General features: G+C 38.9%; 1 protein-coding gene across 3 annotated transcripts; it reads left to right on the top strand.

The window, feature by feature from the left end:
• Nucleotides 1-28033: 28033 nt before the first annotated feature.
• LOC150083773 (uncharacterized) lies at nt 28034-186165 on the top strand. Of its 3 annotated transcripts, none has more exons than XM_090377479.1 (14): nt 28034-28316; nt 38555-38678; nt 49477-49575; nt 49820-49885; nt 57798-57863; nt 74777-74868; nt 82470-82567; nt 98694-98821; nt 110725-110784; nt 122175-122249; nt 142300-142434; nt 151630-151764; nt 170903-171033; nt 185594-186165. In XM_090377479.1, the coding sequence occupies exons 1-14, from the start codon at nt 28204-28206 to the stop codon at nt 185703-185705; spliced, it is 1434 nt and encodes a 477-aa protein (XP_090233605.1). In that variant the 5' UTR covers nt 28034-28203; the 3' UTR covers nt 185706-186165. The 3 variants fall into 3 exon arrangements, with proteins under 3 accessions (XP_090233605.1, XP_090233606.1, XP_090233607.1); XM_090377480.1 differs by having other exon boundaries at nt 185599-185728; XM_090377481.1 differs by lacking the exon at nt 38555-38678 and having other exon boundaries at nt 28209-28316.
• The last annotated feature ends 23260 nt before the right edge of the window (nt 186166-209425 follow it).

Here is a 209425-nt window from a genome sequence, read left to right as displayed (position 1 = left end):
CTAAGTCAGTCAGTCAGTCGGTCTCAGACGAGGACGGCATGATTTTTTTCTCTCCCGGAAACGGATTTTCGACCACAAAACAGAAAATCGACCATAGAACACGCTCAGTTTATAGACATGTATATGGTACAATATGGCCTTAGTTGTTGATGCGCTTAAAATTACAACAACAAAAAGCCCTCCCGACATAATGTATGCAAGGTAGGAATTGGTTAAAATTAGATTTCAGCAGAGATATCACAAATTTTGATATGATTTATGATAACAGTCTCTCTAGAATGATTCAAGCAATGAACCGAATGGCAGCTCCTAAACGTTGCAAAAAGTGGCCAGAAAGATTTGTGAGGTTTCTTCTATACGTGCGCTCTTTCGCTAGCACTCCGAACAGAATCTGTAAAAGTCGAGTAAGAACAGCTTCATTATCCATTTTGGAGAAGTATGTCGATTATTTAACTGTCTGTCATTCCAATTCAACATGAATTTCCATTAAATTTTAAATGAGCAAACCACATTATGTTTTCAAGATATCATGGCCCTGTAGTGTGGTTACTGTTGGGGGAATCTTGTTATACCCAAACATTCTCTGTCTACTTTATCAGAAACAATGAGATAATAGTGTGTTGAACTACCATTGGTCGGGATCACTGCTATGACACGACATGCTATGCAGTCAAAAAGGACTTGAAAAGTGATACGAGGGATGCTGGGCCATTTGCGTAACAAAAATGGCCACGCTTCTTGCAGGGTTAGGTAGCTGTATGGTGAATGGAAGTCCTGGACTTTTGCTGCATTTCCCAAAAATAAATAATAATAATAATAAACCATCTATTTAAGCTCTGAATTCTCCAATTTATCAACTCAAACTAGATTTTTAACAGGCTTAGATTAGAAAAATTTTTTTCTTGTAAAAACGGTCGGCATTCTGCTCTCTTGCCAAAACTATTGGCCGTGGAAGGCAAACTATTCCAACGATCCATAGCAGGCTGCCTGAAAGTAAATTTATGAGATCCAGCCCTCCTTATTTCCTAAAATTTTTATTTGTGAACCCTAGTTCTTATTTTCGATACCAGCGTGGGGTAGAGAAAATAAGAACCATCTTTGAACATCAGACGTAAAAAGCTCGTTCCACTTCAATCACGTTCCACTTCATTCTTAAACTTCAATCACGTCCAGGACATCCCATTTGGAAAGTATTCCACAGAAAAAATTTGTATAATGCACAGCCAAACAGCAAACAGGTCCCTAGGCATTCAACTTGGAAAATATTTAGAAGACAGTGTTGACTTATGAACAAATTTAGTTAGCACCAAAACACTTTTTAATACCGTGGATTATACATGATCTTTGCTTTCTCAAATGCAACAAAATCATGCTATCTGCCTTAGCCATTAAATACATGCTGTCCATCACTTCCAATTTTCAGATTTTATTCCAACGGAAAGTCACGTAAGCTGGCAACAGATTTTCCTGAAGTAAAAAGTTCACATCAGATTTCCGTGGAATGTAAATATTTCCAAAATCGACTATATATTCTCGTCTCCCCACAAATAATTTGTCTAGTTTTTCATTGAATTTATTCACACTACCCACTTCCACGACAACAGATGGAAATTTGTTCCAAAAATCAACCACTAGCTGGCTGAAGGCAAATTTCTGCACATCTGTCCTGCAACAGCCCTCCTCAATGTGAATTTATGCCCCCTCATGTGTAGTCTCTGCAAGAGAAAAAATGCCATCAGCATTGAAATGCTGAATTGAGTTATTTCATTTATAACTATCCAGAGTGTAGCACCACACTGTTGGGTACGTTACTCTGGTTACGGCTATCCATATGCAGTACCTTGCATTTGTCAATGTTAAACTTCAAATAACATTTCTCAGCTCATCTTCCTAATTTTTCAAGATCCAGCAGCTTACCTTCAGCTACCGTCATTACCCACACATCCAATCTTTGTGTCATCTGCAAACTTTGCCATTAAGCATGATATACCTTCAATATCATTAATAAACATAAGCAACAACAACGGGACCACCACTAAAAGTTTGGAGACTCCACTAATAACATTAGTGCAAGAAGAGCAGTGTCCATTAATAACCACGCTCTTTATTCTCCCACTCAACCATCCCTTTATCCATAGCAATAACTTGCCCTTAATGCCATACTGCTTTAAATTCTATAGCAGTTTTTTATGTACATCAGTATCAAAAGCATTCCCGAAATCCAAGTATGGATATTATGAAAATCATTTTTTGCATGCAGTTTCTCGATGACTGCATCATAATAACCTTTCTGCTGGGTTAGACAAGACCGCCTGTTAACAAATCCATGCAGTGAATGAGGTGTAACTGCACTCTTGTCTAGGTGGCCCTTCATTACTTATTCAACCAGTGACTTCATTATTTTCACTAGAACTGAAATTGCGCTTACAAGTCTGCAATTACTCATGACACCTTTTGATCCCCTTTGTCAATTGGGGATCACCTGGCTACAGTTACCTCCTCTGAATCCAAATTTGCCTTTATAATTATGGTGAAGGGTTTGCTTATCTCCTTTGATGCCTTCATTAATATAATTGGATAAATCCCATCCACCACAAGCGCTGTTTTTACGTTTACCTTCAATAACTTCTCTTCCACTTTCCTCTACTTTAATACAAAATCATTCAGCTCCTTGTTACAGTTTTATAAATTTCTGGCATAAACTTTCCTACAGAGTTTCTCATATGTAAATGGAGACGCAAAATACCTTTTCAGTTTGTCAGCAACATGTTCAAATATTATATTAGTGTCACCCGTAAATGATTACATCTACCCATATATTTTTATTTTGTTTGTAAAGTGCGTCTGTTTTCTGGTCCTGTTTTGCTAGACGAAAAATCCCCAGTTTCTGGGGAGAAAACCTTGCTATCTACGCCTGAGACCGACTAACTCAGCCACGGAGTGAAAAAAGTTGCTAGCGTTAATGATGGGATTCGAACCCAGGCCTTTTCCACCCGGTGTGAGGAGGACGTTGACGATACCAGTGCGCTTCACGGACAGACACCAACTTGATCAGGGTCATCAACAATTGTTGTTTTGGTTTTTAGGAGCATTAGCAACTAAGGCCATATTGCTCCGGGAATATGCGGTGGTCATTCCCTGACCTTTCCGCATCCTCCGTATTTGGTGGTGACGGGCTCGAACTCCGGTCTAATCAAGAAGCGTGTGCTACGCACTGTTGCTCCTTCCCACCTGGCTACGGAAGTGCTAATCAACAATTAAACCATCGTTATTAAGTAGAGCTATGTGAGTCAGCCTCTTCCTTCTGCTCTAAATATAAGCAAAATTGCTGCTGATAAAAAGAGTCCTTTATCAGCAGCGAGAAGACTTTTAGGAGTCGTCTCATAATCTGCCTTAGCTTAGCTTGCAGAGTAATTTATATGTACCATACGCTTCTCTGCGCGGTAGCACAGTGGTATCTTCACCGTCCTCCCCACACTGGGTAGAAAAGGCCAGGGTTCGAATCCCGTCGATGACGCGAGAAACTTTAATGGGCATTTTTCACTCCGTGGCTGAATTAGTCGGTCTCAGGCTTAGATATCACAGTTTTTCATCCAGCTAAAGAAGCAAATCGACCAGAGAACACGCGAAGTTTACAGACACAAACACGGTTTTATACAATGAATTACGGGTAGCCTTAATATAATAATTTGTACCGTAGGCTTCTGGAACCAACTGATTATATTGATAACATTATTATTGCTCTTATATTATTTCTCCCTGATTGGGGGTTCCACCTCGTGACTGGTATTGCTACCAAGTACACAGGGTGGTTGTTGTTATGTCGGGTGTTAGAACTCTCTGACTAGCCTACAGGTGTTCATGATTGCGACTTTCTGGAGTTCCTTGTAAGTGTTCGCTGGGAGACCTATTGCTGCTAGGCTACTATGTAGGGTCTTTGGCACCATACCGGTGGTTGACACGATGATCGGAATGGTCATTACTTCTTGCTTATGCCACATCTTGACCTCATGTCTCAGGTTTGTGTACTTCCTAATTTTTTCCTCATGGGTTTTCTGGACATTGCTAGTGTTGGGCACCGCTATGTAAATCAGGTAGGTAGCTTTTTCCATCTTGTCCACAAGGGTTATGTCCGGTTTGTTGTGCGCGATGGTCTTATCCGCTATTATGGCGCGGTCCCAGTACAGCTTGTGGGTTGGGGTCTCTAGTACTGCCGGGGGTTCGTACTTGTAGTATGGTCCACTTTCTTTGGTCAATTGGTATTTCCTCGCTAGCTTCTAATATATTATCCTGACTAACTGGTCGTGTCTATGAGTGTACTCACTCTGGGTGAACACCTTGCACCCTGCAGTGATCTGTTGGGTTTCTGAGCCCAAGCGGCATCGCCGAAATGTGTCATCTGACATTCAGGGCTCCTTTGCGATGTATTTTCGATAGTTTCTGGTGTTGATTACCTGGTTTTGGATAGCCAGCATGAATCCTTCAGTCTCGGGGAAGAGTGTCCCGCTTGTGAGCCATGGAATTGGAAGCAATGTTATCGGTGTGATCTTAATGGAGATCGTTGAGTGTCTGCCTTGGAGTGTCTTCTTTACCCATCTTTCTAGCTTCGTTTCTTGTGCTGTCTGGGTGGGAGGGGGCTCCTCGCTTAGACTGAGTGGTGTATACCACTTATCTATCTTCCTGGTGGGGTGGTGCTGTGTTGTTTTCGAAGTAATCCTTCAGATTAACTATCGCTGTTTTCTGTTACTCTATCAGGCTCCTTCCTCCTTCTTTCCGAGCTATTGTTAGTCTCTCCACTGCTGACTTCCGGTGATGTTGGCAGTTCTTGGTTATCATTGTCCTTGCCTTTCGCATGATATCCTCCAGCTCGGTGTTAGTCCAGTCTATGACCCCAAAGGAGTATATTGGTACTGGAGCTGATAGGTGTTTATGGCTTTAACTGTGTTCCCTCCGTTCAATTTTGCTTTCAGCAGACTTCTGAGTCTCTGACGATATTTTTCGGTCAAGCAATTCTTGACTTCCTTTTGCTCTAACTGCTGAGCCTGCATCAACCCTAGGTATTTGTAGGTCTCTCCTTCTGTCATAGCTTCGATCTCTTTACCAGTCAGCAGCTGGTAGTTTCGGCCGACTAATTTTCCCTGGTGCAGTGTGTGGGTCTTGCATTTGTCTAGAACAAATTCCATCCTGATGTCCTTGCTGAATTCTTCGGTGATCCGGAGTAGTTGCTGGAGTACATAAGGTGGGTGAGGGTGTACAGGTTATATCCATACTTGCTGCCGTTAAGCATGGTGGATAGCGGGTTGACTGCTAGACAGAACCACAGTGGACTCAGAGCATCTCCCTGAAAGGTTCCTCTTCTGATGGGGATTGGTCTGGTTATGATGTTCTTGACCTTAATGGTGGTACTCCATTTCGCCATTGTTGCTCCTAAGTTTGTCACTATCGGATTGACCTGGTAGATCTTCAGGGTCTCTATTAACCAGCTATGAGGTACGGAGTCGAAGGCCTTGCAGTAATCGATGTAGGCCGTGTATAGGTTGCGGTGCTTCTTGTATGCTTGCTCCATAACTGCGACATCTATGGTTAATTGCTCCTTGCATTCTTTGCTCCTCCGCTTGCATCCTTTCTGCTGTTCGGCCATTATGTTCTGACTCTCTAAGTGGTCTGATCTCTTCTTGGTTATGCAGCTGGTCAGGATCTTTTACATCGTTGGGAGGCAGGTGATTGGCCTGTATTTCGCAGGGGTTTCTTCTATCTTCTTCTTTAGGCTTCAGATATGTGACTCCAGTGATAAACTTCGGGATTGTCTCCGGGTGCCTTATCATTCGAGTGAACTGCTCTGCTAGGTGCTTGTGTGTGCAGGTGACCTTATACTAGGAGTTGTGGATGTTATCAATTCCTGGCGTTCGCCAGTTGTGGGTGTTCCTGATCGACTTTTACTTCTTCTCTAATCTCCCACTCTCTCATTATCTTGTACGTCCTTTCTTCCGTTCTACTTCTATCCAGGGGGAATCGGCTGTTATGTCTTACTCCACTGCACCAGATATTTCCCCAGAACTCCTCGATTGTCTTCTTTTGGGGTGGTCCGTTTCCTGCTTTCTCATCTCCCAGTTTCCTCTAGAAGGCTCTTAGATCCTCATCGAAGATTCGGTTGTTTATTTTCCTCTGGGAGCTCTCTTTGTATCGACGTAGTCTGTTTCTGAGTGCGAGGAGGTTCTGCCTCAGTATGTCCAAGTATTCTCCTATTCTCTGATTTCTGGCCTCATGTTTGCTGTGGACACTGTCTCTGTTGAACATGCTCTTCACTTTTCCAATTAATTTCTTACTTCTATTACCCTGTTGGTACTGGGTCAACTGACCTATCTTGACTCTTAATTCTTCTATCTTCTGCTGAAGTCTTCTTTCCCAAGCTGGTGGTTCCTTCTGTTTTCGATTCTTCTGCTGCTGGTCTCTCGTTTATTTTCAATTAATCCTTGTGGCCGCTATGGCAGCACAATATATGGCTGTGCAAATACCCTCCAGCGTTGCACCATTGTTGTCAAGGTAATGTGGCATTATTTGCCGATTAAGGTGATCTGTTACTCTCCACAGGATTTTATTTGGCCTCTGCTTAGATATCACATGGGTTCTTATGGGGTCCATTCTTTCGAATTCTGTTAGGGCCTTATTCCACTGGTTTTCTATTCTGGATATCATTACTTCGTCTCTTTCCACTTCAGCTACTCTGGGTTGTATTTCTTCTTGCTGTTCCTCCTCTGGTTCCATATTGACTATATTCTTTGTTCTTTGTAGGTGATCGCTCACATCCTGCTTGATTTTTTCCAAGATGGCAGGAGCTATTAGGTTCTTCGTCGTGACGGTGGCCCTTCTTTGGTCCGCTAATCGCTATTCGGTGACCTGAATATCCGGGAATCGTTCCAACCACTTGGTATGTAGTCGCGACGTTTACATTGTCATATCGGTCTCTACCCTGGTTATTTCATAGTATGCTCGCATGATTATTATTATTAGCCATAGGGTGAAAGGAAGCCTCAGGCTTATGCTGCACCAGCCAAAAAAAAAAAAAAAAAAGAAATTTCTGAATTACCCCGAGAGAGAGAAAGAGAGAGAGAGAATCACCAAGAAAAAGAAGAATGGAGATATCCAGCTCAGAACCTTGGGTTTGCCAAGACCATACTGACCAGATGTGACCACCTTAGTTCCCCTGCACAGAATTTAAAAACTGTTTGAGACCACTGTTGTCATCCGTAAGAAAGGAAAACCCTTTCCCTTTGCCTTGAGAGTGGTTACATCTTTAAGTAAATATGGCCTCATTACAATGTGATCACTGCCACCCAAAATCATTTAACTCCCTGTTACAGTAGGTGTTCTACCTGCAGATTCTTAATGCATGAAGAATCGCTGCTGATAATCAGATCAGGATTATCACTGTCTCTTGTTGCCTTTGTAACATGCTGTAGAAAACAGTCATCTAATAAATTAAGAAAAAGTCTTACTAGTGTGTGTGTGTGAGAGACCAACCACAAGTTCCAGTTAATATCTGGAAAGTTAAAATCCCCATTATAAGACTTTCTGGTTTACCGACCGGCTTCATTTCTATATAGTTATTTGTACTGAATATAGACAAGGACACCCCATTGGTTGTGTAATTTCTCCTTTAACGCGCAAACATTGCACAAGTAGCACATTTTGTAAGGTCGTTATTCATAGGAGAAAAGCTCCCTTCAACTCTCCTATGAGGCACAGCATACCGCTTTGGATCCCTTGCTTTGCTGCTCTACTCTAACATACGATTTTCTTTAAATTCCATCAAATTTTAGAATCCTACGATGAACTAATAGATACCTAAATGCAATAATGCGTATTATGCTATTAAGTTTACGTTATATGTATTACGCTCTAATGTTAGGTGTGTAGAGTATTAAATTAGTTAACAGCCTTAATAGAAATAAAATTTCTTAAATTAAAAAACAAAAAAAAAAAAAAAAGAAAAATTCCAACTCATCGAGTTATTTATTTACCACAATTCCAAGTTTATAATTTCATTACTGCGTACTGCAAAACTAGTTATGTTTCCTGCTTTGCTTTCTGAAGGTTTGAAATAATTCTTTGGTGACCACAACAGTCGTATTAAAAAAAAACAAAACAAAAAAAAAAAAAAAACAGTAGACAAAAGCAATATAAAGACTGAAATCTGTATTCCAACAAACATACCAATCATAGAGTGCCACAAACGATCATTTGTACAATCAATAAAATGTAGAAATCAAACAATGAACCAAAGGCCCCCGTAACCTAGTGGTCACGCACGCGGGTGCATAAGTACACGTGCTTTGAGTGACGGGTTTCAAACCCGTGACTGCTGAATACGGTGCTGTTTCTTGTATTCTGTCTATTTTATGAACTCCTCTGACCGTTTGGTCGTCCCGGAGTATAAACAGAAAATTTATTTATTAAATACACAGATTTATATAGAACTTCCTTGCATAAAACTTTTCATGTGTGATATGAGACAGCCGCTTGAACCTTAAGAGAAAGGAGTCCCTCAAGGTTCAGTTTTGAGCGCAATACTCTTTTCCGTCATAGTGAATAATAATGTAACCAAAGCCATTCCTTTAACTATTGAGGTACTATATGCATATGATGACCTATACATTTTATATCAAACACAAAATCTGAATATTGCTGAGAGACGATTCAACTAAAATTGAGACGAATGAACTGCAATCGATTTGAGACAGCCAACTAAAAGTAATCGTATCCTTTTCTGTAAGCTACGAACTATGCATATGGATACCTGTATAACTATGCAAACCTTTTATTTGAAAAATATCCCGCTTCTATTTGTCAAAAGTGTTATTTTTCTTAGGTTTGTTACCTAAGAAAAATAACACTTATCTGTTATCTTATTAGCTTAAAATTATCTTAAAGCTGTTATCTTATCTCACAACCGTTCAACATGAGTTATAAAATTCAGTTTATCATCTAGGACAACCTCCGGATATTTCAAACTTCTAACATACGCCACCTGTTTATTATAAATTAAAATTTTGGGTGGTCGACCGTAACTGAATGTGCCTCTAAAAGTCATCATTTTAGTTTTATCAATTTAGATTTTTAATTTATTCACTGTTACCCATTCAATTAAATCTTGTAATACCAAATTAGTTCTATCCTCTAATATTACCGGAGAGTTACCCGTTATACAAATTGCAAGTCGTTGGCATATCCAAATTTATGATGGTGTTCAAAGCATATAAAGGTGTGGCCAAACTTTCTGGTGTGAAGTGGTTTCTCCATCAAGAAAATGCCTGGACCCATTCGGCTAATATTGTTCAGGCAGTGATCACTGCCATAGGTGCTGAGGTTCTTTCCACATCCCGCTTATTCACTGGACTTAGCCCCCTGTGATTTCTGGCTGTTTCCACGTCTGAAGAAATCTCTGATAGGCAAGCATCAGACACAACGATTCTCTCAGAGCTGCAATGGAAGCACTTTGCAGTCTTTCGAAAAATGGCTTGCAAAAAGGATTTAATGTGTATGTAGGACGGTGGCTAAAGTGTGTAAGGTTCAAGGGCGAGTATTTCAAGAAGGAGGAATCCAGATTATGATTCAGACAATGACAATTAAGATAAGATCTTGCACCAGTCCGCGAATTAAATGATCATGATCGTATATACAAGAGCTTGTTGAAGTAAGTGGAAGTAAAATAAAATTATTGTCTAGGGAGAAGTCCTTTTATAGTGCAAGACAGTCATCTGAGTAGCACAGAAAGGTTGGAACACTGGAGTGATGGATCCATGACGTCGATGGAAAGGTCTTCGGGTGCGTGTTCTAATACCCCTTGACAGTTTGTACTGGCTACACGGTGAATGCATCGGCAGTGAGCTAAGGACAACTATAGTGGGCAACATGTATTCACAAAACTTCCGTTTATATTTATTTCATACTTTATCCAATTTCCTTAACCGAACTCTACACAAGTGGACATGGACAGATTGTCCATGTCCACTTGTGCCAGTGGTTCCAGTGGTTCCCCCCCACAACTTCACTTAGTGGCACTGCGAAGTGCCAACGTGTGTTGTTCCCCTCACTACTTTGTTACTGGGCACGATCTACGAGGACGGCACCTCCCAGCATTTGTCCACGGAATGAAGAGCCGAGCCACGAGCAGATAGAAACGTCTGACGAGGCTTTTCCCTAGCAGAGCCCAGGGAAAGCCCAAATGAGAAGAAGGAGATTGAAAATAGAGGAAGGAGGAATCAAAGGTGAAGGCGAAAGAGGGGGACAAAGAGTTAAATGCCCCGAGGCCAGTAGACGCTAGGGGATACCTATAGTGGATGAGATGCCCTCTAGTACGGTTTGGAGGATGGGTGGAGTAGTAAGAGAGCAAAAATGTCTAAGCCTGAAAACTAAATAGACTTCCAAAGAGTAACTTTGAGGCAGCAACATGCTGGGCATCACTTTGTCACTCACAGGTTTCCGCCGCGGTTGAAGAAAAGGTCGGCGATGTTTCTTCCACGAGTAGGTCTCAGAAGCCAATCTGTAGGAAAAAAGCGATGCTGAGTATTGCCCAGTACAACTAAGAAATTTTAGAATCCTACTCAGCAAATTGAACTCCAAAGACATCCATTGGCTCCCTGTAAAAAAAATCTCGCATGGCAGGATCTACCCTCCGTTTTTTCATCCCGCCTGACATACTAGGCTGTTGTTTTATTAGTAGTAGGGTTTTAGGAGCATCAGCAACTAAGGCAATATTTTTCCGTGTATACTGTCTGTAAATTGAGTGTGTAGTCGATTTTCTGTTGATTGGAGAAAAGATCACGCCTGAGACCAACTAACTCAGCACGTTATGAAAAAAGCCCCCATAAAAATTCCTCGCGTCATTGACAGTACACGAACTCAGGTCTTTTCCACCCTGTGTGGGGAGGATGGCAATTCTACCAACTGTGATACCCACGAGGGCCACATACCAAACCATCAAGTAGATATTCTACCCCCTACCCCAAATCGGGTTAGCAGGGGTGCAAGTCACCGACTTGGCATTTCATTAATTTAATTTATTTACACACACACACACAAAAATGTTATGTACAATTCCAAGATAAATATACAATTAATTTATATACATGATTTATATACAAGAGTTATATGCATTCTCAATATATATCCTAAGGGTGTACATGTGTGTGTGTGTGTGTGTGTGTGTGTGTGTGTGTGTGTTCCGGTATCTGGGTGGTCCTAGGCAGATGCCCATCTCCACCTTTGTCCTCTGTGATGGCACAGAAACTCTATATAGCGAGCCTGAGAAAGTGTTAGGAGTAGTAAGTTCTGTTGTTATCATCTGTATGTGCTTTTTGTTTTGCACAGATCCCGCACCCACTGGAGGCAGTGCAATACCGATGGGTGCCAGCAATCGCGCTCCCAGGTTGCCCTACCTGAGAGCGGGATTTCTCCCAGGTATGGGCGCAATCCCGCTCCCAGAAAAAATTAAAAAAATATATAAATAATTTTTAAAAAAATGAATCATATGGGATCGTTTTTTTTTCATTTCCTTTCCCTTTTTTTTTTTTTTTTTAAGTTCCCTGAGCAGCTGAGGCCCTCAGCTGAAGCCGCTTTTTAAAGACATTAGAATCGAAGTCTTGCAAAGCTCTGAAATTGCCAGCATTATCCACAAGAACATTGATATTCTCTTCCGATAATTCTGGAACCAGACTCAATAGTGTGTGCCTGAATTGTACATACTCAGGGCAATGCAGGAGAACATGTTCCCAGGTCTCAAAACCACGACAAGTACAAAACGGGTACGGCTCTAAACCACGCTCAAAAAGCTTAGCCCTCAAGGAGCTATGCCCCGTTAACAAATAGGAAGTATACATTTTAGGCGTGAACCATAAATTTATACCTAGAGAAGCTAAGTAATCAGCTTGTTGAATGCATCTCTTTGTGGTTAGGCCATATTGACTCTCATTCCATCTCTGTTGCCATATTCCGTTTAGCTCTCTCCAAATTCTAACCTTTTCCTGTTTTATATCATTTGCAGGATCAGATGTTATGTCCAGCATAGTAATCCATAGACCCTTCTTTAGTTTGTACAGCATTCCACGATATATGTAATGTATAGATCTAAGGGCATCACTCCTCCTAAGACTTGTAGAGCATTGTTTGAAGTGGTTTTAGGAATATTAATCCCACTCAGGGGGCTCTAGAATTGCCACCTCCCATCTTCTCCGAACGTGAGCCTTCGTGGGTAGGATCGCCGTCCTCCCCACACTGGGTTGAACAGGCTTGAGTTCGAGTCCCGTTGATTACGGGAGGAATTTTTATGGGCCTTTTTCACAGCGTGGATGAGTTAGTCGGTCTCAGGCGAAAATACAGTAGACTTTCGGAATAATCGGGGATTCAAGGTGCCGTCATTTCGATTTTTCCGTTATTTAGAGAGTTTTATTTTTAATATATTTAATGCAGAAATAATAAGGCCAAATAAGAAATAGAGAGATTAAGAATGCAATTTTATTGTCTGTACATAAAAAACATAAACATGTTGACGACCTAATGTTATATTCTGCCATTAATACACTCCTGCTTACGCCCCGTTCTATTTTCTTTATTATATCAAGTTTAGTCTGCGCGCGTAGCACAGTGGTATCGTCACCATTCTCCCCACACCGGGTGGAAAAGGCCCGGGTTCGAAACCCGTCGATGATGCGAAGAACTTTAGTGGCCGTTTTTCACTCCGTGGCTAAGTTAGTCGGTCTCAGGCGTAAATAGCAAGGTTTTTTCCCCAGAAACGTGGGTTTTTCGTCAGGCAAAACAGGCAAATCGAGCAGAGAACATGCGCAATTTACAGACACAATACACAGGGGTATATGAATTAACTTTCCGGGTGACCCTAATCTAATAGTTTGGATTATATCGAGTTTTTGCCACTAAGCTTTAAATGTTCTTCTTTTCTTCTCTGTATGAGGTTTATTAACTTTAGGAGCCATAGTGAGGGGTTTTTAATTTAAAATAAATGTAACACAGCAGTATAAGTCGTGATATCAGTACAGAATTCACTTTGAAAATGGCGAAGTAAACGAATACAGTAATCACGTGACTTGCCGTTTTCTTTTTTAAATACTGCAAGACATTAGGCTGTATGTATATATCCGATTTCAATGTGCCGTTATTTCGACAGTCTACTGTAAGAGTTTTTTCTCTGGGAAACTCGGGTTTTTCGCACAGCAAACAGAAAATCGGTCTCAGAACACAAGCAATTTATAGGGAGTGAGCCAGGCTGCCCATTATACTCTGGCTGACCTTCTGCCAGGGTCGGATAAGCTCCTGATGAAGACCAAAAATAAAAATAAAAATGTCTGAAAGGTGCGATGTAGTTAAATAAGAGTAGGCCACGGAGAAGGGGCCTACTAGAAATGGAAACAGGGAGGAGTGGGGAAGAATACCGGTCCCTGGGGAAAAATTCTTGGGAGACAGATGCTTCCATGAGAGCACCATATGAAGCGCGTATAGCAGGTACCAATCTTACCCCCCCCACCAGAAGAGGTTAGCATGACAGCACATAAATACCACACAAGAGAGATCGTCGTCACCAGATCCTACTAGGTAGAGAGGGCCCGAGTTTGCATCGTGAAAAGGTTTGCACTTAAATCCCACGTGGATGAGAAAGGTCTATCCAAGTCTGCATGAAGAAGAAAAGTTGTAGGGCGCAGTGAAGGAAAGGTGCAGCGGCAAAGGAGAAAGTACCATATTGAAGAGCAGAAATCCCAGAACAGGGAAGGAACCATCGTCAGCACGATCCTATTTATAATTCATTTAGCTCTGTAGAAGCACACAACTGGTACAGCTAAGAAAAGCGAGAATCCAGTGTTGAAGAAATGACCCTAGAATGGGAACACATCGAATAATGACTTAGAGAAGCAGGCTAAAACATTATAGGTGACTAGAAGCTGGTTGTGGGATGCTTTTGTGGAGGAGTTGATGCCAGAATGTGGCGTCTTCGCTTGAAGAGAGAAGTAGCAAATATGGGAAAAGCTGTGAAAGTATATTTGGAACTGATTAGTGCATTAACAGGTTGAAAAGTAGTAAGGTAAAGATCTGTTAGTAGTGGTTGCTAGTGTCAAGATAGATGGTGCAAGAAGAGATTAAGTGTTCTCAGCCTTCAGTTTTCCACACAGGAACAGATATTATCTTCAGAAATACCCAGGTCATGCCCCGTTTTCTTGATGGAGCCATGTCCTGTTAAGAGATATGATGTCTCTAGGTTTCGTGTAAACCACAAAAGGCACTTCTTATCAATGGAGGAAATCAAGAGAAAAAACTTCCTGATTATAAGATCCTTGTCCCCGGTTGACCAATCAGTCTGCCAGATGGAGACGAGTTTTACCAAAATGCGTTTTTCTGTCTCCTTTGAGGCCTGGGAAATGGCATGAAGATCTAAGGTACGATTACCAGTGAGCACTTGGAGAGCTGCAGTAGAGATTGTTTTGTAAGGATGGTTCTCCGAGTAGGATGATTCTCTGTGTCTTTTCGAAATGGGCATGGATGAATCGCTTGTTGGTCTGGTGGTACCATACTTCTGAACCATGGAGAACAATTGGAGTAAAGATGGTGGAGTACATGAGCTGAAGGGATCTGCCGTTTAACTTCCAGTCTCCCCTCATGGTACGCGACAGCATTGCGGTGAACTGCCTTGTCTTGTCTCTGAGATTTAAAGGACCAGCGGTCCTTTATCCCTCACCTTAAGGTTATTGAGGGTGACACCAAGAAATTTCACCGAACAGCAGTTGGTGAACAACTGCTGGCTGATCCTTAGAGTTGGAGGATGACGGGTGTCGAGGTTGCCTTTCAGCATGTGCTAGATGTGCGATTAAACCCATGATAGGAAACTCCAAGAACTGGGTGGTGGAACTTAGCCCCGCTGCATGGCAAGTGCTTGTAAGCAAACAAGGATCTTTGAAAACTGGAGCAGCCACAGATTTCACGAACACATCGTGGTCTCCAAGTGTTATTGGTGCTGCGAGTTTGGCCACACCACCCACACTTGCAGCCAAACAACCAGACCTGTGGCCACTGTGCCGAAAAAGGCCACGACTACAATGACTGCCCTGAGAAAGATGAACAACCATTATGCGCCAACTGCAAAGGCCAAAAACTCGACGCAGCGCACTCAGTAAGAGATAACAAATGTCCCGTATACATAAAAATCAAGAGTTTGAACCAATCCAGATTCGACTGTGACAGCTCACCCTAAGCAATACAACGCCACGATTGTCAAATTCTTCCAAACAATGCACAAAGGGCAAGGGCCGTAACAGACCAAATCAGTCTGATAGCTGATGAAGTAAATGCTGACATCGTCATCCTATAGGAACCATATACCCATTTCAAACTGGTCAGGGGATATCCCCTAAAATACAAAATAATACAGACAGAGGAAACAACTCCATGGGCTGCAATTCTCGATTAAGAAACCCGGATATTATTATTATTATAATTAGCCATATGGTGCAAGGAAGCTTGAGAGAAAGAGAGAGAGAGAGAGAGAGAGAGAGAAGTAGAAAGGAATCACCAAGCAAGAGAAGAATGATGATTTCCAGCTCAGAACCCTGGGTGTGCCGAGCCCATACTCACCAGCTGTGAGCCCCTGGGGATGATGTATAACAGCCATAAAAGTCTTCCATCTATGCACAGCCTGGGCGGCCTGAGCCCAAGTTATAATCGCAATCGGCGCCTTCTACATAATCTCACTGCACTGCAGGCCTGTAGAAGACATCACTACAGCCACTAGTTACCTGGACCACGTCACCAACACGCTCCTAGGAGAAAAAATTATGCTAATTGCAGATCCCCGGCCTGGTATAGCCGCACACCTGACAGGCAGGGCACCAGTAATGGAGAGCGACTGGAGGAGTTCATTTCGAGAGCTTCCATTGCCGTACAAAACAGACCAAACCAGATGCCAACATTTTGTAATCTGAGATGGGAAGCGACCATCGATGTTTCCCTCGCCACTCGAAATATAGCGGGTAATATTTCTGATTGGATGGTGCAGAATGCCTGGACCACGTCCGACAACAGGATCCTCACCTTCCAACTCAATAGGAACTTCCACAGGCAGCCAACAGCTGGACGGATGCTCCACCGCTACGCGCTCCATGCTAGAAACTGGGATCTATTTAAGGAGACCCTAACTGTTAACAAAAACAGAAGAACAATGGAGATAGAAAACGCAAGAAGCTCAGACGAATTGCAAAGGACAATCACCGATGTCATCACCGACGCTGCCAACACTGCAATAAAAAGAAAACGACCTACACCTGGCGCTATGCCGTGGTGGACCCATGAGTTGCAACGACTCCGGAAAGAAGTCCAAAACAGAAGGAAAAACTTCCCAAGAGCCAGACGGACGTGGCCCGCACAGGAAGTGGAGACACTCAGGAAACTCTATAGAGAGGCACAGAACTCATACACTGCTCTCATACGGAAAAACAAACAAGAATCATGGGAACGACTTGTGACTAACACGGGGAACACTTACCCCCTGCGGCACCGTTCATAAAATCGTCGCGAACAAACTCCCCAGGGGGGAGGTAATAACAACCACAATCACACCAGAAGGTGTTGCAACGTGTTCCTGGGACGCATCAACAAATAACATCCTAGATACTGCCTTCCGCCCTCATGTGGACCCACAAACAGAGGAAAAGATTACGACATGTTGGGAAAACGAAGCTTATCAAACTGACGATGTGGAGCCACAATTTTCTAAAGAGGAGCTCTTGTAGACTGCATCACATATAACTGCTAGAAAATGCCCGGGCCTGGACCTCCTGGAGTCGGAGATCTTTAAGAAATTCACTGAAATTGACCCTGATCTATTGTTCCAACTGTTCAACCGATGCATGCTAGACAGATCTTTCCCGCTCGACTGGAAAATAGCCAATGTAAAACTAATAATCAAAAATCCGAACAAACCACCTGAACAACCATCTTCACAGAACAATTGTGCTTCTCACCATCAGCAGTAAACTTTTTGAAAGATTACTACTAGCAAGAATCCAACACTACTACCAACTAGGAAACCTCCCTTCACCCAAACAATATGGATTCCGACAAGGTCACTCCAATGTTGATGCCCTCCAAAGCCTAAGCACAGAAGCAAAGGAGACGGATAAAAAAAATACCTACTGGCTATTTCCATTGATTTTGCCAGGGCATTCGACACCCTATGGTGGCCGAGAATCCTGGGCCGGCTGTGGGAGACCAGGGTCACCGGCAACCTGTACAACGTTATCCGGAGCTACCTCAGCAACAGAATGATCATCATCAACACCCCTTACAAGGCAATACAGAGACAAATCCATAGAGGCTGCCCACAAGTCTCAGTGCTGGGACCAACTAGGTGGAACTTGCTGATGGACGATTTCCTGAACAAGGATCTGGAGGAATAAATTACTATATTAGGGTTACCCGTAAATGATTACATTAACCCGTATTCGTGTCTGTAAATTGCGTATGTTCTCTGGTCGATTTGCCTGTTTTGCTGGGCGAAAAAAACCTCAGTTTCTGAGGGAAAAAACCTTGTATCTACGCCTGAGACCGACTAACTCAGCCACGGAGTGAAAAAAGCCGACTAAAGTTCCTCGCGTCATCGACGGGATTCGAACCCGCGCCTTTCCACCCGGTGTGGGGAGGACGGCGACGATACCACTGTTCTACCCACGCAGACAGGATCTGGAGGAAGTTCGTTTGCAGGCTTTTGCGGACGACCTTGTCTTGACAATTGCAGCCAACTCCAGACTACAGCTGGAGACCCAAGCAAACCCCACCATACAAACTCTCCAAAACTGGGTTGGACTTCACTTGCTCCAAATCTCACGGACTAAAACTAACTCCATACTCCTCAAGGGAACGCTGGATATACGCAGACCTCCCCAGATAAAAATAACCCATACAACCATCCGATTCAGCAAAGAACTCAAATATGTGGGAGTCATACTCGACATGCAACTGTCATTCAAACTACACCTCAACCAATTGAGAAGAAAGATACACTTCTGCACTGCCCTGATTAAAAGAATCGCCCGGCGAGACTGGGGATTAAACCAACAAACAATGAAGCTGCACTTCTGCCAATAGCAACATATGCAGCAGGAGCATAGTATAAAAAAGCCGTCTGCGCGAGTAGCACAGTAGTATCGTCACCGTCCTCCTCACACCAGGTGAAAAGGCCCGGGTTCGAATCCCGTCGATGACGCGAGGAACTTTAATGTGCTTTTTTCACTCCGTGGCTGAGTTAGGTCTCAGGCGTAGATAGCAAGGTTTTTTTCTCCAGAAACTGGGGTTTTTCGTTCAGCAAACAGACAAATCGACCATAGAACACACGCAATTAACAAAAATAAGACACAGCATGGCAGATGAATTTAATTATTCGGGTGGCCTAAATATAATAGTTTGGTTTTTTTTTTTTGTGGTATAAAAAAGTTGGAACTGCTGTCAACCTAAGGATCCTAGATTCCACCCACAGAACTATGCTATTGTCTGCTACTCGTGCCTGCAGCACTGTGAGCACACACGCACTACAGATTATCACAGGAGCACTCCCCCTCGATCTTGAGGTAGTCAAAAGAGGCATGCACTATGAGCTCACCAGGGGTACAGACTGCACACACCAGGATTTCAATGCAAACCCCGCAAACAACCACGCTGCAGAAAAAAAAAAGAACGCTCCAGACTCATCTGTTGCAGGTGTGGCAGGTGCGCGCTGGGATGCCTCCACAAAGGGACAAATCACAAAAAAATTCCTCTCCAAAGTTGACAAATTTCAGCCGAAGACGCCGACATGATATTCACCAGGCTTATTCACAACCTACGTATTAACAGGGCATGGTTCCATCAAGGCCAAGTTGATTTCACTCGGAATTATAGACAATCCCAACTGTGCCTGCGGCGAGCAAGAAACCTGGCAGCACTTTATGTATGGCTGCCACCAATATGATGACCTCCGCTGCCAAATGGTCACAAGAATACAATACTGTCCCAAAGACCAAGAACAACATCTCTTAGAAGGCAAGGAGACATACATCGCCCTTTCTGAATATTCACAGGAACTATTCGCGAGACGCCGAACCCTGTAACCCCAACAAGCGAACCAAACAACCTAACCAAGAGGAACAGGAGAAACCCAACACGGGGATTTGGACAACAAAAAATCTGAGGCAGTGAACAACCACAAACAAAAAAGCTCAACTGATCTATCTACAAAATATGGCAGGTGGACTAAGACTCACCCTTTCGGAAAACAGAATCCCAACCACAAGAAGAGACTGACTAACTGGACACTCTAAAACGACGCACAACTCTATACTTAACTGAAGACAACATGGATGTGGAACCATGCCACATATATGACTATAATCCTAGGACCGGACTGCTACACACTAAGCCCGGACTACGCAGCTTGCTACTAATAGCCTTATTGGCGACCTGAATCGAGCACTGTAGCCCGTTTCACTTTAAACCACATTTCCCGGCGGGGAGGGAGAAGACAGCCTCCTGGCTCCCCCTTCTCCCGCCGATCCTCTCTTCTCCTGGTGGGGCATGGGCATGCTCTACTGATCATCTGGAGACATCTTCTCTATTATCCCCATTATTCTGCCTTTACCTCCCAGTCTTAAACCTCCCCTACCCCCACTCTATCTGCACACAAGCGAATGCCCCACACATCAAAGTGGCGCACTATGGCCATAGTTGCCGATTCGTCTAATAAATCTCTAAACAAACAAACAACACACATCAAATCTAATCTCGCCCAAATTTACAGTTTCGCCTAATCTCAGCCTATTCATTTCAAGCGACATCCCAACGCAATCGACAATTTATTTATTTATTTTTATTTAATAATTTTTATTTTTATTTATTTATTTTTATTTAATAATTTTTATTTTTATTTATTTATTTTTTAATATATTTTTTTTTAGGTCCTAGCCTCTGAAATCTCAGGAAAGTAGACAGCAGGACCTGCCAGAGTACCTACTTAAAATACTGGTGTACCTGGTCTGTCTCCAGGGAGTGAAGTGCGTGCAACGTTGGGCCTCAGTAGGGGTCTAGCGGCTAAATGACCAGAGGAACAACGGTACAATATCTATACACTTTTAAATCTCTGGCCTTCCCAGTGAACTGGTTCACATGACAATGAAAGCAACGCGGAGATGGGGGAAACCCCTGGTGCCGTTTGATATCAACATACTTTATACTTTACTTTACTTTGGCATGTTTTTTTGCATATCTGATCACGTCATGGTTGGTTCCCTGGATATAAGAATTGTGTTTTGCAAGGTTGAAGGATGTCAAAGATCGTAAGTAGCAGCATATTCGTGGATTCGCTAATGGAAATAATATCACTGTGGGAAGGTGTGACGAGGATAGCATCAATTTTCGTCTCACTGGTGGTAGAGCAATAAAAAAAAAACTATTATATTTAGGCCACCCGAATAATTAAATTCAGGTGGCCTAAATATAATAAAAGAATATTAATTGCGTGTTTTCTATTATCGATTTGTCTGTGTGCTGGACTCGAAAAACCCCACTTTCTGGTGGGGGAACCTTGCTATTTACGCCTGAGAACGCCTAACTCAGCCACGGAGTGAAAAAAGCCCATTAATGTTCCTCGCGTCATCGATGGGATTCGAACCCCCGGGCCTTATCCACCTGGTGTGGGGAGGACGGTGATGATACCACTGTGCTACACATGTAGACTGGTGATAGAACAGTAGGAGCCCAATCCTTGAGCTATTTTCTACAATGTATCCTGCATGGAATGACCAGGAAGCAAGGGTTCCAGGGTGTGTTGAAGGTGGCCAGACCGCAGATGGCAAGTCATTGCACTTTACTTGATTCTTTGAGATGGAGAGTCTTTGGACGACTTGAAGCCGTGCAGTCGCAGGTGGGGATGGCACGTTAGTTTAATGTGCTAAGCACTATTCGCCTTTTTTTAGTATTTGTCGTCTAGGCACTATGAAAGCAGCTTCAGGAGACAGGAACCATTACAAGAAGAGCTGGCTAAGGTTGCCTGAGGGCTAAATCAACCAGAACAGACTGCTATCTGAATCTATTAGCCAAACGGAACAATACAGTGCCCTGTCCTCAACTGTCTCTTGAAATTGCTGCAGGCACAAGTGAAAGTATTTCCAACGGGGCTGTATTACTTAACTCATCTGGACTCGACGCAAGAAAGCCAGTGGTTTGCGCACCATTAATCTCAAACCACTGCAGATCTCGTCGAAACTGGTACCATGAACACTTGACTTGGAGCCCTGACCAATGGTGTACAGTTCTGTTCTCTGATGAGTCGCGTTTCAGCCTTCGAACAGATTCTAGACGTTATTTCATCTGGAGACAACGAGAAATGCAGCACCGTCCCTCAGACATCAAAGAAACAGAGACCTAAGGTAGAGGCTGTATTCTTGTATGAGGTGGAATAATGATCCACGGCCGCATCCCTCTTCATATTTTTGATAGGGATGCCGAAACCGTGCAGAGGTACCGAGAACGGTTTCCTCGAAACTTAAGTGAGACGTTTAAGGGGTGCGATTGGCCCAGATTTTATTTTCATGCAAGACAGCAGCATTGCTCTTGAAACTGAAAATATCCAACGATCACCATAGTTAGGCGCATTATGGCTTTACTGTCCTTGCGCCGTAAAGCCCTTAAACAAACAAACAATATCCAACGACTGCCATAGTCAGCACGATCACCAGACTTAAATTCGATCGAATATGTGTGGGGTGACCTTGGGCGTCGCATTACACACCAAGAGCCAACTCCTCGATTGCTGGTGAATAAGGTCTGCACTAGCGGATCCATGGGATTTATTGCCACACAATCTTATAGACACCCATATATCGAGCATAGTTCACCGCTGTCAACTGTTGTCATGTGACCATATTTTCAAGCATCTTGTATTGACTTCTGTAATGCGAACTTTTTGGTAATTCTTATACTTTGTACAGCAGGACTAGACCAAGGTATTTCGGCGCTTCGGGCAGGAAGATTTTTTCGGTGCCATTTTATTAAGAATTTTCGAGCGTGATGGCTAAAATGAAGGATTTATCGGATTTTGATAAAGGACAGATTGTCGGTGCTCGACGAGCTGGTTCCTCGATTTCCCAAACGGCCAAACTGGTGGGGTGTTCGAGAGCCGCCGTAGTTCAGGTGTACCACAACTGGCGTCAAAATGGTCGAACAACGACCCGGTGCAAAACTGCAAAGGTCAGCGAAAGATTGATGAGCACCGGGTCCGACGAGTCGTATAGGCGAACAGGCGCAGCACAGTTGAAGAGTTGACTACCCAATACAACATGGGCTAACCTGGAACAATATCTGGCTTGATCAGTCACACACTCACAGATATGGGCTATACCAGCAGACGATCATTACGGCATCCACTCCTAAACAAGATTCATCAACGTAAAAGACTCGCCTGGTGCAAAGAGCATGCAAGTTGAACATTAGAAGACTGGAAGATGTGCTGATCAGATGAGTCGTAAAGTCGATACTACATCATTTTGAAATTCATGGGCTTTTTCCATGATCCAACGGATGTTTCCATGTGATCACGAATGCCTCTTCCTTTGCGGAAACCAGCTTGAACATCAGGCAGCCTGATTCTGTACAATCGTACTTGAATGATTTTCAATAGAATCTTGCTTGCATATGATATCGAGGCTATTATGCGGCAGTTCCAGCAAGTTCAGGTGTCTCTCTTCTTCGGGATTGGAATAAACACTGACCGCTTCCAGTATTTTGGCCACATGTATATTTTACCCAAGGGACTCACATCTGGTGAGTATGGGCTTGGCAAACCCGAGGTCCTGAGGTAGTTATCTTCATTCTTCTCTTTCTTGCTTTCTTGGTGATTCCCTACTTCTGACTCTCTCTCAGTGTAACGCGGGATTTTTTTTTTTTTTTTTAGCTGATGCAGCCTAAGCCTCAGGCTTTCTTGCACCATATGGCTAATAATAATAATAATAATATTGCTTTTCCAGATCACCTAGCATAAAGCTGTGATAACTGTAATTGGCAAAAAGTGTTCACAATTCCGTTGGTATGCTATCAATTCCAGAGCTGTTCTCCTTGGTAGTTATTGCAGCGCCCATACTACCTTTCCTATCAGAAGGTTGCGTGTTCGAGTCACATCCGGCTCACCAAGTAAGCAATCCGTTAGCATAATTATGAGAGTTTCCTTGGACTCAGGGGAGGTACTCCCAGACTGGAGATATGCAAATGTAACCGCAATTCACAAAGGAGGATGAAAGGCTGACACAAGTAATTATAGACCTGTGAGTTTAACTTCTGTTCCAGGAAAATTATTGGAAGCACTGGTTAAAGAAGCATGCAGGATCAGCTTGACAAGAATTCAGTTATAGCTCAGACACAGCATGGTTTTGTTAAGGAAGGTCTTGCCTGACCAATTTGATTGGATACTATGATGTAGTCACAAAAGAATTGGATGCAGGGAATAATTTTGATATTATACAGGGTGTTTCAGTTAAACGTTTCAGAACTTCTAAGAGGGGTAGGGTACATCCTGACAACTCGAAATCATATAGCAATGTGGGGTCGGAAATGCTTTCCTGAAGCGGTGTTGTACACAGAAGCACCATAAAGAAAAGAGACCGTAAGTGAGAAATCGTTTTAATAATACATGAAAAGAAGCAAAAGGTACATGGATTAAAGTAAGTGTTCGAAGTTTCTTCCACGGGCTACAATGCACGCCTCACATCTCCGATGCATGGACATCCGAACATTCTGGAATACTCCAGGCGAATTTCGAATTTCTTCGGCAGCTACTGCGATTCTTGCAACCAGCTCCTCAGCATTGTCAACAGGGGTGTCATAAACTAGCGATTTCATATGACCCCAGAAATAAAAATCAAGACATGATAGGTCGGGTGACCGAGCAGGCCAACGCACGGGACCACCACGTCCGATCCACTGTGACATCCAGGTAGTTACGAACATCTCCGCTATAATGGGCAGGGGCTCCATCGTGTTGGAACCACATTGTCTGTTGCGTCGATGCAGAAATCTGTTCATCTCTCAAAAGTTGTGGCAATACTTGCTGCAGAAAGATCAAGTAGATAGGTCCGGTTAGACGACACGGTAACAGGTAAGGTCCGATGAGGTGATCTTCCATAATACCGGCCCATACATTGACCGAAAATCGAATCTGTGCTGCACGACGTCGTATTGCATGCGGGTTCTCGACCGCCCAGATATGGTCGTTATGCCTGTTGAAAATTCCTTCCCTTGTGAAGGATGCCTCATCGGAAAACAACACTTCAGCAGGAAAAAGGGGATTTGTAGCACATTTTCCAAGGTACCACTGTGCGAAAGCAATACGAGGTGCATAATCCTCCGGTTGCTGTGTCTGGACACGCTGCACGTGAAACGGATGCATGTCTTGTTCTCGGAGAATCCTCCAGACGCTGCAATGGGAAACCCCGACTGCGTTTGCTAGACTTCGTGTACTCGTTCTTGGATTCCCCTGTACATGCTGCAGCACATTCTGTTCGACGGCTGGAGTCCGTGCTGTTCTTACCCTGTCCCTGTCAGCTCTTTCAAATGAACCTCTCTCAGCTAACCTCTGATGCAGTCTTGCAAAGAAATTATGACTGGGAATACGCCTCGTCGGATATCGTTCCGCGTACAAACGCTGTGCGGCTGGCCCACTACAATTTGCAGCCCCGTACGCCAAATGCATATCGGCTAACTCTGCGTTCGTGTAATCATCCATCCTACTAACTTGGCGTTCTTGTTCAAGAAATTCCAAATTCGCCTGGAGTATTCCAGAATGTTCGGATGTCCATGCGTCGGAGATGTGAGGCGTGCATTGTAGCCCGTGGAAGAAACTTCGAACACTTACTTTAATCCATGTACCTTTTGCTTCTTTTCATGTATTATTAAAACGATTTCTCACTTACGGTCTCTTTTCTTTATGGTGCTTCTGTGTACAACACCGCTTCAGGAAAGCATTTCCGACCCCACATTGCTATATGATTTCGAGTTGTCAGGATGTACCCTACCCCTCTTAGAAGTTCTGAAACGTTTAACTGAAACACCCTGTATATTTGGATCTTAGAAAGGCTTTTGATACTGTTGCACATGAAAGACTGCTGCACAAATTGGAGCAGTGTGGCATTGGTGGCAAATTGTTGCTATGGATAAAGGGATGGTTGAGGGGCAGAAGACAGAGAGTAGTAATTAATGGACACTGCTCATCGTGGACTAATGTTATTAGTGGAGTCCCTCAGGGTTCACTGTTGAGTCCATTGTTGTTTTCTATATTTATAAATAATATTGATGATGGTATATCAAGCTTAATGTACAAGTTTGCAGACGATACAAAGATTGGCAGGGTTGTTAAGGAGGCTACTGACGCTGTGCTGCTGCAACAGGATCTGGAAAGGTTGAGCAGATGGGCTGAGAGGTGGCAAATGAAGGTTAACATTGAAAAATGTAAAGTACTACATATGGGAAACAGCAACCCCAGAGCAACGTATCAACTCTGTGGTACTACACTGACAGTGGTAGAGAATGAAAAGGACCTGGGGGTAATTATGCAGGCAGATATGAAGTTCTCTAAGCAGTGCAGACGGGCTGCAAGAGTAGCTCATGGTGTCTTATCAATGATATACAGGAATTTTTCTAGCAAGGTTAGGGAGGTGATTATTCCCTTGTATAAGGCAATGGTCAGGCCGCACCTTGAGTACTGTATACAGGTCTGGAGGCCTCATTTCAAGAAGGATGTAGTGCTGCTGGAACGAGTATAGAGAAGGGCAACAAGGTTAGTGAACGGAACAAAGGGTTGCTCTTACGAAGAAAGGCTTAAGTTTTTGGAGACTAGCCACCGGCGAGGTGATCTGATAGAGGTGTACAAAGCCTTGAATGATTTGTGCATGCTCAATGCTGATGGGATACTGCCTCTTACTCAGAATAATCACCTGAGAGGGCATAAATTCAAATTGAGCAGAGACGGATGTAGGATAGATGTGTGGAAATTTGCCTTTAGCCAGTGGGTAGTTTGTTGGTGGAACAGACTTCCATCCCTTGTTGTGGAAGTTGACAGCCTAAATAAATTTAAGGCTCAACTGGACAGGTATTTCGAACGAACGGGGTGAAGCGGAAGTTTTATTATTTTTTTTTCCTGGCTGATGCTGCATAAGCTTGCTTTCTTGCATCATATGCCTTTACTAATGCTGAACGGTTCTAGTTCACCCTGCCCTTTAGCTTCAATCTGTTGATGTTTGCTTTTATTTGCATACAGTTCTTCCACGTATTTCTGCCATCTTTTCCTAATTCCTTGTTGATCATTCTGTTCATTTCCTTCTTTGTCTTTTTTTTAACCCTTACAAGCAGTGAAGGGTGTCCGGATCTTCTTTATTTGTTCGAAGAGATCTCTGATGCGCCCTTTTTTGTAATTATATTCCGTTTTTTTTCAACGTTCGTTCCAGTATTTTTCCTTTTCTTTTCTGGCTGCCCTTTGGAACTGTGCATTAAGCCTTCTTGTCTCGTCTCTATCTCCAGCAGCTTTAGCTTTTCTTCTTTCAGCAATTTTGATGGCTGCGTTTGACAACCACTTACTCCATTTTGCACGTTTTTGTATGGGATGTTTTGCTATTCTGTTTCAGTGATGATGTTTCTTATTTCCTCCTAAAGTGCGTCTGGTTGCCTTTCCATGTAGTTAAACAAGTCGAATCTGTTTTTTTTTTTTTTTTTTCATTATCTCGACTGCACACAATGGCCAAATTTTATGTATGTCATATTTCCGTGGTACAGCATTCGTTTTGATGTTATAGAATTTGAGTCTGACTTTAGCTACTAACGATTGGTGGTCCGAGCTGCAGTCTGCACCAGGTAATGTTTTCACTGAAAAAACAGAGCTTTTCCATCTTTGACTGCACATGATGTAATCAATTTGATTGCGATGCAGTCCATTTGAGGATGTCCATGTATACAAACGTCGCTTAGGATGGATAACCCATGTGTTTGTAATTTCTTAACCGATTTTCTTGATAGAACTGCACCAGGCAGTTTCCTGCCTTGCTCCTATCCACCAGACCAAATCGGCCAAACCCCATCTTCTTCTCTGTGTCCTATTTTTGCATTGAAATCTCCAAAAACATACAAAATTCCCTTTTTTCTTTTTCTTTTTTTTAGTGTTTGACTCAGAGAATTTTGAGCTTTGGCGTAAAACTGTTCAATTTCGTTTTCAGTTGCATCTTTTGTAGGTGCATAGACTTGAATAAATGTGACTTTTAGCGGTTTTCCATTAATGCGGATGTCCATCACTCTATCACTTACTGTTCTATACTTTCAACTGATTTGGCAATTCTCTTGTTTACTATAAATGCCACACCATTCCTCCTGATTTTTTTGATTCTCAGAGTAGTAAGTGTTATAATTACTCTTATTTTTACTAATTAATTTTAAAAAATTTAAAATTGCGATGTTGAGAATAGAGGGCGCTTGAATTTCTTGGAGTGACGAGCATTAAAAAGACGAGTTCAGTTTTACGAATTAATTGCGGTTAGGTTAAGTAAGGTAGTTGAATGGCAAATTATTGCGAAAAGAATATATTAATTTTTGATGAAATTCATGACATCAGTTTTGAACGTTATGAAATACAACACGAATACAATAGGAGGCTGGATTTGTGAAAGTTATTCATTTGTAAAATGAACTGTTCCCTGCCATTCTGAAATATATGCATGAAGCTATAATTTGATTCTTTAAATTTTCTTTTGTTTTTCTCTCGCTTCAAATATCCTTAAGGGTTTTTCAAATATTTATTTTATTCGGGTGTCCTAAAATACTTTCGGTAGCGGAGATAGCATCAGCGATATAATAAGTTGTGTAATGGTGTTTTTAGTTATTTACTTTTGTCACTTCTCATTAATATGAATTATTCCATTACAGTCTTTCAAAATGAACGATTTAAGTAAACGGGGTGTGCTTGCTTTGTGTTCATTAATATGGAGTTTTGTCACTTTTGCTGTTCATGTGACTTATCACCATCGAAGATTTATTCACTACATGTACATGGCTGCGCTGCCCACTTTGTTGATATTTTGCAACAGGCTAGAATGAGTTCAAGATAATCTCGGCAGTTAAAGGCATATTTTCTCTTCTGATCTGAAAATGGATGTATCTGTCCGGACAGTGAATTTGGAAGGTTATACATTGAAACTCCCTGTGATACGAGGTTCGCCTGAAGTGTTTTCGTGTTTTTCGTTTTATATAGCAAAACCAAGGTAAAGAAAAAGAAGTCAATATGTTGTAATTTTAAGCGTAGTCAAGATGTTTGTTCAAGTCTTCGTATTTATATAAGATTATTTTACACCATGAATTTAATGTTTGCCAGCCAAATAGAACTTTATATGAAAAATGTGAGTTCGTACGATCAGTTTTTAGCCTTTTAACTTTAATTCTCAGCCTGCTTTTAGTTTGTATTTCGATGATTGTTGTTCTTATAGGCTGTACGGCGCAAGAGCAACTAAAGGCCATAATGCATCAGGGTATTTCGATGCTGCGCCGGAACTAAATATGGTTTCGATTTACAAAAAAGAAAATATTGATTTCCTGTTCAGTTAACTTATAATTAAAGGTGATTGTGTATTCAGGAATTATTTAATTTTTCATGAAAAATTGAATACTTTCTGAAAATGATATTGTTTCTATTCGTAGTATTCAGAAAGAATGTACAGATTCTCAAAAGAAACAAAAAAAACCGGAAATTGTAATTTAGATTTCTCTGAAAGGGTGAAACTTTTACTTTGTGAATATTGGGCATATTTACCCCAGGGGCCCACATCTGATGAGTATGGGTTTGGCAAACCCAGGGTCCTGAGCTGGATATCATCATTCTTCTCCTTCTTGCTTTCTTGGTGATTCACTCCTGCTTCTCCCTCTCTCTCAGGGTAATGCAAGATTTTTTTTTTTTTTTTTTTGGCTGGTGCAGCATAAGCATCAGGCTTCCTTGCACCATATGGCTAATAATAATAATACTCTAAGTGTTGTGGTGTGTGTGAGTTTTATTAAGGTTATGTCAAATGGGGTGGACCTTTGGGTGTCATTCAAAATTATATATAGTGAAATCCTATTTAAATTTAAAAAGCCTTTTGTCAGGCACCACCGTTTGTTAAATAGCAGAATTTTATCAATCCCTTGCTAGATCTCCCTCTTATGTATAATTTTAGTCCAAAAATTATACAATTTTTGCACTAAAATAAACTTTTGGGACTGTAAATTTCTGAGTTTTGAAAAGAGCAAACATGCATGTTTCCAGTTGAAGTATGCTTTTCTTTATTGTTTGCCAATTTTGAGTACAGTTCCTGTTATAGTAACTGGCAGCACTATGTGTAACATCAGTTAGTCCCAAATTCAGTCCTACACTGGGCATGGATGTGAAAATTAACATTAGAGAAAAGGACAGCAAGAAGTTACTATAACATGCTTAATGCTTTGCAGTTTAGTACTGTAATAAAATAACTAAAATAAAAAATAAAAAAATGTAACAGCATAAAGTTTTAACTTTATCATCATCATGATTAACTTGATAGGAAAGAATAAATGCAGTTTAATTTAAACAATTCCAGTAGTTTAATTATTAAGTAAAGATGCAACTACTAAAAATATTGAGCTAAAATCTGAAGCTGGCAGAACTCAAATACAAAAAATAGTCTTCAAAGAATGCCATGCTCAAAGATTATAAGAAAAATTTTACCTGGAATAGAAAAGGCAAATACAAATCAACAGGTATTGAAGAAACTGATGAATTACGTTACAAATTTTTTTGTGATCATCGTGCAAGAAACACCTATAATTGGCCCACTAATCCAAGAAAATGCTTTAAATTTCACTAAGGACTTTAAAATAAATTAAGGCTTCTGATCATTTTTAAAATGGCATAATATTGTTTTTGGTTGTGACAGTGAAAGTGACCAAGTAAGTTTGGCAACTTTTCATAAATGGAAAACAGAATTGGAGGGCATCTGATCTTGATCATGTGGTATCAGTCTGAAGATATTTATAATTTAGAAGAAATCCAGATTTTCCGGAAAATAAAATTCAGTGTAGTAAAAAGTGGCTTTACAATATATGAAAAAATTAAAAGAATTTACTGCTCTTGAAATTTTGAAAAATAATTGTTAAATGATAAGAAAAAAATGTTAGCCAAATAAAAAAAAAGAAAATTATGATATTAAGAGTTATTTTATTTTGCTGAGACCTGTTTGCTTTTAATGTAAGAAAATATTAGAGTTAACAAAATTTTGCGTGCACCTTCTATTAACCCATAATTGGTTGTGCCAGTGTTTTTTGAAGATGATACATGCACTTGGAAAAGTTCCACATTTATAACTTTAAAAATTGTCAAGAAATAGTTCAGGATGGTTCACTTTTTTGATGCTATTTTTATTTTCAATCCATTTTGAATACAACTGGGGAAAAATCAATTTTTTTCATATCAGAAGATAATTTTATTTAAAAATAAAACCTGCTTTGTAGTGCTTCGGACATGAGTGCTTTGATGTTTTTTTATTCTTCTCCATTATTAGTATTATTAATGGCCATATGATGCATGGAAGCCTAAGGCTTCTGCTGCACCAGCCGAAAAAAAAAAAAAAAAATTAAGAGTAAAATAATAATAATAAATAAATAAGAGAAAAGGAAATAGACAACCTGTGCGTTTCCGACCTCCCATAGGTAACTATCCAGCTGACCTTTGAATTTCCCCAACCTGTCAGCCTCTACCACACATGTAGGTAACTTATTCCAATAATTTATAACTTGCTGACTAAAATAAAACTTTCTGCAATTCAGTCTTAAACATCTACTTGTCATAACTTAAATTTATGGTCCCTAGTTCTAGAATCTTTTATAACCGTAAAAATTTCACCCTCATTCGTTTTACTTTTGCCTCTCAGAGACTTAAACACCTCAATAAGGTCTCCTCTAAGGGGCCTAGTTTCCAAGCTGTGCAACCTACCACATATTCAAAGTCTTTCCTCATATAGATAGCCTTTTGCTGATCTCGCCAGATGAATTACCATCTTTGAACTCTTTCAAGAAGCTCGATTTCTTTTGTTAGGTGCGGATTCCATACTTGAACAATGTATTCCAAGTGTAGTTTAACAATAGCCTTATATCTCCTTACAAATATTCGATAAATCATTGATAGGACACCATGAGCCTTCCTTGCAACCTTTCATCTACAATGCTTTGAGAATTTCATCTGATCGTATCATAACTCTCAAGTCCCTTTCTTCCACTAAAATAAAGCAAACGAGGAGGAAATTTTTACAGTTATAAATGATTCTAGAACTAGGGGCCATAAATTCAAATTGGGGTGGTTAGAATGGATTGCAAGAAGTTTTATTTTAGTCAGCCAGTTATAAATTACTGGAATAAGTTACCTACATGGGTGGTAGAGGCTCACAGTTTGGGAAAATTCAAAGGTCAGCTGGATAGCTACCTATGTGAGGAGGTGTTATATATAAATAATTTATTTTATTATTTTACTCTTTTTTTTTTTTCTTTTTTTTTTTCTTTTTTTTTTTCTTTTTTTTTTTTCTTTTTTTTTTTGCTATTGCAGCGTAAGCCTTAGTAAGGTGTTGCACTTTGTTGGATTAAAGCAAAGCTGCCACTTTTCTGACGACCTCTGAAATCTGTCTAGGACACTCTGAAGAAACTCGGAGGCAATCATTAACTACTCTCATCATCATCCATTTTCAATCCACTGCAGGATGAAGGCCTCTCCAGCAACTTTCCAGCTCCTTCTGTTTTGTGCAATGGCCATCCAATTACTACTCACAAACTCATAAATTCCATCTGCCCATTTCCGTTGTTGTCTTCCAGTTTTTCTTCTAGCTCCTCTTGGGTACCATTCTGTTATTTTCTTAGTCCATCTGTCATTGTGTCTTCGAGCTATGTGTCCTGCCAAAGACCATTTTAGTTCTTTAGTTTTGATAAGAATGTACTTTACTTGAGTTTGCTGTCTAATCCATGTGTTTCTCTTCTTATCTAACAGTTTGATTCCCAATATGATTTGTTCCATTCTTCACTGCATAGTTCTCAGCTTCTCTTCCATTCTTTTGATGAGTGCCCAAGTTTCACTTCCATAAGTAACTTCCTTTCACTTCCTTAACTACTCTACCAATCTTTAAATCATCTGAAATTTTAGACACATTTAGCAAATTTATTTGACTGTGAGCAGCATGTTAATTGATAAACCTGTATACTACAACAATTGTATGCCAGCCAGACTTTTTGTTTGCTGTTGTCAATCAAACTCATACTGTGATGTGATTGAGCTGTTTGCTGTTAAACATTCACCTAGGATGTAATGCTGATAATTGTTTCAGTAACTCTGTTTCCATTACGTTTCTCAGTTGCAAGCTTTGCATATATCAGAACTTATCTCTTACCTCAAAAAATGATCCTATGCCTATCAGATCAGTGACCAAGATAAGGCTTAGAATGTGTCACTCAGGAAGTTTCCTGAATGACACATTCTAAGCCTCATCTTCCTCACCTTAAAATTTATATGGCATATAGTTTCAATGTTAACATCTGTCAGGTGCGATTTGGAATAATAACAAGGCAAGGCAGAATCACAAAGTTGTATTACTGAATTGTCAGTTTCCAAATATAATATTTACAAATAATTTACACAATATACACTTAATATTTACAATTACATTAATTTATAGCTTTTCAAAGTAATAATCTTGGTTATTTACACTTTTTTTCTATTGCTTGTATAACTGCAAAAAAATAAAATAAATAAAATAATAATAATAAATAAATAAATATTCTTCAAAGTCTTGTTTTTAAATTGCTTGATTATGTTTATTATAATTGCATTAATTAAGACCTGTTAGTTTAACTTCTGTTCCAGGGAAAATAATGGAGTCACTGGTTAAAGCAGCATTGCAGAATCAACTAGGCAAGACTGCAGTAATAATTTAGACACAGCATGGGTTTGTTAAGAGGGAGACTTGTCTAACCAATTTGAATGGATACTATGATGTAGTCACAAAGGAACTGGATACAAAAAATAATTTTGATATCATATACTTGGATTTCAGGAGAGCCTTTGATACTGTTGCACGTGGAAGGCTACTGTACAAATTGAAGTAGTATGCCATTAAAGGCAAGTTGCTACAATGGATAAAAGGATAGTTGGATGGGAGAAGACAGTGATAATCAATGGACTCTGCTCTTTGCGGACTAATGTTATCAGTGGAGACCCCCAGGGATCGGTGCTGGGCCCATTGTTGTTTTGTATATTTATCAATGATATTGATAAAGGCATATCAGGCTTGATGTCCATGTTTTCAGATGATGCAAAGGTTGGCAGAATTGTTAATGACAGTCAAGTCAAGTGCAGCCATTATCAACCCACTGCAGCATGGAAGCCTCCTCAACAATTCATGCTGAGGGAAATGGACCATAATCTGCCACGCTGGTCCAGTGCGGGTTGGCAGATCTACCGTATTCAGCAGTCAGGGGCTTGAACCCCGGTCTACTCAAGGAGCGTGTGCTACTGCACTCCCGCTCCTGCCCACTCGGCTACGGAGGCCTTAGTAATGACAGTATGCTACTGTAACAGGATATAGAAAATTTGGGCAGATGGGCTGAGAAGTAGCAACAGAAGTTTAACAATGACAAATGCAAAGTACTGCATATGGGTAGCAGCAACCCCAGAGAAATGTACCGACTGTGTGGTGCTACACTGTAGTGCAGCACCACACAGGGCTGTAGTGGGGGAGTATATGCCGTATACCCTCTGGAAGTTTTTAGGTGAATAGCATATACCTTCTGGTTTTTGAAAAATTTGAAAAAACAAGTATTATTAAAATATTTTCAGAAAATTAAAAAATACATTTATTATAATTTGATTCTTTATAGTTATTATTTTTAATATATATGCATATATATAAAAGTAAATATAAGTAAATATGCCATGTGTGTATATACAGGTATACACAGTATACCTTCTTGAATTTTATTAATACAGGTATACATATATATACAGGTATACACAGTATACCTTCTTGAATTTTATTAATAAGCACAGTATACTCTCTGCACATGTAACATTCACAGAGTATACCTTCTGCTAATTTTACGACTATAGGACTGCACTCAGGGTAATGGAAAATGAAAAAGACCTGGAGTTAATTGTGCAGTCAGATATGGGTGCCTCTGTAACCGGGTGGGCAGGAGCAGCAGTGCATAGCACACGCTTCTTGATTAGACCAGGGTTCGAGCCCATGACCACCAAATACGGGGGATGCGGAAAGGTCAGGGAACGACCACCGCATATCCCCGGAGCAATATGGCCTTAGTTGCTAATGCTCCTAAAAACCAAATAACAACAACAGTCAGGTATGAAGGTTTCTGAGCAGTGCAGACTGGTTGCCCAAGCAAGTCATGGGGGATCTTGTCAATGATTTACAGGAATTTTTCTAACAGTATTAAGGAGGTAATTATCCCTTTATATAAGACAGTGGTCAGGTCACACCTTCAGCAGTGTGTACAGTTCAGGAGGCCTCATTTTAGGAAGGTTGTAGAGTTGCTAGAATGAGTACAGAGAAGGGGAACAAAGGGGGAGCTCTTACCAAGAAATGCTTTTGTTGTGCAAATTGTAGAATCTGCAGACTTAGATGCCTGTGAGGTGATCTGATTGAGGTGTATAAGGCCTTGAATGGTTTGAGCAGCCTCAATGCTGATGGGATACTTCCTCTTGCTCAGATTACAAACCTGAGGGGGCCATAAAGTTTGCTTGCTTCCTTTGCCACCTCCTTCAATATAACTGGATAGATTCCATCCACCCCAGGTGCCTTTTTTTATGTTTAACTTCAGCAGTTTCTCCTCTACTTTGCTCTCAGTTATTAAAAAATCACTTAGCTCCCTGTTAGAGTTTGATAAACTTCATCTGCCGTAGGCTTCTGTATCGCCTGCTAATTTATGTGCATCCCATGCATTTTTATTCTCTGCCACCAGCCTTATTTATTAATTCATCTGACATCCATTTAGACCTGAACCTTGAACAGTATTTCTTACTTGGTATAAAAAGCCTAGTAGCCTCCAAGATTAAGTCCCTGAAGGCTTTCCATTTAGAATTCACCGTTGGTAACATCATCAGTTGATTCCACTGTATAGAATTTAAAAACTGTCTGAGACCACTGTAGACGCCTTTACGAAAGCAAAAACCTTGATGGTAGTTACACCTTTACCCTTGATGGTAGTTACCTTTACCTTTTCCCTTTACCCTTGATGGTAGTTACCTTTACCTTTTCCCTTTACCCTTGATGGTAGTTACACCTTTAAGTAAATCCCACATCAGTACACTGTGATCACTGTCTCCTATTCCTTTATCTGCAAATTCTTAATGCATGAATAATCACTGTTGATAATCAGATCAAGAGTATTATTCCCTCTGTTTACTCCTCAAACATGTTTCTGTAGAAAACAGTTCTCCAATAAATCCACAAAAGCATTGCTGTCATGCGAGTGACCAACCCATAAGTTCCAGTCAATATCTGGAAAGTTAAAATCCCCCATTACAAGATATTCTGATTTACTGGCTCTATTTCTCTGCACAACTGTTCCTTGTACTCATCAGAGTCATTAGGCCTATAACACACTCCTATTCTCATTTTCCCTTTCTCAATATTTATAATACACCAAATAGATTCAACATTGCACTGTCCACCATGTCAACTGTGGACGCACTTCCTTAGAGTTTGTGTTTTTTAACTAACAGCATAACCCCTCTTCCCTTCGTACCCTGTCTATCCTTTCTGTACACATTGTCCTCCCCAAATTCGAATTCTGCACTGCTTATTTCTTGTGAATTTTCACCTGAATAAAAACAAATGAATTTTTTTTTTATTCAGGTGATGGGAACTGTACATTGTTAATTTTATTTTTTAGGTCTCTAGCAAACTTTAGATAACATAGTTAATGTTATCTGCTACTATTCCCAAACGTTGTTATAATTTGACTGCTTAGAAGAGAACTCTGCAGTAAAAGCAGCGCCTGCCACTGCTTCAGAACACTCCTAAAATTTCAACATGATATCTCATGCTCAACTGTTGTACTGCATAAATTCTTTTCAAAGTGGTGAAGCTATAGTTATGTCTCATTGAAACGAAAAAATTTTATCTGTTAACCTGCAGTAGTATTGCCCTGTTTTGTAACACTAGTAATAGGATAGTGTAGCCTGAAAGGACCCAGATTTTAACATTTATTAAAAGTATTTGGGTTTTAAAATATCTTGGCCTTTTACCAGGTGATTGTAATACATATTAATTTAATTTTTTAATTTTTTTAAATAATAATTGAAAATTTTGTAAATGTTGTCTATGGCCACTAGAAATACTCTAGTTTTAATTAAAAAAGGTTTATTAATTATACTTAGATTTTCAGAAAAATATTGGTAACATAAAATATAAACAATTAATCTATGCCAAATTTTAGTTTAAGGAGGCATTAATTGTCCAAAACTTCGGCATTGCATCAATAAAACACATTAAGCAAAAATTTATATTAACACTTTGAAATAATTTTAAATAAATGGGCTGAGAAGTGGCAACTGAAGTTGAACATTGACAAATGTAAAGTACTACATATGGGTAGCAATAATCGAAGAGAACGTACCAACTGTGTGGTATTACGCTTAGGGAAGTGGAAAGTGAAAAAGACCTGGTAATTGGGCAGTCAAATATGAAGTTTGCTGAGCATTGCAGACGGGCTGCCATAGCAGGTCATGGAGTCTTGTCAGTGATATATAGGAATTTTGCTATCAGGGACAGGGAGGTGATTATCCCGTTATACAACGCAGTGGTCATGCCACACCAAGAGTACTGTGTACAGGTCTGGAGGCCTCATTTTAGGAAGGATGTAGAATGAGTACAAAGAAGGGCAACAAGATTGGTGAGGGGAACAAAGGGGTGCTCTTACCTAGAAAGGCTTAAGTTCTGCAAATTGCAGTGCCTGGAGAGAGTAGGCATCTGTGAGGTGATCTGATTGAGGTGTATAAGGCCTTGAATGGGTTGAGCAAGCTGAATGCTGATGGGATTCTTCCTCTTGCTCAGATTAAAAACCTGAAGGGGGGGGAGCGCAGTTTCAAATTGAGGAAAGACAGTTGTAGAAAGATGCACGGAAATTTGCCTTTAGCTAGTGGGTAGTTGATTGCCGGAACTGACTTCTATCTGTTGTGGAAGTTGACAGTTTGAATAAATTTAAGGGTGAACTAGATAAACATTTGGGGTGACTGGATGGGTGAAATGGGCAAGTTTTTTTTTTTGGCTGATGCTTGCATAAGCTTGCTTTCTTGCATCGTATGCCTCTTCTAATGCTAAAATTAACATATATGAACGAAAAAAAAATAGTAATAAATTTTTATTAATTCTGCCTCTGTATGTAATGAATATTAAAACGTGAAATCATTCATATCCTTTGTATCCAAAGTTCTTTGTTGCATTCACTATATAAATTCTGCCTAACTGAAATATAAAAATACTGGCACATGTCCATCTCTTATCACAATCATTTTTATTTTTCTTATGAATAGTCTTCTTTGCATTTTACCACTTGCCGCATGTGTTGTTATGAAGAAATGTCACTTGTAAACTGATGCCTGCTGAATTATTAGGGAAGGAAAAATCACCACGAACCAGTGTGTAGTATTCCAGCTGATATAACACACAATTTATCCAACTTTGTTAACCCTCTCTACACCTTTCTCGTGTAATTGTAAAATGTGACAATCTATGACTTTTTTTCCTCTCCTGTCAAAGCATCAGTTTTACCACCATGATGCATGCTACCTGTCAGAATAATGTCAACATGGGGTAGTACTCTCACACTTTTGTTGGAATGCATGGGAATATTCACACAGGCAAATGCTGAACTTTCAGAAGCTTTTGGATGGCAGAAAACATGCCATTGTGATGAAAAGTAGTAGTGTTCACTACATGATGAACTCTTCTCAGTTGAATATAATTATTATTATTATCAGCCATATGGTACAAGGAAGCCTGAGGCTTATGCTGCACCAGCCAAAAAAAAAAAAAAATTCCCGAGTTACCCTGAGAGAGAGAGAGAAGTAGAAAGGAATCACCAAGAAAGAGAAGAATGATGATATCCAGCTCGGGACCCTGGGTTTACCAAGCCCATACTCACCAGATGTGAGCCCCTGGGGTTGTATGGAGTAATATTAAGGAATATTGCAGCCTCACAGACTCCCTCAGCTTACACAAAGTGAACAATATAAATGGATAAAAAAAAAAAAAAAAAAAAGCAGCACATACAAGACTAAAGAGATTATTAAGAAGATACAAAAAGTAATTACTAATCCCAAACCCAGCATTAAATATTTTCTCATAGGACCTGTCAAGTGATGCAATATTTCTACTGTGTTCATACCAGCACATTAATTAATGTTAGAACTGTATTAATTGAATAATTTTAATTTTAGCTGGGTGCCAGATGAAGAAGCAACAACTTGTATGATATGCAGGTCAAGATTTAACCACATCAGAAGGAAGCATCACTGCCGGCATTGTGGAAATATATTTTGCAGTAAATGCTGTAGTGATAAAGTAAGTAAAGTTTTTGTTTTGGACAAACTTATTTTTATATGCTGCTCTATGTATATATTGATCACCATATAAAAACAGTATTAGTATTCATATCTGTTGTTAGACTTGGAAAAAATGAATAAAACACTATATATTAATTGAGTGATTTCCAGTATTTTTGGCTTCATAGTTCACTTTTTTGACAAAATGCTGGTGGTCCATATGCCAGTAAACTGCAAATTAACTGCAATAACTTCAACTGAAATTAAGAAAGTGTTGAATGTCTTTTAGTCTCAGTTTTTCAGTTAAAAGGCTGAGTATTTCAGTTTAGCTGAACTGTTATTTCCTCAGTTAAAATGTGCATTTTAAAGTATGAGATTTAAAAAAACTTTTAAATGAAATCCCCAAATGGATTAATATGAAATATATATCACATTAATTAAAGAATAACATTCATTATTCAATGATATAGACACAGTACTGAAGCATTATAGGCACTTCTTAGTCTATACAATAGATTTTACTTAAAAGACACATTCTCTAAATCAGCATTTCCCTAACTTTTTTTTAGTCACAGAACACTTATGAAACAAGTTTAGTGGAAGCCAAAGAACTATTTGCTAATATTTTATTACATATGACACACTGTGCATCATGAGCATATTTATTTCCAACACATGTAAAGTCGAAATTCAAATAACTGTCATCATACTTTCATTTTGGTCTTTTATAAGTTGGTTCCTGTTTTTTCACTTCAGGTTTTTGGGGAACAAAAAGCTGCAACTGTTCATCCTCACTTTGAAATGTGACAATATTGTGTTCGTTTTCATTGAGCACAGTTGCAATGCTAGAATTACTTGCTTCTAGTTTTAAAGTTTCTTTTTTCAACCACAAATCCACGGTCATTTATTGTAATAATAATATTTCGAAATACTGATAATTATCAAAAAAAAAAATTTATTCAAGGAAGCGAGTTCAGTTATGATATCGGTTGACCTTGAATTTATTCAAACCAGCCATTTCCACAACAACAGATGGAAGCCTGTTCCAACAATCAACCAACCACTGGCTGAAGACTGTCTGCACATCTATCCTGCAACCAACCAAAAAGTGTGTCCAACCCACTTTTTCCTTTCTTTGTTTAGCCATATATCCCAGGAAATGAATTAGCTGACAATGCTGCAAAATCAGCTATCTTACCACCAGATCATAAATTGAAAGTTAAACAACAAGACTGTACACCAATAATCTGGGATTGCATGTCTTGGTGGCAATTAATCTGGCAGAGTAGGGCAAAACAACAAACCTTGAAGTAGGAAACTAACCTTCAAGCTTCAGACTAAATTAACAAAAGGAGATAATAGTAGATCATCTGTAAATAGGCAACACAAATATTCCTCATGCTTATCTTTTAGGAGCAGAGAATCCTCCTTTATATCATCACCGGAACCCTTTTCTTACTATCAGATGTATCTTTATCAAATGCACAAAATATGCAAGGCAATGCCAGAATCTCTCCATTCGAGCTCCAGAGAAGTCTCACTTACATCACTTTTGAATAATGAGATAAATGTTTCATGTTTTCACTTTTCTAAAAATCATTTATGTAATACCACATCCTTTAGTTAGTGGGGGAATTGTGTTTCTGATAACAGTTTTGTAAATTTATCTATCTCTATAAACAAATTACCTACCACTTACCATATGCAGAAGTGCCAAAGAAAGTAAGAAGCAAACAGCTTTTGCTTAAACTAAAGATGCTGATTTTTGAAAGGTTTGTGTTTGGAAAAAAAAATAATGATTAAGAATAGAAGTTTTCATTTAGTTTGGTGGTAGTAGTAGTTGAGGCATGTGATTGCAAGAAAGCAAGCGTATGAGCTTATGTAGCATCAGTGGGGAAAAAAAAAAAACAATTTCACACATCCATTCCCTCTAAAAGTTTGTCCAGTTCCTCCTTGAATTTATTTAAGCTATCAACTCTCACAATGACAGATGGAAGTTTGTTCTAGCAATCAACTACTTGCTGGCTAAAGGCAAATTTCTGCATATCTATTCTGCAACCATCCTTCCTCAGTTTGAATTTATGACCCCTCAGGCGATTAATCTGGGCAAGAGGAAGAATCCCATCAGCACTGAGCTTGCTCAAACCATTCAAGGCTTTGTACACCTCAGTCAAATCACCTTGCAGGTGCTTAGTCTCCAGATGCTGCAATTTGAAAAACTTAAGCCTTTCTTGGTGGGAGGACCCTTCATTCCCCTCACCAATCTTGTTGCCCTTCTCTTTACTTGCTCAAGCAACTCTATATCCTTCCTAAAATGAGGCCTCCAGACCTGTATGCAGTACTCAAGGGTGGCCTTACCATTGCCTTATACAAAGGGATAATCACTTCTTTTTCCCTACTAGCAAAATTCCTGTATATCATTGACAATACCCCATGACCTGCTCTGGCAGCCTGTCTGCATTGCTCAGAAAACTTCATACCTGACTGCACAATTACTCCCAGGTCACAATTACTTCTACCCATATGCAGTACTTTGCATTTGTCATTGTTAAACTTCATTTGCCACTTCTCAGCCCATCTGCCCAGCTTTTCTAGATCCTGTTGCAGTAGCACCTTGCCATTACTGTCATTAACATTTAGTCTGATGTACTTCATCAATATAATTGATAGCGGGCCGGACACTGAACCCTAGGGGAACTCCACTAATAACATTAGTCCACGAAGAGCAACATCCATTGATTATCACTCTCTATCATCTCCCACTCAACCACCTTTTTATCCATTGTAGCAACTTCCCCTTGATACCATACTCTTCCATAATAATACCATGTTTAGGCTTACTTTCTTTGCCATTCCATGTATATCCAAATGAAAAATAATTTTTTATCAAACCTTGTTGCTGTAATGTTTCACCATTTTTGGTATTCATCAGCCAAAAAAGCACCCATCTCATAAGAATTTCCAATATGGGTTGCTTCTGATATATCTTCATTTGTTGTAAGTGACATTTTACTCTCTTAATGAGCTTGCAATTGTGATTTTAGTCACTTATCCATTTGAAGGATTCTTTTTCTTCTTCACATTCTCTTCCCTCAGCCAGGTTTAGGGCTCCATTGACAGCATGCCTCTCTGTCTTGTGCTTTCCTTTTAATTCCTACATAATTTTCTCTTCCCACACATATTCCCCTCAATCACTTTCCTTAATAAATATGCTTTCTTTTCACAAAACATGTCCTATAAATTTCTTGTCTTCTTGGTTCTTTTACTAACATTCTCTTTCCTCAATACCTCCTGTCCACCCATTTCACTCATTTCATTCTCTTCCACACCCACATCTCGAAAGCTTCTAGCCATCTGATCTCCTCTCTTTCCAGTATCTATATCTTTGAGCCATATACACCGATGAGCCAAAACATTATGACCAGCGAGTTGTTATGGAAATTGAAGCAACTGCAGGTGAACTATGGCACGCGTGCGGGTCAGGACATGGTATAAAAAACACCTGATACTGAGCTCCGTTAATAAGTTGTTGTTATTTGGTTTTTAGGAGCATTAGCAACTAAGGCCATATTGCTCCGGGGATATACGGTGGTCATTTCCTGACCTTTCCACATCCTCCGTATTTGGTGGTCACTGGCTCGAACCCCAGTCTAATCAAGAAGCATGTGCTATGCACTGCTGCTCCTGCCCACCTGGCTATGGAAGTGCCCGTTAATAAGTGTTACTCTTTTTCTTCAAATAGGAAACGCAGCGAACTTAAGCGAGTTTGACAAAGGCCAAATTGTAATGGCCAGACAACTGGGTCAGAGCATATCCGAAATGGCATGGCTGGTGGGGTGCTCATGGTCAGCCGTGGTTAGTTCCTACCAAAAGTGGTCCGAGGAGAGGAAAACCCATGAACTGCTGGCGAGGTGTTGGACGACCACGGCTCATTGATGCTTGAGGTGAGCGAAGGCTTTCCTGGATGCTACGGGCAACAGAAGGGTGACTGTGGCACAACTAGCCAGTAATTGGAATGCTGGTGATGGGAGTAATGTGTCACAACACACAGTACATTACATCGAACCCTGCTGAAAATGGGACTGAGTAGCTGCAGGCCGCTCCGAGTGCCCATGCTAACCACAGTTCACCGGTGACAGTGCCTACAGTGGGTACACGAGCATCGAAACTGGACCTTGAGTGACTGGAAGAATGTCGCCTGGTCCGATGAATCATGGCACCTGGATGCACCATGACAAAAACAAGCCGGTGGTGGCGGTGTCATGCTTTGGGCAGTGTTCTTCTGGGATATCCTGGGTCCAGTTATCTGTGTGCCGGGCACTCTGACATCTTTACGTCTGCCACCTACCTAAACATCATTGCTGACCAGGTATACCCTTTCATGGCAATGGTCTTCCTATCTGGCAGTGCCGTCTGTCAGTAGGATAATGCGGCATGCCACACCGCCCAGATTGTTCGAGACTAGTTTGCAGAACATGAGGAAGACTTCCAGTTATTGCCTTGGCCTCCAAATTTCCCAGACATCAATCCCATCGAGCATCTGTGGTTTGTGTTGGAACAGCAACTCCGATCTGTGGCATCTCAACTACGGAGCTTACAGGAGTTAAAGGATCTGCTGGTTATGTATTGGTACCCAGATACCACAAGACACATTTAGAAATCTTGTAGTGCCCATGCCTTGTTGGGTATGAGCTATTTTGGCTGCACGTGGAAGGCCAGCATCATATTAGGTTGGTGGTCATAATGTTTTGGCTCATTGGTGTAGTACAACAGTGTTTATATTAATGTTTTCACCATTTTCTTTCTTAATTGCTTCCTGACATTTCTTCTCAATAGTTCTTTTCTATTACTAAATGCCTCTTTGCCCATTGCAATTCTTGTTTTTATTTCTTCTAGGCTTTCCCATTTTCTCTCTTTCTGCTTCCCAAGTATCTAATGTTACATTGATTCTTTTTCCTGGCCACTTTGAAATTAACATTACCTTGGTTTTCTTTGGCTGTTAATCTTCATATTGTACTCCTTTACTTTGTTGTTCAAGATGTCCAAGGAGCTCTATAATTCCACCTTGTACAATCAATACCTGGTTATCTGCAAATCTTTGTCTTTATCTTCTCCCCCTCCTTTCTTCTCTTCTTTGTACTCTTTCATCAGTGCTTCTATATATATATATATTAAAAAGTAAAGGAACGTTCTTGCCGTACACCCCTACCAATGGCTACTTCTGATTCCTCTCCGTTAATCCAAACCACAGCTGTCTGTCCCATGTAAAGTTCCCAAATTAGTTTTAAATCTCTTTTATCTAGGCCAATCTTTCCTAGGACTTCTATCAGCTTAACTCAATTCATTTTGTCATAAGTCTTTTTATGATCAACAAAACCAATTGCTAGATCTTTTCCTACTTCCATGCTTCTTTCTGCTAGTGTTCTTAATATTCCTATTGCATCTCTGGTCCTGCATCCTCTGAATCCGAACTGATCTTCCTGTATTTAATCCTGAGAGAATTTTTAGTAATTTTTTGAGGAATGGGAAATTAAACTCATTTATCCTATAGTTGGTACAATTTATTGCATTCTTCTTCTTTTTTAATGGAATAATTATGGATTTTAGGGAGTCTTTGGGCTAACTTACACATTCATAGATTTTCTTGCAAATCCTGAACAATTCTTTCTTTGCCTCCTTTCCAAGTCCTTTTATAATTTCTGCTGGTAATTCATCCAGTCTAGCCGCCTCCCCTCTTTTTTACAAGGCCACTTCCTTTTCAAATTCTTCTCTTATTAATTTCAGTCCATTGTCTCACTTTCTGTTTATTTCTTTTGTTTTGTGTCCTGTGGCACAATTTTGACGATCAGACACCTCTTAATTGACTGTCCAGATTTTAGCAGCACCCATTTTACCGCTTTTAATCATCTGACTGAGCCTTATACACTCAGCCAGATTTTATCCGACAATGAGAACATGTCTGCTGTTTTTAACTATTTTAAATCAATAAAAGTTTTTAATTGTATTTAAAATTTATGTTATTGTTATCTCTTTATTGGTTTATTTTTTATATGTCTGTTATTATATATCTGGACATGGTGGCCTAACTACTTAGGTCACTGAATGTTTTAACTTTTTACATATGACTGGTATTTGGCGCATTATAGCCTCAGTTGCTGATGCGCCAATAAAACCCAAACCAAACCAATCTTTTGTGTTTATTTTCTGTTTATTTGTTTTATCATATAGCTCTTCTATGTATTCCTTCCATCTTCTCCGGGCCCCTCCTTAGCCAGGTGGGAAGGAGCAGCAGTGCGTAGCACATGCTTTCTTGATTAGACCGGTGTTCGAGCCCGTCACCACCAAATATGGGGGTGCGGAAAGGTCAGGGAATGACCACCCACATATTCCCGGAGCAATATGGCCTTTATTGCTAATGCTCCTAAAAAAAAACCAAACCAAATAAAATCCATCTTCTCCTTATGTGTTCTTTGTCATAAAGAATTTTTCCATTCTTGTCTTTTATTTTTCCACTAGTCTTATTCTTCTTGTTTGTTAACTCTTGACTTTTTCATACATTAGATCACTTCTTCTTGCCATTTCCTTTAGTTCTCTGCACTGTTCTTCACACCATTTTCTCTTGTTTCATCTGTTGCCCTTCTACATTCATTATTTAAACTCCTATATTTAATCCTTCCCTCTTCTGAACTTTGGTGCTTCCATTTTCTTCTTTTCTCCATTTTATCCATCATTTCTTCTGTGATCCATGGTTTCCTTATCTGATTCACTGTACCTAATTTTCTTTCTCCTACTCCTACTACAATTTTTTAAAACCTTTTTCCATCTTTTCTCAACTTCTATTTCCCCCCCCCCCCTCCACTATCTCCCTGTCAATTACCTCTCTGAAATCTCCAGTCTTCACTACATTTAAATTCCATTTCCTTCTTTTTCTTGAACCCCTTATTCTCTTGAGTGTAATCTTCATTTCCATCGCTACCAAATTGTGGTCAGAATCTGCAGCTCCACCCAGATAGCTATGTGAATTCTTCATAGCATTCCTATACCTTTTGTTGACTAAAATATGGTCAGTTTGGTACCTGGAGGAATGTTAGAATTTGCAAAATTCTAACATTCCTCCTTCTCATTCCTTGTCCCAAGTCCATTGTCCCCAACCTTGTCTTCTTCTCTTCCTTCACCAAAGACAGCATTCCAATCTCTCATCACAGTGATCATACATCTGTCACTCCCCAGTTCTTCTTCCATTATTTCCTCTATCTGTTCATATACCTCATCTACTTCATCCTCAATATGGCTGCTTGTTGGTAGATAGACTTGCATAATCAATAAGTCTATTGGCTCTGCCTTTAATCTTACAGCTATAATCCTGTCACTGACTTGCATCACTTTCTTGAAGCTTTTCTTAGGGATTTTAAGGATTATTTATTATAAAATAAATATTTCATATAGCACTGTCTCCAACAGTACATTTTTCACTATGAAAAATATATTCATAATTGTAATATAAACCACAAATATAGATGCAAAGCCATCAGACAACTGAATGAAGCCAAAAGCTGATTAGTCATATTGACTACTCAGTTGGAAATGTATCACATGCACCTTTATGAGATCAACTTTTATGAACCTTTATGAGATTAACAATTGACAAGAATGTCAACAGTTGCCAAATTTCCAAAAATTAAGTGACCATACATTATACCCTCTCTATTTGTTTATACTCACTCTGCTGAAATAACTGAAACAGCAGCAGATGAGGAAGTGTTTACAATTCAAAAATTCTATGAAAGGCTCTGAGGTACAGAATTTTATTTACATTTCAAGGTTTGATTTAGCCTGGATTTCCTGGTATTTTTTCTCATGTGGTGAAGGCTGTCCTCAGTAATTCTTTCAGCATTGACCAAGGGCACACTCAATACTACACCCATCCATTCTTGAGAACAAGAACAATTTTTTTTTTTTTTTTTTTTTTTATGGAAAGAATACTGCTGATTTGACTTTTACATCAGGTTTAGCAATTTAGAAAATAAATTGAGGCTACTTATGTCAATGTTTTATTTAATTGTAATTAGTTTTCATTTTTTTTTTTTTTTTGTGGGTTTGCATGCCATCTGGCACAGGTGTACCACCAGAGTGGTATACATACTACAGGTTGAGAGCCCGTGCCTTTTATAAAGATCTCATGCTGCATGGACCTTAAGTTAATTTTAGGTGATCAGTAAATATAGCTAATATCTATCTCTTTTCACATTTGATAACCTGTACAACTAAATACAGTAGAATCCCCTAAATCTTGGTATCCTTGGGATCAAGCATATTCTGGATTTTGTTTTAAAATTCAAGTTTCTTGAAGGTTTATGTATAACCTAGTATTTGGGGTTATTTTTTATTTTTATTAAATAATTACATAGTTCCAATCACTATAATCACCACAGAATATTTGCCAGATTAAGCCAAAATTAACCCATTCTGCCAGATTAATCCAGTGAATAACATACTTGCCTAAGAAATAAAGGTCACAATTCGAATGTCCCTCTGGTATAGGCATTACATTTGTCAAGTATATATTTTTTTAGTGTGAGGTATAATTAGTGGGATAAAATTTCAACAATTGAATTACCAAAAAAACTAAATACATACTAATGTACACTGGTATTGAATGTCTTACACAATGAATGATTATGTATTGCAAATACATAATAACAATGGCATGCAGTCTAGGAAATATGTAAAACACAAAGAAATCGGTGTTTGGAAATTATAAATGGAACATAAAGCATAAATCCAGAATTTGCAATGCTTTTTTCTAAATCCAGCTAACCTGTTTATCCCTCTGTCATTGTACAGTCAAAGAAACATTCATAAAAGATAAATATCTTTTATCACATAACAAATTTTATAGTCTGATATGAAGTTCTTGGTGCAGACAGGCTGCCAGGACAGTTCATGAAGTTTTGTCAGTGATATACAGGAATTTTGTTAGCAGGATTAAGGAAGTGATATCCTATTGTTGTAAGTCAAAGACTTTAATAATAAGGTCTGGAGACTTTGGCGCCTCCGTAGCCAGGTGGGAAGGAGCAGCAGTGCGTAACACACGCTTCTTGATTAGACTGGGGTTCGATCCCGTCACCACCAAATACGGAGGATGCGGAAAGGTCAGGGAATGACCACCGCATATTCCCGGAGCAATATGGCCTTAGTTGCTAATGCTCCTAAAAACCGAACAACAAACTGGAAACTTTATTTTAGGAACGATGTGAAGCTGCTGGAACAGGTACAAAGAATGATGCAATGAAATTGGTGAGGGGAACAAAAGGGTGCTCTTACCAAGAAAGGCTTCAGTTCTGCAAATTGCTCAGACTGCACGCCTGAAGGAGCATAAATTCAAATTGAGGAAGGATGGTTGCAGTGAAGATTGCAAAAGTTTGCCTTCAGAAAGTGAGTAGTTGATTATTGGAACAAACTCCCATCTGTTTTTATGAAAGTAGGTAGTTTGAATAAATTCAAACTAGACAAACAATCGGATGGGATTTATAGGTGATGTGGAAATATTTTTTTTACCAGTGCTGTATAAGCTTGCTTTATTGTATCATTTGCTACTATTAATACTAATATTTATATTTATACTCAGAGAAATATTCATATAGTACTAGATTTTTGAATTCTATCTTTTTTGAAGTTCTATTTTATAATGATGAGCACACCCAGAAGGAATGCACAGAGGATTTCTTGATGAGTTGTTGTGCGAATGCTGCCAGGAATATAATTAACCATAACAGGCTTCAATATTTAAACATATAAGGGCACAGTATAGCTCAGCAGCTTTTGTGCCATCAAACCCCTAAATAACAGCAACATGAAGTATAGTATTTCTTTTAATGAGTGTAGCTTTTTTGTTCCTTTCATCAGCATGGCACCCCCCCCATAAGAGGGATATCAAAAAGTTCGTACTCTTACCTAGAGATAATAGCCCTAGAAAGGGGAAACTTCACAGGAACTTTAATCCTTTTCTATGCACTCTCCATGTATAGTAACACATTTGTCCCATCTCTGGAACTGTTGTATAATGCCTTGATCATAGAAGTCTGCACTTCTTGCCTGAAACCACAATTCCACTTCATTGATGACTTCCTGAGATGAATCAAATCGATGTCCATGCAATGGTTTCTTCATTTTTCGAAACAAGTCTGACAGTGCTATCTCAGGAGACTGGGATAGGTGCTGCAGTATTTCGAAGCATTACACAAATCCAGCAGTTGGCGAGAACATTGCATTCAATATTGCTTCTGCAAAGGCATCAGTAATCTTGGAACCCATCATGCAGAGACCTTAGGCATATGCAGATGGTCATGAAAATGCTATGGGCAGACCCATAACTAATTCTCACTGCTTTTGAAATGAAATGAAATGAATTGAATTGTCATGCGTCTGTCACTCAGCACCATCTGCTCAACTTTTGCAACCGTATCACTGTCTGTGGATGACTGCACTGGAACTCCCGTTTCCACTTTTTTACAGTGTCATAGAATGGACAATTCTGCCCATACACAGATTTCATTACTTCATCAATTTCCTGTGCTTTTCTTGTCCTGCAAATGCAGGAACTTGATTACTGCTCGATATTCTGCTTTGTCAACCATAGCATCCTTCCTCGGGTGTATCGCCTACAGGAATGAAATTTCACATGTTAGTTATTGAATATGTAGACAACTTATATTAAAAATGGCATCTTCACATTTAGGTCATGGTACGAACTTATTGATACCCACTTCTATTTGTTTCTTTAAATATGTGTTTAATAAGTTTGTTCTTAAATTCAGGTTCCTATGCCACAATTTGGATCATGTGAGCCTCAAAGAATTTGCACCAACTGTTGTCATCTTGCACTGCTGATATCAAAATCCTATTCAGATAACATGGTAATTATTTTAGTACTATTTCAGTATATATAATTTCTTTGTACCTTTCAGTTTTAAAATAAATATTCATTTTAAAAGGAAATTATCTTAATGTGTCGAGAGCTGCATATCTGTTAGAAATTGAAATTTTTCAGAAAGTAAGGGAGCTCTTCTGAGGAGAGAGTGCAATATATCAAATATTATTGATAACAGATTCATATTCTGTAATTATGCACTTTTTAACTGAGATACTTTTTTTGGTTAGAGTCAAGTGCAAGATGCAGCTGATGGGCTTTCTAAAATGGCAGATAATGTGGGATCACTTGTAAAGGTAAGTCAGATACAAATTTTGAAATTTATTATGTTCGCAGAGTTTTAAAATTTCACTTAAAGCTGCTTGTAATGATTATTAGCTATTTTTAAGGGTTGACTGTGGTCTGGGGTAATGTATATGGATGCAGACATGCACATTTGCAAGAATGAACCTTTCACACTGCTATAAGAATGAGTAGTTCATTGTTAACAGTTACATTAGTTTATATCCTGTAATAAGACAACAACAAAGTTTTAAACTTCTCTAATCACTGTGACTATACAGAGGATGGATGAAAATTTAATTATCATTTTAAGAACTTCACTGTGTGGAAGTACTGAGCCAAATTATCACTTTTGTTTTCAAGTAAACAGATTAAATGTCTCACATCTAGTGAGTATGGGCTTGGCAGAGCCGAGCCAGGATCCTGAGCTGGATATCATCATTCTTCTCTTTCTTGATGATTGCTTTCTACTTCTCACTCTCTCAGGGTATCTCGGGATTTGGCTGATGCAGCATAAGCCTCAGGCTTCCTTGCACCACATGGCTAATAATAATAAAAAATAAATAAATTACAATGTATCTTATAACTTGATAAACTAGCACAACATTTCATAATGTTTCAGAATTCCATTTTCAAGTCTATGTTTCAAAGCTCAATAATACTGTGTTATGTGAGGTTAGTTGCAATTCTCTAATTCTGTTAGGGTGAAACCATGTTATATAAGTACCGTGTTGTGCAAGGATTGCTGCAGTTTATCAATCATGTTAGAGCAAAGCTGTGTTGTAGAAGTACCGTGTTATATGAGGGGGGTGCCTGTATACTGTTAAATACTATAATTTAGTGTATCAGAACAGTATATACCAAAAATAAGTGAAATATATTAATATTTTGGACTTTTTACAAAAACACTTTGACAAAAGCCCAAAATTTGGACTGTTACCAAGGCAAATTGGTAAATCCTAGACTTTTTTATCAGATTTTATGCTTTTTCAGTAACATATATAAGGAAATATTTAATAATGTAATTAAATGCCATTAAGATATTGGAGAGATTTTCTGAATGCTTGTTTACCTGTAAGATGGGAACAATGTGGAGTGGGTATCCATTCAGATCCCTCATCCTCACACCACTAGACTTTTTACTTGTAGAGAACTCTAAAGAATTGGTCCCACAGGAACTAGTAGTTGTTGGTGACTCTATTGTCAGGGAAACAGGGAACATGGTGTGGAACAGGACCAGGGTATGTCTACCAGGGGCAAAGATTGATTACGTTGTAGAGCGGATATCATCTTTTAAGGGCACAAAAGGTGATATTGTTGTACACATTGTCACTAATGATATTAAAAGTAGGAGACGGGTGGAATTCCTTAACAAGTACATGTCACTATTGAAAAAAAGGCGTGAGTTCGGGTTGAATTTGAAAGTGTCTGCAATTCTGCCCAGACATGATAGGAGGGAGTATATGATGAGAGCCTTATCGATCAATTTGGCCCAGGAAGGATTGTGCAAGACTCAAGGGGTAGAATTTTTTTCAACCTGTTCTGTACTTGTTAACAGGAGAGACTGCTTCTACAGGGATGGGATACACTTAAATGGAAAGAGTGCAAGAATATTTGCTGATGCTATCGAGGCAGTGTTCGGTGGATTGGAAAACTGCAAGCTTGGAGGGATACAAGTACTAATAGATTAACAGTAACCACCGACAGAGGTGAAAGTGAATCTTGCACTGCTTCTATTGAAATGAGCAGCAGCCTGGAAAACAAAATGCAGGGTATTTCAGAGACTGCTAGGAGTCATTGCGGTACAAGTAAACACAAGGGTTGTGTTAGGGTAGCTAAGAATAGGAACAGGTGCATGTATACTTGCGTATACACTAATACTAGGAGTTTGGTAATAAATTTGAGGTATTGCTCAAAACATCAAAGGCAGATATTGTTGGGATATTAGAGACTTGGAGTCACACAGATATAGGGAATGCAGAAGTGGAATTTGGGGAGTACAATGTGTACAGAAAGGATAGACAGGACAGGAAGGGAGGAGAGGTTATGCTATTAGTTAAGAAACACATAAAATCCAAGGAAGTGAAGCCAGTCAACATCGCCGGACAGTGCACTGTCGAGTCAGTTTGGTGTGACATAAGCATTGGGAGATCAAAATTGAGAGTAGGAGTGTGCTATAGGCCTAATGACTCTGAGTCTTATAATGGGGGATTTTCCCAGATATTGACTGGAATTTCGGGGCTGGTCACTCACACACTAGCAAGGCTTTTGTGGATTTATTGGATGATTGTTTTCTACATCAGCATGTTTGGGAGGCAACTAGAGGGAGTAATATTCTTGATTTGATTATCAGTAGTGATTCTTCATGCATTAAGAATCTGCAGGTAAAGGAACCACTAGGTGGCAGTGATCACAGTGCACTGAAGTGGGATTTACTCAAAGAGGTAACTACCATCAGGGGTAAAGGGAAGGGTTTTTGCTTTCGTAAAGGCGACTACGATGGACTGAGACAGTATTTAAATTCTATACGGTGGGACCAACTGATGATGTTACCAAGAGCAAATTCAAAATGGGAAGCATTCAAAGAATTAATCTTGGAAGCTACTAGACTTTACATACCAACTAAGAAATATATTGTTCAAGGTTTAAGCCTAAATGGATGTCAGATGAACTAATGAAACATGTGGCAGAGAAGAAAAATGCATGGGATACATATAAATTAATGGGTGACATGCAAACTTATAATACATATAAGCTGGTCTGTAACCAAGTCACAAAGGAGATTAGGCAGGCAAAGGCAGATTATGAGAAATCTTTGGAAAAGGATGCAAAGGAAAACAACAAAGAGTTCTTACCTATGTAAACTTTAGAAGGAAAGGGATGAATCAGATTGGTCCACTGGATATTGATGGTTCAACTGTTGATGATCATGCTCAGTTAGCTAACAAACTAAATGAGTATTTTGCATCTACATTCACAAATGAGAGGTTATTTAGGGAGGGGAATACCAGAGGTGAATTGAACTCTGGCAGTGAGCTAGATGATTTTGTAATAACTGAGAGGAAAGTGGAGGAGAAATTGTTGAAGATAAACATAAAAAAGGCACCTGGGGTGGATTGGATTTATCCAGTTATATTAAAGGAGGCAGCAAAGGAAGTAAGCAAACCCTTAGCCATAATTATGAGAGCTTCGTTGGACTCAGGGGAGGTACCCATGGACTGGAGATATGCAGATGTGACACAAATTCACAAAGGAGGATCAAAGGGTGACACAAGTAATTATAGAATTAAAGACCTCTTAGCTTAACTTCTGTTCCAGGAAAATTAATGTAGGCACTGGTAAAAGAAGGTTCATATAGACGAGACTTCAGTTATAGCTCGGACACAGCATGGTTTTGTTAAGGGAAAGTCTTGCCTGACCAATTTCATTGGATATGATGATGTGGTCACAAAGGAACTGGATGCAGGGAATAACTTTGATATCATATATTTGGATCTTAGAAAGGCTTTTGATGCTGTTGCACATGGAAGACTGCTGAACAAACTGGAGCAGTGTGGCATTGGAGGCAAATTGCTGCTATGGATAAAGGGATGGTTGAGTGGGAGAAGACAGTGATAATCAGTGGTCACTGCTCATCGTGGACTAATGTTATTAGCGGAGTCCCACAGGGTTTATGCGCCTCCGTAGCCAGGTGGGAAGGAGCAGCAGTGCGTAGCACACGCTTCTTGATTAGACCGGGGTTCGAGCCTGTCACCACCAAATACGGAGGATGCGGAAAGTTCATTTAGGGAATGAATACCGCATATCCCGGAGCAATATGGCCTTAGTTGCTAATGCCCCTAAAAATAACCAAACAAACAACAACAACAACAACACAGGGTTTCTAAATGATATTGATGATGGTATATCAAGCTTAATGTCCAAGTTTGCAGACGATACAAAAGTTGGCAGGGTTGTTAAAGACACTAATGACAGTACGCTGCTGCAACAGGATCTAGAAAAGTTGAGCAAATGGGCTGAGAGGTAGCAAATGAAGTTTAACATTGACAGATATAAAGTACTACATATGGGAAGCAGTAATCCCAGAGTAATGTATCAACTGTGTGGTACTACACTGGCAGTGGTAAAGAATGAAAAGGACCTGGGGGTAATTGTGCAGACAGATATAAATTTTTCTGAGCAGTGTAGACTGCTTTTTTTAATTTTTAATTTTTTTTTTTTACTTTATTATTATTTTTTTTTGGCTGATGCTGCATAAGCTTGCTTTCTTGCATCAAATGCCTCTACTAATGCTATTGACTGTCTGCAAGTGTAGCTCATGGTGTCTTGTCAATGATATACAGGAAATGTTCTAGCAGGGATAAGGGAGTGATTATCATTGCCTTGTATAAGGCAATGGTCAGGCCACTCCTTGAGTGGAGGTCTGAAGGCCTCATTTTAACTGTTGGAACGAGTACAGAGAAGGGCAACAAGCCTAGCAAGCGGAACAAAGAGGTGTGCTCATGAAGAAAGGCTTAGGTTTTGCAAGTTGGAGCATCTGGAGACTAGTCGCCTGCAAGGTGATCTGATAGAGGTGTATAAGGACTTGAATGGTTTCAGCATGCTCAGTGCTGATGGGATTCTGCCTCTTGCTGAGAATAATCACTTGAGAGGGCATAAATTCAAATTGAGGAAAGACAGTTGTAGGATAGATGTGCGGAAATTTGCCTTTTGCCAGCGAGTAGTTGATTGGTGTTACAGACTTCCATCTTTTGTTATGGAAGTTGATAGCCTAAATAAATTTAAGGCTGAGCTGGACTGGTATTTGGAACGAATGGATGGGTGAAAAGTAAGCGGGTTTTGTCTTGTTTTTTTTGGCTGATGCTGCTGAAGCTTGCTTTCTTGCATTGTATGCCTCTACTAATGCTAATGCATTTAACCTTTCCTAATTCATAGTGCTCCTTAAAAATGTTTTTATTCATTTTAATGTCGAATGGCAGCGTTCGGGCTCTGAAGTAGTCATTGGAATGGTAAAAAGAACTTTTATGGGTTTTGTAAGTTCACTAAGAACTTCGGTTAGATTATTTTCTGAGATAAATTTCAGCAAGTCAGTTAATTTGCAATAATTGTTTATATCATGTCTGCTATAGAAAACTTGTAATTCCATAAGCAGTTTTTCTCTTTCAATCATGGGATATGCCACAGTAGTCTCCTGTACCTCTTCCATGGGCATTTTCGTATGAAAAATAACAAAGTTTTCCATGTTAAACGATTTAGTAGCAATTAATTGCTTTGTAAAAGAATATCTCTCACCTATGTCAACACTTATATAGTCGCATACTTCCTTCGCTTTCAATCATGAGTGTTTTTGAAGGATTTTCACAGTACATTGAATTCCTGATTTTTAGAATGGCATTCTTAAAGTTTCCTATACATTCGTGTATTTTAACTGTCTCAGTTTCTCAAGATTGCATTTGATTATAAATAACTTCCACGTGAGGCATTATCTGATGAAAAAGTTCTAACCAGATCTCGAATTTTTCATTACTCAAGATGTGAAAATTTCAGTTTCTTCTGAAATTATCTTATCTGCTTTTGCTGTTGCTTGTAGTTCCCCCATGCACTTTAAGGATTTAAAATTTTCATAAACGCTGTTCATGGTGCATATATTGAAGTTCCAACTTGTAGGGGAAGGTCAGGCAAGACTGCTGTCCATATGCTTTCTGAGAACAGAGAGACGCTGTGGTCATCTCAAGAAAAATGCTGGTGTCGACATGAGGGTTGAAAAGAATATTTTTGAATCTCGAGTGCTACTTGCTGCATTTCTCATCATCAGATTCAGTTGGTGTGCATAGCAGTGAATAAAATGTGCATTTTTGTACACTTTTATTTTAGCCTGAACTTCTCCTTTCTTTACTTTCATCACACTTGCACCATCAAATGCCTGAGCAACCAATTTTTGAGTATTTTCTTCGAGGATTATGTCTAACTGATCTAGAATGCACTTCGATATTCTGTCTGCCATTTGGTTTTCTGGAGTGAAAAAAAAACCCAAAAACGCTGAAAAATGTCTCCATTCAGTTCATATCTCAGAACAATTACCATTTGTATATGTTCTGAAACATCTGTTGTGTCATTGGCCATGCCAGCTATGAATGAAGCTTCTCTAATTTCTCTTTTTATTTCATCCTGGCATATTTGCAGCAAACAGTCAAGAATATCATTCTGACTAGTTTTTGATATGCCTTTAAATGCTGCATTACTTTCTAAATGGTTCTTTAAATTGGAATCTAATGTACAGGTGAAATTTATTAATCCTCTGAATACTCCTGGATTTTTAGAATCGTCTTTTTCGTCATGTCCACGTAAAAGAATTTCAAACTGTCTGCAAAATTTAACCCACTCTATTATTTTAGATAATACCTCACGATTCTTGATAACTTTTCTGCTATGTTTGCAGATCGAAAGTCTGCAGGCCTCACTAAGCTGTTCTTTAATATTTACACTTCCTAAAAGCAATAGTGAAATCGCATTATCAATATGTTTCTTCGAACTCATGTTTTAGAGTTTTTTTCTTTCATTCTGTTTATGTTTGTAAAGCCACTTTTTGTCCACATTAAGTTACCTCTGAAAAGTAAACATGGAAAACAAAACAATGCATTTTTAACTACACGACCACAAAGCCAACTTTTCCTTTGGTACCATTCAGTTTTAAAACTGCAAATATATTTCTTATTATTACTTATTCCCCACTGAGAAATTTGAATCTTTGGTGTGGGGCGGCCTTCTTTTTTAATCACATTTTTTTCTTGGAGAGATAATTGTGGAAAACTAAGTTGCTGAAGTTTATTCACTGTCAGACGACTTACTTCATGGGAAAGCATGGAGGCCATGATCAAATCAAATTTCACAAAATCATGTGTCATAGAAATAATGTTTTATTTATACATCACGTCATAATATAACTTCAACTTACCAAGTTCAAGCTCAATTCTCAATTAAGCTGTAATCATATAATTACACTTTTGAATGTTGAGTATTGACTTAACACTGATATTATTTAGTTACTTAATGGGAATTTGGGCTAATAACAAAAAGACACCAACATTGTGGCTACACACCCATCATGGTCAACGATGAAATCTGCATTGTATGCTTTACAGTGACTTTGATTCGTTTCACCTATAAAAAATGTATATTGGCAAGTTGCCAATGGCAACAAACTGCCAGATATTCACTGGAATGCAAAATGTGTAACTGCCTGTGTAACGTGCACAGCAAGGCCTATGGTTAATTAAACTTCAAAGTTGGAAACGATTTCAATATTTTTATTCGTTTATTGTTGAAGTGATTACTGGAAATAGAGGATATGCATACTATATGCGGGTCCTGTTAATAAAAATATTCATTGAGTTGCATTGTTCTTCACAAAATTTAATATAACTCCGTTCACTGTATATCTAGATTTAAATAGCTGCGGGTGCTGCAGTGCCTATGGACGAACCACCCCTGCTAGGGACACTAGAATAGCTGAATTGTGAGAATGAACTAGCATATATCACTGTTTCACCAGAAACATGCGGACAAACATTTTTATTCACATATTTATGCATTGTTATCAATAATGCATTGGTACTGACAGTTGATATTTTAATTATGTGCAAAACATCAAGGATAAATTTCATACCAGTGGACCAGTCTGTATATTTTAATGCGTTATGGTGTGGGGGTGTGTGTGTGTGTGTGTGTGTTTTTCTAATGTTTCCTACAAATATAGGAAACATTAGTGCATTTCCATAGCTTACCTGTGGATATGCAGCTGTATATTTAATTCCCATCACTATTGGTATCTGCCAATAGCGCTTTCCTGAACTATCCCAGTAATGGTGATTATTCTAATTGAAGATGTTTTGTTATGCAATATTAATTTTATTATATTTTCTTCAGATGATAGAAGCTGGAGGCCTCCATGTACTGATATTCTTAGCATCTCAGGATAATAAAGTTATTAAGGTAAGAAAGTATGTATATTAGATGTATTAAAAACATCTTAAGTGAACTGGTTTTGTAGCTAGTATTTCTATAAGACATGAAAACTGTACTATTTTTGTAGGCTAAGTTTAATCTATTTTAAAATGGAAAAGTTTAGAAAGCTGATTAGCATTAGCCAAAAAAAAAAAAAAAAAACCCCTTCCCATTTCACCTATCCAGTTACTCCAAATGTTTGTCTAGTTCAGCCTTAAATTTATTTAAGCTATCAACTTCCACAACAACAGATATGGAAGTTTGTTCCAGCAATCAACTACCCGCTAAAGGCAAACTTCCACATATCTATTCTACAACTATCTTTTCTAAATTTGAATCTGTGCCCTCTCAGGTTCTTAATCTCATCAAGTGGAAGTATCCCATCAGCATTGAGTCTGCTCAAACCAATCAAGCCCTTGTACACCTCAGTCAGATCACCTCGCAGGTGCCTAGTCTCCAGATGGTGCAACTTGCAGAACATAAGTCTTTCTTCGTGAGCGCACCCCTTTGTTCCTCTCACCAATCTTGTTGTCCTTCTCTGTACTCATTCTAGCAACTCTGCATCCTTCCTAAAATGAGGCCTCCAGACCTGTAAGCAGTACTGTGTGGCCTCACCATTGCCTTATACAAAGGTATAATCACCTTATCTCTGCTCGGAAAATTCCTATATATCATTGACAAAACTCCATGACCTACTCTGGCAGCCCGTCTGCACTTCTCAGAGAACTTCATATCCAACTGCACAATTACTCCCAGGTCTTTTTCATTCTCCACTTCCCTAACTGTAGTACCACACAGTTGGTACGTTTCTCTTGGGTTACTGCTACCCATATGCACTACTTCGCATTTGCCAATATTAAACTTCAGTTGCCACTTCTCAGCCCATCTACCTAAGTTTTCTAGATCCTATTGCAGTAGCATACTGTCTTTACTATCATAACAACATTGCCATTATCATCTGCAAACTTGGACATTAAGCCTGATACACCTTCATCGATATCATTAATAAATACACAAAACAACACTGGGCCCAGCACTAACCCTGGGGACTCCACTGATAACATTAGTCCACGTAGAGCAGTCTCCATTTATTATCACTTTCTGCAGTCTCCCATTCAATCATCCCTTTATCCATTGCAGCAGCTTGCCCTTAATGCCATACCGCTCCAATGATGCTGCATAAGCTTGCTTTCTTGCATCATATGCCTCTGCTAATGCTAAAAGCCTATTAGCTTCCAAGATTAATTCTCCCTGAAGGCCTCCCATTTATAATTCACTGTTTTTAACATCATCAGTTGATCCCACTGTATAGAAGTCAAAAACTGCTTAAGGCCACTGTAGTCACCTTTACAAAAACAAAAACCCCTCCCTTTACCCTTGATGGTAGTTACATCTTTAAGTAAATCCCACATCAGCAGACTGATCACTGTTGCCTAGTCGTTCCGTTATCTACAAATTCCTGATGCATGCGTCATCACTGCTGATAATTAGGTCGAGTTTTACCCCCTTTGGTTGGCCCCCTCCCTTTACCCTTGATGGTAGTTACATCTTTAAGTAAATCCCACATCAGCAGACTGATCACTGTTGCCTAGTCGTTCCGTTATCTACAAATTCCTGATGCATGCGTCATCACTGCTGATAATTAGGTCGAGTTTTACCCCCTTTGGTTGGCCCTCTAACATGTTGCTGATGAAAACAATCCTCCAGTAAAGGCGCCTCCATGGACAGGAGCAGCAGTGCATAGCACACGCTTCTTGATTAGACCGAGGTTCCAGCCCGTGAGCCACCAAATATGGAGGATGCGGAAAGGTCAGAGAATGACTACCGCATATCCCCAGAGCAATATGGTCTTAGTTGCTAATGCTCCTAAAAACCAAATAACAATGACAACAATCCTCCAATAAATCCATAAAGGTCTTACTAGCATGCGAGTGACCACCCCACAAGTTCCAGTTAATATCTGGAAAGTTAAAATATTACAACACATTCTGATTTACCCTCCACTTTATTTCTCTGCACAATTGTTTGTTGTACTCATCAGAGTCAGTAGGCCTATAACACATTCCTACTCTCATTTGCCTTTAGCCAGCGGGTAGTTGATTGCTGGAACAGACTTCCATCTCTTGTTGTGGAAGTTGATAGCTTAAATAAATTTAAGGCTGAGCTGGACAACCATTTGGAGTGAATATGGATGGGTGTAATGTTTTTTTTTTTTTTGGCTGATGCTGCATAAGCTTGCTTTCTCACATCGTATGCCTCTGCTAATGCTAATGTGAAAAATTCTTTGTCCACATTCTTTGCTCTTTTAAACAGCGCTTTATCATATGCAGCCTTGGTCTCTCTGACCTTACCTGTGGTACTATTAAAATCAACTTGTAGATGTGAGCTTCAGTCTTTTAATTGCTCTGTAACTATCCAATGCTTTCTCTTTCTGCTCTATTTTGACTGGTCAGTCCTACATTCATATATGGGAAACAGCAACCCCAGAGCAACGTATCAACTCTGTGGTACTACACTGACAGTGGTAGAGAATGAAAGGGACCTGGGGGTGGTTGTGCAGGCAGATATGAAGTTCTCTGAGCAGTGCAGACGGGCTGCAAGAGTAGCTCATGGTGTATTGTCAATGATATATAGGAATTTTTCTAGCAGGGATAAGGAGGTGATTATTCCCTTGTATAAGGCAATGGTCAGGCCACACCTAGAGTACTATATACAGGCCTGGAGGCCTCATTTCAAGAAGGATGTAGAGCTGCTGGAACGAGTACAGAGAAGAGCAACAAGATTAGTGAATGGAACAAAGGGGTGCTCTTACGAAGAAAGGCTTAAGTTTTGCAAATTACAGTGTCTGGAGACTAGGCACCAGCGAGGTGATCTGATAGAGGTGTATAAAGCCTTGAATGGTTTGAGCATGCTCAATGCTGATGGGATTCTTCCTCTTGCTCAGAATAATCACCTGAGAGGCCATAAATTCAAATTGAGGAAAGACAGATGTAGGATAGACGTGTGAAAATTTGCCTTTAGCCAGCGGGTCGTTGGTTGGTGGAACAGACTTCCATCCCTGTTGTGGAAGTTGATAGCCTAAATAAGTTTAAGGCTCAGCTGGACAGTTATTTTGAACAAACAGAGGGATGAAGCGGAAGTGGTTATTTTTTATTTATTTTTTTATTTTTTTTGGCTGATGCTGCATAAGCTTGCTTTTTTGCATCAAATGCCTCTACTAATGCTAATTCAGTACTTATCCAATATTTCTTAAACAGTATGTACGCTTATGTGATTTTTTTTCTTTAAAGGTATTCCATAATTCAAGTGTATTCACCTTCACTTTGCAATCTGCCCAATTAATAGATACCATATAGCACCTTAAACTGTAGCCAACCGGGCTAGCCAGGTGAGTAAAGTGCCTGTCTGGCAACCCAGAAGGTCGCGGATTTGAATCCCGCCTCGGGCTTGGATCACAGTAAAATGCAAAAACTTTGGTAGGTGCAATATGACCACAGAAGCTGATGCGCCAACAACTAACGAAAAAAAAAAAAAAAAACCTCCGTAAACTGTCGAAGTCCTCTCTTCTGAAATTGAAATCCGTGTCTTTTCCTTTAACTACTGCAACTTTTTTCTTCATCTTTCAACTGATGACTGTGATCACTACCTACCAATGTTTCCTGTATTTTAAGTCTTGTGATATCAGCTAATTCATGAGTAGTGATGAGGTCAAGAATATTCTCACCCCTAGTATTACCTCTGACATGCTGGTAAAAATAATCATCTTGTTTATTTAGAAAAATTTTCCCAAAGGTGAGTTTCCCCTCCCACTTAATCCAATCAATCTGGAGCAGATTGAAGTCACCCATAATAAGACATTCATGCTTGCCTGCTTATATATAATTTTCTGGTCTAGGTCTGTAGATTACTCCCACTTTCATTATACCATTGCTTTCAACTAACTTGTACCACACAGATTTGGTGCTATCAGATGTAACTTCGGACTCAGCCAAAACTCTTTTTGTGCTCAGGCTGCGCTGCTTTTGATAAGAAGCATGATCCCTCTACCCCTTATATCTTCCCTATCTTTCTTAAATACATTATACATACCGTAGTGGAACTCGTCATCACCAATTTCCAGGTAGCAGCACATTTCTGTTAACCCTATTATGTCAACATAAGTTGTCCTAACAAGGAGTTCAAATTCATCCATTTTATTGGCAACATTCCTGACATTGCTATAGACAGAGTTAAGTCTATAGCAGTGTCAGGAATGTTGTCAATTTCGGTGAAGTCCAGACTGTCTGTGACAGCCAAATCCTCTGCTTGCACCTTCACAACGCTGGGACGTTTAGTAATCCTGGGTATAACCTCCATGCACAAGCACACTGTGGGTCACCACCCAGGTGTGAACCAACGTAAGCAGGGGTCGAGGCGTGGCACTCGCACCACATGGAGGAATGTCGCCCCCTCTGGGTTACCAGGCAATACTAGGTGGTAGATGACTCTCATCAACCAGTGAAATACCACCACTTTGCTTATTGGAGGCTTGAAGTGGTGGAACCCAAGTTTAGTCTCCAGAGCTAAGTTCCAGTCAACCCTCTCCCACCTCTTCCATCATGCCGTATGACTTGACTTTTGAGGTTATCATGAACATCATGGTGAGATCCAATCTTCCTTACATTTCGAGGGTACAGCTCTAAAACGTTTGCAGGCCGGCTGCTTGTTAGTACACCGGACTGACCCTATTGGTAACTCTTTAGAAGGCTTCCAAATCAGTTAGTTTATAATCTTGCTACCTCTACTCTGCCAGATAGTGACCGGAGGAAGTCTGAGTAGTGTGTATACGGGGAGCATTGTTGAGCCCGCGTTATATCAAGGATGTGGGTATATTCTTACCGTGTGTACACCATATCTAAAAATTTTATTACTTCATACAGCATGTCTCCACCCCCACTTTTTTTGTTTACTTTGAATACTCCATGAATTGTCAAACTAATACAGTAATTTTATCTGCAAAAAGATATAAACCTCCCAAACACTTCCTACTTCATTTCACAAATATACATGGTTTTAATTCTAATCTCAACGACGTTCATTTCCACTTCAGTCTGCCAAACCCCATGTACTTTTTCTGACAGAATCTCAGTTATCGGTTGATTCAACTACTGCTCATCTCAGTTGCCCAAATTATTTGGTGTATGATACCTTTCACCTCAAAAGTGGTACTTGTGCATATGTCTGTTCCAATATTCCCTGTCAGAGACTTGGTAATTTCGAATCTCCTCTTTTTGATCTTCTCTGGCTTAAAATCTCTCTACCTCATTGTGTCAAATTCATCTGTTGTCTCTACCGTTCTCCCAACTCCACTAATCACTTGGAGCTCTTTGACTTCCTCTCTTTGCAACTTGACTTTCTCCAGTCCAATTTTCCTAACAATGAGGTAATTTTTCTTGATGATTTTAATGTTCACTACTCCAGCTGGCTTCTGTTTTCTAGTTACCGACCCAGCTGGGCGAGATGCTGAGGCTTTTGCAATTACTAATGACCTTGCATGGATTGTTCATTTACCTACAAGGATACTGGACAATCCTAACCATACAGCCAACACTCTTGATCTTTTTCTCACAAACAACCCTTCTAAGTACATGGTCGAAGTGAGAGGTCCTTTAGGCACCTCAGATCACAACTTGATGATTGTCTCTTCTCCAATGGAGCCATTATCTCATGGCTATTCCCAACCTCGTATTGTTTGGCATTACAAAAAATGCAAATTGGAATGACCTGCGAGATTTCTTTTCTTCTTTTCCTTCGTTGGATTACTGTTTCAAAACATCTAATGTCAGTGTTTGCTAGGATATGTGTCAGTGAAATTATTCTTGTACGAATGAAATCCTTTATCCCACACTCCACTCTAAAATCTCGTTCTTTATCTTAAACCTTGGTTTCCAATAAATGTGCTAAGGCTGTTCAAGAGAAGAACATTGCATATTGTAATTGGCTTGTTTCCAAGTCTTCATTTTCTGCCTACACCAAAGCTCACAACAATTGTAAAGCAGTTATTAATCAGTCCAAACTAGATTTTGAACACATTAAGAGTAGAAAACTTGCTTCTTGCTCTAATGGTAGCCGAGCATTCTGGTCTCTTGCCAAAGCTATTGGCCGCAACTTTTTCCTACCTCTGTCAAAACCAGATGGTTCTGTTGTCACCTCAGCCAAGGATAAAGCTGACCTGCTAGCATCCCATTTTTCTTCCAACTCGTGTATTAACTATCTTTTAAAACACCTCCCACCATTCCCAACACGCTCCATTCGATGCCTCCTGTGGCCTTCCGTCAAAAGGATGTCAGAAGGATTTTGACGAATCTTGATGCAAAGAAAGCTCCAGGTCCTGATGGTATTTCTCCACTTGTTCTCAAAACCTGTTCTTTGCTGCCTTTTTTTCACTTTCTTATTCCAAAGGTGTTTTTCCTTCTGCTTGGAAATTTGCTCATATCCAGCCGATCTCCGTCAGTGGATATTCCGAGAATATCCACTGGTGATATTCTCGCTTATGTTACTCATTTATGGACAATTCAGTGGGAAAGTTTGGTGAAACACAAGCAGTTGCTCTTGACATCTCAAAGGCTTTTGATTGTGTTTGGCATAAAGGTCATCTGAACAAGCTTCCATCTTATGGTTTGCCAACTGTTTTTTGTAATTGGTTATCTAGTTTTCTCTCTGATCGCTCACTGAGGGTGATGGTAGATGGTTCTCTGTTATTTGGTTTTTAGGAGCATTAGCAATTAAGGCCATATTGCTCCGGGGATATGTGGTGGTCATTCCCTGACCTTTCCGTATTTGGTGGTCAAGAACTTGAACCCTGGTCTGATCAAGAAGCGTGTGCTACGCACTGCTGCTCCTACCCAACTGGTTACGGAGGCACCCCACTCTCTGTCTTCTAACTTCTCCACTAATGCTGGTGTCCCCCAAGATTCAGTTCTTTCCCCCACTCTTTTCCTCTTGTATTTAATGACCTTCTTCCATTGACTAGAAATCCTATCCATAGTTTTGCCGATGATAGCACATTGCATTCCACTTTCTATTTTGAGAAACTTTGCCCTGCTCAATCAGCTTCAACTTCTCGAATATCCGCTACCAATTCCTTAAATGCCGATCTCCAGGTAATTCTGCAGTGGGGCAAAGAAAACTCAATTGATTTCAATCCTTCTAAAACTCAGTCTTGTGTTATATCTCGCAAAAAAGGATTCTTCTGCTTCTATGCTTATCTTTGGTGACACTCCGATTTCTAGGCGAAACAATATATCTCTTTTGGGGATTACCCTGACTTCTAATCTCTCTTGGCACAAACACATTTCAAATATTGCTTCCTCTGCATCTAAAAAACTTGGTTTTCTTTTTTGTTTTCGGCGTTACGTTTCTTCCAAACAGCTGTTCACTCTGTACAAATCGTAAATCCGCCCTACCATGGAATATTGTTCCCACATCTTGGGAGGTGCCCCCAAAACCTCTCTGAGGCATCTAGATTCCATTCAGAAGAGGGCAGTTTGGTTAATTAATAACTCCTCTCTAACATAATCTCTCCACTCGCTGTCTCATAGACGTACTGTTTCTGCTGCGTGCCTTTTCTACAGATACTGTTCTTCTGATTTGGCTTCTATAATTCCCCGCTCTCTCTTTCAAAACTGTCCGAAAGTGTGCCGCCACCAGCCAACGTCCATTTACTGTCCAACTTCAAACTGACACAACCAACTTTTCATCTTCCTCGTTTATTCATTCATCTGCCAACCCAAGCACGGTACTAAGTACTATAGGTTCTAATACCTCTCATGTTTGGGGTTTTCATAAAAAAAAAAAAAGTTCTCTAGTTTACTACCCTGACACACCTGTTAAAGTTATTTAGGCTTGTTTTCCTATCTTTCTGATCCCACTCATTTACAACATTGCTGCCCTCAGAACATCTTGCCAATATCGGATGTTGTGGCAACAATCAAGAATTCTTGAGGTGAGTGCAAAAATTACTTTCACCAATATCATTAGATAAATGCAGATCTAAATTACAATCCCCCCCCCCCCCACACACACACCAACTAGAAGTTTTCTTGAAATATCATTGAGGATACCTTAAGGTAGTATCTTCAATGATACTGGCAAAAATCCATTAGCATTAGCATTAGTAGAGTCATTTGATGCAAGAAAGCAAGCTTATGCAGCATCAGCCAAAAAAAAAAAAATAAATAATAATAATAATAAATAAATAAATAAATAAAAAATAACCATTTCCACTTCACCCCTCTGTTCGTTCGAAATACCTGTCCAGCTGAGCCTTAAACTTATTTAAGCTATCAACTTCCACGACAAGGGATGGAAGTCTATTCCACCAACCAACCACCCACTGGCTAAAGGCAAATTTCCTCACATCTATCCTACATCTGTCTTTTCTCAATTTGAATTTATGCCCTCTCAGGTGATTATTCTGAGCAAGAGGAAGAATCTCATCAGCATTGAGCATGCTCAAACCATTCAAGGCTTTATACACCTCTATCAGATCACCTCGCTGGTACCTAGTCCCCAGACACTGTAATTTGCAAAACTTAAGCCTTTCTTCGTAAGAGCACCCCTTCGTTCCATTCACTAATCTTGTTGCCCTTCTCTGTACTCGTTCCAGCATCTCTACATCCCTCTTGAAATGAGGCCTCCAGACCTGTATACATACTCTAGGTGTGGCCTGACCATTGCCTTATACAAGGGAATAATCACCTCCTTATCCCTGCTAGAAAAATTCCTATATATCATCGACAATACATCATGAGCTACTCTTGCAGCCCATCTGCACTGCTCAGAAAACTTCATATCTGCCTGCACTACCACCCCCAGGTCCCTTTCATTCTCTACCACTGTCAGTGTAGTACCACAGAGTTGATATGTTGCTCTGGGGTTGCTGTTTCCCATATGCAGTACTTTACATTTTTCAATGTTAAACTTCATTTGCCACCTCTCAGCCCATCTGCTCAACCTTTCCAGATCCTGTTGCAGTAGCATAGTGTCAGTAGTGTCCTTGACAACCCTGCCAACCTTCATATCATCTGCAAACTTGGACATTAAGCTTGATATTCCATCATCAATATCATTTATAAATACAGAAAACAATAATGGACCCAATACTGAACCCTGAGGGACTCCACTAATAACATTAGTCCACGATGAGCAGTGTCCATTGATTACCACTCTCTGTCTTCTCCCCCTCAACCACCCCTTTATCCATAGCAGCAATTTGCCTCCAATGCCACACTGCTCCAATTTATGCAGCAGTCTTCCATGTGCAACAGTATCAAAAGCCTTTCTAAGATCCAAGTATATAATATCAAAGTTATTCCCTGCATCCAGTTCTTTTGTGACTGCACCATAGTATCCCATCAAATTGGTCAGGCAAGACTTCCCCTTAACAAAACCATGCTGTGTCTGAGCTATAACTGAAGTCTTGTCTAGATGATCCTGCAGTGCTTCTTTAACCAGTGCCTCCATTAATTTTCCAGGAACAGAAGTTAAACTAACAGGTCTATAATTACTTGTGTTGCCCTTTGATCCTCCTTTGTGAATTGGGGTCACATTTGCACATCTCCAATCCATGGGTACTTCCCCTGAGTCCAAGGAAGCTCTCATAATTATGGCTAAGGGTTTGCTTACTTCCTTTGCTGCCTCCTTTAATATAACTGGATAGATCTCATCCACCCCATGTGCCTTTCTTGTATTTATCTTCAACAATTTCTCCTCCACTTTACTATCAGTTATTACAAGATTCACTAGCTTACTGCCAGAGTTGAATACACCGCTGGCATTACCCTCTCTGAATAACTCCTCATGTGTGAATGTCGATTCAAAATATTCATTCAGTTTGTTAGCTACCTGAGCAGGATCATCAACAGTTGACCCATTGATATCAAGTGGACCAATCTGATTCATCCCCTTCCTTCTAGAGTTTACATAAGTAAAGAACTCTTTGCTGGTTTTCTTTGTATCCCTTGCCAAAGATTTCTCGTAATCTGCCTTCGCCTGCCTAACCTCCTTTGTAACTTGGTTACAGATCAACTTGTATCTATCATAGGCTTCTGTGTCACCTGTTAATTTGTATGTATCCCATGTAATTTTCTTCTCTGTCATATGTCTCATTAGTTCATCTGACATCCACTTAGGCCTAAACCTTGAACAATATTTCTTAGTTGGTATGTAAAGTCTAGTAGCTTCCAAGATAAGTTCTTTGAATTCTTCCCATTTTGAATTTACTGTTGGTAACATCATCAATTGGTCCCACTGTATAGAATTTAAATACTGTCTCAGTCCATCGTAGTCGCCTTTACGAAAGCAATAACCCTTCCCTTTACCCCTAGTGTAGTTACCTCTTAGAGTAAATCCCACTTCAGCACACTGTGATCACTGCCACCTAGTGGTTAATTTACCTGCAGATTCTTAATGCATGAAGAATCCCTACTGAGAATCAAATCAAGAGTATTTCTTCCTCTAGTTGCCTCCCGAGCATGCTGATGTAGAAAACAATCATCCAATAAATCCACAAAAGCCTTGCTAGTGTGTGAGTAACCAGCTCCCAAATTCCAGTCAATATCTGGGAAATTAAAATCCCCCATTATAAGACTCTCTGATTTACTGGCCCACTGTATTTCCCCATACAGTTTCTTATTATACTCATCAGAGTTTCTTATTATACTCATCGGAGTGTGCCTATAGCACACTCCTACTCTCAATTTTGATCTCCCAATGCTTACGTCACACCAAACTGACTCGACACTGCACTGTCCAGCAATGTCAACTGGCTTCACTTCCTTGGATTTTATGTATTTCTTAACTAATAGCATAACCCCTCCTCCCTTCCTATCCTGTCTATCCTTTCTGTAGACATTGTACTCCCTAAATTCCAGTTCTGCATTCCTTATATCTGTGTGACACCACGTCTCTGAAATCCCCACAATATCTGCCTTTGATGTTTTGAGCAATACCTCAAATTCATCAAATTTATTTACTAAACTCCTAGCATTGGTGTACACGCAAGTATACATGCACCTGTTCTTTTTCTTAGCTACCCTAACACAACCCATGTGTTTACTTGAACCCCAATGATTCCCAGCAGTCTCTGAAATATCCTGCATCTTATTTTCCAAGCTGCTGCTCATTCCAATAGAAGCAGTGCAAGAATCGCTTTCACCTCTGCCAGTGGTTACTGTTAATCTATTAGTCCTTGTATCCCCCCAATCTAGCAGTTTTCCGACCCACCTAACACTGCCTCAATAGCATCAGCAAACATTCGTGCACCCTTTCTATTTAAGTGTATCCCATCCCTGTAGAAGCAGTCTCTCCTGTTAACAAGTACAGACCAGGCTGAAAAAAATTCTACCCCTTGAGCCTTGCACAATCTTTCTAGGGCTGAATTGATCGACAGGGCTCTCATCATATACTCCCTCCTATCGTGTCTGGGCAGAATTGCAGACACTTTCCACCTTTTTTTCAAATGAATATCATCTCTACAAAATAAATTCTTTCTACCTACAAGGTGGACCACAATGATTAAAAAATTACCCCACAGAGTCTTGCAGACTTTGTGTTGAGTTAATCCTTGTAGCTTTCAGCATACAAGTCTGCCTATCATGTTTAGCAAAATTGGAGACACTTACCCATTCTGACCTAACACGCAGCATTTTTTCATCAGTCCTGGAACATAATGGATTCTTTTTGAAGCCCCAACTGCAATAGCTGGTGCTTTTGGAAATTTTTTCTACTGTCCCTCCAACATATTTTTACTCCCCAGAGTTCCTGGGTCCTGAAAGGGAAACACAATAATCAGCCAATTAACTTCAAATCTAAAGATTCATATCCTCATAAGTTTTACCATAGAATTACTCTAACTCTTACCAAGGTAAGTGCTGTTGCCAAAACTTGCACTTGCTTATCAGGCAACACGGTGATAACCCCAAGGCAGAATGGGCTGACCCACAGGAGCTAGTTGTTATTGGTGACTCCATTGTTAGGGAAATGGGAAATGTATTGTGCAAAAAGGATAGGTGAAATAGAACTAGGGTATGTCTGCCAGGAATAAAGTTGATGATGTTATAGAGCAGATATCATCTTATAATAGTATAAAAGGTGATAGTGTTGTGCATGTTGATGGTCAGTGTTGTCAGTGAGTACAGGTCAATGTTGAAAAAAAAGTCAGAAGTTAGGGTTAAGTTTGACATTGTCTGCACTTCTGCCCAGACATGATAGGATGGAGTATATGATGAGAGCCTTGTCAATCAGTTCAGACCTGGAAAGATCATGCAAGGCCCATGGGATAGGATTTTTCTCAGTGTAGTGTGTGCTTGTTAGAGCTTTTGAGGCACTGTTGAATGGGTCAGAAAATTACTAGCTTGGGGTGAGGGGATACATAGAATTATAAATCAGCAATAGCCGCAGGCAGAGGTGAAAGTGATTGTTGCAATGCTTCTATTGGAATGAGAAAGTAGCCTGGAAAGCAAGGTGCCAAGGATTTCAAGGACTGAGTCATCATGGAACAAGTAAATACGCAAGCTATGTTACGGTAATTAAGATTAAGAACAGGTGCATGTATATTTGCATGTACACCAATACTAGGAGCATAATAAATAAATTTGAAGTGCCGGTCAAGACATCAAATGTAGACATTGTTGGAATATCAGAGACGTAGTGTCACATACATATATACAGTCGATTCCGGTTATTTGGGACACATCAGGATTAGTGCATTTTGTCCCGATTAAGCGGCTGCCCCAATTAACCAAAGTTTCACGTAAATAGTTAAAAATACAATGTACTCCCCCCCCCTTTACAATTGGTTCACTGTTCAATCAAATCACGTTGTGATGGAGTCACAATTGTAAAGTACCGTTCACTATACAATGTGTAATAAGCGCCGGTCATTGTGATCACATTTGTGAATTGAATTTTAATTATATTAAACAGCAATTCTAATTAGCAAAAATAGGAGGAATATTATCCATAGGCTATAAAAGTAAAGATATATTAAGTACAAATTTACCCTTTATTACCTTACCAATTAAAAAATTAAATGATACGTGAAATTCGGAAGAATATACGTTATAATCGGAATAATTAATACTTACTGTAATATGTACATACTAACTAAACTAGTTGACATTTCTGTTCAATGTCATTTGTGGGTGGGGGTTAATATTTAAAACAGTAAAAAGATAAGCAATCAATAACAAAGAACACCGCGTGCGCGCGTGCACACACACACACACACACACACACACACACACACACACACACGCGCACGCACAAATTGCAAGTAACACGATACGTGCAAGTGAGAACGGAGTAACAAATTATGAAGCTTTAAAAATAGGAATGAAAAGAGGAGCCTGAAAATTATTTTTTTTTATATGATTGAAGATTCCATAGAAGTGTGAACACATTTCACCATAATAACCCACAGAATTCCAGCTGTCGGTATTATCGCAAATTCAATAAGATCGAGTTTACTATCAGTTTATGATAGATTTCACTAACACAAAAGCCCAATAAACAGGTGATTGCTAATTGTTTTTATTGTTTTATGGTTGTGACCTCTAGAAATTCAGCCGAACTACGTGGTACAGTTGGGGACAATCGTAGGGTAATCTTCAGTCTTCTGCCCCGATTAAACGGCATTTTGTCCCAATTAAGCGAAGTAAATCCTGGCTATTTTCTTGATTTGGTTCTGTTTTTTAAGATTTGCCCCAAATAAACGGCTGCCCCGATTAACTGGTGGCCCAAATAACCGTAATCCACTGTATAAGAAATGTAGAATTAGAGTATGGGGAGTACAGTGTGCACAGAAAGGACAGACAGGATAGGAAGAGAGGAGGGTGTTATGCTGGTAAGTAAGAAACACAAAATCTAAAGCAGTGCTTCCAGTTGACATAAGTGGCCAGTGCAATGTTGAGTCAGTTTGGTATGACATGAGCACTTCGGAAGCAAAAATGAGAGGAGTGTGTTATAAGCCTAATGACTCTGATGAGTACAATGAAAAACTGTACAGAGAAATAGTGGGCCAGTAAATCAGAATGTCTTATAATGGGAGATTTTAAGTTTCTAGATATTAAGAAGAACTTGTGGATTGGTCACTTGCTGACTAGCAAGACTTTTGTGGATTTATGGGATGATTGTCTACAGCAACAGCATGTTCGAGAAGTAAACAGAGGGAGTAATACTCCTGATCTGATTATCAGTAATGATTATTCTTACATTAAGAATCTGCAGATAAAGGAACCACTAGGTGGCAGTGATCAATTGTATCGATATAGAATTTACTTAAAGATGTAACTACCATCAGGGGTAAAGTGAAGGGTTTTAACTTTCCTAAAGGTGACTACAGTGGTCTCAAACAGTTTTAAATTCTATACAATGGAACCAACTGATGATGATGTCAGTAAATTCTAAATGGGAAGCTACTAGTTTTTTTTCTACCAACTAAGAAATATTGTTCAAGGCTTAGGCCTAAGTGGATATCAAATGAAATAATGAGACTCTTGGCAGAGGGGAAAAAATGCATGCAGTACATATAGATTATCAGGTGACACAGAAGCCTATGGTAGATATAAGCAACTCTGTAATCAAGTCACAAAGGAGATTAGGCAAGCAAAGGCAGATTACAAGAAATCTTTGGCAAAGGATGCAAAGAAAAACAGCAAAGACTTCTTTACTTATGTAAATTCTAAAAGGAAATGGATGAATCAGATTGGCCCTCTTCACATCACTGGTTTGACTACTAGTGATCCTGCTCAGGTAGCTGAGAAACTGAATGAGTATTTTGCATCTATATTCACACATGCAGAATTCTGCAGGGAAGTGGAGGCTAGGAATTTATCCAACTCTAAATGGGAGCTAAATGATTTTGTGATAACTGACTGGAAAGTGGAAGAGAAATTGTTGAAGTTAAACGTAAGAAAGGCATGTGGGGTGGATGGGATCTATCCAGTTATATTAAGAGAGGCAGAAAAGGAAGTAAGCATATTATATTAAGTGAGGTAGCAAAGGAAGTAAGCAAACAATTAGCCATAATTATGAGACCCTCCTTGGATTCAGGGAAGATTCACACGGACTGAAGCTGTGTAAATGTATCCCCAATTCACAAAGGGGAATCAAAGGGTGATACGAATAATTACAGACATGTTAGTTTAACTTCTGTTCCTGGGAAAAAAATGGAGTCGCTGTTTAAAGAAGTAATACAGGATGATGTAGACAGGACTTCAGTTATAGTTCAGATGCAGCATGGGTTTGTTAAGGGGGAATCTTGCTGACCAGTTTTATTGGATACTATGATCTGGTCACAACAACTGGATACAAAAAATAATTTTGATATCATATATTTGGTTTTTAGGAATGCTTTTGATACTGTTACACATAAAAGACTGCTGTACAAATTGTAGCAGTGTGGCATTAAGGGCAAGTTGCTGCTATGGATCGAGGGATGGTTGAGTGGGAGAAGACAGAGATTGGTAATCAATGGACACTGTTCTTCTTTGACTAATGTTATTAGTGGAGTTCCCCAAGAGTATTGGGCCCATTTGGTATTGGGCCCATTGTTGTTTTCTGTATTTATCAGTGATTTTGATAAAGGTACAAGCAACCCCCGTATAACACAGTACTTCTACAACATGGTTTTTCTCTAATGCAATTGATAAATTGCAGCAATCCTTGTACAACACAGTACTTATAGAACACGGTTTCGCTCTAACATGGTTAGAGAATTTTGGTAAACCTCTCATAACAAGGTATTTGAGCTTTTGTGCTGGGAAAACACTGCTATTATGTTGGATGTAATTTTTCAAAATTTTCACTCTTTTTGAATCCCTGCTATTGACTCAGGGATTCAAAAAAAATTATTGAATTTTTTCAATTAAAAAAAAAAAGGCTTCAGTTCTGCAAATTGCAGTGTCTGGAGACTAGGCACCTGTGAGATAATCTGATTGAGATGTTTAAGGCACTGAATAGTTTGAGCAAACTCAGTGTAGATGGTATTCTTCCTCTTGTTCAGATTATGCACTTGAGGGGGCATAACTTTAAATTGAGGAAAGACGATTGCAGAATAGATATGCAGAAATTTGCTTTTACCCAGCGAGTGGTTGATTACTGGAACAAACCTCCCTCTGTCATTGTGGAAGTCGATAGCTTAAATAAATTCAAGGAAGAACTATACAAACAGACAAACAATTCGAGGGAATAGATAGGTCAAAATTTAAAAAAATTTTTTTTGGCTAATACTGTATAATTTTGTATTCTTATATCGTATGCCACTGCTACTGATATTAAGGGGCGCCTCCGTAGCCAGGTGGGAAGGAGCAGCAGTGCGTAGCACACGCTTCTTGATTAGACTGGGGTTCGAGCCCGTCACCACCAAATACGGAGGATGCGGAAAGGTCAGGGAATGACCACTGCATATCCCAGAGCAATATGGCCTTAGTTGCTAATGCTCCTAAAAACCAAATAACAAACAAACAAACTACTGATAATAAGTCAATGGATCAATGTGCACTATGCATACATTTTATAATTCTGTAAAAAAATTAAATTTTAATGGTATTTAAATGTTTTATATAACCATAATACTCTATTAATATTGCATGCAGTATCACCATATATATATTGTATTAATAGAATATTATGCAGTATGGTGATATGTTGATCTTCACAGAAACAGAAAACCATTTATCGTTGTTTTTTCTGTTCAGTTTGCATAGTTGTCCCCAGATGAAGTCACCCAAATTTTAGTTATACAATGATAAGATTTTTTATATTGGCATATGTATTTGCATTTGTTAACTATATCTTCTGTACTGAAGAAAAGGTTGTTTAAAAAAAAATTAATGTAACTTATTTTCTCACTTTGATAGCATTCTGTGGCTTCAGCACTTCATGTCTGTTCACATTATACATCACTGCATCCTCTTTTGGTAGAAATGGGAGCTCTGAAGGCATTGAAGCAGTGAGTACTTGATTTTATTCAATGCATCTTTGATTATTTTTATTCAATGCACCTTGGTAGTCATGTTATGAAATTGTACAATTAATTAATTGTTACTGCGCCTCTTATTCATTTCAAGTATATCATAATTAGAACTCTGCACTTCTTTGTAAATATCTCTGTGCAAGATTTTTTAAGCAGTTTATTTTTAAAATTTTTCAAATGTTGAAATAGTTCCTCTCCTAAGTTTTTATAAATTGATGAAATGAATAGCTTTTATATCAAATAATTAAAAAAATTAAATTATTATAAAAGCTCAGTATGAAATGTGTTATCTTTGAAAATGTATAGAGATAAATTTAGTATTAGTAATGGAAAAAAAAAAAAACTTTCCAAATCACCTATCCATCCCTCCAATAGTTTGTCTATTTCTTTCTTATTTAAACTTCCCACTTTCATAACAGATGGCAGTTTGTCACAACAATCAACTGCCTGGTGGTTGGAGGCAAATTTGTGCACATTGTTCTGCAACCGTCTTTTCTCGATTTGAATTTATGCCCCCTCAAGTTCATAATCTGAGTAAAGGAAGAATTCCATCAGCATTGAACTTGCCCAATCTATTCAAAGCCTTAAACACCTGAATCAGATTACTTCAGAGGTGCCTAGTCTCCAGATGCTGCAATTTGCAGAACTGATGCCTCTCTTGCTAAGACAACCCCTCCCTCCCCCTTTTTCCTCCTTTATTTCAGCAGATCTGCATCCTTCCTAAAATGAGGCCTCCAAACCTGTATGCAGTACTCAAGATGCAGCCTAACCATTGTCTCGTACAATAGCATAATAATTGCCTCCTTTTCCCTGCTAGCAAAGTTCCTGTATATAATTGACCAAACTCCATGAATTGTCCTGGCTGCCTGTCTGCACTGCTCAGAGAACTTCTTATCTGACTGCACAGTTACCTCTAGGTCTTTTTCATTTTCAACTAATCACTGTTCATATATTAATCTGGGATTACTGTTTCTCCTACACAATACCTTTAATTTGTCAATGTGAAACTTCAACTGCCATTTCTCAGCCTATTTGATCTTGATCATTTTTTAGTAGCTTACCTTTATTATTGTCATTAACCACCTTGCCAACCTTTGTATTATCTGTAAACTTAGATGTCAAGTTTACAGATGATATACCTTTGTCAATATTATTAATAAATATAAAAAACAACAATGGGCTCAGCACTGAACCTTGGGGAACTCCATTAATAACATTAGTCCATGAAGAGCATTGTCCATTGATAATGAGGGCCTAATTTGGCCTCCATTATCCTCTAAAATGGAGGCCTCATTTTAGGAAGGATGTAGAGTTGCTAGAACCAGTACAAAGAAGGGCAACACATGAGGGAAGCAAAGGGATGCTCTTACCAAGAAAAGCTTAAGTTCTGCAAATTGCAGTGCCTGGAGAGTAGGCACCTGTGAGGTGATCTGATTGAACTGAAAAAGCCTTGAATGGTTTGAGCAAGCTGAATACTGATGGAATTCTTTCTCTTGCTCAGATTAAGAACCTGAGGGGACACAGTTTCAAATTGAGGAAAGATGGGTGTAGAATAGATGCGCAGAAATTTGCCTTTAGCCAGTGGGTAGTTGATTGGTGGAACAGACTTCCATCTTTGTGGTGGAAGTTGATAGCCTAAATAAATTTAAGGGTGAGCTGGACATGCGTTTGGAATGAATGGAGGGATAAAATGGGAGTTTTTTTTTGGCTGATACTGCATAAGCTTGCTTTCTTGCGTTGTATGTCTCTGCTAATGCTAATCACTCCTAGTCTACTTGCACTTATCCATAGCAGTAACTTGCCTTTAATACCACTATGCGCCAATTTATATAGCAGTCTTTTATATGCAAAAGTATCAAAAGCTTTCCTGAAATCCAAGTATATTACATCAAAATTACTTTTTGCAACCAGCAGTTCCTTTGTTACTGCATCAGAAACAGTGACATCAGTGACAAGTAGGGGAAACAATTCCATCAAGACATTAAATCAGTGGGAAAATGCTACCAAGGGTTCTGGAACAAATTTATATTGGCAGACTCTGTTGGATACTCTCTCTACCTTGAAATTTTAGACAATGTACTAAATGAAACCATCTACACAAAATTTTAAATTTTACATATCTTTTTTGCAGTAGTAAGATGCATATTTTAATTCTGTTTATAAAGTATATTGGTTTTAAACTGTAAAAGTGATAAAAAAAAAAAAGTGCAATTGTAACTTCATGGTCTTTGATATTTATATCTCCAAACATAAGAAATCTCATGGCTGTTAATAGTGGTATACATTTGGTAATTAAGTTATGTGGCTATATATATCCCCTTTTTTTTTTTTTTTAAATTTGGTTAATTAATATTTTATACGTATGATATTAGTAGGTTGCCCACTAATCAATACCTAATAATGCTAGGTTTGAACTAGGTTTATTTCATAATGATGAAATGAAGATTAGCCACAGCACATGACCTGCACCAGTCCCTCCATCACCATTCAAATTTTGAATAAATAAAAACAAACCACCATAAACATAATTATTAAAAGACAGAATTTTAATGGTTCTGATGAGAATGTTTTTTCACATTTTAAAAACTTATAAAATCATTGTATTAGTTATCAAATATTAAATTTAAATTATCATGTGAGATACTGGTGAACAAATGACGAAGTCATATATACCCCCTATGGTAATAAAAGATGATATAGTAATTAGCATTAATTTTATAATAATTAGTTTTAAATTTAGTTTTAAAATCTGTTTTCTTTTTCTGCTTGTTCAGTACACAGATCTCCATAGTGAATGTTGTTTTACATTTTATTATTTGAGTATTACTATATAATATTGCGCTGAATGTGCTGGTCCCAAAGGAACTAGTAGTTGTTGGTGACTCTATTGTCAGGGAAACGGGAAACATGCTTTGTAAAAAGGATAGGTGGAACAGGACCAGGATATGTCTGCCAGGGGCAAAGGTTGATGACGTTCTAGAGCGGATATCATATTTTAAGTGTACAAAAGGTGATATAGTTGTACACGTTGGCACTAATGATATTAAGAGTAGGAGACCGGCAGAATTACTTAACAAGTACAGGTCACTGTTGAAAAAAAAGCCGTCAATTAGGGTTGAATTTGAAAGTGTCTGCAATTCTGCCCAGACGCGATAGGAGGGAGTATATGATGAGAGTCCTGTTGATCAATTCGGCCCTGGACAGATTGTGCAAGGCTCAAGGGGTAGAATTTTTTTCAGCCTGGTCTGTACTTGTTAACAGGAGAGACTGCTTCTACAGGGATAGGGATACACTTAAATAGAAAGGGTGCAAGAACGTTTGCTGATGCTATCGAGCCAGTGTTAGGTGTATCGGAAAACTGCTAGATTGGGGGGATACAAGGACTAATTGATTAACAGTAGCCGCTGGCAGAGGTGAAAGTGATTCTTGCACTGCTTCTATTGAAATGAGCCGCAGCCTGGAAAATAAGATGCAGGATATTTCAGAGACTGCTGGGAATCATTGGGGTACAAGTAAACACATGGGTTGTGTTAGGGTAGCTAAGAAAAAGAACAGATGCATGTATACTTGCGTGTACACCAGTGCTAGGAGTTTAGTAAATACATTTGAATTTGAGGTATTGCTCAAAACATCAAAGGCAGCTATTGTGGGGACAATATCTGCGACGTGGTGTCACACAGATATAAGGAATGCAGAACTGGAGTTTGGGGAGTACAATGTCTACAGAAAGGATAGACAGGATAGGAAGGGAGGAGGGGTTATGCTATTAGTTAATAAATACATAAAATCCAAGGAAGTGAAGCCAGTCGACATTGCTGGACAGTGCAGTGTCGAGTCAGTTTGGTGTGACATAAGCATTGGGAGATCAAAATTGAGAGTAGGAGTGTGCTATAGGCCAAATGACTCTGATGAGTATAATAAGAAACGGTACAGGGAAATAGAGTAGGCCAGTAAATCAGAGAGTCTTATAATGGGGGATTTGAATTTCCCAGATATTGACTGGAATTTAGGGGCTGGTCACTCACACACTAGGAAGGCTTTTGAGGATTTATTGGATGATTGTTTTCTACATCAGCATGTTCGGGAGGCAACTAGAGGGAGTAATACTCTTGATTTGATTATCAGTAGTGATTCTTCATGCATTAAGAATCTGCAAATAAATGAACCACTAAGGGGCAGTGATCACTGTGTGTTGAAGTGGGATTTACTCAAAGAGGTAACTACACTAGGGGTAAAGGGAAGGGTTATTGCTTTCGTAAAGGCGACTACGGTGGACTGAGACAGTATTTAAATTCTATACAGTGGGACCAACTGATGATGTTACCAAGAGCAAATTCAAAATGGGAAGCATTCAAAGAAATTATCTTGGAAGCTACTAGGCTTTACTACCAACTAAGAAATATTGCTCAAGGTTTAGGCCTAAGTGGATGTCAGATGAACTAATGAGACATATGGCAGAGAAGAAAAATGCATGGGATACATACAAATTAACACGTGACACAGAAGCCTATGATAGATACAAGTTGATCTGTAACCAAGTTACAAAGGAGGTTAGGCAGGCGAAGGCAGATTACGAGAAATCTTTGGCAAGGGATGCAAAGAAAAACAGCAAAGAGTTCTTTACTTATGTAAACTCTAGAAGGAAGGGGATGAATCAGATTGGTCCACTTGATATCGATGGGTCAACTGTTGATGAGCCTGCTCAGGTAGCTAATAAACTAAATGAATATTTTGCATCGACATTCACACATGAGGAGTTATTCAGAGAGGGGAATGCCAGAGGTGTATTGAACTCTGGCAGTAAGCTAGAGAATCTTGTAATAACTGAGAGTAAAGTGGAGGAGAAATTGTTAAAGATAAATACAAGAAAGGCACCTGGGGTGGATGGGATCTATCCAGTTATATTAAAGAAAGCAGCAAAGGAAGTAAGCAAACCCTTAGCCATTATTATGAGAGCTTCCTTGGACTCAGGGGAAGTACCCATGGACTGGAGATGTGCAAATGTGACCCCAATTCACAAAGGAGGATCAAAGGGCAACACAAGTAATTATAGACCTGTTAGTTTAACTTCTGTTCCCAGAAAATTAATGGAAGCACTTGTTAAAGAAGCACTGCAGGATCATCTAGACAAGACTTCAGTTATAGTTCAGACACAGCATGGTTTTGTTAAGGGGAAGTTTTGCCTGACCAGTTTGATTGGATACTATGATGCAGTCACAAAAGAACTGGATGCAGGGAATAACTTTGATATTATATACTTGGATCTTAGAAAGGCTTTTGATACTGTTGCACATGGAAGACTGCTGCACAAATTGGAGCAGTGTGGCATTGGAGGCAAATTGCTGCTATGGATAAAGGGGTGGTTGAGGGGGAGAAGACAGAGAGTGGTAATCAATGGACACTGCTCATCGTGGACTAATGTTATTAGTGGAGTCCCTCAGGGTTCAGTATTGGGTCCTTTATTGTTTTCTGTATTTATAAATGATATTGATGATTGTATATCAGGCTTAATGTCCAAGTTTGCAGATGATACGAAGGTTGGCAGGGTTGTCAAGGACACTACTGACACTATGCTACTGCAACAGGATCTGGAAAGGTTGAGCCGATGGGCTGAGAGGTGGCAAATGAAGTTTAACATTGACAAATGTAAGGTACTACTTATGGGAAACAGCAACCCCAGAGCAACCTATCAACTCTGTGGTACTACACTGACAGTGGTAGAGAATGAAAGGGACCTGGGGTGGTTGTGCAGGCAGATATGAAGTTCTCTGAGCAGTGCAGACGGGCTGGCTGCAAGTGTAGCTCATGGTGTATTGTCGATGATATATAGGAATTTTTCTAGCAGGGATAAGGAGGTGATTATTCCCTTGTATAAGGCAATGGTCAGGCCACACCTAGAGTACTGTATACAGGTCTGGAGGTCTCATTTCAAGAAGGATGTAGAGATGCTGGAACGAGTACAGAGAAGGGCAACAAGATTAGTGAATGGAACAAAGGGGTGCTCTTACGAAGAAAGGCTTAAGTTTTGCAAATTACAGTGTTTGGAGACTAGGCACCAGCGAGGTGATCTGATAGAGGTGTATAAAGCCTTGAATGGTTTGAGCATGCTCAATGCTGATGGGATTCTTCCTCTTGCTCAGAATAATCACCTGAGAGGGCATAAATTCAAATTGAGGAAAGACGGATGTAGGATAGACGTGTGGAAATTAGCCTTTAGCCAGCGGGTGGTTGGTTGGTGGAACAGACTTCCATCCCTTGTCATGGAAGTTGATAGCCTAAATAAGTTTAAGGCTCAGCTGGACAGGTATTTCGAACGAACAGAGGGGTGATGTTGAAGTGGTTATTTTTTATTTATTTATTTATTTTTTTGGCTGATGCTGTATAAGCTTGCTTTCTTGCATCAAATGCCTCTACTAATGCTAATGCTAATATTAACTGTAATCATTTTGTTGTAAAACTAGCTGGTGCTATTCTGATTTATGTCTGTTAAATATAGGCTTAAGAACATAATTTAACATTTACATTAAAGTGTGCATGTGTGTGTACATATGTGCATATGTTTAATTTTTGTAATATTATATATAATTTTTTTTTTATTTTGTAGTGACATATGTTCTGGACTGTACTGTAATCACTAAACAAAGCATAGTAGTATGAATGCTCCCGTAGTGTTTTAACCAATTTACTCTAAAAACTGTAGGGTAAAACTGTTTTCTATATTAGGATAGTGAAGGAAGTTTTGGTCATTTGCTCTTGAACTAAAAGTTTTTTCATTAATATTCTTTTTAATGCCTATTTAGTGTTCTGTTTCAAGGAAGGACAGATTTAATAGACATGAAAAATAACACCTACACAAAAAAAAACATGACTCAAACAGAAAAGGTATAAACATAAAGATGCAGTCAAAGGTACTAACACTTTTTGCATGTACACACATGGTAGGAGTATTAGCAATACGGCACTTGGAGTACTTTGAAAATGAAATCGTTTATCGTTATTATTGATTTTATATATACTTTCACAGTCTTATTTAATATTGATTACAAGTATTTTATCATTAATGTAGTGTTTCCAGTTTCACAATATTCCTGAAAATTGATTTCGATGTGAAAAATGTAAGATCAGTTAAAACTCAAAAATTAATAAAGCTGTGAACAGAAATTTGAACTACAAGTCAAAATGCCTTCACCCAATAATTCTGTTTATTTTATTATACAATTTTTTTTTTTTTTTTTTTCACTGTTCTCAGGGATGCAATGGTGAATCCTTATGAACTTTCATACAGTGCCGAGTTGTCATTTTTCTGTGTCTGGATTGTATAGCCATCCATTTTGTATTGTGGCACATAGCTATGTACATATTACTTTAAATAATCAGATAGGCAGAACTACTGCTGTAAAGATATGAGTATTTTTGATCCATTAAAACAGCTGTTATTAAAAGTTTTGTATGTGTTTGTTAAATTGTAAATGTGGCCATAATGAAATAATTATGTGATGTATTTAAATTCATGATCTGGATCTAGCTGAATGTATACTTTTCAACTTGTCTTTTAAATACTTGGTTTTCCCCCCTAGCATAGCAGATGCATGTGAGTATGAACAGCAGTATACTTTGATGGAATGTCTTAGTGCTCTATCTCTTCTCAGTAAAAATGCAGAGCTAAAGACAACAGGTAATTGTATAACAATATTTAGAATTCATTTTGATAGCATTTTTCCTTCTTTCTTTTTTTTTCCAACAGCACAATTTTATTTATTTTTTTTCACCATTTAAAACCTCTGATGCAGGACAAGAAAGAATTCTTCACATGAAACTTGAAGTAAGATTTTGAAATGGAAAGGAAGCTGTACTTTGAGGTGCAGTTGGTTTTTGTCACTTGACAAAAATAACCAGCCAGCAGATCCACAATTAATCTATGATTTTAAAATGAATTTTGGGCTTTACACTTATATAATATTTCATCTCAGTTCATGTATTAAAAGTTTGACTGAAATCTTTTTGCAGTGGGAGAGGGAGGGAGGGAGGCAGGAGAGAGAGAGAGAGAGAGAGAGAGAGAGAGAGAGAGAGAGAGAGAGACCATCCAGTTTTCAAAAGCTGCTGAACTTCAGCCTTCAACCTATTTCTAAAATGTCATTTAGCAAAAGCTACTTTTGCAGTTTTTCTTCCCCAGTCAGAAATTACCTAGATTTTTTCTAGTTTATAATGCTTACTGTGACAATAGTATTAGTAGTCTTGTTCGACTCCACTAAACAATTTGTCCAGCTCCTCCTTAAATTTATTCAAACTACCCACTTTCGCAATATCAGATGGAAGTTTTTTCCAACAATCAGATGCCCACTGACTGAAAGCAAATTTCTGCACATCTATCCTGCACCATCCTTCCTCAGTTTATATTTATGCTGCATGCTCCCCTCATGTGTTTCCTGAGCAACACATGAGAAGAACATGCAGCGAGAGGAAGGATGCCATCAGGATTTTGCTTAATCTATTCAAACCTCAATAAAAACACCTCAATAATATCTCCTCACAGCTGCCTAGTTTCCGTATGCTGCAATTTGCTTAACTGAAGCCTTCTTGGTAAGAGTACCCTTTTGTTCCCCCTCACTAATAGCATTGCCCATTCCAACATATCCTTCCTAAAATGAGGATTCTAGGCTTGTGTGCAGTATCCAAGATGTGGTATAACCATAATGGGATAATCACCTCTTTATCCCTACTGGAAAAATTTCTGTATATAATTGACAAAACCCCCATGAACTATCAGCTGTCCTTCTGAGAATGTCATGTCTGACTGTCTGCACAATTACCCTCAGCTCTTTTTCATTCTCTACTACCTAACTGGTATGTTATTCAGAGTTACTTCCGCCCATCAGTATTTTGCATTTGTTAATGTTAAACTTCAATTGCCACTTCTCAGCACATCTGCCTAGTTTTTCTAGATCTTCTTCCAGTAGCATATCCTGATTACTGTCATTAACCACCCTGCTAACCTTTTATGATCTGCAGGTGTAGACATTAAGCTTGATATGCCTTTAAATATCATTAATGAATGTTGAAAACACAATGGGCTCGTCAATGAACCCCGGAGGACTCCACTAATTATTCCAAGAAGAACAGTACCCATTGATAACCACTCAGTCTTCCACTAAACTATCCCGCAATCCATAGCAGTAACTTGTCATTAATGCCAAGACTGTTCCAGTTTGTACAATATATAGGACAAGATTAGAAGTTTTCCTGAAATCTAAGTATATGATGTCGAAATTAATTTTTGACATCATTATGATTCTTAACAAAGCTTATTATCTAATTGATAATCAACAGTACTTCAAGCTTTCAGCTGTAAAATTAGTCATCAACTTTTTGACAATATATATTTCTTTAACCAGTGACTCCATTTATTTTCCGTGGAACAGGAGTCAAGCTTACAGGTCTGAAGTTACTCATTTTACCTTTTGAACCTCTGTGTTGGGGGATACATTTGCACATTTTGTGGGGACCTCACCTGAATCCAAGGATGCCTTCCTGTGAGTAATTTTGACTAAGCTCTTCCACTTTCTTCTCAATTACTACAAAATTGTGTAAATCCCTGTAATTTGATATACTTCTGGCATTCCAATTTCTAAAAATTTGTGATGTCTGAATATACATATAAAATATCTATTCAATTTGTCAGAAATCAAAGCAGGATCATCAACAATTATCCATTCTTATATAGTACAGCATAGTGACAGTGTTGTTTGTTAGGTGGCAGCAGGAGTCTTTCCCAACTCCACACAGTAGTTCTGTGATGTGCACAGTACTGTAAAGGCTAGAATGTTAGTTAGTTATTTGGTTTTTAGGATCATTAGCAACTAAGGCCATATTGCTCCGGGGATATGCGGTGGTCATTCCCTGACCTTTCTGCATCCTCCGTATTTGGTGGTCACGGGCTCAAACCCAAGTCTAATCAAGAAGCGTGTGCTACGCACTGCTGCTCCTGCCCACCTGGCTACGGTTAGTTAGTTAGTTAGTTTATTTGGTTTTTAGGAGCATTAGCAACTAAGGCCATATTGCTCCGGGACATGCGGTGGTCATTCCCTGAACTTTCCGCATCCTCCGTATTTGGTGGTGACAGGCTCGAACCCCGATCTAATCAAGAAGAGTGTGCTACGCACTACTGCTCCTTCCCACCTGGCTACGGAGGCACCTGCCAGAATGTGTATGTGTGAGTGTAGGTTTGTTCGTTGTGGTGTTGGGTTGTGTTGTTCTTCTGACAGTTTAGCCAAAGGGCCCCTGATGCACTCCATGTAGACTATCATTACTTCAGAGAAGTAGGCCAGATAGTAGATGGCATAAGACTGGCTGGACCTGACACAATTGCTTAAGCTTTCTGTGTTGGGCCCAAAAGAATTAAAAATTGTTGAATGAGAGCATAGGGAGATAATTAGAGAGGGGAAAAGGGATCGTTGTAGTGAAGACAGCTGACTGAAATAAGTAACCAGAGGTCAGATGAAATGGGGAAAGTATAGAAGGGGGAAGACAGTATACCCAGAGTAAAGGTCATAGGCAAACATACTGTCCTATGAGGTGTCCTGTGCTTGGTTGGCACTAGCAATGTCAGCAAGAATACACAGTGCATGGATTCCTCATCGCAGAGCAATGTCATTTCCAAGAGTCAAAGTCCGTTACTAGATCATCTAATCACATGGTGAAAGTGTTGTAATCAGTTCCAGGGAAAGTCCACATTTACAGGAAGTTATAAGCTGGCATCTGTATTTGCATTGTTGGTATTGATATCATTTCTCAGTGATGTCCTTCGATGGAGAAAGGCACCCTGGACAAAGCATTAGCATTAGTCTGTAATCAGGTCACAAAGGAAATTAGGCAGGCGAAGGCAGATTACAAGAAATCTTTGGCAAAAGATGCTAAGAAAAACAGCAAGGATTTCTTTACTTATATAAACTCTAAAATGAAGTGGATGAATCTGATTGGTCCACTTGATATCGATGGTTCGACTGTTGATGATCCTGCTCAGATAGCAAACAAACTGAATGAGTATTTTGCATCTACATTCACACATGAGGAGTTATTAAGGTTTGAAAATGGCAGTAGGTTATCAAATTGTAGCAGGGTGCTTAATGATTTTGTAATAACTGAGAGTAAAGTGGAGGAGAAATTGTTGAAGTTAAACATAAGAAAGGTACCTGGGGTGGATGGGATCTATCCAGTTATATTAAAGGAGCTGGCAAAGCAACTAAGCAAACCCTTAGCCATAATTATGAGAGTCCTTGGACTCAGGGGAAGTCCCCACGGAATGGAGATTTGCAAATGTATCCCCAATTCACAAAGGGGGATTGAAGGGAGACACGAGTAATTACAGACCAGTTAGTTTAACTTCTGTTCCGGGTAAAATAATGGAGTCATTGGTTAAAGATGCATTGCAGGATCATCTAGACAAGACTGCAGCAATAATTCAGACACAGCATGGGTTTGTTAAGGGAGAGTCTTGTATGACAAATTTGATAAGATATTATGATGTGGTTACAAAGAAACTGGATGCAAAAAATAAATTTTTATATCATATATTTGGATTTCAGGAAAGCTTTTGACACTTGCGCATGGAAGACTAATGTACAAATTGGAGCAGAATGGTATTAAGGGTACGTTGCTACAATGGATAAAAGGATGGTTGAGTGGGAAAAGACAGAGGGTGGTAATTAATGGGTGCTGCTCTTCGGGGACTAATGTTATTAGTGGAGTCCCACAGGGTTCGGTCTTGGGTCCTCTGTTGTTTTGTCTATTTATCAATGATATTGATGAAGGTATATCAGGCTTAGTGTCGAAGTTTGCAGATGATACAAAGGTTGGCAGGGTTGTTAATGACAGTAATGGTAGTGTGCTACTGCAACACGATCTAGATAATTTGGGCAGATTGGCTAAGAAGTGGCAACTGAAGTTTAACCTTGACAAATGCAAAGTACCGCATATGGGTAGAAGTAACCCCAGAGAAACGTACCAACCGTGTGGTACTACACTTAAGGTGGTAGAAAATGAAAAAGACCTGGGAGTAATTGTGCAGTCAGATATGAAGTTTTCTGAGTAATGCAGATAGGCTGCCAGGGCAGATCATGGGGTTTTATCAATGATATATAGGAATTTTGCTAGCAGGGAAAAGGAGGTGATTGTCCCTCTGTATAAGGCAATGGTCAGGCCACGTCTTGAGTACTGCATAAAGGTCTGGAGGCCTCATTTCAGGAAGGATGTAGATTTGCTTGAGCATGTACAGAGAAGGGCAACAAGATTGGTGAGGGGAATGAAGAGATCCTCTTACCAAGAGAGGCTTAAGTTCTGCAAATTGCAGTGGCTGGAGACTAGGCACCTGCACGGTGATCTGATTGAGGTGTATAAGGCCTTGAATGGATTGAGCACGCTGAATTCTGATGGGATTCTTCCACTTGTTCAGATTATGAACCTAAGGGGGCATAAATTCAAATTAAGAAAAGATAGAGGTAGAATAAATGTGCAGAAATATGCCTTTAGCCAGTGGGTGGTTAATTGCTGGAACAAACTTCTGTCTGTCGTGGAAGTTGATAGGTTAAATAAATTTAAGGAGGAACTGGACAGGTGTGGGGGGAATGGTGTGATTTTATTTTTTTTATTTTTTTGGCTGATGCTGCATAAGCTCGTACACTTGCTTTCTTGCATCACATGCCACTACCAATACTATTACTACTAGTAGTAAAGGCACATGATGAAAGAAAGCAAGATTATGTAGCATCAGCCAAAAAATCTTCTAATTTCACCTATCCACTCGCTCCAAATGTTTCTCTACTTCTGCCTTGAATCTATTTAAGCTATCAACTTCTACAATGATGGAAGTTTCTTCCAGAAATCAACCACACCCTGGCTAAAAGCAAACTTCCGCACCTACAATTGGTTCTGCAGCGATGGGATACACTTAAATAGAGGTGTGTTACACACACCTACTCTCATTTTTTCTTTCCCAGTGCTTATGTCACATCAGACAGACTCAACATTGCATTGTCCACCAACGTCAATTGGATGTACTTCTTTAGATTTTGTGTTTCTTAACTAACAGCATAACCCCTCCTCCCTTCCTGTCCTGTCTATCCTTTCTGTACACATTCTACTCCCCAAATTCGAATTCTGTACTGCTTATACCTGTGTGACACCACGTCTCTGATATCCCAACAATATCTGCCTTTGATGTCTTGACTAGCACTTCAAGCTCATCACAGTTATTAACTATACTCCTAGCATTGGTGTACATGCAAGTATACATATGCACCTGTTTCTACTCTTAGTTACCCTAACAAAGCCCGTGTATTTATTTGTTCCACTATGACTCCCAACAGTCCTGGAAATCTCCATTGCTTTGTTTTCCATGCTGCTTCTCATTCTAATAGAAGCAGTGCAGGAATCACTTTTGCCTCTGCCTGCAGCCACTGTTAACCTTTTAGTATCCCCCCAAGCTAGCAGTTTTCCAACCCACCTAACCCTGCCTCGATAGCATCAACAAATATTCTTGCACCCTTTCCATTTAAGTGTACCCCATCCCTGTAGAAACACTCTCTCCTGTCAACAAGCACAGACCAGGCTGAAAAAAGTTCTACACCCTTGAGCCTTGCACAATCTCTCCCTTGCCAAATTAATCGACAAGGCTCTCATCTTATACTCCCTCGTATCGTGTTTGGGCAGAATTGTAGACACTTTAAAATTCAACCCTAATTCACGCCTTTTTTTCAACAGTGACCTGTACTTGTTATGTAATTCCACCGATCTCCTACTCTTAATATCATTAGTGCCAACATGTAAAACAGTATCGCCTTTTGTGCCCTTAGAAGATGATATCTGCTCTACAACGTCATCAACTTTTGCTCCTAGCAGACATGCCCTATTTATATATATATATAATGTTAAAATTATTACTTTCTTACCCATTGTTGTTCCAGCTTCTTGCTGGGTTGATAAGGAAACTAGTTTTCACATTTAGCTCTCTCTCTCTCTCTTCTCTCCTTTCTTCCCCCCCTCTCTCTCTCCAGCTCCTTCATCTGACATCTCCACATCACTATTAGTTCATCTCACCATCTTCTTGACCCTCCTCTTCATTTTTTTACCCTCCATTTCTACATCCTCTTTGTTGGTCTGTAACCTTCCACTGTTCTCTTTTTGTGTCCAAACCACCTCATTCTGTTTGCATCAAACTTTTCTTGTAATTTTTCTTCCACTTTCTCCCTAATGGTTTCTTATTCTGTCTCTCCTAGTCTTTCCACAACCTCTCTCAAACACATCATTTCCATTTGTTGTATTCTGTTGATAACCTTCTTCCACACTACCAATGATTCTGATCCATAGGTTATTATTAGTACATAATACAATGGTTAGAGTACCATATTATACATTTCAGGTATCTCCCATCTCCAAACTAGATCTTTTACATAGTTATAAACATTTATCCTTGATCCTGCTGTTCTGCTCATCTCTTTATCAGTTCAACCCTCCCTCTTTTTCTACTAATGCTCCCTAAATATCTAAAATTATTCACTTCTATCTTCTTTCCTTCAATAAAGCTCCTAATCCCCTCTTCTCCTTCTTTTATCATCAGTCTCAGTACATTACTCTTCATGTCTAAATTATCTCTTTGTTTCCTCCCAGCTTTCTACTTATTCTTGTACCTTTCTCTATTCTCCTTAAATCAATAAATCATCAGCAAATATCAATCATTTATTTTTTTTCTATTGCATTCCTTTTCTCCATAATATTTGCAATATAATCCATTACAGGTATGAATATTATAGGTGAGATGGCACTCCCTTGTCTTAATCCATTATAAATTTTTAATACTCTCTCTCTATGAATATCTTCCCTACTCCTTGTTTCCTTAACAATTCGCACACCTCCCCCCCCCTCTCTGGGAGGTCATTGTTGTCTGTCTATGTACTTAGTCACACGTTTACTGCTCCTGATTTTTGCTTTTAAAAATTAGTCTTAACAATGAGTTTCTTTTAAACATATACCAACGGATTCCTCGTCGTGTGGACTATCCTGGGAGTAAGTTTATTTTTGATTTTTTGGGTTCTCCACTGGGATATTTTTGTTATTTATCTGGTGCTATTGTCTATGGGTCTGGTCACCACGCCACCTAAGACATAGCATTGGAGAGTGTGGCCACTCTATCTTTGGCCACCACAAAAGTATGTAGGCTACCTTGACTGGGGGGGGGTTCCCTTTTTGTGTGCTGACAGTGTCTAGATTTTTTTGTGACTTGAGCATACTTGAACATTCCAGCAACTCTGCTGACCTAAAAATTCTCACCAGGTCTTCTCTCACTGACCTTCCTCGCCATTTCCACTGTGCCACAACTGATTTTATCCTCCCCACTTCCACAAACTTTCCGGGGCTGACTTTCAACTTCTCCCCTTTCCTGACCCAAATTGATGCACAAACTTGTACTTGTTCACATCTTGCAGCTCCTGAGGAGGACTTTACACTCGTATAGCTTGCATCCCACTAAACCAGAGAGCCCCTCAAATCTGGAATCCTAGGGAAATGGAGGAGAACGGAATGGAAGAAACAGAGAGATTGGTGTTCTAAGCACAATTGAGGACACCCCACCAACACAAAGGACACAAACAAACTCTACCGAAGAACAGAGGAGACCAAGGACCCAAAATCTGTCACGAAAAGGAAAAATAAAAAATTGACAGTACCGAAATCTGATCGGGAAACCCAGAGTACAAGTGACACCAAGGAACCAAATGATCACGTGAGAGGGAGCCATCCTGGACCTGACACTCCTAGAGGAAACTGTGCAAGAGCAGACACTCCTATTGGCTATGGCCCTCAAAAATATAATGAAGGAGAATAGCAGTAGGAGCTCTTCATCCATCCGTGCAAAGATAATCCTGCAATGGAATAAGCGGGAGACCATCCTAATGAACACACACATACAAATTACCAGAGAGCAATGGCAACCCTACATGCAGATGGCAGCAATCAAATGCTACAGCATGCCCCATCATATGCTCAAGTGCTGAGGAATACTCCCACAGAAACACTGAGAACAGGGAAGGCCCCAGAAGCCAAAAATAAAACACTTCTGCCAATGCCCAATATAGTCATTTTAAGATCAACAAGGGAAGAAACAAGTACAAGCGAGGAAATCAAAAAAAAAGTAATAGAAAATCTCAGAGAAGAATTTGGAGCCACGAGAATAAAAGCCATAAGAAAGACAAGAAATCCAGGGATAGTAATAGAGATGGAGAGTAAGGAAGAAGCAGAAGGAATTATGACAAACTCCAAGATCCCCACACTGGGCCTTACAGCAGACACCCTGAAGAGAAAAAGACCCTCGGTGATTATCTTCACATGGACTAGGATATGACTCCTGAACTGCTGACAGAGTTGATCTACAGGAAGAATCTAAAAAGTGCACTCCCAGATCGGGATGGGAAAGTGCTGGTTATCCCAAAATACAAAACCAGAGTAAAGAACAGCAGCAACTGTAATTGGGTCGTAGAGCTTGTCCCTGAGGCTTGGCTAATCCTATGAACACAGAGTACCATCTATGTGGAGTGGAGCAGTCATAGGCATAGAGAGCATGTGGCAATAATAAAGTGCTACAGGTGCTGCAAGTATGGCCACAACTCCCATACCTGCAATCAGAAAGAAGCTACGTGTGGCCACTGCTCAGAGAAAAAGATCCCACATGCATCAATTGCAAATCCTTGAGATTGGCTCACCGTTTAAAGAGTATATTCCAACAACGAATTGATTATGGAGACATAAGAAATATAATTACGGAGTTCTAAGGATACACCAGATCAATGGGTACCGCACCAGTGCAATGACTGACCAGGTGTGCACAAAGCTGATAAAGAAAATGCCGACATCATCCTTATCCAGGAGTCCTATACACACACAAAGCAGGTCAGGGAATTCCCAATGAGTTATAAAATTATCCAGAGTGACAAGGATACCCCGTGGGCAGAAGTGGTAGTGAGGAATCTGGAAATAGCGGCAACCAAATTACCACAGCTCTGTACACCTTGGGCTGCCTGTGCCCATATAATCAGCTTAGTTGGGAGCTTCTACGCAATTGCATTATACCGCAGACCTGGTGTGCAAATCGACTTTGCTATCACGTATCTCCAATCTGTTCAGACAACCCTAGCAGGACAAAGAATAATTGTAGGAGCAGAAGGAATGCAGAACTGGAATTTGGGGAGTACAATGTCTACAGAAAGGATAGACAGGATAGGAAGGGAGGAGGGGTTATGCTATTAGTTAAAAAACACATAAAATCCAAGGAAGTGAAGCCAGTCGACATCGCTGGACAGTGCAGCGTCGAGTCAGTTTGGTGTGACATAAGCATTGGGAGATCAAAATTGAGAGTAGGAGTGTGCTATAGGCCTAATGACTCTGATGAGTATAATAAGAAACTGTTCGGAGAAATAGAGTGGGCCAGTAAATCAGAGAGTCTTATAATGGGGGATTTTAATTTCCCAGATATTGACTGGAATTTGGGGGCTGGTCACTCACACAGCAGCAAGGCTTTTGTGGATTTATTGGGTGATTGTTTTCTACATCAGCATGTTCGGGAGGCAACTAGAGGGAGTAATACTCTTGATTTGATTATCAGTAGTGATTCTTCATGCATTAAGAATCTGCAGATAAATGAACCACTAGGTGGCAGTGATCACAGTGTTCTGAAGTGGGAGTTACTCAAAGAGGTAACTACCATTAGGGGTAAAGGGAAGGGGTATTGCTTTCGTAAAGGCGACTACAATGGACTGAGACAGTATTTAAATTCTATACAGTGGGATCAACTGATGATATTACCAAGAGCAAATTCAAAATGGGAAGCATTCAAAGAATTTATCTTGGAAGCTACTAGGCTTTACTGCCAACTAAGAAATATTGTTCAAGGTTTAGGCCTAAATGGATGTCAGATGAACTAATGAGGCATATGGCAGAGAAGAAAAATGCATGGGATACATACCAATTAACACGTGACACAGACGCCTATGATAGATACAAGTTGATCTGTAACCAAGTTACAAAGGAGGTTAGGCAGGCGAAGGCAGATTACGAGAGATCCTTGGCAAGGGATGCGAAGAAAAACAGCAAAGAGTTCTTTACTTATGTAAACTCTAGAAGGAAGGGGATGAATCAGATTGGTCCACTTGATATCGATGGGTCAACTGTTGATGACCCTGCTTAGGTAGCCAACAAACTAAATGAATATTTTGCATCGACATTCACACATGAACATTCTGGCATTCCCCTCGCTGGAGTTATTCAGCGAGGGGAATGCCAGAGGTGTATTCAACTCTAGCAGTAAGCTAGAGAATCTTGTAATAACTGAGAGCAAAGTGGAGGAGAAATTGTTGAAGATAAACACAAGAAAGGCACCTGGGGTGGATGGGATCTATCCAGTTATATTAAAGGAGGCAGCAAAGGAAGTAAGCAAACCCTTAGCCATAATTATGAGAGCTTCCTTGGACTCAGGGGAGGTACCCAAGGACTGGAGATGTGCAAATGTGACCCCAATTCACAAAGGAGGATCAAAGGCTTACACAAGTAATCATAGACCTGTGAGTTTAACTTCTGTTCCCGGAAAATTAATGGAGGCACTGGTTAAAGAAGCACTGCAGGATCATCTAGACAAGACTTCAGTTATAGCTAGGACACAGCATGGTTTTGTTAAGGGGAAGTCTTGCCTGACCAATTTGATTGGATACTATGATGCAGTCACAAAAGAACTGGATGCAGGGAATAACTTTGATATTATATACTTGGATCTTAGAAAGGCTTTTGATACTGTTGCACATGGAAGACTGCTGCACAAATTGGAGTAGTGTGGCATTGGAGGCAAATTGCTGCTATGGATAAAGGGGTGGTTGAGGGGGAGAAGACAGAGAGTGGTAATCAATGGACACTGCTCATCGTGGACTAATGTTATTAGTGGAGTCCCTCAGGGTTCAGTATTGGGTCCTTTATTGTTTTCTGTATTTATAAATGATATTGATGATGGTATATCAGGCTTAATGTCCAAGTTTGCAGACGATACGAAGGTTGGCAGGGTTGTCAAGGACACTACTGACACTATGCTGCTGCAACAGGATTTGGAAAGGTTGAGCAGATGGGCTTTGAGGTGGCAAATGAAGTTTAACAGTAACAAATGTAAAGTACTACATATGGGAAACAGCAACCCCAGAGCAACATATCAACTCTTGGTACTACACTGACAGTAGTAGAGAATGAAAGGGACCTGGGGGTGGTTGTGCAGGCAGATATGAAGTTCTCTGAGCAGTGCAGATGGGCTGCAAGAGTAGCTCATGGTGTATTGTCAATGATATATAGGAATTTTTCTAGCAGGGATAAGGAGGTGATTATTCCCTTGTATAAGGCAATGGTCAGGCCACACCTAGAGTATTGTATACAGGCCTGGAGGCCTCATTTCAAGAAGGATGTAGAGCTGCTGGAACGAGTACAGAGAAGGGAAACAAGATTGGTGAATGGGACAAAGGGGTGCTCTTACGAAGAAAGGCTTAAGTTTTGCGAATTACAGTGTCTGGAAACTAGGCACCAGCGAGGTGATCTGATAGAGGTGTACAAAGCCTTGAATGGTTTGAGCATGCTCAATGCTGATGGGATTCTTCCTGTTGCTCAGAATAATCACCTGAGAGGGCATAAATTGAAATTGAGGAAAGACAGATGTAGGATAGATGTGCGGAAATTTGCCTTTAGCCAGCGGGTGGTTGGTAGGTGGAACAGACTTCCATCCCTTGTCGTGGAAGTTGATAGCCTAAATAAGTTTAAGGCTCAGCTGGACAGGTATTTCGAACGAACAGAGGGGTGAAGTGGAAGTGGGTTTTTTTTTTTTATTTGGCTGATGCTGCATAAGCTTGCTTTCTTGCATCAAATGCCTCTGCTAATGCTAATGTAAACTGCCGCTCCCCTGTTTGGCACAGTGCTACACTCGACCGCCATGGAACCAGAAACCAGAAAAGGCTAAAGGAGTTCTGGCTAATTCAGTCCTCACAGTCAAAAACCAACCATTTAGCCTGCCAACCTTCTGCAATACTTTGTGGGAAGCCACAATTGATATCATCCTGGCCACAAGGAATATTGAAGCCAGCATTTTTGGCTGATGCTGCATAAGCTTGCTTTCTTGCATCAAATGCCTCTACTAATGCTAATAACCAATCCGACAGTGCAAAATGTCTGGACCACATCAGATCACCATACAATAACCTACCAAATCAGAAGATCAATGACAAAAACAACTACAAATAGACAATTGGCAAACAGATTCACCATCCAAAAGGCAGACTGAGAACTCTTCAGAGTACAACTGACCATCAAGGTGCAAAAAACGCTAAGGAGCTGGCTGGATGGGGATGGACAGTGAGATGAAAAACCTGGATACACTCCTGGAGAAAATCACCACTATCATAACTGGAGCAGTGAAAACAGCAATGAAGAGGAAAACCCCCTCATTCGGGGTCATGCTCTTGTGGACTAAAGAATTGCAAAGATTGAGAAAACAGGTCCAGACAAAGCGGAAGGAATTCCAAAGAGCCTAACATATACACCCTACAGAATTGGGCAGAAACACACGTTAAAGATTTAACCAACCGAGAAAAACTCAGTATTACTAAAAGGCTCTTTAAATATCAGACCTCCATAGCCAGGTGGGCAGGAGTGGCAGTGCGTAGCACACGCTTCTTGATTAGACCAGGGTTCAAGCCCATGACCATCAAATACGGAGGATGCGGAAAGGTCAGGGAATGACCACCGCATATCCTCGGAGCAATATGGCCTTAGTTGCTAATGCTCCTAAGAACCAAATGACAACAACAAATATCAGACGATCACCACAAATAAAGATTGTGAGATCCACCATTAAACTAGCAAAGCAAATAAAGTATCTAGGTATTATCCTGGATTGAATCCTGTCCTTTACACCTCACCTACCTGTGTGAGAGAGAGAGAGAGAGAGAGAGAGAGAGAGAGAGAGAGAGAGAGAGAGAGAGAGACTGAGGAACTACACATCACTTGTAGTAAGAGTATCTTGGAGGGACTGAGGACTCAACAGGAAGACTCTGTCCTTGTATTATAAAACAATATTCATCCCAGCGATCACCTACAGATAACCAGTCTGGTTCAGGAAGGCCAGAACTGCAGTCAACAGAAGACACTATCCTAAGAAACATACTACTAACTATAACCAGGGCCTGCAAAACAGTGAGCACCCATGCTCTGCAGGTCCTGGCGGGAGCTGGACCTCAAGGTGACTAGATGCAGACTTGTATTTATTATCCTAGGATATACCTACCTCCATCTATGACCACCCTGGACCTAACCAACAGCTGGATGACAGAGAAACAAAGAATGGTGCCTCACATGTTGCAGATTTGGCAGCACAGATGGATGGGAGATGTTGCCAAAGGGTCAGGTTACAAGAAGCTTCATACCAATAGTCGCAAAAATGTACCTAAAAGTGCCCTTGTGGTTCTATCTGGGGCTAAATACAACCTTCCCCCTGACGGCACGGCCCATTTAAAGCAAAACTGAATTCACTTGGAATAATAGAAGAGTCCACATGTACCTGTGGAGAACTTGAAACCTGGCAGCATATTATGCATGACTGTGAATGCTATGAAGAACACAGAAGTAGACTTATAACTGAGATGCAATACTTGCCAAAAAATGAAGAGCACTGTCTCCTGGATTCAGAAGATGAATACAAAGCCCTTAGCCAATTTGCACTTGATGCCTTCAACAGAAATAGCCATCTGCAACGAATTGATAAACACAATAAATAATAAATAATGTCAAACTGATAATGAACATCAACACCGAGGAAATGACAGCAAAACACTAAGGACAAATGCAAAAATGGGCAGATCTTTACGGCTTAACATGCACCAGAATAAATGGAGTACCAATATATGGTGTTACTGAAACAGCATCGATCTAGGAACCAATCAGAGTGGCACCAGCCAGGATGTGGTTGCTCCCAGGATGAACCTACACCAGATAGGACCCACACACCTAGAAGAGGACTACGTGCCACCAACGAGTGAGCATTGGACTGCACTTGTTGGCGGGCACTGCAAATTGCCACCATGGCAAACTGGGAGGGGTTCCTTGCTACACTTTCTTCCTCATCCCTGGTGGGGGAGGGGACAGTTTGTCCCCTCCATGCCATCCCTTCTTTTCCATCTAGTGGGGCATGGGCATGCCTCGCTGATATACCTGGGGTCACCTTCTCTATTGACCCCATATTTATTTCTTTTCCCCCAGCCTTTCGCCTCCCTTCCCTGCTCTTCCTATATTGCCAGTGAAAAGCGAATGCCCCACACAGCAAAAAATTTAAAATGCCAAACTCAACACTTGGAACCTCTTTCGGCATAACTATATTCTAGCATTTACCCCCCTCCCCACCCTTTTTATATATATATATTTAGGTCCTAGCCACTGAAATTTCAGGAAATTAGGTGGCAGGACTTAAAAATACTGGTGTACCTGGTCTGCCTTCACGGGGCCAAGTGTGGGCAACGCTGGGCCTTAGCAGGGGTCCAGTGACTTAATGGCCAGATGAACAACAGAACAGAACACTACATATATCCATTATCCATACACTTTTAAATCACTGGCCTTGACAGGGTACTGTTCTACACCTACAATGAAGGGAGATGGGAGAATCCCTAGTGCCTTTAGACACTAAATACACTTTACGCTTTTATCTCTCTATGCTGTCACATGCATTTTCTATATATATAAAAAAAAAAAGCCATGCCCAAATCCCTTCCATGCTGATGTTTTCACAACAAAAATTAGGTCTGTGATCAATCTATATAGGAAGCCATTTTGCTCTTCCCTTATCTCACTTTCAACCTTTTCTCCTACTCTCCTCTCCACTATTCTTTTGTACACTTTCCCTATGTAATTAGTCAGAGTAATCCTCCATAATTCTCACACTTCTTTGTCTACACTGACTTGTGCATTAAAATTCTCTAACAATTTCATATTTTTCCTTCATATACTCTATCTCTTTCTCAAATGTAACCTTATCTTTCTTTACTTTCACATCCTGTTTGTGATGTATTCACTTGCAGAATGTTGATCCCTTTCTGTCCCACCATCTTGATCCAAACCATCCTGCCATTTAGTTCCTCCACAACTCTCTCCTCCCATTACAGATTAACTACTATACCCACTCCTTTCCCCTCTCCCATTTCCCAACTATTAAAGTTTATAATTCTCTCACAGATCTTTCTATCCTTTAACCCTCCACTTTATAAACCCAACATATCTAGTCTACTCACCACCATTACGCTACTAACTTCCTTGCGCCTCCGTAGCCAGGTGGGCAGGAGCAGCAGTGCGTAGCACACACTTCTTGATTAGACTGGGTTCGAGCCCATGAGCCACCAAATATGGAGGATGCGGAAAGGTCAGGGAATGACCACCGCATATCTCGGAGTAATATGGCCTTAGTTGCTAATGCTCCTAAAAACCAAATAACAACAACTAACTTCCTTGTAGAAAAATTATGATATGAAATTATTAAATTAATTAAATCTTTATTGTGGCACAGTAAAATGACATTTTACATCCAACAGCCAGTGGTTTTACATCATAATGTTAAATAATGTTAGTATTATTATTATAAATTATAATGTCAAGTTTTTATTAGTTTTATAAACAAAAATTTTAAATAATTAAATAAATAATTTTGTATACAAATTGCATATGAAAGTGAATTATTGCAATCCACATAGTTCTAAAAGAAGGAATGCTGACCAGTCTAATTAAGCTATTAGAGCATCCAGGTACTGTTTCTCTGATGGCAATCAAGACTCTGAACTCCCTGGTGGATAGCCCTAATACATGTGCATTACTGTTTCAGGTAATCTTCAGAATGTTTATGGAACTTGATTAATTAATTGTAGACAGCTTGAAAGAATGCTGAATGCTTTTTTTAATTTATTTTCATCTGTGTCCTATTCCACTTGTGGAAAAGTGTTGTTTATTATAAAGGCAGTGGTTTTTAATCAGATATTTTATTTCTGTTAATTCTTATTTTTCATTTCTGGCCTATTTGTCTTCTGTTGAAATTTTATAATTAGTAATTAATCTTTTAATAGCTGTAAAGACTTCAGAATTATTTATTGAATCGAAGAGGAGACTTTTTATTCATGATGACCAATTCCTTATGTGCTCTTTTGCTCAAAAGTATACCTAAGTAATTAGATGCAATCTGTTGTACCATTCTCCACATCCAAATAGGAGCATGTTGAATATTTTTGATATATAGTCCACATATAAACACCACAGAGTTGCTCTCTGTCTCCCTATTACCTAAATTGCAACTGATATTAAATTATTCCTACAAATTTTGATCTTTGCCAGAAAATCACTTGAATTATTTGGTTTAGCACTATATGACCAGTGGCGAGCTATAGCGGGCTTGCGAGAGCCCATTGTTATTTTTTTTTGAAAATTTGCGAGCCCATTGTTGAGACGATCATTAATTTTACAAATGGAATCCCGAATGTAATTATTGAGTATCCAGAGCCGAAACTACGGTGGGGGCGAGCGGGGCCCCATTCCCAGCATTTTAATGATGCAATCGTTCTGTTCATTTTTGATTTAATTACAGTAGGACCTCTGTTTAACAAACTTCTATATAGCGAATTTTTTTGATTCCCCTTGGTAATTACATTTAAAATAGTTTCCGTTGAACGAAGAAAATTTCCACGTAATGAACGGTTCAGGAGAGACAACTTTGTATGTATTGTTCTCACTTTAGGCAATTTAGGTAATTAGAAAGTGCAAATTAAGGGTGAAAGGGATTACCGTTTCACAATGTTACTGCTGTCCGTGAAACCTCTGCAGTCACATACCGAGAAGTCGTGCTAGTCAATATGCTTCCCCTATCCAGTCAGAGGATTAAGATTCTCGACACAGGTTATAGCCTCTGGTCAACATGTGTTGTGGTTCCCCTTTACTCCGAAAAACGGGCATGTTTTTCAGAGAAGTGAATGATCCATGCCTTCCAGTAAATTTCTCCTTTCTATGTTTACATGGTTACAATAGCTGAATATCCATGTGATTCTGACATTTTGCACTGTATTCAAAGAACTAGTGAGAGAGTAGCAACGTAGAGGGGGGAGTGGGGAAACTCAGATATTATATAAACTTTACGAAAATGAAATGTTGGCAGATTTTGAAACTTTGTCGAGCCTTGCACTGTGTACAAAATGTTCTAAAATATAATGGCATACAGGCAATAATTGAAAAAAAAAAAAAAAAAAAAACTATCACCAACCTCCAAAATACTAGCGCAAATTAAGGATGATTGCTAAAGAACTTGATGTGGAAACTATAAAGATCGGTCGTGTGTTCGGGCCACAATGAGCAACTTTAACTTGCGGACAGCAATTGTGGGTTAGAGGAATTATCAGTTAGAGGAGTTCTTCAGTATCACTACTGACACAGGTTGAGAAACAGTCAATGCTAAGTAATTAAGATCATAAAAAAATGTTTGTTTTTTTTTTTCTCCTTACAGCATAGAATAGGCAATGGAGATTTATAAGAGTGCTGGGAGTCATAGTGGAACAAATAAATACATGGGCTGTGTTAGGGTAACTAAGAGTAGAAACAGGTGCATGTAAACTTGTGTGTACACCAATGCTAGGAGTATAGTTAATAAATTTGATGAGTGTGAAGTGTTAGTCAAGACATCAAAGGCAGATATTGTTGGGATATCACGGACGGAGTGTCACACAGACATAAACAGTGCAAAATTGAAATTTGGTGAGTACAATGTGTACAGAAAGGATAGACAGGACAGGAAGGGAGGAGGGATTATCCTGTTAGTTCAGAAACACATAAAATCTAAGGAAGTGCATTCAATTGATGTTGGTGGACAATGCAATGTTAAGTCTGTTTGGTGTGACATAAGCACTGGGAAAGGAAAAATGAGAGTAGGTGTGTGTTAAGGCCTATTGAATCTGATGAGTATAATGAGAGAATTGTGCAGAGAAACAGGATTGGCCAGTAAATCAGAATGTCTTATAATGGGGGATTTTTACTTTCCAAATATTGACTAGAACTTGTTGGTTGGTCACTCGCACACTAGCAAGACTTTTGTGGATTTATTGGATGACTGTTTTCTACAGTAACATGTTCAAGAGACAACCAGAGGGAGTAATACTCTTGATCTGATTATCAGCAGTGATTATTCGTGCAGTAAGAATTTGCAGATAAAGGAACCACCGGGTGATAGTGATCACAATGTATTGAGGTGGGAATTATTTAAAGATGTAACTACCATCAAGGCTAAAGGGAAAGGCTATTGCTTTCCTAAAGGTGACTACAGAGGTCTCAGACAGTTTTTAAATTCTATACAGTGGGATCAACTGATAATGTTACCAACGTTGAATTCAAGGTTTAGGCCTAAATGGATGTCAGATGAACTAATGAAGCTCGTGGCAGAGAAGAAAATGTATGGGATGCATATAAAGTATCAGGTGACACAGAAGCCTATGGCAGATATAAACTAGTCTGTAATCAAGTCAGAAAGAAGGTTAGGCAGGCAAAGGCAGATTACGAGAAATCCTTGGCAAAGGATGCAAAGAAAAACAGCAAAGAGTTCTTTACTTATGTAAACTCTATCTAGAAGGAAAGGGATGAATCAGATTGGACCACTTAACATAGATGGGTTGACCGTTGATGATCATGCTCAGGTAGCTGATAAACGTAATGAATATTTTGCATCTACATTCACACATGAGGAGTTATTCAAAGAGGGGAGTGCCAGAAGTTTATCAAATTCTAACAGGGAGCTAAGTGATTTTGTAATAATTGGGAGCAAAGTGTAGGAGAAATTGTTGAAGTTAAACATAAAAAAGGCAACTGGGGTGGATGGGATCTATCCAGTTATATTAAAGGAGGCCGCAAAGGAAGTAAGCAAACCCTTAGCCATAATTATGAGAGCTTCCTTTGACTCAGGGGTGGTCCCCATGGACTGGAGGTATTCAAAAGTATCACCAATTCACAAAGGGGGTTCAAAAGGTGACACATGTAACTATACACCTGTTAGTTTAACTTGTGTTCCGTGGAAAATAATGGAATCACTGGGTTTTTGTTTTGTTTTTTATTGTATGATGTGGCAATACATGAAGGAATCAGTTTTTTCCTGCTTCCTTCGTGTATCGTGGCCGTCAGATCCAACCGGATAGTGCGGTACCATTGTGATATCCAAGCCCAGGGCAGGATTCAAATCCGTGACCATTGGGTTGCCAGGCAGGCACTTTACCCACTCGGCTAACCCGGTCGGCAATCACTGGGTAAAGAAGCATTGCAGGATCATCTAGACAAGACTGCAGTAATAGTTAAAACTCAACATGGGTTTGTTAAACGGAGGTCTTGTCTGCCCAATTTGATTGGATACTATGATATGGTTACAAAGGAACTGGATGCAAAAAATAATTTTGATATCATATGCTTGGATTTCAGGAAAGCTTTTGGTACTGTTGCACATGGAAGACTGCTGTACAAATTGGAGAGATATGGCATTAAGGGTAAGTTGCTACAATGGATAAAGGGATGGTTCAGTGGGAAATGACAGAGAGTGGTAATCAATGGACACTGCTCTTCATAGACAAATGATATTAGTGGAGTTTCTCAGGGTTCGGTGTTGGGCCCATTATTGTTCTGTATATTTATCAATGATATTGATGAAGTTATATCAGGTTTAATGTCCAAGTTTGCAGATGATACAAAGATTGGCAGGGTTGTTAACGACAGTAAAGACAGTATGCTACTCCAACTGGATCTAGATAAGTTGGGCAAATGGGCTGAGAAGTGGAAACTGAAGTTTAACATTGACAAATGCAAAGTACTGCATATGGGTAGCAATAACCAAAGAGAAATGTACCAACTGTGTGATACTACACTCAGGGAAATGGAAAGTGAAAAAGACCTGGGGGTAATTGTGCAGTCGAATATTAAATTCGCTGAGCAGTGCAGATGGGCTGCTAGGGCAGGTCAATGGAGTCTTGTCAATGATATATAGGAATTTTGCTAGCAGGGACAGGGAGGTGATTATCCCGTTATACAAGGCAATGGTCAGGCCACACTAGAGTACTGTGTACAGATCTGGAGGCCTCATTTTAGGAAGGATGTAGAGTTGCTAGAACGAGTATACAAAGAAGGGCAACAAAATTGGTGAGGGGAAACAATGGGGTGCTCTTACCAAGAAAGGCTTAATTCTGCAAATTGCAGTGCCTGGTGAGTAGGCACCTGCGAGGTGATCTGATTGAGGTGTATAAGGCCTTGAATGGCTTGATGAGCAAGCTGAATGCTGATGTGATTCTTCCTCTTGCTCAGATTAAAAACCTGAGGTAGCACAGATTCAAATTGAGGAAAGACAGTTATAGAATAGATGTGCGGAAATTTGCCTTTAGCCAGCGGGTAGTTGATTGGTGGAACAGACTTCCATCTTTTGTTGTGGAATTTGATAGCCTAAATAAATTTAAGGCTGAGCTGGACAGGCAATTGGAATTGAATGGAGGGGTGAAATGGGACGGTTTTTTTTTTTTTTTTGGCTGATGCTGCATAAGCTTGCTTTCCTGCATCGTATGCCGCTACTAATGCTAATACAAATGAAGGATGGAAGTGTTTCTTCTGTCTTTTATTTTTTGCAATTGCAAATTCATACATGCATCTTATAAAGTTGCTTTATCTTACCAGTTTGCGCTATTTTGTATTGCTCTTTCATAAGATGACATCATTAAATCAGGCAGCAACAGGTTAATGGTAATTTCTCTTCTGACTTGCAAAAAAAAGCTCTCATTTGTCAATTAAAATTGATATTGAGTGAAAACAGTTTTTTTCCAGGTTGGAAAAGAAGGGATGAAAATGTTTTTCTGATTCATATATTTCTTTGGTTTGAGAGAGAAAAATTGTTTCAGTTGCAATGAATAATAATATGAGTCAAAAGCAACAAAATAAAATTGTCAAAAGCAACAAAATAAAATTGTCAAAGCACAGTTAAGCAGAAAAATTTTAAATTTATAAATTTACCTAAGTAAAACATTGAGTGTGGTTAAACAGTGTAAAATTATTCTAAATGGAGTTTTGATAAACATAAAATTAATCAATATACAAGAACTATTTTTAAAAATGTATAAAGCAGATATCTTTGTTATAAAAGATATTCCTCAAAATTATCAAGTATTTACATATATGTGCACATTAGCTTTATTTTTTGCAGCATGCTATAAGTAATTTGGATTACTTATTGAAAATTGTAGAATGGAGTTTCTCTTCTATGTTACCTTCCTTGAGTTTTTCTGCGAATTGAGGGAAAAAACACAATTTTTCCCTTTTTTGTAAATTTTTAATCTTTTTTATAATAAAGTGGACAAAATTTAAAGTAAAGAAAATAGAAGAATATTAATACGAAAGTAAATTATTGTTCAGCTTCATCAGATTGCTTGAAATAAATTCTTTGTTTTTTTTTATTTTATTTTTTTATTTATTTTTAATATACATTTTATGGTTTTGCTTTTACACATTATGCAAGGCCTTGATACTTTATTCTGCTGGAGTCTTGATTCCTTTTCTAAAACAGCAGTAATCTGCTTTCAGCTTTATGTTATCCCTTCCTGATATCTTCTTTCTATCTCCTTTATATCTTGGTGGAATCACTCAATTTGTTATTCATTGATACAGTCAAGCTTTTTCTGGAAAAAAAGAAATGAACCTTCAACCTCATCTTGCATCCTAATTTTTGAAATGAAATTTATTCACCATATTTCCAACAACATTTACATAACTGACATCTTTTTTGTTTTGTAAGAACTTTTTTTTTTTTTTTTTTTCCAGTTGTGGTCATTGTTTGTTCAAATTGCTCATCTGTGGCACAATGAAAATGCCTACTTCTCAATTCATGTTAGATAGAAATGGAAATTGCAGAGATAGTTAAGCAGTTAAACAATTGATTAATATTAATTGATTGGAAATGGAGTTAATAGAATATTTGGCCACAGGCTTTTTGAAATATCTGTGTCTGCATGTCCATTGCTTTGTTATATAATTCTCAACCTTCCCATTCATATTAACATGTTCACTGCCACCTAAACGTGAGAGTACTTGTTCAATGAGTTTTAAAAAAAAAACAACATTCTGTCATCCCCCAGAATTTCAAAAATTCATACATAATGGTTGAAAATTATAAAAAAATTTATTCGTGTACATAAACTAACGTCAACAGAAGCAAAAAACAAATAAAACTGTGTACCAAGTCTTTAAACAAAAGCCAAGCATTACTGCAAAGCATTCAGTCAGTGTGCCAACACTGAGTAGCTCTTAATTTCATGTGCCTTATGTTTACAGCACTTTTTGGTTGACTGCTAAAGAATGACTGCTCATATGCATTATGACTTGGCACTTGGGTGCATTTTCAATACAGATGTGCATTGCTCACATCACTTCTGGTGCCATTTTTATGCTTATATGTGTAAAGGCAGCAAACATGTTAAACATGTTATTTTAGTGTAACCTGATTGCTAAGCAAGCAATGCACATATAAATAACCTTCGGGTCTCCACAAAGAAGCTAATTATGTCTTTCATATTTAACTTTTTTAAGAAGTTTGAAGTTTTATGCTTCTTTAACAAGTCAGATTTGCAGTTGGAACTGAAACATTAATTTTTCTCTTATTAGAACACCTTTCATTCTAGTTTTGGAAAAATTGATGAGCAGTCTCTCTCTCGACTCACATAGGAGCTCCTAATGCAATCATCAAACTGGGAATATTTCTGCAATAAAAGTGAATCTTCTGGTGAAAAGTATGAAAAGAATGCCATGCAGGATCTGTACCAAGAAAATGTTCCTGCAGAGAATGTTTTAGCTTGGATTCTTGATTCCAGGATCTCTGCAGAAGATTTCAAAGACCCAGATCTGTCACTAAATCATTTACCTTGTTTTATGCAAACTGTTGCAGTTCACATTACATTCAGAATCTGTTGAGGAAATGGAATCAAAGTATGAAACGTCTCTGCCTTTTATGACACCTATGATCCCTGTTATTCCAAGTGTGACATACTTTATTTGGAGCCCATGACATCCAACACAAAAAAAGGATATCCACAATATTTATACCTTTGCTTATCTAAAGTGCAGGGCTGTAACACAGAAAATAATGAAGAAGAGAGGACATTTCATATATGAATCTACCAGTCATGTATGGACTTTTTATTAATAGCAATAGTGGCAAATGGTGCAAGAAAGCAAGCTTGGCGCCTCCGTAGCCAGGTGGGCAGGAGCAGCAGTGCGTAGCACACACTTCTTGATTAGACCGAGGTTCGAGCCCGTGACCACCAAATATGGAGGATGCGGAAAGGTCAGGGAATGACCACCGCATATCCCCGGAGCAATATTGCCTTAGTTGCTAATGCTCCTAAAAACCAAATAGCAAACACACACAGCAAGCTTATGGAGCAGTGTTTCTCAGCCTGTGTGCCACAAGTATGCTTAAAGTGTGCCACAGAAAATGCATATTAGAAAAAAATTAATAAATCAAAGTGTTATAATAAAAATTAATTCAAACAAAAAATTTGTTTATTTACACTGCGCTGCATGTTATTATTATTATTATTATTATTATTATTATTATTATCTGTTTATTTCTCTTACGAGACACCCATGGACAGCACATGGCTAGAGGGTGTGGTTACATTATATCAGTATTTACAAGCATATTTACATGAACTTATTTACAATATTTGGAGATGACAAAACACAGAATATGTGTTAATGGATTAATTGCGAATGGTTGTTAAATGCTAAATATTATTATATAAATTATTAAATTAGTCTTCTTATTATATTTGTACCTGCCGGTACACATTACCAAATATTTCTGTCCTATACATTTTGTCGGTACATAGTTTCTCTGCATCTATATTTAAATTATTAAAATAATTCACAGTATTTGCTGGGAAAAATCTCCCCAGAGAGTCCAATTGAGTCAGTTGGCACTTGAGACTTGGTTCTTCTCTGTTTATTCTCGGTCGTGTCATCCGAGGGCGATTCGCATGTGCGTTCCAGAATACAATGTGACATCATGTTTTGATTCCTAGTACTAGATCTATTCACCTATACTACACAAATAATAAATGTATATTACTAAATATACCCAACAGAAATAACTTCTCATTTGTGAATATATGAGTATTGTAGTGTGCCACAATATTTTAGCGTCTTTAAGAGTATGCCACAGCAACAAAAAGATTGAGAAACACTGTTATAGAGTATCAACTAAAAAAAAAAAAAAAAAAACTCCTGCATCACCCATCCATTCCCTCCAGTAATTTATCTAGTTCTTCCTTAAACTTTCTTGAATTCAAACTACCGGCTGGTTGAAGACAAACCTGCACACACCAATCCTGCAACCAACCCTTCCTCAATTTCAATTTATTCTCCCTCTTGTGTTGTCTGAGCAAGAGGAAGAATGCCATCAGCATTGAGCTTGCTCAATCCATTTAAAGCCCTAAGCATCTGAATCAGTTCACCTCACAGGTGTCTAGTGTCCGGATTCTATGATTTGTAGAACTGATGCTTTTTTGGAAAGGACACCCTTTCATTCCCTTCACCAATCTCGTTGCCCTTCTCTGCACCTGCCCCAACAGATCTACATCCTTTCTAAAATGAAACCTATATGCTGTACTCAAGATGCAGCTTAACCATTGCCTTCTACAATGGGATAATCACCTCTTTATTCCTGCTAGCAAAGTTATTGTGTATTACTGACAAAATCCCGATTGAACTGGCTTGGCAGCCTGACTACATTGTTCAGAAAACTTCATATCTGAATTGAACTGTTTATACCTTCATAATCTGAAACCCCTGTTATTCCAAGTGTGACATACTTTATTTGGAGCCCACGACATCCAACACAAAAAAGGATATCCACAATATCCTTTTTTGTGTTGGAGGTTGAGAAGATGAAAGAAGATACAGGTTGACTGTCACTAATCCGGCAGCATTGGGACCTGTGGGGTGCCGGATCACGGGTGGTTATTTTAGCACATACAGTTTACACAACAGCTAACCACCTCATCCTACCTTTAACATGTTGACTGCCAAGCTAGTTTAAGAAAAAAATTCCCCATGGGCCAAAAATGATTTGATTAGTAATCCTAAAATAAATATTGTAATATCAGCGTTGTCGTTTTTTCGCTTAAAATATCAAACAAAAAAAGTGTCTTTTTTTTGTGCCACACATGTGGCCCAGTAGGTTACTTTATTTCTTGAGAAGCCGTGTCGGCCAGATATGTGCAACGCTATTACGGCACACATATAAAAGTCGTTTGTGATCAGTTTATTGCATGCGTGGCAAGCGCTGCAATAAAATAAACTCTCAAACATTGCAATAAGTTTGTCAGTATTGTTAGAGATTTTGTTAAAACAAGTTCGTTAGCGCACTGTATTATCCATATTGTGTTGTGTTTTCTGCAAGTTTGTACAAATGCGTTGTAAAAAAAAAAAAATCTAAAAAAGGAATGGCTAAAAGAAAGTTACTAAAATAAGAGGAACTGAGAGAAATTGCTGAAATTTACAACTAAGAAGAGTTAAACTTCTCACAGACACACCGCTGTCAAATGTTTTCAGAAGTTCAACTTTATCTCTTATGGAGAATGTACAGTGTTTGCGCATTACACCACGAGAGGCACTTTATGCATTGGAACCATGGCTGGGGCTAAATGTGATCAAGTTATAATAATAAATGCAGAAAAACAAGTAGGAATGGCTTGCCAGTGTTTACAGTTTGAGCCAACAGCTGATGCTGCAACCAACACCACCAAAACAATAGCAGCAGGTTGTGCACCAACCCAGGAAATTTGAAATTACGTTCGCGGAAAATACGTCCAAATTAGTGGTGGAAACGGATTACCGGTGGCAGGATTAGTGATGGTTGACCTGTATTTGTTGACATTAGACTTAAACTTCTGTAGATATCAAAATGCTGGTAACCAAGTTTCATCCCATCTTTAACAAATTCTAACATGTTCTTTCTTTCACTTTATTAAAACAAAAGCAACTACAGATGTAGAAAAATTTGTCAGTCTTATTTAAGCAGCTTCTAGTTGCTGTACCTCACCTCAAATTGTTAAGCACAGAAAATGAAACACTGCTTTACTTGTATTCTATACAGAAAATGGTGCTTCCCAGTGATCAGCTGTCATCCATTTACTTAGTAGCTATGCATTCTCAACCCTTCTGTAAGGTTCAATGATTGCAGTCATACTAGGAAATTAGTAACCAATAATTGCTATCCTTATAATAATAAAAATACATCATTTTTGCATATTTTATCCAAAAACATGAAAAAAATAACTTTCTTAAAAACATCTATATGTAATTGAGAAAAAGGGATTTTTCATTTTTGATCTCAGCATACATGAATTACTGGGAAACTAGCCAAACCTAAAAACTATTGTAGGCTTGTATTACTGATATTTATTTGTGTTTTGCCATTTCTGTTTTGAATTAAAAGTGCTATCTTTAACCACACATTTTATTATTCTTTTTTATACACTGATGAGCCAAAACATTATGACTAGCGAGTCGTTATGCAAATCGAAGCAATTGCAGGTGAACTATGGCATGGGTCGAGACACGGTATAAAAAACACCTGATACTGAGCTCCATTAATCAGTGTTACTCTTGTTCTTCAGATGGGAAAGGCAGCGGACTTAAGCAAGTTTGACAAAGGCCAAATTGTAATGGCCAGACAACTAGGTCAGAGCATATCCGAAACAGCACGGCTGATGGGGTGCTAATGGTCAACCGTGGTTAGTACCTACCAAAAGTGGTCCGAGGAGGGGGACCCCATGAAATGCCAGAAAAGTGTTGGACGACCATGGCTCATCAATGCTCAAGGTGAGCGAAGGCTTTCCTGGATGGCACAACTTACCGGTAATTGGAATGCTGGTGACGGGAGTAATGTGCCACAACACAGAGTACATCGAACCCTGCTGAAAATGGGTCTGCATAGCCACAGGCTGCTCCGAGTGCCCATGCTAACCACGGTTCACTGGTGACAGCGCTTACAATGGGCATGTGAGCATCGAAACTGGACCTTGAGTTGATTGGAAGAAGGTTGTCTGGTCCAATGAATCACATTTCCTGTTGCACTTTGTGGACCACCTGATACGTTTGCATCGTTTACCTGGGGAAGTGATGGTGCCTGGATGCACCGTGGGATGAAAACAAGCCGGTGGCGGCATTGTCATGCTTTGGGCGATGTTCTGCTGGGATACCCTGGGTCCAGTCATCCATGTGCCAGGCACTCTGACATCTATCACCTACCTAAACATCATTGCTGATCAGGTACACCCTTTAGTGGCAACAGTCTTCCTCTCTGGCAGTGCCGTCTTTCAGCAGGATAATGTGGCATGCCACACTGCCTGGATTGTTCGATACTAGTTTGCTGAACATAACAACTTCCAGGTATTGCCCTGGCCTCTAGATTCAACAGACATCATTCCCATCGAGCATCTGTGGTTTGTGTTGTAACAGCAACTCTGATCTGCTGGTTACATGTTGTTACCAGATACCACAAGACACAATTAGAAATCTTGTAGCATCCATGCCTTGGTGGTTGCGAGCTGTTTTGGCTGCATGTGGAGAACCAACATCATATTAGGTAGGTGATATGATGTTTTGGCTCATCGGTGTATATAGTTCAAATAGTAAAGGCATTGCTTGTTATATAACCCTATTAATGTTTTACAGAATGATTTCATCCTCACATCAAAGCTTCTTTTGGCATTGAAACCTGATGCAGATGAATTGGTGCGTACCTATATTCTCATTCTTTAAAAGAAATGTTTTAAATAATTTAAATTGTTTCACTTAATTTTAAAAATTAAGTTTATTAACAGGCTTCTAAGTTGTACTACTTTTAGTTGAATTATTCACTTAATATTTGCTGAATATTTCATAGAAATGTATTTAATGGATTAAATAATTCCATTAACTGCATTCGTGGTAGTAAAATTTGTGGTAGTTAGCATTAGCATTAGTAGAGGCATATGATGCAAGAAAGCAAGCTTATTCGGCATCAGCCAAAAAAAAAAAAAAAAACAACCACTACTCCCATTTCACCCCTCAATTCGTTCGAAATACCTGTCCAGCTGAGCCTTAAATTTGTTTAGGCTATCAACTTCAACAACAAGCGATGGAAGTCTATTCCACAAACCAACTGCCCGCTGGCTAAAGGCGAATTTCCGCACATCTATCCGACATCCGTCCTTCCTCAATTTGAATTTATGCCCTCTCAGGTGATTATTCTGAGCAAGAGGAAGAATTCCATCGGCATTGAGCATGCTCAAGCCATTCAAAGCCTTGTACACCTCTATCAGATCACCTCGGCGATGCCTAGTCTCCAGGCTCTGTAATTTGCAAAACTTAAGCCTTTCTTCGTAAGAGCAACCCTTTGTTCCATTCACTAATCTTGTTGCCCTTCTCTGTACTCGTTCCAGCAGCTCTACATCCTTCTTGAAATGAGGCCTCCAGACCTGTATACAGTACTCAAGGTGTGGCCTGACCAATGCCTTATACAAGGGAATAATCACATCCCTGTCCCTGCTAGAAAAATTCCTGTATATCATTGACAAGACACCATGAGCTACTCTTGCAGCTCGTCTGCACTGCTCAGAGAACTTCATATCTGCCTGCACAATTACCCCCAGGTCCTTTTCATTCTCTACCACTGTCAGCGTAGTACCACAGAGTTGATACGTTGATCTGGGGTTACTGTTTCCCATATGTAGTACTTTACATTTGTCAATGTTAAACTTCATTTGCCACCTCTCAGCCCATCTGCTCAACCTTTCCAGATCCTGTTGCAGCAGCATAGTATCAGTAGTGTCCTTAACAACCCTGCCAACCTTTGTATCGTCTGCAAACTTGGACATTAAGCCTGATACACCATCATCAATATCATTTATAAATACAGAAAACAACAATGGACCCAACACTGAACCCTGAGGAACTCCACTAATAACATTAGTCCACGTTGAGCAGTGTCCATTGATTACCACTCTCTGTCTTCTGCCACTCAACCATCCCTTTATCCATAGCAGCAATTTGCCTCGAATGCCACACTTCTCCAATTTGTGCAGCAGTCTTCCATGCGCAACAGTATCAAAAGCCTTTCTAAGATCCAAATATATAATATCAAAGTTATTCCCTGCATCCAGTTCTTTTGTGACTACATCATAGTATCCAATCAAATTGGTCAGACAAGACCTGCCCTTAACAAACCCATGCTGTGTCTGAGCTATAACTGAATTCTTGTCCAGATGATCCTGCAGTGTTTCTTTAACCAGTGCCTCCATTAATTTTCCTGGAACCGAAGTTAAACTAACAGGTCTATAATTACTTGTGTCAGCCTTTGATCCTCCTTTGTGAATTGGGGTTACATTTGCACATCTCCAGTCCATGGGTACCTCCCCTGAGTCCAAAGAAGCTCTCATAATTATGGCTAGGGGTTTGCTTACTTCCTTTGCTGCCTCCTTTAATATAACTGGATAGATCCCATCCACCCCGGGTGCCTTTTTTATGTTTATCCTCAACAATTTCTCCTCCACTTTCCTCTCAGTTATTAGAAAATCATCTAGCTCACTGCCAATGTTTACTTCACCTACGACATTCCCCTTCCTGAATAACTCCTCATGTGTGAATGTAGATGCAAAATACTCGTTTAGATTGTTAGCCACCTGAGCTGGATCCTCAACTGTTGAACCATCAACATCCAGTGGACCAATCTGATTCATCCCTTTCCTTCTTGAGTTTAAATAGGTAAAGAACTCTTTTCTGTTTTTCTTTGCATCCTTTGCCAAGGATTTCTCATAATCTGCCTTTGCCTGCCTAATCTCCTTTGTGACTTGGTTACAGACCAACTTATATCTATCATAGGCTTCCACGTCACCCATTAATTTGTATGTATCCCATGCATTTTTCTTCTCTGCCATATGTCTCATTAGTTCATCTGACAGCCATTTAGGCCTGAACCTTGAACAATATTTCTTGGTTGGTATGTAAAGCCTGGTAGCTTCCAAGATTAGTTCTTTGAATGCTTCCCATTTTGAATTTGCTGTTGGTAACATCATCAGTTGGTCCCACTGTATAGAATTTAAATACTGTCTCAGACCAGCATAGTCTCCTTTACGAAAGCAAAAACCCTTCCCTTTACCTCTGATGGTAGTTACCTCCTTGAGTAAATCCCACTTCAGCACACTGTGATCACTGCCACCCAGTGGTTCATTTATCTGCAGATTCCTAATGCATGAAGAATCACTACTGATAATCAGATCAAGAGTATTACTCCCTCTAGTTGCCTCCCGAACATGCTGGTGTAGAAAACAATCATCCAATAAATCCACAAAAGCCTTGCTAGTGTGTGAGTGACCAACCCACAAATTCCAGTCAATATCTGGGAAATTAAAATCCCCCATTATAAGACTCTCTGATTTACTGGCCCACTCTATTTCCCTGTACAGTATTTTATTATACTCATCAGAGTCATTAGGCCTATAGCACACTCCTACTCTCAATTTTGATTTACCTATGCTTATGTCACACCAAACTGACTCAACACTGCACTGTCCAGCGATGTCAACTGGCTTCACTTCCTTGGATTTTATGTGTTTTTTAACTAATAGCATAACCCCTCCTCCCTTCCTATCCTGTCTATCCTTTCTGTAGACGTTGTACTCCCCAAATTCCAGTTCTGCATTCCTTATATCTGTGTGACACCACGTCTCTGATATCCCAACAATATCTGCCTTTGATGTTTTGAGTAATACCTCAAATTCATCAAATTTATTTACTAAACTCCTAGCATTAGTGTACACGCAAGTATACATGCACCTGTTTCTATTCTTAGCTACCCTAACACAACCCATGTGTTTACTTGTACCGCAATGACTTCCAGCAGTCTCTGAAATATCCTGCATCTTGTTTTTCAGGCTTCTGCTCATTCCAATAGAAGCAGCGCAAGAATCTCTTTCACTTCTGCCCATGGCTACTGTTAATCCATTAGTCTTTGTCTCCCCCCAAGCTAGCAGTTTTCCGACCCACCTAACACTGCCTCGATAGCATCAGCAAATATTCTTGCACCCTTTCTATTTAAGTGTATCCCATCCCTGTAGAAGCAATCTCTCCTGTTAACAAGTACAGTCCAGGCTGAAAAAAATTCTACCCCTTCAGCCTTGCACAATCTTTCCAGGGCCGAATTGATCGACAAGGCTCTCATCATATACTCCCTCCTATCGTGTCTGGGCAGAATTGCAGACACTTTCAAATTCAACCCTACATCACGGCTTTTTTTCAACAGTGACCTGTACTTGTTAAGTAATTCCGCTGGTCTCCTACTCTTAATATCATTAGTGCCAACGTGTACAACTATATCACCTTTTGTGCCCTTAAAAGATGATATCCGCTCTACAACGTCATCAACCTTTGCCCCTGGCAGACATACCCTGGTCCTGTTCCACCTATCCTTTTTACAAAGCATGTTCCCCGTTTCCCTGACAATTGAGTCACCAACAACTACTAGTTCCTGTTGGACCAGCGCATTCTGCCTTGGGGGCTGCCTCTGTGTTGCAAGATGACCAAGTCCAAGCTCTGGTGTTGATGTGGGCAGCTGAGAGCTTGATGGGCCCCTCAATTTATTTCCTTCGAGGGCATCCACCCTGTCCTTCAAGGTCTCATATAGGCCCATAACAACGCCGAGTTGTCGCCTAATTTCCTTGCACTCCTTGCATCGTGCACACACAAAGACATCCCCCATGGCAGTATCATGTCCCGTACCCGATTGCTCCGCAAACATCAAGCAAACAGTGCATCTTAAAAGGCCGTGATTCAGGGGGCAACCGCCCCCCTCAGTTCTCCCCTGAGTCACTGCACTCCCATTAGCTTGAGCCTTTTGCTTTGCTGCTCTGGTCAGAGTCATGATTTCGATTTAAATGTCAATAAAATTACAATTTCAGAACAAAATTAAAACCTTAAACTTGTATCTTAACACAGTTAACACAGTTAACTAGTTGCGTTAGTTGCGTATATAGAATCTTTTTATAAATCTAACAAATATTTCATAAAAAGATGAATAACTTATTGCAGAGTTATACAGGTTTTTAGCACAGTCATAGACTAATATTTGAATTGCCATTCTTGTATGGGCAGTTTTTTCCAAACTGAATTTATTATAATATAATTATAATAATATATTATAATATATAATATATTGTATTATATTATAAATACAGGTCATCCTCAACTATCATCAGTTCGTTTAATTTTGTCAGCTGTAATCCTCATTTATATCAAAATTGAATTATTATCCTTGTGTGGGCAGTTTTTTATAAATTGAATTTATTATATTATTATAATATAATTAATTTGGTGATATTACAGTAGGGCCCACTCATACAGTAGATCAGTTCCAGACCTCCACTGAAAAGTATAACATAGCCTTTTTTTCACTTGCAAATGTGTATAAAAGCCTAATAACATGTTTACACTATCATCTGCTGTAAACAGACTGAATAATAGACAGTAAAATGGCACCCTTTTCAGATTCGGTTGATGAGTGTATCATGCTGAAAAATGCTGAAAAAGCAGAACAAGCGCAAAACATAATGAACATGGATATAATCGAAAATTGCTGTATTAGCGGAACACTGAAAAGTGGGCCCTACTCTATTATCTCTCTATACATTAAAAAAGTTTTCTTCCTAGTGATATTTATTCAAGCCAATGGGAGAAGAAGGTGGGGCAATTACATCACTACAAATGCGCAGGTAAATAATTACATAGGTTGTGTTGTTTCCTGATTAGATTTCAATCAGTGCGGTATATAATATTAGTATAATGTTATTATACAAATAATAAAATACTAAACTATTTACAATCATACCTCTACTATATTGGGATGATGGGTCCCTTTATCAGTTGGCATTAATATACGCAAAAACGTTTCGATGGAACATCAAATGATGCCAGGCATGGTCATGTATTAGACAGTGAAGCATGTGCACGAGGTTGGTGAACTTTAAATGGAAGGAACACAAATGGGTTACTGTGCCGAATCAGATGCTGTTGACAATATAGAGCACGTACATAGACGCATTTCAAGGCAGCTGCCTCCATAACATTCACCAACCTCATACATGTGCTTCACTGTCTAATACATGACCATGCCCAAAATCATTTAATGTTCTACTGTAACGTTTTTTGTATATTAATTAGAAGGGACCCATTGTCCCGATATAGTTTGTATATTTGTAAATAGTTTAATATTTTTTAAATATTTGTATAGTTTGTAAATATTTTAGTCCTGCTCTTTCAGATGCAGCAGTATTCCTCATGCATTATGGAATCCAAAGCAAAAGACGTTTTCTTAAGTGACCTATGTAAACACAGGTAAATAATTACATAGTGATATTTATTTGACTTCGAGAATGCCATGTGGTACAAGTGGGTGGGGCAATTATGTCACTACAAATGCACAGGTAAATAATTACATAGGTCATTTCCTGATTAGATATTTATCATGCGTTTCGACAGGTGTGTCTTTAAGTAGAAAAGATTTGACTTACTCCCTCATACCACTACATTTTACATAGAAAAGAGTGCATGGAGGTATTATTATATTATATTTATAATATAATAATACAGGTCATCCTCAACCATCATCAGTTCCATTTATAAATTTGTCAGCTTTATATCAAAATTGAATTATTATCTTTGTTATTGCTTACTGCAGTTTGGACTTACTGCACTTGTATCAATCTGATACACATAATTTACATAATGCAAATACAGTAATAGCACAGTCAATATAATAAAATTTACATATGTTCAAATCATTAAAAATTTGATACACAAGAAAAAATTTTTTTCAGTAACATTTATAGCATGATCTTGAGTCAGTTCTGGGAACAAATGAACACATCAACATTAAAACTTCTCAACATATTCTGGTGCTGAGAATCTGTGTATATTTAGTGACTTAATTTTACCTTTAAAATGTTTTAAAACAGTTAAGAGGAACCCTTCTCTTCTCCCTGTGTGTACGTGGAGGTTAAAGACAACCTTTTGGAAGTGATCATTATCCCATGATAACCACTCTATGCAGTGGGAGACATTGCTACCCATCGAGGATAATAAAGTGGAAAATTGATTACGCTGACTGCAAAGTTTTCAAACGTCTGGCAACCTTCAGTACCACCACAGTCTGCAAGGAGCCAAATAATGACAGTGAGGCACATCATTGAAAGTATTGTCCAAAGAGCAGCAATTGTAATTCCAAAGACAGCCACGTGGTTTCTGCCATTTCCAAACCTATGGAATGCAGAATGCACAGCAGCAAGAAAAAAAAATGTGGGGAAAATTTCACTGTTATTCCACCACAAATAATCTGATGGCCTTCAAACATGCCCACACAAAAGCACATTACATTAGACGTCAGAGTCAAAAGGAATCTTGGATTTGCTTCACATCATCCATCCAACCAATCTAAGCTAGTCTGGGACAAAGTCCAGAAAATTAATGACAGATACACAGTGTCCACTACATTGATCTTAAAACATAATGGATGTGCAATTGCAGACTGAACTGCAATTGCCAACAATTTATCGGAGACATTTGCTAAAGTGTCTGCTGACACATCTTATACCCCTGAGTTTCTGGCCCTCAAACAAAAAGCTGAAAAGCAGCATTTGAAGTTATCTTCAAATAACTGGAGGCATACAACCAGCTTTACAACCAGAATGGTAATTGAAAGTGGCACTATCCCAGGTGAGTGCTGTTTAGGTCAGGTGACATCCATTATGAGATGAGTAAACATCTTTCATCAGAACTGTGGATTGGCTGCTCTGTTTGCTCAATAGAATCTATATTGAAGGCCAGTTTCTGGACTCCTGGCATAAGACAGTCATGCTTGCCTTCCTGAGCCAGGAAAGGATCCAAAATTTCCAAACAATTACCACCCAATTTCTCTAACAAAGCTGCATGTGTAAGGTGCTGGAAAGGTGTCAATGCCATGTGATATTTAGAAGCAAATGACTTTCTTTGTAAAGTAGAATGTGGCTTCCGAAGGAACAGGTCAACATATGACCATTTAATAATATTGGAAACACCTATCCGAGATGCTTTCCTCAAACACGAGCACCTAGTGTCACTTTTCTTTGATATAGAAAGAGCGTACGACATGGCTTGGAGATTTGGAATCTTAAAAGATATCTATAATCTCGGTGTTAGAGGCCATCTAGCCCCTTTTTTTTTTTCTTAATTTTTTACTGAAACGCTAATTCCAAGCTCGTGGGGTCGATTTTCTGTCTCTCACCCTTTTTTTTGCTGAGAGGAGATTTTCCCCCAAGGATCAGTACTAAGTGTTATGCTTTTTGCTATCAAAGTTAATTCTATTATTGAACAACTTCCTCCAACTGTAAATAGTGCCCTCTTCGTTGATAACTTTAGTATCTTTGCACAGTCATGTAACATGAGAATTATTGAAAGACAATTGCAGCACACCATTGACCACGTCAGCTCTTGGGCAATGGCCAATGGTTTCAGGTTCTCTTCACAGAAGACATTTGTACCAGCTTTTGTCGCAAATGGAACATTCATCCTGCTGCAGAATTAAATTAGACAAACAATTACTCCAGTACCACCCGAGAAAAAATCCTTGGGGGATTGTATTCGATAGTAAGTTGACATTCCTTCCACGTATCTGTCAACTGTAGATCAAATGCACTGAAACTCCTTTGTGCCATCTCATCTAAAAATTGGGAGCAGGCCGCTGCACTTTAATCTGCCTCTATCATGCATTGGTCGGACATAAAATAGACTACGGATTCCAAGTTGTGCATCTGCCAGAAACAGTGTACTACAATGGCTAGACCCAGTTCACTACCAAGCCATCCACATTGCTACTGGAGCATTTCAAACATCACCTGCCCAGAGTTTATACATCAAAGCAACTGAACCACTTCTTTCGCTTTGATGAATGCAATTGTCACTAAAATATACCTTTAAAATGAAATCCCTGCCAGACCACCCTCCGAGGACATCCATTTTCAGGCCATGATGGTAAAATTTGTATAACACTCATCCAAGTGCTAAATGAATGCCATCTCTTTGGTATTCATATCCAAGAGCTGCTCAGATATCTTAATATCACAGTGGACAATGTTGCCTTGTCACTGAGGTGGCTCCTTCTACTCTGGCATACTCGCATTCCAACGTGTGACTTCTCCATTCATAACAGGGGAAAAGCCAGTACTTCACCATCTGTCTGCTTACAGTTCTATAGTTCCCGTCAATCTGATTCGAGATATTTTAACTGAGTGTCCATGTTATTGATGCCAATGTGCTATATATTACCACTTTTAGTCATCTGACTGAGCTTATACACTCAGTCAGATTTTATCCGACAACAACCATGTGTTAGCTATTTTTAAATATTTAAAGTCTTTAAACCTATTTATTCTTATTTAAAAATATATTTTTTATACTAATAATATACCCTTAACATTATACCATTTGACTTAGTGATGTAATTTTTTTAGGTAGGTTACTTAAATATTTTAAATAATTTTTTTCATGACTTGGTTTTGGTGCATTATAGCCTTAGTTGCTAATGCACCAGTAAAACCCAAATGCAAACCAAACATTTGCTTGTGGTTCTGAGCATCATCTCATTGAAAATAAAGAAAATGTTTACAGAAGAGACTTTCCATCGTTCAGTCTGCTAGAATTTGAAGCTTTCTTGTTGGTTTTTGTACACTTGTGGCTTCTCCTGCCTTCCTTGCTGGCACATTCAACAAGTTGGGGTTTTTATTTTTTATTTTGTTTTTTATTTTATTTTATTTTGTTTTTTATTATATAGTGCATTTTTTTTATAATTTTTGAGCTTTGCTTAACCCAGTAAGAGTTTGTACAGTAGTTGCTAGCATCCTCATGGAAAGGACTTTACGGAACCAGGGAACTACATTCCAAATGATCGTTGATTGATAGTTGCTACTCAAACAGCACCAAAATAACACCACACATAACTGAATTTGCTGATATCAGCATAATCACAAAGAAACAAGGCAGATGTGAGTCTTGAGGAACCAATATGATATAGATAAATACATACATACCCATTGCAGACACATTGTACTCCCCATATTCATAGCCTGCAACCTGTGTCCAAGTGGCACCACATTTCTGGTGTAAGTCAGAAATCCATCTCTTGTTGCCATTGAAAATATGCCAATGTTTATATTTCAAGTATTGAAATATTTGCATAATTAAATATAAATTTATTTATCCTGTCCAACATATCGTGATTGTGTTCTCTTTATTAACAACATAATGTCTTATAACTTGGTTACAAAAACCCTGTTCTTGGATATTTATTTTTTTCTTTCAATTTTTTTTCAACCATGCGCACAGGACAGTACAGAACAGTGGATCCCCGCTTTACGATATTAATCTGTTTCAGAGACACCATCATAATGTGAAAATATTGTAATGTGAACCCAATAACACTTTGTTTTTTAGTAATTCGTTCCAAGACCTTGGAAGTTGAAATTTTAACTATATTACTAAGCTATTTATCTCTTTCTTTTACATGACATTGTACATACACAAATTCAGTACAGTAAATTTAGTCAAATAAGCACAACACAAAAAATCACTTCAACTAAAGGATGCAAAAACAAAACATGCAGCCAGTTCATTTGCAAACGCTGCTATTGGCTGAGAAGGACCACATGATCTGGTTGGAGAAAATCGTAAGCCCATTGTAAAGTGAAATAAGTAGGCACCAGTTAACATGATCACTGGTCAGCAGAATCAGCTGCTTTATAGAATCAAATATCAAAACACCAATTCAAATCCTTAAAATGCATTACACTTTCATCGTTATCATATGTTCAGTTATAAGTCTCAATTTTGAATGCCTTTGTGATATTTTTCTAAAGCACATTTATAGAGGTCACTACCATAAAACAATTTACAGTTTCCAGTTTATTCGACTTTTCTGTTAGTACAATCTATTATAAACGGGTAGTAAACTCGATCTATTGCATTTGCGATAATACTGATAGCTGGAATTATGTGGGTTTTTACATTATTATGGTGAAATATGTCCCTCTTCCATAAATTCTTCAGTCATATAAAAAACATAAATAAATTTTCAGAATCTTCTCTTTATTCCTACTTTTGGAGCTTCATAAACTTGTTACTCCATATCTCACTTGCATGTATTGTATTAGTTGCAATTTGTGCATGCTGTGTTCTTGCCATTTATTTGTTATTATTTACTTATCTTTTTTATTGTTTTAAGTTTTACAACCAAAAAAAAGGTCTGTGAACAGAATTATCAGTTAGTATATACTTATTACAGTATTAATTAAGCTATGTAAATAAGCATAAATTTATTTTTATTTTGCTAACCTGTGGGAAATATTCTTCCGATTTTCACATATCATTTAATTTTGTTAATTGGTAAGGTAATAAAGTATAAATTTTTGCTTTATATCTTTACTTTTATAGCCTCTTGATAATATTCCTATTATGATAATATTCCTATTAATATTCCTACATAGTCATATTATGAAGGTACATATAATACATACATAGACAAATTTTTAGACTAGTTTTTCTTATATATTTCATACTTTGGAACGGAACTCCTTTATTACTATGGGAGCCATAACTCAGTATTCGTGTTTTCGGTATTCGCGGCGTTTCTCAGGAACGTAACCCCCGCGAATAGCGGGGGGTTTACTGTATACAGTATATATTTTATTCTTTATATAGATGTACTAAGTAAACATCAATTATAGATCACCACAAAATTAAAAAGATACTGTACACCTTTTTATAATGAAATAAACAGATAAATTTTTAAAAAAATAATAATAAGTTTAAGCAACTTAAACCCAAATTACGTGGCACCCCTGGAATGTTGTTGTGGCACCTCGGTTGAAAACCACCATTCTACAGTTATATTTTAGTTATAATATATTAGTTTTAACTGCATTGTGTTTATTATCTGCATAATTGTAAACTTCCTCAGCAAATTTTTGTTAAAATAATTTTATATATATGAATAAATAATTTTATATATATTTTATATATGCATCTGAATAACTGGTATTTATGAGTGTTCTGATTATTACTAGATTCTGGAAAAGGCAACCAAAATTTTGGTATATCTTTCTGCTGGTAGTGAATTGTGCAGGCATCGGTTGATTCAGGTACTTGATCCTAAGAATTTTTTTCATTGGTATTGGCAGACATATATGTATGGTATGATGCCTTAGTATTAGTAGTACAGGTGATCCCCGCTTAATGCTGATAATTTGTTCCAGAAAAACAGAGCGCTAAGTGAATCCATGCTAAGCGAGTGCCGCTTTCCCATAAGGTAATATATGTATTTGTGAGTTGCAGGCAGTGTCATAGGATATTGCCTAATCAATAATAAACGGTAGTGAAAAGATGCATAAATGTCGGTAAAAATATTTAATATTCAAATATTTGTACATATAAAATATTCTGCATTATGTACATATATAATTATATGGTAATTACTTGCGCATCAAAATTAAACTTAAAATTCTAATTAAAATCATGAATTTAATTGATCTAAATTGATTTTAATTTATCTTGCTTAATTTTTCTTGAATTTAATCATGAAAAATGTGTTGATTTTGGTCCTCTTCCTGTAAACTAAAAGGGGTTTTAATTTTAAATCCCCCTCATCATTACCACCCAACAATAAAGTCAAGTGATCCTTCGCCACTTTCAAACCTGGTGCGTTTTTTTTCTTCTTTCAATATGAAACTTCTTTTAGGCATTCGTTTCCAAAAATGTCGTGCTTCGTCTATGTTAAAAACTTGTTGAGAAGTAATAAAACATAATACCCCTCTTCAATAATTTTAACAAGTTCTTTTTTGAAAGTTTTGGCTCCTTGATCTGCACTTGCAGATTTTCCCTGGATTTTAAATCTATTCAACCAGCCCTTACTAGTTTTAAATGGTTCCACATTTTTTTTTTAGGTGAGTTTTCTTCAGATCATCATTTGGCTAATCTCTCTCTCTCTCTCTCTCTCTCTCTCTCTCTCTCTCTCTCTCTCTCTCTCTCTTTTTTTTTTTATAATATTTAACTTAACTGAATTCTGCATTGGATATTATCTTCAGTAAAATTAGTTTGTCTCTCCATTTCAATCCTAATACCTAACCTAGCCCTAGTTGCTTGCAGTGGAACAGCTGTCTTTCCCACTGCTAAAATTAATTCTTTATTTTTTATAATTGTTCTTACAGTTAAAGCTGACAGTCCTAAATTATGGAACACATCTGCTTGTCGTTGATCAGAATCGTTTTGCTTCGGAATGTCTAATTTAATTTTCAAATTCAGTCTTTTTCTTACATTTGTAGTCTTCATACTGCGTCCAGACATTGTTGCTTTTTCATTCTTATCCTCCATTATTAACTCTTCGAAAATGTAATTACGTTGGTTGCATTAATTATGATACAATGTTCTAGTAAACTGTTCGTTACACATGATGTCTAATACTGTACTGAGTGATGACTAGAATTCAGATAAATGCATATAACGCAAATATTACAAGCAATATACTTGATCATTTTTTAAAATGTTGAACTCGGAACTACATAACAAGTCACTGTACTGCAATTAAATTAGCGTACAAGAAAATTTCACTGAGCTTGAGAAATTCTCAAGTCGGCGTGGGAAACGTTTTAATGCTGTTTTTGCTATTCATTTTCAAGCTATCGACTCCATCAGATGAAACATTTTCATTAAATACGTCAATAATGCAATCTTCTGTATGCTGGTAAAAGAGTGTTATAGTTAGATAAGAGTTATAATATAATAACAGCGTTATAGTGAATCAGCCTAAAGCAAACCATGTTATAATGAGGGCCTGCTGTAGTGGCAAATGGTGCAAGAAAGCAAGCTTTTACAGCATCAGCCAAAAAAAACATTTCACCTATCCATTCCATCTGATAATTTGTCTAGCTTTTCCTTGAATTTATTTAAGCTGTCCACTTCCACAACAATAGACAGAAGCTTGTTCCAGCAATCAACAATTTGGTCCTTGAGGTTGTCACAGACATTCTCAGATATGCCAGACAAGCTGTTCTTGCTACCTGGGAGTCTAAAACGCTGATGGAACTGATATTTGGGTGACTCTCAAGTCAAAGTGGACCCAATTTCGGCGAAGTCCGGACGGTCTATGACAGCCAAATCCTCTGCTTGCACCTTCACGATGGTGGGACTGTTAGTAATTCTGGGTATAACCTTCATGCACAAGTACATGGTGGGTGACCACCCAGGTGTGACCCAACGTAAGCAGGGGTCGAGGTGTGGCACCCACACCACATGGAGGAACGCCGCCCCCTCTATGTTACCAGGCAGTACTAGGTGGTAGATGACTCACATCAACCGGTGAAATACCACCACTTTGCTTATTGGAGGCTTGAAGTGGTGGAACCCATGTTTAGTCTCTAGAGCTAAGTTCCGGCCAACCCTTCCCTATCTCTTCCATCATGCAGTATGATTGATGATTTTTGAGGTTATGATGAATGTCGTGGCGAGATCCAATATTCCTTACATTTCGAGGGTACAGCTCTAAAACGGTGTTCACAGGCCGGCTGCTAGTTAGTACACCGGACTGAACCTATTGGTAACTCTCTAGGAAGCTTCCGGATCAGCTAGTGTATAATCTTGCTACCTCTACTCTGCCAGATAGCGGGCGCCTCCGTAGCCAGGTGGGAAGGAACAGCAGTGCGTAGCACGCTTCTTGATTAGACCGGGGTTCGAGCCCGTCACCACCAAATACGGAGGATGCGGAAAGGTCAAGGAATGACCACCGCATATCATGGAGCAATATGGCCTTAGTTGCTAATGCTCCTGAAAACCAAATAACAACAAATAACATAACAGCCAGATAGTGACTGGAGGGAGTCCGAGTAGTGTGTATGCGGGGAGCATTGTCGAGGCCACGTTATGTCAAGGATCTGGGTATATTCTTACCACATGTACGCCATATCCAAAAATTTCATTACTTCATACAGCATGTCCCACCCACTTTTTCTTACTATTGAATACACCATGAATTGTCAAAATAATAGAGCAAGCTTATCTGCGAAAAGATCTAAACCTCCCAAGGACTTCCTAATTCATTTCACAAATATACGTGGTCTCAATTCTAATCTCAACGATGTCCATTTCCACTTGCAGTCTTCCAAACCCCATGTACTTTTTCTGACTGAATCTCAGTTATCAGTTGATTCAACTACTGCTCATCTCAGATATCCAAATTATTTGCTGTATGATTCCTTTCGCCTCAAAGGTGGTACTTGTGCATATGTCCGTTCTGATATTCCCTGTCAGAGACTTGGCAATTTGGAATCTCCTCTCTTTGATCTTCTCTGGCTTAAAATCTCTCTACCTCATTGTGTAAAATTCATCTGTTGTCTCTACCGTTCTCCCAACTCCACTAATCACTTGGAGCTCTTTGACTTCCGCTCTTTGCAACTTGACTTTCTCCAGTCCAACTTTCCTAACAGTGAGGTAATTTTCCTTGGTGATTTTAATGTTCACAACTCCAGCTGGCTTCCGTTTTCTAGTCACACTGACCCATCAGGTCGAGATGCTGAGGCTTTTGCAATTACTAATGACCTAGCACAGATTGTTCATTTACCTACAAGAATACTGGACAATCCTAATCATACAGCCAATACGCTTGATCTTTTACTCACAAACAACCCTTCTAAGTACAACGTTGAAGTGAGAGGTCCTTTAGGCACTTCATCACAACTTGGTGATTGTCTCTTCTCCAATGGAACCTTTATCTCATGGCTATTCCCAACCTCGTATTGTTTGGCATTACAAGAATGCAAAATGGGATGACCTGCGAGACTTCTTTTCTTCTTTTCCTTGGTCTGATTACTGTTTCAAAACTTCTGATGTCAACGTTTGCTCAGATCGTGTCAGTGAAATTATTCTTGCAGGAATGGAATCCTTTATCCCACACTCCACTTTGAAATCTCGTCCTTTATCTAAACCTTGGTTTTCCAATAAATGTGCTAAGGCTGTCCAAGAGAAGAACGTTGCATATCGTAATTGGCTTGTTTCTAATTCTTGTTTCATTTTCTGCCTACACCAAAGCTCGCAACAATTGTAAAGCAGTTATTAATCAGTCCAAACTAGAGTTTGAACAGGCTAAGAGTAGAAAACTTGCTTCTTGCCCTAATGGTAGCCGAGCATTCTGGTCTCTTGCCAAAGCTATTGGCCGCAACTTTTGCCCATCTCTGCTCCCACCTCTGTCCAAACCAGATGGTTCTGTTGTCACTTCAGCCAAGGATAAAGCTGACCTGCTAGCATCCCATTTTTCTTCGAGCTCATGTATTAATGATCTTGGTAAAACACCTCCCACCTTTCCTAACACGCTCCATTCAATGCCTCCTGTGGTCTTCCGTCAAAAGGATATCAGAAGGATTTTGATGAATCTTGATGCTAAAAAAGCTCCAGGTCCTGATGGTATTTCTCCACTTGTTCTCAAAACCTGTGCTCCTGAACTTACTCCTATTCTTTGCCGCCTTTTTTCACTTTCTTATTCCAAAGGTGTTTTTCCTTCTGCTTGGAAATTTGCTCATTTCCAGCCAGTTCCTAAAAAGGGTGACAAATCCCTCCCATCCAGTTATCGTCCCATTGCAATTACTTCTACTCTTTCTAAAGTAATGGAGAAATCAATTAACCGCCAACTCTTAAACTACCTAGAAACCTTCCGTCTGATCAACGATCGCCAGTATGGATTCCGTCAGTGTCGATCCACTGGTGATATTCTGGCTTATGTTACCCATTTATGGACTAATTCAATGGAAAGGTTCGGTGAAACACAAGTAGTTGCTCTTGACATCTCAAAGGCTTTTGATCGTGTTTGGCATAAAGATCTTCTAAACAAGCTTCCATCTTATGGTTTGCCAACTGTTTTTAGTAATTGGTTATCCAGTTTTCTCTCTGATCGCTCACTGAGGGTGATGGTAGATGGCTCTCTGTCTTCTAACTTCTCCACTAATGCTGGTGTCTCCCAAGGTTCAGTTCTTTCCCCCACTCTTTTCCTCTTGTATATCAATGACCTTCTTCCATTGACTGGAAATCCTATCCATAGTTTTGCCGATGATAGCACATTGCATTCAACTTTCCATTTTGAGAAACCTTGTCCAGCTCAATCAGCTTCAAGTTCTCGAAAATCTGCTGCCAATTCCTTAAATGCCGATCTTCAGGTAATTCTCCAGTGGAGCAAAGACAACTTAGTTGATTTCAACCCTTCTAAAACTCAATCTTGTCTTATATCTCGCGCAAAAAGGATTCTTCTGCTCCTATGCTTATCTTTAGTGACACTCCGATTTCTAGGCAAAATGATATATCTCTTTTGGGGATTACCCTGACTTCTAATCTCTCTCTCTTGGCACAAGCACATTACAAATATTGCTTCCTCTGCATCTAAAAAACTTGGTTTTCTCTTTCGCTCTCGGCGTTACTTTTCTCCCAAACAGCTGCTCACTCTGTATAAATCGCAAATCCGCCCTGCCATGGAATATTGTTCCCACATCTGGGGTGGTGCCCCCAAAACCTCTCTCAGGCTTCCTGATTCCATTCAGAAGAGGGCAGTTAGGTTAATTAATGATTCATCTCTAACAGAGTCTCTCCACTCGCTTTCTCATAGACGCACTGTTTCTGCTGCATGCCTCTTCTACAGATACTTCCACGGGCACTGTTCTTCTGAATTGGCTTCTATAATTCCCGCTCTCTCTTTCAAAACAGTCCGAACACGTGCCGCCACCAGCCAACATCCATTTACTGTCCAACTTCAAACCCACAGAACCAACTTTTCATCTTCCTCATTTATTCATTCAACTGCCGTTTTCTGGAACAACCTTCCTTCATACGTATTTCCTGAAAATTACAATCTACAGAAGTTCAAGTCCAATATCAACAAATATCTTCTTTCGTCTTCTCAACCTCCAACCCAAGCACGGTACTAAGTACTATAGGTTATAATACCTCTCGTGTTTGGGGTTCTCATAAAAAAAAAAAAAAAAAAAAAACCAGATGTTGGCTGAAGGCAAACTTCCACTCATCTGTTCTGCAATGATCCTTCCTCAGTTTGAATTTATGCCCCTTTATGTGCATAGTCTAAGCAAAAGGAAAAATCCTATCTCGTTTTCATTTCATTTTCTCAAGCCATTCAGAGCCTTAAATGCCCCAATAAGAATACGTTACAAGTGCCTAGTCTCCAGATGCTGCAATTTGCACAACTGAAGCCTTTCTTTCTATGAACACCCCTTTGTTTTCCCTCACCAGTCTTATTGCCCTTCTGATTACCTATTCCAGCAGTTCTACATTCTTTTTCAAATGCCTCCAGAGTTAGTATTAGTATTAGTAGAGGCATTTGATGCAAGAAAGCAAGCTTATGCAGCATCAGCCAAAAAAAAAAAAAAAAAAAAAACCACTTCCACTTCACCCCTCTGTTCGTTCAAAATACCTGTCCAGCTGAGCCTTAAACTTATTTAGGCTATCAACCTCCACCACAAGGGATGGAAGTCTGTTCCACCAACCAACCACCCGCTGGCTAAAGGCAAATTTCCGCACGTCTATCCTACATCTGTCTTTCCTCAATTTGAATTTATGCCCTCTCAGGTGATTTTTCTGAGCTAGAGGAAGAATCCCATCAGCATTGAGCATGCTTAAACCATTCAAGGCTTTATACACCTCTATCAGATTACCTCGCTGGTGCCTAGTCTCCAGACACTGTAATCTGCAAAACTTAAGCCTTTCTTCGTAAGAGCACCCCTTTGTTCCATTCACTAATCTTGTTACCCTTCTCTGTACTCATTCCAGCAGCTCTACATCCTTCTTGAAATGAGGCCTCCAGACCTGTATACAGTACTCTAGGTGTGGCCTGACCATCGCCTTATACAATGGAATAATCACCTCCTTATCCCTGCTGGAAAAATTCCTGTATATCATTGACAATACTCCATGAGCTACTCTTGCAGCCCGTCTGCACTGCTCAGAGAACTTCATATCTGCCTGCACAACCACCCCCAAGTCCCTTTCATTCTCTACCACTGTCAGTGTTGTACCACAGAGTTGATACGTTGCTCTGGGGTTGCTGTTTCCCATGTGTAGTACTTTACATTTGTCAATGTTAAACTTCATTTGCCACCTCTCAGCCCATCTGCTCAACCTTTCCAGATCCTGTTGCAGCAGCATAGTGTCAGTAGTGTCCTTGACAACTCTGCCAACCTTTGTATCGTCTGCAAACTTGGACATTAAGCCCGATATACCATCATCAATATCATTTATAAATACAGAAAACAATAATGGACCCAACACTGAGCCCCGAGGGACTCCACTAATAACATCAGTCCACGATGAGCAGTGTCCATTGATTACCACTCTCTGTCTTCTCCCCCTCAACCACCCCTTTATCCATAGCAGCAATTTGCCTCCACTGCTCCAATTTTTGTAGCAGTCTTCCATGTGCAACAGTATCAAAAGCCTTTCCAAGATCCAAGTATATAATATCAAAGTTATTCCCTGCATCCAGTTCTTTTGTGACTGCATCATAGTATCCAATCAAGTTGGTCAGGCAAGACTTCCCCTTAACAAAACCATGCTGTGTCTGAGCTATAACTGAAGTCTTGTCTAAATGATCCTGCAGTGCTTCTTTAACCAGTGCCTCCATTAATTTTCCTGGAACAGAAGTTAAGCTCACAGGTCTATAATTACTTGTGTCAGCCTTTGATCCTCCTTTGTGAATTGGGGTCACATTTGCACATTTCCAGTCTATGGGTACCTCCCCTGAGTCCAAGGAAGCTCTCATAATTATGGCTAAGGGTTTGCTTACTTCCTTTGCTGCCTCCTTTAATATAACTGGATAGATCCCATCCACCCCAGGTGCCTTTCTTGTGTTTATCTTCAACAGTTTCTCCTCCACTTTACTCCCAGTTATTTCAAGATTCTGTAGCTTACTGCTAGAGTTGAATACACCTCTGGAATTCCCCTCGCTGAATAACTCCTCATGTGTGAATGTCGATGCAAAATATTCATTTAGTTTGTTAGCTACCTGAGCAGGATCATCAACAGTTGACCCATTGATATCAAGTGGACCAATCTGATTCATCCCCTTCCTTCTAGAGTTTACATAAATAAAGAACTCTTTGCTGTTTTTCTTCGAATCCCTTGCCAAGGATTTCTCGTAATCTGCCTTCGCCTGCCTAACCTCCTTTGTAACTTGGTTGCACATCAACTTGTATCTATCATAGGCTTCTGTGTCATGTGTTAATTTGTATGTATCCCATGCATTTTTCTTCTCTGCCATATGCCTCATTAGTTCATCTGACATCCATTTTGGCCTAAACCTTGAACAATATTTCTTAGTTGGTATGTAAAGCCTAGTAGCTTCCAAGATAAGTTCTTTGAATGCTTCCCATTTTGAATTTGCAGTTGGTAACATCATCAGTTGGTCCCACTGTATAGAATTTAAATACTGTCTCAGTCCATCGTAGTCGCCTTTACGGAAGCAATAACCCTTCCCTTTACCCCTAATGGTAGTTACCTCTTTGAGTAAATCCCACTTCAGCACACTGTGATCGCTGCCACCTAGTGGTTCATTTATCTGCAGATTCTTAATGCATGAAGAATCACTGCTGATAATCAAATCAAGAGTATTACTCCCTCTAGTTGCCTCCCGAACATGCTGATGTAGAAAACAATCATCCAATAAATCCACAAAAGCCCTGCTAGTTTGTGAGTAACCAGCCCCTAAAATCCAGTCAATATCTGGGAAATTAAAATCTCCCATTATAAGACACTCTGATTTACTGGCCCACTCTATTTCCCTGTACAGTTCCTTATTATACTCATTAGAGTCATTAGGCCTATAGCACACTCCTACTCTCAATTTTGATCTCCCAATGTTTATGTCACACCAAACTGACTCCACACTGCACTGTCCAGCGATGTCGACTGGCTTCACTTCCTTGGTTTTTATGTGTTTCTTAACTAATAGCATAACACCTCCCCGCTTCCTATCCTGTCTATCCTTTCTGTAGACGTTGTACTCCCCAAGTTGCAGTTCCGCATCCCTTATATCTGTGTGACACCACGTCTCTGATATCCCAACAATATCTGCCTTCGATGTTTTGAGCAATACCTCAAATTCATCAAATTTATTTACTAAACTCCTAGCATTGGTGTACACGCAAGTATACCTGCACCTGTTTCTATTCTTAGCTACCCTAACACAACCCATGTGTTTACTTGTGCTGCAATGGCTCCCAGCAGTCTCTGAAATACCATGCATCTTGTTTTTCAGGCTTCTGCTCATTCTAATAGAAGCAGTGCAAGAATCTCTTTCACCTCTGCCAGTGGCTACTGTCAATCTATTGGTCTTTGTCTCCCCCCAAGCTAGCAGTTTTCCGACCCACCTAACACTGCCTCGATAGCATCAGCAAATATTCTTGCACCCTTTCTATTTAAGTGTATCCCATCCCTGTAGAAGCAATCTCTCCTGTTAACAAGTACAGTCCAGGCTGAAAAAAATTCTACCCCTTGAGCCTTGCACAATCTTTCCAGGGCCGAATTGATCGACAAGGCTCTCATCATATACTCCTTCCTATCGTGTCTGGGCAGAATTGCAGACACTTTCAAATTCAACCCTAATTCTCGGCTTTTGTTCAACAGTGACCTGTACTTGTTAAGTAATTCTGCCGGTCTCCTACTCTTAATATTATTAGTGCCAACGTGTACAACTATATCACCTTTTGTGCCCTTAAAAGATGATATTCGCTCTACAACGTCATCAACCTTTGCCCCTGGCAGACATACCCTGGTCCTGTTCCACCTATCTTTTTTACAAAGCATGTTCCCCGTTTCCCTGACAATAGAGTCACCAACAACGACTAGTTCCTTCGGGACCAGCGCATTCTGCCTTGGGGGTTGTCTCTGTGTCACGCGATGCCCAAGTGCAAGCTCTGGCGTTGATGTGGGCAGCTGAGAGCTTGATGGGCCCCTCAATTTAGTTTCTTCGAGGGCATCCACCCTGTCCTTCAAGCTCTCATATAGGCCCATAAGAACGCCGAGTTGTTGCCTGATATCGATACACTCCTTGCATCGCGCACACACAAAGACATCCCCCTTGGCAGTATCATGTCCCGTACCCGATTGCTCTGCAAACATCAAGCAATATATGTTACATATGATATGCAATATATGATACATTTATGTACCAACTGTGTGGTACTACACTCAGGGAATTTGGATTTGGTTTGGATTTTATTGATGCATTAGCAACTAAGGCTATAATATGCACACTCAGGGAGGTGGAGAATGAAAAAGACCTGGGGGTAATTGTGCAGTCGGATATGAAGTTCTCTGAGCAGTGCAGATGGGCTGCCAGAGCAGGTCATGGAGTTTTGTCAATGTTATATAGGAATTTTGCTAGCAGAGACAAGGTGATTATCCCTTCGTATAAGGCAATGGTCAGGCCACACCTTGAGTATTGTGTACAGGTCTGCAGGCCTCATTTTAGGAAGGATGTAGAGTTGCTAGAACAAGTACAGAGAAGGTCAACAAGATTGGTGAGAGGAACAAAGGAGTATGCTTAAGAAGAAAGGCTTAAGTTCTGCAAGTTACGGCATCTGGAGACTAGGCACCTGTGAGGTTATCTGATTGAGGTGTATAAGGCCTTGAATGGTTTGAGCAGGCTCAATGCTGACAGGATACTTCTGCTTGCTCAGACTAAGAACCTGAGGGAGCATAGATTCAAATTGAGGAAAGACAGTTGCAGAATAGATTTGTGGAAGTTTGCCTTTAGCCAGGGGGTAGTAGATTGTTGTTTCCAAATGGAAGTATATTTGATATGAAATACATCCCTATAATCTGTAAATGATGCAAACTGAAAGTTATCTTGTATATTAAGATCCAGATTTTTTGTGCCTTGTTCTGCATGATTATTTCCTGGGATTTCAACATGGCTGGGAATCCAACAGATAGACACTTGTTTTCTTTCTTTATGCAAAACTCTAAGTTGTTTTTTTAAGATACTGAGTCAAGGAATTTGAGGAATATTTGCTATTTTGTAGAGCTGCTACTGCACTAAGGGAGTTAGTATAGATTAGAGCAGGTAGAAGTTGGTGCTCGGTAATATCATCCAGTGCTAGTTTAATAGCATATAATTCTTCTGTGAAAATACTGCAAACATAGGCAAGGAAACAGATATAGTATATTCTGGTAAAACTACTGTGGCACCTACTGAGTTGTTCGATTTTGATCCATCCATGTAAATCTGATGACTGTTTCTATTTTCAAAACTGTGCAGTGCATGGAGCTTCTGTATAACAGGAGAGATCTCTTTTTTATTGCTGTTTGTAAGATGTGATATGGACAAAGGCACATTCGGCATCCAAGGAGGTTCTGAGTTTATATCTACTGCAAAAATGTACTGGAAATGTATTCCCAAACTCAAGCTAAGTGTCTGAGACACAGTCCTACTGGTTTATTTTCATTTGGCTTGCAATCATAGTTAGTCATCCATAGTGGATTGTGAATAATGGACAATTTGGATATGATGACTGACTGTATATTTTTGCCACATACATGCACAGTAAATAATCTTGTCGAAGATGCAGTGGGGGTTCCGTTGCATCTGCATACAGGCTGTAAATTGGTGAAGTTCTAAATGCTCCTAGAGCTATATGGAGAGCATTATGATGAATGGTATCTAGGCGATGTAATATGCTCCTTCTTGCTGAAGCATATACAGGAGATCCATAATCCAAACGAGATCTAATCAAAGTTTTATATAATTGTAGTAATGTGTACCTGTCGGCTCCTCAGGCCATTGAAGATACCGTGCGCAAGATGTTAAGTTTTGAGAGGCAACTAGTTCGAAGTCTTAGTATATGTTCATAAAAGTTTAGTTTTCTATCTAATGTTAAGCCTAAGAAGGAAAAATTTTGAACAATAGGTAGAGCAATTTTATTTAAGTATAAGACCTATTCAGGATGAAGACCACGCATTTTAGAGAAGTGTATAACAGATGATTTTTTTCTCAAATATTCTATATCCATTATTTTTAGTCCATACTTCTATTTTGTTTATGGATAATTTTAGCTGTCATTCAATCATGTTCATACTTTGTGATTGAAATGAAATGGAAAGATCATCTGCGTACATATATATTTCCAGTGAAGGTGGTATAACCTTTGTGATATTGTTCACCTGCAGCGCAAACAGGGTTGCACTTAATACTGAGCCCTGGGGGTCCCCTTCCTGTTGTATATATATATATATTGTAAATAAACAGCCTTTATATCGTACCTGAAATGTTCTGTCAGTAAGGAATTTTTCTATAAATTGTAGAAGATGGCCTCTGTGTTCTAACTGAAATATATCTCGTAGGATTCCGAATCTCCATGTTGTGTCAAAAGCTTTTTCAAGATCTAGATTTACCATCACCATATGCTGCTTTCTTATAAATGAGTTTCTGATATTTGTTTCAACTTTGACATGTAGATCAAGTGTTAATCTATTTTTCCTAAATCCAAATTGGTGGGGTAATAAAACATTCTCTTTTTCCAGTAACCATGTAAGTCTATTGTGCACCATTCATTCACGGATTTTTCCTAAGCAGCTGATCAGTGGAATAGGGCGATAATTATATGTATTGGAAGGATCTTTTCTGGGTTTGGGAAATGCAAGGACAATTGCATGTCGCCATATGGATGGATACAGGTTGTTCAGGAAAATTTCTATTATATAGAGCTAGTAGGATAGCCAGACAATCAGTTTAGGTGTTGTATCATAGTATAATAAATGCCATCAGGACCTGTTGTGCTATTAGGCAGTTTTGTAATGGATTTAAGTAATTCCTCTTTTAAGAATGGTAAATTATAGGAATGAGATGTCTTGGTAGAGAAATTCAACTTACTCTGTTCAGCTTGCTCTTTATATTTTTGAAAGGCAGTGCTGTAGCTGGTAACTGCTGATGTAGAAGCAAAAGATTCAGCCAGAATTTCTGATATCTCGTCTGTTGTAGAAACAAACTGTTGTTTGGTCCTTGAGGTTGTCACAGACATTCACTCAGATATGCCAGACACGCTGTACTTGCTACCTGGGAGTGTAAAACGCTGAAGGAACTGATATTCGGGTGACATTCAAATCAAGTGGACCCAATTTCGGCGAAGTCCGGATGGTCTGTGACAGCCAAATCCTCTGCTTGCACCTTCATGATGAGGAGACTGTAGTAATCCTGGGTATAACCTCCATGCACAAGTACATGGTGGGTGATCACCCAGGTGTGAACCAAAGTAAGCAGGGGTCAAGGTGTGGCACACACCACATAGAGGAATGCCGCCCCTCTATGTTACCTGGCAGTAGTAGATGGTAGATGACTCTAATCAGCCGGTGCAATACCACCACTTTGCTTATTGGAGGCTTGAAGTGGTGGAACCCATGTTTAGTCTCCATAGCTAAATTCTGGTCAACCCTTCCCTATCTCTTCCATCATGCAGTATGATTGATGACTTTTGAGGTTATGATGAATATCATGGCGAGATCCAATATTCCTTACATTTCGAGGGCACAGCTCTAAAACGGTGTTCACAGGCCAGCCGCTAGTTAGTACACCGGACTGAACCTATTGGTAAGTCTCTAGGAGGCTTCCGGATCAGCTAGTGTATAATCTTGCTACCTCTACTCTGCCAGATAGTGACTGGAGGGAGTGCGATTAGTGTCTATGCGGAGAGCATTGCCGAGGCCACGTTATGTCAAGGATCTAGGTATATTCTTACCATCTGTATGCCATATTGAAAAATTTCATTACTTCATACAGCATGTCCCACTCACTTTTTCTTACTATTGAATACACCATGAATTGTCAAACTAATAGAGCAAGCTAATCTGCGAAAAGATCAAACCTCCCAAGTATTTCCTAATTCATTTCACAAATATACGTGGTCTCAATTCTAATCTCAACGATGTCCATTTCCACTTGCAGTCTGCCAAACCCCATGTACTTTTTCTGACAGAATCTCAGTTATCGGTTGATTCAACTACTGCTCATCTAAGATGCCCAAATTATTCACTGTATGATTCCTTTCGCCTCAAAAGTGGTACTTGTGCATATGTCCATTCTGATATTCCCTGTCAGAGACTTGGCAATTTGGAATCTCCTCTCTTTGATCTTCTCTGGCTTAAAATCTCTCTACCTCATTATGTCAAATTCATGTGTTGTCTTTACCTTTCTCCCAACTCCACTAATCACTTGGAGCTCTTTGACTTCCTCTCTTTGCAACTTGACTTTCTTCAGTCCAACTTTCCTAACAGTGAGGTAATTTTCCTTGGTGATTTTAACGTTCACAACTCCAGCTGGCTTCCGTTTTCTAGTCACACTGACCCAGCTGGTTAAGATACTGAGGTAGTTCCGTTTTCTAGTCACACTGACCCAGCTGGTTAAGATACTGAGGTAGTTCCGTTTTCTAGTCACACTGACCCAGCTGGTTAAGATACTTTTGCAATTACTAATGACCTTGCACAGATTGTTCATTTACCTACAAGAATACCAGACAATCCTAATTATACAGCCAACACACCTGGATCTTTTTCTCACAAACAACCCTTCTAAGTACACAGTCGAAGTGAGAGGTCCTTTAGGCACTTCAGATCACAACTTGGTGATTGTCGCTTCTCCAATGAGTCATTATCTCATGGCTGTTCCCAACCTAGTGTTTGGCCTTACAGGAATGCAAAACGGGATGACCTGCGAGATTTCTTTTCTTCTTTTGTTTGGTTGGATTACTGTTTCAAAACTTCTGATGTCAACCTTTGCTCAGATTGTGTCAGTGAAATTATCCTTGCAGGAATGGAATCCTTTATCTCAAACTCCACTTTAAAATTTCGTCCTTTATCTAAACCTTGGTTTTCCAATAAATGTGCTAAGGCTGTTCAAGAGAAGAATGTTGCATATCGTAATAGGCTTGTTTCTAATTCTTCACTTTCATTTTCTGCCTACACCAAAGCTCACAACAATTGTAAAGCAGTTATTAATCAGTCCAAACTAGAGTTTGAACAGGCTAAGAGTAAAAAACTTGCTTCTTGCCTTAATAGTAGCCAAGCATTCTGGTCTCTTGCCAAAGCTATTGGCCGCAACTTTTGCCCATCTCTGCTCCCACCTCTGTCCAAACCAGATGGTTCTGTTGTCACTTCAGCCAAAGATAAAGCTGACCTGCTAGTATCCCATTTTTCTTCCAACTCATGTATTAATGATCTTGGTAAAACACCTGCCACCATTCCCAACACGCTCCATTCAATGTCTCCTGTGGTCTTCCATCAAAAGGATGTCAGAAGGATTTTGATGAATCTTGATGCTAAGAAAGCTCCAGGTCCCCATGGTATTTCTCAACTTGTTCTCAAAACCTGTGCTCCTGAACTTAATCCTGTTCTTTGCCGCCTTTTTTCACTTTATTATTCCAAAGGTGTTTTTCCTTCTGCTTGGAAATTTGCTCATATCCAGCCAGTTCCTAAAAAGGGTGACAAATCCCTCCCATCCAATTATCGTCCCATTGCAATTACTTCTACTCTTTCTAATGTAATGGAGGAATCAATTAACCGCCAACTCTTAAACTACCTAGAAACCTTCTGTCTGATCAACGATCGCCGGTATGGATTCCGTCAGTGTCGATCCACTGGTGATATTCTGGCTTATGTTACCCATTTATGGACTAATTCAATGGAAAGGTTCAGTGAAAAACAAGGAGTTGCTCTTGACAGCTCAAAGGCTTTCGATCGTGTTTGGCATAAAGGTCTTCTAAACAGGCTTCCATCTTATGGTTTGCCAACTGTTTTTAGTAATTGGTTATCCAGTTTTCACTCTGATCGCTCACTGAGGGTGATGGTAGATGGCTCTCTGTCTTCTAACTTCTCCACTAATGCCGGTGTCCCCCAAGGCTTGGGACTGAGGGCCATTTGTTTCATTGTGCTGTCATGTGCTGGAGGGTTTGGTGTTTCCTCTTCACGCTAACCACGTGTCTTGAAGAGAACCACTCTACACGTTCGTTGCTGCCTAAGTGATGTAACAGGGCTTACCATCAAGAAGGTGTGCATGAGTGGATTTTAGGGAGGCAGGCCAACCGGACTTCTCCTAAATCTTCTGAGATAGAAAGATATTGGATCCATCAGTGTTTTACACTGAGTGTCTGATAGCACACAGAATGTCTGTTCCCCTCCAAGCCCCCATAAGTGTTCTTCACTCTTATTCAACATCAGTACATAAACTAAGGGAAGAATTCGATAGTTTTCATTACTGATGGGTGCATGTATTATATATAATTGATAAAAAAATTGCGGGGATGGTTTTAAATGTACCACCCGTAATCCAATATTGAGCACATGATAGGCATTGAATATTTATAATATTTTTTTCTTCTGAATTCTTCTATTTACAATAATCTTTTATTGTAAATAGAAGAATTCTTTCCTCTCCCACAGAAAAATCTTTAACAAGAAATCCCATTTTCCTATTTTGCCCCATTTTCTTATTATTACAATAATAATAATAAGAAGAAAATGGGATGTTTTTTCCTGTTACCCCCTTTCATTGTATCCTGCCGGCACCTACTTATCAAAGAAATTGATGAAAGTACAGCTAATAACAAATACCTATATAATTACAGACATTAAGAAGTCATATTAGCCCAACTACGAATAGGCCAGACACATCTTTATCTTCTTGCAGGTACTGATCCACCACTGTATACAAATTGATAACTCAGCTCATTATTCAACGTGTACTCATTGATGCCCAAAAAATCCAATAGTGACTGACAAGCTATGTTTACCTCTTTTACCAGGACAAACACCTCTTTCAGTATTGCTGACCTCCTGGCAGATACCCCACACGCGATCAAAATTTTTTCATTTCTTAAACAGATACAACTGTACAACGCAGTGTGAACTTCAACATTTATATACATAAACTGTGTATTTAACATTACCATAGTTAGGTGCATTATGGGCTTGCTGCCCTTGTGCCGTAAAGCCCATAAACAAACAAACAAACAAACAAACCTGTATAATTACAGTTTTAGTTGTACTAATGATAATTTATGATAAATGTTATGCAACTGCCAAAGGTACATTACTCTAAATTTTAATATTCTGAAAGTATTCTTATTTCAAATTTTTTATCTTTAGCATTTCAATGATGTACCTATAATTATTGCCCAAATGCTCTACAAATACCAAAATTCAACTTGAAAAATTACCAATTAAATGCAATATAATGAAGTAAAATTAAGTAATTTTTATTTTAATGTATTTTATATATTGCATTTTATATATTATATATTTTATATATTGCTGATCATATTTTAAAACTGTTTGTTTCTGTAACAGAAAACATGTTCCTCAAATTGAGAGAGGTGTTTTTTCATTAAAATTTTTATTTTTTATATTCTTTCTACAAAATTAATCTAATAAGGTAAATTTTTACTTACTAAAAAACTAATAAATATATATAAAATTATATTCAAATCAGTATCTAAATATAGTAGATACTGTTGGGATTCTGGCCGTCAGGATTTTGGGCCAGACCCTCCAATGATATCCCACCATGGCTAATTTCCTCACATTTAAATATGCATCTGCCAAAGCAGTTATGCACATTATTTCATATCAGAGCCAAAAAGGAATTCTGGATTCTTACATCTTCTGTTACACAGGTACACTAGCCCTAATGTAGTCTCTGAAAAAAAATTCAGAAAAATAAAGAGAAATAGGCATCACACTCTTCATTAATTCTGGAATATAATAGGTGTGCCATTGCAAATTCAATTGCCAAGCCAGTGCTTTTGGGGATAAAGTTTCTAACATCTGTGCATCATCTTACACCCAGAGTTCTTGCCCCTGAAACAGAAAATGAAAAACAGGACATTTACCATACAACAGTTGAAAGCAGCTTTCACTCTTACCAAGGCTCAACCATAATGTTAGCCATTAGTAAATGCCTTTCATCAAAATCAGTATGTCATCTGATCTTTCTGTATAACAGATTTTTTAATGAATAGCAGCTTCCAGACTTCTATCACAAGGCAATATCATCCTTGCCTTCTCTAAACAAAAATAAATAAAACTCAAGTTCCATCTATCATCCTGTAGTTCTCATTCGCTGTCAGTGCAAAATTCTCATCTTGTATGGTACTCATACAAGATGAGAATAGGTAATTCTCATCTTTTAGGGTACTCAAAACACATAACCTGCTCTAATGCAGTGTGGCTTCTAAAAGAACAAGTCAAAAGTGCTATACAGAATCATTTAAGTAGACATGGAATTCTGAGTGAAATGCAGCATAGTTTTTCAAATGGAAAATCATGTTCATATAACCTGATTAGCTATTTTGACAGTTTCATGAGCATTCATGAGCTGGATGCAAGATATAATTTTAACATTATTTGGATTTCAGCAAAACATTTGACTCAGTCCTGCAAGAGAGGGTTACTGTACAAGTTGGATTGATGGATCCATAGATGGATTAGTAGTAGTATTAGTAATGGTCACATGGTGCAAGGAAGCATGCTTCAGTCTGGTTATGCTTTACCAGCCATGAAGCATGGCTGGTACAGCATAACCAGATTGAAGCATGGCTGCAGGGGCAGAGGGTTGTGATTAATAGTTGTTCTTCAGGTTGTGCTCACATAAGAAGTAAGGTTACCCAAGGATTGGTACTTGGACCACTGCTGTTTTTGATTTTTGCTAAGTGACATCAATGAAAGGATACAGAGCATGATATCGTAATTTGCAGATAATGTCAAGATTGGTAGAGTTGTTAATCTTCACTAGCAAGTGCGGCTTCTTTGGGATGGCTTAGACTTCAGGGTTGGTCAGAAAAGTAGCAGCCATGCATTTAATGCAGTAAAATGTAAGGTCATGCACTTGAGAATAGTAACCCCAAAATAACTTATTGATGGGATTGAACTAAAAACAGTAGAGGAAGAAAGCAATTTGGGAGTTACAATATGGTTGGAAATGAAGTTCTCTGAGCAGTGTAGACAGTTGGCAAAAAAAAAAAAAAACGGCCCATGGTGTGCTGTTGGTTATTTTTTATACATTTGTTTGTAGCAATAGGGAGGTCTTGATCCCACTGTAAAAGGAAATTGGAAGAGCAAACTTGGAATACACTGTTCGAGTATGGAGGCCACACCCACAAAAAGAAAAGGATATTGAACTTTTTGAAAAGATTCATAGAAGGGCAGCGAGCCTTTGAGATCAGCAAATAGACATTCATATGAGGAAAGACTTCAAATAATATGTAGGCTACAGAGCTTGGAAACTAGACACCTTAGAGGAGACTTGACTGAGGTGTGTTTAAGGCTCTGAAAAGAAATGAAGAGGGAAAACAGGTTTTTTTTTTTTCAGTATTTTATATATTTTTTTTTTATTAATTTTTATATATTTTAATTTTTGTTTAGTTATTTTATTTTATTATTAATACTTTATTTTTTTTGGCTAGTCCAGCAAAAGCCATTGACTTCCTTGTGCTATATGGCTAATACTAATACCTACACTAATACAATTATATATAAAATAGACATTTTATTAGTCCGCATACCACCTTTTTACTCCATCTTATACTTGTATAATTTTCTGTTTTGACAAGGTAACCTTTCTTATAGGTTGCTAAAATCTTCATATTTTACTTTTTTATGATCTGTCTTTGGTGCAATACAGCCTTCATTGCTGATGTGCCAGAAAATTCCAAACAAAACTAAACCATACCATGTCCCTGTACTTGAGGTAATTAATTTTTCTTTATTCAGACTCTGCTTTCCTATTGCTCCCATATCAAATCAGCTAATCATGCTTAATACTCTAAAATTATCCCATTCTGTCTTTTTCTGTTCTATTATGCTCACTAAATCATTTATCCATCTTGGAATCCTCCTGGATTGAATGTATTTGTGATTTTGATATTGAATACCTTGAAAATATAGTTGAACTGTACTTTCAAGGTGTTCACCACTGAATAATAAAATATTTAATAATACTTGATAAATTATTAAAGTATTTAATATTCCTTTTCAATATTTTAGCCACAGATTATTTTGAAATAAAGCAAGGAAAAGTTATTATTAATTACAAATTTCATTTTAATTATATTGATTACAAATGGCACATTGGAACTGAAATAATTTTAATTATTTTCCATTTTGTAGGAGGATAGGGCTGCGGGTAATCCTATCTTGTCATTATTAACTGTTTCAAATCCAGATGTTCTGCCTCAGCAGATGAAGGTTCTGACCAATGCTGTATGTCTTGTAGGAAATTTGGCATCCGATCCTAGTGGCCAGGTGAATATACCAAACCTATCGCAATGAAATTGTATTCTTATCCATATTTAACTTTACCATAGGTTTACTGCATACAGGTCTCAAAGTCTCATTTTAGGAAGGATGTGGATCTGTTAGAAAGGATGTAAAGAAGAGCAACAAGATTAATCATGAACACAAAAGGATTTTCTTCCCAAGAAAGCCTTCAGTTCTTCAAATTGTAACATCTGGAAACCTATGAGGAGGCCTGACGGAAGTGTTTAAGGCTTTATATGAATTGGGTAAACTAAGTGCTGATATCTTTACTCTCTTTCTTGGACAATACTCAGTAAGGGAACATACATTTAAATTGAAAAAGGATGGTTGCTGAATAGACTGATATGCAAACATTTAACAAAATATCAGACTAATGGTTACAGGAGATGCGCAAATGAAGTTTTTTTTTTTTTGTGCTCTATTAACTTTCTTCCTTGCATCATTTTTCACTGCTAAAGCTAATACCACTAGAAACTACCAGACTATGATACTTCCTCCTAACTTCATGCTTGGAACAACTTAGGTAGTAAGCATTCTTCAGGTGTCCTTCCTGCCCAAACATATCTATCAGGCTGAAAGATTGTGCAGCATATAATATAGTGCTGGAATTTACATATGGATAATATTTTTTAGGAAACAAAATATGATACTCTGAATATATACCAATCTGTGATAACTCCTTTCAGCATTTGGGAAAAACAATCGGAACTCCATGCAGTACATGTAGCTTCAAATTCTCAGTTCTACCAAATATAATTAAAAGAAGTGCATCCAGTTGATATAGATGAACAGTGCACTGTTGAGACAGTTTGGTTTGACCTAAGCACTGTGAAAGCAAAAATAAGAGTAGGAGTGTATTATAGGCTTAATGATTCAAATGAGTACAATGAACGATTGTACAGACAAATAGAGTGGGCTAGTAAATCAGAATGTCTTATAATGGGAGATTTTAACTTCCCAGATATTGACTGGAACTTGTGGATTGGTCACTCGCACACTAGTAAGACTTTTATGGATTTATTGGATGACTGTTTTCTGCAGCAGCATGTTTGAGAGGGCAACCAGAGAGGGTAATACTCTTGATCTGGTTATCAGCAGTGATCATTCGTGTATTAAGAATTTGCAGATAAAGAAACCACTAGGTGGCATTGATCACAGTGTACTGATATGGGATTTAGTTAAAGATATAATTACCATCAGGGGTAAACGAAAGGGTTTTTGCTTCCGTAAAGGTGGCTACAGTGGTCTCAGACAGTTTTTAAATTCTGTACTGTGGAACCAACAGATGATGTTACCAACAGCAAATTCTAAGTGGGAAGCATTCAAGGAATTAATCGTGGAAGATACTAAACGTTTCATACCTATTAATAAATATTGTTCAATGTTTAGGCCTAAATGGTTTCAAATGAACTAATGAGACGTGGCAGAGAAGAAAAATGCATGGAATGCATATAAATTATCAGGGGACACAGAAGCCTGTAGCAGATATAAGCTAGTCTGTAATCAAGTCACAAAGGAGGTTAGGCAAGCAAAGGTAGATTACGAGAAATCTTTGGCAAAGAGAAAAATAGCAAGGATTTTTTTTACTTATATAAACTCTAAAAGGAAAGGGTTGAATCAGATTGGTCCACTTGATATTGCTGGTTCGACTGTTGATGATCCTGCTCAGATAGCAAACAAACTGAATGAGTATTTTGCATCTACATTCATACATGAGGAGTTATTAAGGATTGAAAATGCCAGGTTATCAAATTGTAGCAGGGTGTTTAATGATTTTGTAATAACTGAGAGCAAAGTGGAGGAGAAATTGTTGAAGTTAAACATAAGAAAGGCACCTGGGGTCGATGGCATCTATCCAGTTATATTAAAGGAGGCAGCAAAGGAACTGAGCAAACCCTTAGCCATAATTATGAGAGCAACCTTGGACTCAGGGGAGGTTCCCACAGACTGGAGAAATGAAAATGTATCTCCAATTCACAAAGAGGGATTGAAGGGTGACACGAGTAATTACAGACCAGTTGGTTGAACTGTTTAAAGATGCATTGCAGAATCATCTAGACCACACTGCAGCAATAATTCGGACACAGCACGACTTTGTTAAGGGAAAGTCCTGTCTAATTGGATATTATGATATGGTTACAAAGGAATTGGATGCAAAAAATAATTTTGATATCATATAGTTCGATTTCAGGAAAGCTTTTGACACTGTTACGCATGGAAGACTACTGCACAGATTGGAGCAGAATGGTATTAAGGGTAAGTCGCTACAGTGGATAAAAGGATGGTTGAGTGGGAGAAGACGGAGGATGGTAATCAATGGGCGCTGCTCTTCATGGACTAATGTTATTAGTGGAGTCCCACAGGGTTCGGTGTTGGGTCCGCTGTTTTATTTTGTATATCTATCAATGATATTGATGAAGGTATATCAGGCTTGGTGTCAAAGTTTGCAGATGATAAAAAGGTTGGCAGGGTTGTTAATGACAGTAATGGCACTGTGCTACTGGAACAGGAATCAGAAAATTTGGGAAGATGGGCTGAGAAGTGGCAACTGAAGTTTAACATTGACAAATGCAAAGTACTGCATATGGGTAGAAGTAATCCCAGAGGAACATACCAACTGTGTGATACTAACTTAGGGTGGTAGAAAATGAAAAAGACCTGGGAGTAATTGGGCAATCAGATATGAAGTTTTCTGAGCAATGCAGACAGGCTGCAATTTGCAGGTCATGGGGTTTTGTCAATGATATACAGGAATTTTTCTAGCTGGGAAAAGGAGGTGATTATCCCTTTGTATAAGGCAATGGTCATGCCACGCCTTGGGTACTGCGTACAGGTCTGGAGGCCTCATTTTAGGAAAGATGTAGATTTGCTTGAGCATGTACAGAGAAGGGCAACAAGATCGGTGAGGGGAATGAAGGGATCCTCTTACCAAGAGATGCTTAAGTTCTGCAAATTGCAGTGGCTGGAGACCAAGCACCTGCGAGGTGATCTGATTGAGGCCTTGTATAAGGCCTTGAGCACGCTGAATTGTGATGTGATTCTTCCACTTGTTCAGATTACGAACCTAAGGGGGCATAAATTCAAATTGAGGAAAGACAGCTGTTGAACAGATGTGCGGAAATTTGCCTTTAGTCAGCAGGTTAATTGCTGGAACAAACTTCCATCTGTCGTGGAAGTTGAAAGGTTAAATAAATTGAAGGGGCAACTGGACAAACATTTAGAGAGAATGGTTGTGTGATTTTTTTTTTTTTTTGGCTGATGCTACATAAACCCATACGCTTGCTTTCTTGCATCACATGCCACTATTATATACTGATGGCTCTAAAACAGGAATAGCAATAGTCACAGCAGCAGGCTCTTCCATTTTTATGTATTCCTTCCAACAGAATGCTGAACTGTGTGCAATTAAGATTGCCCTAGATCACGAGTAATATCCAACAAGCAAGCAGTGTTTTTTGACAAGTGCAAATGCAACAGGATCTGGAAAGGTTGAGCAGATGGGCTGAGAGGTGGCAAATGAAGTTTAACATTGACAAATGTAAAGTACTACACATGGGAAACAGCAACCCCAGAGCAACGTATCAACTCTGTGGTACAACACTGACAGTGGTAGAGAATGAAAGGGACTTGGGGGTGGTTGTGCAGGCAGATATGAAGTTTTCTGAGCAGTGCAGACGGGCTGCAAGAGTAGCTCATGGAGTATTGTCAATGATATACAGGAATTTTTCCAGCAGGGATAAGGAGGTGATTATTCCATTGTATAAGGCAATGGTCAGGCCACACCTAGAGTACTGTATACAGGTCTGGAGGCCTCATTTCAAGAAGGATGTAGAGCTTCTGGAACGAGTACAGAGAAGGGCAACAAGATTAGTGAATGGAACAAAGGGGTGCTCTTACGAAGAAAGGCTTAAGTTTTGCAAATTACAGTGTCTGGAGACTAGGCACCAGCGAGGTGATCTGATAGAGGTGTATAAAGCCTTGAATGGTTTAAGCATGCTCAATGCTGATGGGATTCTTCCTCTAGCTCAGAAAAATCACCTGAGAGGGCATAAATTCAAATTGAGGAAAGACAGATGTAGGATAGACGTGCGGAAATTTGCCTTTAGCCAGCGGGTGGTTGGTTGGTGGAACAGACTTCCATCCCTTGTGGTGGAGGTTGATAGCCTAAATAAGTTTAAGGCTCAGCTGGACAGGTATTTTGAACGAACAGAGGGGTGAAGTGGAAGTGGTTTTTTTTTTTTTTTTTTTGGCTGATGCTGCATAAGCTTGCTTTCTTGCATCAAATGCCTCTACTAATGCTAATGCTAATGCTAATTGCAGAGTTCAAGCCAATCCACAAATATATCCACATCAGCCAGGCAAATCTTACCTGCTTGGATTATGCATCATCCATCCTGCAATTTTCTCTTTGGAACTGTCTGAAAGCTGAGACATTCCCATATGTATATCAGCAAATTTTTGCATCACATAGAGTTTAATATTCTGACTTCATGCCGATATATGTTACTCTCAGCCAGAGAGTAATTGATTGTTGGAACAAACTTCCATCTAATGTTGTGGAAGTGATTAGTTTGAATAAATTTAAGGAAGGATTGGACAAATTATTATAGGGTAAACAGAAATTGTTATTTTATTTATTTTATAAGCTTTTACTAGGTCACTAAACATCCAACCATTCTATACTCACTAATTATTAAGTATCATATATAGACTATATATCAGTTATATGAAGAGTCTGTGAAGAACGATGGATGCAAATCTGGCAGGACTCAGGGTAGCAATAAGCTATTGCAATTTATACGTGAACCTCGGTTGTGGGTTTAAAGCTTGAGACTGAATAGGGAGGAGAAGGTTGTTCTCACTAGAATATTATGCACACTCATCTGACCCATATTTATCTGCTGGAAGCACATTTTGCTAGATGGTAGCCAGTATCACACTGTTCAAAACACTTTTCAAGTCACTTTCTCTGGTAACAGGAACCTTTAACATTATCACATCTGATAGGAGACAGCACATATCTAGTGTTCTTTGTGATCCTGCAGCAGTCCCATTGTTTAACAAATTTTAATGTAAAATTTGCAATTTATTATTAATATTAGATATCCTAGTGGCATTAAATACAATATGGCCTTAATAGCCTTTGTGCCACTAAATAACATAATGTTCAATTTCAGTTGATTCGCATTCCATTTTTGGTGCATTGCATCATGCCAGTTGACAGTATTTGTTTTTGTTATCAAAGGCCTGCCAGCTGCCACTTTTCGTGAAAATTCTTAATATGTAGTTGTCATGGATGTCTTACATGTTTGCCTGTGGCTACCCATAGTTCCATTCTTTAGGATCTTAATGCAAAATTAGATGACTGGCCATCTCAAAATTCAGTTGCCAGTATGTCTGAAAATTAACTGTTCATCATTGAAAATCAAATGTTGGTTGTTATGTTATTAGTGGCTCTAAGGTGTGTATGGCACCAATACATTATACTAAGAGTTTAATCCGCCTATATCTATATCTATGCCAAAATAGCATAATAAGCTTATTTCTAGTAACATAGAAATAGGAATAATGTTTTCTGCAATTATATATAAAATTGTGCCATTAAAAATAAAATCGTGTTAAACTTTCACATTTTCTATTATTTTTGATAGCTTCAAAATTATTTTAAATTTTTGAATTTGTTCACTTTTAACGCTAGATATATACATGTAATTATTTTGCTAACAGATTTTAATCCTGCATATGTGCATACATGTTTGTTATCCCAACTGCCAGCAACACTGGATTCACCAACATATTATTGGTTTGCTGGTCATTTGACTTTGAATTTGCATATTTACAAGTTAACCTTTAAAAAAAGTATATATATATATATATACACATTATTAGTATGAAACAATCTTGCAATTGTAATGAAGTTTCGTAAAAATTTGTATTGTAATTTACAACTGCATTATAAATACAATCTTATTACAGTGGGGCTTCAACTTACAATGACATTAAGGACCGATGATATTTACAAGTACCGATGATTTTCTGATATAGCTGGAACGATACATGAGTGGAAATTTTCATCTTTCATCACTCGTATGATTGGTCTCAAAAAATTAGCGTCTTTGTTATTGTTCAACAGCGTTATTGTTCAACATGTGCCACATGGAACATCACTCATACGATTGTTTCAGATATATGACGATCTGAAACTTAAGGCTCCATCAACCAGTGGGCAGTGCTGTGCACTTTGAAGACTTTAAAGCCAGCAGAGGCTGGTTCGAGTGCTTTGATAAAAGGGCAAATATCAAAAGTGTTCAAAGGTTTGGGGAGGCATCCAGTGCTGATAAAAAAAAAAAAAGCAGCTGAAATTGAATTCCAAGAGTTTGTTTAGTGTTAGCATTAGTGGAGGCATACAATGCAAGAAAGCAAGCTTATGCAGCATCAGAAAAAAAAAAAAAAAAAAAGCTCCCATTTCACCCCTCCATTTGTTCCAAATACCTGTCCAGCTCAGCCTTAAATTTATTTAGGCTATCAACTTCCACAACAAAAGATGGAAGTCTGCCACCAATCAACTATCCACTGGCTAAAGGCAAACTTCTGCACATCTATCCTACAACTGTCTTTCCTCAACTTGAATTTATGCCATCTCAGGTGATTATTCTGAGCAAGAGAAAGAACCCCATCAGCATTGAGCGTGCTCAAACCATTCAAGGCTTTATACACCTCAATCAGATCACCTCGCAAGTGCCCTAGTCTCCAGACACTGTAATCTGCAAAACTTAAGTCTTCCTTTGTAAGAGCAACCCTTTGTTCCATTCACTAATCTTGTTGCCCTTCTCTATATTCATTCCAACAGCTCTACCTCCTTAAAATGAGGCCTTCAGACCTGTAAACAGTACTCAAGGTGTGGCTGACCATTGCCTTATACAAGGGGATAATCACTTCCTTATCCCTGCTAGAAAAATTCCTGTATATCATTGACAAGACACTATGAGCTACTCTTGCAGACCTTCTGCACTGCTCAGAAAACTTCATATCTGCTTGCACAGTTACCCCCAGGTCCATTTCATTCTCTACCACTGTCAGTGTAGTACCACACAGTTGATACATTACTCTAGGGTTACTGCTTCCCATATGTAGTACTGTACATTTGTCAATGTTAAACTTCCATTGCCACCTCTCAGCCTATCTGCTCAACTTTTCTAGATCCTGTTGCAGCAGCATAGTGTCATTAACAACCCTGCCAACCTTCGTATCATCTGGACATTAAGCCTGATATACTATCATAAATATCATTTATAAATACAGAAAACAACAATGGACCCAACACCGAACCCTGAGGGACTCCACTAATAACATTAGTCCACGAAGAGCAGTGTCCATTTATTACCACTCTGTCTTCTCCCACTCAACCATCCCTTTATCCATAGCAGCAATTTGCCTCTAATGCCGCACTGCTCCAGTTTGTGCAGCAGTATCAAAAGCCTTTCTAAGATCCAAATATATGATGTCAAAGTTATTCCCTGCATCCAGTTCCTTTGTGACCACATCACAGTATCCATCAAATTGGTCAGACAAGACTTCCCCTTAACAAAAGCTATAACTGAAGTCTTGTCTAGATGATCCTGCAGTGCTTCTTTAACCAGTGCCCTGAACAGAAGTTAAACTAACAGGTCTATAATTACTTGTCACCCTTTCATTCTCCTTTGTGAATTGGGGTCACATTTGCACATCTCCAGTCCATGGGTATCTTCCCTGAGTCCAAGGAAGCTCTCATAGGAGACTACTTTATAAGGAGGGTTATCTTTCCCAACAGGTGTTTAACACTGGCAAAACCAGCCTCTTCTGGAAGCGAATGCCCAGAACATCCATCCTAAGGATGGGGCTAGTTTACCTGGGCATAAGCCTACAAAACATAGGATCACTCTCCTGTTGTGTGCCATTGCCTCTTGACTTGGATTTTAAGCTGAAGCCTTTGCTTGTTTGTGTCACTCTAACACCCTCAGAGTATTTAAACAACAAAACGTCTACAAATGCTTGCTGGGAGTGTTTTGGCGCAGTAACAAGAAGGCCTAGGTTACAGGATACTGTATGTCTTCAGTGAATGGGAGCTTGGAGTTTTCTGTCTTTCAGTGAAGAGAAAAATAAGCTTCCTATGTAGGAACTGCTCCTGCTGAATAATGGAGGGGCCATGATCCCAAACCGGTTCAATCTCTTGAGTCACAATTTGATTTTATTCAATTCAAATTTTTGCCACCCAACACCACTTTTCTTGTCTTTGGACAGTTTATTGGCAAAGAAACTGTCCAAAGTCAGACAGAAGACACCTGACACTTGATATAGTCCCACCACCATTAATTTCATCAGCTCTGCACTTCAAGTCTACGGTAAATGCTAATTTATTGTTTGTTTTTTGTTTTAAGATGTTTTAACTATTTATTAAATAATCTTTATAAAACACTCATTTTTAATGTAAAAATTAAGTATAACATGTAAGAAATACCTATTTTATGTGTTGTTGAGAAACAAATTACAGGAAATCAATGTATTATTGGTTTCAACTTACAATATTTTCAACATACAATGGGTTTTGTGGTATGAATTACCATTGGATGTTGGGGCCCCCACTATATATTTATAATACAGTTGCAAATGAATATTTTTTTCCCATTAGTTTATTTCTCCCCCACCTCACCCACCTCTATTTAGTAGAGCCCTAAACACATCAAAGAAGATGTTAAATTATTAAACTAGGTAACTGTAAGTGATATGTGCAGGAATTACAATTCTACATAGTTTCCATGCACCACACTGAATTTGAAGTGATATGTAATTTGAAAATACATAATGCTCTCTGAGACTACTTTTCCCCACTTTTGAAGGGTGTGAAATTTGAAAATAAATAAAAGGTAAAATAAAAATATTATAAACAAAGATTTTGTCCACCTTTTAAGGAATCATAAGACTTCAATGAATCAAAGCACCTAACATTTCAATAGTTCCTAAATGGCTATACAGCTGCTTTGAGAGACTGTGGTCCTTTGCTATAGCAATCTCAGTCATAATTGTGATTTAAATTTTCTTGAACTTTGCAGTACATGTGATTCTCTAAAATTCTTGTAATTCTGTTGTGTATGGTATTGAAAAAAAAAAAATTTTTTTTTTTCTTTATATTATTATTTGTAGAAAGAGCTGGATCCCTATTTATGTATTATATGTGACCTATTGGATATAGTTCCAAATTCTAGTCCTGACCTAATATCTCATGTGGGAAGAGCTTTGGCAAACTTTTCAGAATTCACTGAAAATGCCCTCCTTTTGGTAAGTTAATTTTCAAGAAAGAAAGTAATTTTTTGATTATGATTTTGCTGAATATTAGAGAATAATGCATCATTAGCTTCATAGGGAATATACATAGTATATTTTATAGTAGAAAATGTTCTGCTGTGACAGCAAACCTCTTAACTACAAATAAAACCCAAGAAAGGCATGTGAGATGAACAGCAAAAAAAGACTTGTATGCACTTTTCTTCTGTCACCAAAGATACAGATACCAGAATAATTTGAAAAAATCCTTGAATGGCAAATACTCAATGACATCCTCATGAATTTTTAATTGGATTAGGCAGAACATACCCATGGAGATAGCAAACATTCTCACAAAACATTCTGTAAAGTAGTACAGATAACAGTATATGGCCAACATACCAGAACACTAGCTGAGTAATATAAATTAATTGACTTGTCTTATTTGATTATAATCAGACTTTTACAATAACTAAACACAGAGGCTGTAAACCAGACCATCCATCAGTGATGTGAGTCTAATGTCCTTTCTGTACACATTGTACAGAAAGGACATTGTACTCCCCATATTCAAATTCTTCAGCCCTTGTGTCTGAATGACGCCATGTCTCTGATATCCCCACAATGTCTACATATGATGACTTAATCAGTAGTTTAAATTCATCAAATTTATTTACAATGCTCGTAGCATTAGTGTACATTCAAGTATACATGCACCTGTTCTTACTGTTAGTTACCCTAACACAGCCTGTATATTTACTTGTTTTGTAATGACCTACACCCCCAAAACTTTGCTTTCTAACTGCTGCATTGCTTTCACCTCTATTAGTCAGTGTATCCCTCCATGCTATCAGTTTTCCAACCCAATTAACACTGCCTTGATAGTAGCAGCAAATATTTTTGCACCACTTCTATTTAAGTGTATCTCACCCTGAGAAAAATTCTACACCATGAGCCTTTCACAGTCTCTCCATTGCCAAATCGATTGTCAAGGCTCTCAACATCTACCCCCCCCCCCCCATCATGTCTGCACGGGATTGCAGACACTATCAAATTTAATCCTATTTTGCAACTTTTTCCCAGCATTGCCCTGTGCTTGTTAAGTAAATCCTCAGATCTCCTAATCTTAATAGCATTAGTGCCATTATCCATAGTCCTGATAATGTTCTTTTATCTTAGCTTTCCCGAACCAGGAAAAAGATAAGTCAGCCCTACATAATTATTAACCAATATCATTCACCAGTTGCATATGCAGATTGTTAGAAAAAATGTTACATAAGCTGCTCACATGGTTTCCTGAAACCAAAAACCTAATGAACAAAAATCAGTTTGGTTTTAAGCAAAATAGATGTAAACTTTATACACAGACTAATACAGAGTCAAATGTGTAATGCATTTATAAGAAAGGAACATTTATACCTATAGAGTACATGAACAACACTTATATTAGTAGTAATAACAGTGGTGCAAGAAAGCAAGCTTGTATATCATCAGCCAAAAAAAAAAAAAAAAGATCAAAAATTCTGTACTAACATGTTTTACATTTAAGAGTTATCAGCAGGCATTAAAAATGTTTTAATTTTCAGATATTAATAAAATTCATGAATAATAATATAACAATGGTTTTTATTTTATTAATAATAATCACTTTACACTGGCACTGTGCACTACATACGTAGTTCAAATTTATGGGTAAAGTATGGTATATCTACACTGATATTATATAGTTAATAATAATTACATATCGGTTACTGAAAGTATTTGTCTGTGATGACTAAAGTAGGATATATAATTTTTACATTGAAGAGATTTTAGTTCACGATTAAATACACCATCTATAGTTGTTCCATTACATGTAATATTTATCGAAAGGTATAATGACATGTCCAAGTTGAAGAATGTTTTCATAAATGTGCAGAACTCTTTTGCAGCCTCAGAGTTTAATTGTAAAGAAAAAAAAAAAAAAAAAGCACGATTGAGTGGCAAAAAAAGGACAAATTGAGAAAGTTTATTTTGCGAGAGATCAACTAGATTTTATTTTAAATCAGATGTAATCCACAACATTTATATGACATTGCAAAGGAGATGTGACGTCATTTAATATTTTTCGAGATGAGCTATTTTAGAGTGATACACTACCAGACAACAGTGTTCTCTCCCCCATAAACAATCACCCTTTCTTTTAATGGCACGTTTCTGGCATCCCCCTTCCATCCTCTTTAGTGATGGAACAGCTGCATCAAGCAGGGGCTGTTTCCCTGGTTTCTTAAACAGTGACAGAAGGCTGCAAGAAGAATTTATATCAGAAAAATACTGCAATTTTCAGAGGTTTGAAAGTTTTTCCTCTAGTATAGAACTAAGATGAAGAATTTCATTAAATTTGCCCCAGTAGAAGATAAATTAAACTGGAATAAATTTTTGTAACGCTTTTCGCATGACAGTTTTTCGTTACAAAATTTTTGAAAAAACGCCAGTAAAAACGTTTTTAACATAAAAAAAAAAAAATTACACGCCCTACACAGTTCACCCATCCATACCTTGCAAGAATTTGTCTAGTTCTTCCTTGAATTTATTCAGCCCATCCACTTCCACAACAACAGAAACCTATTCCATCAATCAACCACCTGATAGCTGAAGGCAAGCTTCCACACATCTATCCTGCAACCATCTTTCCTCAACTTGAATTTATGCTCACTCATGTGCATAATCTCACCAAGTGGAAGAATGCCATTCAACTTAATCAATCCATTCGAGGCTTTAAACACCTCAGTCAAATCTCTCCACAGGTGCCTAGTCTGAGGATGCTGCAATTTTCAGAACTGAAGCCTTTGGTAAGAGCACCCTTTTCTTCTCTTCACAAGTCTGGGTACCCATCTCTTTACCCGTTCCACCAGATCAACATCCTTCCTAAAGTGAGCCCTCCATAACCGTATGCAGTACTCAACATGAAGCCTAACCAGGGATAATCACCTCCTTAAACTTGCTAGCAAAGTTTATTTATATCATTGTCAAAACCCCTTGAACTGTCTTGGCAGCATGTCTGCACACTGCTCAGAGAATATCATGTCTGACTGCACAATTATCCTCAGGTCTCTTACATTCTCCACTACCCTGAGTTTAGTACCAGACAGTTGATAAGTAACTCTGGGTTTACTGCTACTCATATGCAGTACCTCCAGTCCTTAGGACCTCCCCTGGATCCAGTGATGCTCTTATAATTATGGCTAGGGGCTTGCTTATCCCCTTTGTTGCCTCCCTTAATATAACTGGATATATTCCACCCACCCCAGGGGCCTTTTTATGTCCATCTTCGACAATTTTCCCTCCAATTTCCTTTCAGTTATCACAGTCATTTAGCTCCTCTTTTGAGATTGATAAACGACTGGCATCCTCTTCCCTAAAGAATTCTCACATGTGAATGTAGATGCAAGATACCTATTCAATTTTTCCACAACCTGAGCAGGCTCATCAACAGTTAACCCATAGACATCAAGTGGCCCAATATGATTCAACTCCTTCCTTCTATTGTTAATATAATCATAGTCTGCTATTTTTCTTTGTATTTTTTGGCAGAGACCTCCCTTAATCTGCCGTAGGCTGCCTAGCCTCCTTTGTGACTTGATTACAGACTAATTTATATCTATCATAGACGTCTGTATCACCTGATAATTTATATGCATCCCATGCACTTTTCTTCTCCGGCTTGTGTCTCAATAGTTCATCTGATTTCCATTTAGGTCTAAGCCTCAAACAGTATGTCTGCTTTGGTATGAAAAGCCTAGTAGCTTCTTTAATTACTTCCCATTTAGAATTTGCTGTTGATAACATCATCAGTTGGTCCCACTGCACAAAAGTTAAAAAGTGTTTAGTGAGACCATGCTTTGATTGTTGCTCCACAGTTCCATTAAAGATATAAATATCTATTAACAAATTTGTATATATCATTCAACTTAAAAATCATAAAATAAAGTAACTGTAAATATTCTAATCTTCTCTTGCTAAAGATGAAGTTTCCAAGATAGTGGTACGTAATATATAATCTATTATAAGAACTTTTCCTGCTTTATGGTTTTTTTTCAGCTCCATGATGGATACTGGCACCAAGTGCATAGAGTGGTTGGTTGTGTCCAGTTACTACTATTGATATTACTGTCGGTTGAGGAACTCTCTTACTATCCTACAGTTGTTCAGAATTGCAGCTTTCTGGAATTCCATCTAAGTGTTCTCTGGGAGGCCTATTGCTGCTAGGTTCTTATGTTGACACAGTTATCGGGAGGGTCATTACTTGTTCTATATGCCACATTTCTTTGACTTCCTGTCTTAGGTGTGTTTACCTCCCAATCTTTTCCTCTTAGATTTTTTGGTGTTGGGCACCACTGTGTTGATTAGGTAGGAAGCCTTTTCCAACTTGTCAATGAGAATTATATCTGGTCCATTGTGCAGGATTGTCTTGTCCATTATTATGGCATGGTCCCAGTATAGTTTGCGACTAGAGATCTCTAGTATGGCCTGGGGTCCATACTTGTAATACAGTACACTTTCTTTGATCAACTGATATTTTTTTGCTAGTTTCTGATCTATTATCCTGGTCACCTGATCATGTCTATCAGTGTACTCCATCAGGATGATTCTTCTGCAACCCACAGTGACATGGATTGTTTCTGGGCCAGGTGGCATGTCAACAAGTGTCACATGTCACTCCAGTGTCCTTGGCGATGTATTTCCTGGTGTTGATTACCCGGTATTGGATAGCGAGCGTCAATCCTTCAGTCTTGGAAAAGAGCTACTGGTTCACAAGCCATGCATTGGAAGCCATCTTATCTATGTAGTCTTGATGGAGCTTATTGTAGTGTCTGCCATGGAGTGCCTTCTTTGCCCGTTTTTCTTTGTTTCCTCTGTCTGTATAAGTGGTCGGTCTCTTTGTTAAGGTTGACTGTTGTGCACCTTTTGGCTCTCTTTCTTTTGGTATGGTAGATTGGTGCTGTGTTTTCCTGGAAGTAATCCCACAGGTTCTTAGTCACCTGCCTCTCTTGTTCAATGAGATGTCTCCTCCCTCCTGGCCCCGGGTGCCAAGCATTTTGTGACCAAATAATTTCTGTGAGCGTTCACTGAGATTTTATGAATAGCCCAGTACTTTTACGTTCCTCTCCTTAAGAATTCCTTTTATTTAATAGCAGCTTTTATTCCAAAAGTACTGGTCAAGAGCAGGAAAGGACCTTTCTTCATTTTTTTTAGTCTTTTTACTAACCCTACTAATCTTCACTTGGTCACTCCAGGCACTGCTCCTGCCTCCCTGTGGCAGGGCTGGTATCCTTGGCAGAAAATAGCTAACACAGATCACGAAGGACGTTATCCATCACTTGAGCCTCAAGGCTCATTTTCAAGGACAGGCCAAACTGAATTTATCTCATCCCATCCCAAGTAATAAAGGACAGAAGGATCCAAAAAAAGAATCACCACTATTCCTGTTGATATATTCTCAAAAATAATACATTCCCAAAAAAATCTTACCAGTCAACCAATAGGTGCAGTTTCTCCATTTCTTATTCAGAAATGTCTTGAGAATGCTGCTGGATCACCTGAAATGGTGAAAACACTCTGCTCTGAATATTTACTTGTAGAGACTATGAACTATAGACACTCTGAACCCTACTTAGAATATCAAACCTTGCAGATATTCTGATCACAGTTACTGCACATGCCACCCTAAATACCTCTAAATGCATCCAGTCTGAATGGAACATAATAAATGTTTCTGAAGCAAAATTAGTCCAAGAGCTAAAAGAACAGAAAGTTATACAGACAGAGAGAATTAAAATTTTAATTCTCTTTACAGTCAAAGATATTACAGTCAAAGCTGGCTACCTGAATTGCCACACATGACCCTACATTCTAAATCCAGTTAGGTGCTTCAAATACCAAAAATTTGGCCACACTCAGTGTGCCCCAAATGCAGATTCAAGGAACACACACACACACACACACACACACACACACACAGGCAGATTTCACAGCAGAAACACCTGTACGTCCAAATTGTAAAGATAACCATCCAGCTTGCTCGAAATTCTCGATCCCAGAACCTCTGGGATCAGAGCTACAGCATGTAGCTATGTATTTCTGAAGTTCTTCATTGCAGGTTAGTTTTTGAAATAATTTTTGAGTGTTTTTTTTATTTTAATATATAAACTGTAGTTGATATATACCGTATTTCCCCATGTATAAGACTCACTCTTTTTCGAAAAATTTGGGGTCTAAAAACTGGGTGCGTCTTATACAGTGGTTGTAGATTTTTTTACTTGCATTTCCCGCTTTTTCGCGCTAGTTGTCTTTGCGCTCATTGTTTCGCACTTGTTACCGGTATATTAGGTTACATTTTGCCACGTTCTGCCCAGAAATGGCTCAGAAAAGATTTTCGTACAGTGCTGAATTCAAGTTAAAAGTGATCCAGTTTGCAAAAGTGAATGGGAGTTGGAGGAGGACCAAACTTACGTTTGGTCCTCCTCCAACTGAGAAAACAATCCGAGACTGGCTATGGGAAGAAGAAAAAACCCTACTGAAAATGCCACGGCAGAAGAAGGCTATGAGAGGCAAGTCAGCAAAATGGCCTGATTTAGAGAGGGAATTAAAGATATGAATTGAAGAGCAAAGGGCAATTGGAATTCCTGTGTCCACAAAGATGGTTCAGCATGAGGCAAGAAGAATTGCTGATGAAAAAGAAGTTACTGATTTCAAAGGAGGACACAATTGGTGCTTCAGGTTCATGAAACGGAGTGGACTAAGCATGCGTACACGCACCAGACTTGCCCAAAAAGATGCCTGAAAGCTATGAGCAGAAGGTCCTTGAATTTCATTGTTTTGTCATTCAATGTCGGAAGACACATCAGTTTGAGTTGGGACAGATTGCAAATATTGACGAAGTCCCCCCTTCAGTTTAATGTCCCAAGTAACAGAACTGTTGATAAGAAGGGGGTGAAAACTGTAACTGTGAAGACAAGGGGACATGAAAAGAGCCATTATACAGTTGTTCTAGCTTGTTGTGCCGACGGAACCAAGCTGCCTCCTATGCTGATTTTCAAACGCAAAACAATGCCAAAAGAAGACATTCCTCGAGGAGTGATTGTCCACGTTCATGACAAGGGTTGGATGGATCAGGATGGGATGAAGATCTGGTTCGAGAAAGTTTGGAGGAGACCAGGTGGGCTCTTACGCAAGCCTGCCCTATTGGTGCTTGATCAGTTCAGGGCACACATAACAAAATACACAAAGAAGATTGCTGCAGAGCAAAAAAACAAAACTTGCCATCATACCTGGAGGCTTGACATCCCAGCTCCAACCACTTGATGTTAGCATTAACAAACCCTTCAAAGCTGCCATGAGACACAAATGGAACCAATCGATGAAGTCTTCTGGGGACAATTTGACACCAGCAGGAAGAGTGAAGAAACCAACTATAGGAGAAGTTTGTACCTGGGTGGAAAGATTCTGGGATAATATCAAGATTGAGATCGTTGTCAAGTCATTTAAGAAGTGTGGCATTTCAAATGCCATAGATGGAACTGAGGATGAGGCAATATATGAAGACAGTGATTCGTCATCAGACACAGACGAGGACAAGCTAATGGATAGGATAGGATGAGGAATTGTATGAATTTTATGATGAATAAAACTTGAGTTCAATAACTTTATGTAATACATTTTTTTTCAAATTTCAGGCCCTAAAATTAAGGTGCGTCTTATACATGGTTATAAGTTAATTTATTTTTATATTTAGATAAGTATTTGGAAAGCTACATCTTAATATTCAGATAGCCTTTGATATCGATATTTTAGCGGGAACTTCGTAACTTTCATTGGGTAGGTTAAATTTAATTTCACTAGTGGTTAAATTGTTTATTCAGCAGTATAATTTTTGTAATACTCTGTTGATTTAAATTCTGTAGTATATTATAAGTTTAAATTTGTAAAGTATTTGAAAAGCTACAGCTTAATATTCAAATAGCATTTGTTATCGATACTTTGGCTGGGAATCTCGTAACTTTTGTTCGGTAGCTTAAATTTGACTTCTTTAGTCAAAGATTTAAGTTTTGTCAATAGTTTAATTTCTGCAATATTTTAACATAAATTCAGTAATATAACAGTAAGTTTAAATTTTGTTAATCTTTCTAAAGTTCAAATTTTACTTAAATTATGGTTGCCACAAGATCCATTTACAATACAAAGTCCAGGGACATCGGGACTCAAAAGGAAATTCCTGAAGGCATTTACATTGTGAATCATGACACACAAATGAAAAAAACTTCCAAGTTTTTTCCGTTTTTTTCATCATTGTAGATAAAGTAGGTAAAGGGATGTTGTATTCCTTTGCAATGTCTATTTTGCTTCATTCCATCCTATCATCGTTTAGATTTTATCTCATTTTGTGGCTACCTTCACAATGAGGTATTGCACTACTTCAAATAAATAATGCTTCTCTAGTAGAGGAGTGTTATTTATTCTCAGTGGGCACCACCACCCAGACGTATTTCAGAACGTGTTGGCTCACTAAACGATACCGTTAAACTACATATGTAGTTAAACTTATGGGTAAACTATGGTGTATTTACACCAATATTATATAATTTGTGTATAATATATTAATCAGATACAGTATATTATTTTATATTTTTGCTTATTTTGATATCTTTATATTTTATACCTTTAGACTATGGTGCATCAGCCTTAGATGCTGATGCGCCATAAAACTCGTAACAACAACCAACCAACTTTGTAGCAACCATAGACTGGTTTTGTTTACACAGAAGTAAATTCTAGCAAATCAGTACCATACTTCAAGAAGCAGGGAACTGGGTTGCCAGAGGCAATAATAGGGGCAATAATTGGACAGCTGTGCCAAGATTTGCATTAAACATACAAAATAACAATATTTATTTCTCACAGGGTAAAAATGAACTCTGTAATACATATGAAACAAATTTTGTAATAAACAAATATATTTACATAGAAAAGCCTATCCTTTCCAAAAAAAAAAAATAAATAAAATAATAAATATATATATAAAAAAGAAAACAAGGAAGACCGAGAAACACCATCATAAATACAATTCTGAAGGAAGCTGGGCTTCAAAGCTATGTAGAATTGAAACACCTAGCACAAGACCAGGAGAAATGGAGACAGCTCATCAAAGGGGCAAACCAGTTGATAGACTGATGCACTGAAGAAGAAGAAGATATATATATATAATATATATATTTATATAATATATTTATTAATATTATTTATTTATATATTTATATAAAAATATATTTATATAAAAATATATCTATAGATATGTATATATATATATATTTTTTTTTTTTTCCATTTTTACTTAATCAATTTTGCTTTACAGTTCCCTTCTATCTAATTGGTTTTGCAATTCAGCCAATAAATTTGTTTAATTCATTATATCACATAGGATATTCACATTTTTTCTCATGCCTATAATATCTCCAGTTTCTGCTATCCTTCTATTAGTTATGCCATTTTGTGTAATTCATGCCTCCATCTTAGCACTTTTTTAACAGACTTGTCAATTCTACCTCACACACACACACACACACGCACACACATACACACTGGTTCATTTTCAGCTGCTAATTATAGATGTAATTCTGCAAAATTGATATCTATAATTCCTCCTCTGCCTCCAAGCCATTCATGGTACATCAATAAGTACATCATCTTCCCTTTCTTCATCTGTTTTCTTCAACATTTATATTTTGAATAATTTTGTATAAACTAGAAGATTCTATAGTTATAATTTCTTATAATCTCTATAATAATTGTATATCACAACTTGTAATAGTAATCGTGGCACATGATGCAAGAAAGCAAGCATATGAGCTTATGTACCATCAGCTAAAAAAAAAAAAAAAAAAAAATTCACACAACCATTCCCTCTAAATGTTTGTCCAGTTCCTCCTTAAATTTATTTAACCTATCAACTTCCACAATGACAGATGGAAGTTTGTTCCAGCAATTAACCACCCACTGGTTAAAGGCAAATTTCCACACATCTATTCTACAGCTGCCTTTCCTCAATTTGAATTTATGCCCCCTTAGGTTCGTAATCTGAACAAGTGGAAGAATCCCATTAGAATTCAGCGTACTCAACCCATTCAAGGCCTTATATACCTCAATCAGATCACCTCGCAGGTGCCTAGTCTCCAGCTGCTGCAATTTGCAGAACTTAAGCCTCTCTTGGTAAGAGGATCTCTTCATTCCCTTCACCAATCTTGTTGCCCTTTTCTGTACACGCTCAAGCAATTCTACATCCTTCCTAAAATGGTGCCTCCAGACTTGTACGCAATACTCAAGGCATGGCATGACCATTGCCTTATACAGAGGGACAATCACCTGCTAACAAAATTCCTGTACATCATTGACAAAACCCCATGACCTGCAATTGCAGCCTGTCTGCATTGTTCAGAAAACTTCATATCTCACTGCACAATTACTCCCAGGACTTTTTCATTTTCTATCAACCTAAGTGTAGTTCCACACAGTTGGTACATTCCTCTGGTGTTACTTCTACCAATATGCAGTACTTTGCATTTGCAAATGTTAAACTTCAGTTGCCACTTCTCAGCCCATTTTCCCAAATTTTCTAGATCCTGTTGCAGCAGCACACTGCCATTACTGTCATTAACAATCCTGCCAACCTTTGTATCATCTGTAAACTTTGACACTAAGCCTGATATACCTTCATCAATATCATTGATAAATAGACAAAACAACAGAGGACCCAACACCGAACCCTGTGGTTCTCCACTAATAACATTAATCCACGAAGAGCAGCACCCATTGATTACCACCCTCTGTCTTCTGCCACTCAACCATCCTTTTATCCATTATAGCAACTTACCCTTAATACTATTCTGCTCCAATTTGTACAGTAATCTTCCATGCGCAACAGTGTCAAAAGCTTTCCTGAAATCGAACTATATGATATCAAAATTATTTTGTGCATCCAGTTTCTTTGTAACCACATCATAATATCCAATAAGACAAGACTTTCCCTTAACAAACCCACGTTGTGTCTGAATTATTGCTGTAGTCTTGTCTAGATAATTCTGCAATGCATCTTTAACCAGCGACTCCATTATTTTACCCGGAACAGAAGTTAAACTAGCAGGTCTGTAATTACTCGTATAACTAGCACATCTACAGTTTGTGGAGAACTCCCCTGAGTCCAAGGATTCTCTCATAATTATAGCTAAGGGTGCGCTTAGTTCCTTTGCTGCCTCCTTTAATATAACTGGATAGATCCCATCCACCCCAGGTGCATTTCATATGTTTAACTTCAACAATTTCTCCTCCACTTTGCTCTCGGTTATTACAAAACATTAAGCACCCTGTTACAATTTGATAACCTTCTGGAATTTTCAATCCTTAATAACTCATGTGGAATGTAGAGGCAAAATACTCATTCAGTTGGTTTGTTAACTGAGCAGGATCATCAACAGTCGAACGATTGATATCAAGTGGACCAATCTGATTCGTCCCCTTCCTTTTAGAGTTTATATAAGTAAAGAAATCCTTGCGGTTTTTCTTAGCATCCTTTGCCAAACATTTCTCGTAATCTGCCTTCACCTGCCTAACCTCCTTTGTGACTTGATTACAGACTAGCTTATATCTGCCATTGGCTTCTGTGTTCCCTGATAATTTATGTGCATCCCATGCATTTTTCTTCTCTGCCACGAGTCTCATTAAGTTCATTTGACAACCATTTAGGGATAAACCTTGAACAGTATTTCTTAATAGGTATGAAACGTTTAGTAGCTTCCACGATTAATTCCTTGAATGCTTCCCACTTAGTATTTGCTGTTGGTAACATGATCATTTTTTTTTTTTTTTTTTTATGAAACCCCAAACAAGAGAGGTATTTGAACCAATAGTACTTAGTACCGTGCTTGGGTTGCAGGTTGAGAACACTAGAGAAAATATTTGTTGACATTAGACTTGAACTTCTGTAGACAGTAATTTTCAGCAAATACATATGAAGGAAGGCTGTTCCAGGAAACGGCAGTTGAATGAATAAACGAGGAAGATGAAAAGTTGGTTCTGTGAGTTTGACATTTTTTTTTTTTTTTATGTAAACCCCAAACACAAGAGATGTTAGAACCTATAGTACTTAGTACCGTGCTTGGGTTGGAGGTTGAGAAGACGAAAGAAGATATTTGTTGACATTGGACTTGAACTTCTGTAGACTCTAATTTTCAGGAAATACATATGAAGGAAGGTTTTTCCAGAAAATGGCAGTTACATGAATAAACGAGGAAGATGAAAAGTTGGTTCTGTGAGTTTGAAGTTGGACAGTAAATGGATGTTGGCTGGTGGCGGCACGTGTTCGGACTGTTCTGAAAGAGAGAGCAGGAATTATAGAAGCTAATTCAGAAGAACAGTGCCCATGGAAGTATCTGTAGAAGAGGCATGCAGCAGAAACAGTACGTCTATGAGACGGCGAGTGCAGAGACTCTGTTAGAAATGAGTCATTAATTAACCTAACTGCCCTCTTCTGAATGGAATCAAGAAGCCTGAGAGACGTTTTGGGGGCACCACCCCAGATGTGGGAACAATATTCCATGGAAGGGCAGATTTGCGATTTATACAGAGTGAGCAGCTGTTTGGAAGAAAAGTAACGCCGAGAGTGAAAGAGAAAACCAGGTTTTTTAGATGCAGAAAAAGCAATATTTATAATGTGCTTGTGCCAAGAGAGATTAGAAGTCAGGGTAATCCCCAAAAGAGATATATCATTTTTCCTCGAAATCGGAGTGTCACCAAAGATAAGCATAGGAGCAGAAGAATCCTTTTTGCGAGATATAAGACAAGACTGAGTTATAGAAGGGTTGAAATCAACTAAATTATCTTTGCCCCACTGGAGAATTACCTGAAGATCGGCATTTAAGGAAATGCTAGCAGATTATCTAGAAGTTGCAGCTGATTGAGCAGGACAAGTTTTCTCAAAATGGACAGTGGAATGCAATGTGCTATCATCGGCAAAACTATGGATAGGATTTCCAGTCAATGGAAGAAGGTCATTAATATACAAAAGGAAAAGAGTGGGGGAAAGAACTGAACCTTGGGGGACACTGGCATTTGTGGAAAAGTTAGAAGACAGAGAGCCATCTACCATCACCCTCAGTGAGCGATCAGAGAGAAAACTGGATAACCAATTACTAAAAACAGTTGGCAAACCATAAGATGGAAGCTTGTTTAGAAGACCTTTATGCCAAACACGATCAAAAGCCTTTGAGATGTCAAGAGCAACTACTTGTGTTTCACCGAACCTTTCCATTGAATTAGTCCATAAATGGGTAACATAAGCCAGAATATCATCAGTGGATCGACACTGACGAAATCCATACTGGCGATCTTTAATCAGATGGAATGTTTCCAGATAGTTTAAAATTTGGCAGTTAATTGATTTCTCCATTACTTTAGAAAGAGTAGAAGTAATTGCAATGGGATGATGATTGGATGGGAGGGATTTGTCACCCTTTTTAGGAACTCGCTGGATATGAGCAAATTTCCAAGCAAAAGGAAAAACACCTTTGGAATAAAAAAGTGAAAAAAGGCGGCAAAGAAAAGGAGTAAGTTCAGGAACACAGGTTTTGAGAACAAGTGGAGAAATACCTGGAGCTTTCTTAGCATCAAGATTCGTCAGAATCCTTCTGACATCCTTTTGACGGAAGACCACAGGAGGCATTGAATGGAGCATGTTGGGAATAGTGGGAGGTGTTTTTATAAGATCGTTGAAAGAAAAATGGGATGCCAGCAGGTCAGATTTATCCTCGGCTGAAGTGACAACAGAGCCATCTGGTTTGGACAGAGGTGGGAGCAGAGATGGGCAAAAGTTGCGGCCAATAGCTTTGGCAAGAGACCAGAATGCTTGGCTACCATTAAGGCAAGAAGCAAGTTTTCTACTCTTAGCCTGTTCAAACTCTTAGTTTGGAATGGTTAATAACTGCTTTACAATTGTTGCGAGCTTTGGTGTAGGCAGAAAATGAAACTAAAGAATTAGAAACAAGCCAATTACGATATGGAACATTCTTCTCTTGAACAGCCTTAGCACATTTATTGGAAAACCAAGGTTTAGATAAAGGATGAGATTTTAAAGTGGAGTGTGGGATAAAGGATTCCATTCCTGCAAGAATAATTTCACTGACACAATCTGAGCAAACGTGGACATCAGGACTTTTGAAACAGTAATCCGACCAAGGAAAAGAAGAAAAGAAGTCTCTCAGATCATCCCATTTTTCATTCTTGTAATGCCAAACAACACGAGGTTTGGAATAGCCATGAGATAAAGGCTCCATTGGAGAAGAGACAATCAACAAGTTGTGATCTGAAGTGCCTAAAGGACCTCTCACTTCGACCGTGTACTTAGAAGGGTTGTTTGTGAGAAAAAGATCCAAGCGTATTGGCTGTACGATTAGGATTGTCCGATATTCTTGTAGGTAAATGAATAATCTGTGCAAGATCATTAGTAATTGCAAAAGCCTCAGCATCTCAACCAGCTGGGTCGGTTTGACTAGAAAACGGAAGCCAGCTGGAGTTGTGAACATTAAAATCACTAAGGAAAATTATCTCACTGTTAGGAAAGTTGCACTGGAGAAAGTCAAGTTTGCAAAGAGAGGAAGTCAAAGAGCTCCAAGTGATTAGTGGAGTTGGGAGAACGGTAGAGACAACAGATGAATTTGACACAATGAGGTAGAGAGATTATAAGCCAGAGAAGATCAAAGAGAGGAGATTCCAAATTGCCAAGTCTCTGACAGGGAATATCAGAACAGACATATGCACATGTACCACCTTTGAGGCGAAAAGAATCATACAGCGAATAATTTGGGCATCTGAGATGAGCAGTAGTTGAATCAACCGATAACTGAGATGCTGTCAGAAAAAGTACATGGGGTTTGGCAGACTGCAAGTGGAAATGGACATCGTTGAGATTAGAATTGAGACCACGTATATTTGTGAAATGAATTAGGAAATGCTTGGGAGGTTTAGATCTTTTCGCAGATAAGCTTGCTCTATTAGTTTGACAATTCATGGTGTATTCAATAGTAAAAAAAAGTGGGTGCAACATGCTGTATGAAGTAATGAAATTTTTGGATATGGCGTACACATGGTAAGAATATAACCAGATCCTTGACATAACGTGGCCTCGACAATGCTCCCCGCATACACACTACTCGGACTCCCTCCAGTCACTATCTGGCAGAGTAGAGGTAGCAAGATTATACACTAGCTGATCCGGAAGCCTCTTAGAGTGTTAGCAATAGGTTCGGTCTGGTGTTCTAACTGGCGGCCGGCCTGCGAACACCGTTTTAGAGCTGTACACTCGAAATGTAAGGAATATTGGATCTCACCATGATGTTCATCATAACCTCAAAAGTCATCAATCATACTGCATGATGGAAGAGATGGGGAAGGGTTGACCGGAACTTAGCTCTACAGACTAAACATGGGTTTCACCACTTCAAGCCTCCAATAAGCAAAGTGGTGGTATTGCACCAGTTGATGAGAGTCATCTACCATCTACTACTACCTTGTAACATAGAGGGACGCCGTTCCTCCGTGTGGTGTGGGCACCATACCTCGACCCCTGGTTACGTTGGTTCACACTTGGATGATCACACACCATGTACTTGTGCATGGAGGTTATACCCAGTATTACTAACAGTTCCACCATCGTGAAGGTGCAAGCTGAGGATTTGGCTGTCACAGACCATCCGGACTTCGCCAAAATTGGGTCCTGCTTGTCTGGAATATCTGACAGAATGTCTGTGACAACCTCAAGGCCCAGCGCCTCCGTAGCCAGGTGGGAAGGAGCAGCAGTGCGTAGCACACGCTTCTTGATTAGACCGGGGTTCGAGCCCGTCACCACCAAATACGGAGGATGCGGAAAGGTTAAGGAATGACCACCGCATATCCTGGAGCAATATGGCCTTAGTTGCTAATGCTCCTAAAAACCAAACAACAACAACAACCTCAAGGCCCAACTGGATAGTAAATGGATGTTGGCTGGTGGCAGCACTTGTTCGGACTGTTTTGAAATGGAGAGCGGGAATTATAGAAGCCAGTTCAGAAGAACAGTGCCCATGGAAGTATCTGTAAAAAAGGCATGCAGCAGAAACAGTACATCTATGAGACAGAGTGTAGAGACTCTGTTAGAGAGGAGTCATTAATTAACTTAACTGGCCTCTTCTGAATGGAATCTAGAAGCCTGAGAAAGGTTTTATGGGAGTACCACCCCAGATGTGGGAACAATATTCCATGGTAGGGTGGATTTTCGATTTGTACAGAATGAACAGCTGTTTGGAAGAAAGTAACGCCGAGAGAGAAAGAGAAAACCAAGTTTTTTAGATGCAGAGGAAGCAATATTTGTAATGTGCTTGTGCCAAGAGAGATTAGAAGTCAGGGTAATCCCCAAAAGAGATATATCATTTTGCCTCGAAATCGGAGTGTCATGAAAGATAAGCATTGGAGCAGAAGAATCCTTTTTGCGAGATATAAGACAAGACTGGGTTTTTGAAGGATTGAAATCAACTAAGTTGTCTTTGTCCCACTGGAGAATTACCTGGAGATTGGCATTTAAGGAATTGGTAGTGGATATTCAAGAAGTTGAAGCTGATTGAGCAGGGCAAGTTTTCTCGAACAGCCGTTCTTCTCTTGAAGAGCCTTAGCACAATTATTAGAAAACCACAGTTTAGATTAAGAACGAGAATTTAAAGTGGAGTGTGGAATGAAGGATTCCATTCCTACAAAAATAATTTCACTGATACAATCTGAGCAAATGTTCACATCAGAAGTTTTGAAACAGTAATCCGACCAAGGAAATGAAGAAAAGAAATCTCTCTCCCATTTTGCATTCTTGTAATGCCAAACAATACAAGGTTGGGAATAGCCACGAGATAAAGGCTCCATTGGAGAAGAGACAATCACCAAGTTGTGATCTGAGGTGCCTAAAGGACCACTTCGACCATGTACTTAGAACGCTTGTTTGTGAGAAAAAGATCAAGCGTGTTGGCTGTATGGTTAGGATTGTCCAGTATTCTTGTAGGTAAATGAACAATGTGTGCAAGGTCATTAGTAATTGCAAAAGCCTCAGCATCTCGACCAGCTGGGTCGGTGTGACTAGAAAATAGAAGCCAGCTGGAGTTGTGAACATTAAAATCGCCAAGGAAAATTACCTCACTGTTAGGAAAGTTGGACTGGAGAAAGTCGTTTCAAAGAGAGGAAGTCAAAGAGTTCCAAGTGATTAGTGGAGTTGGGAGAACGGTAGAGACAACAGATGAATTTGACACAATGAGGTAGAGAGATTTTAAGCTAGAAAAGATCGAAAAGAGGAGATTCCAAATTATCGAGTCTCTGACAGGGAATATCGGGAGGGACATATGCACAAGTACCACCTTTGAGGCGAAGGGAATCATAAAGCAAATAATTTGGGCAACTGAGATGAGCAGTAGTTGAATCAACCGATAACTTAGATTCTGTCAGAGAAAGTACATAGGGTTTGGCAGACTGCAAGTGGAAATGGACATCGTTGAGATTAGAATTGAGGTCACATATATATTTGTGAAATGAACTAGAAAGTGTTTTTGAGGTTTCGATCTTTTCGCAGATAAGCTTATTCTATTAGTTTGACAATTAATGGTGTAGTCAATGGTAAGAAAAAGTGGGGAGGGAGACATGCTATATGAAGTAATGAAATTTTTGGATATGGCATACACGTGGTAAGAATATACCCAGATCCTTGACATAACGTGGCCTTGACAATGCCCCCCCCCGCATACACACTACTCGGACTCCCTCCAGTCACTATCTACTAGCTGATCCTGAAACCTCCTAAAGAGTTACGAATAGCTTCTGTCTGGTGTACTAACTAGCGGCTGGCCTGCTAACACCGTTTTAGAGCGGTACTCACTGTAGTTGATCCCACTGTACAGAATTTAAAAACTGTCTGAGACCACTGTAGCAAGAACCCTTTCCTTTACCCCTGATGGTAATTATATCTTTAACTAAATCCCACATCAGTACACTGTGATCACTGCCACCTAGTGGTTCCTTTATCTGCAAATTCTTAATACACGAATGATCACTGCTGATAACCAGATAAAGAGTATTACCCTCTCTAGTTGCCTCTCAAACATGTTGCTGCAGAAAACAATCATCCAATAAATCCACAAAAGTCTTACTAGTGTGCGAGTGACCAATCCACAAGTTCCAGTCAATATCTGAGAAGTTAAAATACCCCATTATAAGACATTGTGATTTACTAGCCCACTATTTCTCTGTACAATTGTTCGTTGTGCTCATTCGAGTCATTAAGCCTATAACACCCTCCTACTCCTATTTTTGCTTTTGCAAAAATAAGAGTAGGATAACCTATAATTCTCTTTTATGGTAATCCCCAAAACCCTAGTAGGTTTTAAGTTTTCTGTTAATTTCTGTAAATTGTAATTTCCAGAAAATAAAAGTAATAAGAAGGAAGGTTGTTTCAAAGAACAGAAGTAGAAGGGAATAAATGGAGGGAGGGAGGGAGGGAGAGAGAGAGAGAGAGAGAGAGAGAGAGAGAGAGAGAGAGAGAGAGAGAGAGAGAGAGAGAGAAGTTGCCAAAAAAAAATGTATCTCAAGGTAGATCCATGAAATTTTTGTAGAGAGTTAAAACATTATCACCTCTGCTTTTTATTCTGTCCTTTCTCACAGAAAGTTGCTATTACTTTAGTTTCATATGTGACCTTCTGTTTCATCATTTATCTTAAATTTTATAACTAAAACTAAAAAGAGGAAATGTTTTGAAAAGATAAGAATTAAAATCAAAAAGTCACAAATTTAATGCTTGATTTCTGGCATTAAGAAGTGAAGTTGCATGTGAAACTGTTAAGATTTTACAAATATTCCTACCAATTGGTTATGAACTGGAACTTCTTTAATTTACAGCCTTTTACAATTAATAATACAAATTAACTCTAAATAATGAACATTTTGTGTTGTTTCTGAACTGGGGAATTCTTTCTAAAATATTGATGTTTTGTACTTAATGTATAATGGATATTTATTCAGTTTTGTCCTTGAAAATAATGTTTGATATATTTGATTATTTTAGGTTGAAAGGTTACCATCAATCATCAGATTTCTTCTGAAATCAGAAATAGAAATTCACAGGTTACATGCATGTCGCCTCATAGTTAGCTTGATTTCTCTTGAGCCAACCCTAACAGTAAATTCTCTGGTCAAGTGAGTTTCTAAATTGTGAATTTTACGTATACAAATAAAATTATCAAAATATGTTTTCTTTTATTAGCACCATCTGTTCTCTTTATAGGTATTTTTTCCTGTTAGAGAAATATATTATTTTCAAGTGTAGAATGATAAGAAACCTGATGCTCACTTTTAATATGGCAATTTCCTAATGAGATTAAAGCTGGCTGAAATGCATGGTATATCTATATTTTCCAAACCTATTAAGGTTCTTCAAGTACCAGAAATATGAACATTTACAAGTAGTCTGCCCTGCTGTCATTCCATGCACTTAGTGTGGTGCGAAGAGCTGCGAAATTTAATCATGTAAAGCTACAAAATCCAACTGCATTAATTGCTAAGGAGAGCATTCCACATACTCTTGAGTATGCCAGAGCAATAAGGCAACATATGATGAAAAGTTTGCAAAGCAATGCTCCATTGGGAGTCAAATGAAAATGACTGTACTACCAAAAGAGTCATTTATGCCCATTGTTTACAGAGCTCTGAAAAACATGCACAGAAAACACAATCAGCTGCCATTCCAACATTGGTACCTCCTTGTGCTCCAGTGTTACAAAAATTATGTGGTAAAAGTAACAGTACAGAAAACCCAACTGCCACTGGTAGTACAAAAAAAATGGATGTCAAAACCAAGGAGGTGCCTAATAAGTCAGTCTTGGAACACTTTGTGGAAGAATAAATGGACAAAGGATAGTGATCATACTTCCCTAAAAAAAGAAAAGCCCAATTCTGAGAAAAATAAGCTTGCAGCAATTTGGAAGCCACTCACGGATCCACCAAGCCCAAGTAATGGCTGAATTTCTAAATTGGAATTGTAGTGGAGTCCAGCAAATTGCAAAAGAGAAGGCACTCCTGCAAAAGTGTGAACTAGTATGCTTTTGCTTACATGAAACATCTGAAGGAAATGAACACCCCATCATTTGCCACATTACTATTATTCATAAGGATATGAACTACTATTTCTATTATTCATAAGGATATGAATTACTATTTCTATTATTCATAAAATTACTATATTCTTCTATTATTCATAAAATTACTATATTCTTCTATTATTCATAAAATTACTATATTCTTCTATTATTCATAAAATTACTATATTCTTCTATTATTCATAAAATTACTATATTCTTCTATTATTCATAAAATTTTACTTACAACATTACTGTTTTTCAAAAAATTTTGGGATGGCCCTGCTCCACAAATTACAGTGTCTGGAGACTAGGCACCTGCAAGGTGATCTGATTGAGGTGTATAAAGTCTTGAATGGTTTGAGCATGCTCAATGCTGATGGGATTCTTGCTCAGAATAATCACCTGAGAGGGAATAAATTCAAATTGAGGAAAGACGGTTGTAGGATAAATGTGCGGAAGTTTGCCTTTAGACAGCGGGTGGATGATTGCTGGAACAAACTTCCATCTGTCATTCTAGAAGTTGATAGCTTAAACAGATTCAAGGCAGAACTTGACAAACATTTGGAGCGAGTGGACTGGTGAAATTAGGGCGGTTTTTTTTTTTTTTTTGGCTGATGCTATATAAGCTTGCTTTCTTGCATCATGTGCCTTTGCTAATGTTAAACTTCAGTTGCCACTTCTCAGCCCATTAGCCCAACTTATCTACATCCAGTTGGAGTAGCAACAACCTTGCCAACCTTTGTGTCATCTGCAAACTTGGACATTAAACCTCATATATACCTTCTTGAATATCATTAATAAATATACAAAACAAAAATGGGCCCAACACCGAACTCTGGGAAACTCCACTAATAACATTTTGTCCACGAACAGCAGTGTCCATTAGCATTAGTAGAGGCATTTGATGCAAGAAAGCAAGCTTATTCAGCATCAGCCAAAAAAAAAAAAAAAAAAACCACTTCCACTTCACCCCTCTGTTTGTTCAAAATACCTGTCCAGCTGAGCCTTAAACTTATTTAGGCTATCAACTTCCACGACAAGGGATGGAAGTCTGTTCCACCAACCAACCACCCGCTGGCTAAAGGCAAATTTCCACACGTCTATCCTACATCTGTCTTTCCTCAATTTGAATTTATGCCTTCTCAGGTGATTATTCTGAGCAAGAGGAAGAATCCCATTAGCATTGAGCATGCTCAAACCATTCAAGGCTTTATACACCTCTATCAGATCACCTCGCTGGTGCCTAGTCTCCAGATACTAATTTGCAAAACTTAAGCCTTTCTTCGTAAGAGCACCCCTTTGTTCCATTCACTAATCTTGTTGTCCTTCTCTGTACTCGTTCCAGCAGCTCTACATCCTTCTTGAAATGAGGTCTCCAGACCTGTATACAGTACTCTAGGTGTGGCCTGACCATTGCCTTATATAAGGGAAATTCACCTCCTTATCCCTGCTAGAAAAATTCCTATATATCATTGACAATACACCATGAGCTACTCTTGCAGCCCGTCTGCACTGCTCAGAGAACTTCATATCTGCCTGCACAACCACCCCCAGGTCCTTTTCATTCTCTACCACTGTCAGTGTAGTACCACAGAGTTGATATGTTGCTCTGGGGTTGCTGTTTCCCATGTGTAGTACTTTACATTTGTCAATGTTAAACTTCATTTGCCACCTTTCAGCCGATCTGCTCAACCTTTCCAGATCCTGTTGCAGCAGCATAGTGTCAGTAGTGTCCTTGACAACCCTGCCTACCTTTGTATCGTCTGCAAACTTCGACATTAAGCTTGATATACCATCATCAATATCATTTATGAATACAGAAAACAATAATGGACCCAACACTGAGCCCTGAGAGACTCCACTAATAACATTAGTCCACGATGAGCAGTGTCCATTGATTACCACTCTCTGTCTTCTCCCCCTCAGCCACCCCTTTATCCACAGCAGCAATTTGCCTCCAATGTCACACTGCTCCAATTTGTGCAGCAGTCTTCCATGTGCAACAGTATCAAAAGCCTTACTAAGATCCAAATATATAATATCAAAGTTATTCCCTGCACCCAGTTCCTTTGTGACTGCATCATAGTATCCAATCAATTTGGTCAGGCAAGACTTCCCCTTAACAAAGCCATGCTGTGTCCGAGCTATAACTGAAGTCTTGTCTAAATGATCCTGTAGTACTTCTTTAACTAGTGCCTCCATTAATTTTCCTGGAACAGAAGTTAAACTCACAGGTCTATAATTACTTGTGTCAGCCTTTGATCCTCCTTTGTGAATTGGGGTCACATTTGCACATCTCCAGTCCGTGGGTACCTCCCCTGAGTCCAAGGAAGCTCTCATAATTATGGCTAAGGGTTTGCTTACTTCCTTTGCTGCCTCCTTTAATATAACTGGATAGATCCCATCCACCCCATGTGCCTTTCTTGTGTTTATCTTCAACAATTTCTCCTCCACTTTACTCTCAGTTATTACAAGATTCTCTAGCTTACTCCTAGAGTTGAATACACCTCTGGCTTTCCCCTCGCTAAATAACTCCTCATGTGTGAATGTCGATGCAAAATATTCATTTAGTTTGTGAGCTACCTGAGCAGGATCATCAACAGTTGACCCATCGATATCAAGTGGACCAATCTGATTCATCCCCTTCCTTCTAGAGTTTACGTAAGTAAAGAACTCTTTGCTGTTTTTCTTTGCATTCCTTGCCAAAGATTTCTCGTAATCTGCCTCGCCTGCCTAACCTCCTTTGTAACTTGGTTACAGATCAACTTGTATCTATCATAGGCTTCTGTGTCATGTGTTAATTTGTATGTATCCCATGCATGTTTCTTCTCTGCCATATGCCTCATCAGTTCATCTGATATCTATTTAGGCCTAAACCTTGAACAATATTTCTTAGTTAGTATGTAAAGCCTAGTAGCTTCCAAGATAATTTCTTTGAATGCTTCCCATTTTGAATTTGCTGTTGGTAACATCATCAGTTGGTCCCACTGTATAGAATTTAAATACTGTCGCAGTCCATTGTAGTCGCCTTTACGAAAGCAATAACCCTTCCCTTTACCCCTTATGGTAGTTACCTCTTTGAGTAAATCCCACTTCAGCACACTGTGATCACTGCCACCTAGTGGTTCATTTATCTGCAGATTCTTAATGTATGAAGAATCACTGCTGATAATCATATCAAGAGTATTCCTCCCTCTAGTTGCCTCCTGAACATGCTTATGTAGAAAACAATCATTCAATAAATCCACAAAAGCCTTGCTAGTGTGTGAGTGACCAGCCCCCAAATTCCAGTCAATATCTGGGAAATTAAAATCTCCCATTATAAGACTCTCTGATTTACTGGCCCACTCTATTTCCCTGTACAGTTTCTTATTGTACTCATCAGAGTCATTACGCCTATAGCACACTCCTACTCTCAATTTTGATCTCCCAATGCTTATGTCACACCAAACTGACTCGACACTGCACTGTCCAGCGATGTCCACTGGCTTCACTTCCTTGGATTTTATGTATTTCTTAACTAATAGCATAACCCCTCCTCCCTTCCTATCCAGTCTATCCTTTCTGTAGACGTTGTACTCCCCAAATTCCAGTTCTGCATTCCTTATATCTGTGTGACACCACCTCTCTGATATCCCAACAATATCTGCCTTTGATGTTTTGAGCAATACCTCAAATTCATCAAATTTATTTACTAAACTCCTAGCATTGGTGTACACGCAAGTATACATGCACCTATTTCTATTCTTAGCTACCCTAACACAACCCATGTGTTTACTTGTACCGCAATGACTCCCAGCAGTCTCTGAAATATCCTGCATCTTGTTTTTCAGGCTTCTGCTCATTCCAATAGAAGCAATGCAAGAATCTCTTTCACCTCTGCCGGTGGCTACTGTTAATCCATTAGTCTTTGTCTCCCCCCAAGCTAGCAGTTTTCCGACCCACCTAACACTGCCTCAATAGCATCAGCAAATATTCTTGCACCCTTTCTATTTAAGTGTATCCCATCCCTGTAGAAGCAATCTCTCCTGTTAACAAGTACAGTCCAGGCTGAAAAAAATTCTACCCCTTGAGTCTTGCACAATCTTTCCAGAGCCGAATTGATCGACAAGGCTCTCATCATATACTCCCTCCTATCGTGTGTGGGCAGAATTGCAGACACTTTCAAATTCAACCCTATTTCACGGCTTTTTTTCAACAGTGACCTGTACTTGTTAAGCAATTCTGCCGGTCTCCTACTCTTGATATCATTAGTGCCAACGTGTACAACTATATCACCTTTTGTGCCCTTAAAAGATGATATCTGCTCTACAACGTTATCAACCTTTGCCCCTGGCAGACATACCCTGGTCCTGTCCTGGTCCATTGATTAACACTCTCTGTCGTCTCCCACTCAACCATCCCTTTATCCATTGTAGCAACTTACCCTTAATGCCATACCTCTCCAATTTGTACAGCAGTCTTCCATGTATCAAAAGTATCAAAAGCAACAGTATCAAAAGTTTCCTGAAATCCAAGTATATGATATCAAAATTATTTTTGGCATTCAGTTCCTTTGTCACCACATCATAGTATCCAATCTAATTGGTCAGACAAGACCTCCCTTTAACAAACCCATGCTGTGTCTTAACTATTACTGCAGTCTTGTCTAGATGATCCTGCAAAGCTTCTTTAACCAGTGATTCCATTATGTTCCCTGGAACACAAGTTAAACTAACAGGTCTGTAGTTACTTGTGTCACCTTTTGAACCCCTTTGTGAATTGGTGATACATTTGCACATCTCCGGTCCATGGGGACCTCCCCTGATTCCAAGGAAGCTCTCATAATTATGGCTAAGGGTTTGCTTACTTCCTTTGCTGCCTCCTTTAATATAATTGGACAGATCCTGTCCACCCCAGGTGCCTTCCTTATGTTTAACTGGAACAATTTCTCCTCCATTTTGCTCTCGGTTATTACAAAATGACTTAGCTTCCTGTTAGCGTTTGATAAACTTCTGGCATTTCCCTCATTGAATGACTCCTCGTGTGGATGTAGATGCAAAATACTCATTCAGTTTATCAGCTACCTGAGCATGATCATCAAGAGTCAACCCATCTATGTTAAGTGGTCCGATCTGATTCATCCCTTTCCTTCTAGAGTTTACATAAGTAAAGGACTCTTTGCTGTTTTTATTTGCATCCTCTGCCAAAGATTACTCGTAATCTGCCTTCGCCTGCTTAACCTCCTTTGTGACTTGATTACAGACTAGTTTGTACCTGTCATGGCTTCTGTCTCATCTGATACTTTATATGCATCCCATACATTTTATTCTCTGCCACGAGCCTCTTTGGTTCATCTGACATCTGAATGAAAAGTCAAGTAGCCTCCAAAATTAAGTCTCTGAAGGCTTCCCACTTAGAATCCAACTTTGGTAACATCATCAGTTGATCCCACTGTACAAAATTTAAAAACTGTCTGAGACCTCTGTAGTCACCTTTACGAAAGCAAAAACCCTTCCCTTTAGCCTTGATAGTAGTTACATCTTTAAGTAATTCCCACATTGGCACATTGTGATCACTGTCACCCAGTGGTTCCTTTATCTGCAACTTCTTAACGCATGAATAATTACTGCTGATAATCAGATTAAGAGTATTACTCCTTATGGTTGCCTCTCGAACATGTTGCTGTAGAAAACAGTCTTCCAATAAATCGACAAAAGTCTTGCTAGTGTGCAAGTGATCAATCCATAAGTTCCAGTCAATATCTGGAAAGTAAAAATTCCCCATTATAAGACATTTTGATTTACTGGCCCACTCTATTTCTATGCAAAATTGTTTATTATACTCATCAGATTCATTAGGCCTATAATACACACCTACTCTCATTTTCCCTTTCCCAGTGCTTATTTCATACCAAACAGACTCAACACTGCATTGTCCACCAACATCAATTAGATGCACTTCCTTAGATTTTCTGTGTTTCTTAACTAACAGGATAACCCCTTCTTGTCCTGTCTATCCTTCCTGTACACATTGTACTCCCCAAATTCCAATTCTGCACTGCTTATATCTGTGTGACACCACGTCTGTGATATCCCAACAATGTCTTCCTTTGATATCTTAACTAGCACTTCAAGTTCATAAAATTTATTAATTGTACTCCAAGCATTGGTGTACATGAAAGTACACATGCACCTGTTCCTACTCTTAAGTACCCTAACACAGCCCATGTATTTACTTGTTCCACTATGACTCCCAACAGTCCTGGAAATCTCCATTATCTTGCTTTCCAGGCTGCTGCTCATTGTAAAAGAAGCAGTGCAAGGATCACTTTTGCCTCTGCCATTGTTAACCTTTTAGTCTGTGTATCCCCCCCCCCCCAAGCTAGCAGTTTTCCAACCCACCTAACACTGCCTTGATAGCATCCTCGATAGAAGGTCAAATGAGACCTAAATACCAAAAGGTTCTTGTAGAGAGCAAGAATGGAAAGCTGCCTTTCCTTTTTAACTACTAATCCTTATTAATCTCCAATTGGTCACACCAGGAACTGCTCCTGCTTCCACCTAGCAACACCCAGACACCTTAGCAGATCAAATAATCTGCCAAGGGCCAAAAACAGCAAATATGGATCATAATGTGTTTCTGTCTTTAGAGCTGACAAGCTCTTGACCAGAAACTGAACACAACATGTTGCACCGCAAAGGCTTTAAAACCAATCCCTCAACAGATTTACTGCATTTCTAATAATACATTGACTTGCAGATCAGTCTCTCGGTGAACTATTTCCAGAAACAGCTGGAAAGTCTTGCAGGAGCTCCTAAGACAGTCAAGAGTCTGCAATCATAGGACCTACTAGTATAAATGCAAATTTCTGCACATATATTCTACAACTGTCTTTCCTCAATGTGAATGTATGCCTCCTCAGGTGTGCAATCTGAGCAAGAGGAAGAATCCCATCACCAATGAGCTTGCTCAGGCCATTTCAGGCCTTATAACTTTCAATCAGTTCACCTCACCAGTGCCTAGTCTCCAGATGCTACAATTTGCAGAACTTAAGCTTTTCTTGGTGCTGCCTCTGTAGCCAAGTAGGCAGGAGCAGCAGTGCATAGCACACGTTTCTTGATTAGACCGGGGTTCGAGCCCATGACCACCAAATACAGAGGATGCGGAAAGGTCAGGGAATGACCTCCGCATATCCCTGGAGCAATATGGCCTTAGTTGCTAATGCTCCTAAAAACCAAATAACAACAAAACCTTTCTTGGTAAAAGCAATCCTTTGTTCCCCTCACCAATCTTGCTGCCCTTCTCTGTACTTGTTTGAGCAGCTTTACATCCTTCCTAAAATGAAGCCTCCAGACCTGTCTGCAGTACTCAAGGTTTGGCCTGACCATTGCCTTATACAAAGGGATAATCACCTCCGTATGTTTGTTATTTGTTTGGCGATTTATTAGGCACATCGGTAACTATGGCCATAGTATACCACCACCTCATTATCCCTGCTAGCAAAATTCCAGTACTTCATATCTGACTGCACAATTACCCCCAGATCTTTGCATTCTCCACTACCCAAAGTGTAGTACCACAGAGTTAGTACATTACTCTAGGGTTACTGCTACCCATATGCAGTACTTTGTATTTCTCAATGTTATATTTCAGTTGCCACCTCTCAGCCCAACTGCCCAACTTTTCTAGGTCCTGTTGTAGTAGTGTACAGTCACTTCTGTCATTAACAACCCAGCCAACCTGTGTATCATCTACAAAATTGGACATTAAGGCTCAAATACCTTAATCGATATCATTGATAAATATAGAAAACACCAATGGTCCCAACACCGAACCTTGGGAGACTCCATTAATAACACTAGTCATACAATGACACAAAGAGCAGTGTCCATTGATTACCACTCTGTCTTCTTCCACTCAACCACCCCTTTATTCATAGCAGCAACTTGCCCCTAATGCTATACTGCTCCAATTTTTACAGTAGTCTTTTATGTGCTACAGTATCAAAAGCTTTTCTGAAATACAGATATATGATATCAAAATTATTTTTTGAATCCAGTTCCTTTGTGACCACATCATAGAATCCAATCAAATTGCTCAGACAAGACTTTCCCTTAACAAACCCATGCTGAACTATAACTCCAGTCTTGTCTAGTTGATCCTGCAATGCTTCCTAACCAGTGATTCCATTATTTTCCCCAGCACAGAAGTTAAACTAAAAGGTCTGTAATTACTCGTGTCACTCTTTGATCCCCCTTGAATCCAGTCTGTGGGGAACTACCTGAATCCAAAGATGCTATCATAATTATGGCAAATGGTTTGCTTACTTCCCAGCAAGGGAAGTAAGCAAACCTCAATATAACTGGATAGATCCTATCTGCCCCAGGTGCCTTTCATATGTTTAACTTCAACAATTTCTCCTCCACTTTTCTCTCATTTATTACAAAATCATTTAGCTCCCTGTTAGTTTGATAAACTTCTGACCTCCACTTCCTTACAGAATTCCTCATGTGTGAATTAAGATACAAAATGCTCATTCAGTTTGTCAGCTACCTGAGCAGGATCATCAACAATTGAACCATCAATATCAAATGGACCAATCTAATTCATTCCATTCCTACTAGAGTTTACATAAGTAAAGCTGACTTTGCTGTTTATCTTTGCATCCTTTTCTAAAGCTTTTTTGCCTTCACTTGCCTAACCTCCTTTGTTACTTGATGACATACTAGCTTATATCTACCATAGGCCTCTGTGTCGCTTGATAATTTATGTGCATCCCATGCAACTTTCTTCTTTGCTGCGAGTCTCATTAGTTTATCTGACATCCATTTAGGCTTAGATTTTGAACAGTATTTCTTAGTTGCTGTGAAAAACCTACTAGTATCCAAGTTTAATTCCTTGAATGCTTTCCATTTAGAATTTGCTGTTGGTCCCACTGAATATAGAATTTAAACTGTGTGAGACCATTGTAGTCACCTTTATGAAAGCAAAAACCTATCCCTTTATACTTGATGGTAGTTACATCTTTGAGTAAATTCCTCACTATACTGTGATCACTGCTATCTGTTGGTTCCTTTATCTGCTGATTCTTAATGCAAGAATAATCATTGCTAATAATCAGATCAGGAGTATTACTCCCTCTTTTTGCCTCTCGAAAATGCTGCTGTAGACAACAATCATTCAATAAATCCACAAAAGTCTTGCTAGTGTGCAAGTGATCAAACCACAAGTTTCAATTAATATCCTGGAAGTTAAAATTCCCCATTATAAAACATTGATTTACTGTCCTGCTCTATTTCTCTGTACGGTTGTTTGTTGTACTCATCAGATTCATTAGGCCTATAACAAACTCGTATTCTCATTTTTGCTTTCCCAGTGCTTATGTCACACCAAATTGACTCAACATTGCATGTTCCACTCATGTCAACTGGATGCATTGCCTTAGATTTTGTTTCTTAACTAACAACATAACCCTCCTCCCTTCCTTTCCTTTCTGTACACATTGTACTCCTCAAATTCCAATTCTGCATTCCTTATATCTGTATGACACCACATCTCCCACGTACCAACAATATCCACCGTTGATGTCTTGTCGAGCACTTCAATTCATCAAATTTAATTACTATACTCCCAGCATTTTTGTACATGCAAGCATACATGCACATGTTCTTACTCTTATTTACCCTAACATAACCCATGTATTTACTTGTTCCATGATGACTCGCAGCAGTCCTTGGAATTCCAGTCACCTTGCTTCCCAAGCTGCTGCTCATTCCAGTAAAAGCAGTGCAAAAATCTCTTTCACCTCTGCATGTAGCTGCTGTTAATCTATTAGTCTGTGAATCCTCCCAAAGCGAGCAGTTTTCTGATCCACCTGATACTCCCTCGATAGCAACATTCTTGACAACATTCAACAAATAGTCTTGCATTTAAGTATTTCCCTTCAGTGTGGAAGCAGTTTTCCTGTTATAAAAGCACAGACCACACTGAGAAAAATTTGCCTCATAAGCCTTGCATAGTCCTGGAAGTCTTGTAAGTCAATTCCACCCAGGGTCGAATTGATTTACAAGACTCTCATCATATACTCTCTCCTATCATGTCTGGGCAGAATTGCAGACACTTTCAAATTCAGCCCTAACTTGTGACTTTTATTCAAAATTGATCTGTACTTGTTAAGTAAGACCACAGATCTCTCGTACTCAATGTCATTAGTCCCAACGTGTACAATATCACCTTTTTTGCCCTTAAAACATGTCTGCTCTACAATGTCATTAGCATTATCAATGATAAGATATAATCCTCATGCATTACTGTCCAGGATTCAGCAGAAGATATATTCTCTTTGTGAATCTACATTTGATATACACGTCTGCTGGATACAAACCAACATTGGGACTAGGGGTAATGATCTGGCAGATGCTGCAGCCAGACCAGCACAATCCCAGAGCAATCACAGCCTGCTAGTCCCCTATACAGACTACAGGTGCGATAAAAAATGCTTTCCACTACTGGAAAGCATTCCACTACTGCTGGCAACAAACAAGCAAAAACAAAACAACAAACCACCATTGCATGGACAGGCCACAAACAAGTAGTATTAAATTAAGGCTCTAGTCCAAACATGGCTGTCTAGTCTGCACAGGAACCATAAAGAGGAATTTGTTCTTGTTTGCCTCTGCATAAGACATAGTTGTCTTGCGCATTCTTTTCTGCTGAGGGCGGATAACCCTCCTGTGTGTGTGAGCATAGTCACACCATTTTAATCATTACACATATTTTAACTGAATGTCCATGTTTTAGACATGAATTATGTACACTGGTGAGCCAAAACATTATGACAAGCAAGTCATTATTCAAATTGAAACAACTGAAGGTGAACTGTGGAGCATGCGCGGGTTGGGATATAGTATAAAAAACACCTGATATTGAGCTCCGTTAATGAGTGTTACTCTTGTTCTTCAGATGGGGAAAGACAGGAGACTTAAGCGAGTTTGACAAAGGCCAAATTGTAATGGCAAGACAACTGGGTCAGAGTATATCCGAAAGGGCATGGCTTGTGGGATGCTCACGGTCAACCATGGTTAGTACTTACCGAAAATGGTCCAAGGAGGGAAACTCACGAACCACCGACGAGGTGTTGGACAACCATGGCTCATCGATGCTCGAGGTGAGCAAAGGCTCTCCCGGATGGTACACAGCAACAGAAGGGGACTGTGGTGCGACTCGCCGGTAATTGGAATGCTGGTGATGGGAGTAATGTGTCACAACATGCAGTAAATCGAACCCTCCTGAAAATGGGGCTGCGTAGCCACAGGCTGCTCTGAGTGGCCATGCTAACCATGGTTCACTGGCAACAGTGCCTACAGTGGGCACGCGACCATCGAAACTGGACCTTGAGTGATTGGAAGAAGTTTGTCTGGTTCGATGAATCGCATTTCCTGTTGCACCATATGGATGGCCAGGTACGTGTGCATCATTTACCTGTGGAAGTGATGGCACCTGGATGCACTGTGGGACAAAAACAAGCCAGTGGCGATGGGGGTCATGTTTTGAGCAATGTTCTGCTGGGATACCCTGGGTCCAGCCATCCATGTGCTGGGCACTCAGACGTCTGTCACCTACCTAAACATCATTGCTGACCAGGAATACACTCTTTCATGGCAACAGTCTTCCCCTCTAGTGTTGCTGTCTTTCAGCAGGATAATGCACCATGCCACACCACCCGGATTGTTCGAGAGTGGTTCACGGAACATGAGGAAGACTTTCGGGTATTGTCCTGGACTCCAAATTCCCCAGACATCAATCCCATTGAGCATCTGTGGTGTGTGTTGGAACAGAAACTCCGATCTGTGGCATCTCAACCATGGACCTTACAGGAGTTAAAGGATCTGCTGGTTACGTGTTGGTACCAGATACCGCAAGACGCATTTAGAAATCTTGTAATATCCATGCCTTGCCGGGTATGAGCTGTTTTGGCTGCACATGGAGGACCAACATCATATTAGGTAGATGGTCATAATGTTTTGGCTCATTGGTGTATATTCCTTTTAGCCATCTGACTGAACCCCATACACTCTCAGATACTCCCTGACAATGACCATGTGTCAGCTGTTTAAATTATTTAAGATTAATTAACTTATTTAATAGTATTTAAGTATACTCTTTTATTGCATATAGTTTTTATATATCATTTATCCTTTTTCCATGTTTTCTACTTCTTTATAGTTTATAATTTTTTTTACATAGTGCCTAACTTTCATTGTTACTGTAGTATTTTATTGCCGTTTTACCTTTTTCATAATTATAACTGTTTTCAATTCATTTACCTGCTTCAATTCATTGGTGCATTACAGTCTCTGTTGCTGATCTACCAATAAACTACACACCAAACCAAACCTAGTTTCTGTTTTTGCAATGTTCATGTCTGGGGTTTTATATTGCTGGTTCTCCCACGTAAAGTTCCAACACCAATTTGTTGGACCAGTCCATACCTAGCAGTATGTTATCTCCTCCCATTCATGGTTAAAAACAAAACTGAAGGGCAGACAAGCCTGTTGGAACACAGCAGTGAGTGTGGACAAGCCGAACATTGCTGAGTGCTCGTCTCCTTTGACTCATGCCACATTTACTTACAAGTGATGGGAAGTACAAGCTACACAGTCTTCAGCAAGCCATACCAATTGGCTATCATTGATGATAGCTACATAGCCCTATTTATTTATTTTTATTACTTTTGCCTAAATTTTACCTCACATAATATAAATTAATGGTAGTAGTGGGTTGATATGCTAAATAAGCAGCGCCTGTGCTGCCATCTATTCCTTTCCTTTCTATTATATAAGCTGGTTAAGCTTGCATTATGTCAGTGGTGTGGCTCTGATCTAGAGTGCTGTCCGTTCTATAGATTATTTTTCGCTGCATAAGGACCACCGCCATGCAAATCCTCTGCATTGGTTGATTTATCGGAGAATGGAGGGGTGGTTTGGTTCTTCGATATTTCTGCCTCTGCGATGATTTGTATGACGATTGAAATGCAGCGATTCCATCACCATTATTGGCCTCGTGGTCCTCTGTCGATATGGGGCATGATGGTCAGTCTATTATTTTGATATTTTAGTTTTTTGGTAGTTTCTTTAACCCTTTTTTTGGTGATATTTCACGTCTTTTGGAACTGGTACCTTCGAGGGGGTTCCGCTAAATTATTTATAATTGGCATTATTTTAAATTTACATCATGTTTTATTAATTTGGTTTAATGACTTAATTGACTAAATTATACAGGGGATTATCGACTACCTTTTTGTCCTATTATCCCTACTTTCCCTTCCCTGTTTGTTTATTTTATATTGTTTTGTTTCGCTCTGCATTATTGCCATACTACTGGCTGATGTTTTTATTTTAAATATTATATTTATTTTATTTTATTTTAAATATCATATTTATTTTAATTATCAGATATAATTAGGCATCATGTGGAGGATGTGCATTTGCTGCCTCTAATGATAGCTACATAGCCCTATTTATTTATTTTTATTACTTTTGCCTAAATTTTACCTCACATAATATATATATATATATATATATATATAAATATTTCTAATTGTGTGCATGTGGTTCCTCCCTTCTCTTTATTCCTAGTGAAGGTGTTGACTCTCTTTTGGAGACCTTATTCACACTACCAGGAGTGAATGACATAGTGATTAATTTGCTGCTTCGAAGGACATCTAGGTTGTCAGTTGTGGCAACATAACATTGGTTCCCATGTTTGATGAAGTCACTGTAAATAGTGAAAAAAATTCTAGTCTAGCTTTTTTTTTTGTGTTTGTTACTTACTTGCATCTTCTTGTGATATTAGATATCGTTTTATATAATATAAAGAATGTATCATTTTCCAGAATATAATTAGTTATTTACAAATGGCATTTTCTTTAAATGAATAATTTCTATTTCTAAAATCAGAGCATTCATTCATATATGCAAGCGGAAAATATAGTGTTGAAACAAGTTAGTTGTCAGAGGAGCATAAAGAATTTTAACTTAAAATCTTTATTTTTGAACAAGAAAATGAAAATATTCTCCATGATAAGCATAATGGAGAATATTTTGAAAATCTTTGCTAGATATTTAAAATATAATTTCGGCAACTCACTTTTTCTTATTAATCAGTATATTGTGTCATGCTGTATAGCCTCTACTTGTTTCATGCTAGAGAAAGCAAAATAAACTTAATTCTGTGAATGACAGAAATCCTTTTCAAAATTTAGACACACACATAAGTAGCTTAAGATGTTAAGATTTTAATGCATTATCTTGTGAACCATCTGTGATATCACTGTGTGGACAACTTATATAGAGTGTCTGCAGGGTTTTGCTAACATAAATTCTTGTGGTTGCAGTGAAAATTTTCTTCTTGTCATCTTGGTAAACAGTTAGCTGTGGTAAATACTATATGTAATGGCTGGTATTTTTATAGTGGCACATGTAAAAATAAAACCATAATATAGATATATATGTAACCAAATATATATGTATATATATAGGGAAGATCCTAGGGTACTACAGAGATCCTTTAAATATTTATTTAAACATCCTTCTGTTCTGCATATTCATGTTTCATACTTGCTTGTATAGAGCAATCAAGAAAATTTTCTCATATTACTATATATAAACAGTTCTTTAAAATTAGTTGCTGTCAATATGTTGACTTAAAAAGCATAACTTTGTTCACAAAGGGTGGTGGGGGATATAAATCCTAATATGTTTATGTATATTGTTAATGGTGCTGACTCACAAAATTTCATGTGCAAATATTGTGGCATAATGTACAATAGAAGCTCATTCCATCAGGAAAGCTTCAGCCTTTCTGTATGTCCTTGCATTTTTTTCCTGAAGAATTTAGCATTCTATGGCTTTGTGCATATTTTTGAGGGAAGTAGTTGCTAGAATATAAAGATTTTAAATTTGTTGCAGTCAGAATGTATTATATGCTGTGCTGAAGTAATGAGATACACAATTAAAATGGCCACATTAAAGGTGATTATTTAGCATTTCGGTTTTATTTTCACCTTCCTGAATCAAATGATGCAAAGATTTATAATCATAGCCCATCTAGTCCTAAAACTGCATCATCAGACTTGGTTTTGTTTATTAATTAATGAAACAGATCATGTTGTCTCAAATTTTACACCGAAGTTGATAATTGTAATGATATTTCCTTAACTTCTAATTTGGTTAATTATTTTAATTTCATGTAATTTTTAACAACTGCTGATGAGATTGCATTAAAAATGTGAATCTTAAGTCTACAAAATCTCAGAATGAAATAGAAAAGGGCAAACTTATTCTACTATTTTTGCTGCTTTTGTTTTGAGTTTAATTTATGATTGAATGTATTATTTTTAATTTGAAGTTTTATAGATTTCATCTTAAATGATTTTTCCTCCTGGATCATTGAAGCTGTACGTGTTATTGAGGTTTAGATTTGCAATAGTTTTTTTCTTATAAGAGACTGTTAATGAAAGGAATGCAAATAAGGTCAGGGAATAAAAATTCATGATCATTATCATGTTTATTAAATATGTATCAAAGTCCACTTAAAATTACTGTACACACTTTTGATGTAGATTAATGACCCAAGGGGGGGGGGAGTTTAATATACCTGGGTAATACAATTTGTTGATCTTGTATTTCATGATCTTGTTTTAAATAATTTTGATATTGTATTGTATATGTATTGTAAACATAATTACTCACTAAAAAATAAATTATTTTCCATTAGATTGTGTATTTTAACAAAATTGACTTCTTGATACTTTAGAAGTTCATTGTCTTAGCAAACTCTTTCTTTCTTTGACTGTGAATTGCTGCACTAAATAAGTATCTTTTTGTGTTAAACAGACAGAACAAGAACAGAATGGTCATCTTAGTATGTTAGGTCAGGTCAGTAATAATTCACCTAATTTTCGAGTTACTCAGTATAACTATATAGCTGTCTTGTAAATTCATTTCATTCTTGGCAGCAAAAATGAAATGGATACTTTTCAGATTTGCATAAAAGGCAGATTAAAAACATCTAACATTTTTAGATGTTTTTAATCCAAGAAGAGGGTGGACCACAAATATCAGTCCTTAATGCCACCTGTTCATTGCAGAAATTAATAAAAAAAGTCAACTTAATATGATAGCATAGCTTAATTTATTATGGTACCCACCTTTTTTTTTTTTTTTATTATAATCTGCAATTGATGGAATTTGAATAGGGTGGATGATAATTTTAATTTAAATTAGGAATAAGTAAGTTGGGGTTTAAAAACAGAAGTTAAAATATGCGCAAGGAAGTAGAAGTGCACGTCTCCGTCCTTGGTTGTCAATATTAAAGTTGAAAATAAATGGTTAATACTGGAAGCTAATAGCCATAACAAGTGGCTTTCGTTATCCATATCTTCAGTTGGCAATGATGGGTTAAGAGTGAACGCGTGTATTTAAGAAAGCTAAGTTCCCATGATGCTCCTGGTTACATGTGGAAATCTCAGGTGCATGAGATTCCAAGCTGGTGCAATGTTGTAAGGTAGTTTGGTATTTAATACTTGGAGATTGGAATGGCGGCGGAACCATTCTATGACTAGGGCTTCATATTGGAAGATTTTAAAACTGGATTTTAATTTGATAATGGGAATGGCTAACTCTACTAAGGGGGTGTGATTGTGAGATTGAACATGTGATGCTAGTTCTGTGTTGGTTTGGCCTGTCTTAAAACTATTGTAGTGGTAGTATGCACGTGTGGTTGATGTTCTAATAGAACCATATTTTGAAGTTGTGCTACCAATGTAACATGCATTGCAGTTAGGTTGACATTTTATTAGGTAAATAATATTGTTCATATTGCTGATATGAACAATATTATTTACCTAATCCCTACCATACTGTAGTAATTTTTACAATCGGTTCCGCCGCATATTCAAAGGTACCGACATCACCCTCACATTCTCAACTTATAATAAACTCGGCTCATTATTTAATTCATACAAAAATATCATATCAGTGATATGAACAATATTATTTACCTAATAAAATGTCAACCTAACTGCAATGCATGTTACATAATTTACATGAGAATTCTGTTAACGTTCGCCATCCATATCTAATTTTTCCGATTCATGGTCTTTTATGCACATGCGCGAAGACAAATAATTCCTATTTATGATTCATGCTCATACATATTCGGTAATTTTCATTCCTGTGATCACTAAATATTGTCGAAAATCATTGTCAGCTGCAGGAAGGAAAATTGATTTGCAAAATCTACATTAAATTCTTTTAGTTAATTTTTTACTTAATTTTTAATTGTGTTCAATTTTTTTTTTTTAAATTATTTTCAATTTTTTTTAAAATTATTTTCAATTTATTTTTTACTGTAATGTTATATTCCTTTTAATATCTGGAGCGTATCATATGGAAGTGTTCTATGTATCATATTGAGGTAAACTTCTGTTATCCTTTTACAAGCATTATTATTTATAAATCACTCTTAGTGACATTGGTAATTGTGACTGATAATAAATAAATAAATAAATAAATCAAGATAAACAAAATGACTCCAAAAGTGGCATTATATGTATTTATATGAAATTTCGAAATGCAGTTAGAACTATTTCAGTTCATTCAGCAAGACTTCATAATGAAGGAGCAAATGTTTAATCCTGCCCCACCCCCTTCATCTTGCACCTGCATAACTTTGATTGGAAGAAGGGGGGGGAACACCTCTTAACCACAAGGAAACTGCTTAATCCAACTAGGCGTGCAGATTGGGATTACACATAAAACCACTTGGCATACTCAAATATTGAGTATGCTGAGTGGTTTTTATGCATATATAATGTGGATTCTGCTTTGATTGGTCACAAGATTAATTGAATCTGTGGTACTCAATACAAACAAATGGTAGGAGGCTGAAACAAGAAGGAAATACCAGATGATTTTTTTTTAATATTGTCTTTCATTGCATACAATATGGAAGTTATGACAGAAAAGGGATGGCAAACTGCCACTACAGCCTTACTGTAGTGGCAAAAACTGCCAATGTCCAATCATACTATACACTGACATCTTGGATATTTCTGTGCTTTGCATACTATGGCACCTCCATGAATATGAGCTCATGTTCCAATATGGAATGAACTGAATATATTAAAACAATAACTTTTGTTTTATTTTATGAGGGCTAGTTGGCAAGCATGGTGACTATTCAATATTTATTTAGGACCTGACAACCAAGTGAAGGAATACTTTAAACACAATATCAGCGATGCCAAAAGGCGCACGCACGCACACACACACACACACACACACACACACACACACACACACACACACACACACACAGGTGAGGCATTCACCTTGTATAATAATGTTTTTATAGTTCATGCATGCCTCTGCAACCTTGTCTCTGAATATAGTATTAATAGTGCTAAGTGATGTAAGAAAGCAAGCTTATAAAGTATCAGCCGCAAAAAGGGGGAAAAAATTTCTCACATCACCTGTTCATCCTCTCCAATAATTTATCTAGTTCTTCCATGAACTTATTACCCACTGCCATAACAACACGTGGAAGTTGGTTCCAACAATAAATGATCTGCTGACTGAAGACAAACTTCCGCACATTTATCGTACAACCTCCTTCCTCAATTTGAATTTGTCCCCCCCCCTCATGTAACATGAGCAAGAAGAAGAATGCCATCAACATTTAGCTTACTCTATCCATTCAAAGTCTTAAACACCTGAATCAGATCTCCTCACAGGTGCCTAGTCTCCAGATGCAGCAGTTTGCAGAACTTAAGCCTTTCTTGGTAAGACCACCCTTTTGTGCCCTGTTTTGCACCCATTTCAGCAGATCTACATCCTTCCTAAAATGAGGTCTCCAGACCTGTATGCAATATTCAACATGTGACGTAACCAGGGCTGTGCTGAGCCATTTTAGTACCTGAGGCAAGAAAGAAAAATTGCACCCTACTGTTAATCAAGGCAATGTTGGCAATTATTTAATCTTTCTTTTAGTGTCCCTTTCAGCTTTTAATCTGAGGCAAGAGCCTCGTTCGCCTCAGCATGGTTCTGGATGCCTAATCACTCCCCCCCAAGGCACCTCCGTAGCCAGGTGGAAAGGAGCAGCAGTGCGTAGCACGCACTTCTTGATTAGACCGAGGTTCGAGCCCGTCACCACCAAATATGGAGGATGCGGAAAGGTCAGGGAACGACCACTGCATATCCCAGAGCAATATGCCTTAGTTGATAATACTCCTAAAAACAAAAAAAATTAAAAAAGCCAAATAACAGCCTAATCACTGTGATGAGTATGCCAAACAGCCATACAGAGGTGGGACAGCAAATTATCAGCAGTGATTTTTCATACATTAAAAATCTGCAGGTAAAAGATCCACTGGGATCTTTACAAAGGCTTTTGTAAGGATGACTACAGTGGTCTCAGACAGTTTTTAAATTCTATGCAGTGGGACCAACTGACAATGTTACCAACATCAAATTGTAAATGGGAAGTAATCATAGAAGCCACTAGGCTTTTCATACCAATGAAGAATGGTATAGTATTTCTGTTAAAGGCTTAGACCTAAATGGATGTTAGATGAATGCATATCAATTATCAGGTGATATAGAAGCCTATAGTAGATATAAATTAATCTGTAAATGAAGTCTCAAAAATGGAGGGTAGGCAAGCTAAAGCAAATGAGAAGTCTCTGGCAAAGGACAAAGAGAAAAGCAGAAGACTTCTAGGTTTATATTAATAGTAGAAGGAAAGGATTGAATCATATTGGGACACTTATGGTCTATCGGTTAAGTGCTGATGACACTGCTCAAGGTTGGGAATAGGTATATGGCATCTAAATTCACACGAATTGTTTAGGGGAGGGTATGGCAGAAGTTTATCAAACTCTAACAGGGAGTTAAATGATTTTGTAATAACTGAAAGGAAAGTGGAGGAGAAAATGTTGAAGGTGGACATAAAAAAGGTACCTGTTGTGGATGGAATCTATCCAATTATATTCAGGGAGGCAGCAAAGAAGGTAAGCAAAACCATTAGCCATAATTATGAGAATGGCCTTCGATTCAGGAGAGATCCCTATGGACTGGAAATGTGCAAATATGTCCCCAATTCATAAAGGGGGATTAAAAGGCGACTTGAGTAATTAAACATCTTAATGTCTATTCAAGGGAAAATAATAAATTTTTAAAATTTTTCTGTTTATATTTCGGGACGACCAAAGGGTCAGAGGAGTTCACAATATAGACAGAATACAAGAAACAGCACCGTATTCAGTAGTCAAGGGTGAACCCCGGTCACTCAAGGTACGTGTACTTATGCACCCGTGCGCCTGACCACTAGGCTACGGCAATGGAATCACTGGTTAAAGAACTATTGCAGGACCATCTGGACATGCATGCAATTACACTGCAATCACAGCACCGATTTTTTAAGGGGCAGTCTTGTCTAATCAATCTGATAGGTTACTATAAAGCAGTGATCAAGGAACTGGATGCAAAAAATAAATTTGACATTGTATACTTGGATTTCAGGAAGGCTTTTGATACTTTGGCACATAAAAGACAATTGTACAAACTGGAGAAATATACGTTAAGGGAGCATTACTGCTATGGATAAATGGATGGTTAAGTGGAAGACAGTTGTTATTAATGGGTACCGATCTTCATGGACTAATGTTATTAGTGGAATTCCCCAGGGTTCAAATACTACTGGTCCATTGTGGTTTTCAATATCATGCATTTAATGCCACATTGCTCTAGTTTACACAAATGTCTTTTATGTTTAACAGTATCAAAAGCCTTCCTGAAATCGAAGTATATGATGTGAAAACTTTTTTGGTCACTGCTTCATAGGCTGAGAAATGGCAGTTGAAGTGCAATACTGCTTATGGGTAGTAGTAATCCCAGATTTTTCACTATGCTGAGTGTGCCAACTGTGGGTATACTCAGCATAGTGAAAAATGAAAAAGTCCTGGTGGGGGGCACTGGTGCAGAACCGAAATGATATTTTGCTACCTTCAGTGAGTAATGACTGTGCCCACTAAGGTTCACGTTAAGCAAATAATGTCATTAAAACTGTTCAGGTCAAAGAAATTGTATTGAAAATAGTCTTGTAATTGTAATAGTCTTGTAATTGTACAGTGAATATGTTTGAAATTCTCAGCAGTTTCAACATAAACGGTTGTTTTGCAAGACAATCGATGCACTGCCACGTGATCCATGCAAGCGGCTATCTTGTTTGAGGGACATCTGTATTAGTTTAATGGAGTATCGGCATCTGCCACTCCTTTAGAGAAGTCTAGATTCGATTCCGTCAACCAGGAGGAACTTCTAAAGTCATCTTAAATCGATGCTGTATTTAGCAGATCTCAGGCGAATGGAATATGATTTTTCACACTGCGCAACGTACGAATGGATCCGTGAACACATTCTACACAGGGCTCTAGATTAGCTGCCAGGACTGGCGCCCTAGGCAAATCATGAAGTCAGCGCCCTCAAAACTCCAAGGGAAGTATAGGCTGAGATCAGTACTTTTCCTCTCTGAGAGCTGCGCCCTAGGCGACTGCTAATTTCGTCTAATGATAGCACCGGCCCTGATTCTACAGACAAAAACACATTAGGACAAGAGCGACAGACTCCAATGCCATTACAAAAATAATTTACTTTGTTTGAGTGGGGTGCTAGTGCTTGTTGCAGACATTTTAAGAAGCACAGTGTGCAAGAAAAGGTGAAGTGTGTCTAGCAGTGCCTTGTTCGGAGATATTAGATACACCTGAAGTTCTGAACGAATTTAAACGAACCAGATTATGGTGTCTGGAGGTGGGCGGTAAACACAGCAAATGTCCTCTAATGTGGACAATGCTGCGTAAACTATAGGTAGGTGTTGGCAACAGTGATTAGAGGAACCCTCCCTGCTTGTCATCTTGGTTCTGGGCTATCAGGCAACGTTACTAATGGATGATCGATGGATCGTGCGATTGGTTACGGGGGCACACATTAGTGATCTATCTGCCAGATTTCAAACTTCGTCACGCCAGACCTGCACAGCGTATATCAATGAGCACCGTTGAGAGACGGCCGATAGAAGTTGCCGTCCATTGCCCTCTTATGTTATATCATGTCGTGAGTGAAAGCAGTGGCGATTAGCGTGATAAATTGGCTTTGCACAGCCTTCAGTGACGAGTCTCGATTTGCTTCTCCAGACACACTACAGCTAGAAAGTTATTCATCCTGCGTTAGGAAGGGCCATATCATGCTACCTGCCGAATCTTGGGGGTATGTACTCCCTTAAACTTATTCTGAAAGGACGATTTGCATGTTCTATCCACACACGGTTCCTGTATGGATCCACTTGTAGATCTCGTTGTAGGCTGGGTGGCGATGAAAAATTTTGTTTTCGTATTAAGAAATAATATTTTGTCTTTTGCAGTCTAATTATACTTTCAATAGACTGGTATATTCATTTAAGGTTTTGCAAACAAGGCGGACGAGTAAGAAGGCTGCTCTGCGATTTCCTTGGATTGGGCAAGCTCCTAAACGTAGAACTCGCTTTTATTATGGAACTTTTCAGAGTGGAATGATTAAAGAGAGTGAAATGAAGAAAGACGCGATTTGAAGCTCTCAAATAAGCAGCGTAAAGTGTTCGCCGGGTTTCTAGAGAGATGGATCCATCCCAAGAGTAGTTTATATTAAGATAAGTGAGCGAATATCCTTTAATAATTTGAAAACACTGCAATTCCCTTGTCTAAGGAATTACGGGTGGCACACGCTCGCGTGCACTCGTTTACCAATGAAAAATTCATGGCGCCTGCAACGGAGAGATTTATGTACTTAATACAAACCTCCGCCACCGGAAGAGGTCATTGGCAAAACCCGTAATCCTCGGCTGGCGAAAGGCACTCACTTTGATAAAGAATTTCTGAGATGAATCTGTCTTCCGGAGGTCCGTGTCACGGCCTAAGTTCTTTACAAGATGCTGGGGACTCGTATCCATGGCAACGGATACCGGAGGTGAGAGCAGCCGGCAGAATTCAATTGTGTCGACTTCAGTTATAGAGCGGCCACTTTATCACATGCAGGTCGACATTTCACCGCATATGATTTCAAATACGTTGACCTGTTGACGATCGAAGAACCACCTCCTTCTAGGATTTGTTGAAAGGAAAAAGTATCGCGAGTTTCTTTTATCGCGGCAAACAGAGCCTTTAAGCTCGCGTGGGTTTTAACTTCCCAAACTTTGAAAGTTTCCCATTTTAAAGTCGGAATTGTTGGGATTTGCACGAAAGCCTTGATCGCTTTTATTTTGTTTTACTGAGTGCGCATCGTCTGGCGGAAGAGAATGCCTGTCGGAACAGAAGAAAGTATTAATGGAGGCACAGATGGTAAAAACAGATTCGGAAAGCGGGCAAAGAAAGTGGGGGAAAAGGAATGAAAAGTATGCGATGTTCAGAATGAAATACAGAGAACATTCACGTAAGCCTTTTAATCCGAACTGAGTTCTCCGTCAGTTTGTAAGGATGGTGACTGTGCTTGTGATGTGTTAATAGCGAATTCCGGGTTGCAACGGGAAGGAATTTGGCCTAGGGGGAACTGCGCCTTTTATTTTGTGAGGTGTTTCCGTGGGGTTAAACAATATTTATGCGGGTCCACCTGAACTGTTGATGAATCTGTTCGTGGCGCTAGCCACCAGCGTGATGTTCGCCACGAAATAATCGTTCTCAACTCGTGATTCGGCTTCCAATTTTCGGCATCACATACACGTACGTAGTTCCGCTGTTTGCGGAACGCTACGCTCACGCAACATCCCCTGTTCGAGGTAACGAAGCACGAAGTATTATTAGAGTGACGTTTGTGTCGCAGTTGTGAACTACCGCACGCGAGCGACCACCACACCGAAACTGCTGCGCAACAGAACACTGTTAACCTCCTTTTCAAAGTAGCTCGCCTTTCCACCCCACACTTTCTCCCGGCCTCCTCTTCTCCCCTTCCATAAAATCTAAAGAATGACAACACCTTGTGCATCGCGCCCATAAAATTCCTCATTACGAAATGCCATTTTCTACTCGAGTTTTTTTAGCTTTGGTGGAGGTAGGGGTTAGTGACAGCAGATGGAACGGTGAAAAAAAAAAAAAAAAAAAAGCAGCTGTAAATGAGACTTCGATCTGTTGCAAAATACTTTTAAGAACAGACTGAATTGGACCTGTCAGAAGACAAATGCGATTTGTAATAGAATGCCAAATTAAAAAATATAATAAATTAAATGAATAACTTACATTTTTAGAAGCGTTTACAAATGCGTGAAGGGCCTGCTGTCTTTGCGTCTGTTTGTCAGTTCGTCCGCCCGCATGTACAACTCGACTCCCAATGGACGGATTTCAATAAAGTTTTATATTTAGGTGTCTTAGAAATATTTGTAGACATATTTGTTATTGAGTTATCTCTGTACGTAAATGGAAGTATGTTCGACCTTTACTCGACAAGGAAATGCCACATTGATATCAGATTTTGAGCGTAATATCTGTTAGTCCCTGGAAAAGTTCGGATCGATGTACCTCCCATTTTCCCTCTCCCAGCCCAGAAACCTATATCAGTTTCGGACCTTCGAGCATTACACGAGATGGAAAAGTCGGATCGACTCTTCAGCGTATGTTTCTTTGGTCCCTGGATTTCTGGAGGGTAAAAAAAAACAGCGAAGACGAATTTAAATCCCATTCCTCAAAGAAGAATGGGATTTATTGCTTACTGAATTACTGAATAACCTTGTTGGCAGTATGTGGGGTCCGTTGTGAAAGTCATAGCAGTGAGGAATGATCATAACCCAACCACCATTAATCCTTTATTCATGATATTAAATTTGTATGATATCCATGAAATGCATGTCCATTCTATTTTTTGCGATGAAATATTTTTAAAAATGGAACATCCTTTACTTTCTTAAATGAATACACACGAGTGTATTTATTTACTTTTATGTGATGTTGAAAATATTATGAACCCAAATGGTTGTTGTAATCTTACATTCGCCAAAAAAAAGCGGAGATCTTTCTTTTGATCTAAAGAAAGCGGAGATCATTTTGACAATCTTTTGCCAAAAAGTAAGTTCTGTGGCGATGAAGCAAACAGTAGTCGACGAAATGATAGAAAAATATATTTTGAAATGACTGCACCAATCTGTTCATCTATTCCCTTTGAGAAACAAAGACAAATTTTTAGCTACGTGAGGAGAAGTGCTTCAGTTTCTTCAGTTATAAAAGAAATACGTGGAAGTGTTTTCTTAAAATATTGTATTAAAAAAAAAAAAAACATTTTCGAGGGGGGAAAACTTCAATAACCAACATATTTATTTACGCCCAGTAAGCGATTTTTCGGCTCTAGAAAAATTTTATACGCTGTTTTGTTGGGTTCGGCTATTTCAAATTTTTCATAAAAGGAATCCTGAAACATTATCGCTAATGGCCAGATTTTTTTTAATATCATGTCGTCCACCAGGAATGTCAAAGAGACCTCTCGTACGTGCAATGAATACAGTGACGCTATTTTTTTAATATATATATATATATATATATATATATATGCCAATTTTAAACTATTTTTTGAATATACAGGCATACCTCGAATAACGAACAGGATGCGTTCCACGAAATTACTTCGTTAAGCGAAACTTCGTTTTCAGAGGTAAAAATACTATGGCCAGAATAGGGATACGTTCTTACGTAAAGAAAATGAAAAGCTTTTTTTTTTTCGGACAAAGAAAAGTTTTATTAAATAAACAGTCAACTTACATACAAAGTGAAATCACATTTTAAAATACGACTCTAAAGTTGATTGTTTATGCTCTTTTTCTCTTTCATTTAACAATTGCCTGTACGGAGTTATTGCATTTAACACTGATCGCTTAACAATAAAACTTCTTCCTAAATCAGGATCATTTTCAATAAAAAAATTTAAAACGTTTTCAATGTCATTTAAGCACCTTTTTAAATCTTTGGTTGTTAACATTTTTCGGCAGGAACTTCTTTAACTTCGTCTTCATTGCTAACAAGGTTTTCTAAATCTTCCACTGAAAAACCATTATCTTCTGCATTCAATAAATTTCTAACATCCTCTTCATCGACATTTTCGAAACCTATTGATTGAGCCATCTGGATAACTTCATTTCCAATTTCTTGGATGTTATTTTCTTCTTCTAGTACAACTTCTGGCCATATTTTGCGCCAAACTCCATTTAAGCATTTCTTAGTGACTTCTTTCCAAGAACTATCAATGTTTTCAATTGCGTTTTTAATGGTGTAGTTTTTCCAAAAAGTTTTAACTGTCATTTCCTCTTTATCCTCTAGTTCAGTTAAATTGCTTAATGTTCGACGCAGATAATAAGCTTTAAATGATGCTATTACTCCCTGATCCAATGGTTGAATCAGGGAAGTTGTGTTTGCTGGAAGAAACACAACTTTGACAGGAATGCATGTGTCCAACGTGTTAAGATCAGTAGGATGTCCCGGAGCATTGTCTAACAACAAAAGAGCTTTTTCTTCAAAGTTGTTTTTTTGACAATACCGTTTTACTCCAGGACAAAAGTGGTTAACAAACCAATCAGTAAATAACTCCTTGGTAACCCACGCTTTTCTATTTGCTTTCCATATTACAGGTAAATTCATTTTTATGTTACCTTTTAACGCCCTCGGATTTTCTGAATGGTAAACTAATAACAATATTAATTTATAATCGCCAGAGGCATTTGATCCAAAGAGTAACTATAAACGGTCTTTGGCTGCTTTGAACCCAGCAGCTGATTTTTCTTCAATAGAAATGAAGCTTTTTGTTGGTGCCGTTTCCAGAACAAACTGCTTTCGTCAACATTGAACACCAAATTTGGAAAATTTTCACGTTCAATTATTTCCTTTAGTTTTTCTGGAAACTTATTTGCAGCTTCTCCTGTTAATTTTAAACTATGAATCCTGGCCCGTTTTTTAAATTTCTCGAACCAACCACGAGAAGCCCCAAAGGTTTCCGTAATTTCTTCAGTTTGTTTAGATTTCAGGTGATTAAACTGGAATATATTTTTTTTATGTTAAATGGGGCTTGAAATTGCGGACTTCGTTATATCGAAGCTTCGTTATCAGAGGTAACGTTAACCGAGGTATGCCTGTATATGCTAATTCAAATAATTGGTCAATGTGTATATATATATATACAGCGTTAGCATTAGCATTTCCATAGTAACCAGCTTGATTTTCTAAGGCTACAAGCGTTTTGGTAAAATATTGCACAGCTGCATTGAATTTTAATAGAAATTCTTGTTGGCGGTCTTCTGCAGGTATGAGGTGGGAATTGTCCTGTCCTTATGGTGATGCATACCTAAATTTTCACGTTAATTTGCTGGCTGGAAGAACTGACGTCATTATTTGCATCTGGTCGCTGTAACAAATTATTGAGAAATTATTGTTGACGGCTGGACAGCAGCCACTCCTAAGAAATTCGGGAGAGCTGGTTGAAGTATGCGTCATCTTTTGTAGGGTGAACATTAGTTTCCCTTATTTATATTTAACTGCCTAGTCACAACAAACGTATTGTGGCTCTGGACGGCCAGGAAGATTGAAGAAGGACATTGCAAACTTTGAATCATTAACTGAGACATTGAACGAAGCATACAAAGATTTCGTGATAGAATGTTTGTTCACGTAAGCTGTTTTATATTTAAGTAAGCTTTTTCATCTTTCTTCTACCCATGGCTTGGAGGTGAGTTGGATGCCTAGTCTTCCACTGCCATCTTTATCCTGTAGAGATAGGAAGGTAATAATCTCTCTGTATAAGGCAATTGTAAGACCGCATTTGGAGTACTGTGTTCATGTATGGAGAACTCATCGGAAAAAAGACATTGAGCTTCTTGAAAGGGTCCAAACTCGTATGGCGAGATCGGCAAATGAGCAACCATATGAGGAAAGACTTCGAATATGTGGGCTACAGTGCTTGGTAACCAGACACCTCAGAGGTGACCTGATTGAAGTTTATAAGGCTCTGAGAGGGGTCATTAAAATGAACGAAGGCGAAATTTTCACTGTTATAGAGAATTCCAGAACTCGTGGGCATAAATTCAAATTACAAGGAAAGAGAAACTAGATTGTAGGAAGTTTTCTTTTAGCCAGCGAGTCGTTGATTGATGGAATTGATGCAACAGGTTGCCTTCACGAGTAGTTGAGGCTTACAGTTTGAATAAATTCAAAGGTCAACTAGATAGCTATCCATGTGAGGAGGGAAGCATATAATTTGTATTTTCTTCTCCACTTTTTTTTTTTTTAACCAGTGCAACTGAAGCCTGTGGCTTCCTTGCACCTATAGTAAATACTGTACTATTACCATCTATGAGATAATCAATCCATGGAAAGAAGACTTGACGAACGGCGCCTTTTCACTAGACAGGGCACAAGGGGAAAACATGGAAATACAAAGTGTGGCAATATTAGTATCCGCCATATCGGGCGGAAACGTGCTGTACATTAGAGGGGAGAGAATTTTCTGCCTTTTGATGAAGCAAATGATATCGTAGAACCAGTACAAACGGTGAAGCAGAAGTTTGTGAGAGGCTTTCATTATTATGAAATAAGAATTATCCATTGAGGATTATCTTCCCAAATGTTTAGTGTGTGAACTATTGTAGATTCCTGTGGTTCAAACTTTCAAGTTCCATTGACTGGTTCAGTTGTTTGGGGCAGTGTAGATGGCTGACTGATTTTTTGTGTTATCCATGCTCGAATTGCATTCTGGAATAAGGCTATTTACAACTGACCCCATTGCTTTGTTAATATCAGTATTGGACAGTTTTAGATTCTTCAAGAACTGGCTTGATTATTCGCTCATATGGGAATTTTGAATTAGTCTCATGTGTGTGGCTTTTCTGCAGTTGGTGCTATTTTTATCCAGTTAACATCAGTTTAAGTGGGATCTTTGTGCTGTAGAGACTGACCTTAATAAAAGATTTGTTGGTTAGTTGTTGTAGGGTTTTAGAAGTAGTTGTTGTAGGCGCATTAGTAACTTAGACCATATTGCGCCGTATATATGTCTGTAAATTGTGTAGTCGATTTATTGTTTTTCTGGACAAATAACCAGAGTTTCCGGGAGGGGGAAACACTGCCCTCGCCTGAGACCGATTAACTCAGCCACTTTCTGATAAAGGGCCATAAAAATTCCTTGCATCTTTTACGGGATTCGAACTCTGGTCTTTTCCACCGGTGTGGGGAGGACAGTGATTATACCAACCTGTGCTGCCCACTAAGGCGACCTTAGTACACCTTAATCTTATCGATGCTGTAAATCCATTTTGAAAGCATTTTTTGTTATTTATGATAGATTCACTGAAATCAGTAATTTCTTTAGGATTATTTCTATTCGATGCTCCTGATTGGGCTATCATTGTGTCATCTGGTTTCAATATAAAGTAGGCGCTTATCTTTGGATCCAAGTATCCATAGTGCTAATCTAAGTTTATGACAAGAGTAGATAAAATGCCTTCTTCGAAGACTAGGAATCTCTGATGGCAATATTATGGGGAAACATCGTTCACATAGGGCGTCCATTTCGACAGCTATATTCAGTAACGTGATTGGACAATAACCATCAGAGAGAGAGAGAGAGAGAGAGGGGAACCTAGTTTATGGACACCTCTTCAACTGCGAAATGTTCCTCCTTTCCATGCGATCTTCCAAAGGAGGGTGTATTTCGTTAGTCTACAACTTTGCGAGATTAAAGGGGGACGCGATGTTACTCCAGCGGGATCTGTCCTTATTTTATTCACAGCGCTGAACTTCCTTATTTATGGCATCTATCTGCTCGTGCTTAATGGGAATTTTAGATGAAGATTTGTGACATCATTGGCATTAAGATCCAGCCTGCAGCTCCCCCCTTTGCTGGAGGGCAAAACTTTACGACTTCACTGTTTCTGTTTTACCGGGCAAAATGCGTGCACACAGGGAACGAATTTACGGCCGTCTGCCAGTGCGGAGAAATGAAACTAGCACCCGCTTGATCCGACATCCCGCGGCGTGCACCTGAAGACTTTACTACATCCGTTTGCAAGCGAAATGAAAGAGTGTTTACGAAGTCATCTCTAATAAGAAATTCATGAGATTCTCCCCGAATCGATAAAACAGGAAACGCTCGTCGTACCACTCCGCCTCTATGCACGAGCTTATTAAAAGACACCGGGGAGAGCGTACTGACAGAGATGCATGGCCGAGTTTCTGTTAGCTTTTTAAATCTCTCCGCCACAAGATGCGCAGAAGCTGTTTAAAGCCAGCCGTCCACGCTTAGCGGAATCCAAAGCTTTGGAAGTCGTCGTGCGGGCACTTTCACGGAAAACTAATTACAAAGTAACGATTAACGCTGAACCTCGTAGTTCGGCCTTAAAAATTAAACAAAGTGGGCTGATTTACATTGGGTGTCCGTGTATGCGTGTACTAAGGATAGAATTTGTGCGAGTCTCGATAATAATTCCGAGCAGGAAGTGACGTATTCTGCGATTACAAGAAGGGGGATGCACGGGATACTTCAACACCTATTTCAAAAAGAAAAATATGCGTTTGACATCGTGGTCCAAGAAACAATTTTAGACGTCACGAGTTTGTAGTTCGAAAAAGGAGAACCGAATATTGAGCAACCAAGTCTTTTATCTGTAAATTAAGCTTATTCTCCTGTTGCTTTTACACATCCTCGCGGTTGCATAATGGATGGAATCATCATCTCCGTCAAACATCGGCTGGAAAAAGTCCGGGTTGTAATGACATCGGTGGTGTAAGAGAGTTTTATGGGCTTTTATCCACACTGTGGTTGAGTTAGTAGAGCTCACGCAAGGATATCGTGCGTGAGCAAACCGAACAGAGAACTCATGCAGTTCATGGAGATAATATAGATGTGTAAATGAGGTGGTTTTTGGATTATTCTAACATGGAGTTTTTCCTCTGAAAGATGAACCCCCCCCACCCCGAGTTTAAGAGTTAAAAAAAAAAAAAGAAACATTTAAATACTCATTCGAAACCGAATAACTTGCGTACGAAAAAATACCCATAAAAAGAAGTTCCTCCTGTCCCGAAGAGTAGTGTTTCTTAATTGCAGTTAACGACTGAAATCAAACTCAGATCGGACTGGAGGTATGAGCTTACTACCAGTATAAATATACGAATGTTTTACCAATTGGACCACATCTAGCTACAGAAGGCAGCTAGATACACCAACTCTCCTTGTAATGGTGTGACAAAACAAACCCTGCCTTTTTTTGTCACTTGATGATATTTTAATGAAACTAGAAAAACAGATTCTTTTAATCTATTTTTATGGTTTCATTTTCGGCGTATCACCCTTAAACTCGAAATTCCCCTTTTGCTACCCACGGATTTCGCGAAGTTGTGGATCTTTTCATTTCTGTTTTTTTAAATTTCTGGAGTATTCGACTTTGACTCAGCTGCAATGCTTCAATAAACTGTTGGTCCGTGAGCTCTACCTGTTGGTAATAATTATTCGGATTGCACGCGCTTGTATGGCTTCGAGTCTCTTTTATTTAATAACTTTCCCTTCCACCGCATGTAACAGATGTTCGATATAAGAACTACCACCGTAAGAATCGATCCGAGTTTAAGTAAAACTCACGCAACATTTTTACATAATCCAGACACAGGCAAGGCGTTGTCGTGTAGCCCGCAATTAATATTAATCATTTGGCACAGGACCACAGATCGCATTATGTTTATCTTGTGTACGCATACACGCGCATAGACACCAGCTCTTTGGATGTCCCTTCTCCATTACAAACAACGTTTACACCAGTATCTCAATTGATTTTAGGGAAATTTTGTGTAGGACCACTGTTAGCGATGGTGGGGAATTATCTAACGCTTGGCCGATTAGTTCTCGTTTCGGGTTCTGCTATATTCTGCATGTGACATCATTTCGCAGGAATGTTTGTTGGTGACACTTTGTTTTGTCAGGTTGTAAAGGCTAGTGATGCGAGTGAAGCAACGTGAATGGAAAAAAAAATATATATATATATATATATATAAAGTATGCATACGCTATGGTATTTTACTTGATAATGAATAATAACATTCTACGCCATAACTGGCAGTTCCAAAAGAGTATGAAATCACCCACTAGCCGTCACCAGATACTAAGAATAGCTTCTGATCTCTCTCTCTCTCTCTCTCTTTAGATCGAGTAGCCCTTCAACGGTTTAATAACAAAGCCCACGATTAATTCCTTCTCCCATATCATCCACAAGAGTGGATAATATACGAGAAGCACCGCTGCTGAACGAATTCGCTAGCTTTAATGTTAGTGTTTTGATGAAGGCGTTTGGGTTAAATGTAAAGGAACTCCTTTTTCTATGAACTGCAGCGATACCGAAAGCTGTGGCCTAAAAAAGCTAAGTAAATCTTTCAAAAAAAATGACTTAAGTCATTTGATAATGTTGCGGGATAGCGACATTGTCAAATTGTGGGTGAACTCACAATCAGATTTGCTTTCAAGGCGGCATATTTTTGCACAGAATTATTAGCCAAGATGTTTACACTCGTTTAATTTAGTTGTCCTGGGTTTCATTCGCGTTCGAACTAAAGTTGAGGAATTGCTTCATACCGTGGTTGAATTAGGCGCCAGGACAGCTCATTGCCGAGCGGGCTAGCCGGGTGGGTAAAGTGCCTGCCTGGCAATCCAAAGATCGCGGGTTCGAATCCCGCCTCTGGCTTGGATCAAAGTACTGTAAAAAACCTTGGGAGGTGCATTATGGCCACAGAAGCCGATGCGCCAACAACTACCAAAAAAAAAAAAAAAAAAAAAAAAAGAAAAGAGGACAGCTCATGCGGTTTTTCAATGAAATACAGGGGTTTTGCCAGCATTGATAAGGAGGTGATTATCACATTGTTTAAGGCACTGAATGGTCAAGCCACATCTGGAGTACTGCGTACAGGTTCGGAAGCCACATTTTAAGAAGGATGTGGAACAGAGAAAGGCAACGAGATTGGTGAGCGGAAAAAGGGATTCTCTTAAAAGAAAGGCTTCAGTTCTGTAAATTTCAGCGTCTGGAAACTAAGCACCTGCGAGGTTATCTGATTGAGGTGTACAAGGCTTTGAATGGTTTGAGCAGACTCGGTGCTGATGGGATTCTTCCTCTTGCTCAGATTACAAACCTGCGGAGATGAACTTTTCTTCTAGGAGCCGCCCATACAAAAACAAAAACCTGAGGGGGCATAAATTCAAATTGAGGAACGATGGTTGCAGAATAGATGTGCGGAAATTTGCCTTTAGCCAACGGGTGGTTGATTGCTGTACCAAACTTTCATCTGTTGTTGTGGAAGTTGATAGTTTAAATAAATCCAAGAAAGAACTAGACAAGCTATTGGAGGGAATGAATAGGTGAAATGGGAGGTGCTATTACACTGGTGTGAAAAATTTAAGGACCAGTCAGGTTTTCACCTGTAGCTTCTCATAGGAGTGGCCTTGATATGGGAAAAGCATACCAAAGGAATCTCGTGAGGTACAGAAATGATGAAGGAAACAACACAGACATGGTACAGAGGGACTTTATTCAAAAATGGCAACGTAGCACTGGCTGCCATGATACAGATGCATCACTGCCAAAGATGGAAGAAAGGGAAGAGGTGGTCCTCAGTGGGAGATATGGCCACCTCTAATGTCGATGCAGGCTTTGCACTGCCTGTCCATACTTAGAACAATGTTGGTAATAGGTTCTTCGGGTAACATCGTCCATTCTTCTGTTAGCGCCATCTTCAGGTGGACATTTTCTGGTGGGTGTGGACGTGTCGGTAGGCGTCTCTCCAGAGCGTCCCATATGTGTTAAATGGGATTTAGATCGATGGAACGGGTAGGCATACAAACAATGTCCTCACTTTCCAAAAGCATATCAACAGTTGCAGTGCGATGGGATGTGACGTTATCATCCATAAACACGAACTCGGGGCCAATGGCACCTCGAAACAGACGCATTGGGGAAGGATTACCTCAGTACAGTAGCGTGCACCGGTTACAATATCGCCTTCCAGTATCTGGAGTTGTGTACGTCCATTCAAGATAATGTCTCCCCAGACGAGAACACCTCGACCGCCATTTCGATCCCTTGCAGTGATGTTTGCGGGGTGATACCCTTTGCCAACCTCTCGCCAGATTAGCTGACGTCCAAAATCGCTGCTGAGACTGAATCTACTCCCATCAGTAAATAGTACCTTAAGTAAAGTTTTTGTGGTTGTAACCTTTAGAAATAGTTTTGCACACCAGTATATTTATTTATTATTATTTTTTTTAGCTGATGCTATATTAGCTTGCTTTCTTGCATCATTTGCCATTGATAATGCTAATTGTTCAACCTCAGGCAAGAATTCTACGGTATTTTTTGGCTGACAAAAATAGTTTGCCACTAAATGGAAAAGCAACGATTTAGAGATCAGGTTTCAATTTGAAGACCGGTCTTCATCGGCCCATAGCTCAGCTTACAGTCTTCATAGAGAACATTCCAGCAATTTAAGACCAACCAAGTATTGAAGGAAATATTCCCCAGTAGAACAGTTTCAAGTGATATTACCTTCCATTAATTTTCCAGTTCGTCCCGCAGTGATCCGAGGCGGAATTCTGAGTGGACAAATGCATTAATGTCAATTCTTCTCAGACCAAGCTGTCATATGCACAGCTTTAGAATATAAAACAGGGACATAACGTTTCGACCTACCTCTGTAAATGACAGGACGCCGCAAGATATCGTTTTCCTTTAGGTTATGTAAATGAAACCTTTGCCTTGTGTAGCTTCATTTATACTTCGGTTGCACAATATTTCCTTCCAGATAAAACTTTACACTTAAATGAAAAGTAAATCTTCAAAATTTATGAGTGCAATTTCAAATATTAGTATCGAATATAAATTATCTTTTGCTTTATGCAGGAATACTCGCCCTTAATCAAGTAATTCAAATCTATGATAATTTTTCCAATTACCAGTTTGGGCAATCGTGGAAATCCATTGCATTTTACATTCCATCTTCTTCTAGTCATTCCCTTCTCTTCACTTCCTCCAGTTTTTTTTTTTTTTTTTTTGTGGTGTGGGGAAGCAAAGCTATCAGTTGCTGCTTTTAAGACGTCGCACTTAGTTCGTTGAGGAGTAAAAGTATACTGTACTTGCACGTGCGTAGTAATCGCGATATTTAAGCACTACGTTGGAACACCCAGCATCGGCGAAGGCGTCTCGAATGTCTCATTAAATCAACGGGTATTTATTTGGGACGAAAATGAAAGCACCGCCTTTAAAAGCGATGAATAAAAAAAGGAAAAAAAAGTAACCTGTTTATTTTCTTCTGCCCTGTTCTCTAATAAAAGACTTCTTTCAAAATAGGAGTTTGTTGAGACTAAAAATAGCGAAGTTACGCTAATTTCAATTAGCCTGGATGCACTGAATTTATTTTGTTTTCGTGAGCCTGCTTTGTTTCTTTTTAAATGTATTAAACTGTTTCTCTGTTTGTCATAAATGTGTCGCCACCGTCTACTAAAGAATGGCGAAGTGATCAAGGTACAAATTAAATCTAATGTATTATGTTTTGCTCTAAGACAAGTGAAGTCAGTCTGCTTGTTTTTGTGGAATGAAATACACGAATTTTTCTGAGAAAAAAAGACTACCAACTCTGCGAAATTTAAATCAGAAAGCGTTGGCGCGAGAAGATTTTATATGGGCAAACCACCAAAAATGTCTTCTGGTTTCGCCACAGGATTTCGTTGCAGTCTTCAGCAGACAGAGACACGAGCAAGCAGTCGATAATAAAGACTGACATCGTCTTTCTTCGACTTCGCTTTTGTGTTCGCTTTTCGCCGCTTCATTGCCGACACTTTCCTGACGTCGACCTTTCGTGCACTGTCGCCATTACAAGCAAATGAATCCGTGCATCAACGTGGAGGATTAGTCAATGGCGTGCAGCCATCACTTGTGTAGTGCGGACATCTCGAGGAGGAAATTGTGCTGACTCGCTTCTTTGTCAGCTGTTTTCTCCTGCCCGTCGATAAGGCCGTGTTGCTGTCCCTGATGCCCAATTGTAGCGAACTGCTATTCACCGAGTCATAATTCTGACTGGCGTGCACCCTTTATTAACTGCGGGGCCGAGCGACGCAGTGCAAAATTCATGACCAGGTTGGCTATTGATTTTTGGCAGCGTCATAAAGCACGAGCAGGCTTGAAGACTTCGCCGTGACACGAAGGCGTCATTCTGGCTACATAAATCTGATTGGATTGGCATTCCTGTCAGAGGGACCTGCCCTTATCGGTTCAATTTATTTCCAATACAATAATAAAGTGGTTTGGGTTTCGGGTCACGCATGGCATCGTCGCAAGAGGCGCTTACGTGAAGATGACAATGCGTGTATGTTGGGGTGGGGGAGGGGTTTCCTGTCTGCAGTTGGCTCCCTCATTGTTACAGGCTTCTGTCGTCCTACTCTCCCAGAATGAGATATTAAATAAATGAATCTTTCTTAACTAAATAAGGGTAAACTTTCTGTGCCGTTCTTGCACGCCGTCTGTGATAGATCGTTCTAAGCATTTTCGCCTCTAATGCCCAACTCAGATGTTTCTTATCCAAGAGACATTCATTACAACTCAGAAGCAAGTTTGAAGCGCTCTCAGTTTTCTGTTAACTTTGCCCACGGTCAATTTTCTAATTTAATTCTCATCAGTTTTCAGAACGACGCGTAATATACTTTTTTTAAGAAAGCAAAGACAACAACTAAAGCGTTCGATGGATTCTGTAACTTTTGATGATTTTTTTTTTTTTTTTCCCAGCTTTTCTTTGCGGATTAGTACATACGATTAGTATGCAGGGGGCGATACAATAGCAAGAAAAAAAAAAAAAGAATTAGCAAATAGTTTTATAGTCCTACTCACATTCGATAGCTTAATTATAAGTTTAGATTTTCCAGGTTACAATTTAATATTCGCAGGACTTTTGCATCGGAATTGGCTCGAATATCGTATCATGTAACTAGTGCAGTGATAGCAGAATCGTTGGGTTTCATTTCTGGTAAGTAGTCCGAAGGTTCTAACACGTAGATTGGCATTTATTATTTTTAGCTAAGAAGTCAGATGTAATACTGATTTTTTATAATAATATTAAAAATAACTTCCCAATATAACAATAATATAACTTCCCAAAGTTAATTGACATCAGGCGTTTAAATGATTTCGATAAAAATGTTTGGGATTTCTGTCAGTGGCACAATCCTCTGCCATCTTTAGGGACTGACCCTTCCTGAAATATAACTGCCTGAAACTTTGTAATCGTTTCCTACTTGCCCAAGTACTGCTGCGTCTTGCAATTAACCTCCAGAAAATGGCTACCGATTACAAATGCCGTTGCATTCTCCTAAAGTGGAGCATACTTTCTGACATAG

This window comes from Mastigoproctus giganteus, chromosome 7, assembly GCF_048544385.1.
Source record: "Mastigoproctus giganteus isolate SK-2022 chromosome 7, ASM4854438v1, whole genome shotgun sequence".
In the NCBI taxonomy this organism is placed as follows: Eukaryota; Metazoa; Arthropoda; class Arachnida; order Uropygi; family Thelyphonidae; genus Mastigoproctus; species Mastigoproctus giganteus.
This window is presented reverse-complemented; position numbering and strand designations above follow the sequence as displayed.

Coding starts and splice junctions, on each gene's coding strand:
- LOC150083773 (XM_090377479.1), top strand. CDS start 28,204: ATGGATGTATCTGTCCGGACAGTGAATTTGGAAGGTTATACATTGAAA. Junction 28,317..38,554: donor TTTTATATAGCAAAACCAAG/GTAAAGAAAAAG, acceptor TTTTAATTTTAG/CTGGGTGCCAGATGAAGAAG. Junction 171,034..185,593: donor ACAGTAAATTCTCTGGTCAA/GTGAGTTTCTAA, acceptor CTTTATTCCTAG/TGAAGGTGTTGACTCTCTTT.